This window comes from Homo sapiens, chromosome 2, assembly GCF_000001405.40.
Source record: "Homo sapiens chromosome 2, GRCh38.p14 Primary Assembly".
NCBI lineage: Eukaryota > Metazoa > Chordata > Mammalia > Primates > Hominidae > Homo > Homo sapiens.
The window spans coordinates 104,347,797-104,636,154 of NC_000002.12; the positions used below are offsets into that span (position 1 = coordinate 104,347,797).

Below are 288,358 nucleotides of genomic sequence, written 5' to 3' on the forward strand. Positions count from 1 at the left end.
AGGAAAAATTTATAAGAAAAATTTGGAAATCTATGACTAAGGAAATAGCTCTTAGACTTGAAACCAAGAACATGATTAAAAAGGAAAAATGATAAATTGCACCTCATTAACATTAAAAATTTTTGGACAAAAAAAAGTTACTGTGAGAGAATATGTGCAAACCATGTGTCTGACAAAGGACTAGTATCTAGAATACATAAATAACTCAATACGCAACAGTAAATATAAATCCAATTTAAAAACGGACAAAGGACAGGAACCTCCATTTCACAAAAAAGGACATACATATATCAAACTTAAAAGCTTCTGCACAGCAATCTATACAATTAACATAGTGAGGAGACAACCCATGGATTAGGAGAAAATATTTGCAACCCAGACATCTGACAAGGAGCTAATATCCAAAATACATAAGGAACTCAAACAACTCAATAGTAGGAAAACAATGAACTCAATTAAAAAATGAGTAAATGACTTGAACACACATTCCTGAAAAGAAAACATTGAAGTGACCAATAGATATATGAAAAAGGCAATAATCATCAGGAAAATGCAAATTAAAGCCACAATGAGATATCACCTCATACCTGTTAGAATAGCTATTATCAAAAAGACAGAAGGTAATTAGTGTTGATAAGGATGTGGAGAAAAGAGAACCCTTGTACACTGTTGCTAAGGAGGTAAACTAGTACAGCCATAGGAAAAAGACATAGGAGTTTCCTCTAAAAACTAAAAATAGAATTTCTATTCTATTTTTCAATATATTTTTGGATAAATCTGGATATATATCCAGATTTGGGTATATATCCAAAGGAATTGAAGTCAGTATGTCAAGGAGTTATCTGTACTCTTATCTTCATTGCAGCATTATTCATAATAGCTAAGACATGGCAGCAAACTAAGTGTCCATCAACAGATGAATGGATAAAGAAATGTGATGTGTATATACCGTGGAATACTATTCAGCTTTTACAAAGAAAGAAGTTATCTTATTTATGCCAACATGGATGAACCTGGAGGACACTATGCTAACTGAAATAAACTAGGCACAGACAGACCAATACTGCATGATCTCATGTACATGTAGAATATTCAGAAAGATAGAACTCAGAGAAGTGGAGAGTAGCATAGTGGTTACCATGGGCTGGGCAGTGTGGGGAGACAATAGGGAGATGCTGGTCTTAGTCTTTGTGGAAAAAGTTTTGTTTAGATGGGAGGAATAAATTTTAGAGATCTATTGCACAGCACAGTGACTATAGTTAATGTATTGTATATTTCTAAATTGCTGAAAGAGTGGATTTTAAAAGTTCTCACAACAATAATGATAAATATGTGAAGTGATGTGTATGTTGATTAGCTTGATTAATCATTCCACAATGTATATATGAATACATTGTGGAGTGATTAAATGATAAAACATCACATGGTACCCCATAAATATATACAGTTATTATCTGTAATTAAAAATGACATAAACTTTAAAATAATACAATAATAAACAAAAAAGGATATATAGATGGCACACAAGCACATAGAAATACACTCAACATCCTTAGCCATTAAGGAATTGCACATTAAAACCACACTATACACTATACACCTATCAAAGTGGCTAAAATAAAAACCAGTGACAATACCAAATATTAGCAAGGTTGCTGAGAAACTGGATCACTTACACATTACTTGTGAGAATGTAGAATGGGATAGCCACTCTGGGAACCCACTTAGCAGTTTCTTATAAAACTAAATATTCAACTACCATACAACCCAACAATTACATTCTTGAACATTTATTCCAAAGAAATCAACATTTGTGTTCCACAAAACTGAAACACAAGTGTTCATAGAAGCTCTAGTCACTCAACAAGTGACTGGTTAAACAAACTGCGGTACATCTATACCTTGGAATTCTAATCAATGATAAAATAGAACAAATTCTTGATACAAACAACTATTTTGGATGACTCTCTAGAGATTTACACAGAGTGAGGAAAAAACTAATACAAAAGGTTACATACTGCATGATTCTATTCATACAATATTCTTGAAATCATAAAATCATAGACAAAATGAACTGGGTTAGGAGCGGGGTGGTGTGAGGGTAGTTGGTGTGGTCAGAAAATGACAACACAGGGATCTTTGTGATGCCAGAACTGTTGACTATCTTGACAATCAATGTGAGTATCGTGATTGTGATATTGTAGTGAAATTTTGCAAGATGTTATTCAGGGAAACTGAGTAATTGTCTCCTGGATCTCTCTGTAATATGTTTTATAACTGCATGTAGAGTTACAGTTATTTTAAAATAAATATTTTAGTTTAATTTTTTTTTAAAAAAAAGAATGTTGGATGGGTGATGTCATTACAGTCATCATTGGAAACAATAGCTGCCACCCAGTCCAGCAGGAAGTGCAGGGTTCCCTCTGGCAGGCCAAACACTGCTGTTCATCCTCCAGAGCAATACCCCTTGGAGGAAAACAGTTGACTTGCTAAGGAGCCCATTCTGACACTCCTCATAACAAGGGTGACATGTAATCCTGCTGCTTTCTCCAGTGTCCCCTGTGCTCCTGAATTTTACTACTGCTTATTACTCCAGGTCATCTTGGATTCTTTGAAGCTTTTCTCCTACACCAAAACTAGCAGAGGAGAAAGTGATAGCTTGAGGATGACTGCTTTCTTAGCACCTCTGAGTTCATTTCCTCCTGAAACAGGCGCAGCCTGAGAGTTACGGAGGAAAAGACAGGGCTGGAAGCCTGCTTTTAGCATCCTACATTTTCTTGAACACCTCCAATCTTTTTGCTGGGGCAATCCTAGCTCTCCCATCAAGAGAGCTGGGGACTGGAGAGAGGGTATGGGAGAGAGCACATGTATGCCAGCCAGGATACTTTAAAAAGCCACCGGCCCCAGAATCAGCAGAAAGTCCTGTGAAAGGAAATGCACTGTGTGCCCCTCATCGAACACATTTTGTTTTCTTGTGCTCCAGAACTGTTCCATCCCTGGAAAATTGCAGGCATGAAATAAATGTGAGTTCTTCCACATCAATTCTCCGTCCCCAGATTTCTTAACTTTGAAATAAAGAGAAAGCTATTATTTCACTACAGGTTTCATTTTTTATTTGTTAGAATCCTTAGACTTTATCTCAGATTCTTTTTATCTTTCTCCAGCTGGTGTGCCTGGGAAGAAGATCATAGCTTTTATTTACAGGAGACAGGAAACAGGTGCTGCCATCTAGGAAATTGTAGGAGGCTATAGGACTTCCCCTTAGTCGAAAGAACTCTTTAAGCAAGACTTTATTTTACATGTTTGTAAACATGGTGACTGCTCCTTGAACAGTATACTCAGGGGCCTAAGTTTATTAGGAAGCATGGACCTTCCTGTCAATAACCAACCCTACTGGTTTCTCTGCTCCAGGTTTCAGCCCTATTGTGTCCTATACTAATGGATCTCAACACTAAAATCACCTGAGAGCCTTAAAAATATACAGACAGTTTCCACAGAGGAATTTCTTGTGTAGTTTGGTCTGGGGTGGATCCTAAGTGTCATGGGTTTGAAAGGTCTCCAAGAGTTCCTGTGCAGCTAGGGTTGAGTCAATGGTCTAGAGTGAAAAGTGGTTTTCCTCAAATGCAGCTGTGACCCTATTTCTCACTTTCATAACCCAGGTAATGGCTTCTCAGGACAGACCCATTTCTGGGCAGTTTTTAAAGTGCAGATGTCCTATTCTGGAACCATTAAATCTGAATCAGAGGGCATTGTTGAAAAGCCTTAGAGATAATTATAGGCCCCACCCTGGCTAAGAAGCATTGATATTAGAATCTAAAATCTAAATTGCCTTAGTATACCTTTCAAGACCCTCTTTTCCATAACTGTCCACTGCCAGCCTTTTTCAATAGCTGTTTCATATGCACACCTATTTCCAGCTTTATGAAATGATCTGCATTTCTCTCAGTGGAAGCCCTCACTTCCTACAGCAGCTCCCCCACCTCACTTTCCCTCTACCTCTCTGGCCACTCATTTTCTGTCCGTTTTGCAAACTCCTTTTCCTCTAAGAAAGGAATCACATAATTACCCAAGGCTCTGAATCACAGTGTGTAAGTCAGTATTTATTTTTAATGAATGAAATAAACGTATCATATATTTTTACAATTTCAGACATGTTGCATGCTTTATTTTCTGCTAGGACTACCCTTTTATCCCTTCCCTTTTAAACTTTTAAACTTCCATTTATCATTTAAAGTTCAATTCACCTTTCTACTTCTTCTATATAAAGTAATAGTAAAGTTAGGCACTCTCTTATGGATTGATTTATTCATAGTAGAAGCTTTATTGGAGGGTTTGTTATAAATGATTACTTGTTTACCCATCTGCCTCCACCCAGTAAATAGTGAAATCTTTAAAGATTGGAGGATGAAAGAAGACATTGAATACTGTGAGTGGCAGAGTTAATACTTTTTAGTGAATGGACTTAAGAAATACTACCTTGTGTCTGCTCTGTGCAAGAGTCCATGCTACTTAGATGAATTAGTGACGTTATCTAATTTGTTTTGCTCTTGCAATGGAAATGTGGCCTTGTTATTTCTCATATTTTAAGGAGAAACAATAAAAATATTTACCCTCAAATTTCTTCTCAGAGATGTAAGAGTTGATTAGAAGAATGTTTATGATGTATGTTTAAATCCTTAGAAATCTCCTTTGAGAAAGGCAAAGCTGTAAATTGATATGAGATAGCAATCAATTATTTTTGCTCTTGTCTCCCAGGCTGGAGTGCAGTGGCCTGATCTCGGCTCACTGCAACCTCTGCCTCCTGGGTTCAAGTGATTTTCCTGGATAAGATTATGCTCTTTTTTTTTTTTTTTTTTTTTGAGACGAAGTCTTACTCTTGCCCAGGCTAGAGTTCAGTGGTGAGATCCGGCTCACTGCAAGCTCCACCTCCTGGGTTCAAGCGATTCTCCTGCCTCAGCCCCACGAGTAGCTGGGACTATGGGTGCCCGCCACCACACCCGGCTAATTTTTTTTGTATTTTTAGTAGAGACGGGGTTTCACCGTGTTAGCCAGGATGGTCTCGATCTCCTGACCTTGTGATCTGCCCACCTTGACCTCCCAAAGTGCTGGATTTACAGGCGTGAGCCACCGTGCCCAGCCAAGACTATGTTCTTAACCAAACAAGAGCTGCCTGGAAATTTTAATTCCACTTACTAGAAATAGTTTTGTGCAGGACTATCTATCCATCTCCCCATCTTCTCTGTCCTGCCTCAGTTCTTGGTGTTCTGGGACATTGAGCATAATGCCTGGTAGTCATCAAATACTCAATAGGTTGTAATAACAATTACAGTCGTCATGATTATAATAATATAGTTAATATCTTCTTTTTTTTTTTTTTTTTTTTTTTTTGAGATGGAGTCTCTGTTGCCCAGGCTGGAGTGCAGTGGCTCAATCTTGACTCACTGTAATCTCCACCTCCTGGGTTCAAGCGACTCTCCTGCCTTAGCCTCCCAAGTAGCTGAGATTATAGGCACTGGCTGCCACCATGCCTGGCTAATTTTTGTATTTTTAGTAGAGACACGGTTTCACCATGTTGGCCAGGCTGGTCTCAAACTCCTAACCTCAAGTGATCCGCCTGCCTCAGCCTCCCAAAGTGCTGGGATTACAGGCTGAGCCACCACACCTGGCCACCAGTAAATATCTTTTGAAGACTTTCAAGCACATAGGTTTTTATTTTATTTTTTGTTTTGTTCTGTTTTCTCCAAATTACCTTACAAAAACAAGCTTCCAAAGGAGTCAGGCCCAGGGTTAACAATTCACTTACACAGTAATGTCAGGCTTTTGGATCTGTTTCTCTGTGCAGCTCTTGGCTTTCTCCTCATGATTACAAGGTGGCTGCTGCAGTCCCAAGCATCCCATCTTCAGACAACATCTCCAGAAACAAGAAGGAGAAGAGGTTTTTTTTCTAGATATACCTTATTTCTTTTTCACAAAGAAACACTTTTTCCCAGAAGCCCCAACAGACTCCTCCCAGCTCCCATTAAGGCAGAATGGAATCATGAGCCCATCTCTTAACCAACTCCTGGTAAAGAGTCATGGGGTTGCTAGAACTGACTTAGTCCTATCAAGTCTCATCTTTTGACCCTGGGGAAGAAACTCACCTACCTTGAACACTTTATTACTCAATACCTGGACAAAATCTGATTCTCTTAGGTAGGGATAAGGAGAGGAAGCTCTTAGCAGAGCACTGTCTGTCTCAGGTAGGTATTCTTCTTATTCTCATTGAATAAATGGGAAAACTGAAGCTCAGGGGAGTTGAGTAACAAACTCAAGGTCACACAGAAAGCATGTGGCATAGATGGGACTTGGACCCAGCCTCAATCAAGTGATTTCAGAGTCCAGACTCTCTTCAACTAAGCTGTACAGTTCACGGTTCATATGTGACGCATCATACAAGTCCCAGGGGGCTATCCTCTGGGAAAGGGAGAAAACCAGTATTCTTTATTACTAATCCTCCATAAAAATATTCTAGATCCTCACTGAAGGGCAGAGGGACATGGGGCCTGTGGAACTCCAGGAAGAGAAGGCCTCGGCATTCCGTCCTCCCCTCATCCCTGAGTATTGTGGAAAATGGAGCAGCACCTTCCGGAGAGTGAGGCCGGTAGGCAGGGCCACAGGATGAGGAGAGGACCCTCTCCACCATTCCCCAGGGAACAAGAAATAACCAGGCTCTGGGAGGGAATGGCAGGTCCAGGGCCCAGGAGCTCTTGCCCACAACTGCGATAGCTGTGAGATGAGCTTGGGAATGGAAATAGAGTTCATGGGGCCACAGTGCCTCTTGGGGAGATTACTGCATAAGGAGGAGTCACATATGTTTTGTCTCAGCATCAGTAGAGCCTCTGCAGGCCCACAGCTCAGGGCTGCCAGCCCACTCCCTTCTCAATTTTGGCAAGATGTCCGGTCTGCGGTGGTGGTCTGTACCTGAGCAATCTCTAAGTCTGGAGAGGGAAAGCCTGCAGATCCCACCTGGCCAATTTACCTTATGCTTCTTAGTCTGTCATTCAAAGCCTTTCATCACCTCATCCCTTTTCCAAATCTACTTATAACAATAAACCAGTTCACATGAGTTGCCCCTAAGTGTTTTGCCAAATATCTACCCACACATGTGTTTTTATTAGATTTCCTCTGACTACATAATCTTTGGTGTCTCTCTGATTAAATTAATTCTGTTTATCCATAAAGGTGTTTGATAAATGTTGCTGGTTCAATCACCTAACAATTTGCATGTGTGGGCACATATGGGTACATGCACTCAAACACACACACAGGTTAGATGGTTAGGATACACCACACCAAAATAAATTCTAAATGGAGAAAACATTATATATTTTTATAGGAAACAATAAAACATCTAGAAGGAAAAAAATGTGAATTTTCAATAACATTTTTTGGGAAAAAGTTTAGTGCATAGCAAAAAAAAAAAAAAAACAACCCAGAAACCATGAGAGGAACATAAGGAAACATGAAAAACTAAATATGTGAACACTCAATGTAAAAAAGGAAAGATTTTTTTTAAAACTAAAAAATATTGTGACATATATTCAACAAATTGTTATTCATTTTAACATATAAAGAGCTCTTACATGTAACAGAAAACCATAGCAGCAGTAATGCAGATAGGCTAAGGCTTTGGAATAGCTAATTTATAGAAAATAAGTTTCCAATAAATAGAAAATAGGTCAGTATTTATTGTAACTACAGAAGTGCAAGTTAAAATTACGCAGTGTATTTTTAAACCTCGAAGTGAAAAGTTAAATCTCTAATTGTAATACCTGTGTTGGTGAGGGTTCAGAATAACGTGACTCTTATAGCAATAAAACTATAAATTGGCTCAGCTCTTCCAAGTATACAATTTTGGCATCACAGTGGTGCAAAGGTCATAACAGTTTTTGCATTGTTGAGATTTGCCGTTTGATATTGGAATACATTCTTAAATAAATGTGGTTATGTTATATATCATTTTAATGCACACGTCTCACTTTGTTTTTTGATAATGACTTATTACATGCTGTATATTTTACATTTATCTTAGACTATGGAAATGATGTTAGACAAAAAGCCAATTTGAACAAGTTTCTTATTCAAGTTCAAAATGGGTCATAAAGCAGCAGAGACAACTCGCAACATCAACAACACATTGGGCCCAGGAACTGCTAATGAACATACAGTGCAGTGGTGGTTCAAGAAGTTTTGCCAAGGAGACAAAAGCCTTGAAGATGAGGAGGGGCTAGGCACGGTGGCTCATGCCTGTAATCCCAACACTTTGGGAGGCCGAGGCAGGTGGATCACCTGAGGTCAGGAGTTTGAGACCAGCCTGGGCAACATAGTGAAACCCCGTCTCTACTAAAAACACAAAAAATTAGCTGGGTGTGGTGGTGCCTGTAATATCAGCTACTCAAGAGGCTGAGGAAGGAGAATCACTTGAACCTGGGAGGTGGAGGTTGCAGTGAGCTGAGACTGTGTCACTGCACTCAGGCCTGGGAAACAGAGTGAGACTTCACTTCCAAAAAAAATTTAAAAAAAAAAAAGAAAAAGAAAAAGAAGATGAGGAGTGTAGTGGCCGGCCACCAAAAGTTGACAAGGACCAATTGAGAGCAATCATCAAAGTTGATCCTCTTATAACTACATGAGAAGTTGCTGAAGAACTCCGTATCGACCATTCTACAGTCATTTGGCATTTGAAGCAAACTGGAAAGGTGAAAAAGCTCGCTAAGTGGGTGCCTCATCAGCTGAGCAAAAATAAAAATAATAATCGTCGTTTTGAAGTGTTGTCTTCTCTTATTCTATGCAACAACAATGAACCAGTTCTCAATTGGATTGTGACGTGCACGAAAAGTGGATTTTATGTGACAACCAGCGACCACCAGCTCAGTGGTTGGACTGGGAAGAAGCTCCAAAGCACTTGCCAAAGCCAAAGTTGCACCAAGAAAAAGGTCTTGGTCACTGTTTGTTGGTCTGCCGCTGGTATGATCTGCTACAGCTTTCTGAATCCCGGCGAAACCATTACATCTGAGAAGTATGCAAATCGATAACATGCACTGAAAACTGCAGGGCCTGCAGCTGGCATCGGTCAACAGAAAGGGCCCAGTTCTTCTCCACGACAATGCCCGGCCACACGTGGCACAACCAACGCTTCAAATTTGGAATGAATTGGGCTATGAAATTTTGCCTCATCTGCCATATTCACCTGACCTCTCGCCAAACAACTACCATTTCTTTAAGCATCTTGACAACTTTTTGAAGGGAAAATGCTTCCACAACCAGCAGGATGCAGAAAATACTTTCCAAGCGTTCGTTGAATCCTGAAGCATGAATTTTTACACCACAGGAAAAAAAAAACTTACTTCTTGTTGGCAAAAAATGCATTAATTATAATGGTTCCTATATTGATTAATAAAGATGTGTTTGAGCCTAGTTATAATGATTTAAAATTCACAGTCTGAAACAGCAATTACTTTTGCACCACATTAAAAAGTTTTAAATATAGACCTGTATACTCTTTGATTTAATTATTTCACCTTTAGGAATTTATCCTTAGGAAATCATTAGCAAAGATATGTCTGCAGGAATTTTCATTGCTGCATTGCCGAAGACAGGAAAATCAATAACCTAAATATTTATCAGTAGACACTCAAATTATGATGGTACATAAGGTTAGTTGGAATGAAAATACAACCATTTAAGTGGAAAGTAGTAAAATGAATTAATTTTAGAGGAAAATTTCACAATATATTGTTATTAACAAAATTGTTCAAAAATATATTTTAAAAATATATGTGTGCCTGTATATACACATGGTACACGTAAAGGGTCTTCTGCGTGTTTTTCTATTTTCTCTAAATTCTCTATAATTAAAATATATTACTTTTGTAATGAAATAAATTTATCTTTATCCTATCCCTCTTTCCAGGCCCTCTTCACCTATAATTTTCACAAAATGTTCTCTGATTTTCCCAAAGAGGGCATTTCTTCTATGAAGTTCTATAGCATTCATTGTTTATATAAAACTCATAAAATATTTATGAAATCCCACATGAGTTGTACGTTTTGTTACTGTTGTTATTTTTCTCTGAACAAGGCCTGTCTTCCCTACGAAACTATCAGCTCCTAAAAGTCCAGAACTTGACATTGTGCTTTTGTATTCTCTATAAAATATTTAGTAATTCATGTGTTCAGGAAATGAATCCATTTCAATGAAGTTTTATCCTTATGTAAAGCTTTCTGAAATATTGTATGAAGAGTAATCCTACAAATAAAAGAAGAGTAAGAATGCTAATGTCCTTTTACCTGGGGAGGAAACTGAAACTCAAGGTTTAAAAATACATCTAGTTTATGTCAGAACCAGATTGAACCTAGCTTTGCAAACCTCTAGACCTCATTTTCTCCCACTCTACCAGAAATAGCACACGTGCACCACGGGGATTGTTATTGTAATGGCACTTGTGATTCACACCGCCCAGTATCCATGCTTTTGTATCACTCCCTCTCGTCACCTCTGGGCTTGGCCATGTGACGTGCCTAAGCCAATGGAACATCACAAATTTGATGCTGGCAAAAACTTGACAAGGGCTTATACATTGAGGAGCCTGGCCTTCTTGGGACACTGCCAACATCATTAAAAAAATAAAAAATAAAAAATCCAGGCTATCCAGCTGAAGAGGCCACAGGAGGAGAACCAAGAAGCTCCAGAAGACAGCCACGTTAACTGCCAGGGATTTGCATGGGGCTGACTTGAATCATCCAGCCTCAGGCCAGCCACCAGTTGAAAGCAGTTGATTAAGGAACCCCAGGCCAAGACCAGAACTGCCCAGCTAAACTCAAACAGAAATACAGAAACCTAAGCAAATAAATGGTGTTATTTTAAGCCACTATGTTTTGGAGTCACGTATCGTAACAGGTACACATGTCTATCATGGCCTCCTAACCCTACTTGCAGCCCCAGCTGACAATATCCATCACAAAATATACCTAAGGAATCACAGCACTCTTTCCCATGGAGACCTGGCTTGATTTCAGCATCTTTCTCAACAAAGACTCTGAACAGACCTTTCCAATCGTAAAAGCCAACATATAAATGTAAAACTCTTTGCAATCTCTGAATAAGATAATCCTTTCTCTTATCTAATGGGGCAAATTGAGACAGACAATGTTTTGAGTAAGATTTAAATGTAAGCGTCAGATCGCTCCAAAATTTAATCTGAGTTAGATTCATTTTTAGAATCAAGGGAGCTCTACTGCTAATTCATCCATCCATAATCGCACGATGAGATGGATGGCAAGATGCATCCCGCTGACCTCCATATTATGGCTGAACTGGTAAGTGGTGGCCTCTTCTCTAGGTTTCCAAGGTGAGAAAGGAAGGTGAGGGTTGAATGATAATTACCCTTTGCTGTATATTCCACACACCCCACCCTCCCATTGAGGCAAAGACTTTAACATCAAAATCCTAAAAGCCTCAGTGGAAGTCAGTACGGTGGCCCAACTTTCCTTTAGGAAGATTTGACCATCTGTGACTCACTTTCCTCATCTGTAAATTGAAGACTGTTACATCTGTCCCTTATGGGATATTATAATAGCAAACGAGGTAGTATACAAGAAAACATTTCTTCAGAGGAAAGCAGCTGTAATTATCATGATTTAAGAGAACACAGAAATTGCTGTGTTCCGTTCTGTTTACCAAAATGTGATACATCTTCCTATTGTTGTCAATTGAATTCCTACTAGGTATGTGAATTTTTAGTTTTCTTTACAATGATTTCAATGAAACCATAATTTAGCTGTTTTACTATCAGTCCAGCTGTTTTATCATCAGTAATTTCAGTTTGGGTAAAGTCGTTTTCTGATAAATTGTATATGGTTTGGAAACTCTCTAGTATTTCTTTGAGAAATAATTTCCTTTTATACGTTAAAATTAAAAAAAAAAGTTTGTAGTCAATGATATTTTATAAAAACAAAAGATTTATCAATAAAATTTTTCAATAGTTATCATATCTAGAACTGCAAATGTTTATGTTTTCAGGCTGAATTAAAAGTTTAACTGCACTAGTAGACAAACTTTTCAGCTATCTATGACTTAACGGAAACTTTTTCTTAAACCGAAAATGCAAATGTGAAAGCATTCCTAGTGATTAAAAAGTCTCATAATCAGTTGTGAATCCTAAAAATTTTCATACAGAAAAATATCTTACTGTCATTTCAGAAACTTCCAGTTTCTTCCTCAAACTAAAACAATAAAAAAAGATGTTCATGTCATTTCTCATTTTAATGCTTAGTTTAAGTCATAAACTCAGCAAAATAAAGTGAGTTGAGGCAATATACAAATAAATAAATCCCAAGTCCCCTTTTCTTTTCTTTCTTAGATGATCATTCTCTAGTTAAACTTTCATTATTAACTAAATTTTAATAAACTTTAGTCAAATTTTCATATTCCTTTTAATCGTGTGCAGTGTAGATCCCTGAACATTGAATGCAAACCTGTGCAAATTTTTGAAGTCCAAACTTGAATGCAAATAGTTTCATAGCAACTTCATTTCTTACTATGTCTTACCTTTTTGTCTTACTTGCTCTCTCCTAACCCCATAAGGGCAGTTGGGTAGATAGTAGTATTATCCATGTCTTAGAGATGATGCATGCCGAGCCTGGAGAGATTACTCTGACTGAATAAACATCAACAGGGCCAAACTCAGTTGTCTGGACTTCTAGCCATTGAGTAATGGAAACATGGAGGGAACTTCTTTCCAGAATGGTGTGGTTAGCATGCAGATTTCCAGGCCCCACTGGCACTTCAGTGGGCACCTTTAGCTCAGCCACAAAACAACTTCCTCTTGGGTCAGGGTCAACAGCTGTGCTCTGGGGAGCTGCTGCACTTTTGAAATCTCTTTTCCCTGACTTGTGTCAAAGCTCACAAAACAATTATTTACCTCGGTTTCCCAGCAGTTTCTGCAAGACTTGCAAGACTTGTATTACCTACATGCTCTGTAAGTCTGAATTGCCAAGTTAAACTTTGTGAGGGAACTGATGGATAAGCCTGCTCCTGTCCCCAAGCCACCAGCTGCAACCTGCACTTACAAATCACCTTGAATTGAGTCCAGTCTTCTTTGGGTGGATGCATGTGCTGTTACAACCTCTCTAGTAAGGTGCAAGGGTCATTCTGCAGGACCTGAGCAACTGGAATAACGTGGAGTGATCAAGCCTCTTTAGAGGTTGGGGGAGCACATTTTGTTAAAGAGTATCTGCTCTTGATGGTCTTAGATTGGACCCAATTTGACCTAGTAAAACTCTGTGGAATGAACAGGAGGATGAAGGCTATGAAGGGAATTCACAGAAGTTATTGCCAAAAGATGCCAAGGAGTGGTGGGACAATGGCCAGGCAGGACATCCCCCTATACCTGGGGAATAAGCTCTCTTGTAGAGAAGTAAAGACAGTCTTGCTTACCACAATACAGCTTATCTGAGACCCTCATGATGCCCCTGATCTGACGCCAGATTCATCAGAACCTTCTAAGACACTGAACTTCAGCCAAGAGCTCTCCAAATATAAGCCTACAGAGCTACTCTTATTTAAATTAGTTACCTAGCGTCCTAGAATATTCACTTTAAAATAAAATCCAGCCATGTGTTCACCAGTTAAGGAGAACAGATTCTTGCTGCATTTACAATGTGGAGCAGAGTTTGGTGTCTGGATGGGAAGAGAAAGTGGCCCTGTCAAACGAAGAATGAAGTTGTTTGTTCTTGGAAGGTTGTCAATCAACAACTTTGAGTGCCTGCCTCTTTGCTCACTGCATAGCGCTGAGTGTTATGTTGAAAGCACGTGAGGAGCCAGGAGAAAGGAGCCGTATCATTACCCATTATCAAACCCAAAATACGATGTTTGTTTTCTCATGTGGAAATTATTCTGTGGGTGGGGTGAGAGGAGATAAATATATATATGAGTTAGTCAGCCAAAATGAGTAACTGAAATAATAACTTTTTAATGAAAAATGATTAGAATAAATAAAAATGTTCACCAAAACTAGGTCATTCTCTCAGGTCCTGGCTTTAAAAACTATTATGGCAGAACCCAGCGTTAGAGATCAGGATTCATGGTGCCATCCCTTTGCAGGGCATGGCTTTGTGCATCTGCCTGGATCGTTTGGGTCAGGGCAGTTCATCAAAATTGGGGAGCCTAAAATAAGCCCAGGGATTGAACAATCAGAGACATATTTGCAGAAACTTAGACTCATGGCATCCTAAAGCTTCTCAGCTTGGCCAATAAGACAAAATTTCAGTATAATAAGTGAGTTCACTTATAGCACTTAAGCCATATTTTCTAACCCAAATATTTGTTAGGGAGAAAACAAAAGAAAACTTAGAAATACAGAAATTAAACATGATTGACTCCTATGGACAGCTGAAGTCCAGCGAGGAGTTAGCCGGGTCTTGGAAAGGAGCACTATAAAATCACTTTTTATTTTGGACAAACTAGATCAACTCATAACATCTCATCATATAAGAGCTTCAGGTAAATGTTAAAGGAAACTTCAAAATAAGTGGATATTCATTCCTTTTCACCTGAGCAATGCCAAGAAACTACACCTGAGAATTATCTAGGCCCATGGCCTGGTTCCATGTTCTCTAAAATGTAATTACAGAACCTGGTACAAATTTCCACCTTCTCATCCAGTCACATCAACAACAAAAATATTTTGCAAATAGAGGTGGCTCTCGTAAGCCTCATCAACTGCCTCTGACCATAAATGTACAAAAGCTTCAAGGACCAAAGCGCCAAGTTGCAGCACAAAGTCAATCACTTGAGCCTATTCCCACAGTACAAAACAGGTGCACTCTAAGGCTTCCCCAAATACACATCAAATGCAGCACCAAGAACAATTTTCATAAAGTACACAAAAAGCACCTGGCTCCTGAGAACTCTCAATTCACTGGATTACAAATAGGGAACAATTGTGTGATTAGCAATCCTTGCTTCAAATGCTCAAATCCTCTTTTTCTGATTCTGTTAATCTCTGGTCATTTCTAGATATTGAACCCTAGTCCAACCAAATACAATTTAAAAGTTTTCATATGCCATCTGGTTCAAAGCATTCCTACTCCCTTGGTTCCATGAAAGTATAGATTTGTATATTTCTAGGAGCATGGAGCTGAGAAGAAAGCAGTTCATTTCCTCCCTTGCACTCATCTGAGTGTGTCTTCCTCCAGGATTGGGTAGTGAGGCATCCATGAAAGCTATCCGGAGGTGGCAGTGCCTGACATCTAGGGGAATAAATGCAGAAAGCCAAGATCCAGATGCAGAACGTGTCATTTCGAGGGAACTGCACAGGATTTTACATGGTAGGGACACAGTGCTCCCATGGGCATACGCCTAACATAGGAGGCACAGGACATCTGCCAACTTTGCAGAGGCTAGAAACATAGTTAAGTGGTAAAAACAATATAAAGCTTCCCAAATAAGTATTGAAATGTGCCCTGGTTCTATTTTTTCTTCCAATGCTATAAAATATACATTTTTAATAAAATTGAAATGGAAAGTAAAGGAAAATTAGGAGCACATAGGTGAAATTGAGCTCATGATAACACTACAACATCTCTTCCTAACTGATTTTAGATTCAACCACTTGCACACGCATTTCTGTTCATATCGATGATTGCAAGGTTTTCCACTGTTTGATGTACACAATTTTCCACTCACCTCCAATTGATCAATATTTCAACTTTGATTGTTTGAGATTTATTTTTTCTTATGTTTATTATTTGAAAACTTTTTCAAACAAAAGTGAGTGTTCTTATACTTTTACACAAGGATTTCTAATAGTTGACCAGGAAAGTCAAAGTGTGATGCTGATAGAAGTAGTGTGGAAATACAGAATATTTTGTCATCATAATAATTAATTCACCTGATGTGAAAATATAGAGAATGTAGCATCTGAAAACCTGAGAGTCTGTGCATGATTGAAACTGTAGTAATACACATCAAATTTTATAAAAACTTATGTCAAGGAAAGTTTAATTTCAACATAAAAAATTTAAGGTGAATCCCAAGGTTTAAAAGAATCTCATGTTTCTGGTTTTCAGTGATTGGTTTATAGTATTATATAGATTATGTGTGCTATTACCATATATGTCGATTCTCCAACAAAAATTCAGTTGTGGAAAAGAATTTCTTACATCATAAGCACTTTCCAATTAAAGAATAGCTCTGGAAATTTTCAGAAAACATAAAAAGTAAAATGCATGTGAAACATTGTAATGTTGACGTTACTGCCACTTTTTATGACATAATTATTGCTAACAAGTTATCAAGAGATCTTAGGGAAGATTTATGATTAAGAAGGCATGATAAGTAAATTTTGTTGGAGTACACAAAAATTTGGGGTGTTGTTAGAAATTATGATGAAAGTTAAAAAACAAGAAATATGTCCGACATGGGGGAACAACACACACTGGGGCCTATCAGAGACTGGAGGGTAGAAGGAGGTAGAGGATCAGGAAAAATAATGGACACTAGGCTTAATACCTGGGTGATGAAATAATTGATACAACAAACCCCCATGACACAAATTTACCTATGTAACAAACCTACACATCCTGCACATGTACCCCTGAACCTAAGTTTTTTAAAAAAAGAAATATGTGCAAGCTCTCAATCTCTTATAAAAGTGGGCAAATTCAAAATCAAATTATTTGAACAATAAAGATTTTTAAAATCTCAGTACCTTATGAATGAGATCAATATTCATTCAACTTGTACAATAAACAAAGATTAGATTGTCTGAGGTATGTGCAGAATCATCAGAAACAATTTTAATGAAAAGGAACTCTTCTGTTTCAGCAATGCCGAAAATGTGACTGACAACATCTCAGCATCTTACACAGTACAAAACTTATCTGTTGTAAATCAAAGTTAATATTATTAACACTGTGACCAGGCCTACATTAACACACAGAGTGTGAATGGAAATGTTAATGGGGCTGTAATAAATTATAAAGAGAAAGCACCTAAAGAATCTATACATGCTTTCATCATAACCTTTAGGCTTGATAGAAATGAGGTTTTATGAGGAAGCAAAAAAAAAAAAGACATTAAATGCTTTCAAACTGTTGATTCTTTGTATGGCATTGTTAATGTGTGTATATATATATATGTGCATGTGTGTGTGTATATACACATACCTAATAGATACATACATGGGGGGATTGGCAAATATTTTTAGGGAAAAATAAGTTTTTTCTGTACTTGAAGCACACCACAAGAGGCAGTACATTATTAAGCATCATTAGCTTTTTTAATTTAATTGCACTAAAAGAGATTAAGGTCACACCCCAAGTATTCCAGCTTCTATGGGCAGGTTTTCTTTTTGTTTTCTTTTTTATATTCGAAATGAGAGACAGTATCCCCTCAGTTATCATGTGATAAGAACAATAAATGTGGCAAAACTATTTAGGGTAAGGCAAAGAAATTATGCCAAAAATAATGTCAGAGAGTTTCAAAATTGAGATGTTTTCCTTGAGAAAAAAAAAAGTAGTTTAAAAATAAAAATACATCATGGCAATTGAGACAGTGTGCTTCTTCCCCCACTACACCATCAGAAAAAAGAGCAGAAAATGTAATGGTCTTTGCCAAAAATTGAAGGCTACATCACTAGATTGCAATATTTGGCTTTTGGAGAATGAATTTAACAAAAGGAAGCAAATTTTAGAACTACTTTTTAAAAATAGAATGAACCATTAAATTAAACATTGGCCAAACCAGCCAAGAATTATACAAATTTGATGCAAATTCCATAACTCTGATTTCTCTTGCGTCTGTGAAAAACTCAACTTTATGACTGTTGATTCAACTGACTGTTGCCATTTATGTCTTTCATGGCCATGATCCTTTTGTCTCCAAGCTTCTAGATATTGCATTGGATTGGCCAACTAAGGCAATATATTTTCTATTCTGTACTTCTCAGAAATATACTTAGCATGTAGGAGAAGAGAGACTCCAGAAATGGGCTATGATGGTGGTTGAGAAGAATCTTTTTGCACATGCGTGCATGCTCATGAGTGTGTGCACACACACACAGACAATGCCTGAAGGACTTTGCAGCCACAACATCAGAGGGACAGATGATGCTTTGTTAATTTAATCTAATGTCTACAAATGTTGTACCTCGCTCAGAATGCTATCGCCTTAAATTTCAAACTTTAATTCAAGTTCTCAAAGTGTTCAGAGTTGACCATAAGGTTTGCAATCTTGGGGGCATGTCCTGATGGGTAGTAACAAGACATTTATGAAAATGTCCTTGTCTTATTCCAAAAGAGCGACCATGTGAAATGTGGCACCTGAAACTTGTTACAAAGCTTGTCACTTGCTCAATTAATTTGTCTTTATAGAGATACCAATCAGTGTGCCTGGCCAGCAATATACTCTCCTCCCAAGTCATAGTTGTAATCTGCTTTAGAACATGTTAAAATGGAAAACACGGAGCTGGAAAGGTGAACAAGAATATAGTCTAAAAGCTTGTCTTCATATACAAATAGTTCAGAAGGAGTAGGTGTGTAAGTAAAATTAAACACACACACACACACACACACATCATTCCTTGAAATTCAGTTGATGGCACAAAGAATGTGCACAGTGACTCTAATTCATAGAAACGAAGATCTCAAGCCATGCTGAAGACCAGCTTCTTTTTTTAAACCATCGCAGTATGTGCATGGTACACAGTGTATTTATATGGTGCATCCTACATACCCAATGAGAAGGCAAAAATAAAGAATTAGAATGTCATCATAATTTCAGTTTGGCAGTGATTTTATTTTTCTTGTTCTCCCTGATAATTCCAGTACCCAGACTAGTGCCTGGTATCTAATAAGCTCTTAATGCATATATGTTGAGTGATGGAGTGGCATAGGTAATTTCTGGAATGACTGAAGTAAATATAATCAGCTCACTTTAAAATGAATTTTTTCAGTATAAAGTAACTCTCTGGAAGTTGACATGAAGTTTGATCAGAAATTAAGGCAGAAGGTATGTGAAACAGTAGAAACTGTAGATATGAGTATAAAAAAAGTGGGTGGCAAGGGATAAGGAAGCATGTAGGGGGTTCTGCCCAGAATACTGAGAAACAGGCCAGACCATAATAAAAGGGAACACAGAGAAAGGAGGACCTTAGTGCACAAAAAATACAATTTTAATTTAATTTCAAAGCAACCTGAGTGTTACTGCAACACTGGAAAAAAGAACAAACTTGGTCTTACAAACATCAAAAAAAACAATGGTACCTTTAGTGTAGGGATATTTTGAGAATGGCCTATCCAGCTTACAGCAGCTACACAGCAGATTTCAATAGTCTAAGAGTGAAAACGTTTTAGAAATAGATGTGTTTGGAAAATTTTATACAAAAATAACTCAGCCATAGGATGGATTTGAAATATAAGGGAGAAATGAGTGAAAGATGTTCATTCTTTCATTCATTCCCCAATACTTAGTGAATGCCTGTGATGGGATAGAGCAGAGAAAAAAAAAAAAATAAGAAATCCTTGGCTTCATTCACTGTACATTCTTTAGGGTGGACCAAGCTTGTCTAAACCGCACGTAGTCCAGGATGGTTTTAAATGCAGCCCAATATAAATCTGTAAACTCTCTTAAAACATTATGAGACTTTTTTGGTGATTTTAAAAAAATAACTTATCAGCTAGTTGTTAGTGTTAGCGTATTTTATGTGAGGTTCAAGACAATTCTTCTTCCAAGTAGCCCAGGGAAGCCAAAAGATTGAACACTCCTGGGGTAGACAAAAATATGAAACCCAAAACAAATTAAATTAAAAATGGAAAAGAAAGTCTTGCAGAATCTTAGGAGGTTATGTGCTTGGAAGGACAAATAATGACATGGAGACCGGGCAGAGGGAGCTGGAGGAAGGGGCTGTGGTACTTTCAAGCACAGTGGTCAGGAAAGGCCCCCAGGGAGAAGATGGCATTGAAGTCTGAAAGAGGTTCTAAGTTCTTTCTGTTCTAGAGGATAGAGATACCGTCATACTTACAGAGAAAGGACATGTCATAAAGGCTTAGGGGCAAGCCGGGTTCATAACCTTTGTTTTAGAATTTTTCTTCTTCTCTATAAAATGTATCAATGCTTTTCAATAATTAGGGGTAAGTTCATTTTGTTTGTTTTTTTCCTCAAAGGCTCAAGAGATAGTTATGATTCTCAGTGACTTTCCCATTGGCTTCTTTTTAAAATATTTCAATTCGAATCAAATGTCCAGTGAGCAGCGGCTGTGCCTGGGAGGCGCCACAAAGGGGAGTGAGTTTCCAACCTCAGGAGAAGGACAAATAACAGGGAAAGGCAAAGGTTTAAAGAATTTGAATAGGGTATGAATTCGATAATATAAAACGAAACGTCATGGCAATGCAGAAGAGACAACAGTCAATCAGGAGGAGCTGAAAACCGCTGACAGAGGTGGGCGTCTCTGCCAAGAATTCTGAAAGGCGTAGGTGGCGCTGCTGTTGGAAGGAGGAATAGGAGCCCAGGAGAAGTCCGAGCTTATTTGAGGAACAAAACACAAGGAGAGGCTGCAGAAGTAATTCACATACTAACGAACAAAAAGCAATCAGTTTGTCATTTGGCTAAATTTTTGTTTGTTTGTTTGTTTGTTTTGAGATAGAGTCTCACTCTATCGCCGAGTGCAGTGGCACAGTCTCGGCTCACTGCAACCTCCGCCTCCTGGGTTCAAGCGATTCTCCAGCCTCGGCCTCCCGAGTAGCTGGGACTACAGGCGCCCACCACCACGCCTGGCTCATTTCTGTATTTTCAGTGACTCCTTGATATTTATAATCAGAAAATTTGATGAAGACAAAACAATTCGTAACTCTAAGCTTTCAAGAAACATAAGAAAGAATAAATATCTTCACAACAATATAAGCCAAAGTTTAAGATGTTAGGGTTTCAAAACATTTTCCTGAAGAATCAATGACTGACCATACGTTAATAATATATGTGGTTTAAAATAATGCACTGGAAAGTCGCGTGAGGGCGTCTCTTTCCGTAGCAGTTCAATTAAAGCAGAGACTGAACTGCTTGCCCGAGCACTGCACTTGCACACTCTCATTTGTGACTGTCATCATTTCTCCCTTTTCCTTATGTTTCTTTTCCAAATTGGCACTTTATTTAAGTCAAATCTCCTCAGTTCAGTATCACAACCAGAAATCCACTCAAAAAAAAAAAAAGATGAAATAAATGAGAACGCAGAGGGACTTCACTTACACAGCCAGAGAAGTCTCAAGACTAAGCACTGTTAAAAAAAAAAAAAAAAAGTAAAAGCAGTTGTCAGTGTGAAGCAAAAAGATATCAAGCAAGGTTTTAAAACGTTTGAAATGGTGGAATGGTGGAATGGTGGAATATAAGGCTGATGATTGTGAGGAATGGTTGTCTATAATTTTTAAAATTTTAAATGCTGCTTCTTGAATTGTCAACAATAGAGCGACACTCGGGATTGCAGGGCGAGGAAGTTCTGGATCTAAGGGACCTTAAGGAACAGCAACCCTCTGGGTCCACAGTTGAGGAACCGGAAGGAGGCTTTGCAGTCACATAGACCCAGCAGCAGAGCTGGAGAGAGGAGGTAGGAGACTTTTAAAAAGCGATGGCTCACGCCTGCAGCCCCAGCACTTTGGGAGGCTGAGGCGGGCGGATCACCTGAGGTCAGGAGTTCGAGACCAGCCTGGCCAACATGGCGAAACCCCGTCTCTACTAAAAATACAGAAATGAGCCGGGCGTGGTGGCGGGCGCCTGTAATCCCAGCTACTCGGGAGGCTGAGGCAGAAGAATCCCTTGAATCCGGGAGGTGGAGTTTGCAGTGAGCCGACATCGGGCCACCGCACACTCCAGCCTGGGTGACAGAGCAAGACTCCGTCTAAAAAGAAAAAAGAAAAAAAGAAAGCAAGGTCTCGAAGACATATTACTACACTCACGTTCACAGAGGCATTACAGTAGTCAAAAAGTGGAAGCAACCCACGAGTTCGTAACAAATAATAAATGGAGAAACAAAATGTGGTCTATCCGTACGATGGAATATTATTCAATTTTTAAAGGAAGGAAATTCTGCCACATGCTGTGCATGGATGAATCTTGAGGTCATTATGCTGAGTGAAATAAGCCAGTCACGAAGGAATAAACACTGTATGATTCCCCCTGTATGAGCTAGTCAAAATCGTAGAGACATAAAGTAGAACGGTGGTCACCAGGGGCTGAGGAGAGGGAGGAATGGGAAGCTATTGTTTCGTGGGTACGGAGTTTCCGTTTTGCAAGATGAAAAAGTTCTGGAGATGGATGGTGGTGATGGTTGCACAATAATTCAAATGTACCTAATGCCATCGAACTGTACACTTAAAATGTTTTAAATCAGGCCGAACACACTGGCTTATGCCTGTAATCCCAGCACTTTGGGAGGCTGAGGCGAGCAGATCACCTGAGGTCAGGAGTTCGAGACCAGCCTGGCCAACGTGGCGAAAACCAGTCTCTATTAAAAATACAAAAAAAAAAAAAAAAAAAAAAAAAGCCAGGCGTGGTGGTGGGCACCTGTAATCACAGCTACTCAGGAGGCTGAGGCTGGAGAATCACTTGAACCCAGGAGGCAGAGGTTGCAGTGAGCCAAGATCGCACCATTGCATTCCAGCCTGGGCAACAAGAGCAAAAGTGCATCTCAGGGAAAAAAAAAAAAAAAAAAAAAAAAAAAAGTTAAAATCACAAATCTATGCTATTTGTATTTTACCACAATTTTTAAAATACTAATATAAAAAGTACAACTCCTCTTCCTAGGAGATGATAGTGCTCACCAACTGCCAGTCCTTTCTCATACCACGCTGTGATTGTTACTTTGTGTAAACACAGAGACTGGATAAATCATCTGTTGGACAGCACTGAGAGACAGCTGTCTCAGGTGAAGTGCTCCAGTCCCACTTCTGGAGGCTTGAGAAGCCCTATCATGATGTTTTGACTCATTACCCTGAGCCTTCATCAGCTGATGAAACTAATTTTTTTCATCAGCTGATTAAGATTCAAGGTAATGAGTCAAAACATGCCAGTAGTAATTCCCAACTGCATTGAAGACAAGATGTTAACTTTTCCATGCACATACATGCATGCAGACAGACACAAAATGAACCAACACAGCCTCCTTGCATATAGAAAAGTTCATTTTGTTAACGAAGGGGGTGACAATTACCACATACATCTAAAAGGGGGAAAGAAAAATTGGTTGACCAAACAATTGAACTGATTAATAATTTTAATAAGGGAGAAATGGCATGAAATTAATTCATGAGAGAACACAACTGGAGAAAAGAAAATAAAAATCACACAGGAAATTGCCATGCACAAATCCAAACAGATTCTAGGAAAAACCAAAATTCCAAATGCTTTGTGCTTCCTCTTGAATCAACAAGTGCACTTCAGAATGTTTTTGATGGCAACTGTATCTAAGCTTAAAGTTCCAGGAATTTTCCACAACTGTTCTGCATTCTGCAGGCCTTTTGTCTGACTACAGAATATTGAGTTTTAGCAACAAAAGCGTTTGATTGAATACTCTACCCCTTAATATCAGCTATATATGTATTTTAAATTCTATTAGGCATCCATTGGGAAACTACCTAATATTTCGAATGCATTGCTTAATGTGCTAACTGATCTTATTTTCGTGTGGAGCTCACTGTCAGGGATACCAAAAGCATAGTGACAGTTATTGCTGCTGAAAGGATTCTATGGGGGTGTGAGCAGAATGGTTAATGGACCTGCAGTCAGGGGAGTTAAGTATTTCCTAAATCTGGTAATAGTCCAGCATTCCAAGAGCCGAGGAAGACTGGACATAAAATCTGCATATCAGCCTAGGTTTATCTCCTTCAGTAGTTTGAGTAAATCAACTTATAAGATCTGCTATGAAAAGTGTCCCTCTAAAAATGTAACGAATGCTAAAACATGGCATGAGATAGTCTCAATGGTAAACTGAAAGCAAACAGTTTACATTGGGAACAAACAATAACTGTGATCCTAATGTCTTTGAATTGCAACAACTGAGTATGCAATGCTTTTAAATGCGAGATTCAAAACCACAAAGAGACCTGGTTCACCCATAAACGATTAAGGAAAACTTCTACCTACAGCCCACTGCTGATCAGCAGGCACTATGAAAGCTTTTCTGCTGGAACTCTTTGTGAGAATTTTGTCCGAGGTTTTGGGGAGAGGGGAAAGCTTAGTACTAAAAAGATGTAAACATTCTCTTCTCTTTTTAACTGTTTTATTTTTCTTTCTTCCCCTGACGGCTGTATCTCTACTGTACCAGCTCCTGTCAGTTGCAGAAGAAACCATCACTCTACTTATTAGGAAAGTATTACTTCTGCTATGTTTTAGTTTAAAATATGCTATTTAGAGGTACCATCTCTCAGAGACCAACTCATGCATGTGCTCAGAGAGGGTCTTAATTGATGCATGATTTACTACATGAAGCAAAACTTTGCTTGGATAGGCTGAAAGACTATGGCGAGGAAGAGCCCTTTATACAGTTTTATAGGCCTGTCTTCTCATTGGGAGCATACATTTACTAATTGTATAATTGGTGGCACAGTTCTTCCATCATAAACATTGTTATCAGTTAATTAAACTTGAAATGCAGCTTTGTTCCGCAACATGTTTTGTCAGATTGTTTTCCTTATTTATTTATCATCATAAAATTTTACTTGGTGACTGGCAGCTTCTCAACCCTCCAATAATAATATAAATCAAAACATAAGATTTTAGTCTTCATGCAATTTCCTTTTGGTCTGAAAATATGAAACCAGATGTTTTTGGCATGCTAAAGATGCTTTTCATCTTTTTTTAGATTCTTTCAGTGCAGTCAAAGTAAATGCATTTTAAAACCAACTTATGAAAGTTAAATTCCCTTTGTTCATCTGTATGTAGTCTGGTTTGCATTGATGCAGGGGCACTGAGAGACCTTTCAGATAACATACTGAATGTCTTGGAGAAATTATACATGTGGGGCAAAAAGCTCAAAGGGCAACAGAAATTGTATTAATAGTAGATCAATAGACCATGAACTGTGATTCACCAGAGGATCTTACCAAGCAGCATGTGCACGTTGGACAGCAACCAGTATAATCTTGACTATCTATATATTATCTGGGTGATGTGCCTAATTTGTTCACATAGTTATCACATACTTGTTCCAGTTTGAAAATGTGGGGCCCATGAAAGCACAGCCATTGGAATTTCCTGTGACAGTGAATCTCATTTCAGTAGATATTACCATCTATCTCAGCCTAAGGCTATCACTAAAACATCTAAACATTCCCAGATGGAACCTACTTTGCTGATATTAAAGGGATTTAGTGTTAGTGGAGAGGCTTGAGGTCAGCAAATAGGAGCAGGAATAGAGTGGCACCTGGGCTAATCTCATTTGTACATGGCCTCAGATTGCCATTACATCCCTGGGCTATCTTGTGGTTTGGGTATTAGAACTCTTAGGACAGACTGAAATACTTTGAGATCTTGGTGGGTTGGTGTATGGAATTATTTATAATCAGCTTTGCTATCTCAGCTTTGATGTGGTTGCGCCATCCTCAGGCCCAAGCTTCATTGCATAAATTCCATGGGCCAGTGCACAGGACACTTCTACCTTTTTCCCCATCCCCAACGATCTTAGCACCCTCTTTACTCATGAAGAGTAGGACTCTGCCACCTTGTATCCTGCTTGATTTTCGAGGAAGTTTTCTTAGAATTATCCACATACACAGACCTCATGGACTTCCTTATTACCCATTGCAATTGAGTTTCTATTTTCAGCATTCCACTGAATTTGCTGTGTCTGAAGTCACCAATGGTCCCTTAATAACCAAACACAATGTGTTCTTTCAGCCTTCAACATCGTTAACCTCTGTGACACTGGCTGCTTGCTTCTTCTTCAGTGTATCCTCCCTTAGCTTACTCAGACTAAGTTCTTTTGGTTCTCCTGTTCCTCTGACCTTCTTTCCTAATGCCTCCTGCTCATTCCTCTTCCTCTGCCTGACTCTGAATATTGCACAGTAGCTCCCCCTTATCCACAGCGGATACATTCCAAGACTCCCCGTGGATGCCTGAAACTGCAATACATTGATTTTCCCCAAACAATATATATACATATATATATATATATATATATATATGCTTTATAAATAAAGCTTAATTTATATATTAGGCATGGTAAAAGATTAACAATAACAATAATAAAATAGAACTATTATAAAAATATTCTGTAATAAAGGTTAGGTGAATGTGGTCTCTCTTTCTCTCTCTCTCTCAAATTATCTTATTGCGTGCAATATTTTGAGACTGCAGTGGACTGCAGGTAAATGAAACCTCGGAAATCAAAACTCTAGATAAGCGGGGATTGCTGTCTTCTGTAAGGTTCTGCTGTTGACCCTCTGACATCTTCACTTCTCATAATTTTCTGGGTGTGGCACTGACTCCCATCACTATCCATATGCTGATATCACCTGTAATTCTATTTCCCATTCATCTTGCTCCTCTGCTGAAGATCACACTCTCTACCTGCCTAGTAGAAACCCACACAGAAAAGTCCCAAAGCCACCACACACTCAGCGTTTAAAAAAAAAATTTCCCTGAAATTATTGTCTTTCCTAAATAGTCAAGCCTAATTAATATTACCCAGACATCAAAGCCAGAAATCGACTGAGCATCTATGATTTTTTTCACATAAATTACCCACACATCCATTTGCTCACAAGCTTCACAACTACCTTTGAATTACCTTTTAAAATTGTCCAGTTCATTCTGTTAATACTCAAGGAAAAATACAATATTTAAAATAATTAGGGAATATTTGCCTCTCTGGAATTGGGTAAAAAATTTCATTTGGATAAAGATTCTTGCCAGGCTAGCTTCAAATTCTATAAACCATCACCTTCTCACAAGTCTGACCTTGAAAGACACACAAAACCTGGGAGATGTAAACTGGTAAAAATGGAGGAAGGAAAATGGCAAAGAGAGGCAAGGCAGGAAGACAAGATAAAGGGCATTTCCCCAACTTCTTCTCCTCTTTTCTTATTTTGGAAAATGTTACTGAAATCCATCTGGTTACTCGAGTCAAAATGGTTTTGTTTGGGAGGTTTTTTTTTTCCTTATTTTTTCCTTTTTCTTAGTCCTTAGGCCCAGTTGGATCATGAATGCTGTAGCGTCCACTTCCCTATCATCTTCCTAGACATTCTCATTACTATGACCTACTTCATGTCCTCCAGGGAGCTCACCTAACCTTGCTGTCCCACTTTTCTTCAGTCTCCTTACTGCTCTTGGTGCCTTCCTAAACAGAAGAACTGCTTAAAATCCATTGATGTTGCCTCATTACTGTCAGGACAAAATCCACACTTCTTAGCAAAATAGGCAGGCCCATCATCTGTTTTGGTGCTTACCTCTGCTGTCACCCAACATTTAGGTGTGCTGAACAATCTGTATTCTGAAAGTGCCATTGTGATTCCTACCTTGTCTCTGCTAATGCTCTCTAATGTCCTTCTCTCTTTTTATTCTTCACCACCTGCTGATTAGCTCAGCTCTATGACTCATCACTTCCTTCAAGCTGCCCCACTGCCCAGGTAGAACTAACTTGACCATCCTTTTTTTTTTTTTTTTATTTCTCCTTAGGTAACTGTATTAGTCCATTCTCACAGTGCTTTAAAAAGAAAAAAAACCTGCAACTGGGTAATTTATGAAGAAAATTAACATTTTCTTTATATATATAAATTAATATCAATTGGCTCATGGTTCTGCAGGCTGTGCAGGAAGCATGCTTCTGGCATCTGCACATCTTCTGAGGAGACCTCAAGAAACTTACAACCATGGCAGAAGGCAAAGAGGGAGTCAGCAATTCTCATGGCTAGAGCAGGAGAAAGGGGAGGAGGAGGTGCCACACAGTTTCAAACTGATCTCGTGAGAATTCACTCACCATCAGGAGAACATCTCCAAAGGGATGGTTTTAAACCATTCATGAAGGGTCCACCTCTATGATCCAATCATCTCCCTTCAGGCCCCACCTCCAACATTGGGGATTACAATTGAACATGAGATTTGGGCAGGGGCACAGATCTAAACCAGATCAGAAACTTTTACCATCTTCCTATATCTTTGTCCCTGTAGCACCGTATAACACATCCATATTCAGTCTAGTCAACTAGACTAGAACTCCTGAAGTTCCAGAACCATTCCTGGCTGTGTTTGGTGTTCTCATCTGTAGCACAGTGGCATGGAACTTAGTAGATTAGTATATAGTTCATGATGTCTGTTCTGACTACTCGTGAGCATGGCACTCTGTGAACCACAAGCCTGTGAAGCAGGTTCACAGTGCAGCAGTTACCAATCCCAGGCAATTATCCCACCACATGGAGGATAGCAAAGTTCCTCACTACATCAACCACTAGGAAAAAGAGTCCAAACATTTCCACCCGCTGCATCTTGGGCTGCAATTTATAACAACTGCGTAAGTTCAGTGAGACAGAACGTTTATACAACAAGGTAAGCGAAGCCACTTTATTACTCACAGACAGGCAGGAAGGGACAAGAGCAGCCTGGGATTCATAGTAACCCAGAGCCCCCAAGGCTCAGGAAAGCTGCTTGAAGTGGATGCAATCTCATCTGCTTATGCCCACGTTGCACAGCAGCTGAACAACCCCAAAAGCACTCTACTGTATACCCCAGGGTAATCTGGAATCACTGGGCTACAGTGTGGTAGGACATCCTGTTCTAGGAGGGGTGGGCACAGAGCCTAGGCTTAAATGACAGGTCTTTCTTATCTCAGGATGTTATATTCCCAGTACATTCTACAGTTGTGAGAGCTGCAAGCAAGAAAGAGAGGAAGAGCTGAGTCCTTCAGGCTATTTTCCAGCATTTGCTATTAGAGCTCTGATCCCAGCTCCACCATGCAAAGGCCAGCATAACCTCTTTATGCTTCTACTGTATCTTTTGTCAAATAATGATAACAATACCACACACCTAATGACATTGATGAAAGAGGGACAAAAATGAGAACAATGGTGTGTCTGATGCAAACAGTGAGTGCTTAAATATGTTAGTTGTTATCATCAGCTCATCAGTGAGTGCTTATTAAAAAGGATTTGAAAAAGTACAAGAGGATATCAAGATGTATCAGTCCCCTGAAACTAAGAATCATGCCTTGAGTTTCTTTGGGTTTGTTCGTTTGTGTTTTTTTCCTCCTCCATTTACTCAGCACAATGTCAAATCCAAAATAAGAATTGCATAAATGTAGTTGAATACTAGATCAAAAAGATAATATATCGACGGGTTCAATTTCAGTTGGGGGGTGGATGCGGAATTAGTAAACACAAAGAGAAAGAAAATTATCAAAGGTGGGTAGAGTCAGGGGCTGATCACAGAGAAAGAAGACCAGAGAAGCCCCCGGAACAGTGCTGAAGTAGATGTGGAAGAGGAAGCTCAGCAAAGTGTCCCGAGGTCATTGATCTGTGGGCCTTTGAGTGAAATAAGCCATTCTTCTTGTGAGGTACAACAGAGACAGGACAGTGAAATATTTCATTGACTAAGGAGGTAGTGAGAGAGTTCCCAGTCATTTTCTTTGTCCCTTTTCTTTACTGTTGTTCACTTCACTGAATTATTTTTCTCAAAATTTCATAATCATGTATTAATTACCATAGGATATCTCAAAGTTGATGTTACCTCTTTGTATCAATACATGTACCTAGAGTCCTGCTTCCATAACATCCTTGCTAAGCTCCTCCTCAAAGATTTAATCTCTCTTTCTAGATGAAGTCCTCTCTATTTGTAGTTAAAGGAACTTTGGGAATTGAGCTCTAAATTTGCTTTCAGATTTTAGTAAGTGACCAAGGTAAGAGGACCCCTGTCTCCTGGTCATGTTAAAATTACTCATTCAGCAAACTTTATTGTGTACCAACTAAGGGTAAGAAAACTGAAGGTTATTTGCTGTTAAGTAAACTAAATATAGTTTATTTGAACTGTATTTATGAATTTGAAGCATGTTAGAGGACATCCTTGGGAAATCCCTGAGACCTTCTGATATTGAAACAGGAAAAGTTCCCTTGTCCCCCTTGTAGGGCGTGCAATGGGGGTGTGGTTTGCTTCTTCAGTGCCCCACTACTCAAACCTCTAGGGGAGCACACAGATGGGCAGGCTGTGGGGTTCCAATCCTATGGCAGTGTCTAGGGGTGAATGTTTACAGCTGAAACCCCAGTGGGCATGTGTTACAAGGTGCTCTTTTAGTTTGCTGTCTATAGGCAGCTTGTGTTAACCAGCTCAGTTAGACCCTCTATCTTGTCACAAGGACAGAGGGCTTTCTGTATCCCAGGTTCTTGCCTTGGTGTACCAGAAAAATTGTATCACACGTGGGCTTGGAGAATGAGTACAAAATTCTATTGAGTGAAAGTAGCTCTCAGCAGATGGGGGAGCCAGAAGGGAGATGGTTTTTCCCGTGGAGTTGGGCCCTTAGTGGCCCCCGGCTCTCCTCTAACTGCCCCAGCCAAACTCTGCCTTGTCCCACCAGTCGATGGCCTGAGGGTGTGCTGGCATCTGTCAGTGTGCTCTTCTGCTGGCATGCTCCCTTGACATCCTCTCGCCTTCCAGCCGCTTGTGTTTTCTTCTGGTGATGTGCTCCTCTCAACAACTGGCTGCCTGTGTGTCTGCCGGCTAGGGTCTCAGGTTTTTATAAGTCCAGGATGGGGGCGTGGCAGACCAGGGTGGTCTTGGAAAATGCAACATTTGGGCTGAAAGCAGGAGTGCCTGTCCTCACCTAGTCTGTTGGAGGGGAGCCCTAGCCAGGAACCCGCCTTTCTCTACCCAGCACTTCCCTCCCGCACTCCCGTATCAAGGTAACTATACGATATGTTACTGTCTTCTCATTGAAAACAGACAAATTAGCAGGCTCTAACTGCTCTTTGTTTACTGCAGGAAACACATGCCAAGATCAACTGACTTGATAGGTAATCCATTTGCCCTCAAGTACCCCTCTAGCCCAGGAAGCCCATCCCTGCCCTCTAGAACAGTGGGATAACAATGCAAACTACACTTCCCAGAAGTCTTTACCCACCACTTCCTGTTAGATTCAGCCAATGGAAGCACTTACAGGAAATTAGAGGGTCGGTGGAGGAGGGGTGAAGCTATGGTATTCGTAACTCATCTCTGTGTCCACAGGCTTTTCCAGCATGGGCTTTATCTCTCCTGGAAGTCTGTTCTCACCAAGCAGATCAGCCCTCAAAGGCCCCATCTCCTGGACCCTGGTATATATATCCCTTCTCTTTGCCCCTCCAACCCTTGTTGTGGTAACAGCTTCCTGCAGTTGTCAGTGTCTGGATTGCTTCACTTCCCTTGTTTTCAGATCTTCTAATACCTCTGTGACTTGCTTTTGTATTAGATACCCATGATAAACCATCTGGGCACGAGCTGTCTTCCAGGCAGACTCTGACTGACATAGTCAAATCTGCTTCATACAGCCTTTGTGACCCATACCTGATGTCTCTTATTGGTGTGCACTTTGACCATAAGCTGATTTGCTGCAAGCACTTTAGAAACTGCCTTTTAAACTGGAGGAGAGAGGCTTCAAATTGCCTTTCTTCTTCAGCCTCGCTGATTTGAGGGTCTCTTTGTCCGGGGCCCATTGAGGCATGCCAGACAGAAACTGCTGAGAACAGGCAGGGGGTGTACAGGCTGCATGATTCCTTGGATTCTGATGGTCTTTGATGGAAGGTAGTTTCTCTCTGATGAAATGTTATTTTGAATATTATGAATTTTTGGCAAAATAATGCTGTCATCATCTGCGTAAGTTTGCTTTCTTCAGTAGCATTGCTGAGGGATGTTCAGCATTTTTATCATACAATGCACAGCTTTCAGGAAGAAAACCAAACATCTAAAGAGAAAACACACACGTGTTTGGTGGCAACCTCCAGATATCAAGACCTGGATCACTGAAAGAGATAACTCCATATTGGTTATAGTGAATTATAAGTGATTTTTAAGTAGTCAATTGACTGCCTTGTCTTCCATCATACCTACATCCCATCAATTTTCAATGCTGCTCAAAAAGCAGTCTTTCCAAAAGCCAAATCTGATCACATTTCCCAGTTTTAAAACCTCTATTGTATTTTCATAGCTTTCAGGACAAAGACCAAATATTTCAGCATGGTAGCATACCTCGTACTTCAAATATGTAATTCCTGCCCTTCTCTGTATCCTCCTGCCTGCTATTTCTGCCCATCCCCATTATTCCCTTTGGCTTTCAAAAGTTCCCTAAATCTGCCATATTTTAAAAATATCTATCATTTTGTGTTTGGTGACCTATTTTCTCTCCTTTCTTTCTTTCTCTGACTCACCCCTAGTCTTTTCAGGTTCGGCTGAAATGCCACCTAAAATCTGCCCCTGCCTGCCTTCTGTCCCTAGCCCTATCTGGCAGAACACCAGCCCAAGGGCTTCCGTAGGATCTGCTGCATACCCTACACTTTACACAGTGCGGGAATCATCTGTTTTCCTGACCAGCTTCCCTGGCACACTGGCTGTCTCCTGGGCAGGGCCATCCTCTTGTGCTTCCTCATTTGTGTCAGCATGTAATATAACCAGCTCTTAATACATGCTCCCACCATCAGTGCATAAGAGTTCCAGACGCTCTGCATTCTTATCAACTAAGTATTCTCAGTCTTTTTAAATGTTAGCCATACGAAGGCATATGTGGTATTTCATTGTGGTTTTAATTTGCACCTCCCTAGTAACTAATGATGTTGAATTTATTTTGACATACTTATTAACCACTTATATACCTTCTTTTGTCAAGGGTTTGTTCGGGTCTTTTGCTCACTTTTTATTTTTATTTTTATTATTGATTTGTAAGGGTTTAATGAACACAATTTTTATGACTTGGTAAGTACATATTGGTTTGGCAGAACTAAGAGAACTTTTGTCACAGTGTCTCTGAAATTTTGTTTTTACTTCTGTATAACAAGAAAAATATGGTATTATTTTGGGTTATATGAATCACTGACTTTAAAATAATCCCATATTATATAAAAAGGAGAAATTCCAAATAATATCTGACTACAAAATATTGGGTTTTTATTTAGCACACATTTATAATAAACACATGATGAAATTTGGATTTTTCTTTAGGGAGGATCAAAATGTAACTGAACATCACAAAATAATGTACTTCTTCAGAAAAAAGAATTTACTCTAACTAAAAATATTCCTATCACATTTTGGCTAAGTATACAGTGGGAAAACATGACACTAACCTTTTTCTACTAAAGGAATTTGTATCTAAATTATTTTTTATAGGAAATGGATATGTTTATCACAGAATCTGAACACACCATACAGATAAAAGAATTGGTTCTTAATGTTTTGATCATTGCCAGAACAAGCACATTTCCGGATTTATTTATTTTTTTCCCAAAAGGTTGAGTAAGACATAACAAACACTCCCTGCCACAGGCATGGCTTGGCGGTAGGTCGGATACCTGGGTTATATAAATCTTTACGCTGAGCGTTTATGACATTTCAACTTAGAAGTTCATTCAGTTTGATGATTGAGGCAGCAGGCAATTATGACATTAAAGAGTTCACAGACCTTAACCCAAGACCCAAATGGTTTAATTTTTTTAATGGCTGACTGCCTCTCCCGATGTGCACAGACCAATGCAGAGTTTAAAACCCTCACCCATCTTAATTGCCCCTGCTTTGTTGCAAGCACCACTGACTGCCTTTTAGTTCCAAATGTCTTCGGTTATTAACAATTATCAATAGAAAGTAATAGAAAGTAATCCAGACTTACACTGGCGATACAATTGGCCACATATGCCCTAGTGGAGCATAAAATAAGAAAGATCGTTACTATTACTACCAAAGCGTCATATGGAAGAACATACTTTAAAAGTGAATCACATTATGCCTGTTGAGTCAATTATTTCTACTTGCAAAGACAGGGCTTCTTCCTGAAGAGGACTTTCCTTTCTTAGGTCAAGACACAGTCATAGATTCAAATGTATGTATTCAAATGTGATTGAAGAACACATTTGAAAGATGCTACTCTACCAGAGTTGCCAGATTGGGGGAAAATATAAAGTGGAATTTTATCTAGTAATACCATATTTGCACCTACTAATATTTCCTTTGTTCCTGAACTCACGGCAATTAGTAGGTTGGCATCATATTAAATGTCTGTAATTTTCACAATTTTCTAATATTGAATCGATTTTTCAGTACCACGTAGTAAACGTAATCAATCTTGGCTGTGAACTCTAGATAGCAGCAGTAGGCCTCTAGAAAGATGACTGAAGGCTTAGGGCAGTGCTTTCATTGAAGCAGATGAGGTCAGTGAGTGTAAAATATTTTAAGAAATGTCTTCTACAATCATTAAAAATCCCTGACATGAGAGTTTGAAATGCTTATTGGTTACCTGAGATAGATCAAGTTCACATCGACTCTTTTATTTGGGGCTTGAAATATATTTTACTAGTCACAGTGCTAGAAAAGAACATTAAAGATATTTTAGTTAATTTATTCTTTCCTACCATCTGCAGCATAAAGCTATTTTCAAAAACATATAGAATACTTTTACCATAGATGTAGTTTCCTTAAAGAATCTTGACAGTATTTTGTCAATAAGTTAATTTAAAAAGTGGGGTTGATATTTCTCAAAATCATATCCTGTTTCAACCCTCCTGAGACAAATTGTCTCACCCCCAACCCAGCTTACAGTGTTAATCACTACATTCGCAATCGTATTTTGAATCCTTCTGTTGAAAACAAGGTAGTCTGTGTTACTTGTCAACAGAGGTTGCTTTTCTCCTCTTGGAAAGTCATTTGGTTACCCAACGTATCCTTCTCATTAATTGGAAAGATCAGTTTCAGTCAGAACACTACTGATTCTTGGAGCTAGTCATGATGGTGACCAGAGGTGAGTGGGGATAATTGATAGCTGTATTGGCCCAAATCCCCTTCTATGATACTAGAACATAGGTCCTTGAGCTTGCAGGCTTGATGGTTTCTTTGCTGAAGAGGTAGAACATTCTATATAACTTTATTATTCAAAGCAAAATTTATAATTGTCAGCAATTAATGGATTTTAATTTTCATTTTTAACTTTTTTTTGAGGCAGAGTCTCACTCTGTCACCCAGGCTAGAGTACAGTGGCGTGATCATGGCTCACTGCAGCCTCAACCTCCCTGGCTTAAGCAGTTCTCCCACCTCAGCCTCCCGAGTAGCTGGGACTACAAGCATGTGCCACAATGCCTGGCTAATTTTTTAGTTTTTTTGTTGAGTCATAGTTTCACTGTGTTATCCAGGCTGGTCTCAAACACCTAGTTCAAGTGATCCTCACTCTCCCAAAGTGCTGGGATTACAGGTGTGAGCCACCATACCTGGCCATGAATGGAGTTTAGAAGTTCAGTGATTATTTTATATCAAAAATTTGTACTTCCAGGGAAAAGGTTAAACTTTCTTCAGATTCTAGGAGGTTAGGAAACTCAACCTTGTATGGTATTCACTGGGTGTGCTCTATCCTAGTTCCCACAAATGTAAGATGTTATCATCTTAGGAGAGATTTGCCAAAACGTAAGTGTCTGGTCAGTACCAATGGTCAAGCATGAACCTCCAGATCTTGCAAACATGTGTCCATTTCACTGGATTCCTTATATTTTATCCTCTATCCCATCTCTCATCTATGTTCCCCCAAGAGCTTCTTCTTATCAATCTCTTACCGCCACTTCCCACAGCTATTATTATTTGTTTTCCTCTCTGTCTCTCTGCCAAGATTCTGAGTGCCTCCATGTTTCTCACTGTGTACCCCTTAGCATGCAGAGGAAAGTCCTGACACAAGAGAGTTAGTAAAGTCTGAATGAGTGAGTGAGTGAATGCATGAATGAATGAAGGAATGGAGTGTCCAGAGATGATAAAACCAGCTCATTTTCCCTGAGGACCCAGAATAAAACTAATCTGAATATGTAGATAAATGTGGTGATAGGAAGGAGGTTAAACTAGGAAGCTAGGTATCTCATGGAGGAGTGAGTCAAGGAAACCAGCACAGTTATAGAAACAATTCACTGTCATTTATTTATTATTTATTTATTTAGAAATGGGGTTCTGCCATGTTGCTCAGGCTGGTCTTGAACTCCAGAGCTTAAGTGATCCTCCTGCTTTGGCCTCCCAAAGTGCTGAGATTAGAGCTGTGAGCCACCGTACCTGGCCTAACAATTCACTGTTAACTACCTGGGCTTCTAATTTACTCAAAATCTCTGCCCTGAAAATCACATCTCATTAAAAAGTCCATCCTTCCTTGATGTGGATGAAATCTGGCCCTGCTACTTTCTGCCTCCCCGCTACTACCCCCACCATGTTCTGGGCCATCCCTGTACCCACCAAAAGCTCTGTTTGCTGCCCAGCCCACAGTCATGTTGCTTCCTTCTTTTGGTTCTTCACCTTCCTTAGACATCCTTCTTTCTGCTCTCCACCTACTAAATAATATTGCTGTAATAGCATCTTCTAGTAAAGGCTTAGTATGTTTCAGGCACCATGCTAAGGGCTTCACTGAAGTACTACATTTAATTCTCATAACAACCTGTGTCAAACTATTTTGATCCTCATTTCAAAGTTGAGGCATCTAAAGTTTCAAGAGGTTCAAAGTCACGCGCCTTATTCATCCTTCTCCAACTGAATTCAGGTGGCATTTCCTATGGGAAGCCACTTTGACTCACAGGACCCAGGTAGGCATCTTCCTGGGGCTGCAGGGCACACATGTCACCGTCAGACTGTTATCTGTATGTGCCTTGGAACTTTGTATTTCTTGAGGATAGAATCATGCTTTATGAATCATAATCTTGGGGCCAAGAACAGTGGTACTTGGCAAGGGCTCAATATAATTTGTTTTGTTTTGTGTTTTGTTTTTTATTACTTGTTTAAATAATAACTAACTCTTGGTCCTTGACTCATGGTCTTCCTCTCCACGCTGAGTCCGTCCTTCTGGACAATACGTTCAACACTAACATGCTTCAACTGTGTTCTCACACCACCAATCTCCAAGCCAGGATCAGGCAACCCATGTGCTTTTTCTGCTTGTACTTTCCAGATGACAAACAGTACTAACAAAAGCCTCTTTTTAAGCCTCTTTCCTAGTCTAGATCCACACACCAACGGGCACATGGCAGAAGTGGTTAACAGCACAGCCCCAGAGTCACACTGCCCAAGTTCGTATCCCTGCCCCGCCTTACAGGGCATTGGGAAAATCTGTGTCATTGGGAAAATCATTACCCTCTCAGAGTCTCCAAGCCCACATTGAAACAGAGGGGATCATGAAATGACCTACCACATAAGAATGGCATGAGGATTAACTGAGTCATTAAATGAGGCATCTATACAGCTTATATAGACTCATACACGTGTGTGCCTATGTGTGTGTATGTAGTTGATTTTCATTATTTGTGGTAGTAGCAGTCACGTTTTCATCAATCAATACAAAATTTTGTTTTATACACTTAAAAAATATATATCGTTCATTCATTTTGCATTAAACTCACAGCCAACAGCACCATAACTTATGCTGAATGAGGCTCATTTAATACACATATTTTCTCCACAGGGTGCATCACAGCCATCTCACACAGGAACACTGGAAAGCACCTCAGCACTACCATTGAGGGCCATTTTAAACAGCAAAATCTCCATCAGAAAGCCCTCAGATTGGAAAAATGTGTTACTACATAGATTGTGAAAAGGGCACCTATTCAGGGAGCTGAAACAAGACCATCGTCTTGTTCAGCCTCAGCTGAGGACATACACATTGTGCAACTCCAATTTTTTGCCATTCTGTGTATGTCTACAAATGAATTTAAAAGCACCAAGAGAATTGATTTGGGAGTGTTCATTAAGTCTAGCCTAAAGCTGCCACCTTATATATTTTAAGGTTACCCTAAAGGTTTCTCTGTGTATAGTGAACTCTCACCTAACTGGACGTGTAAACAGACTATCACCTAATCTTGCAATAGCTGGCTGAGTCTCAGCCAATCACAGCAATCATACTTCAACCACTCATAGGCAGTCAGCTGTTCACATCATGTTGAAGTGAGGCAAACGCTGCTAAGCTGTAACCAATCCAGCTGTTTTTGTATCTCGCTTCCATTTTCTGAACATCACTTTCTTATTTCTGTTCATAGATCCTCTCTGACCACACAGTAGCATGGGTCCTCTCTGAACCTTTTCTGCCCATTTCGTGACTCCTTTGCTCAATTAAACTCTGTTAAATTTAATTTGCCTAAAGCTTTTCTTTTAACAGGAGTTACAAATCAATTTTAGCAAGTAGGCAAATTTGCAAAAATCTAATTCTCAATGAGGATTGACCCTATACCCATGCATATATTACCAGGTACTTTCTGAGCAGGAGGATCTCTGCAATTCTGGTTCCAGCCCCTTCTTCCACCTTTGCCCTCGCCACCTCTTTTTTGTTTTGTTTTTGAAACAAGTTCTCACTCTGTTGCCCAGGCTGGAGTAGAGTGGCACAAACACGGCTCACTGTAGCCTTGAACTCCTGGGTCCAAGCAACCCTACCGCCTCAGCCTCTGGAGTAGCTGGGACCACAGGTGTATGCTACCATGCCTGGATAACTTTTTTGTAGAGACAGGGTCTCACTGTGTTGCCTTGAACTCCTGGGCTCAAGTGATCCTAGCACCTTAGCCTCCCAAAGCTCTGCAATTACAGGAGCCACCACATCTGGCCTGCACCCACCACTTCTTGCAGCACCTGGTTCTATCAGCCATCCCTGTCCTCCAACTCCAGTACTTTAAACATGCTCAAACTTTTCCCATGTGAAAAAAAAAGAGAGAAGGAATTACACATGCACTTCCTCACTCTTACATCCTCATTTCTCTCCTCTCCTCTTTATTGAAAGTCCTCAACAGAACGTTCTTCTCTCACTAACTCTGGTTCTTCACCTTTCACCCCTACTTCAAACCATCATGAACCAGCATGTGCAGCAGCCACAATACTGAAACTGCTCTTCCTAGGACCACCAGCCACCTCCTCACTGCCCAGTTCAATACCTGCTTTCTCATGCTGACTTTTCTGGACAGTTTCCCCGCATTTGACATTTCAGGTCACTCCCCACCTTAGAGACTCATGGAATCCATCAGATCCTACTACACACTGCTGCCTCACACTTCTCGGGGTGTATTTTTGCTGTCATCTCCCTGGATTGCACTTCTCTTCCTGCCTCTGAGATGTCATTGCCCGGAGGCCTGTAACTCCTTCTTGCTTAAATGTTCTCCATGATTTCCAGTGTCCGGATGGTGCCCATATGTGCATCTGCAAACTCATCACAAGTTTACTCTCTTCCTTGCCTGGGCTGATTTCTCCTCTGACTTCAACTCCTCACCTGTCCAATACCTAAACAGATGTAAGACTCAGCCTGGTGTTGTATAAGATTTAAAACTTCTTTCAATGCCAAGATACAACACAAAGACACTCAGAGGTGAGAGACAGAACTTGTTACCTACAGCTCCAAATCAGAGCAGGCTGTCGGCAGAGCCACACAGGGGCTTGAAACAGGGCAGGGTAAGAGCAAGCTGGGGCTGTCAGAGATAGCTTATGTATGGCAAGCGAGGTGGGCTTAGCTGGGTTTCCAGGCTGCTTGTGGGTTCACTAACTTGAATACTTTATCAGGTTCCTAGGCATTGAATCTGTCCCTAGTTGTCTGGCACCTAGCCCCAGGGAGATAAACGTGGGTGCACAGGAGCCCCAGAGGGTGAGAGCCCAACAAGAAAGGTGGTCGAGGTATGGACTTAATCAGATGCCAAGAAGGAACTGATCAGCCTCTAGTCAGGGCCTCAAAGCTGGGTCAAGACAGCATTACAAAAAACAACTGTCTTACAACAGGCATCACTGCTCCAGTGTGACTGAGAATTTCCCGGAGATCCAGTGTCCCTTTCCTAGGCACTGAATTACACTTGTCCACTTAGGCTTCTGTCTCCCTTACTTGGTTGATAGCTGCGATGGCAAGAATTGTGTCTTGTTCATCTTTGTACTCCAGAACCCAGCACAAAGAAAGTGCTTAATAGTTTCCAAATGGATTAATAAAAGGTGAAAAATAGAGAATCAAAATCTTAGAATCTAGAATCACCTAGATCTTAGAAAAGAAGCACCTATGTTTAAAAATATGATCTTCTTGGAAAAAAATATCAATATACAGAAAATGCAAGAAACAAGCACGGCTCTAAAGTGAAACTTGGTGTCTAAGTGAACTAGGTATTAAGTTGCTATGGGAAAAAATTAATTCATTTGAGGAAAGATGAGAAGGGTATAACGGAGATTAATTAAAATTTAGTTTATCAGATTTTTCTCAGGAGATTGGCAATTTAGTCAGAGGAAAATCTTATTTAAGTGCATAAGTATATTTCAGCTTATAAGTGGGATGCATGGTAAAATGAAAACAGAATATCAGTGTATGTTAAGTAGTTACCATTTTAGAATTTGAAATCCTCTAGAATTCTAAGACTAGAAAATAAAAGTCTCAGGGTAAAAGTTTGCAGCTATCTCCGTCTGATGAATACTTAAAATACCAGATGCATGGAGTCACTGATGGCTTTCATGTCCCTAAAGCTGACAGACTCTAGTTGGTATTCATCTCATCTGTGAAAACCCATGGGATTGCTCCATCCGGGAAGTTTTCTATTCTCTTGGCTTCTTTACATCAGTCTCTCTTGGATTTCCTCCTGTTCTCTGGCTGATTTTGTTTTGGTTTAGGTATCATTTTCTGGCCCCTCCTCCTCTACCTAGCCTTTAAATTCCAAAGGAATCCATCCTGGTCCTCATTCCTTTCTTGATCTACATCCTCCCTCAGATAGCTTACCTACTCTCCTGGCTTTAATGCAAATTCTCTGTGCCATCAACTCCCAGTTTCATGTCTGTGTTCCCTAAAATGTTTTTGCACAGCAAAGAAAACAATCAACAGAATGAAGAGGCAGCATACAGAACGAGAGAAAATATTTGTAAATCGCTCATCTGAGAAGGGGTTAAAATCCAAAATATATAAGGAATTTAAGCAACTCAATAGTAAGAAAACAAATAACCTAATTGAAAAATAGGCAAAGGATCTGAATACACATTTCTCAGAAGAAGACATTTAAATGGCCAATAAGTATATGGGGAAAAAAAGGTCCCAAATCACTAGAGAAGTGCAAATCAAAACCACAATGAAATATCACCTCACAACTGTTAGAATGGCTGGTATCAAAAGATAAGGAAGTGATAAGAAGTGATGGAGAAGATGAAGAGAAAAGGGAATCCTTGCACTGTGTTGGTGGAAATGTAAATTAGCACAGCCATCGTGGAAAACAACATGGAAGTTCCTCAAAAAATTAAAAATAGAATTACCATATGATCCAGCATTTCCACTACCGAACATATATCCAAAGGAAATGAAATCAGTATGTCTAAGAGATATCTGCACTCTCGTGTTTATTGTAGTGCTATTCACAATAGCCAAGATGTGGAATCAACCTGTGTCCATCAACAAATGACTAGATAAAGAAAATGTTATGTATACACAATGGAATACTATTCAGCCTTAAAAAGAGAAGGAGCCCAGGCGCTGTGGCTCACGCCTGTAATCCCAGCACTTTGGGAGGCCGAGGCGGGCGGATCACGAGGTCAGGAGATCAAGACAATCCTGGCCAACATGGTGAAACCCCATCCCTCCTAAAAATACAAAAAATTAGCTGGGCGTGGTGGTGGGCGCCTGTAGTCCCAGCTAATCGGGAGGCTGAGGCAGGAGAATGGCGTGAACCCAGGAGGCGGAGCTTGCAGTGAGCCGAGATCGCGCCACTGCACTCCAGCCTGGGCGACAGAGCAAGACTCCGTCTTAAAAAAAAAAGAAAAAAGAAAAAAAAAAGAGAAGGAAATCCTGTCATTTGTGACAACATAAATTAATCTGGAGGACATTGCGCTAAGTGAAATAAGCCAGGCACAGAAAGACAAATGCTGCATGATCTCACTTCTATGTGGAATCTAAAAAAGCTGAACCCACAGAAGCAGAGAGTAGAATGATGGTTACCAGAGGCTGGGAATGGGGGCAGTGAGAGTGGGAAATGCTGGTCAAGGGATCCAAAATTTCAGTGAGATAGGAGGAATAAGTTCAAGAGATCTATTGTACAATATGTTGACTGTAGTTAATAACAATGTACATATTGTATTCTAGAAAATTGCCAAGAGGGTAGATTTTAAGTGTTCTTACCAGAAAAAAAAACATAACTGTGTGATGTAATGTATATGTAAATTAGCCTGATTTAGCCATTTCAAATGCATTCATATTTCAAAATATACCATATTAAACTGTACCATAAATGTGTACAGTTTTTACTTGTCAATTTAAAATTAAAATAAAATTAAAACTCTAGGGAAATAAGGGAAAAGTGAAGAGAGCATACATAAATTTACCTATGGGAGAGAGTAGTGTGTGTACAGTTTTTATTTGTCAATTTAAAATTAAAATAAAATTAAAACTCTAGGGAAATAAGGGCAAAGTGAAGACAGCATACGTAAATTTACCTATGGGACAGAGTAGTGTGCTAAGGTCACCTGTCACCTCGGTCCTAGCTGTCCCATTCCCCAGAAATGAGAAAATGAGGTCTGATACTCACCTATAAATTTCTGAAGTTTAGCTTTGGGAACTAGTAAGTCGTAAGGGGTTGATGAATAGTAGCTACATATGAAATCATCAATTGGATAAAATTTTTCCCTGGTAATCCTACTGTCTCTGAGATCCCAGGGTCATTATGAGTGACTAACAATGATCTTGGGTGATGACTGGAAGGGGAAGCAGAGTTTGGATGAAAGAAGGTTGCTTTGTGAAGTGCTATGGGTAACAAGGATGTGATGAAGTAAATGCTTGAAAATATATTTAATGTGCTCTTTTCTAAGCAGGAAGCAAAAGGACTATCAGGTAAATGGCCTTAGTATTTTGGGTCAAAGCAAGAAAAATATGCTCTGGTGTAAATTATAACAATAACAGAAACCAGCATTTGTTGGCATTTCCTCTATCCTGGCACCACCATGTGCACTTTATGAGTGTTGGCCTATTAATCAAACCACTGTGTGATGGAAGCTGTGACCACCAGAGATCCCCTCTTATCATGCTGGTTATGGACAAGAAGCTGAGCAAGAAATTAGAAAGCCAAAAACAAACTTCTAATCCCAACTCCAGAAGGCTGTCGGTGACTTTGAATGTATCAGGCAATTTGTCTCTTAGCTTCACTTCTCTTTGTAATTAGAACTCTACAATGCAGACAGGCATGGTGGCTCACACCTGTAATCCCAGCACTTTGGGAGGCTGAGGCAGGAGATTCGCTTGAGGTCAGAAGTTTGAGATCAGCCTGGGCAACATATTGAGATTCTGTCTCTACAAAAAAATAATAAAATTAGCTGGGCATGGTGGTGCATGCCTGTAGTCCCAGCTACTCCAAGATTGAGGTGGGAGGATCACTTAAATCCAGGAGTTAGAGGCTGCAGCGAACTCTGATTGCACCACTGCATTCCAACCTGAGCAACAGAATGAGACCCTGTCTCTAAAAGAAGGAAAAGAATTACATAATGACAAGTTTTAGGTTTCTTGATGGAAACACAAGAGGAGAGAATAGTGACATTCACCTGGGAACTGAACTTTATTCCCTGCAAAAATATCAAAATACCCTAAAATGCATGAATCCTAGAGAATCAATAGGATGTCATTTAGGGGAAAAGAGGGCTAGTGTTTACTTGTTAGGAAACCTAAACTGAAGCTTGGCCAAAGCTAATTGTGGCTCGTGACTTCTGTGTGTTTTGTTGGGGGCTGTGGGGTAGAGGGAAGGAAAGAAAGGTTGCTCCAGGGAGAACAAACACCACAATAAGTGGCGACCGGGTCTTCTAGAATTTGAGGCTGAATTCTTTGGTTACAGTAGAGATTCTCCTTAAAAAAAAAAAAAAAAAAAAAAAAAAAAAAAAAAAAAAACCTCTTGACATTGGAAATTGAAGCTTTTAAAAGCTGTTATTACCCAGCTTTCACTATAAAGGGAATTCTCAATCAGGAATCTTTGCTTGCAGACCATAAACGTACTTCCTTGCCCTGTCCTAAACCCTACCCAGCAGTGGGAGGTTTCTGTGTGTCTTGCCTTCTGCAGATCAAACAGACAATTCCAAATGACTGGCCATACTACCTTGAAGCATTTCACTAGTCCATCTGTCAATCAGAAAGCATTTATTGAATGTAAACTACATACGCTACATAAACAATCTCCAACACTACCAGGCCCTAGAACATGTAAGATGCATGTATATTCAGTGATGAATTTCTTTCTTTAGCTTGAAACTAAAAAGGAGATCCCGATTTGGATTTTATAGCTCAGACATTTCCCTTCACATCTCTAAAATGTACCCCCAAAATGATATTTTGAGCACTTCACAGAAAGGGTGCCAAATATATCAAGGCAGTGGAGAAAGATTTTTTTTTTTACATAAACTCAACCTAGGGAATATACCACAAATAATCCTGTCATGATCATTAAACAAACTTTGAAAACGAATAACAACAATGTACTCTTACACTAATTAAGACCTAAATGGAGATGATTTGTTGTGGATACTGGACTACATTTTAAAATAATTTCCTCTATTGTACTTACTCCATTTTAATGGAAAGATAAGAATTTTGTTTGCATTCATACATTAATAGACTCAACAAATATTTACTGAGTGGCTGTTATGTGTCCAGCCCTGAGCTGGGCATTGTAGGAACAGTAAAATAATGCTTTTCAACTGCTCTCCTCCCACTTATATGATTTAGAAATAGTCACTTGTTTAATCTTCTCATCTATTTATTTCCCAAGAAAATGGTTCTTTTGCATAGTAACTTTTAATACAATATGTGTCAAGATAAAAAGCAGCATGCAATTATCCAATTTTCATCCACTTAAATTTTAATGACCATACTTACTTGCCCATCCAATTTCGAAACTTTTAGTAGCAGTTTGAGACCGGATATTCTCCCAGATTTAGTTCCACATGGCCAATGTCTGTTGGACCATGAATTATTTTTCAGTATGCAGTTTTTTGGTCAAAACAACCTTCCTTTTAAAGTGCGAATATTCAGAATAATTAATAACGTCCCATTTAAACTGCCAATATTCAGAATAATAATTAATCATGTGGTCTATGATTTTATATTTAGAGAGTGACACCCATATACAGTTCTTGAATGTTTTACTCCATATTATGCCTCAGGAACATGGCAAAATGAAGGGCTGGATGATTTCTATCACACATTTGGCTAAAAAAGCAGGAAAAATTAAGCAATAATCTCGGACCTTGAATATTCAAGCAGCCAGACCTGGAGCCCAGCAGATCCCTGGTAGCCTAACCTGAGAATGCAGAAACACAGCTGAGCAGGTCACAATTTCCTTCTCTCAGGTGTGCTTTGAAAAATATATCCATGTCACTGTTTAAATCACTTTTTACAGGGGAAAGATTGTGATTTAGGCTATTTCCACGCATAATCACTTAGATATGTACTTAGTACAGGTGGTTTCAGTATGGTGCTATGCAAAGAGTGGTATTCGCTCTGACTCCAGGCAGGAGATGTCACCTCCACTGGCTTGCCTGCCAAGCTGTGTCTCCGACTGCCTTGAGGCCAATTAGATCAGCACATATTAATACCCTCAAAATCCAACTTTCTCTGTTTACATACATGGACGTGTTTATTACTTGCCACCAGAATTCAGTGAAGAAACCATAATCATAAATACAGCTCCCTAAAGGCAACATAGATCGACTGAAAAAAATTACTAATAGTCGCTAATAATTAAATTATTATAAGTTTATATTCATCACATAAATGACTTTGAAGGAAAGAAAATATGGCAAGGGCAGAAAATGTAAACCTGGATATGCAAAGCATCAAAACAGATGCCTTGTAAAGACTGTAACTTACCCGCCGTGTGACTTTGACTCCATTGCTGTCAATTTCCTTTGCACATGTTCTTGCTCTTCTGAGAAGGATGCTAGGCACAGTCTGGGTACCTCTTAGCCTCTCACATAGAGAAGATCTGCATCTTTTTCTTTTTTTAAAAAAAATTGTAAATGAGTTAAATTCATCTATTCAATGACAGTCTAAGATTGGGTTAAAAACAGGTTATTTACAAGAGACATGTCTGAAAAGAGAAGAGTTCCCTCTTTACTCATTCTTTCAAGCCTAAGGGGTTACCTGCAGCCCTCACACTGCAGACAACCCCTTGTCTTCTCAATGCTTCATTGGTACGTGACTATACCCCCTTATTCATACCACACATTGTTGGCAGTGGATTATTTATAAAAAATAAAGCCTCAAAATTGTTTTAGGCACCAAGATTTTTATTTACTCACCTTCCTGCTTTCTTTAAGGTTATAAACATTATATAAATATTATAAATCAGATTACTCTATTTTGGACCCAGGGTTGTGATAGGAACCCTCTTGTTACAAAATGATGGCAGATATATGCTGGCTTTGTGTTTTTCTGGCCCCTTTCAACCTCTGGCTGTCCCTTCTCTGTCCTTTTTCAGTTGTCCTTTAGTGGTCTAGTCTAACCCCTGTAAAACAGAGACTAAAAGTACCAACCTCATTGTTATGAGGTTTAAGAGAAGGCCCAGCACCAAGCCAGGCTCTCAGGAAAACTCAAACAGTTCCTCCTTGCCTTTGAATATAGCGCCTTCCATCTGTCATGGGCTGAGGAACCACTGAACCAAGCACACGGGTATAAATCCACAGGCCAGGTGAAGGCCTAAGTGGTAAGGTACATGGGCTTTGTAACTCCACTACCAACTTCCGGGCTTAGGAAGGACTGACTTAGTGAGCAGTTCCAAGACCACTGAGCTCACGGTTCCCTGTGGCTGTCTCCCTTGTACCTCCATCCTGACCAGGGCTTGAGGAAGGGCCTTTCGATTCCCCCTTGCCACACTTGCAACAGTATGAGGGGTGCAGCAGAGGCCAAAAACTGAGGGACTAGCACCAGGGAGTCTATGGCAGACACTGACAAACCAATCGCAAAGTTGGTGCCATTTGCTCTTACAGAGGAGAGGCGGGGCCTGGGAAGGACAGCAGCTGGAAGGTGAAGGGCAGGCATGGCTCTCAGTAGCGGTTGTGATCTGGCTTGAAGGGGTTGTCTTAGGACATACCCAGGTACTGAGCCTGCTTCTTGGTCAACTTGTGAGTTTCATATTCAGCTTGCCCAGGTGGGATTCAGCCACAGCCTCATCCAGCTTCTTGGGCAACAAGTGAATCCCACCAGGGTACTTGTCTGGGTGGGTCCACAGCTCAATCTGCACCGTCGCCTGGTTGGTAAAGGAGTCACTCATCACAAAGCCGAGGTGGCCCATGGAACAGCCCAGGATTACCAGCAGACCCTCAACCAGCAGGATGGTGCCGTGCTGCTCTTCAGCCAGTCCTGGCCAGCTGGGGCTTGATGGTCACCTTCTCCACAGTGTTCGCGTTGAGCCACTTGGCATTGATCTCCACATCAAAGGGTTACACATGATAGCATCATCCTTCATCTGCTCAAAGTGCTGGCCAAGGATGATGTCAACACAGCCTGTGGCAGTGACAAAGATGTTGCCCTCCTGACAGGCCTCATCTACCACAGTCACCTCATAGCCCCCCATGGCAGTCTGTAGCAGGTTGATGGGGCCGATCTTGGTGATGACGAAGGGGTCCCCAAAATCCCACAGGGCCTGGGCACAGCCCTTGCCCATGTCGCCATAGCCTGCCACCATGGCTACCTTGCCGACAATCATCACATCCGTATCCCTCTTGATGCCATCTATGAGGGACTCCCGGCAGCCTTAGAGGCTGTGAAACTTGCTCTTGGTGATGGAGTTGTTGACGGCAGGTACCTTCAGGATCCCCTTGGCCATCATCTTATGTAGGTTGTGGACCCTAGTGGTGGTCTCCTCAGAGATGCCTTGGATGCCCAGTAAGAGCTGTGGGTACTTGGTGTGGATGTGGTTGGTGAGGTCACTACCATCATCCAGAATCATGTTGAGGGGCACGTCTTTGAAGTAGTGAATGTTGGATGCATGACAGTTACCCCTTGCTTGTTTCACCCTTCCAGGCATGCACTGGAATGACAGCCTTGGCAATGGCAGCCATCACCTGGTCCTGGTGGAGAAGATGTTGCAGCTGGAACACTGTACCTCAGCATCCAGGGAGACAACGGGTCTCAGTGAGGATGTCTCTCTCCACGGTCACATACGGCCAGCCAGAGATATGGGTGCCCTTCAGTGGCTTGGAGCCCAAGTACAGCTCCCACACACTCATCAGACCCAGCATCTCATTCTCCGCAATATCCAGGCCCTTGTGTCCCCAGGAGGCCAGGTCGATGTCAGCAACTTTATAGGACAGTTTGTCAGACATGCTGGCAACGCTTCCACAAAGTGTGATGGACACGGAGAAAGGGGGCTGGGCCTCAGAGAGGGGACAGGCATGGGGCAGGTGGCACTGAGCAGGGCAGATCTGCATTTTCTAGTCCTTATCAGCTTCTGACCTGGCTGCTCATGTTTAATGCAACAACATTGTTTTCATCAGGCTAAGCTAGATTTTGCTGCAGTGACAGGTCACTCAAAAATCTGTGTGGCTTTTCACACACACAAAATATGTTTCCCACTCACACCACATATTCAACACAAAGAACACAGGGAGGCTTGGCTCATCCTAAACACATGAAGACCTGGCCTAACGGAGGCTCCATTTGGATATATTCTTCCACAGTCTCTAGAGATGAACATGGGAATCAAGTAAACGACACTCAAGCTCTTAAAGCTTCCCTCCCAATATAAAATAATTACTGGCTAAAGCATGGCCTTACCTAACTCCAAGAAGGTAAGGAAATGCAATTCTACCAAGTGCCTAACAGGAAAATAAAAATATCTGATAAATGGTACTGATGATTTCCTAAAGTACATCCACAAAATAAGGAGCTGACATTTTTTATTTTGAGCTGGAATATACTCCAAGACTCTGAACTGACAAATGATAAAAAATATAATATATACGGCCAGACACTGTCCCCTGTTTGTTAAGCAGTGGCAGAACCACCCCTGCTACCATTCCAGTGACCATCCCCTGCTTCCCAGTTTATATAAGAGGATTACAGAGTAAAGAAGGATGGAAGGGCTCTTGGATCCTCATAGATCTGCAGTGTCAGGAATGAAAAGGGGTCTCCCTCTCTTCTCCATAATCAAATAAATGGGGCTTTATGAGACCCTGTGGTTTGATGAGGAGTGTCTACAAGGAGGGGACACCAGTGCCCCACTTCCCAGCTGAAAGCTTGCTGTCATTCAGAATTGGAAAAAACTACTTTAAAGTTCATATGGAACCAAAAAAGAGCCCGCATCGCCAAGTCAATCCTAAGCCAAAAGAACAAAGCTGGAGGCATCATGCTACCTGACTTCAAACTATACTACAAGGCTGCAGTAACCAAAACAGCATGGTACTGGTACCAAAACAGAGATTTAGATCAATGGAACAGAACAGAGCCCTCAGAAATAACGCCACATATCTACAACTATCTGATCTTTGACAAACCTGAGAAAAACAAGCAATGGGGAAAGGATTCCCTATTTAATAAATTGTGCTGGGAAAACTGGCTAGCCATATGTAGAAAGCTGAAACTGGATCCCTTCCTTACACCTTATACAAAAATTAATTCAAGATGGATTAAAGACTTAAACATTAGACCTAAAATGATAAAAACCCTAGAAGAAAACCTAGGCATTACCATTCAGGACATAGGCATGGGCAAGGACTTCATGTCTAAAATACCAAAAGCAATGGCAACAAAAGCCAAAATTGACAAATGGGATCTAATTAAACTAAAGAGCTTCTGCACAGCAAGAGAAACTACCATCACAGTGAACAGGCAACCTACAAAATGGGAGAAAATTTTCGCAACCTACGCATCTGACAAAGGGCTAATATCCAGAATCTACAATGAACTCAAACAAATTTACAAGAAAAAAAACAAACAACCCCATCAAAAAGTGGGTGAAGGACATGAACAGACACTTCTCAAAAAAAGACATTTATGCAGCCAAAAAACACATGAAAAAATGCTCACCATCACTGGACATCAGAGAAATGCAAATCAAAACCACAATGAGATACCATCTCACACCAGTTAGAATGGCAATCATTAAAAAGTCAGGAAACAACAGGTGCTGGAGAGGATGTGGAGAAATAGGAACACTTTTACACTGTTGGTGGGACTGTAAACTAGTTCAACCATTGTGGAAGTCAGTGTGGCGATTCCTCAGGGATCTAGAACTAAAATACCATTTGACCCAGCCATCCCATTACTGGGTATATATCCAAAGGACTATAAATCATGCTGCTATAAAGACACATGCACATGTATGTTTATTGCGGCACTATTCACAATAGCAAAGACTTGGAACCAACCCAAATGTCCAACAATGATAGACTGGATTAAGAAAATGTGGCACATATACACCATGGACTACTATGCAGCCATAAAAAATGATGAGTTCATGTCCTTTGTAGGGACATGGATGAAATTGGAAATCATCATTCTCAGTAAACTATCGCAAGAACAAAAAACCAAACACCGCATATTCTCACTCATAGGTGGGAATTAAACAATGAGAACACATGGACACAGGAAGGGGAACATCACACTCTGGGGACTGTTGTGGGGTGGGGGGAGGGAGGAGGGATAGCATTAGGTGATATACCTAATGCTAAATGACGAGTTAGTGGGTGCAGCACACCAGCATGTCACATGTATACATATGTAACTAACCTGCACATTGTGCACATGTACCCTAAAACTTAAAGTATAATAATAATAATAATAATAATAAAAAGAATCAGAAAAAAAAATTAAACCTTTCCTTTATAAATTAAAAAAAAAAAGAAAAGAAAATGCAAGTCGGCCAGGCGCGGTGGCTCAGCCTGTAATCCCAGCACTTTGGGAGGCCGAGGCGGGTGGATCACGAGCTCAGGAGATGGAGAACATCCTGGCTAACACGGTGAAATCCGTCTCTACTAAAAATACAAAAAATCAGCCTGGCGTTGTGGTGGGCGCCTGTAATCCCAGCTACTCAGGAGGCTGAGGCGGGAGAATGGCATGAACCCGGGAGGCGGAAGTTGCAGTGAGCTGAGATTGCGCCACTGTACTCCAGCCTAGGCGACAGAGCGAGACTCCGTCTCAAAAAAAAAAAAAGAAAATGCAAGTCATATAGGCCCACCACTAGAGAGCAGCGAATGAGAGTGCCCTCAGGGAAACCTGACAGTATATTCTGGTTGTAAAGGGCATAGAGACTGTCAAGACTAGTGTCTACACCTGGTCTAGCTGTTTCTGAGGTGGGAAGGACTGTGGAAATAGTGTTTGGTAGCAGAGTAGACATGGATATAACTTTCCCTAGTTTCCTCAGTCCTCAGAGGCAGGGGGAAAAAAAACGGAATTTAGTATTGGACATGACTCCATAGAAGGAATATAGGGATAAAAGGAGGGGAGACCCTTCCCCAAGAGAGTGTTGAATGAAAGCACAGAGCACTAAAAGGGCCCAAGGGACTTCCTCCCTTTGAAGGAGTCCTCAGCAGAGGGCCACCCTAAACAAACCCCTATATCTTCTATGCAGAGGCCATTGCATCAGAAGAGACCACCAGCATCAGGTAAAACAAGACCAAGCCAAGAGTGAGACCAGGACAATCTCCCCAGCACCAATGGACAACCATGTGTGAAAGAATATCTCTGATACTCTTATCCCTACCCCTAACCCTGTCTCAAACTCAAAAGACTAGGCCTACCCAGAGAAATGAAAGAAGAGAAGAGGGGCTGGGCATGGTGGCTCACACCTGTAATCCCAGCACTTTGGGAGGCCGAGGTGGCCGGGTCACGAGGTCAGGAGATCAAGACCATCCTGGCTAACAAGGTGAAACCTGTCTTTACTAAAAATACAAAAAATTAGCCAGGTGTGGTGGCAGACACCTGTAGTCCCAGCTACTCGGAAGGCTGAGGCAGGAGAATCACTTGAACCCAGGAGGTGGAGGTTGCAGTGAGCCGAGATCATGCCACTGCACTCCAGCCTGGGCAACAAAGCCAGACTCCATCTCAAAAAAAAAAAAAAAAAAAAAAAGAAAAGAAAAAGAAGAAGAAGAGAAAAGAAGAGGAGAAAAGAAGAGGAAAGGCAAAACGGGACCCATTCCATGGGATTGAAGAGTGGGTAATGAAAGAGCAGTGTTTCTCTCAATTATATTACCTCTTTCTAAGATTTTTAATAAAACATGATAATTATGACAGTATCAAATGTTGCAGCAAAATGCTTGGTCACAGCCACTTAGCATTGACATCTCTACTAATAGAACTTTCTATCTAAGTCTTTTTTTTTTACCTGAGACGGGGTCTTGCTCTTGTTGCCCAGGCTGGAGTGCAGTGGCACGATCTTGGCTCACTGCAACATCCGCCTCCAGGGTTCAAGCAATTCTCCCGCCTCAGCCTCCCGAGTAGTTTGGATTACAGACGCCTGCCACCACACCAGGCTAATTTTTTGTATTTTTAATAGAGAACGGGGTTTCACTATGTTGGCCATGCTGTTCTTGAACTCCTGACCTCGTGAAGCACCCACTTCGGCCTCCCAAAGTGGTGGGATTACAGGCGTGAGCCACTGTGCCTGGCCCCCTTCTATCTAATTCTAAACCACTCCCCTGGCAAGTATTCCAGCACTAGCCACGTCATGAGGAAGCCTGCAAATGTGTTCTGCTATTGTGAATTACACATGGTTTAATTTTGTTTTAATCAAATTAATTCCTCTCACATTACATGAGCTCAAAATTATAGTGACAGTCTTAAACCAATTGTAAATGCAGACTTTGATTAATCTTTAAAAGGGCAAGTTCAACAGCATTTCATAGAGCAAAGAGGTGAAGCAGAAAAATAATTGTAGTGTTCCTGTTTATTTAAAAAAAAAACTACTTCTCCAGATTTCACATTCCTAGTGATAAAGGGAAATTGTAGCACCTATTTATACTGTGTAATATGTATCAAGCATTTCCAGGTTTTCTCCACTTTTCTGTAAAACTTGGAAAAGGTATTGGATCTTGGCTCACAAATACAGACCTTGAATATTTTAATTGGGAATCACACAATCATACATATGCTATATTAGATTATTTTTCTATGAAAATTCAGTAGCTGAGCCAATACGAAAACTCCTCAAATATTTTAACAAATGTCCAGGTGCTGTCATCCCATTTGGTACCCTTTGCAATTTGTCTTTTACATTGAAGGTTTCTTGCCATGTCGGAATCAAAAGCATATCCTGATGTGAATTTTTGGCCAGGTGAAAAGCTTTAAAAACGTTTTAGGGGAATATTGAGCGTCTCTTAATAGAGCGAATTTTGTTCTCATCATTTGTTTTGGCCCCACCTACATAGATTATCCTCGCTAGTTCTGCCTTCTTATATTCAGAAGGGCAAAAACAATATTTAAAAGAATATATTGTACAGAACAAAGTCTCTCTAGAACACAAGGAGGAAAACATTACGTAAAAAGGAAGGGGCAAGATGGAATTATATTTCTTTCTAGACCTATGACCTGAGTTCCCTAGAGCAGCACTTCCAATAGAAATACCAGGTAAGCTGCAAATGAGAGCCGCATATGTAATTTTCAATTTTCTGGTAGCCACATTCAAAATAAATAAAAAGAAACAGGTGAAGTTAACTTTAACAATATATTTTATTTAACCCAATACTTTCAAATTATTGTCATTTTAACGTATGATAACATAACATGTATTAATGTGGTGCTTTAAATTCTAATTTTTGCACGGTCTTCAAAATTCAGTGTGCATTTTACATATACAGCACATTTCAAGTGCTCAATAGCCATGTGACATTAGCAGCCACCTATAGCCAAAACAGCTCTGAAGAAGAAGCTCTGCAAAAGATCTGTTAACGTGCATACAAGTAGCCTCTATACCTATGCTGGTGGAATTCTAATGCTAACGCTAATAATAATGACTGTAATAATGATAGAATTAGAATACTCTTAATTTTCATTATGATTGAAGCTCTGTAACAGGTTGTTACAACGGTGTTTAGGAAGCAAGCATCATCTAGCACTTACAGATGAGGAAACTGAGGTTCAGCACTTGCCTGATGTCACTGAGCTGACAAGAACTCTCTAGCTTGGATGGAATCCAGATCAAGCCCACAGCTGTGTTCTCTCCCACACACCCAATGACACTCATCCCAGAATGTGGTCCTGAACAAGACCAGTGTGGGGCTAGACCTTGCTGCCAGAGTACTTAGATCACTGGCAGGTTTTGAGGAAACCTGGGGTAGGCTTTGTGTTTCACGTATCCCAGGATTTCTCCTAAGGACTGCAAAATAAGTGAGGGTATGACTCTCTCAGGGATTAAGTCAGCTCTGATGGAATTCCTGAAAGTCTGTATCAAGTCATGAATGTCCATTTTCCCAGATGCTCAGGAATCACTGGAGATGCTTACCTCTTGGGGCACGCTTAGAGCACTCAGTAATTTAACTCATCTAAAGTCACACAGATGATAACCGCAAGAGCTAGCTGTACACCTCTGCCTGCCTGATTTTCCACAGCCTCCTTCGTGTGTCCTTTTTGGCCTGTACCTTGGAGAATCATATCTGATGCTTATTTATTCTCACCAAAAAACAACAACAACAACAACAAACAGTGAATAGCCCTTCATCCATACAATGTCTTTGCTCGGTAAGATAGAGAAGAGCTCCCAGCCCTCAAAAAAAAAAATAATAAATTGAGGGCAGTCTCATAGGAGATTTCAACCCCAGGGTTGTAACAGGCCGGGGTTTATGCTCGGGGTTAATAATGCTAATAATAATGATTGTAATAATGATAGAATTAGAATACTCTTAATTTTCACTATGATTAAAGCTCTGTAACAGGTTGCAACAACCTGTTTCAATATGAACAACAAGCTTCAATCATAGTGAAAATTCAATCATACTGAAAATTGAGAGTATTCTAATTCTATCATTATTACAGTCATTATTATTAGCATTATTAACCCCTGAGCATAAACCCTGGCCCACTGAATGCTTGACATGTCCAGACACATCTGTGGGGCTGGTGGGTGAGCCCTCTTTGCACAAAAGCTGGAGCAGGCTATGGGGATGGGACAAGTGTCCTCTGGGTTGTGGCAGGAAGGACAGTTCATCTGAGCAGAGCATGCTGCTTAATACTCAAATTTTTCTGCTGCTCACGCGTCAGTGACTCCTGGCTGAAACCTGGGGTATGAGGCTGCAAGGTAAGAACTCTAAGTGGTCCCCTCACTGCATCTCTACGGGCATTGACAGTGCAGCGACTTTGACAGGACAATCAAGAATCATTGCATGGCCGGCCCAGGCACTGCACCCACCAAAGTACACATCCTGGGAGGGCAGGGGGCACGGTGGGGCCTTCCATGGGCCTCAGCAGCAGGGGACAGCCCTCTATGGCTCCCAGCTGCAGAGATGCTGCCTCTGACACCAGGGGATCTCAGAGGCTTTATCACAGTAAGTCATAGCAGGAAAGAAGGGTAACCAGCAAAGGAGGCAGTCATCCCTCAGACCCCCTTTTAAACACAAGAGAACATTTCAGGGATGCTGAGACAGAGATCATCTACTTTGCCTCGCTTTTATCTGAGTATATTCAGACTAGGGTTGCCAGATTTACCAAATGAAAATACTAGACACCCAGTTAAATCTGAATTTCAGATTAACAATGACTAATTTTGGTGTAAATATGTCCTATGCAACATGCTACTAAACATACTACCAAAATGTTGTTTGTTGTTTATCTGAAATTCAAACTTAATTAGATATCCTGCATTTTATCTGGGGTGCATAATCTGACCCCATGCTAGTTTATACACAAAATATGAGTTTCTAATTCTTTCACTGTGAGACTTGGATGGCAAATAGCATGGCCATTAAAAGGCCCAGATGGAAGTCAAAAAGCCCACATATGAAATTAGCTCTGACACCTATCAAATATGTGGCCTGAACAGTTGGAATTGTTTATCTCAGCTTGATTGTCTTCATTTGTAAAATGGAAACTGTATCTCTTCCTTCAGCTATTATTAGGATTTAATGAACCAATAAGTGGTCAGTAAGTAGAGGATATAATTATTCCAGAAAATGTTCTTGTGTAAATATCAAAAATAATCAACATTTATTATTGTGCATATACTTTGTATCTAATGCCCAATTGCTGTGGGATTATCCTAATTGCCTTTCAATCTCATAGAGTAAGTTTTTAAAAAAATTTTAATAACAGTGGGAACACTTTAAAAATGATTTTAGATCTTAAAAGTTCTGATATTGGATACCTTAGAAATTTTAGGAAACAGAACCAAGTGATTCAGGAATAAAATGGATGGCATTCTATCTTAATAATAAAAATAAAAATGTTACTTAAATTTAAAACAAATTACTGCAGTATTTACAGAAGGGTCATGCATCAAAAATACTAAGCTTTGGAAAATACTTTTTTAGCATTTATAAGGTACAGCAACTGTTCCTGAAATCCTAGATTCATCAATGATGTGTGTTCAGTGTTCAGACAAGCTCAGTCACTGATATAATCATTGATACATTAGACCAGTGTCTGAGAGCACACACACACAGAAATACAAACAACACATACACATACAAATGTACTTTTCTTGAAGCCATAGAGAATCTCAGAATTCTGAGAGGGAGAAGATGTGCCACTATTTGACAGTAACACTTGGCAATAGTTCTGACAGTTTGAGGAGAAGCCAATCTCAGTGGTAAAACCCTTTTATGGGCCCTTGGCTGGGACATTAAAATAGGAGTATAGTGAACGAGAAAAGCAGGGTTGGCGAGAACATGAGGCAGGCTTCACTTTGTTTATTTCTGCCTTCACTGTAAACTGTGCTCATGGCGGAATTTACATTGTGCCAGTTTTGCGTCGCCTCGTAGAGTACAGACCAGGGCAAGTGAAGGGAGATTGGAGAAATGAGAGTTAAGGGGGTTCTCTCTTCTCATTTTAGCTTTTAGCAAAATTTTGAATTTATCAAATGGCTTTAGCTTTGCTAAAGTCATTGAGCTCCTACTATATCCCAAGAGCTAGGTTAGCGCTTATCCTTGCCCGTGTGCAAAATGGGAATAATAACCATATCTATTTCATAGGGATGTCCTAATGATGAAGTACAAGAATGCTTATAAAGTGCTTGTCACCAGCGGCTGGCAGGGAGTAAACATTCAATAACTGTTAAGCCTAAAACTGAATGGTAAATTTAGAGCATTATAATTATTGAGCAGTGAGTCAGTACAGATCCAGGATTCAAACTGGGCAGCCTGGCTCCAGAGCCAGCCCTCTTAATCACTATCTTGCACTGTCGCCATCAATTATCCATTAATTTTCATAGAATATTTGAAAGTGCATCATTGTGGTTATTCTTAATATTGATAAAATGAGGCACAGGGAATGTTAATGGTTTGGCCAAGATTTTAAGAAAAGGGAAGCTTCATCTCACAGCCACCATTCTCCACAGTAGTTTGGTAAATAAACCTTAATCAATGCGCACAGCACACTATTAGAGAAAGTACTGTAGGAAAAAATAATTAAATAATTAGAAGACATGGTCCCCACATGGAGTCGGCTTACTTTCTGGTCAGGAAGATGAAGCCAACACCGATGACTCAAAAAAGAATCAATGAGTAGTAATGCACGCCATGTGAATACATGGATATAAAATGTGCATACAAAGAATTGAAAGGAGAAAATTGAGAGGGAGCAGTCCCAGAAGCTTCCAGGAAAAGGGAAATGTAGAGCCAAGTTTAGAAAGAAAAGAGGGGTATGGCTTGGCAGAGTCTTCTCACTCCAGCCACCTTGCCAATCAACAAATCCTCCTTGTCCAAGGGCCGTCCCCAAAGGGAACCGTGATGGCGGGTGTGTGCGCAGCTCCAGCCTGCAGCCCTCCCCGCGAGGAGAGCAGGAGACAAGTCAGTCTCCGCTCAGAAAATGGCCCTTGACAAATGGCCAAAAGAATTCACCAGTGTGGTAGAAGATGACCCATTCCAAGAGAAGGGAAAAAAACCTTTATATAAAGATGGAGTCGTGTAAAAAATCCCAACCCTCCCCGCCCCCCCTTTTTTTTTTTCCTGTGGCATTGTAAATTATTTCCTTGCCAGTCTTAGAATGCACACTGGCTTTTCATACTTCAATATCTGGATTTACATGTGCTCTACAGTGTACTCCCTTTTTACCCTTCCCCCTTTCTGTGCTCTTATTCCCACCCTCTTCCTCTTCCCACACCACCCCAAAAGACAAACAAAAATAAAACAAACAAACAAACAAATATGTGGAACTTCTTACTTGGAATGATTCAAGAGTCTCTATACTATTAAGACACTGAGTAATGATTGGCTGCCTTCCAGGTGGCTCTGCAGTCTGTTAAATAGCTCAATTAGTGAGCAGCGCTCTCTCACTCGCTCTCTTGCATGCACTCTCTCTCTCTCTCATTGAATTTTGCCAAGTGCATGCTGCATTGTTGGAAGGGGCAGTGCCAAATTAGCCTAGCAACATCCCTTTATAGCCCTAACGTCTGGGACACCTCAGAGCAGCAGAGAAATCACCGTTCCCCAGGCCTTGCCGGGACTACGAGGCAGCAGAGAGCATTGTGGCAGGACGGTTTTTCCTTCTGAAGGGTGGTTAATGAGCAATGTAGGTGAAGACCCCTGAGAGATACCTGGGCATCCTGCCCACCCAAATAGAAGACCGCGTTGAGATGGCAGTCGGAGATGGAGCCCATGACCAGAGAGAGGGACAGAGGAGAGGAGCGCGGGGACAGTGCCGGACACAAAGTAAAAGCGCTGCCAGTTCATTTAGGTCTGAATGATTTTAAGTAAGCCTTGAATCTTTTCTTTAAAAAAACAATAGCAGCAATATAATTCTTAAACAAAATATATAAGCCAAAAATGCCAGTGCAATGTAAATCAGCTGTCTGCCTTTAACACCGTTTATTCCAGAGCTCAGCCATCAATTTCTCATTCTGTCTTCCTATAAAAGAAGGTTTAGGCACACACCCTCCACCTACCAAACACACCTAAAGTGAGCCCTCAAATTGGTGCTATATTTATGTCTATTTGTGGTTCAACCAGACATAAACAGTGTCAGAAAAGAACAAATGAGAAAGCTGCATTCTATACAGAGTACACAAGCCCTACATAATTCACAACCCCTCAGTTGAAACTTGTTGCAGAGCTCTGAAAATTCATACAGAAAGCAGGACATTCATGTTATAAGGTAAACATATTTAGTCTGTTGTCTGTTTCAGTAACACATTTATTGGTACAGGCTATGTGATACTGATGTATTCATTACATCTTGGCATTTACAATATACAGTATTTCGCTGTTTGACTCATTACAGCCTTCATACCAATTAGGTGAAAGAAAATATTGTTTGCAAAAATACTTTTAGGGGGATTACATTTATCCTAGAATATTATGTATCACAATTTTAGAAACATTAAGCCCCAACATTTACATATAATTATTATGGTTATACCCTAGAGAAGATATTTAAATGTCTCTACCCTATCTATTGGGTATATGTTTCCCTTGGAAGGAAAACCCTGTCAAACAATTAGAGTGCCGAAAGAAGTGAAAATATTCTTGGTTGCTAAATTGGAGTAAAAGTTGCCCCAAGATAAAAATTTTTAATGTAAAATTGCACTTTGATTCGGGTGGTTTATTTTTGTTATGACATTATGGGAATTTTATTCTTTGAATTTTAAGCATAAAATCATACAACTCAATTATCAAGATATTTGCACTGAGAAAATCAAATACTGAAATTAGACCGGTAGATTTTTATGTGGACTTGAATCTGCTTCTTTGTAATTTCCGTGGGTACTTGGAAGTGTTTTGCCATGAATGCTAATGTGCTTTGTGTTTTAAGTAGTGATTCTGCACATTTTGAAACACAGGCAAATTTGAGCTGGGGATACAGGCAGAGCACTTTGTTGGATGCTGCTGAAGGAAATCATAAAGGTCCTTCAAAAATGAAATCTCTAAATATGTATTTTTCAGATGGAAAGACATTGTACCTATGAAAGCCTGCCTATCTTTTGTCTGGATATATACCTTAATAAGAAAGATAAAGTTAATTTTAATTTTAATAGTAAGTCCTCACTACCTTCACACATAGCCATATTTTCTAAAGGGCAGACCAAAGGCAATAAGAGATACCTGTATAAGTCACTAGTAAAATACTGCTTTAGGATAATCCCTCATCTGTTCCCCCACCCCTTTTTTTTTCTGAAAAAACAAGGAAGGAAAATGAGAGAGAGAAAGAAAGCATAATCAAAAGCCTACATGACAAAGAGTTGACAGTCAGATTCTGTGGTAAATGATTCCAGAGTCGCTGGCCTGCGGAGACGCTGAGGAAGTCCCCAGCAGACCTGATTAATTCCAGTCTCTCCAGCTGCCAGGGGAGCAGAGGGTAAGCAGTTTCGCAGAGAGGAGCCTATTACCACTACTAGGCTGAAATAGATCTAATCAACTCACAGCCGCTCAAAAGAAAACTTTACAGGTTTAGCTCACTAAGGCAGTGCTTTAAAATGATGACTACAAAGGACCATGGGAGTCTAAAAGCATTTAGTCTTTATTGCAGCTCAAGGAAATTTTCTGCTGTGGTTAGGCCATGCTAATTTACTGAACATGACAAAGCCTCCTAGACTGTGTGACATCATTTGTTTAAAGGCCCCAGTGCTCATACTGGACAATTTCGAATACTACTTTTTTTTTCTTCAAAAACAGTTAATTTGTTGATATTTCATCGGTTTGGGCTAATTACATGCACCATTATAAATGTCTGAACTAACCTACTTTAACATTTAATTTAAACAACAATGCTCTGTAATTTGTCATGGTGCTCACAAAGTGATGAGTATTGCAACTTTGTTTTCTAAGCAATCAACATTTTATCAGTGAATCTTAGGAGGAAACTCCTGGCAGAAAGGAGATCCTGGGAATCTGATACAGTGTTCACTTCCCTTCCCCAGCATCAGAATTTAAGTTATATAGCAATTTGTGTCAGAATAGTCGAAATGGATTGAAAACTATATGAACTAATAAACACTATAGCAAATAAAGTTCTAGATTTTTAAAAGTATTTTGTACCCTAGGTTGGGTTTTATAACCACCTTCTTTTTAATGGAAAATAAACAGAGGGAAAATTATTAAGGCCAGATTGAAACCAAGTAGCCATTTGTCTTTTTTTTTTTTTTCAGTTGTTGGAAATCTTAGTAAAGATTTGCAGAGTAAAATCTGCTTTTGTTTAAATAATCAAGATTTGGAAACTGCACGAGTTACATGATATGTTGTTTAGAATGCTGTGTGTGATAGCAAATATGCACACACATGCTTATGAAATTCATTGATTACTAATGAATTCCCTGATCATACCACCAACAGAAAATTAAAGGGGAGTACTCAAGTCATTGAATTTAAGTTAATTACAGATGATAATCTGCAAACTGCTTCCTTCAGAAATTTTAAGTCCAAGGAAGATACAGTAGAACCCAAAAGATGAAGAGTGAGGAAGCAGAGATAAGATAAATGATGGGTGCACGTTGTGCACATGTACCCTAAAACTTAAAGTATTTTAAAAAAAGATAAATGATGGAAAGTTGGAACTTTTATCGTCACTTCTGAGCCTCTCTGTTTAGACATTATGTCAATGTCTAACCCCCATTATGTCCTGGGGGTTAGAGGTGTGTGATGCGGGGAGAGGGTGCAGCTGAGCAAGGCTACTAGGCATGCCACAATTTCAGAAAAGCAAAATGTCCCAAGAAAAAGTCCCAATATTGCACTGGGATCTGACTTTTAGATGTAGAGAAACACACTTGCCTGATGATCATTTGCATAGAACTGAACACAACACCTAGTAATATCGTTAGTATTGTTATATGAGTTATAGTTGTTATTCATATGCTCAGAGCTCTTGATCATCAGTTTTTTTCCCCCTTAAAACAGATTTTTGAGCTATTTATCCCTAGCTGATTCAGAGGTCATGGAGGTGCCTGGACTTTCCTACATGTCAAGGAGTCCAAGATGCATCATAAATACCCATATTTGAATATGGATTTGGAAATGTCTAAATTTTATCAGAACATTACCTTTGGTTCTGTTATGTCCTTGAACTACATCACTGGAGTTCAAGCAGGATTTGTGTTTCAGATCAGCAAAACATTTCCTTTTCTGAGGCTTTTTCAATTTTGTCTCATTCGAATAATATTAAACTACTTAAAATGTCAACACCAAAAATCCAGCAGTACCTGTAGACTAGATATAAATGCCTATGGAACCACAGATCTGAACAGGTCAGTCCTCCAGGCACCAAGGGCCAGATTTACGTCTATCTCTTGCAGTGACAGTTGGTTCCTACTGGCCTCAAATGTGCAAGCAATTAGACAGCTGTATGTATAATTGGTTTGACATGCTCCGTTTTTTCTTCCAGAGAGAAAAACTTCCTTTAAAAATTTCAAGGATGAATTTTTGATGATATAGATAGCTTTTTGAAATATGATATTTTATCATTTATTTGGATCTAATGGAGATCCAAATAAAAGTGTGATATTTTGAGAAAGTATTAGATGTGTATGGCATCAGATGGTTGGCTTGATCCTTGAATAGAGAACTAGGCTGTTGGAGCCCAGGTCATGAATACCCATATCAAAATCTGCCTGTTTGTTTCAGTCTGTTCTAAAACCTAATGACAACCTAGTACTTAGTATTGTTGGAAAAAAGAATCGTTGATGGGAGGATAGGCAGGGCTAGGTAAGAGAAAAATAAAAAGATTAGTATAAGCCTGTATCTAGAAAACAACTCAAAGCAAATGACCTACCGAAGCCCAACCAGTAGTATCATTTTCACCTACAAACAAGAACTCTTGGAACTTTCTCTTTGTTATTTGGAAAGAAAAACAAAAGTACTAATAATCAAACTCAAGGTTGGATAGCTTTAAGAGTAAGGAAAAAAAGAAATTACTCATGAAGTTAGAACACTGAAGAAATAGAAGTGAGATGGATCACCACAGGAAAATCCTGAATGAAGCAAATGTTTTCTTGAGTACAAGGATGTATAATTTTAGGAAAGATTGAGCTATTTGCCATCTTGCTTATGTATATGTTGTTGGATTTACTTATTATGGATTTTACCACTTTAGTGTCATGGTTAGTGTTAAAGTACGTGGGGTGTGTGTCTAATTGATGTCATGCCTATCCCAGGAAGTCACTAAGGAGCAGCCCTGTCACAACAGCCTCCAAAGGACAGAGAGTGAACCACAGAGGAAATTCGAATGCATGTACAGTGGGTTCCATTACCAGGGAGCCTGAGCTTGGGACAAGAGGAGCTCATCACCACCAGAAAATACTACCAACATGCCCAAGAGTTTGTTTCCCATACTTTTAAAGAAAAAGAAAAATGGATGGTTCTGAAATCACCTGGGTTTGTTTTATTACATTATATCTTCTGGCAAGATCAGTGATGGCAGATGTGATTCAGCAATAGAAGCATGGCTGTACTGGTAGGTTTTTAAAATAAATTCAAGGGCTGTACTTTCTGACTGGCTACCTCCCTGTGGTTTGGCTTTTTAATGGAGTTCAATAGGCTTCATGTTTCTTATTATGATTTCCTTTAAAATCTCTGTATACGATAATGTTTGTGCTACTGGATATTGTTCTAGTTTTATTTAAATGCCACATCTTCAACACAGTATAGTAAAGATGTGCTAATTAAACTCAATCTATTTTACATCAATTAATTCAGACTGTGATCTCTCATCAGATTGCATATGTTAAGTAGGACTTAGGGCTGGTCAACAGATGTAAACTATTCAGAAATGTGGTGAGAAACCAACTCCAATGACAATTCCTGAGCCAGATTTTTTTTTTTACTTGTTCAGATGCTAAAGGATTGTATTTCAGTTCAGCTACATATTGGACATCAGAGAAGGCTACATTTTATGGCTCCCTTGAGTATATGTCAGTTGTAGTTATTTTAATTATTTCTAACATTTAGTTCTCCTGAAATGGCCACCCTTACTTTGATGCTTGCATTGATGAAGGCCATGATCACTGAGCAGCACGGTGCTAAACTGAATGAGAATAGCACAAGGTGACTTTATATACATTACACACATCCCTTCCTTCCAGGAAGCGGTCCGCCTCCCCACCAAAAACACAAGAAAAGCACCACCAAATTTGACTTTTTAATAGACAGTTTCTGCAAAAAAAGCTACACAAAACAGTAAGCATTAAAATTATTAATAGCCCTGTTTCTGTGTTCTTGGGAGACAGTGACAGAGTTTACATGCTAGCGAATCTTGCATACGCAAAGGTCAGGCACTCCATGCCTCAAAAGACAAATCCACGAAAATATGAAGACCACCATATGTAAGACCCAGCATTCCCATCACATCTCTCTAGTGTGAATGTGGGGAAGTTTATTGGTAGAGTGAAGTTTAGAGTTTCACACAGAATTAAGAGGTTTCTTTGAAAAGTCTATATGGTTATGTTCCTAGTGACAGAAAGAGTGATGTCTGAGAGTGAAAAGGCTATGCAAATTACAACTATTCCAAATCAAAGTTGAAGTCCAAAGATCTCTGGCCAATCAAAGGGTTCGTTTCTGCCCCCTGGTGGATGGAGAGGCATTTCCACACGCCCATTATGTTAGTTGTAAAACAGGGACTTCAATGGGTTTTCTGAGAGTAGGTTTCTGAAAAAGACAAACAGTGATGTGGTCAGATTTAACCAATTTTCTTTTAGTGAATGCTTTGTAACAAAGTAAAAACTTAATATGGGCAATTCTGTGCTTCCTCTGTCCTTTAGCATGTGACATGACATTTTTATTGGGGCAAGTGGCTCTGTGTATTATGGTCTTGTGTTACTCTCCACCATGTGTTTCTCTCCATATCAATTTCTTTTCCTTTCTCATCTGCTCATATCCAAAATAGAAGCTAAAAAGAGAAAGGAGACTTCCATCTCCCATTATTTTCTTCCTTGCATTTTTTTTTTCTGGCATCCGTTCTCCTAAGTTTCACTCCTTTTCCTTACCTTTTCCTCCCTGATGTCCATGGTGGTATTTGCTATGCTATGCTTTCAACAGGTGGATGATTTTATAGGACTAGCAACTTACAGTTTTCATTTATTTTCCAGGTCAAATAAAGCAAAAACAATATGAGAACAAATTAATAAATGCATGATAGTATGGCATCCAGAGCGATTTCATGTAGATTTTGCCACCCTTATAGAAGTATTTTTGAGTGTGATAAGCTCTGAAATTTTATAAAATTCTTGCCAAAGGTAAAAATAATATGTAGTGATGACATTCCCTTTTCACAAATGCACATATTGTAGAACCTGTGCCTAGCCACAGGATCTCACAATCTTTTGGGATTGGCAATTCACACAGTGCAAAATCCCATTTGCAACATAGCTTTCCCCAATCCCATGGGATTCATTGTGAGAGCATTTTAATATAATAGTTTTCTTACAGTTGAGAACTCTGGAAAGATAGCCCCTAGTCTAAGACAGAGGAACATTCAGCAGTTGTGATAATGAATTGATAGCATAAAAAAATAGTTTACCTTTTACATTTTTATCCTGCATGTGCATTTCTTACCTACTTTTCTCTACATTTTTGTGATTTCTTCTATTAGAAGGGCACAGGAGCACAGACTTTGGATTGCTACCGCATTCATCTATTTCTTTTAAAGACAAGAACTGGAATCATACTCCTTTAAGAATAATAGGTGTGCCCCTACCCACATCCTAGGAAATCCACTTCACTTCTTCCAACTTGTAATAAAACAACGATTTATGAATATTGTCTCCTTTTTCGGTAGACACCTCTTTTCCCTGCTAAGGGTTGCTTGAAGACAGATCAATGTTCCAATTTAATTAAAGTGAACCCCCAAGGCCCAGCCCCAGCTTTTTTTTTTTTCATTTTTATTTTCAGAAGTATCGAGTTCACAAGAAAGTGATTCTTTCAAAAATGGTACGTACGTTTCCAGGAAGAAATACCAGACGGAGTTCCGTATGCTTGCCTTCCACAGAGAGCTCACACTTCAAAATGTCCAGTGATCTCCGAAAACTGAGCAGACCAAGAGTGTCAGCTTAATTATTGACTAAATATCGATGACAATACTAACATTGACATGTGGACAGGAGGAGTAAGAGATGTGAAAAATACAAAGATGACACAGAAGCCTCGTTGACCCAGAACTAGACCCTTTCCCAACTGTGAACACCAGGCTGGAAAATCATAGATCATTCTTAGAGCAGTCATCACTTTTAAAGACAAAGTTTTGATATAAAGGAGAAAGAATCTCTGCTCTCTATGTTTAGTGGTTATTCAGGGGTTTTGACGTGAACTCTTTCAAGAGAGCCTCCCTTTTGTAATCACCAGGATTTGTGGTTTGCACAAATCTTTTCAAATCTTGTCATCGTCACACATACTTACACATTTAGATCTTTACACAGCTGTAAGTCATAAACAAAAACAACAGAACTTTTTTTTGGGGGGGGGAATAGTTCAAATTAGAGCACACTTCAAATGAAAACAATCAAATGCAAATGAAAAAGTTTAGTTCATGTATAAGAAAAAAGGTGAAGCCAACCAGGTGTGTTTTGCCTGGTTCTTTTTTGTATAAACAGATCGTTTTTTTTTGTATAAACAGATAACTGACTTTTAAACCCGCAGACCACAACATTTTAATTCAGTCATTGTCATTTGGAAAAAAAAAAAAAAGGATGAGGAAAAAGCCACAGACAAATTAGGACCAAAAGTAACCAATTAGGACAAAAAAAAGTAACCAAATTTAGCAATTTAAAAAATTGGCTTTTTTTTGGTAGATGAATTATCCTCATCCGTGATATACATTTAAGAATGAAACTTACATTAGCCCCTTAAAGTGGTCCTGCGACTTTAATTATTCACAAAGTACACAAATTTAATGAGTTTTTAAATATTAAAACTCTTCTCTATTGTCACTACGGTGAGCTCTTAATTTACAGAGCAATTAAGTCAGGACCCTCATTTATCAGGACATGTGCGTTTGTTGAAAATGTAGTCAGTTTTTATTCATTGATGCTATGGAAATACTGAGGTGAAATTAATGTGTGCCTTCAGAGGTCGTGCCGGTGGTGGTGGGGAGGTAGCAAGGAGCAATACGTGAGATAAATAAGTAACTGCTATTCCCCGATTTCTCTAGAGATTGCTGAAATATTAAGTGGCACAATGGTTATCGTTCTCAGCCAAAATGCTTGCAAGAAAATGCCCCCTGAGTTGTTCTCTGGCAAACATCTGTCATGGGTAGTAGCTGAGAAACAGGGAAACTTCAAAGCAGTACTTTCTGATGATTAGCAGAGTGTTGAGTGTAATGTTCTTACATTTTAATGCAAACCAAGTGTTGATGAGCTGAGAGGGTAGAATTAAAAAGTAACCCAAATCTCCTTTGTTCTTCAGGAGGGGACTGACAAGAACGTTTGCAGTCGGTAGTGTTCCTCAGTACTCATCAATTTGTGAGCCACAAGAAATTCTAGCTCTGGAGGCGGATGGTGGGAGTGAAGCGGACCAGCCGGCCATTCCCTGTTGCCTACCTGTGGTGGCTCTGCCCAGTCATCGGTGTCCACTGTTCAGCATGCATTCTTTATGGACAATCTTATTCAAGAAAATAGTTGCAAAAGAGCAAGACAAAATTCAAATGATGTACACTTGAACACTTGCCTACAGAGGTGACAGTTGCCCCAAAAAGTTTGCTGTAAAGTTTGGAGGAGGAAGACACTTCCTGTCTTGAAATATAAATATGAGTATCAAAAATATCTGAGCGATTTCGTCAATATTTCAGGCAGTTGTTGGAATGATTTGTACATGAAGAGCCTGAATTCTTTGCTGAACTGGTAATGGGTAGATACAGTCTAATACATCACTATTTTTGTAAAAACAGATTTGATAGTGCAGCAACCTTCGAGCATTCTTTAATCCTGGAACTCCACCATCCACCCTGAAAACATTGGAAAAGAATACACAACAAAAAACACACAACCTAAAACACACAACCTAACAAAAAAACTTCCTAATGTGTACAAATGAGAACACTATCTTCCTTACTGTAGTTTGATTTCTACCAAATTCTAATTTTAAGCCAGCAGACAAACAGGTTGTCCTATCTATTCCCTTAGGCTAAGGCTAAAGGGAGAAACAGGCATCTCATTTCTAACTCCTGGTACATTTGGACTTCGGGCCTCTAGAGCACCAAAAAGTTTGATGGGACCACGCCAAGGGGGTCCCCTGTAACCAGGAGTTGGTTAATATCCTCCCATCCCTCATTCAGACAGGGAACAGAGGCAAAAAAAAAAAAAAAATAGCAGGGCAACAAACGCTGCCTTCTGCAAATGCTCTGTAATAAATTGTTCTTTCAGTGGTGCAGAAGACGGATTTTTCTTTCCTTTGCCTCTTTCCTCCTTTGCGGGGAAGCACCAATGGGCGGCTTGCTTTCCCACCTGGCCCTGGCTGCCTGTGCCCATAAATTTGCCTATGCAATGCCTGTTTACGGGTCGCTGATGGAACATGGAGACGGTGCATTTTGTAAGCGCCGGGTAGATAATCATGGTAATTGATGTTTGGAGCTGTGAGCTCCTAGGAGCACAGGGTCTCTTTCTCCCAGTGAGGCCCTGCTCTCTGTTATCAGCCCAGCCCATAATTAAATATCACTCTTTTACAATATGTTTCAGGCTCCTTAATGAGTCTAAAGCAGAAATAGTCACCTCTTTCCCCTCGGAGCTTTATTTGCTTGTTATTAAACAATGTTATTGAGCTGCCTTCTTTCCCTGTGTTGCCAAACCTGCATCATTTCCGTTTTATAATTGCACAATTAGAGCGAAGGCTTTGCTTCCATACATCAGCAGGCCCTGCGTGTGCCTGCGTGTGTGTCTCCGTGTGGAGAGGAGGAAAGGGAGAGAGCACGGAAAAATTAGGTGTTCGTATAGACTACTCAAATGCGTCTTATTTTCATTAACTGCCAGATTTTGCAAAATGGGAAGCGATTTATCATGAGCCATTTTCTTCTATCAACCACCTCCACCAACCAACACCATGACTTTCGCGGTGACCTTGTGCTGTGTAGCGGAGGGTCCAATTTGCTCATTGTTCCTGGCTTGCATAATCCTATGCCCCTCCCCCACAGCCTTTTTTTCCCCCAAGCAAAATCCAGTCATTTATATTCCGAGGCTAAACGGTATTCTTTTTGCCCCCAAAGCTGGCAAGCTGTATAACACTAGTAATTCCATCTAACGAATTTCCAGGGAGCTCCTCCTCTTACACACGCACTCTCTCTCTCTCTCTCTCTCTCTCACACACACACACACACTCCTCCACGCACACACTCACATGCACCCCCCTAAGCTGCTCTAAGCAGTGTATTAAGTAGCTGAAGAAAATCCATTCACATTCTGCTGTGTCGCTTTCTTCTCAAGTCATGAACCCATCACAGACTTTTTCTAGCTGTAGGTTGCCACGGTGAAGATTTACAATGCCAGTTATTCATACATCTGCCTTCTCTCTTTCCCCCCCCTTATTCTTAAATCCCTTGGGCGAGGGCAACCTTGATACTGAGACTCGTAAAATTCATGCAGGCTTATCATCCTTGGTGAGGGCTCCAGGCGTGCGCCCGCATCCCCGCCAGCTCCCCGCCATGACGCGTGGGTGGGCCTGGGCTGAGGCTTTTCTTTCTAACTCCGAGGAGGGGTTGGGGGAAACAGTGCCATGGGAAGAAACAGAATAGAAAACTTCCATAAATATGAAACAAAAGCAGTATTTGTTTCACTAAGCATTTATTAATTTTTTTTCAATTACTTTTGGGTCTCTGGAGGCCACTGTTTCTTTGAGGCCGGAATGTGAAATAAAACGTGACCTTAGTTTGGGTAAAACAATATTAGAAAGTCCACTCCTCAATGTTCAAGACCTCATAGAGCAGCAACATATACTTCCTTCTCATGGTATGTCCAAGAATCTATGGGAGGAGGCCTCAATACCTTTTAAAATGTGCAGTTGATGGTTACTGTGTGTTTTTTGCTGTTTTTTTTTCACTTATTTCTTCTCTTAATTATTAGGAAGTTCATTATTCTTAAAGAACATGAAGAGGGAAAAATAAATATTTTCAACAGCAAACATTAATATTTTAATGAAGTCATTGAAATTTTCCCCAGTCTGAAAATGAGATTAATGTTATGGTAACATAATAGAGAACTATGTTTTAATCATAACCAAAAAAAAAAAAAAGACTTTAAACATATTGTAAGAAAATAATTGAGATCTTGGCAAGATATCATCTGGAAGACTTTTCTAAAACTCTATGAAATTGTTTTTAGGTGGATTGAAATACAGTTCTGTTTCAGAATTGTGGAGGGTTTTTTTTAATCTTATTTTTTCATCCATTAATTTCAATATTATAAAATACGGTTTCCTTGGTATTCTTGAATTTCTCACGTTTGCTTGGTGCCACATGTCCAGGGAGTCGCCGTTGCGGGTTCCCTTCAAGGGGCAAGTGCCCACTGCCAAGAGGCCCCAGAGGCCAGGCAGGCCATGCTGCATTAAGCAAACGGTCTGGGCAGCCAGAGGACTGACTTCTTGAGGAAGAAGTCAGGGCAGCCCTGTATGGCTGGTGGCAATGCTAATCCAAGAGCCATACTCTTAATGTAGTTGGAGGCTTTGTCAGGTGCCCCACAGACTGCCTTTCAGATAGTGTTCAACTTTGAGACAGGCTGTGGATGTCTACCCTTCTTCAATGAGTATAAGTAAGTGTCAGGAAAAAGAAAGCCAAGCCCATGCGGGGGCCCTGACTTCTACTCACCTGTGTGTGAACTGGAGCCTGTGACCTCTTACGCCTCAATTTCCTCCTCTAAAACCAGGAGAGTGTGCTGTCGTATCTGTAAGGATCCTTTCATGTCTTACATAATCCAATCACAAATCAATTAAATATAGCCAATAACTAGTTTAATCTAAAATTTCTCTTCTCCCAGCTCAATACACAGAAGTTTCCCCAGGGTGTAGTTGGAGCATGATCCTCAATTCCCTGTGCGCTGGGCTCTGCCTTAGCTCTTCAGATCCCTAGGGAACCATTTAGGAAGTTGCCACAGTGAGCATCAAGGTGTTCTGTTGGCTGAGAACATCAAGAAACCCAAGGTTTTGATCCAACTTCCACAGAAAACTTGGAAAGAATCACATGTAGCATTTGTTGTACTCTCTGAGATTATGTTCCTGGAAGCAGGATAAAATGAGAGCAACACAATAAAAGAAGTTCTGTTGTACTTTATTTTTGCTTTTTATTTTTTTTCCCTTCTGGCCTAACCTCTCTTCCTTTAGGTGGAAATTTCTTCTTCCAAATGACCTCCTGGTCCACTCCTCTCCTCACAGCTCATGGGCACCATCGGCCCCCCATCTCAGGGGCATGAGCAGGTGGATCTGGCTTCCTTCATTAGCCCTGATACACCTTTGAACACTGTCACCTAGAGCGTTTTACTGCCTTGTAGCCCCACCTCTTAAAAAACCCTCCAACCTGGCGTTGGCTCACGCCTGTAATCCCAGCACTTTGGGAGGCCGAGGCGGGCGGATCACGACGTCAGGAGTCCGAGACCAGCCTGGCCAACATGGTGAAATCCCATCTCTACTAAAAATACAAAAATAAGCAGGGCATGGTGGTGCGTGCCTGTCATCCCAGCTACTCAGGAGGCTGAGGCAGGAGAATTGCTTGAATCCGGGAGGCGGAGGTTGCAGTGAGCTGAGATCATGCCACTGTACTCCAGCCTGGGTGACAGAGCATGACTCTGTCTAAAAAAAAAAAAAAAAAACTGACCTACTTCTTTATCCAGGGAATATGATTGATATTTCAGTTAAACTTTCAAAATAACTATGGCTGCTCACCAATAAAGCATTGACTTTTATAGTGTACAATTCCATCCACCTTTCTTTTTACCTGGATCCTAAAGCTGGTATGGAAACCTGTCAGCAAACCATTGTACCCAACTGAGATGCTTTTCCTTATGCGACTACCAAGTAAAGGTAATAATCCCAATCAACTTTTCCAGATTCTGAGGGTCAAGTATGATAATATGTGAATACTTCTAAATATTCTGGAATATACTATGTTGATATATTATTAGTAGTAGTGGTATTAATCTATTGAGGACTATGATGATAAACAGGATGGCTTTCAAATATTTTTGGCCATGACCTACAGGAAGAAATGCATTTTATATATATTCCAGGACACATCTGTGTAATCATAGCCCACACAAAAGTTTCAAACAACAATATACCTTTGCTATCTGTGAAGCATTCTGATATTTTCTATCCTATAGATAGATAAACATTTTCACACCTCCATGGGTCCTAGCCTACAGTTTGAAATGCATGGATGTGAAGTGCCGTGTTAGTCTGGCAGAGACCATCTTGAGCCTATATCTATATGGAGCCTTTGTGTGAATTAGGAAAGGGCCTACAGACCTTCGTCCCGGGCCAGAGCCTACAGCTTGGGAAGTGGAATTGGGCAGGATGTCAACTCCTCCCTGCCCCCTCAGCTGGAAGCTCTTATAGAGTCTTCCACCTACACAGCACTGCATGGAAAACCAGTCAATATTGAAGGCTGGGGGAGGGGAATGAGCTGAGGTATCTAAAGGCATTATGTGAGATTGTGAAATAGATGTTGGTGTAACATGAATTGTGTAAGGTGTTTCCAAATCTGCCTGTAAACAGGTCAGATGCAGCCCATGATGCTAGGATGGTCTGGAAAAAAAAAAGGGAGCAAAGATTAACATGATTTTGGTTAATTTTAAAGCACTGTGAAAAACTAAATGAAAAACAAAAAAGAGAGCAATGGAACAGGATTTATCAAAAACCTGCCTTCGTGTCCATTGCGTAGTTCTGTGAGTTAACAACGATGACTTGAAGAATATCATATTTCTCCCCCTGCTGCAAATTCTACAAACCATTCTTATCCATCCCCAAACACCCACCTTGGTCGTAAGTTGCAATATCTAATAAGCAGGAATGTAAGCTGGGAGAAGATCTGTGGAAGTTTTTCCTCCTAGAAGCATCCTATCTCAATTGTCATTATTCCCGTTATCCACTAAGGTATGATCAGCAAAAGGCAACATTAGAGCACTTCAGAGCTTCCCAGAAGATATCCCTCACTGGGCAATTCATTGGTCAATCCATGGGCCTATAAGGACACAGTACTCTACTAGACTAACAACGTTGAAAATAAGTTTATTCTTCTTCAACTTCATGCCAAAGTTCACCAATTAGAACTGCCAGGAAACAAACAACAAAAAAAAAGATAATTAAAGACAAGCAGGTCCTGTCCACTGTTTCAACCTTCAGAGTTTACATCTTCAGTTTGTAGTCCACCTTTTCCATTTGAATGCAATATTCTCCATGCTCTTGACCTTCTAGGTAACATACTGCATTGAATCATCTTCATTAACGTAATATAGGTTAATATAGCAAAATAGGCCAGGCGCTGTGGCTCATGCCTGTAATCCCAGCACTTTGGGAGGCCGAGGTGGGTGGATCACCTGAGGTCAGGAGCTCAAGACCAGCCTGACCAACATGAAGAAACCCCATCTCTACTAAAAATACAAAATTAACCAGGCGTGGTGGCTCGTGCCTGTAATCCCAGCTACTCGGGAGGCTGAGGCAGGAGAATCGCTTGAACCAGGGAGGTAGAGGTTGTGGTAAGTTGAGATCGCACCATTGCACTCCAGCCTGGGCAACAAGAGTGAAACTCTGTCTCAAAAAAAAAAAAAAAAAAAAAAATATATATATATATATACACACACACACACACACACACACACTATATATATATACACACACTATATATATACTATATACATATATAGTATATATAGACTATATACATATATATAGTCTATATATACTATATACACTATATACATATATAATCTATATATACTATATACACTATATACATACCATATATAGTATATATACTATATACACTATATACATACTATATATAGTATATATACTATATACACTATATACATACTATATATAGTATGTATAGAGTATATATATACTCTATACATACTATATATAGTATGTATATACTATATATACTGTATATATATGGCAAAATAATGAAGAATAGTTTGCTATATATGAAGCAAAATAATGAGGAATATATACGTATATATATAGAAGAATATATATACGTGTATATGTATATATATATATAGCAAAATAATGAAGAAGCAGGTATCTTTCCTGTTTTTTCTAATACCTCCTCCTCTCAAACACACACACACACCACAATGGTGGCCATTTTTAGAATAAAGAGATGATTTTGAACAGGAAGAACAATATTTTATTCCAAAATATTATGTAAATACGTAATGTATTGATATGATCCATTCCTTTCTTTTTCTCCATGTTTTTGTTTTAATCTCTGTTTTAAAAACTTACACTAAATATTGTTCTTTAAAATATAGTAAATACTTTGATATGTCTTATGATTTAAAGAATTGACAAATTAACTGCTGAATCACTTTCTGTATTCTTCATATGAGACATGCCTTTCTGGTGATACGATTTGGTGACATTAACAGCTAAGGGTAATTGTCAGTAGGACAAGAGACTTACTCCTCATTTCAGGCACACAGACAAGGAACTTTGTCCCATTGTTCCTTTCTGACTTGTATGGGAAAACAACAGTCTCAACACCATAAAATTACCCACAGGAAATGAAGGCATAGGCCCTTGGAGAAATCACACCTTATTATCTGCTTTATCTTTTCTCTTTTGTGCTATATTGTTACCTTAAAAGTCATGACTGTCAAAAATATTTTTTCCATTCTGTTCCCCAGTCTTTTAACACTTATCTTAAGACAGCTGGTGGTGTGGGAAGACAGCAAGCATCTCTCTTATGGGGATGAAGCCTGCCTGCAGTGCTTGCTCAATCCTTGGTCGTAGAAGACCTAGACCAACTTCAGCACAGAGCAGTCAGACAGTGTGCTCCACTTGGTCTCATCAGACTTTTACCTGTTTTCCAGACTTTTACCCAGAATAGCATCTTAGGGACCAGAGGTTTTCCACATTGCCACTGGATAGGAGGTAAGGATCGCCATCATCTTTTCTCTTCTCACAAACAACCTCCTCTACCTGACTCTCCCATTTGCCTTTATGTTTCTCTTGCCCAATCCCCAAATCTCTTTATCTTCAAGGGGGTCTTTCTTTCCTGTTTCCTTTATGAAATTTTAGGGAGAGGAAAGAAAGCATATTTGTTTGGTCCCAGGTAGATGGAGATCCGTCAGTAGAGATGTTGATGGCTGGGTTTCCATATTTGAATGTGCCTTAAAGAACTTAGGCCTGACTGCGAAGATGGGGTATCCACCCTGAGTGACATAGCCCAGAGTCTCTGGACAATGACGCCACTTGCAGTGGGTGAGGGAGGAAATAGCTGCAGCAAACATTTCAGTTCATGGGGTTATAGTCATATTGAAGCAAGACTCATTTCTACCAGCACTGTCATATTCTGGGGCAGATTCCAGCCACCTCCCTTGAAAAGGGGATTGCCATAGGTAACAAAAACTCCACCAAATGTATGCAAGCAGGACTTCCCTGAGGAATTGTACATGGTGCTCTGAGAGTGCATGATAGCACATGACTTTCTCCCGTGCTTATCAAGCTGCACTCTTCCCATTTGCGCCTCCACATTCATGGTCTACTCTTCATACCCAGATTTTAGCTCCTTGTTGCTTTGACCCTCTTGTGTGAACTGCTTATTTGTTGATGCCCAGAATTTTCATTGGGCCAAACCTTTTGGATGTCAGTTTCTTAACCAGGATTATGATTTGCAGACATCAGGGACTCTGGATGGCTTTTCTTTGCCAACCTCCCCAAGTCTTCCCTGGAGCACCCTTCTTCCTTATGCGTTTTCTGACTTTAACACTCAGGTCCCTCCTCTGGGATGCTCCAATTCCTCCCTTTTCTCTGTTCTCATAGCCCCATAGGTGCAACTCTACTTTTACTCGTATTACCTTATGTTGTAGTGACTTGCTGAAGTGATGGTCTATCTTACAAACCATGAGCAATCTAAAAATAGGGAAAATTGGAAGTGCCACTTTTAGTTCAGGACATATAGAAAAGGCTATCAATTATATGAATCCAATATATGTTTGCTGAGTAAATGAGTGAAAACTAGATTTCCTCATCTATGGACTTTATGTAACTAGGAGTTTCCCTGAAATATTCACATAGCTCCATATCTAATTGGCCAAACACTCGAAAATAAAAATTGGCTTAAGTGACATCTATCATTTTGGCTAATTTTAGGAAATACTCTTTAAAGTGGATATATGAGTGTGTTATAGATATTGATTCCAAATTGTGTTTCTTGGCTCGCTACTGATTGTTAATGTAACCTTGGTCATTGTATTCATTTAGAATTTAACTCAATAGCTGTCTATTAAATGGCTGTGCTATATATTTCAATGAACAAATGCATGTGAAAATCCCATTTACTTGTTTACTGCCTACAAGATGGCTTTCTAGAAGAATTAATTGATATATTAGTGTAAGATATAAATTAGATAATAAAATTTATATATTTTAAATTTTTGATTATTATAAATATTTGATCTGCATAAGCTTTTTTGTTGTTGGAAATAAAACAAATGAGCTCCTTCTTTTTTTTTCCTTGAGACGAATCTCGCTCCATCGCCCAGGCTGGAGTGCAGTGGTGCCATCTCTGCTCACTGCAACCTCCACCTCCCGGGTTCAAGCAGTTCTCTGCCTCAGCCTCCCAAGTGGCTGGGATTACAGGCGCCTGCCACCATGCCTGGCTAAGTTTTTTGTATTTTTAGTAGAGACGGGGGTTTCACCATCTTGGCCAGGCTGGTCTTGAACTCCTGACCTCGTGACCCACCTGCCTCGGCCTCCCAAAGTGCTGGGATTACAGGCGTGAGCCACCAAACCCGGCCACAAATGGGCTCCTTCTGATGCATGGTGTTAACTGAATTCCTAGGGAAGACTTTGAGGAAACTTGTTTTCGTGGTTGGAGAAATAACATTAAGATAAAATATTCTTCCAATTTTGTAACCCTTTTTGGTTTTTATAATAGAAAACTTCCCCTGTGTCCTCTTTATCCGTGTGACTAGACTAGTGGTGTCCTTGGCCAATGCAGGTGATACTGTAGCCTTGCAACCAGGAGGCATGTGTGATGAATTCCTTGTTTTGGAGGGAATCAGTTTCTCACTGGGTGCTACTCTGCCTAAGGGCAGGTATTACTAGAATCATAGCTGTCAGTCATGGCCATGGTCCAAAACTTTCTAGGTGAGGTGGCTGGAAAAGGCTACCATTGTGAAACTAGCATTGTTCTTTACTAGCATTGCCCCTCATACCAAGAACCTTGAAATGAATATTTCAAAGTACTCTTTGCAGATTCTGTGAGAATCCTAAGTCTTTTGTGTTTACTCTACTTTCCATATTCTTGATTGGGGCAGTACTAATATTTTTCCTGTGGTCTTGCTTGAGATCATCCTTTTGTGCAATAAAAATAATAATATTTTGAATTTAACTCAATAGCTGTCTGTTAAGTGGCTGTGCTATATATTTCAATGAACAAATGCATGTGAAAATCCCATTTACTTGTTTACTGCCTACAAGATGGCTTTCTAGAAGAATTAATTGATAAGTTAGTGTAAGATATCAATTAGATAATAAAATTTATATATTTTAAATTTTTGATTATTATAAATATTTGATCTGCATAAGCTTTTTTGTTGTTGGAAATAAAACAAATGGATTCCTGATGCATGAAGGAGTATTTTCACCAATTACCTTCTTTTAAAAAGTTATGTAGTTTCACACCTCCTTATTACCTTAGATTTTTGTGTGTAATTCACACTTTATGTATATCCTTCCTGGATTAGAATTTTCAGGTGGAGGATGAGGTGCCCTGAAGTGGGGGGACTTACCCAAGGGTGACACCAACTGTGCATGTAAGAGCAGAGCCTGCAGGGTTTTGATTCTTAGCCCAGTATTTTGCCCCAAATCATTTCTAGTTCATTCCCTGTTTTATTTGTTTATTGCTTAATTCTTATAGAACATGGACAGAGGCTAAGCAGTTCACATCAGCTCACTCAAAGAAGAGATAAAATCGAGTTCTTTCCTTCCTTCTACTTTTTCCCCCAGGTTCTTATATTCTAAAATAGCTAGCTTTAGCAACATGCACTGTCTTTTTCCCAAGGCACATTACTCCTTCGCAAGTGTAAGTTTTAAAAATAGTTTTGCTAAGAAAGATGGATCAGATATGCCATTTGTAAATTAAGAAACTGAGGCAGAGAGTGACTAAGCAATTCGTTCAGGGACATCAGTGACTAAGCACAAGCTCACTTGGACTTTGGAACTTAATTTATTCCAGAGAAGGGCCAAGTTCCAGACTATGCAACTTACACATGAAAAGGCAACCCAAACAAGACTACTTTCCTGAATTTTAAATAGAAATCTTAAATTGCTTGCAAGTAAGCACAAAATTCCAAGTTTTACTGTGCAAAATCCTACAGTATAGGCACACAGATGGACAAATAAAGGGGAAAATGATGAATAGAATGAAAATTTAAAACTCACCTTTTTTTAAACAGTATTAAAATTACATTGTAGGATGCTTTGTGCATATTGGGAGCTAATAAATTTTTTTTGTACTTGTGCACACATTTCTGCATTACCAATACGTAATCAAGGTATAATGAAATATGAATATTCCCCTTTTATGTATTTTAAGTTCAATCATAATTTTCTTTAGTTGTCTGGCTCATCCATGATTCTTAGCAAATGTTACCTAAACAACAGAGATCTGAACAAACCAATCGTAATGAGAGTCGACCTTTGTGTCTTACATTAGAGTGCTTCAAATATGTTGCTGTATGGTATATTTGATCAAGATATGTACACTGTACTACATTTTACATTCCACAGTTTTCAGTTGCCAAGCCAAAATATGGGCAACATTCGAACAGGACAGAACACCTGGATGGGACTCCAAGAAGTGGCCCCAGAGAGTTAAATCCCAGTGACTGCTAGTAGGTGAAAGCAGACAAACACCAAGAAGCCGGTGGTAAGAAACAACAAAGGTCCACAAACCACAGGCTCACCAAGGTGAGCAGAGAGGAATACAGGATGAAAGAGGAAGACCCTCCACACAAAACAAGTCTGACTTTAGGCCAAATACTGTTGCCCTGCAGCCTTTTTCTCTACTCCCTGACAGGGAAGGGTCCTGTGATCATGGTGGCGTGTCCTGGCCTAGCAGGTATAATATAAAAAGGCTTTGAAGCTGGACACAGTATCCTAACTACAGCTGCAGGTGAAATCTACCCTGGAGATGACAGATTTTAGTAAAGCACTTATATCCAGTCACTAGAACCAACCACATACTAGTGTTTCTTCCTAGTTTTCTGAAGATAGGGGTCACATTGTTTCTTGGTTTTTATATTGAACTCCACCTGCATGTAAGTATGTTTGTTACGTCTTACAAATCCAAAGGAAAAAAAACTTTGAATGTTGAAGTAAACACTAAGAAAGTGAAAAGTTTCAAGGATTCTTTAAGTTGGAAACATTACCACAAGAAAATACCCCCCAAATAGCTGTTATTATTTACATACAAAGTAACCTTCCGACCTCCATTGCTAACCTCCTTAGGCTTGACTTTACATGATCCCAGATTCTGAGTTAGTTTATAAATTTTATATCATCACTGAGAAAAGAAAAAAATTGTGAAAAATAGAAAATAAGTAGTATGAAAAGACAAATATTCCACAAAACATTGTATAGAAAGAAACATAACTTAAAACCGGGTGACTATTTAAAACGAATATGAATGAAAATTCTAAGTTTGTATGTTTGTGTGTTCTATTTATATACCTACTTTCCCTCAAAGTAAGGGAAGAAATGAAAGATGTTTTTAACAGCAACCTATCTATAAATTCAAAAGTCTCAGGGTTTAACAGAACTTCATACTATTATGTCTTGGGAAGAACTAAATATATTTATAGGTAAACTTCCCAAAACAAATTATTCCAGGCAATATTAGAAATGAAAAGATCTTTTACCACGAATTGTTTTTCCAGAAAGATATGAATGAATTAACACCAGAAGCTTGAAATGATAATTTTATGTTAATCATCTTCTACATTTCAGAACACTTCAATACTTTTGTGCTTTGGGTATGTGCTCTTGTGTGTGTGTGAGTGTGTGTGTGTGCATTCCTCTGGGTGTGTCTGTGTGTGTGTGTGTGTACACATATAGATGTTAATTATGGATCTGCTTTTCATATACAGGCTGGGTTCATCTTAGCAAATTCCAAACGAAGAAATAAATGTCCTTGATATTCCATTTAATAGACAGTGGGTGGCACCATCTTAAGGAGCAGATGATGTAAGGGTGCATTTGGCACTATTTTCTTTATTTAGGCTACAAACTCTATCCAAATTGTGAAGGACTTTCCACATTAGTAATTAATAGGGCCCCATTATGCTAACTATCATCCAACTTAGGACATCTTAGAGGAAAGATAAGAGATGAATAATTTGAAGTAATTTTCTTGTAATCATGCCAATCACTTGAGCAAAGTAGTTATTAAAGGAAACAGTATTATGATGAATTATAGGACATCTAACACTGTATACCTTTTCTTATCAGCTGCTTAGAGCTTCTGATTCTTAAAAAAAAAAGGCAAACAAGTAGAAGTCTATTCCGAATAACACTCTTCTTACTGTAAATAATAGTTTGTTTAGCAAACCATGAATTTTAATGAGGCTCGAAAGACAGACTTTACCTTATTTCTGTTCATCTCCTTGAAAAGAGCTGAAGTTTGTCAGCTTTACCTTCCCTTAGAAGGTAGATGTAACAAGCGTGAGTCACCTTTGATGACAAGGGATTCTTCCAGTTCAGATTTGCTGAAGTGATTAGACATTATTTATCTAATTAAATGTTCAAAACACATCATTATTGAAAGGAATAAATTTAGTACATTTGTTGAGCAGTGTTAACTGAAATGTAACTGCACATCATTTGACTTTTTAACATTTTATTATATCTATTAAGTCTTTCTTGCTTAATTAAATCAACTTATTTTTTACAGTTAATTTAACGTGATTTCATTTTCGTTACAGATTCTTAATCAGATATTATAGAGAAAGCCAACTGTATACACGAATTAAGCTTCGTCTCCTCAGGTGCTCTCTTGCATTTCATTCAAGTCTGGCATCTTCTGGGGATCACCATGGTTTGAAATGGTTGTTATTTTTCACACAGTAGAAAGCTTACTCTTCATCTTTATTATTATTTTTCAAAATGCAACCATTTTTAAGGCTACAGCGTCATCTGATTTGTACTATTTGGATCCTAGATCACAGCCAGTATTTGGAAGAAACTGTGTTTTTAACGCTCGGAGAAAAAGTAAATAAGAATGTGAAAGTAGGAGCATTCGTTGCTTTGCCCGGGAGCTGTACTTTATTAATTATCCCTATAGGAACAATGGTGTCGAAATAATAACGCTACAGTTCCCGAGAAGGAGCAAAGTATTTGAGTAGCAATAACCACAGGGTGGGCTCCATGGAAGAAGTTATTTCATTATGATTATTATATTCAAATGAGTGTGTCTCAGTGATCAAGAGTTAGCAGTATTCTTTTCTTCACAAGAACCCCAAACTATAAAATGGGGTTGGGGGAGGAGCAGGGTTGAAGCCACAAATGTTTGGTGCCAATCAACTGCAATGAATTGTGAGATGCCAGGATGAAGGCAGCGATTTGGTACATTCAAATCTACCCTGAAAAGTGTTAAAATGGAGAGCGTGGCTGGAAACAAATGGGAAAGGAAGATTCAAAGGTTGCAAGTGGTGGTGGTGGAAAATTCTAATTAGACATTTACGTCAGCTTGCAAAGCTCCTTATTTTCCCCAAATGTTGGAGTGTTTCATGTTCTGTCAGATTTCCATTGAAAGTACTAAAAGGGAAGTTTTCTGAAAGTGTCCTCGAACTATCAGGATAGTGTTAAAAAGGTGGTAACAAAGGCATTTGCTCAAGCTTCCCCATCCCACACCACAGAATAAAATGAAACAAAAAAGACATAAAAAAGAAAAAGAAAGTGAATTTATGTGTGCCTGTGCATCCTCTCCAGCTCCTCCAGGGGCCTGTGAGGTTGATAAGAAACGCCTCACTCCTTTCGCTCGAGGTGCCCATTTCTGGCTACTCTGTGACCACTTGCACTGGCTTTGATTCCCTGGGGTAAGTGTTCATGATCGCAAATTTGGCCAAAAGATTTTTTCATTACCCTCCAACATTTCCTTTCACCTCCAACCTCCAGGCAGGGCCCTGGCTTTCCCTTTGGAGCCGGGAATATAAAGACGTGGGGCCATCGGGCTGACCCCGAGGGCCTTCTGTCAATCATGGCCTCGCCATCTCTGCTCCCTTTCACACCAGGCAGCTGGACCCATCGCTGTCAACCAGGTAACAACCCCCAGACAATAGCGGCCTGAAAGCCTGGTCTAGACACTCTTTTAGCCACTTATTTGCTGCTCTTGGCAGCTGTTGAAGCATAAATAAGCAGTTTGTAATCAGAAAGCTGACATCATCGCAGCTCGGCTGAGAGGGGAGATTGTTCCTGAGCACTGAGCGGGGTTTTTTGTGTGTGTGTGACAACAGATTCTGGGGTGGGGATGCAGATTTGTGCCATGCTAAGCTGGTCTTTCTTTGATTTACAGAAGACAATTGGATCAGGTCCCCGGCTCCAAGGCGCACCAGAATTATATTTTTTTTGTTCAATTCCTGATGGGCAGTAAAATTGAATAATAAATTGGGTGGAAATATGTTGTGGGCTGGGCCTGGGTGAGAGGACAGTAGGGTGGGTGGGAAGTTTGGACGTGAGGCATTTTCCAGGCCGGGGGATGTACATCTCATCAGCCCCTTGAAAGTGGTTCTGTCGCGTGGTTTGGGTGGGAGACACCGAGGAGAGGTTTGGTATTGGATGTATAGGTCTGCATGCTTTGAAAAATGAGTAGTTTCACAAAAGGCAGCAGAGAAGCGGGTGTGTTTATTCCTGCTTTCCAAGTGTGCATGTGTGTGTGTGTGTGTGTCAAGATCAAGTTTGCCATTCAAAGTGATTGGCAGTTATCCTCTTGAAAGGCAGTAGACATGAGCCATTTGCCAGAAACATTGACTCCATCACCTCTACAGCTGACTAGAACCTCTCGTAGGTGTTTTCTTCCCCAAGACTGACTTTGTTATTGGAAGGAACAGAGATGGCAGACGTTATTTATTTATCATAATTGATTTCTTATCATTGTTTTGGGGATATTCCCCAAGGAGAGAAAGCTTCTCTGGTTCCTTTTAACAGTGTGGTTCTGATTGCCCTGATGTCTGCCCACGACATCTGACTCAACATCTATTAGTACCTAGCAGCTGTATACACGCCAAGATGCCACAGAGCTTGCTACCTGAAAAGCCCATTCAGGTGGTTTTGCCCATCTCCAATTTCACTTACGAAAAAAAAAAAGTCCAGTTCCACAAAAATATTGACTTCCTATCTCCCTGAGGGTTTCTGGTATTAGTTTGCTCTAAGTAGCTCATGATTTAGAGTACAAAGGCATTTCCAGAGTGCATGTTTAACAAAATGACATAGCAGATAATTGAAATTTATTTGCAATTTTCAAACTACAATAAACACAATTCTCCTTTTCTTTCATTAATAATCGCACGGCTAATGCATAGCAATCCCTCTGCAGCTTTTACAAGCAAACTTGAGCTGCTGTGTTGTAATAGCTGGAAAAGTTAATGTAGCTTGAACAAGGTTTCTAATTGTCCCTGTCTCTGTCATATTTGTCTACTTGAATGGTCCTAAATACCACAGCGATTAATTACTGCAGAGCAGGTATTACAAGATGTTATCATCCTTCCCCAACTGTCTGGGTGAATGGAGAGAAGCGGGAGATTGTTACAGTGTTTCATCTTTGCTCTTCCTGTAAGGCACTTTAACCAGAAGATTTAACGTGTCAAAGTTAACTGCGTTCTCTAGCAGATATTCACATTCTAATTAAAGATTAAGAACGTAGTACATTACACTGTGATTTGTCATACATGGCTTGTTAAATAGGAAACCTACCGGGATTCCCTAACATTTTATAAACATTATTCAGGGCTTTTAATGTGGGCAAAGCGAAAGATTATTCAACTGCATTGCTGTATGGAAAGCAGGTTGCCCTCTGCTCCCCACTCCCCCCACCCCCGCCAACCCCCAGTAAATAATAAAATAAGACAACTTGGGCAGTTTGGAAACTGTTTTGTTGTGGAGATTTTGTTCAAGCCATGGATCACCTCTGGTTCGTGTTTGGTGGTGGAGGGAAGATCTTAATTACTAACCCTACGCATTTCTCTTTTTTTCTTTCTTTCTTTTTTTTTTTTTTTCTGGTTTTGCTTTTGGCTGTCAGCTAAGTAGAGGAAGGTAAGAGTCTTTGTTTGAATTAGAGTGCCAAAAGACGGAATAAAGATGAAACAGTGTTTCAGTATGCAGCCTGAGCTTTCAGCTGATTCTCGTAGCCCTGATCCTACCATATCCAGTACTAGTGGCACAGGACCGCTTCACATTCTATGATTGCCTGAGGAATAAATTAATGAGGTTACTGAGACACTGAACATTTGCATATTCACGGATGCTTATTAGGTAGAAAGTGAAAGCCAGGTGCACTGAATTTGGGGGATAGAGAATTTGTTAAGAAGTCACATCTTTCCGTCCTCCAGAAAAGGGGTGTCCTGTCACTAAAAATAATAGGCAGGCAAAACTCCTGCTTAGTGAATATCTGAACAATTATGATATAATGGAAAGATAAGGCAAAAGAGGGTCTTGCTTGAAAGCAACAGAGAAACCAAGGCACTGCCCTTGTTATAAGGAGACCTGGACGTGGTGGTTCTGGAGCATAAAGGAGGCACATGTTATTTGCTGTCTTTGGATTTTATGCTTTAATTATGCTGGTGGTGTACACAGCTGAACATGATGCCTTTGTACCTAATGCAAAATTACCAATTTAAGAAGACCTTTACATTTGTAAATATTATTATTGACAGGCCACCCATCCAAACTGGAACGGGGAAAAGCTTTTCTAAGAAAATGGTGTCGAAACCTGAATCACAGAATTAGGCTTGACTGTCTCTCTAAGGGACATCAGTACATGGTTCTGCTGTTGGTGATTTCTGCTGGGGCTGTGTGTGGAAGCACATTGTTTGAGCTATTTGTATCTCATTATTGTGAGAAGTTTTTATGCTGCTCTGGGTCATGGCTTGGAGACTGCCTCCTCAGAGCTTAAATGGGCAGATTTCATATTCTTCCCATCCTTGGGAATACTTCATAAAACAGAATTACAAGAGTCCATGTTTTTTTCGGAGCACCGTGCAGTGGGAGAGCCTGTCTTGCCTTTTTTTTTTTTTTTTTTTTTTGCTGTCGTTTTATACAGGTATTTTTTTTTCTTTCTATTTCTTTTTTCTTTTACTTTTTATTTCCTCTTTAAAGAAAATGATTGGCAGCACTCAACCTCAAGGAACTGATCTATCAAAACCAAGCTGGGATAAGTATTTCTTTGAGAAATAATATATATTTACCAACAGGCTCTATTCTGCCCCCTTGTTTCACAGCACCTTGAATATCACTTCCTTTTCCTGCCCAAAGCAGGAGGTAACCCTGTATTAAAAGCATAGTAGGTGTGTGTGTGTACAATACACACATACAGCACACATGTCTCTATTTAGAGATTCCATGATATGTGTTCTATATACACTTTACAGTCCCTTTTCTTAATGTCAAAAATATAATTTCCAGCGTCTAAAGAGTGTTTTCAAAGACTTTTGCCCTATTTTTTAAAATAGTGTCTAAATATGATTAAGTGTCTTCCCAGAGAAAAGTCAAAGAGGCTCCTAGTGTTAATTTCCATATTGCTTAAGACTTAAGCTTTTAATTTATTTTATCAAGGTTGAGGGAGTATAGTAATTGTTGGAACAACGCCCTTCCAAAAGAAATCGCCTGCACTTGTTTTTAAGTTCAATTTGTTTTCTCACACAGATTTTTGATACACTCTTAAATAAACTAGAAATCACAATTATTTTAATGTGGCAGAGTTGTAACCAGGAAATTGCATATATTTTCATAAACTAGGCTGTTATAGATTTATTAATATTTATTAATAACATTATTTTAAGAAATTTTTTTAACGTCTTTCAACCCTGAAAGGGCCTGCTTGAAACATACACGGCAGCAAAATCACTGGAGTCCAGGGTTTTTGTCACACACACACACAGCACAGATTTTTTTGATTATGTAGATTTCTTTTCCTACTGCAGTTTCATATGCAAAGCATGCATCAGCCACATCCATGCTATCTCCTAAAGCAGTCATTCTGAAACCCAATCTGGGGACAGTGCAGACTAAATAAAATTTCATTTTGATTTGGCCTCCCGCTGCGAATGGGACTGCTTTGTCTCAGCCGACAGAACCAGCAAGCCAGAAAGGTATGTCCTGTTTTGCATGGCTGATGGTGTGTCTTGCGGCTCACAATCAGGCCGCCTTGCTCCCGGCTCCTCCACTTCCTGCTTCTCTTTCTCTTTCCCCTTCCATTTGCTCCCGTGCTGCCTGCCTTCTACCTGCAGGGCACAGCCGTGGCAAACCCGCACCGATTGTTTACTTTGGCATATGCTTAATGGCGCGCGTGGCTGTTTGCTTTTTTTTTTTTTTTCACTGTCTTTGTTGGTGGTGGCTTTTCTTTTTTCTGTTTTGGTTTTTGTTTTGCTTAGCTTTCCTCGCCCACATTGGCTTTCCCTGTTTCTCAAGGTGTGGAATACTAAAATACTGACTGAAAGGAAAATTGTATAGGCGCTGCTGTGACGCTCCAGAGATTTTACTGGAAGATTTGTCATGCTGATTTTATTGTAAATTTGAAGATGCATTTAACAGCTTTGAAGGACCTTAGCTTCTGTGGCCCTTTGAGCCGCTTTGGCAGAAAAGCAATCGCCCATTTTAGAGAAGGGGGGGAAATAGAGAATAAAGACTCTCCTCCAATGGGACTGAACTGTTTTGCCATCTTAGTATGTTTTATAAAATGCATTGTGGTGTTTTCCTGAAGAGCTGCTAAATATGGCTCTGCTTTAAACAATGACCTTCATTGGGAGTCATCTCATGAGAGACTGGGTTGTGTCAAATGCTCTTCTTACACTTGTCCCACCTTTAGGAGAATGTACTAGCAATCAGGGACAACCTGCTGTGATGTTCTCAGAAGAAGCTTTAGATAAGATGGCGAAGCACCAGGGGACTGACAGTGGTGGGAGCTCAGTTTTCAAGCCCAAATTTCTCCTTGAAATTGTCATTGCCCTTGACCAATTCATAGGGTGCTATAAAGGAAAGAAGTTTTTTCCCTGGCTCACATATTGGCATATCATTAATCTAAATTAAATTACAGCAAACTGGTAAAAGTGGAGATAGAGTAAACGACAAATAAATTGCTTAAGAGAGGAGCAGAAAGGAAAGTTCACTCTGACTCTGGGGTTCTGCCTAAGTAATTCCACATAGGATATAGATTAAAAGATGAAAAGTACCAATTAGCTTCATAGGGACCTCACCCCACTCATCCAGAACAAAAACAAAATAAGTCACAACATGTAACTTTGTAGAGGGTCAAAAATTAACTTTTGTCAATCCATAATGTTGTAGCCATTCCAGAGTTTTGAGGGGAGTGGTGCTCCAGGGGTACTTCCAGATGCCATTTCTGAAATGTAATGGCTGAGGTCTTTGCCGTTACAATAAATTATCCTTTCACCACAAAATCTCTCAGTTCACTATTTTGCACCTGTTAGCTAAGCGCTTTGGGAGAGAAGAGTCACCAAGACCTTTAGTGATTTGTTGATAGACTCCCTACTTATTACATACAACAGATTGAAGAACAAAATGAAAGTTAGTTAAAGAAGACGTTGAAGAAACAATAGTGTGAAAACAGCACGAAATGTCATTTGGTAAATATGCCACAGCCTCACATAAGGAAGAGGAAAATGGCAGTGTGGGCCATGATTGGCAGGTCTGGATCCATAGACTGTGATTTCCAGGATCACCCAACAGTAAGTCTTTTTGCTGTAGCCTTACCATCAGGGCCACTTTCTTGTTTCATAGCTATTGATGATATTGAAAAGCCCAAATTTGCTTTTTGTGCAATTTGTCAGTGCTTTTATAGGATCCATGTGTTGGAATTTTAGGGACTTCTTTAGGTAACTAAGCGAATGTTTTAAGAAGTAAATTCTGCTATGCTGCTACACCGGCTGTCTTAAATACAATTATTTAGCAAGAATAAAGTACTTTTTAAGAAAATTCAAATGCAAACACTAGTTTTGGAACACAAGGTGCTCAAAGAAGATTTATTTATCAATAAAAAAGGTATAGGCATATATGCTTACAGTATGTGTGTGTATATGTGTATAAATATATACACATAGATCTAATACATCTAACATATTCATATACAGAGACTGAACCAATGATGCTGTTAAACAGTCACAAAGCTTATCTTGAAGATTAAAATCAATAAATATATCAACAAATATAGCTAGCAAAGTTCTAAACTATAGTTTGATTTATCATATCATACATGTAATACCATGTATAGTTTGATTTATCATATCATACATGTAATATACACCAAAGGTTTATGTTAAGTGATATAATATTTTTATTAATTGATGGGTTCCTCTTGAACTCCATCTATAGGAGGCAAATTATTATAGTACAATTTAAGCTATCATGTGATTTGGGAAGATGGACTCCACAATGCCTTAGCATAGGTCTGTATATCTCTGCTTTTGGTGTCTGTTATGCCTAATGCAGGTCGTCTTCCAAGTTTCAGTCCATATGTTCCAAACACATGATAGCTCAATGCATCTGCAAGCACAACACATAATAACCTGATAGAAATACTGAAGATAAAGACTGTCATGGTGACTCCTGGCATGTGAGTTTAGTTTCTATGCCTTTTGTTTGCTAATATTGTGATGACCATAATCTGATCTTACGTATTTCATTAGCTGAACCCCTCTCCAAGTAAGAGAAACAACACTAGCTGGAGTGAAATGTAAATTGTGGCGAGAGACAGAGAATTCAGTTTTCTATCCACCCTTCTACCCTACCCTGTCTTGGAAACAGTGAGGGTGCTCAAGTATTCTCTGTGGAGGGAATGAACGAGCGTGTGAATATTGCTGTTGGAGCACATAGAAGAGCGGGAGGCGCTTGTACCAGCAGGAGCCTGGCTCCACATCACCTAGCTCTTAGTACTCATGAAGGGAGGAAAGAGATTTGAGAGACACCAATTCTCACTTTTAGGCCCATATAAACTCCCCAGGCCTGTGGACCCAGTGAAAATGTATGTGCGTTTTTCAAAGGAAATAACTTACATGACGCAGGCAAACTGGGCTGAATAGACACCCCCCAAATGTTAAGGATTTATGAGTTCTAAGCAGGTCAGATCCAGCCACGGAAGAGTCATGAGTGGCAGAGGAAAGAGAATCATAACATTCTCTGGAAAGGTCAGTATGGAAAAAAAAAAAGAACTCTATGTATTTACATGTATTTGTTTATTTATACTCTGTAACTACTTTCTGATTACAAAGAACACATACCATATGGAAAGACTAAACAGAAGCAGCATTTTAAAAAAGTCAGTTATGTGGAAAATTCATTTTTGACTTCCGTAGGCAAGGTAGTTAAAACAGAAAACAATAAAGAGAATGCTAGTCAGAAGCCAGCTACTGAGTTTGGGTGAGGTATTACCGACAAAACATCTTCGAGTTACTTCTCAAAGCACGATGCTAGACTTGGAGTACAACTGCATATGTTGTTTTAATACAAATAGTTATATTTGATAGAAAGATCTTTTATTGTACCAGTTTTAGTTAGAGAAAAACTCCCTGCTATTAAGATGTATATGGTAATAATAGATGACTTCTGAGATCCAGAGACTACATCAAGAACATCAAACACTCAGATTTTAGGATTAGGAAGCCTTGGGAAATCCCCATAGTTCACCAGATTAGGGCAGGTATTGGGGTGAGATTAGTCACTGAACAATTTCAAATCTAATTTTACTGTGGGAGAGAAGACTTCTACTTGACCTATCAGATCACAAGTTGTATCATCTCATCAGAGAAATTCTGTAAAGTGTGTCTTGTCCACACATGGAAATAATCTTAGACCTCAGTATTTCATCTCATGGACATGTCCAGCAAATCTTAAAGCCTGGAAAAAGCTGATAGCCTAGATAGTCTTCATAAGTGCTTGTCCTCAAAACATGTAAGAATTAACCCAACCTTTCTTACAAAGCCCACATCAAAATGGCCATTGTCCTTGTCACATATTTAGGCAGAGAGAGGCCCTCTGGTTAAGCTTCGTGGGCTACTCTTGGTTAGTTGAGGCATGGGTGCTGCTGTCAGGATAAGACAGCGCCACAGCAGCCACTGGGGATGGACCTCTGGCCAGTGAGCTGGATTGAACTCATGGCGGGGACTCAGAATTCTACAGACAAAGAGACCTGAGCCAAGACCACAGCCACAGGAGGAGTTGCATACTCTTTCCCTATCACTCTATGCAAGCCAAAGTAAAGGACCATGAGCTCACCAGCTCCAGACTGTGGCCAGGAATGCAAGCAGGCTTCTAGAGATCAGATAGGAAGTGGATTCAGCAACGGGAGTGTCAGAAGATAATGCAAGGGCTCCACATGAATCTGAGAAGTCCTACTTACTCTCATAGCCAGTAGGATCCATTAATTGCATTCACCTTTCCTCACACACCAGGACATCATCTTAGGGGAAGAAGCAGGGGGGTGAATACATAAGAGATTGGGCATTTTATCCAAATGGAAGAATGAACACCAACTGAGAAAGACAGCTTAAATTATCAGGCCTGACAGCTCCAAACTTGATGGGAATTTAATTAATTTCTCTTCTCTACCTCATTCACTACTGATTGAGGGCTTGGGAAGGAGCCTAGATAAGCTGCAACCAATATAAAAAAAAAAATTTTATTTTTATTTTATATACAAGAGGTATTGTGATAGAAATTCTGTAACCCAGCTACACTTAAAAGATCCTAGATTTTCACTTAAATGTCTGCCATCAGTGATCCAAGGAAATGTTAGAAACTTCATATGCCAATCTGAGCATCAAACAAGTATTGGTTGCAATAAGTCACATTAATCTTCTTCAGTACCTACCATGCAATATAACTCTAACTCCAGAGGATAAGGTGCCTGCAGTGTATGGATTTCTCACAGCTATGTCTCTATTTCTTGAAGGGATATTTGATGCACAAAAGCTGGTCCCAGTAGTACTGCCAATATCTCAAGTCTAAATCCCTGGCCTAGTTCATGGACCACGCTCAACAGGGGCCCAAACAGAACCAGTTTCTCTCTCTGAGAAATTTAAAATTTGAAACATAGAAGGCCACTTGCAGGGGCTTGTTGAAACTGAGTGCATTCACATCAGCACAGCAGAAGACACATGAATTTTATTTCTTATTCCAGAAGACCTAGAAGCCAGCTGCCTTTCTTCTCCTTCCACAGCCTGGTTGGTCAACTCATGTCGAGTTCCTTGAAATGCCACAGTGTTATCTTAGTCAATATCCTCCCTTCTGCTTAAGTTTGTGAGAGTTCACTTCTGTTGTTTTCAACTTAAGCGTATTCTATGCTACCTATGAACGTGTGAGAAAAATTCTCACAAATCAGTATAACATTTGAGAACTTCCACTGTGTAGTCTAAGGAAGGAAGAATAGAGATGGTGAATGCTCACTTAGTCTTGGACTTGTGCCCACATACTAAAACTGAAGTGTTGTTGAATTTGGTAACGGTTGTAAATGTTCACTATTTCAACCAGACATTTTCTAGAAAGGCACATAAATGCCTTCAGGAATGCCAATAGTTTATAACACAAGGATGTCATCTTACAGAATTAAGTGTTTTAGGGTATTGTCCATAGAGTAACTTTCCAAAAGTTATGCAATGTTTCTTCTATTCTATTGGTATGTTTATTCATGTAAAACATGTATCAGATTGACTGTAAGCAGAAAACTAACTTAGAATTCAAGATAAACTCAAAAGAATCAAGCAGTATCATAACATTGAAGAATAAAGGCAGAACCAAGCCACTACTATAGAGATCTAGACACAATCAGGATCTAATTATTTCCTACATAGAGACCAAGGCGAGAGTTTTGGGATACTCAAGGAAAATGAAGAGAAACCTCAATTTTTAAAACATAAATTATTTTGAAGTTTCGCTACTAAAACATGGTCTTTAGACAGTGCTATTAAATCAAATTTCTCTCCTGGGGAGAGAGGAAAAGAAAAGCCACCCAGCCTGCCTCACACAGATCAGGTGTTGCTCAAGTGATGAGGAGAAGGTTTAAAAATATTTCTTCTGCTTTTCATCCAGAGCAGCCTTCCAACACTTCGAAGGAACCCCAATTGGTAATTGAAAAAGAATAGGTAGTGTGATTAATAAGGCATAAAACAAGGCTTGGTCCTCACTTGAAAGTCCACCTTGTAATGTTTTATGTATTATAGAGTAACACAAATTGTTAGTACTATCATACATACATATATATGTAGATAGGTAAAATAGAAGAATGAATATAGAAATAGACTACTGTAGGGGAGAAGGCTTCATCCCATTGTTTCAATGGTTTGTTCTGTGTCTGTGCAAAGGGCAAAAGAAGGTGAATGTAGCTGTACCATTATCACCCGCCCACATTAAGGATGCATTTAATCCCCTCTAGTCCATTACAGACTGCTGTGCGTTTCACTTCCAGACTATTTATGCTTATTAAAAAAAAAATCCTTGAATCTTTCAATATTAAAGAAGGTTTTAAAGGAAAACAATATGTTTTGGAACTGACATATTTTTCAAAGAAGCAGTAACTATTTATGGGCCAGCTAAATGATGACTGAAAGTGTTTTTTTCTTACCAGCTATCTATTATCTATTAGTATTTGGAGAGCGTAAACACTAATGAAGGTGAGGAACTAGGTGAAACAAGGGGATAGGGTTTAGAGTAATGGGATGAAATTAAGAAAGGGGAAATTTAGGTTGATTACCTATTACCAATTGAACATCTTCTTAATGTTGAGGTCTATTAGACTGTAGGGTAATCTTCCAAGGGAAGTGGTGGGACTCCGATTGCTTAGATGTTTAAAATTAGAGTGGACAGAGCACTATCAAGAACACCCTGTGGTGAAAGATCCACCCCGTTGTGTGGAATGAGTGAGTTCACCTTGGTTGCCTTTACAGGCTCAAGCTTCCGTGCGGCCTGGGGAGAGAGGGGAAGCAAAGCCACTCGGGCCTGTCCCACACAGATCAGGCTTCGCCCAGGTGATGAACGGAAGGGTTTAAAAATATCTCCTCTGCTTTTCATCAGGAGCAGCCTTCCAAACACTTCGATAGGAACCCCAACGAGGCAGTTATGTTGGCAACAAACACGTTCCCAAGATACGCTTTCCACCTGAACAACTGACATCTTTCTGAGTCTTAACAAAAAACAATATTTCATGTCATGTGGCACTCTGACTTTCAGTAAAGTAAAAATTAGAGTGGCTACCAAGTGACTTTGTAATAAGATGCCTATCAGGATATTTGTGGGTGTATATGTTTTCTCATTCCTGAAAGACAAAGGTATAGAGGGAACGGGAGATGAAAAAGAGAGTTTGGAATTGAGAGAAAACAGGTCTGATTAGTAATTGATACAAACCCTGCCATGTTCCGGAGTCCTACAAAGGTTAATATCAGTGGTTGCTTCAAGAGTAGGCATTTCCCTTTGTTCCCCAGGGAGCCCGTCTCAATACCTGCAAGTCAACTTCAGAAAAGGGTCTTGAATTTAATGGGAACATGTCTGAAAATTATGATGTTAGAGCAGATGCAGTTATATCCTCTCATTTTAATGAAATATTATTTTGTGCTCTTTGATAGGCCTTCTGTCAGTAATAACAAAGTGGGAAAGAATATTAGATCCACATGGTATTAGATAGTGTCTTTTCAGAATACTTTATTATTCTGGGTTAAATAAGAATATCTAGCTTCAAAAGAAAGCCAGAAAAATTATGACATGAGCTAAGGCATACCTGTATATAAATTGTTGATCTGAGGGGATGGGAGGAGCCAGAGACGTGAGTGATGAAAATCAGACACGCAGCACCCCATAGCCTCTCATATCTTGAGGTGATACCGGAGAGTCGAAACATCAAGCTGAGGGCAGAGACAGCTTGTGTCCTGGAAGTATCTATTAAGTAAAATGGTCTTCTCTGTGAGGCCGAATGCCAACAGGCCCCTTCTTCCTTCACCTCTGCTCTACCTGCCTAGTAGCCAATGGTTACAGAAGTAATCCTTAGTCTACAGAGAAAGTAATTTGGGGCAAGAAGAGATAAGCATAATGCAGGGCTTCCATTTCTCCTTTGACAAGTGTGTGTGCATGAAGCAGGAGAGTTAAGAGAAGAGATTACAATTGTATCTTACATGTTCCGTGGGCCATTCTGGTTTCCCATTTCCTCCCCACAATGAATTCTTTCTGTTCATATGAGTTTAATGTTTTTTCTTGATTACACATTTCGGCAAGCTAAGTCAGTCAATAAAAATACCTAACTCCTACCAACTAGTTTCACACATGAAACGAATATTTTCCAGAAAAAAAAAAAAATCTTTTTTTTTCCCTTTGGGGGGAAAATTTCCTCAGAAACTTGTGGTTATACACAAGGAAATATATGTTTCAGAGTTCACTTACATGCAAACTATTACCTTTTTTTTTTTTTTTTTTGAGATGGACTCTCATTCTTGTTGCCCAGGCTGGAGTACAGTGGTGTGATCTCAGCTCCGTGCAGCCTCCACCTCCCAGGTTCAAGCAATTCTCCTGCCTCAGCCTCCCAGGTAGCTGGGATTACAGGTGCGTGCCACCACGCCTGGCTAATTTTTGTAATTTTTAGTAGACATGGGGTTTTGCCATCTCGGCCAGGCTGGTCTTGAACTCCTGACCTCAGCATGATCCACCCACCTCAGCCTCCCAGAGTGCTGGAATTACAGGTGTGAGCCACCACGCCTGGCCACATTCAGCCTATTGCTTAAACTTGTTGCTTAAAACAAGCCCCACATTGGTGGTTATTTATCAGGAATGATATTTTGAGATCAACTGTTACCTCTGCTCTGAGATCAAGGTGCCCAGCAGTTGACAACGTGTCCTGACCACAAGGCTGCGGCCAACCTCCAGAAAGCGGCGCTGTGACTGCACTACCCTCTGAGTGTGCCAAGGCTCGCAGCAGTTTCCACATCATAAGCCAAAGAGAGACCAAACTGGAGAGGAAGTGCAAAAACACCACATCCACATCTGTTTTCCATTCTTGGCCAAGCTGACAAAAGAGGTGCCTAGGTGACAAGCTAAATTTTTCAAAATAAGAAAGCAAGTGGTTTGCTTTCATAAAAGTGATTGCTTGTAATCCCAGCACTTTGGGAGGCTGAGGAGGGTGGATCACGAGGTCAGGAGATCGAGACCATCCTGGCTAACATGGTGAAATCCCGTCTCTACTAAAAATACAAAAAATTAGCCAGGCGTGGTGGCGGGCGCCTGTAGTCCCAGCTACTCAGGAGGCTGAGGCAGGAGAATGGCGTGAACCCGGGAGGCGGAGCTTGCAGTGAGCCGAGATAGCGCCACTGCACTCCAGCCTGGGTGACAGAGCTAGACTCTGTCTCAAAAAAAAAAAAAAGTAATTGCTTTTGGTCAAGATTCCAGCCTCCTAAAGAATGCGTGTGTGCTCACATTCTGAGAAATTCCAAGATCATCAGTTAGGGAATCTTAAAGTCAAAATACGGAATCTAAGTAATGTTATTTATCTGAAACAAAACCAACAAGCCTCACTGCAGAAAAAGCAACACTCCTGGAAATATTTCAGTCACTCAAATTTACCTTCACAATGGATATATCCAGTATTAACACTTCCAAATGCTTACTTCTTATGTTCAATCAAGGAGATAATTTTTTTCCTAGATCTGAACTTTGTAATATACTTTTTAAGATGATATTAGTTTATATGTAAACATAATTTCAATTTCAAAGCACACGGATGTTATTTTTACCTTTTAAGAAATGTTCAATTTTTATTAACAAAAAATAAGTTGATTTAATTATAGCTTAGTTTTATTTAACCGACTGGTAAAAGAAAAGTTAAGTTGAAGCTATGCATCAATACAGTTCACATTTCATAATAAACTTGTTCATAAAAATATATTTTGAAAATCATTACCACTTAATGTATTTTCCATCATACTTGCTGAAGTAGGCCTTCAAATGGGAACAGAATATTCATGCCCCATAAAAATTTTGATGTCATCTTTTGGAGTGGAAATTAGAGATACCCCCATACTGATTGTTTTGTTGACAGGTAGAGTGTTTAGAGTTTATTTTTCAGGACATCCTTTATGTTCCAGCGATCTCTTGGAATTCTAACTTCTCCCTGTGACTCATGTATGCTCCACCCCCGCTTAGATACACCACAAACAGCCCTGGCTGCAGTTGGCATGAATTGTGCTTTCTCTCTATTGGATCCTTTTACCAACATCTGTTAAAGCTTTAAAGGACTCACTCACAAACCCATGCGTGGGTCTTAGTATCCACAAAGGTTCTAGTAGCTTTGCTCCTCCTTGAAGTCTTCCTGGAATGGCTTCCATTTGCTTGCGTGGTAATATGCAGTATCTGAATAGCAGCTGGCAAAACAAAGAAGTAAGACAAGGCCGGCATTCACTGTGAGCATCTCCAACTGATAAGAGTTCGTTCCAAGGTGTGTCTCTGTGGCCTTTGAAATGTGCTGGCCTCTAGGCTGATCCCTGAGAAACCCTACATCAAAGGTCAGCAAAGCCTCAGCTTACTCCACATTGCAGTCCTCTCATTCAAATTTAGAGGAGGCCCTCTGTCATAGGCAGGCCGGGTGTGGCTGTCTGTCCTTTACAGATGAGGAAAGGGAAGCATTCAAGCTAAGTGTCATTTCCAAAGTCACAGAACCAGTAAGTAGCATGAATCAGCATTCAAACAAAGTGTTTTGACTCCATGCTATTTCTTAGCTTATCCTCTGATTAACTTAGTCAAAATATGTCCTTCTACTTTTGGTTAACAAGGGAGGATTTGAGTCAGCATCTCAAAAGTGAGGCAAGAAGAAGCTTAATAATACTAAACGTCAGAGACTACGGTTTAGTCAAGTTTTGTATTCCTGCCCCACCATGGCACCACAGTCAATGAAATGGATGAAGGCAGATGCAAGGGAGGAAGCACACAAGAGTGGATAAAATTCACTAGTTAAAAACTGCTTTGCAAATACGTGCAAAAAAGATTATGTAATTTTGCTGACAAGATATACATGTGACCAAAAAAAAATAACATCAGCGCTCCTGAAAGAGCATTAACAGTCCCCCATCTTAAATCGTAGTTGGAGTCAGGATCAGCTGCAAAATTTGTGGGCCCAGCGCAAAATGGGAATGTGGGGCCCCTTGTTCAACAATGATGAAGAGTTTCAAGACAGTCATGCTAAAGCATTAAACCCAGCATGGGGCCCTGCGTGACTGCAGAAGTCCCACACCCATGAAGCCAGTCATGGGCAGCATCACCTTTTCTGCATGTTAGTCAGTTCTGCTTCAAGGACCAGATTTCAAGCTCAAAGTAAAGGAAAACTACCTACCAATTAGGGCTGTTTACAAATAGAGCAGATTGCTTTGTTAAGCAGGTGTTTGCCCTTCAGTGGAAAGTTCAGACAGAACCTGGAAGAACATCTGTCAAGGATGTTGAAGAAGGGATTGATCCCCACGTTAGGACAGAGCCAGATTTGACCTCACAGGTCCCTTCTCATGCTAAGATTCTGTGAGTCAGATAATTTTCATCATTGTCAGATTTTTTTAAAAGAGCCACGTTATGTGATTCATTAATGCCACTGAAGAAGCCTACCAGATTTCCCGATACCTTAAAGAGGTACCATAACATCTCAGTGCCGGAAAGTCTTGTCATTATGGTCATTTGATAGAGTAAACGTGTCTGTACACACCTGAGCATTGACAGTATCTGCACAGTTTGAAAGGTGCTTGATAATGGACCTGACAGACAGCAAAGGAGGCTTGGGTATTTGATTGCTTCAAAATCTGTGTGTCTGTCGATGCTATGCAAAGCTTAAGGTCCACTTGCAGATGAAGTCTCACAACTAAAACTTTTTGGTCACTGTGAGTCTGTGGTGTCACTGTAATTGTGGTGTCATTACACAGAGAAGCTAAGAAACTAGAAGGAAATATTTGAAAGTGCCACAGTTATAATATTGACATAAAAATTAAGGTGAGGGTCCACAGTTAAAAAATAGCAATTGCAGGATCCCCAAAGAAACCAGGCCACACATACAGTGGAGTAAAAGAAACTAGTCAGTTTCTCAACTCACATTGGATCCTAGGACCAAAGCAACAAGAAAAGTATGAAACTACCAAAGTCTTACCGTTTTGCCCACGTAACAGAATCATTAACAATATTAACATCTTATACTTTTATGGAGTCCCCTCAGGCTGTTCAGTTGTTTTAAATCTACTTAACATGAGTGAAATTCACCCTGGCTAGGAGTTAAGTTGATGTACTCCTGTTTGCATCCAAAGCCGTCATCCAATAGCATTTGCCATTGCCATTTTGTTAATAAAATAAGAATGGCATGGGTTTCTAGCATCCTGGATTTTTTGTTGAGCAAAGCAGCACGGTGCATGAAAGGCATGTCAAGAGATGTGACGTAAATGGAAATGGCAGAGTAGCATAATGCAGCACAACAGGTGCACAAAATAGATGTTCAAAATGGTTTCTATTATTTGGCTTTTTTGGAATCAAATCAGAATCAAGAACAATAGTGGCCATTTCAGATAAATTACTTCTGCACATTCTTGCAGATTGAGCAGCTGTAAAGGAGGGGAGGGGGAAGTTTGGGGTGCTTGCTATTTGGAAGGTGGATGCAAATACATTTGTAATGTGTATACAGTATACTCTGTATATTAAATTTTTGCCTTTCATGTGCAATGATAAAAGTAGTTTTCCTTGCACGATTGCATGTTTCATTAATACTACATTTTAATAATTAAAAAGCACAACTCTAGAGGCAATAGCTAACATAAAAGTTTACAGACAATCCATTATTTTTCTCAGACAGTCCTTCTGAAGAGCCCATGGAGATGTGGTTTAATGATTTAAGTTCTAAAATGGGTTGTTTAATAAAATATTGGGTGCTTATGTAGTTTTGTTCCAGCAGGCATTATCTTTTCTTTTGTCAGGTGTGGTGTTATTAATGATAGGAGGTGGGGTGATGGACGGGTGCTCCCCTCTGCTCATCATTATCCACTTCTGCCCACTCTCTGGCTATTTTTGTTGCATTATGGTTACTATTTGTAATTTTTAATGTTGGGAAAGGAGAGGTTTGTTGTCTTTTTAATCCTCTTTGCTAGCATATTCTATTTTATTAGACATAATTCAGAGGAAGAGAGAGAAAGGGAGGTGGACATTGGTTAAGGGGGATATATAATTGGGTGTAGTGGGATTAAACTATTATTAGTGTACACTTCTAATGGATGCCCCATAAAGAACCTATGGCAAAGGCATTAATGAGTTATGAAGGAAGAGTAGGCAAGCTGAACAGTGTTCCCATTATCACAATCCTACCGATACACACACTGTTCAGCAACTCCCTGAAAGAAACACCAGACTCCTGATGTATTTAAGCAGAGTAATTTTCCTTCAGCATTATCTGTTCCTTTTAAATCTGCAACTTCCAATTTGCAAGACCTCTCTCACATGCCAATCTTGATATTCAGCTCTGCTCCAACCTCAAGCCTTGACTATTTTTTAAAAAAAATTCCCTAAAACAGAGAAATATACAAATGTGTATGAAAAATGGCCTCTTCTTTGATTAAAAAAGGAAAGAAAAGGCAAGATATGTGAACACTAATGCCCCCAGGTGATGGGAGTAGGAAGTGAGTTAAAGAGCACTATTTTTAGGTATTAAATATTCAAAAGTAAAAAAAAAAAACACACACACATTTTAAATGTGAAAACTATAATGCGCTTTGATGTCAGAGTTTAAAAAATAATCAGAGCTACATCCTTTTGCTTTGGTTCTTGTTGATGTTGCAGGTGAAAAATCAAAAAGAAAGTGAAAGTGCATAGGTTTTCACAGATAGATAGCATGCTTGAGGGTATTTGATAGCTTACTCTTTGGTTTAAGCATGTATCTGAGGGATTACTCTCCACTTAAATTGGGTAAATATGTATAGTGAATCTCTTCCACCTTATATTTTTTCCACCCGTCTTCTTCCAATAAAGTGGGGTTGCCTCCTCTTAAAGGAACATATTATAGATTGATGACAACAGCAGAGAAGCCCTGACATATCAGCTAGAGTTACCTTTGCGTGATATTTTCAAACCTCACAGATTTTTGATAATACTTTTTATCTAAGATGGAACTACTACTGCACTTTACTAAAATTTATAATGATGCATGCTTGTATAATGCTTTTTCCCCGGTGAAAGCATCACCCCACAGGATGATTTTGTGGCGTCTTTATTTTTAAACTTGTGTAAAGAATTAGTACTTGAGTCTTGTTTCATTATAAAGTTTTGAATCATATTCTTTCCTAAATATATTTTTAAAAACAATTTTAAATTCTGTAGCTGGCTGTGTTTTCTGTGAATTCTCCCTACCTTTCTTCTGTGGAAGCCTATCCAGCAACTTGGAATGTGTTTGTAAAATAGGAAGGAAGCTAGGATAGTGTCCCAGTGGAAACTGAGCTCCCTCCCTAAATGGAATGTTTATGTAAGCAATTTCACACGATAAGGTTTACAGTTAAGGTAGCACACATCCAAGACCCAGGATTTAACCTTCCAAAGATGCAGTTTCATTTTTCTGATGTATCTTTTCGCTTGTATAAAATGGGTTTCAGCTCTCATACATAAACTACTAGGTAGAGAAATGAAAAGTTCTTTGCATGAAAAATAGTATTCTAAGGTATATGAAAACTTGGTGTTGGAAGTAATTTTCACTTTTTTTTTCCATTCGTTTTTATTGCTTTCCAAAGTGAAAACTCCATAGATTCAGAAGCCAAAGGGCCTTTTGAAAAATGCCACTTTCAGATTTCAGCCAACAGCCACAGCTGAATCGACAAGGAAGGGTTCTAACAAGACAGTTGCTTGCTGCCGGCTACAGTTCCCACTTTTGTTTCCTATGGAAACTAACAGGGGGCAAATTGAAAGAGTGATTATTTTAAGCCTCCACTGTCTTTCCTGATCCAGTGTCTACAGTATTTTCATAGAAAATGGGAGTAGGAAAAGCAGAGGAGATGTCAGGCCTTGTCAGTTTCAGCTGTGGTTGTTGGCAGAGAGCTGAAAGTTTTAGCTTTTCAAACAAGCTACAGAAATCTCTGTTCTTTCTACTTTTAAAACAAAAATGTTAGATGAACATCCGCTTCACCTTTACCTATCCCTTCCATGTCTTCCTTTATGCATCCTGATTTTTAGGAAGGAAAAATGACCCAATGGTTCATATGGGCAGTTATGAGGGAAAATTGCAGTGCCAAACTTTGTTCCAATAAATTAACCTATGAATAATGGATTCTGTCTAACTGTAGGACACTGTATCTGTGAATGCAAGTAACTGGTTTATTCCATTGGCAATTTATATCCTAACCCTTGGTTTTCTTGATTGTTTCCCTCCCTATGAGCATTTCTTTATTTAGAAATCTCATCTTTTATGGGGTTAGAAAAAAAAGGCATAAGTTACAACAAATATCAATTGCCCAGAAAACATGAATTAGTACCGATCATAATGCTAAAACTGCCTTAAATTAAGAATCAGTTCTGTCTTTGCATGGATAAAACTTCTCCTCCATTGTGAGTCACTTCTCTAGGCAACTTTAACCAAATCACTAAATTTAAATTTTAGGAATTCAGTATATTTCCTTATTTTTGATCCTCCAATTCTGGCCAGTCCTTTCTTTAATCACATAGTGGTTTAAATGAGTTTATAGTTTAATCACATTCCATTTTAAGATCTATCGCTAAATAGGGAATCGTTTCTTTGACTGTTTCATATAATCCTGCAAAAGGAGTTCTTATGATTGCTACTGATAGTATCTATTATTATTGGGTACTTTGTATGCACCAGGCACTTAGCATGCATTGTCTCTATTAATTCTCCCAACAATGTTTTGAGGTACTTACTATTATCCTTGTTTTGCAGATGAGAAAACTAAGGTAGGTTAAATAACTTTCGAATGTCACACACTAAGACGTAGAGTAGAATGCAAGCGCAGGCCTTTCTGACTCAGAATGCACGTTCTTAACAACTGTGCTATATCCCATTTTTGACCTCTGCTTGCGCACACATGAGGGAGAGAGGGTGGGAAATGACAGAAAACAATCATCCATGTCCTGCTTACACTGTAGGCAGGAAGAACACCCCACACTGTTAACCTGACACGTTGGACGGCGCAGCATATATGCTCATTATGGTGCTGCAAGGTAATTAGGAAGAATGAAAGCTGTTCACAGAAAGAGCTATAAATAGTCAGAGATGTGATTTGTCTTCTTACTTTGTGGCTCCCCAGCGTCTCTAGCAAGCCTGGGCGTCCGCGGCCCCCACCCTGCCCCTCCCGTCTTATCTGCAGAGGAGAGGCCTTGCTGTGGGAACGTCCTCACCGGGCACTGCTCCTTCCAAGGCTGCCTGGGGACCAGAGCCTGGCCCTGATGCTGACAGGACAGGGGCACACAGGAGATATGTGACCTCACAGGCATGGACACCACATCCCTAGCATCCAGGCATCTTGGGAGCAAAGGAGAGGGATCATGTTTACAGCAGGAGAAGGTGCTGGCCCAGATATGTTCTATGCCTTCTAAGACATCCTCTCCACTTCCCTACACACACACACACACACACACACACACACACACACGAACAAACTATGTTTCAATCTTGTCTCAGAGTCAAGAGTAGATCTCTATATTTAGGCTCCATCAGCTCAAAATTGCCTAAATTTTTTTGACAAGGCAAAAAAAAAAAAAGACATTCATCCTACAAATCACAGTTAATGCTATTACAAGTCAAATATCTACGAGCTTTAACAATTGATGTAAAGGTTGTATTTAAAGTTTGAACAAAGACTCCAAATTATTTCCCAGGTTGCAGGAGGTAGGGAGGGAAAGGAAGTCAGGTACCACTAAGACATTTATGACCTGGAGGTGAAGACCAGAGAGCAGACTGGACCCTTGGGATGGGGAGGAGAGGGCTGAAAAACACCTCTACTCTATGGCTAATCGCCTTGTATATGTACTGTCTATACTCCGAGGATTTTTGTCCACACAAGCTCATTTAGAAAGCTGGAAAAAAAATCCCTCAAAAGTATGCTTTCTGCTTTTAATAAAGAAAAGGGGAATTTTTTTTCCACTAAATTACTAACGTAAATTGCCAACTTCTCTTTTTTAAGAAAAATAAAATCTGATCTTTTAGACTCAACTCTTATTGATTCTAATTTGATAACAATATTTTTTGAGACAACTGTGTATATATTTCTTAAGAGGAACATTTTAGACTGCCAGAGCAAAACCCCCAAATGACTTCAAAAAGCCATTTTGCAAATCAAAAATGCATAACATTTTCATAGAGCAAATCTCCAAAACCTTATAATTAAAAAAAATTATAATCTACAAACCTGCACTAATCTTGATAGTGCATACATAGATACATAGGTGTGTGTGTGTATGTACATATATGTGCACACACACACACACATATTGAGAGTATGTTAGGGGCACATGCTCCGACGTCCGAGTCAACACTCTGGGTTTGAATTTGAGACATGCCATTTACTAATTGTATGAACTTGGATAAATTCCTTAGACTCCCTCTGCCTTGGTTTCTTTGTCTCTAAAATAGAAAACAATAGCAGGACTTATGGCCCTGGTACATGGTAACCATTATGAAAGTGTTTGCTAAATGAATAAAATATCATAATGGTCATAATTTCCCTCCAAACAATCTGATGAAGTACTGTGGTCCCCATTTTGTCTGATAAAGTCATTCAGGCTTAGAAGCTCCATTCCATCACAGTTCGGAGACACTGTTAATGTGGTGTTAATTCCAAGTCAGCCTGACCCCAAAGCCTGTGTTCTTTCCACTAAATCACATCGCCACTTTCCCTTAATTTAGACTTGTCAATGTATTTTCTTTCATATACCTACTGATGTTTAAGGCTTACATATATTTTTTTTTACTTGAAGATATTTTTAAGATATCATGGGTGCAAATTCTTTAATGATTATGTAGGCTTTTGTTTAAATTTGTCTTTTGAACTTATATTTTATGTAGTTTTAAAAATGAAGACAAATGAATCAATCATTTCTTGTAGTATCTTTTATTATAATTTAAGATAGTTTATTAAATTCAATGTTAAAAATATTTCTCTTATTTTTTCCTGAAATATTTAGTTTTGATTTTACTTTTAAAATACATCATATGCAATATATTTTTGCCAATAGTGTGAGGTAGGGATCTAATTTTATCTTTTCTGTATCTTTTTCTCCCTGTGGTTCTGGCACCTCTTATTAACAAGTCCCTTGTCCCTTTCCTTATCTGGCATCCCAGCTCAGCTTTCGTTGTGCTGTACTGAGCTCCCGTGTGTATGGGTGTGTGCACTTTGTCCCTGAGCTCCTGGTTCTATTCCAGTGGTCTACTTGTGTAACTATCCATGAGTAGCACTATGCTTCAGTCACTATAGCTTTATCATAAGCCTTGATACCTGTTTTCTTCTTTCCATTATTATACTTTTATGGATGATTTTGTCTGCATGATTTTAAATTCTCTTTTGCATCTTTCTACTTTCTTTGGGGTTTAAATGTTTATTCCTGAGGTAACCCTTCTTCAGTGATGCCTGTGAATGATAAACAATCAGAATCTTGGTCTCGAAATGTCTGAATTTCAAACCTAGTATCAAGTGATTATCGATATTTGAAATTCTATACTGACAATTTAGTTATGTTCTACTAGTCTGCTTAATATACTATCCCACTGTCTTTATTTCTGGCACCTGCTGAGTTTACATTTTAGAACTCATATTTCACATATTTAAAAGAATCTTCATTAAATTATATTTGGCTTTTCATTATCTGTGCCAGGAGGCCATTCATGCTATCTAATTTACCATACTTCCAGAACCAGAAATCAAAGAATCCTTTATCATTGGATCTCAGCCAGGTGCCATGTTGCAGGGGACATAAGGGAGATTATGGTGGGACGCTCCAAGACTAAGGTAGCCTTCTTCAGCCTACCTTTGAGGCATATCTTTGTGCTCAGTGATACATATTAGATGTGTTTTTCTTCCATGTGTGTTGTATTTCTCTTATGAAACACTTCCTGGATATTTGGACATTTTGGTGGATCGTTCATAGCATTCAAAGTCTAGGGGATAGAACCCTTTGGGACCAAAAACCCCACTATCCTTTTCAAGCTTTCCGGGCATTGGTGCTATCCTTGTGTCTCAATTGAGACGGACGATCCCATCTTCAGAAAACAGAATCCTGTTTGAGTCTACTTTGTATTCATATAATCTAGAATAGTTGACTGCACACAGAAAGGATCTTTTGAATGCTTGTTGAATAAAGGAATGATATAGAGGCAGGTGGAAGCAACAGGGATAAACCAACACGAATCAAGCAAGAATCCTAAAATGATGCACTTCTCTGTAGTAATCCCTTGGTCTCCACAAGGGGTTAGTTTCAGGACATCCTCCTAACTCCACTGACATTAAAATCCATGAATGTTCACATCCGTAGTGAGTTCTTCGGAACCCACAGATAGGAAAATTTGGCCCTCCATATCTGTGGGTTCCAACCCTTCGACACTGTGTTTCTCCTCTGGGGTTGGTTGAACCCGCAGATGCGGATCTCGTGGATGCAGAAGCCTCAGATACAAAGGGCCAAATGTATTTACAAAAAGTGATTTCACATGGAGAAACTCGAACTGCTTGATTTTAAACATGATTTTTTTTGAAGAAAGATATTGAAACTACGATATTTGTTTTGCTAAGAATGAAAATGTAGAGTTGTCCATGGACAGAAAAATATATTTCAAGGGTGACTTAAGCAGAAAGGAAAATTTGGTTCAGAAGAATAAAGCAGTATCAGGAGAAAAGAGCTTTGTAAGAGGGAGAGCATTTCCAGACTGTAGAGGATCACAAAACTGATTTCTCCCCAGGAATGCTGATTTTATTCACTTGGCAATTTTAATCTGAGGAGCATTATCAACAGAACAGGTCTGAGGGATGACTTAAATGTTAGGCATGCAATATGAATACACATAATGATTTGAGAAGCATCCATATTGTTGTAAATATATCAAGAGTCCATGATTCTTTATTATTGAATAGATTTCCATTGTATGAATACACTGCATTTTGTTTATCCATAAAACAGGATGGATATTTGGGTTGTTTCCAGATTTGGGCTGTTACAAATAAACCGGGATGAACATTCATGTACAAGTTTTTTGTGGACTTATGTCTCCATTGTCATTTTATATCATAAACACCTAGAAAAGATGGCTGCAACATGTGGCAGGAATTTGTTTACCTTTATTTAAAAAATGCCAAATATTTTAAATACTTGTATAACTTTACATTTGCAACAGCAGAGTATGAGAGTTCTAGTTCCTCCACATCCTCCTCAACAATTACAATGATCAGTTTTTTATATTTTAGCCATTCTAATATGTATGTAGTGGTATCTCATTGTGGTTTTAATTGATATGCCCTAATCATTAATGATGTTGAGCATCTTTCCATGGGCTTATTTGCCATCTATCTGCCTCTGTAGTGAAGTGTCTATTCAAATCTTTTCCCCATTTTTAATTGATTGTTTTGTTTTCTTATTATTGAGTTTTGAAACTTCTTTATATTCCGAATACTTAGTCTTTTTTCATATGTATATTTTAAAAATATTTTCTCCCAATGTATGGCTTGTCCTTCTTTTCTAAAAATAGGATCTTGTAGACAGAGAAAGTTTTTAATTTTGATGAACTCCAATTTCTCAGGTTTTTTTTTCTTTTTTAGATAGTGATTTTACTGTTGTATCTAAGAAATCTTTGTCTAAAACAATCACAGGGTTTTCTCTTGTGTTTTCTTCTGAAAGTTGTATAATTTTATACATTTTACATTTAGGACTATAACAGTTGGAGTTAATTTTTTCCAATGTTGAGATATATGGATAAAGTTTACTTTTGGGGTCTATAGATGTCTATTTTTTCCAGAGTGATTTATTGAAATGTCTATATTGTTTTAATATACATATGTTTTAGAACTTTTTGGTTCATTTAAATGTGCAATCTTTCTTTTGTTTTCTCCTTTGTTTTGATGCTTAGAAAAGCCCCCAACTAGAGTTCAAGTAAATTACATTCTACAAAAACTTTTTAACTTCTTCTTCATCTTTTTTTCTCTATTCCAAGTTTTTATCCAAATAGAATTTATTGTGGTAGACAGTGACAAATATATAAATGTATCTATTTCTATGTCTATTTTTATATACATACATGGTGTTGTTGGTCAATGTATTACTAGAATTAAGAACTCTACAAGACTCCATACACCAAAATGGTGTCAAGTGATTTTAGAAGTCACATGGAAAACTAAAACTGAAAATACAAGAACACACAAGTTTTAGTTAGAGTGGGATGGAATTGAGATATAATCTATTACCACATAAACAGATGATATAAAATTATTATTGAATATCAAATGTAACCTTTCATACTAATACATTTGGAAATATTGAAGAATCTAAGAAAATATAAAATGACAAAATTGGATGAAAAAAGTTGAAAAATTGAATATAAAAATAAACATGGAAGAAATTGGAACTGTTTTCAAGGAATTACCTCATGAAATGCTCTAGGTCCAGATGTCATTAGGGGTGAGTTTTTTCAAAAAAGTTTCAAAGTATATAAACTGAATCAGAGCACAAAAAAAGAAAGTTTCCCAGTTATTTTTGCAAAGCTAGTACAACACAAAAACAAAACACAGTTTAATCTGTGCATATGGGTGTAAAAAGTCCTAAACCATATTAGAAGATCAAATCAATCAAATCTAGCAGTACAGAGAAAAATGAATGTGCCATAAGCCATTGGGCTTTATTCTAAAATGTGATGGGTAGTTCATCATCAAAAATCTAGTAATATAAACCAGTAGAGAAAAACCTCATGATTACCAGTAAAAATCTCCAAAGATCTATGTTTTAAACCTTTAAAATTTGAGATAATTGTAGATTCACACATAGTTGTAAGATATAATATATAATAATAATACAGAAATAATATACCCAGTTTTTCTAACATCTCACATAACTGTAATACAATATCACAAGCAGGACATTTATATTAATAAAATCTGTATACCTTCTTTAGATTGACGGACATTCATTTGTGTTTGTTTAGTTCTATGCAATTTTATCATTAAGTGTGGATTCACAAGACTCCACCACAGTCAAAAAGCAAAACAATTCCACAATAAGGATCACTTATGCTACCTTTCATAACCACAGCCACTTCCCATGGCAACCACTAATCTGTTCTCTATTTCTATGATTTTGTCATTTTATTTTCAAGAATCTTACGTACATAGAATCATAAAATATGTAACCTTTCTGAGACTAGCTTTTTTTACTCAGCATAATTCCTTGAGATCCATTCAAGTTGTTACGTGGATCAATAATTGTTCGTTTTTGTTGTCAAGCGGTATTCCCATGCTATGAATGCACCACAATGTTTTTAGCCATTCACTTGTCAAAGGCCTTACGTATTGTTGCTAGTTTGGAGCTGTTATGAATAAAGCTGCTGAATAAATTTATGTACAAATTTTTTTGTGAACATAAGTTTTCATCGTTCAGTTGCTAAAACTGAGTGCAATTGCTGGGTCCTGTGGTTTGCTTATGTTGAGCTTTTTGATCAACTTCCATACTCATTTTCATTTTACATTCCCACCAGCAATGTATGAGTGTTCCAGTTTCTCTGCATCCTCACTGGCATTTGGTGATATCAGTTAGCCATTCTTCTAGGTGTGTAGCAATGTAGCCTTGTGATTTTCCTTTTCATTTCCCTAAAGGCTAATGATGTTGAACATTGTTTCATGTGCTTTATTTGCCATCTGCGTATCTTCTGCAGTAAAATGTCTGTTCATATCTTTTGCCCATTTTCTAATTGGATTGTTTGTTTGCAAATATTTTCGACCAGTCTGTGGCATGTCTTTTCATCTTCTTAACAAGGTTTATTCAGAGCAAAAGTTTTATTTTTGATGAAGTTCAATTTATCAGTCTCTCTCTTTATGGATTGTGCTTTTAATGTCATGTCTAAGAACTATTTGTCTAGCCCTAATTCCTGAAAGATTTCTCCTGTGCTTTTTAATAAAAGTTTGATATTTTACCACATTTAAACTTGTGATCCATTTTGAGTTAATTTTTGTAGAAGGTGGGAGATTTAGGTGGAGGATCATTTTTTTTTATATGGATGCCCAATTTCTCCAATACAGTTTATTGAAAAGGCTATCCTTTACCTACTGAATTGCTTTTGCACCTTAGTCAAAAATTAGTTGGGTATATTAGTGTAGACTATTTTTGAGTTCTCTATTCTTTTCTCTCTTCCTTGTCTATCCCTCTGCCAGTACTTCACTGTCTTCAATTATTATGTAGTGAGCTTTAATATCTTCTTACTTTATTCTTCTTCAAAATTGTTTTTAGCTATTTTATGAGCTGTGCTTTTCCACTTAAATTAAACTTGTTTATGTCTACAAAAACCATTGCTGAAGTTTGATAGAAATTGCACTAAGCTCATAGATCTATCTATTTGGGGATAATTAACACCTTTATTATGTTGGGTCTTCTGATTCATTAACATTGTGTGTATTTTTATTTAGTTAGGACTTCTTTGATTTTATTCATCAGTAGTTCATAATTTTCAGCATTGAAACCCTGCACATATTATGTTAGATTTATAACTATTTCACTTTCTTTGTTGCAATTAAATTATACCTTCTATTTTTGATGTTGAGTTCTACTCGTGTTATTGGCTTATAGAAATACAATTAATTTTTCTGTGTTGATTTCATATCCTGTAACTTTGCTGAACTCCTCACTTATTAATTATTCGAGATATTTTTGTGATTCCTTGAAATTTTCTATGTACACAGTAATGTCAACTACAAATGGGGCAGATTTTTTTTTGTCCTTTTAGATATTCATGCCTTTTATTTCTTATTGCATTAGTAAAACTTCCAGCTCTATGTCAAATAAGAGTGTAGAAAGCAAACCTCCTTCCTTGATCCTGATCTTAGGGAGAAAAATTTAATTTTTTATTATTAAATATGATGATAACTATAGGTTGTTTGTAGATGCTTTTTATCAAACTGAAGAAGTTCCTCTCTATTCCATTTTTCTGAGAGTTTTAATCATAAAGGTCACTGAAATTTGTCAAACGATTTCTCTGTATTGATATGAGTTTTCTTTTTAGTTTGTGATATGATATATTACATTAATTGATTTTTGCATGTTGAACCAGTGTTTTATACTTGAAAGAAGTCCCAATTGGCCATGCTGTATAATTCTTTTTATACATTTTTAAATTCATTTTGTGATTTTTGTTGAGAATTTTTATGACCAACTTCATGAGAGAAATGGGTCTGTAATTTTTATTTTTTGTCCTCTTTTTGTCTAGTATTAATATCAGGTATTATTATTTGTCTCATAAAATGAGTTAGGAAGTGTTCCCTCTTCTATCTTCTGAAAAAAAATGTGCAGAGTTGGTATTAATTCTTTAAATATTTCTTAAAATTTTTCAGGGGAACCATGTAGGCTTGAAGGTTTTTGCTGTGTGTGAGCTTTTTATCTACAAATTCAATTTCTTTAATAATTTATGACTATTCATAAATTATTTCACCTTAGCTGATTTTGGTAGTTGCTTTGCAGAATTAGTGGCTTTGCAGAATTAGTCCATTTCTTCTAAGTTGTTGAAATTATGAACATAAATTATTACATAGTATTTCCTTACTTTCTTTGTAATGGCTGCAGGATCTGCCACAATATCCCTTGTTTCACTCCTGTTACTAATGATGTTTGTTTCCTCTCTGTTCGTATTTATCTTCTTGAGGTTTATCCCCAAGGAATTCACTTTTTGTTTTATTGATTTTTATCTATCTTTTTCTGTTTTAATTTCATTGACTTCTGCTCTTATCTTTATTATTCCCTCTGTCTCCTTGTTTTCTGTGTATTTTGTCTTCATTGTTCAGTTTTTTTGACGTAGGAACTTAGCTTATTAATTTGAGACCTTTCCTGTCATCTAATGTAAGCATTTAATGTTGTGAGTTTTCCTCTCACCACTGCTTTGCCTATATTCCACATATTTGATATGTTATAATTTTCTTTCATTGAGTTCTATTTTTTAATTTTCTTTCACATTTACTCTTTTATTCATAATTTGTTTAGAAGTGTGTTGCTTAATTTCCAAATGTTTTAAGATTTTGTTGCTGTCTTTCTATTAGTGACTTCTAGTTTGATTGCATAGTTATCAGAGAACATGCTCTGCATGATTTCATTTTTAAAAAATTATTAGATTTGTTTTATGGCCCAGTATATGGTTTATCTACTAAAAATAACCATGGGTTCTGGGTATATATTCTTTTTGTTTTATGTGTTCTACAGTTCTTCTATATCCTAGATGACTTTCTGTCTAGTAGTTTGATCAATTACTGAGAATGAGTCATTGAGTCTGCAACTATGATTGTGGATTTTTCTATTTCCTCTTACAGCTATATCACTGTTCTTCATATAGTTTGAGGCGTTATGTAATTGGTACACACAAATTTAGAATCATTATGCCTTCTTTGCAGTTTGGCCCTTTTATCATTATGTAATTTTCTCCTAGCATAAAGAGTGCTGTAAAGTAATTAAAATTAAACATCACAACAAAACATAAAAAACATCCCTTTAAAGTTACAGCAATACAATAATGCTTGTTATCATTATTAATATTTAATGTGTCCTGAATCTTCTAGCTTGTGCAATAAGACAAGAAAATAAAATAGAACATATCTGGAATAGAGGAGATGGACATATCTCTTTCTTCTTTATCCAGATAATTTAATTTACTTCCTAGAAAACCAAGGAAGGAAATTAAAATTTTGTGAATTGATAAGAATTTTTTAGTTTGTGACTAGCTATAAAATAAATAGACAGAAATAAGTAGTTTTCTATACTCAGATATTTAGAAGAAAATAGAGAGTGCACAGTACAAAAAAAATAAAATTTCTAAAAATCAACTTATAAATGTGTATTTTAAAAATCCTCAAGACTTTACTGACTTAAAATAAGACCCAAAAAAGCAGTGAGACATACCATGATTTTGATTAAAAGATTATTTACAAATAATTTAATACTACCAAAATATAATAATACATTTATTAGGATTTCAATGACATTTTTAACAAGACAAAAATTATTCTACAGTAAGAAATGGGTAAGAATGGCCAGGATTATTTAGAAATAGTAAAATAATGAAAGAGGACTTGATCTACCTAGCACTTAAGTACCTTAAAAAGTTGTAATACCTTGTAGCTTTATGCTGTAAACAGTGTGAAGTTGGGCCTAGAAAAGCCAGGCTGATTAAAGGTATGCGATAAAACTTCAGAATTAATTGTAAAACATAGAAGTAGTTAGTATACAATAAAAAGTTTTTTTTCACATCAGTGGGCAGAGCAGACCATTTAATTGAAGTTTTCAGAACAGTTCCCATAGAATGGTGCATTATATTTTCTTCATAAATTTAATTTGCTTTGAATCTGGGAATATTTGCCATTTCTCTCTTTTTTTTTCCTTAAAGAGACTAGCTAAAGATTGTAAATAAGATTTTTCTTAAAAAAACAAAAGCCCTCAGACTTATTCATTGAATCTGTTTTTATTGTATTAATGCCTTTCTCTTTAACTCCTGGTTTGTTTTACTCTTATTTTTCTAACTTTAATATGAATAATTTGTGTTATATTATTCTTTCTTATTTAATATCAAAAGCAGTTTATACTACAATGTATGTTTAATTAGAACTGTGCCAACATGCCATAGATATTAATATATGTGAGCTTTTTTATTTTTGAGACGGAGTCTTTCTCTGTCTCCCAGTCTGGAGTACAGTGGCACGATCTCTGCTCACTGCAAGCTCCACCTCCCAGGTTCACGCCATTCTCCTGCCTCAGCCTCCTGAGTAGCTGGGACTACAGGCACCCATCACCATGCCCAGCTAATTTTTTGTATTTTTAGTAGAGACGTGGTTTCACCATTTTAGCCAGGATGGTCTCGATCTCCTGACCTCGGGATCCACCTGCCTCGGCCTCCCAAAGTGCTGGGATTACAGGAGTGAGCCACCACGCCCTGGCCAATGTGAGCTTTTATTGTAATTATTTATTAAATATTTCATAACCTCCATTCCCCCTACCCCTTCGGCACACATTATTTGTCTTTACATTTATTAGAAAAGATAAGATTTTACAAGTATTTGTTTATACTTTTGTTATTAACTTCTAGTTTTATTGCATTGCTGTTAGAGAATGTGTGAATTTATTTACTTATTTATTTTAGTATTATTATTTTTTTTTTCTGAGACGGAGTTTCACTCTTATTTCCCAGGCTGGAGTGCAGTGGCGTAATCTCAGCTCATTGCAACCTCTGCCTCCTGGGTTCAAATGATTCTCTTGCCTCAGCCTCCCGAGTAGCTGGAATTACAGGTGCATGCCACCACGCCTGGCTAATGTTTTGCATCTTTAGTAGAGAGGGGGTTTCTCCATGTTGGCCAGGCTGGTCTCGATCTCCTGACCTCGGGTGATCCACCTGCCTCAGCCTCCCAAAGTGCTGGGATTACAGGCATGAGCCACCATGCCCAGCCTGTGTGAATTTATTTCGTGAACTATATTGAGGTTTGCTTTGTAACTAATATAATCATATTTAAATTGTCCATAGACATGTAAAAACGTGTGATATAGTCATATTAGTATAATTATGTATCTATTACATTACAAGAGTTTTATGATTCAGACCTTATACACCCATTAATATTTTGCCTGAGATCTTTTAAGAATCCATAAAATTTGACAAAATCTCTTCCTTCTGTTAATTTTTGACCAATTGTCCCTTTTGTGTTTCTGAAAACATTTGTTTGTATAATTTGATGCTATGCAATTCTATCCATAAATTTTATAAGCATTGCCTTCTTTGGTGATTATATCCTTAATTTTTAAAAGAAAAATTGGTCCTCTGTTTTATCTTCTGTGTGATTTGCTTTCTGTGATATTAATAGAGAACATTAATTCATTTTCATCTATTATCATAAGTGATATGCGTGGTCTCTTTTTGTTATTATGATATTTTTATTTACTTCTCCCTTTTATTTTCTGTTCCTTTTTTTGGTAATGTAAACTATAATTTATATGAGTTACTTTTCCTAATTATTTCGAAGTTACAGATCCTGTTTTAACCATACTACTTGATGCCTTTAAGACATCTTTCTGGCCTCAGGGTCCTGCCCCTGGCTCCATCAAGCACAAGGAACGCTTGTCAGACCCACTGATCTGCTGCTTGTTGTAACCATGCCTTATCGCCCAGCCCAGTGACTTTTAGGTGTTGTTATTTCAAAGCTGGAGAAACATATTTTGAGTGAGTGCTTGTTTGTGACCTGCACTTGCCCCTTCAAATTGAGGCAATTAGGCTTCTTCCAGATTCTCTACTTATATTTTGCGGAAATGTACTTCTCCCCATATGAGGAAAAGTATGAGCTTCCTCTTGGTGACTTCTTCAAATCCAGCCCAGCTGCACAATATCTAACTTGCATTTCTAAAAAATTCTTTAATGCAACCATAATTTCAACACTGATTTTCTCCCCACCCTGCCTCCTGTCTGTATCATCTTTTGCTCATATTAATTGGACTCTGTGGAGGAGGAGTTGATGTTTGTGCTCAAGGTGGCTCTTTATCTAGCTAAGACTGATTCTTGAGGCCATGTGTGGAATATATTGTAGAGGAAAGCAAACTATGAAAGAGTTTTAAAAATGCAAATCACATTTTAAGCTTCTAAAAAAATTTAATTTCTCATACTCAGAAACATTTTTTAAAAATATAGACAGTCATGCAATGCTGAATGATGGAGATATGCTCTGAGAAATGCATTGTTAGGTGATTTTGTAGTTGTGCAATCACAGAGGATACTAACACAAACCTAGATGGTATAGCCTACTACACACCTAGGCTACAAGGTATGACCTATTACTCCTAGGCTACAAACCTGTACAGCATGCTACTATACTGAATACTGTAGGCAATTGTAACACAGAGTAATTATGTATGTATCTAAGCATATCAAAACATTAAAAAGGTACAGTAAACATAGAGTATGATGGAACCATATCATCATATATGTGTTTAGTCATTGGCCAAAACATCCTTATACATTGAGATGCATGAGATGCATGACTGTATCTCAGTGTTTATAAAATGAGTATAAGAACAACTTTAAGAATACAGGTTTAGTATCCTAAATATGGATATGATTTGTTCATCTTCATATTTTAAGCCTAAAATTTAAATTCATGGAGAAATTCTTATTTACCTCATATTCCTCCATGAGAGGATTTTTTTAAGTAAAATGAAGTACCATAAAATGATTAAATCTCTTGGATTTAGGGACACAAGTGCAGTTGTGTTTCATGGGTATACTATGTAGCAGTAAAATCTGGACTTTTACTATACCCATCACCCGAATAGTGTACACTGTACCTAATAGGTGGTATTTCACCCTTCATCCCCCTCCTACCCTCCCACCATTTGGAGCCTCCAGTGTCTATTATTCCACTCTGTATGCCCCTGTGTACTCATTGTTTAGCTCCTACGTATAGGTGAGAATATGGAGGATTCTTGCTCAGTGCAGTGGCACAATCTTGGCTCTCTGCAACCTCTGCCTCCCAGGTTCAAATGATTCTCCCATCTCAGCCTCCCAAGTAGCTGGAATTACAGGCACCTGCCACCACACCTGGCTAATTTTTGTATTTTTAGTAGAGACAGGGTTTCACCATGTTGGCCAGGCTGGTCTCAAACTCTGGACCTCAGGTGATCCACCCACCTCAGCCTCCCAAAGTGCTGGGATTACAGGCATGAGCCACACTGCACCTGGCCAATAGTAATATTTTTAAGTCATCAAAATTAAAATTTAACATATGTAATTTTATATATCCTCTTTCATTTCTCTAGAATCACGTAAATGATCAAATCTCATTACCCTATTCTATTTGCTATCTATGTTTAGGTTATTTTAAGGGGAATAAATATATCTTAGCTTGAGAGCTTCCCTAACTTAGGGTCTTTATATTTTACAAAGGCTATGTATTTTATATCTCAAGAAAGACTGCTTTATTTGTTTGCCAATGTAATAACTGTCATAAAGAGCTTTATCATTCTGACAATTTCCTTCACGTAGGTCAAAACAACGTAGCAGACATTTCTTCTGGGCTGCAAATTTTCTTTGGGAATGATTATGATTGTTTAAGTTATTTTTAAGATAATTCTCACCTCTTCTCACACTGTTTTCTTTTTTTTTTTTTTGAGACAGAGTCTTCCTCTGTCATCCAGGCTGGAGTGCAGTGGCACAATCTCAGCTCACTGCAACCTCTACTTCCCAGGTTCAAGCAGTTGTCCCACCTCAGCCTCCCGAGTAGCTGGGACCACAGGAGTATGCCACCACTCTTGACCAATTTTTTTATTTTTTATTAGAGACAAGGTTTCACCATGTTGGCCAAGCTGGTCTCGAACTCCTGACCTCAAGTGATCCACCCGCCTCAGCCTCCCTAAGAGCTGGGACCACAGGCATGAGCCACCTTGCCTGGCCAGATACACTGTTTTCAACCCCAAAATAACAATAGGTCAAAACAACACTGAAACAAAATAGTTCATGTTACTGCCTTCGTACTTCTAACTGAAGTCTAATTTTAGTGAAATATTTTTGAATTGTAAAGGCTAGAAGTTTGTAACCTTCAGCATAATTGAACGTTTATTTTCCTACGATTAATTCCGTCTAGAATGACATGTGCAAAATAATGCAGTCATAGTAAACTTTGGAAGGAAACTTGGAAATCATTTTGTCAAACTATCTTATTTATAGATGAGAAACTTGGGCCCAGAGAAGTTCTATGATTTGTATAATGAAAGAACCATAATGTTAGCAGCATTTGTGTTTTCCAAGCAAAACAGGACTAGGCAGAAAGTTGAATTGGTTCCCTGAATAATTCAGATCAAAAGAAGCTGAGGTATCTGAATTCAAAAAGCCAGATTGTATGTTTGCCCTCAAGTATCAGGACAAATTTTATTTGGAGTTCCGCATATCCACACCATTTGCATGCCTTCTGATTAAACACTTAGTCAATGGTGACTATTTAAGCATAAGAAATTCAATTCTCATTTTCACTAACATTTATTACCCATTTATTATGTGCAGACACTGAGCTGAGTACTATACATACTTCATGTCATTGAAGTCCCGCAGTTCCATAAGGGAGGCAATATCATTATTTCCATTTTGCAAAAGTAGAAACTCTGAGCTCTTATATGGAGAAAATTCAGTACTCTGCTAAGGTTTACACATCTAATAAGAAAAGTAGATGCTCAAGGGGGAAAAACACTTGCATATCTGACTCCAAACTATACTTCTCAGCCTGTATGCAGACCTCAGTCGGTGAAAAGTTTGTTGGAGACACTGGCCCGGCTCAGCCAAGAGTTTCTTGGGTCCCTTTACCTGTTGTTGGTGTGTCCCCCACCTCTTCCTCTATGGCCCTGCTTCTCTGGCTTGCATCAGGGCAGAAAACTGCCCTTCAGCTCCTGATTCCCCTCTCCAAAGTCTGGCCAGTGTCAGATATGAAGACTGGCTCCCGTACCCCAAGTCAGTCCATCTCTCAGGTTTGACTTATACTCCAGAGCTCCCTGGCAGATCAGACAGACTGAGGATGCTCGTTTGCCTAGCACGACTCCCTGGCCTGGCTTCCCCTTTTCTGTGGTCTGCTTACCTCATCTTTCACCAGTTTCTCCTGGAAGCTCTTCCTTCATGCATCGATTGCACAGAAATCTTCACATCACATCTTCTTCTCAAAAGCCTAACCTGAGATGCTTGTGCTTGTACCCCAGATGATGGGAAGATGTGGACTCTGGTGGAAGGCACATGATCAGATCCCTTTGTTTTCATGTTTGCATCTCATTCCTCTGTTGGATATTAAAGAAGTGTTCCTGAATCATGCAGGAATAGTCTCTGAGGAAATTATACTCTTCTTCCAACTCCACACAAGGAGGCCTATTTGGATAAAATTTTTCCAGAAACGATTACATACTTTTCTCTTTCAGCCCTGCACAATAAAACATTCAGTCCCTTGACTCTCCACATTCTCCAAGCAAATTAAGAGTTATGTCCAACTTCACTGAAGATCTTGCAGAGCCCTTCTGAGGGTGGGTGATCCAGAGCACAGTGACCAGTTGGACAGCAGTGTGTGTCTGTGCATACCTGTCCCACGGGCTGCCAAGAGTTGCGTGAGCCTGACCACATCCTCCCTGCTCACCAGGCTTCCACCACTCCCCAGCCTCTTGAGGGAGAACAAGTTTCCCTGGCTTGATGAATGATACCCTTTGGCCCTGTCTCTGCTTGTGCCACTAGCTTTGTCTCCTACACTAGCTACCTTGTATTTGATCTCCCTCACTATGAAATCATCCATAATTCCCCAAACCCAACCTGACACCACTTTTGATTATGGTCAGACATTTTTTTCCCTGGGAATTCATCCAGAGCTCTCATCCAGAATTCTACAGGAAATCCATTTTCTCCACTTATAGTACTGAGGCAGAAGCAGTGGCATCACATTTGACTCATCCACATGGCTGAATATCATTTTAAATTGGTCTGTCTGTTTGGTGACAATTCATAAACCCCGGGGATGTTGTCCTTTAAAATGAACTTCTTTGGTCAGGGACCTCAGGATCCTCTAGTCTGAAGCAATACTCTTCCTCTCCAAGGAGGAAATGTGCCACCCCAATAAGAGAATTCTATTTACCCGATTATAATGTATACATGTTTGGAACCCACGTGGTTGTACTCAATAGACATAGGTGGACCTCTGGAGTCAGGAGACAACTTACACAAACATTACTGGGTCAAGCCCTTTGCTTACTGGAAGGCATGGACACTTCCAGTTACATTATCATGCACCTTCTTCAACACTTACTTTATCTTTTTGCTTGACAGAGACTCAGAAGTGTGAAGAGATCCCCGAGGCTCTGTTTTTTTCTTTATATAAATTGAATAGAGGCATTGAAAAAAGAAACCTATGAGAACAGAGGTGAAGAGGCAGCTGTGGCTTTTCCTTGAACTCACCTTGGTGGTCATTCTACACCAGGGGACAGACCAGAGATGTCAAAGGACTAATGGTCCGATTCAGAGGCAGAGATCACAATGTCTCTCTGCATGGTTGCATGCCTATGGGTTTCAGTAGAAATTATTTAATCATGTCTCATGTGAAAGCTCAATTTAAATACCAATTCTCCTTATTTCACAAAATGGAATAAAGCTATGAGTAAGAGGATTTACACCCAAGACAACATCGCCATTGACACTCAATCAGGCTTTCATAAATAAAGTCATGAAGAATTCAAGGCAACTACTTTGATTATTTGAGTCAAAAATTTATAAGTGTATTTTCTTTTCCTGGGAGGAATTTAAGAGCCAGTTGAGGAGAGGAGAGAGCCATATGTGGACGGTGACCCAAGAGTGTAGTGGCTGAGTGGAGCCATTGAGCCAGGCAGACTGAGGAGAGAGGAACTCACTGTGGCAGTGTGTCAGACACGGGCTTGCAGAGGTCAAGTTTTCACTGCATGGGCCAAGTCAGAGATGACATGCAGATTCTAAATCAGTGTTATTTGGTCCTGATGTCTTAATAAATAGTTACAACTATGCAATGGTGATACTTTTCATTTTGCCTTAGTAACAATCTGTTGATATATAGGAAATGTCTGAAATTCTGAGTCTAGACAAAAATTTGTGGCTTCTACCACGATTTAAGACATTTAGTCTCTGCTTGTTTAGAAATGTCTACGTGGATGCTGTTCTGATGCTGAGACTAACTGGTCAGATAAGACCCATAGGATGCTTTTGGTTCCTCAAATCTGCAACCTCATGAGGGAGAGAGATCCAAAAACTAGCCCCTGTGTAACCTGTGATTAACAAGGCCCTGTGAGGAGAGCCCAAACAGAGGTCTCTGTTGCAGAGAAGATTAAGAGAAAGCAACCCACCCTGTCCCAGGGAAGCATGGGGTTTGCTAGAGTAGGCCTTTTAACCATGTCTTAAGTAGCAGTGGAGAAGGGGCTAAGGCAGCATGGTAGTGCACACAAAGACCCAGACTCAGGCACCGGGAATCAGGGGCCCTGAAGCCCTGGGTGTGTGGCAATAAAACCTGCTTCTTTAGTCTAGGTGTACATCCACGTGCATGAACAAAATAATTTCATGTCATGGGAGCATGGATTTCTCTTAATTATTTGCCTTAGTAAATTTAAATACGTAACTGTGCATTCTGTTCAATTCAATTATACCACCAAATAATGCAAATTGATTTACTAAAGTATAAATTGTAGGTTTTGTATTCTTTAGCTGGTAGACTTCAAGGCAGTGGTTTAAAATGTTAATACTTAGACTTTTGCCCTTTCAGCTTGGTAAGGAAATATAAAATGTGTACTTTGCAATAATGAAATAAAAGGAGTCTTATTGGTAGACACCACTTCAACCTGTCCCAGTCCAACAGAAGGCCATACATAACTTCCCTCTCAGGCTTTGGAACTCACATGTCCTCAGATGAATACAAACGAGGGACAAAAATCCTTTTGTGTCAAGCCTCCACAAATGTTGAATCAGTTACCAGTCGATTTAAGAACAATTGGAAGCTTTTCCTGTTTTAAGATGGAACTGAAACAATACCTCGTGATGACTAGAAGTTGTCATAATTGTTTTAATTGATGTTATTCTTGTGTTATCTCCGTTTATTGTGTATTTATATGCGTTTGCTTATCGCAGGTCATGCTTGGAAATGGGCTTTCAGCTCCATTTACATACACAGTTAACAAATCAATCACGGCATGTATGTATATTTCTCAGCCCCACTTGTTTATATCAGATGGGCCTGCCATATGTAGTCTCTATACATTTCATGCCCACATGTTTATATCACACAGATAATCCATCTGAGATTGATTTCAACTTCACTTTTAAGTCCGGGGGACTGACAGAGCAAATATGCATCTTGAAATACGGGCTGAAGTTGTTATTTTGCTACAGAAGAACAAAAAGACCTAATGCGTTTTTTTTTTTAACTCTTTGTTATGGATCTATTTAAAGTGATGTTCCTGCAGCTTGTTGTTAGAAATTGCTGGAGAAGAAAGTTGCCATCAGAACACTGCAGTTCTCTAATTTCACACTAGGCTCTCCTCTCACCCCACCCCCACTCCCCCTACCAGCACTAAAAGCAAAAAGATGGTGTAAACAAAGCCACAGAGACAATCACTTGCAGAGCAATGCATTCTAACATTAAGCATTTATATCACGGCTGATGGAGAAATGGCATGTTCAATTTACACTCTATTTATAAATGATAGACGTCTATACACACATTTCCTACCTGTCTTTCATATCCCTATATCCAAAACAGGGCAAATAAACCAACAAATGTGCAAGGAGATATGAGGGAGAGAGTGTGCCATTGTTTCATCTATTCCATTTACAAACTTACAAGCCACAAATACACATCAGGGAAATGTGTTTTTCTCAGAGGTTCCTAATGTTGATGTGTTAATTCAGACATAATCGCAGCCACGTGGCCGCTCTTGCTACAAGGCAACACCTTTGTCGCTTTCACTGGGGTCTGTGCCTGGTAGTGCACAGGATTGGGTGGACAAAAACACACTACGGAGATCTGACATCTTTGCACCATAGATTATTTCATCATCCAAATTGGAAAGTAATCTCCTATATTTGGACTTTTGTGGGAATAAACATGTGAAGAGCAAAGTATCTCCTTTAAGGGATGGGCCCTTAGAAGTTGCCTGGCTCTTCTATTTCCTTTAATAAATATCCAGATCCAAACATTAGGCAGGATAGTGGCATGTAAGCAAATCTTCTGGGGGACAGAGGGGGATTGCAGTGTGCAAATACTATGAAAAAAACCTGAAAAAGCTATTAGGGTCCATTGTGTCATTCCAGCTGCTACACAGACATACTTAGTACATGTGTCAAAAATGCTTACTAAGTTTTTCTCTTAGAGGAAAATAAGCCATAAGTACACAATAGCCTTTGTCTCTTTCAAAGCTGGATAACACAAGAGCTCTGCACATCTGTATCGAAGGTACCCGTGGTTCTGCACCTAAAGCTCTCACTCCTGCTCCATATGGTTTGCTCTAATATCTCTGGGTGCCACTCACCTAACTGACAGGGGCCACACAAAACTCAGTGCTGGGGGCACAGGCGGATGCAGACTGGGCAGACACAGCCTCTGCATCAAGTGCCTTGAGTGTTCCTTGTTCCGTTCCAAAAGCTCACACTTTCAGAACTTTCTGGAGTCACATTATATGTTCAAGTCAACAGACATACTGGACACTAATGACCTAAAAGGCTTCACAGTGGTTGAAATGTTTACACCACAGTTGCGGGAGCCAATGAGAATGACCACTTTGCAAATACTTGGGATGAGAACCAAATGTGCAGAAAGAGGTGAAGTTTTCTTAGGAAAAATAACCAGAGCCCAGAGAAGACTACAAAATCCATATAGAAAATAGAATCATTTAATTGTAGAGATCGAGGAGACCTCAGGGAGAATATGGTTCAAAATAGGACTGGAGGGACAAAGTAATTATTTGTAGAAAATTGCCATGTTCATGGCCAGAGACAATGCAAGGGGCCAGGTCTCCCGACTCCCAGCAAAGAGATCTTCATGCCAGGCTATGCCTTCCTCACCATATACACATGCACGATTCCTCTCCAGAAATCTTTTTCATGAGGTTCCAGAAAGAAAATAAATTATATGAATTAAATTATGTGATAACATATGTGGAGAACAACTGATTTTATGTAAATAAACTCAACAACAAATTTATCAGTGGAAAGACATGTAATGATTCCCTGTGACCTGAGGGCTTTTTCATTTTAAGCTTAGCCTATAATAATATTCTAAGACAGAGTTGAAACTACCAATGTCCTGCAAAAAAAAAAAGGTGTTTGTAAGGATTCCCAAGTGAGCCCCCTCTTTTTTTGTACCTGCTGTGGTTCAACTCACATCATCATAATATTTCTCATGACAAGGATCCCATTCAAATATCAAATTATTCTACTGTAGGCCTATGATTTGTCACCAAAATTATGTATTTCTAATCATTCACTTGCAAGAATCCTTTGAATTTAGAGGATCAATTTTGTGAGTAGAACATAAGTGTAGCATTGCAAATGAGAAAAGCCAACTTCAACATATCTCTGGTGGAGAAGTGAGTGAGTATTGGCTGTGCCTGGCTATATGGTGCGTGTCTGCAACCACATCCCTTTTGGTGTTTATGACAGATAATCTAATAAAGCATAGTGCAAAATAGAATGAGCGGCTTAGTAAAAATTTAAAGCAAATGAGATGGTTTCATTAAATAACTATTTTTAAGTATACATCAGTGGCAGAGTTTTAACAAATAGTCATGGTTTTCTTTTAAACAAACGATGCAGTAACTAAATTAGTACTATAAACTCAAGCGCTGTTGCAAAGACAAGAGATTGAGTCAGACAGAAGGGAATTGGCTACAGCGTGTTGCTCCTTCTTACCCAGACTCATGTAGTAGGTGGGCTTTCCCTGCATGGCAAGAGTGGGTACAGGGAGAGGGTTGGCTGGGAGTTGGTTGGACTCTGCAGTGACAGGAGAAAATTGTTTATTTTACTCATTTATGAAAAATTGGTGGAGCCCACTTGATGCAGGCACTATGCTAATTGCCAAGGTTATAAAAACACGTAAGACAGGGCTTGCCTTGAAACCATCCTGTGGGGAGGAGTAACAAGTGCTTAAGACAAATAACTACAACACAATGAGCTCTTTTGTGTAGAGGTCAGGGGCCACAGAAAGCATTATCAAGATGTTACCTGAACCTTGAAGGTTTAAAAGTAGATCTCAAGGTGGCTGGTTGAGAGGAAAGCATTCCCTTAAAGGTCTAAAAGTAGATCTCAAGGTGGCTGGTTGAGAGGAAAGCATTCCGGGGAGGAGCTAGTCCAGGGAAAGCTCAGAGGCCTAGAAAATGCAAACACATAGGGTGAACTTAATGTTGCTTAAGTATGCGATTATGATTGGTTTGTCCCTTAATCTTCAGGCTTTGGGTATTTTCTAAATGCTATGTGATAAACTTTTATCATTTGTATAATCAAAAATAAAAAGAGCTACTGCTCCAAAAATCAAAGAAAGATTGACAAACGAGCTCATGCATGAATTTGGGTTTTTCTCTGTACCCAATGCTAAGAGTCAACAGGGTTTTTAAAAAGGCAACTTGGATGGTCAGAGTTGCTATTTAGTATGTGAAGCCAGCATCGGCCAAGATGTAAATGGCAGAAATAATTCCCAGAAGGTGTAAGAGATTTGGAATTGACTGGATTTACAAATCAGAAATTCAGAAACATTTTTTGTAATCTTCAATGCCAAAAGTAATTTCCATAAGACTACCTATAACATTCTTTAAAAAAATTCAAATATCTCCTAATTTGAGTCTCAAAATTTCTAGCCAAATACAGTTAGAATGCTGTGTTATTGATCGTTAGCGTGGAATAAAGATTATCTAGTACAATCTGATCGCAATTTATTCTTAAGGACTTATTTCTTTTAAGGATATAAAGACACATCATTCATTAATGTAATTGAAAAACATAAAAAGCCAGCAAATACAACAGTGCACTGTTTAAGGGGTACCTGGTTCATGTTCATATGCAACATGCTTTTCTGCATGGTAAACTTCTGCTCAGTGGTGGTGAGATGACCTTGGCCATCGACAGGGCCTGGGTTATATTTAGACTCTATTTAGACTCTACTTACCAGGAAATGCAATCATGAAATGTGTAGTATCAATATTTGTGAATGAAAGCTTGTCTTTGAACAATCTATTTGGAAATTTAGAATTATTTTGAAACATGCTATTTTCACAAAGACACCCTGGTAAGATCAACATAGCATAGTATTAAAGTACTTTTATTTTTTATGAATGATTCAAATTGACTGGATTTTAATGAACAATTGGCAGTTGAAAGAGTTTGGGATACATATAAATACATGAAAACTGTAGGACCCTTTAAAGTAATTTCACTGTTTTCATAATAGACAAGCTACAGAATATATTAAAAATCAAGATCATGGGAAGTGAAAAGAACATTTTGTAGCACCAGAGATTTCAAGAGAAGTTAAGTTTGTAATGGGAACTAACCAGGGCTGCTGGTTTCTTGAATGGAGTAGGTGAAGTGTTGCAGAAGTAATATGCATCGCTTCCAGTGGAAGGAACTAAATGAGTCATTATGAAGACACTCATTACTGGCTGTTTCACTTAATGGCTCCATGAAAAGATGTATCAAGGGCTACAAACTTTGTGACCAATGAGAGAGTGGAGAAATAATGAGGTAAACTTGCCCAATCTTTAGGCAGATAAAAATTCCAATAAGCCACAGTAGGGGGTGAGTGTTTGGGGTTGTACGTTCCTTGGTTCCAGGTGCCAAGGGTTTTCTAAAGCCTGACTGAAACCAGGAAATGAGAGGGGGGCGAGGGGTTGGGGGAGAGAGAGAAAGAGACAGAGAGAGAGGGAAGTTACTGGTAATACGATTTTATTCCTTATAGAAAGCATGTTTCAATGTTCTTGTCACATACTTGTTTAGACACTATTGAGTGTTATGTTTCTGTAAAACATTTCAAAGGTTGATGGAAGTTGTACATTTCACGAATTATGAAATAGTACACTGTGCACTCTCTAATAACAGATGTAATAAATGTATTTTGACGCTTATTTAAGAACACTGTTTCTTCTCTTGACAGTATAATGTAAAGATGTAGAATGGGAAACCCTCAGACATATATACTTGTTCCCATTCACATAGATCCCCAAATCAATTATTTAAGCAGAGTAAGAGGATTAAATGACACATCAAGCTACATATATAAGAGAGGACTTGATTTTAAAATTCCGAACCCATCCCAATTAATAACGCATTAAATTCAACCTCAGCCATCTCTAGGGAAGAAGCGTCCACACAAGCCCTCCCTCATCTTCTCGAACTTCTGATAGTGTTAAAGCTCATCCTGATATTTAACCTAAATCTGCCCTACTGCAGCATAAGCCTATTACGTCTTGTTTTGTCCCCATTGACTAATAAGAATAATTGGTCCCCATCCTCTTTATAATATCCCTTTATGTGGGAGTAAAATAGTTATTATGCCTCCCTCAGGTCTTCTTTTCTGTAGATTGAATGTGTCCAGTTCTTTTAACCTTTTCTCATGGGTCACATTTTCTAACCCTTTTATCATTTCTGATGCTCCCTTCAGAGCTCCCTCTCATTTGTTCTGTCTGTGAAAGGAGGGATGCCCAAACCAAGCCTCCAAATGGAACCTGTCCAGTTCAAGTCAAACTGAATAACTGCCTAGCGTGGTTTAAACGTGCGCACTTCTTAACATACACTGTGATCGTCCAGCTTTTCTTGGCAGACAGATCTGTTTGCTGGCGTTTTATTACACCCTCCATTCCAACAGTCCACCTGGAGAGGGGAATTAATTGCCTTTTCTCTGATGACTCCTCAGGCTCTTCTCAACAGGGAATATACTTGCTGGAATCTTTTCACTAACTGGGCCCTTGTTTTGATATCATGTTTCTCCAAAAAAAGCTCTCATGCTGAGTACTAAACTTTCGTTTTCCAAATTATATATTAAAGCAAATTCACCTGATGTGCCTTTAAAAAAAAAAGACTTTATTTTAGAGCAGTTTTAGGCTCACAGCACAATGAAGTGAAAGGTACCGAGATATTCCATATTCCCTCTGTCCCCACAGACCCACAGCCTCCCCACTATCAACATCCTACACCAGAGTGATAGACTTGTTACAACTGATGAAACCACATTGATATATCATTACCACCCAAAGTCCAAAGTTTGCATGTGGGTTCACTCTTGATCTTGTACATTCTATAGGTTTGGACAAATGTATACTGGCATGCATCTACCATTATAATATCATACAAAGGATTACAGTTTCACCACCTTAAAAATCCTCTGTGCTCTGCCTCTTTCATCCCTCCCTCCCCTCAACCTCTGGCAACCACTCATCTTTTTATTGTCTTCATAGTTTTGCCTTTTCTGGAATATTACATAGTTGCAATCATACCATATGTAGCCTTTTCAGATGATAAGTTTTCTAACTCTTAAAATGATCCTCTTCTCAACAGTGTTCTCAATCTCTAGAGAGATGGGATGTTTATATGTGGCCTGGGTGCAGATACAGAAAACTGCAGTTTTCTCTGCAATCCTACCATGGACCATTCCAGCTCTGGGTTCCTAGCTGGGAACTCTGCCTCAGTCTCTTCATGTGTGTATTCTAAAGGAGTATCAGTTCATTTTAGTACTTAACAATTCCATTCTATAGTCTCAGAAAAAAAGGACAAATCCTCCAGCATCAACCATGGCTCTTAAGTTTTATGATCTTTTGATAGCCACGCTTCTAAATTTGAAAACAAAATCACCGAACTATATCTTATCTTCTTTTTACATGAAATAAAATGTGAAATTCCTTTTAAAATTACAAGGAATTACGATCCCCTGCCAAAAAAGTCTCAATTCCTCCCAGCTGAGGCCCCAGGATGATGGAGTAGAGACAAGCACCCCTTGTATCCATTCTGAATTCCTGACCCACAGAATCTGCATGCATCGTAAAACAGTTATTTTTAAGAACTGAGCTTTGGAGTAATTTGTGAGAGAGCCAAGGATCACCAGAAAATTTACCCAACAGTTTTGAAGGGTGTCTGTCAGTCTAGGCAAGATGAAGAGATGTTGAAATTAGGGCATTGCAATTTGCTGCCTAGCTGGTACAATTTTCTCTAGTAATAAATACACAGCAGCAGCTCAGAGGGCAAGACAGTGTCTATATAGGTGTATGAATGTTTAACTCGCCTAAATATCTGTGAAACTATTCTTTACAGAGGAAATGAAACAAAAACCCCAAGCAAATTGTAGCACCCTACAATACACTTTTCAACGAAACTTTTTATTCCTTTTAACAATCAACACTTACTTCAGGATAATTTAAGTACACATCTCATTTTCTAAAAGCTTTCTTCCATGAGTTTAAATGTTAGCAGTTTGTTACAGCACTTCTGGACTCTTCAAAGATACCTGGATTCAGAGTCTCATGTTAGTATGAAATACCATTATACATTTTTTTCTAACAGAAATTGCTTCTGTTGACACAATGCAATTAGCGTGCAAACAAAGAACAAAGTTCACATCTTAGTACAGAGAACACTGACTCTCAGTTTTCACATTCTGTCTCTGAAAGCTGCCCTTGTTTTAGTTCTTCCTAAAACCTTGTAAGACAAAATGAAAAGTTGGCAAATTGTGCGCAGAGATGTTATTTATTAATGAGTTAACTTTCTGCATTCTCATCGTCTTTCCTTTCTAGAGGATGCTGCAAGCCCAGGTAGGCACTATCACTCCGTGGAGACTCTGGGAGACAACTCCTGTTTTACTTTCTGTTCATATCAGATGATTCATCAGAAAATTTCCTTTCTTTTAGGGATGAAAATATGACACAAAGCAAGGCAGAGTGTACAAAGACTTTTCCTTCTTCTGTTTGGTTTGTGTGTCGTGAGGTTTTGGTTTCTAGGCAATGGAATCCCTTTTCCCCTTTCTTTTTTTCTTTTCCTTTCAGACGTTTATGTTCAGGGCATCACGGTAACTGAGCTAAATGCCAAGCGAGCTCCCCGCTGTGTGTGGTCATCCACATGCCACCCATCCCCTGGCCACGGAGATTCAAGCTATTTAATTTCGGAAATGACATTTCTTCACAGTTCTTCCAAGATAGCAATTTATGTCAATCATGCCGGAACCCCTTCTGCCAATGACAATGTCAATGGACTTGAATTTCCTATTGACTTTGGGGTGAGAGGGCTATCTCTTTGACTCTTCTGAGTGGTACCTTTCACTATCATATAGAAAAGTTTACTTCCCAAGGAATTTTCCTTGTGATCTCAAACCTAATCTGACCTTCCTTTTATAGTCGCATAGAAAAGGAGAAATTTTTGCACAGTGTTTTATTGCCAGGAAGCCTGGGTCTAGTTGACTGACTTCATAATGGACTCCTTCTATGATTTTATTCCAGAGAAACTCAGTTATCACTGAGGGAGGAGATAAAAAGTGACCAGGGCACCCAGATTTAGGGACATCAGTGCGCTGTTGCCTCCTTAAATATAAAAATAAACCTGCAAATTGTTTTGCATTGTGTAAATTCTAAAAAACGCTACATTCGTACAAATAAAAAGATGCATCTCTTCTTCAATATTATTGTGAAGCTTTGAGAAAATATGTATGCATCTTGGAGATGGGGAAGGATTAGATTTAAATTCATGTCTAACCTCCCGAATGCATAGCTGGGGTTCTTCTGTGTGTCACTCAGACAAATCAAACATCTGTACCTGAAGGACACAGGTAAGGTTAACAATAGGTATATCATTAAGAAAAAACAATTTTGACAATATTTACATTCCTCCACTTCATTTAAATATGTAGGTGATCTGAATATTTTTATTTTACAAATGGTTTGCAAATTCTATTTCGAAGTGTTAAGAAAAGTTATTGTCATCCAGAAGGAGACAGTGATCTGGGATAAAGGTAAATGAGATGGGGATCAGAAGGGAGCTGCTTCTGCCTGTGCCTCAACTTCCCCATTCCCCAGTGAGAGGAGGGACTCCTGGGCAAGCTTCCTGCAACCATCCCTCCCAGGGAGCTGCTCCTGGGAGCAACACGAGGCCTTCTCGCCACCCACTTTCCGGCTCCTACCTCACGAAAGAAACAGGTGCTGACTGGGTGCGATGGCTCACGCCTGTAATCCCAGCACTTTGGGAGGCCGAGGTGGGTGGATCACCTGAGGTCAGGAGTTAGAGACCAGCCTGACCAACATGGTGAAACCCCCTCTCTACTAAAAATACAAAAATTAGCCAGGTGTGGTGGTGGGCACCTGTAGTCCCAGCTACTTGGGAGGCTGAGGCAGGAGAATTCCTTGAACCTGAGAGGCGGAGGTTACAGTGAGCTGAGATCACGCTATTGTACTCCAGCTTAGGCAACAAGAGCGAAACTCCATCTCAAAACAAAACAAAACAAAAAACAGAAAAAGAAAAAGAAAAAAGAAACAGCTGCTGCTTCTCTAAAATAGGACTCACTGCCCTGAGAGAAATTTCCATTTTTCCTCTGCCTGGGCCAGAGATGAGCAAGTCGATTGTCCTGGCCATGGTGCCCTCACTCAGGGCTCTCCAGGGCCGCAGCAAAGGCCCCTGATCTCTTCTGCACACCAGACTGACTTTCTCTCTCAGAAGACTGCATTACCTTTCTTTTCCTTTCCCTCTCCCTCTTCCCATAGCCACTTCTCTGCTTGTAGGTCTCTGGATCTAGCAGATGGGAGTTTCAAAACTGTTAGCATCTAACTTTGATTAGCACTTCTGTGGCTGGCAAAAATTTAATAATAAGTTGGTATTTTAACTCGTATTTGTCCTCCATCCTTGAGGAAATAATAGAGAGAAGGGATGAATGGTAAGATCTTGTTAACGAAGTCCCATTTCTCCCCAACATGAGCAGTGTGGTGTAGGAGGGAACGGTTACTCCTGTGTGCTGTGCACGAGTGAACTGAAAGCACATGTCAACTCATCGGCAACGTTAGGCGGTGTCCATACTCCTCAAATCAACCTTTTTCCTCTAGCTTTTAAAGAATCTTCTGAGGACCAAATCTTCATAAATCCCATTTTTGTAAGGCTGCTCCAGATCAAGTGTCTCCTTCAGGAGCCTGTGCTCTGTGGCTTATTGTGGGCTAATTGAATGTGTCACTGATGCAAAGCTGATTGTCCAACGTTTGATTTTCCAGTTAAAATTTTGGTCTGGGAGGGGTGTAGGATGGCAATAAAAGCCCTACCTTCCCCTCCTGCTTTGGTATCTATTAAGAAATCAGACATAGGGGACAGAATTGCAAATAAAAATATCAGCTGTGTTGCTATTAAGCTGATTAGAGAATATGGTTTTGATATGCACCCCCCTCGCCAGTTTGGTCATTTTAGGGTCAGGGCCCAAAATGGGCAAAGCCAGCTTCTCTAAGCTTGCAAAGAGCCAAGAGCAGGCCTAAATGCACCCAGCAGGGGACAGGTGGATCCAACAGAGACTAGGCCCACCAGGCTGCACTCATTCTCCCCAATTCACTGCTCACAGTGGTCTCTCCTACCCAACCAGGAAGGAGGGAAGAAGGGGTAGGGAAAAGCTGGAAATGTTTTTCCTGGGTTTTCCACGCTCAAAAAGTGAAACAAAAATTTCCTTCTTTCTATGGTAACACTAGGATTGCACAAGTTTCCTGTTTGCAATTGTGTGAATATTTGTGTCCCCCAAATTCCTCTGTTGAAATCCTCATCCCCAAGGTGATGGTATGAGGAGATGAGATCCTTGGGAGGTGACTGGGTCTTGAGGGAGAAACTCTCACGAATGGGATTAGTATCCTTATAAAAGAAACGTCAATAAGCTCCCTCTCCACTTCCACCATGTGAGGATGCGGCCTGAAAGCCCCATCTATGAGCCAGCAAGTGGTCCTCACCAGACACCGAATCTGCCAGCGCCTTGATCTTGGACTTCAGGTTCCAGAACTGTGAGAAATCAATTCCTGTTGTTGATAAGCCACTTGGTTTCTGGCATTTCGTTATAGCAGCCTGGTCAGCGTAAGACACTCTTAGCACATGAAGCCACCTCCAACATCATTAGGAAATGAAATAAAAATTAGACAGCACTTGTAACATGCTTATCACAGCATCTGCCACACAATAAGCTCTCAATTTGTGTTACTTTTATTGTTGGTATTATTATTGGGCCATAAGAAGGTCGATAGGACCCTCAGATTCCAAAGTATTCTTTTCTAAATAAAACAAAATAATCTACTTGGTATTTTGAAAATGATACCAAGTTTATTAGAAATGCCTTCTATTCCTTTAACAATAGCTCGTGAAGACAGGTTGATGAGAGGTGCAGGCGCAGCTTCCTGGACATTGAAACCTTTTCGTTTTCTGCCCTTGTCTTCTCCTCCTTGATTCATTGTTTTCATGGGCCATAAGCACAAAGCATTTTTGTTTCATTTAGCCTTGTAACATCACATATAGACCAACCACAAAGACTCCTCTCCTGGCCAATGTACCTGGAAGTGTCCATTTTAGGGGGTTGAGTGCAAGGTATCCACGCTGCAGCCTGCTCCACTTCACCAGTGCCTGTGCATGCAGAGCTGTCTTGGAGTGATTGTGAGGGAAGCCTGCAGCTTGTCACAGCAACTGAGCAAAGGTGTGATGTGGCCATGTGGACACGAAGGAGTGGCTCTGCCCAGCTGCATTCCAGATGAACATTCCAGGATACCCATGGAATGATGAGTAATTTTATTCCTACCAACATGGTCCCAAATACTGCACTGCTATGTACTTCGTGTGCCAGTAAGCCTTTAGAAATCACAGCTACTTTAGAAGCAAAGTACCATTACCCTTATTGTATAGATGCACAAACTGACTCACCTAGGAGGGAAGTGATTTCTTAGAGGTGCAAGAGTAGTAGGTAACAGAACTGGTTCAAGATCATGCCTTTGTAATACAAACTCAGGCTTCATTTTTTCTTTTGCACCAAGACTGCCCTCTTTGAGAGACAACAATATTTGGTGTGTTTTTTCAGGGGGTGAGGTTCTGGGGTTTCATTTATCATTAAATATGCATTATGCCTCTGCAATAAACTAAGTGCTGGGAATAAGCCATCTCCCCTGATGACTGCAATACAGTGGAGGACACTAAGGGCTGAGAAAGGGTAAAGATGGGGCATGCCATGGGGAAGCACTTACGGGGGATTGGTGCTGAGTGCAGGGCTACTGGTGTTCAGGAAAGCAACCTTGGCTCAGGGAAGAGTGTGCAGCATTCAGCCAGAAGCACGGTCTGCAAAGTGAGGGGTGGCTGGCACCGGAACAGAGGTTACTAACGCAGAGGGACCAGGGAGACAGAGGGCAAAAGATCATCTGAGCCATGTGGAGAACTGGAAGCAGCTCAGGAGAATCAGAGCCAGGGAGAATAGCAGGAATGAGCGCAGCAGTGAGACCCGAGGCTGGGGAGGTAAGCAAGCGTCCAATTTCACTTGCCAAGAAATTGTTGGTGTTAGCCTACAGGCACTGCTTAAGTTTACATAAGCTGCAATCATTGTGACCTAGAAGCTGGGAGCCAAGAGAACAGGTAGGACCTGTGCTGGCAGACACTGTAGTGAGAGATGATGGTGATGATTGTCTCTACTGTCGTCTGAATCTTTTCAGGACAAAGATGTATATCCAGCTGGTATCATTTGTCTTTAAACCAGGTTAAGTTGCCATCCATGCCAAATGAGTATTCATGACAGAGGTCAGGTACAGGTACAGTCAAACTTAAAATCTTGTAAATTACATATAAAATTATTTGAAGCTATTTAACACCTGATAGAACCAAATAAATTCTTTGGATAGCTTCACAACAACATTGCCTATACAGCAAATTGGGGTAATACATGGAAGACGCATTTTTCTTTTTTTGAAAAGGGGACACTTCATCCTTCTGGAATAACTTTTATTTATTTAGGAACTCCTCATTCCAGCTTTCTGAATTTGATCTGGAAGATGGGCATTGTTTGGATATCACAGTTCTTTAGTAAAGGTGGTTTGGCCAAACAAAATCCCAGGCAAATTCTATTTTGAATTCCCCTGGCCTCCACAGAAGCCATCAATTTAAGCTACCTTCTGTCTGGATGTCCCCTGCCAACAATTTGCTGCTTGATCATTGTTTCCAATTGCTAAAGTGACCCTTAACTATGGCTGCTAGAGAATTCCCTGGTTCCCTCAAATCGATGGAGAAATCCTAGAACAGTGGGATTTTTTCGTTGTTGTTTTTTTACCAGCCATGTGCTCCGTGCAAATTCTTTGATAGCTGCATATTCTCGTGCCCTAAATAGGTACTCTGGTACTCAAAATGCTGGTGATATGACTTCAAAAAAGGAGGTGCGGCTGTGAAGACAAGATGCTGTCTAGAAAGGCCTGTGTGGCCTGCCAAAGGCTACCTTTTACAGCACCAGAGAGGAGCAGTTTTTTAGCTTTTGTCCACTGCCCAAATGTTTTGGGAGAAATCTGTACTAGAGTAGCCAGAAAGGAATATAACCTACCTGCATGTACATTAGTTAGGTTATATCATCTGAAAAACTTAAGCATATTATTTTATAGAATTATCACCTCCAGTGAAGCGCAGCAAAGAAACTTCAACTCCTATACCAAGAATGGAAAAGAATTGCTCCGAGAAGGGACTGCTTCTTTTGATCACTTTTGCACTCAGGCTGGAGTGACTCTGCCCTATTCTCTCTCCTCAGTTCCTCAGGCTCCTTAGCAGATGTGGAGGGATGCCTCGGGGGGTCTCAGAAGTCCTGGACTCTGCTTCAGTGAAAAATAGGAGAGAAGCTGCTTTTTGGTTGCTGTTTGAACTTTTCATGAAGAGAGTTCGGATACAGTATTTAAGTGTGTTAAAAATGTTTGGCAGCATTTGCCCATTTATGAATATATTCATTCTTTCTACATCTTTCTACATCTATTGCACATCTTCCCCATAGCAGGAACCATTAAGACTCGGGGGGCCACGAAGTACATAAGTCTTGGCTCTCTGCTCTGGGAGCACTTGCTAGAACAGAGGGAGAGACGTGAAAGCGTAGAATTGAAATACAAGGAGATCATGTTCGTAATCGAGATATAAAGTGACTGCTATGAGAGGACTGCTCAATGAGCCACCAACGCCCTGGGGAATCAGGTCATGCCTCAGTGGAGTGTGATATTTGAGCTTCAGGTATTCTGTGGTTTACATACAGCTCGTCCCCACCAAATCTCATGTTGATATGCGGTCCCCGTGTGCTGGTGGGGAAGGTGGGGCTGGGTGGGAGGTGTTTGGGTCATTGGTCGGGGGGTTCTTTAGTGAATGGCTCGGTATGGGTCTCATGGTAGTTAGTTCTGCTCTCCTTAGACTGGATTACTTCTCGTGAGAATAAACTCATTCCCCTGAGAGTGGGCTATTATAAAGCGAGGACCCCCCTCAGATTTTGTCCTTTCTTTGTTGACCTTCGTCCATGTTATGACCTAGCACAAAAGTCCCCACCAGAAGCTGAGCAGATGCTGGCACCATGTCCCATGAACTTCCCACCTTGTGGAACCATGAGCTACAGAAAGCTCTCTTCTTTATAAATTACTCAGTCTTGGCTGGGCACGGTGACTCACGCCTGTAATCCCAGCACTTTGGGAGGCCGAGGCGGGCAGATCACGAGGTCAGGCAATCGAGACCATCCTGGCTAACACAGTGAAACCCTGTCTCTACTAAAAATACAAAAAAATTAGCCGGGTGTAGTGGCTGGCGCCTGTAGTCCCAGCTACTCAGGAAGCTGAGGCAGGAGAATGTCGTGAACCCGGGAGGCAGAGCTTGCAGTGAGCTGGGATCGTGCCACTGCACTCCAGCCTGGGTGACAGAGGGAGACTTGGTCTCAAATAAATAAATAAATAAATAAATTCCTCAGTCTCAGGTATTCTGTTGTAAGACAGGGACTTATAAGAGGAACTAAGACAGGGTCAAATGTGTTTCACACCCTTAGAATCACTTCAGTTGAATAAAAAAATGTATTGGGAGTGTATGTATTCATTAGTTTACATTATCTGAAAAAATTAGCATATTGTTCATTTCTGTTGGCAAATGCATGGATATGTAACTGCGTTCAATACAAAATACACTGAAGAACTGTAAGCTACAAGTGGAAGCTATCACAGCAAAAGTGAACTTTCTGGTTATTTAACTTTTATATTTAGTACAAAAATATATAGCTTAAATATTTAAAAGCCTTATTTAATTTTTCAAACCAAAGCTGCTTACGTCTTAAGAGCATGAATCATGCTCAAACATGAATTACAAATAAACAGAGATGTCTGTTTATTCAAAATTCAAATCGGGAAGATCAAAAAATAGACATAAAAACAGATTCTACAAAATTTCATTTAGTTACCACTTAATGTCCAGAATGTGCTATTAAAATGAAAATTCTCATGGTTTGTCATAGAATTAGATGATACCAGATTAACATGAAAAAATCATGAAATATTGAAGGGCCCTAGGAAATACTAAGAAGTTAAATTCAGTAGCCTGTTAATGCTAAATATGCTTGATTAAGTAGAAATTCCCTGAAAACTTATTACTCAATATTTTATAAACAGTAACTGAATAAACAAAAACATTTACTTCCCCCCTATCTGTTTCACCTGTATCCTCCCCCATCTCAGGTGAAGGCTGCCCAAACCCTCCAGTCATTCCGGTCAAAATTGCGCATTCAATTTCCTTCCTACTTCCACTCCCCACAGCCAAAGGTAAATCCTACAAGCTTTATCTTCAAAATATGATGGAAGCCTGGGCAACATAGGGAGACCCCTATCTTTACAAAAAAATTGCTAAAAAAATTAGGCAGGTGTAGGAGGGCACCCCTGTCATCCCAGCTACTTGGGAGGCTGAGGTGGAAGCATGTCTGGAGCCCAGGATTTTGAGGCTGCAGTGAGCCATGATCACTCCACTGCTCTCCAGCCTGGGCAACATAGTGAGACCCTGTCTCTTAAATATATGTATGACCAGAGTCTGGCCTGCCCACCACCCATTAGGCTGTCCAATCATACCATTCCTCCATGCAATTCTCCAATGGCTCCCTCCCACAAGTCCTTATGACGGCTTGCAAGACCTTAACAAACCTTGTCATCTTTCCACTCAAGCCTCCTGATACTGCTGTCCTTACTCACACTGTTCTAGGCATACTGGTCCATTTGCTGTTTTCTTTTCTTTGGTTTTGTTTGTTTGTTTTTTGTCTCCTTAGGCCCATTCAGCCCTGGCACGGAGGCAAATTCTGTCTGGTGTGTTCTCTCAGGGACCTGCTAACTCCTTTACCACCTTCAAGTCTTTGTTCAAATGCCACCTTTGCAATAAAGATTACCCCAACCATCCTACTTAAAATTGCAATCTTCCCACTTCCCAAGCTCCCCACTCAATAATCTTTATTCAATATATTTTCCAAAGCAGGAATTACCTTGCAGTACTGTGTAATTTGCACACCTATCATTTTATTGTCTCTCTCCCCCTGTTAGAATGTCATCCTCACAAAGGTTAGGTTTGGGTCTCTTTTCTTCCCTGACTTATCTCTAAAACAACTCTTGGCACATAGGAAGTAGTCATTTAATATTTGTTGAGCCTAAATAACATGGTCGTCTTACTATCGCTACTCCTTTTCCCTCCAATTTCCCCTTGAATCCACTCCAATGATGGCATCACTCTGGGTTCTCCTAGCTTACTGGTCACATCTTCTAGGACTTCTTTGCCAATTCTTTTTCCTCTTTCAGCATAGAAATGGACCATTGGAACGCCGCAAGAACCACTCCTTGATGCCTTCCATTCTATCCTCCTCCCTTCCTAGGTGACCACATCCAGTCCCAAGGCTAAAATCACCAACACTATGCTGTTAGCATCAGATTTACACTTCTAGCTAAGAGCTGAGAACTTTCTTCTCACAGCCAGAATTGTAGTGAGCTCCCCACTTGACATTTTCACTTGGATATTATCAACTAGGCATCTCAATCTTAGTATGCCCCAAGTTGAACCCCTACCTCTCTCTCAAGATATGTTCCTGTGTATTCTCCTTCATCTTAGTTAATGACAACTCGTGCTTCCAGTTGCCCAAGCCAAAAACCTGGAAATATCCCTAATTCCTCACTTTTTTTCATGTCTCAAGTTGTATCATCCAAATATGCCCAGCCTCTGACCATCCCCAGCCATGTCAGTTTGAATCAAGCCTTCATCTTCTCTAGCCTGAATTATTGACTTCTAATTGGTTCCAAATGATTCTCTAGCTTGCTCCAAGGTGGCCCTCCTGAAACATACGTTGGCTCATCTGGTCTCTCTGCTCAAAACCCTCCAATGTCTTCCAGTCTCAATTCACGTTACATCCAAAGTGTCTACCATGATCCATGAGGTCCACGTGATTCGGCTCCCCCCATGTCTTCAGTTTTCCCAGGCTGTCTCTCCTCTCCTCTTTCCAGCGACACTGAGCTCCTGGCTGTTCCACAGGCATCGGGGGCACGTTCCCACCTCAGGGCTTTTGCACTCTGTTCTTTCCACCTAGAATGCTTTTCCCCCAGAGATCCCCAGCTCTCACTCTCTCACTTCCTTCAAGTCTCTGCTAAAATATTACCTTACCCAAGAAGCCCTCTCTGACAGCTCAGAATAAAAGCAACACCCTCAGCACTCTCCACCCGTTCACTGTTCTGTAGTTTTTAACATTCCTATACCACTTGACTTCGTTATATTTATTTATTTGTTTACATCTATCAGTAGACAATGACCTCCTCGAAAGCTAAGGATTTTTCTATTGTATTCACAGAAAAGTGCCTGGTTTAAGCAAAATAGTTTTTAATAAATGAACACTATCTTTCTGAAAACACTTTTACTAAAAGAAAATGTATTCGCTTCCTGGGGTAATAAATACTTCATCAAAATTAGCACATAATTCCTACCTCATATCATACACAGAAATTCACCCAAAATGTATCAAAGGCCTAAATGAAAGAGTTAAAACTATAAAGCTGTTAGACAAAAACACAGGAGTAAATCTTTGTGACCTCTGATTGGGCAGTGGTTTCTAAGATATGGTACCAAAAGCACAAACAATAGATATGGTACGAAGAGCACAAAGAAAAATAGATCAAATTTACCTGATGAAAATTTAAAACTTTTATGTTTCGAAGGACATCTTCAAGAAAGCAAAGAGACAACAGAATAAATGGGAGAAAATATTTGCCAATCACGTATCTGATAAGAGACATATCTAGACTATAGAGATAGTGTGAAGAATTGTTACAATTCTACAACAAAAAGGTTAGTAACCCAATTTAAAAATAAGCTAAGGATCTGAATAAACATTTCTCCAAAGAAGATATATAAGTGGCCAATAAGCACATGAAAAGATGCTCAGCGTCATTAGTCATTAGGGAAATGCAAGTCAAAACCACAATGAGACACCATTTCACAACCACTAGAAATAGCTATAATAAAAAAGACAGATAATAACAAATGCTGGAGGATGTGGAGAAATTGAAGCCTTCGTAAACTGCTGGTAGAGATGTAAAATGATGCGGCAACTTTGGAAAATAGTTTGGCAGTTCCCCAACACGTTAAACAAATAATCCAGCAATTCTACTCCTAGGTATCTATTCAAAAGAAATGAAAACATATGTCCACACAAACACTTGGGCAGGAACGTTCTTAGCCGCTTTATTCTTAATAGCAAAAAAAGTTGAAACAATGCAAACGCTCATCAATGGGTGAATGGATAAATAAAATCCACTTAACGGATTGTTATTCAGCAATAAAAAAGAAGTATTGACACATGCTACAGTGTGTATAAATCTTTAAAACATTATGCTGTGTGAAAGAAACTGGTTTTGAAAGACCAGATATTATATGGTTTCATTTTTATGAAATGTCCATAATAGGTAAATCTATAGAGACAGAAAATGGATTAGTGACTGCCTAGGGCTGTTGAGGCAGGGAGACTGGAGAAGATGGCTAAAGAGTACAGAGTTTTCTTTGGGGGCTAGGAAAATGTTCTGAAATTGTGGTGACGGTTGCATAACTCTGTGAATGTATCTATTTATGAGTTTCCTAGCTTATTGCATTTCTCAGAATGCGAGTCTCATGAGAGTAAGCACTTTATCCTCTTCACTGCTGCTCCCAGAGAGCCTACAATAGTGCCTGGCACATAGTAGGCACTCAATAAACATGTATTAAATACATCCTAGGGGACAGCATTGTTATAAAGACTAGAAACCAACGATGTCCGCAGAGCATATAACAGGCACCTGGAATATGAACCCACAGTAAAAGCAAAATTTGAATACTTCTTGAACAGAATAAATATCTTAGATTGAATCATTTTATTCATTGGCAAAAACAGTTTTTGTAAAGAGATTTCTTTGATAACTGAGAGTTTGCTGTGTTATTAAATGTTTTAATGAAGTGTCCTCTCATAGAAATTGTTGTATCTAAACACACTGGAGCCTCATCTTAATTTTAACTTTGCTAATTAAGTTATACAAAAAGATTTGCAGACAGGATTTCAACGAAGACCAACAGCAGTTCCTGCTTGGTACACAGTATACATTTGATTCTTCTTATACTTTTTAATGATTTTGTAGATAACCAGGCAAATCATGCTGATTGTATAATCCAGTGCTAATAATTATCTTCATGGAATTTATAGTCAATTTTCTAAGGAATCCAGCTATCAGAGAAACATCTGTTTGTCCCTCTTCTGTGATTTGTTTCTTGCTTTTAATTCACTACTGAAACCAAAATGCCATTTAAACTACTTTTTATTCAAAATTCCACATTGCTCATGCAATGGGATATTGGGCTGTCTCACCTAATGTAATTCTACAAAGCTATTTATAGCTGCTGCAGTATCTGAAAGACATAAAAATGGTTATTCCCGGGAGTCTGCCTTGAAAAAACAAACACTAAGATAGCTGGTAAAGTTTGGGAATTGACCACAAGGTCAAAATACAAATATATTTAACACCTAAAGTATCCCACACAATCCTTTATTGAGTTCAGAATTTTTTTAATGAATTTCTCAGTAATCCCCAAACTCGAGTCATTTGAATCACATTTCCTTATTTTACAGCAAGTATTTGCACTGCTCCATTTTGTTCCAGGCAAAAGTAAATTTTTTCCCCTTCCCTCTGTAAAAGGGCTCTTCAAAAAACTATGTAGACATCACACAAAAGAGAATCAACAATAAACTCCATGTAATTACTGTTAACCAAATAGGTCATTAATTGTTGGAAGTAATGTATGTTTTAAAAATCTATATTTACATTTAAAAAATATTTTGCAAGTGTGACCAGGCTTTTTGAAAGGTACTTGTTTTTCTATATTAAATGTACAATAATTGAGAGCGACATAATCAAAAACATCTTCATGGCTTGTAATAAAAAACTGAATATTTCCAATAAAATGGCTGTGTCGAAAGCTAGTTATGTTTTGGTTTTCTGCTCTCTTGCTAGGGTTGTCATGCTAAAGGAAATATATTTACCTGGGCTCTGGGAAGTGGTGGTCTGGCCAGTGGCCCCGGTGGTGGCTGCAGTTGCATGAATGGTGTTTACACTGTAGTGATGGTGTCTGCGTCACCTCCAGCGGACAAGCTCTACCCACACCCAGATTCATCAACAACGGCTGTGGTTCTTCTGGAAGGATCTAGAGAGGAAAACAGGGAAAAGGAGGAAGCTCAAAACAGAAATGAATATTAATCCACATCCAAAGATTTAAAATAATAATGTAAAAACCAGTGTGGGAATCCAAAGTCCTACTCAGACTTTCTCCTATTTAGCTATTTTCCACTTATTCAAGCAACATTCAAATGAGAATCAGAGAAGCTCCAATTTAAGTCACTTCAGCTTTGTAAATACCAGGAACAGATGGAATAGAATACCTAGAACCCTTAGTCTTCCTTCCCAGCTTGGCAAAAGATCACATGCTCCTGTGACCAAAATTATATTCTAAATTTTGACCTATTGTGAGAGACTATCTAGCTCTTTAAAATATTAAGAATTATACCTTGTCTACTGCACATTTGCTACAATGCTCTCAATTGAATCTGATGATACTTCAATTTGAAAGTACTATTAAGTCATGGGCAAGCATCCTTTCTTTAGATTTAATATTCTGCAACCACACTCTGTCTCTTCTGCTTGGAGACCAGAGTCCTCTGAGTCCCAAAAAGGATTTCAGTTCACGTCTTTCTTGCAATGTTTGCAAGATTTCTCTGACCCTTTCCTAAAATGATTTGCACCCATACTCCAGCTTTAAATGAAGGCACTGCTAAACCCGTGCTTCATTTCCTTTTCCATCCTAGTGCCCAACAGCGATTTAATCTCTAATCCCTCTGTCTCAGTGGTTCTACCAGGTGGAGGAGGACTTGAGTTGGCCTATGTTCACCATCCTAAGGTTCACCACACTGAGGTTCTCCACTACCCAATGGCAGCTCCTTACCTCAACAAGGGAAGTTTATTCCCCCAGCCGTGACCCCGGCACCTCTCCACACCATGTATCCTGTCTAGTGAGTGAGTTGCCTTGTCTTCTAATGTGAATACTCCTCTCCTGCACCTTAGAAAAAACTTCTGCATTTTGTTCCTTGTTCATTTTCATTGTACATGCTTTTTATCGCCTTCTCTACTGCCCTACAACTAAGCAAGGAGAGTTAAACTATAACAACAATAAAAAATAAAATTGGAAAGAGAATTACTTCTTCCTTCCACTCATAGAAATTGAACATCAAAATCGCAGGGATTTCAGGAGAAAAAAAAAAGTTAATCTCATAGAATGTATTGATGTCAGGGGTGTGCAGGGAAGTGGAGAGGATAGATGCCCCCATCCTCTGACCTTCAAGGTCGTAGTTATTCCAAATTCTAAAAATATATACTCACCTGAACAGTTTGTGTTTAACCACTAAAATTATGCAATGTTCCTCTTTAACTGTAATCATGAATTTTGCCACAAATTCTTTTTTGTCTGAAGTAAATGTTGTTGTAATAATTAGATCTATTTCTGTTCTTTTATTTCCAATATTTCTATATGATTTTGTTTCATATAAGCAGAAGATAGCTTTAAAAAAAAAATTCACTCTGGCCAGGCACGGTGGCTTACGCCTGTAGTCCCAGCACTTTGGGAGGCCAAGGTGGGCAGATCCCCAGAGGTCAGGAGTTCGAGACCAGCCTGGACAACATGGCGAAACCCCATCTCTACTAAAAATATAAAAAAATAGCCAGGCATGATGGCAGGCATGTGTAATCCCAGCTATTCGGGAGGCTGAGGCAGGAGAATCACTTGAACTCGAGAGGCAGAGGTTGCAGTGAGCCAAGATAAGGCCACTGCACTCCAGCCTAAGCGACAGAGCAAGACTCTGTCTCAAAAAAAAAAAAATTCATCTGCTAGTGTCAATCTTGTAATAAATGGGTTTAATTTATAACATTTATTGCAATTTCTGATATATTTGGAACTAGTTTTACTGCAATTCTTTTCTTTGTACCTTTTTTCTTTACTTCTAATGCTAATTTGTTTGATAAAGCTTTCTATATTTCTCTTTTAAATTAACCTCAGAATATTAACTACAAATGTTTCTGATAAGATCAATGGTTATTTGATGTCTCTATTTCCTTTCTGAAAAAGACAGGGGACTTAGCTCACGTTAACTACACACTGAACAACAATCTGTTTTACATTAAAGGGTGTTCTGACACACAAAGGGTGTTTGTCAATTACATTATCAGTTTTACTATTATTTTTTTCCATCCAACTCCTCTCAATTTTATTTTTCTTCTTGGAGAAGTCATTAGGAATTTTTCTCAATGAGGTGTGTAAGTATTAAACCCTATCTTCACACTTCTGAATTTTAAAAAATATTTCTCTTTTTATTGATTAATAAATTAGCTGGTTATAGAATTCAGGGTTGATAGCACTGAAGAAATTCAGCCTTTGTCTTCTGGTATCATTTATTGCCAGTGAGAAGCCAACTGTCGAACTTAAGTTAAAGTATCTTTCCTTTCTGGTGGTCTCTTTTATGTGATTCTGTTTCACTGTGATATCTCTAAATGAAGATTTATTTTCTCCTTATTTTAAAATTTTTGGTTTTGTTTTTTGGAAGGGCATTTTTAATCTAAGGACACATCTCTTTAATCAATGCTGAAAAAATTTTAGCAGTCATTTTATCTAATATTACTTCACCATTTCTTCTTTTTTCCTTTTCTGGAAGTCCTGATTGACCTACTTTAGAGCCTTTTGACCTATCTTCTATAAGTTCATAAATTTACATTTATATAAATTTAAATAAATTTATATAAATGTAAATATATATATTTTCTTCACAGTAAATTAATTATAGAAATATAGAGAGAATATCTATCTACCTATCTCTCTATATGTATGTATATATATACATGTATGTATGGGTACATAGAAATAGATGATAGATGATAGATAGATAGATAGATAGATAGATAGATAGATAGATAGATGATACAAAGATAGGAGTAATCTGAATGAAATCCTCAGTACTATCTCTCAATTTTATATTTCCTTGTGAACGTGTCCAATATAGAATTTACTTCAATATAGTATTTTTTTTGTGAATTACTACTTTTTTTCCCAAGATTTCCAACTTGTTATTTTACACAAATACATTTTGTTTAACTTCTGTCTTTTGTAATGTATTATTCTTGTTACACATGTTGTTCTTTCATTTTATTATGATTCATAAGCATACTGAAATCTTTTCCAGCATAGTCCTATTATTATGATTTTTATCTATTGTGAATTTATATTTGGATTGTTGGTGTCTTGGCTGTCTTTCTCAGCACTAGGATTCTGGTTTTTTTCTGGTTTGTTTGTTGTTTGCTTGAGACAGGTCTCACTCTGTTACCCTGGCTGGAGTGCAACTGTGCAATCACAGCTCACTGGAATCTTGACCTCCCAGGCTCAAATGATCCTCCCACCTCAGCCTCCGAAGTAGCTGGAACTACAGGTGCCCACCACCATGCCAGACTAAAATTTTATTTTTTGTGGTGATGTGGTCTCACGATGTTGCCCAGGCTGATCTCAAACTCCTGAACTCAAACAATCCTCAGGCCTTGGCTTCCCAAAATGCTGGGATTACAGGCACGAACCACTGTGCCTGGCCTAGAATTCTTTAACACAGTTCGAAATTTTGATTTGTAGCATCATGTGTAAAATATTTGATTTTATTGTGTGCAGTTCACCCCCTTTCTTGCTCTTTCTTAGTGTAGAGCATTTTTTTTTTTTTTGGCGTTCTAAGTGACATCCCTGTAACCTTGACTCCAGGACCAGTGTTACAGTGGTCACAGGAGCTTCTTGCCTTGCAATGATATTTGAAATACACTTTTCAGGGAATAGCTTCTCCTGGTTCTTGATACTAGAATGGTACCAATGTCTTCTTTCTTTTTGGGCACATAGCTTCGCAAGACCATAGTCCCTGAGAGTAGCAGGGACCAGGTTTTTCCCTTTTCTTTCACCAACCTGGGAGGTCCACTCTAGACCTTTTTCAAGCAGTAATCCCAATTTTCCGCCCCTAATTTGCTTGAAGTATCTTTGGGCCCTGTTAACTACAGTAGCAAAATTTTGTTCATTCTTACACACTTTAGACTTGAAGTCCAATAGGAATCCCAATTAGCCTGAGAACTTTGCAATTGTGTTTCTTTGCTGGTCTGCTAGGAGACTTATCCTGTTATTGAGCAATATTCTCTCTGAGTTTTGTTTTTTTTTTTTCTATCACTGATAGACATTTGTTTGTCTGGCTTCAGTGACACAGGAGTTCAGAGTAGCAGCTCTGGAGTCAGGTTGTTTCAGTTCAAATATCAGCTTAATCACACACCACCTACATGAACCTGGGAAAATTACTCAATCTCTGTTTATCTCACCTTCCTCAACTATAAAATGGAAATAATTATTGCTGCAAGATTAAATGAGATGACACATACAAAGCGCTAAAACACCGTAAGTGGTCATTGCATGCTAGTTGTGATATTGAGAACACAATTAGGTAACAGTCTTGACACAGAAGTTTGATAGCATAGAATTTCAGTCATAAAAAAGAAAGAAATTCCGTCACTTGTGGCAACATGGATGAACCTGCAGAATGTTATGTTAAATGAAATAAGTCAGGCACAAAAAAACAAGTACACTATTTCATTCATATGTGGAATCTAAAGAATTTGCTCTCATAGAAGTGGAGAGTAGGATGGTGGTTCCCAGAGGCTGGGAAGGATAAGGTGGAAGAGGGCATGCGGAGACACTGGCCAGTGGTACAAAGTTATAGTTAGAGAGGAGGAATAACTTCGGGTGTTCTATCAGTTCTATTGCACAGTAGGGTAGGGTGATGATAGTTAACAATAATGTATATTTCAAAATAGCTAGAAGAGAGGATTTTGAATGTTCTCACCACAAATAAATAATAAATATATGAGGTGATGGATATGTTAAATACCCTGATTTGAATTTTTATACAGTATATACATGTATTGAAACATCACACTGCACCCCATAAATATTTACAATGATTATGTGTCAATTAAAAACAAAAATAAAAGAAGAATTTGTTAAGGAAAGCACAAAAGAAAGCAAGTACCAGAGGAAAAAGGATTAGTTTTCTGATATTAATTTTTCCATTTTTTCCTAATGCATATATCCCTACATAGTTTTTTCTTCCATACTGCCAATGCTAGCAATTTTTATAGACTGGTAGATCATTTTGTAGATACTTTCTATGTAATCTGATTTTCTTGTTTAGCAATATATTATGAGCTCTTTCCTAATAGACTAAAATAAGACTAAAATAGTTGTTTTCACTATTGTTAATAACACTGTTTGAATATTTGGGGACATACAATCAGGGCATTTGAGGTAATATTCTTCTGAAAGTGACATAACAGGATCTGTTTCAGGACTTATGAAACATACTGACAAAATTGTCTTACAAAACATTTTCCACTTTATATTTCTACATTTTAACTTCAAATTCTCCCATCTCAAAATATCTTGAGATGGGAGTAAATCTTGAGATCAACAAAATGAAAATATAAGCAAAAGGAAAAATAAAACCCTGAGGAGTTAGCACTGTTGAAATCAGTAATGCTATTTCCCATTCCTGCCTATAGTTGCAGAAATACAACAATGCTGGAGTAGTACTTAACAGCAATAAATCTATTTTCACATGAAGAGGAAAAATTGTTTCATAATTAATTAAGATGTGAAATTTCTCCACTTTTCAAATTAAGAACGTAGTGCGGCTTTGTCCAATAGAACTTTGTGTAATGATGGAACTGTTTTACATTTATGCTGTCTAGCATGGTAACCACATGTAGCTAGTGAGCAGTTAAGACATGGCCAATGCTACTGAATTGTTTGTTATATTTAATTTTAAATAATTAAAATTTAATCAGCCACATGTGTCTAATGCCTACCATCCTGAACAGCTCAGCAGACTCAGAGTGTTAATGAAACAAGCAAGAAATTAACATCAACAAGAGGTAGAAGTCATTTTGTATAAGATAATGGATCTTTTAATGTATCTTAATAAGTCAAATAAATAATCAAATGATTTGTGATATAAAACAATACTTAACCATTCTTCAATGTACCATGTCTCCCCAAAAAATACTTTCTTCCCCCAAAATACTACATAGCATTTATACTGCTGCTCTTTCTGAACTATATCTTTAGGAACAAGAAGAAATAATGAAAAAGCAAAATGATAAAGTGGATTTATTAAGAGATTACACATTTCATCCTGTAGGTTATGTAATAATATGACTCCCAAGTCAGGATAAAACTCACTTATAGTATAGTTGATTTATTACGGTAAATATGTATATAAAGTAGACTCACAGTTTACTTAGAGGTTAAGACTTTAGCTCAAGTGAAAAACAAGATAATCTAAAGCACCTTGAAAAAAGGTTCTTTACATCCTCTATAAAATAATGTATGGTACTAACTTTCAATAAATTTACCACAGACCACATTTTCCTGCCAGATTGGAATAAATTATCACTTCTGAGGCTCTAGCTGTCTTCTGTTGAAACAGCATGCTGTGGGAATAGCATATCTGGATGGAAACTCACCAGAATCCCACTCGGAGGAGAGGTGTCCATGCTCTGGAGCCACAGGAACTGTGGACATTTGAAGAGCAACGGTCTTAGGCCCCCTCATTCCACTCAGCCCATGGCAATACCATCAAGTGGCAGGCAGACGGGGGCTTTGTCCCATTTCAGTTCTCTCTCTCTCTCTCAATTTCTCTCAGAATTCATGAAGTTGAATTCCAGCAAGTTGTATGTTCATGCAATACTCCATTATAATGTATTTGGAGAAAAGTAATATCAATAGAAATGGATAAAAACTAAAGTCTTTGGCCCTAATTATGTACATTTCAGTTACCCAGAAAATTCAAACCTTCTTTTTTTTTTTAACCATACTGGTAATTAAGGTTTTAGACTATTCTTGAAATCACAAGAAAAATAGAGTAAGAATGTTAGCTCATCTCTGAGCACAATAACCATCTACAAAAAGACTGATCGATTGGAAGTGTGTCCTAATTAAGGTGTCAACACAATTTGTCCACCATAGTCGGGCTCCAGAGTCCATCTACTGTGACACATCTCCCTTCTCTATCTGTGTCTATTTTGGTGCCTTATCGGAGTTATCTGAATGATGCAGTTACTTCTGCGCTATAGCAGAAATAAATAAAAGCATTGACTAGCATTATACGTCTGCTTAGGGGGAGTCCTGATTTAAAATAAAATAATTCCAAATATGTTAGGCAAGAGGATAGAACACAACCAAATCTATAATTTCATTATGTTTAACTCATTCTAAATAATAGTATATGATATTTATTTTTTTAACTTTCATATAAATACTTTTCTCTCTTTGACCTACTCATCCTTCAATTTTTCATTATGGAACTCAGAGCGATAATACTAATAGGACCAAAATGTACTAAGTACTTAACATAACTTACAAGGTCATGATCTTGACCTTCAGAAAAATATCTATACTCTTCACGTGTAAGTTCTTTTGAATCCTATGTTGAACCCTCTAACAAAAATACTTTTCTACATTGACTAGAACTGGTTGCTTCTATATTATTTGATAAGAAGACTTGTGTTTTTACTTCAGGATGAGGTAATTTTTTCATTTCGAATTATTATTTGATTTTCTTCCCATATCATTCCATTTTGAACCAACAAATAAGCAAATTGCCTTGTTTATTAATATTACCTAAAGACCTGGGTCCACTGCTTGTGTGTTTCTCCATTCCACCCATGCTGTTGACTTATCCCTTGTAAAGCAATTTCATAATTCTCAACTCTTCTTTGTTTCTTCTGATTAGTGTTTGTGCTTTCCCATCTCTCTAGTGTGGGATTGCCATTGTACCACATTTGACACATGTTGCTTTCATTTATCCTGTCATCATCCATAGTCTGAGAACTGATATATTTAGAGAATTGCTTTTTTACTGTTTGCCTGCCTTCTTCCCACAAGTCTTCTGCAATATGATTTTCTCTCCCCTGCAGTCAGAATACAGTGAGTAATCACAAAAGACCCTTCTGGAATCAGTACTGTTCCTCTCACTGATCCTCTGGAGAGTTTCTGGCTCTAAAGGAAATGCCTGATTGCGATCCCAGTTTGTTCCGACCATCATATGGTCCGCGCTTTTGTACACAGACTGAGGCTGCAGATGGGAGGACAAAGCTTCATATTAATGTGGACCCTGTAGCAGTTTTTGAATCATGTTGGACGTTTTGCAAAGTCAAGTATACCTTTACTTCTAAGTCCTTTTTCCTAAGCACCCAAAATGTGTTTTGATGTATTACCATCTTTGTCTCCTACTTTCCTAACCTTCTATTTGAGGGGAGAGTAAGGGGTAATATGTATTTATGAATAACACATACATATTTGTGTATCCCACCTTAACTGAAAAAATTGGGATCGTTTCTCTTCCACATCCCTTTTCTGTTGAAGTCATCTAGTAAGATGATTTTGCCACAGGAGGCCCCCAAAATTGTCAGTTGATCCAATGGATATACTTTTGAATTCTCACTATAAACCAAGCCGTGGAGATAAAACAGCACATGGTTACTACATGAAGTCATTCACAGACATGTCACAGGCTGGGAATGACACAAGGAATGCTGGAGTCAAAAACCACCGTCAATATTTTTCAGTAAGCATTAAAGGATCAAGAGTCAAGCCCATAGACATAAGTTAGAGGGCGTCTACTAACTAATCCTCTCTCTCCCATACCTCTTAGCAATCAAGTTGATAAGGATTCTAGTATCGTTAGAAGAAAATCAGTTAGAAAAGAATCCAAGTCCACAAATAGCATGGCTAGCTAAGCAAGCCCATCTTCCAAGTCCACAAATAGCATGGCTAGCTAGCTAAGTGTCCTTAGACCTTAGTATCTGTACCAAAAAAAAATGCAACCAAACCTTATATTTATATTATCACTGTTGCTCTTTCTGGGAATTACAGCTCAACCAAACAACTTCCTATCTCTGTAGCCTCTGGTAATTTACTTAATCGCTCAGAATTGGTTTTCTCATAGACTTGCTACAAAGATTAAATGAGATAGTCCTTATGATAGGCCCAGAGTAAGAGCTCGATAAGTGAGTATTGTTCTTGCTGATGCTGCTGATAATAGTGATGGTGGTTTGACATCTTCTACATGAGCAAAGTAACCCTGTGGGGAGGACCAGAAGTTGAAAAGTATACACTGACAGTGGGCTTTTTGTGCCTTGTCACCAACAACTCAGAAGAACTTGGTGCTTTGCCTGGCAGCACAGAGGGTCAAACGTGAAACTGTGCCAGGAGCTGGAAGGCTCAGGTGGAGGTAGAAGAGGACCAGAAGGCAGATTTGGGCAAGGGAGTGTAATTTAAAGCCAGGTGAGGACAGCAGACTTCCCTAGAGATGAGAGAGTCTTGGCTGGCTGATGGCATCTCTGCTTATATCCTGGTCCCCTAGAGTTCCTCACCAAAGCATGGATCCCAGGCCCAAACTCAACCTGGGTGGTCAGAGGAGTGCAGGGCCTCTCCCTTCATTCCTTGGGCCCAAGAAGAGGGGAGGAGCTTTTACTGAGGCTGAGAGGACTGGTGGCATCTTCTACCCAGGTGTGAACTTTATAACAAATATGTTGTTTAGATTAGGTGGCTAAATGATTCTGGGTTTCCCTAGCTCCATGTTGAGAATGTGTCAGACCACTCATAACTGGCAGGTATCTGAGTAACAGTCCTCAAGAAGGAGCAGATATTATTGTGCACATTGAGCAAAAAGGGCTGTGAAGGGCAGCTGTGTTAAACCATTCGCCTCTGGTCCTGCAATTAGTCCTCCACAGAGCTGGGTCTGGGCCGAGGTCATCGTAAGCCCTTCTTCTGATCTTTCCTGTGGCGACTACTGTCACTTCTTTAATTAAAGCTTGCAATAATTTTTCCTAGCCTAACGATAAGAAAAACAATCATTCAGAAGCCAATAAAATAGGGGAAGCCAAGTCAAGAGGATGGTAACTATTTAAATATCAGCCATATTTAGATATTTTAAATCAAGTAATATGCTAGCAAAACATTCTCTATGCATGCCTTAATTAAGCAAAGATGCAGGGAGGCTATAAAATCCTACAACTTGCAGTCCACTTTTACTTGAATAAACAAAAAGCTCTTATTAGCCAAGTTTCCTTAGTCAAGAAGCAGAAGCGTCATGTCAATGAAGTTAACTGTTAAGAACAAAGTATTTTAACTTCACGTTGTCATTCAGGAAAGAATTTTGAGTACTCTTTTTAAAAAAATTGGCAGTTGTCATTTAATATATGATGTGATCTAAAAGCATATTATTTTTTAATGTTACCTAGGAGATTTCATCAGCTTCATGACACTCTTAATCTTTGGTATAATTGTCTAAATTGATAGAACATCTTTTATTTAACTGATGGAGGCACTGCCTGCCCTTTTATAAGTCAAGTAAACAGGTCTCTGAGTTCTCACTTCCTTTGTCTCGCTTTAAAAAAAAAAAAAACAAAAAAAAAACCTTCCTAAAACTCTCTGATGATGATAAAAGTGGAATTGTTTTAAAAGATAAGAAGCACCCAAATTATTTTCTCTCTGACCTTTGTAGTTTCCAGGACAAGCAGCTTCTGTGAGCAAAATTGTTCAAGTTTTTTCTTACAATGGATACCTGACATTGTTCCCTAAGAAAAACATACTGTTCCTGATAAGGAAAGTTATTAAGCCCTCATCTTTGCTCAGAAAACAATTTAACAAAAATAAAGTTGGGGAGTATTTTAATATTTCTGAGAAAAAGTTTGAAAGAAAGGACTGAAAAATACAATAGATTACATTATCTGTAGGTGCCCATGTAGTTTTATACACTGTGCCTTATTGAAACAATCTAAGATAGGTTTCAAGGATAATTCTTGGCAGCCTTTTGATACGAGCAGAACATTTACATAGCTAAAGTTTAATGCGTTAAAAGTTTTGTAAAAAGAATTATTAGGAGAGTGAAGCAGAAAAATCACACAGTTAAAATTTTATATATCATATGTTAATCATGCTTAAACCTCTGAAACTGGCTATTTCTTAAATTGAGGAGCTCAGTTTCAGATGCCATCTCATTCTAAACTTAAACATGTTTTTGGTTTAAAAAAAAAAAAGTTACCAGTTACCAGTTGTTCAGAGAGGCAGCATGCATTCAAAGGCTAATTCACTGGTGATGAGCTCCCATTATCATTTTTTTCTGGGGTTTCAAAACAAACAAGCATGATCTATGTATCCTTGCAGGTTGCAAAGTCTGTAACAACAGTATGACACTATTGTCATCAATTCTTAACGAACTATGAACTAAATAGCTATGAAGGCAAAGCGATCATAAAACCTCTTCCCTTTACCAAAGAAGTGGGTATTGCTTTTGCAGTGGTTTCTTGCCCCAGCTGGAGGTACGGTATATAGTCAGGGAAAAGGCATGAAGTATATTAGAGCCACATAAAAAGAAGCATACATTTACAAATAATAAGATTCATTAAGGAAAATAATAGAACAGGCAGTAATAGTCATTAACTCTAGAATTCATAACTCTTCTGATTTCTCATTCACAGTAAGCTTTGTGGTATGCTACAGTTTTTAATAGTCTAGCAGCTTTTTTTATTCTTTTTTTAAAAGATGATTGGCTTTGAATGCTAGAATATGCAAATATACATAAAAGACTGACTTTACTGACCATTTCTTTGTGTTTGGGTATATATTTCTGTATGGCATAATATTTCCACTTGCACTGGTTTCCTGGCATGAAAATGTTTATTGCGCTCATTAGCTAAGAGGGTATCGGCACCGGTCCAATGAACACAGATCTGCCTTCTGATTTCAGCCATTAAATTGCAATGGGATTCACAGGCTTAACATTGTGGGTGTGAGAATAGTAAAATGGAACTCCATCCTTAGCCCAGTTACCATGGATGCAGTTAAAGGTCATAGTGGCAGCTGCTAACTAGTTGCCTTTTGAGCTGTGTTTCCCCTCCTGCTCTGTGTTTTCGAGCACTTTCTATGGGTCTGCCGTGGAATACCTTCACCTACTTTGGTGACACGCTAACCTCTTCTTTAAGGCAACGGGCTCCCTCTTTTCAAGACAATGGTTGCCATGGACCTTCTCTTGTATTTATGTGTCATGGATATGATATAGAATCAGAAGGCAAAAGCCTTAATAAAAATACAAATTGTGGTTGCTTCTGCATCCTGAATTACTTTCTCATTTTCTGCACACCGGTCTACATTCCCAACCAAAAAAAAAAAAAAAAAGTGTATAGTAAATTCTCATCTCCGTTTAAACTGGTAATGGGTTCAGGCACTGATGCATTCACAACGTGAAACATCAACGTCTTCTTCATTCGGCCCAAAGTCCTAGGAGTTAATTCCCTGTACTGCATGAGGTGTCAGGGTAATTACCGCTGATCAGCCCTATTTCTCCGCGCGCTGCCCGCTCCTCGGGCCCCCTGTTTACTGATGCACCACCACAGCATCACGGCGCTTTCATTCAAGCAAGCTTCTTCATCGAAAGGGTTTGGACAATGTCGGATTTTCAAAGAGAAGTGGGGGGGAAAAAATTAAAAGTAGCCAAGCAAAATAAAGTGCATGGTAAGAAACCTGAAAGCAGTACAAAATATTCCCTGATGTCAACACTTCATTTCAATAGATCTTAAAACTCCTATTCATTTCCAATGAAGGTACTGTGAGCCTTGCCATGGGCAACATAACTGCATGATCATATTTTGAAATATTTGGGGACCACATAGCTTTAAAACGCCATTTTGGAAAAACATATTCCTTTTTGTTCTGTTTAGAAATAAGTCCCAACCATGTAGCTATATACGCCAGAATACCAAAAAGAAAAAAAAAAAAACCTTACCAAAAAAATGTTGTACCCCTCTGTTTTAAACATACATTTATATAACTTGTCATTTCATAAAAATAAATTAAGTATTATATGAGCCAAATGTTTCAATTCCACACAAGAGTGGTTTCTGGGACTCTTGGCAGGATGCCACTATATTCATTTTTATTTCAGACACAATGTGAAGTCTTTAATTTTAATATACTTTGTAACTATAATGGTTATAAGGCATATACTGTACTAATTCATCCTCATCCTTTCCTAGTCCTGGGGAGATTTCACTGAGGAACAGGAAGAGTTGTTGATTTCATGTCTCTTTCGGACTTTAAAATGTTGTTGAAGAGTGGCCTGGGGTGCAGGGAAAGCAGAAAGAGAGAGAACTGGTCATTGGGCAGTCTGGGCTCCGTGCCCTAAATGCTGGCTGTAGAGTTGGCTATCATCCTTCCTGGTCCCTGGTCCCTGGTCTCCGAGTTCAAGTGATGGCCAAGTAGAAAGGCAAAGAGTGGAAGACTTTGCTGCCGCCTGGGGCTCTTCCCCAGCTCCTGAGTTCCTGCTCTGGCAGCAATTCAGCTGAAACAAGAAGAGTATTGGCGAGTCAGCGGATGGGAGCCTCTCTGTCACTGCCCCATGTGATAGCAGCGTGGGCACTGGCCAAATTCTTCTCCACAGCTCCTTTATTCTCTGAATCCCCACTGGCCAGGAGTCAGAGAACCAAGCAGGGACAAGAACACTGTAGGAGAATCTGGCCCCATTTAATCCGCAGTACCCTGCCAGAAAAAGAAGGAGAGGCTGATCCCCAGTAAGAGGGAACAGAGTGGCACCCACAAATACGTATGTAAATCAATTAATCCCCAGTGATCGTCCTGAGGTTTCCTGGTGACCTCAGAAGCAGAGTGGTATTTCTTCATTAAAGGGGCTGGGTGGAGGTGGGGAGAGAGAGAAGTAATTTTCATAATCTGTACGACTGTATTATTGGGAACACCAGAATAACATGTTTCAAGCGATCACAGAGACTTCAGCTCTACTCTTCCTCTGCCACACTCCTAATCAGAGAATTTCTTCCTGTGCCTTGTTTACTGTTGATATTTTCTGGCTGATTGGAGAGGAATGACATTTTGACAATTTACTGTAGCAGTAAGCACTGTACAAACAAAAGGTGCTGATGAAAACTGGAACCCATTATTATGTAAATGATGGCTGAGTAACACAGAATCCATCTCCCAGTCACCATCATTGAGACCAGTTTTACTCAATGATAATAATTTTCGTGATTGCAGACTTCAGAGTGATCAGAAATATGCTTTAGCTGTTGCATTTATCTACTGCTGGTACTTGACCCTTAATTAAATTCTGAAACTTTTTTATATAATAAAGTAAAATACAGCTGACACTTCTGTTCAAACAAAGAGGCTCAAACACAGATCCACCAAATAAGATAAAGGTATTTCAGACTTACCTCGCTGTATTTATAGTAAACATGGATTGTACAGTGTATTTTGAAAGGGAGCTTAAAGTTTAAAATGCAGATGTGTGTTTTCAAGTAATTTCAATTCTGTACTTCGGCTCTGCTCTCCTTAAATGATGCTGAATCTCTGCAAGCTCATCTTGGACACGTCATAATAAAAAAAAATCTGCTTAAAAGACATTTAAATGTGCTCTGAAAATAAGTTCTGTGGGTTCTTTAAACTTTCCATCTTAATATCTAGACTATTCAAAGTGAGTCTTCAAAACTATGCCACTTATGAAGATCCACACAGCTTAGTAAGCTATTGCATCGAGTTTTGTAAAGGAATATTTTCGTCATAAATTTGTTCTTGTCTTAAAAAGAGAAAGCCAAGGCAAATTTTAAAGCAGCATTTTGACTTTAATGAAAAATTGATTGGCTAAAACAGATGTCAGACTGAAACTACAAAGAGCCCAGGCATTATGCAGGTATCAGTTGCTTTGTTAAGAATGGCTGACAGTGAGGAGACTTTGGCTAATGTGTTCTTATTCCCTTTAAACCCTGCCAATGCTCCAGAGCATTTATTTACCTTGGAGTTTCCTCCCTCTTTCAGGGCAGGAAGAAAGATCTTCATTTAGAATATATTAATAAATACAAGTCAGCTTAAAGGGGCAACAGTGTGAGCCCGGTTTTTAATATTTCCTTAGATATAACCCTTTCTAACCAGGCAGCTCACAGAGCCAATGAGCTAAGAAGGTAATTACTTAAGTGGATTTCATGAAGAGTAGAAAGATGATTGTGCCACATTAAATAACAATTGTGTCCTTAATGATGTGTTGGGCTATAATGCAAACATCCCTCCACCATCACAGGCAGGCGCTCCAGCGTACCTTTCTAATGACTCCGGTGGCTCCCGTCCCCCTGCCAGGACGTGGGGCTTTCAGAGCCTATGTAAACACTAAGTGAGCTGGTATATTTTTTTAAACTGCAGTGCCTGCAGCTGCGTGGTCATTGATAAATTGGCTATGAATTGCTGAAATACTTCATATGAATATAAACATTGTTGTAGTTTTGCAGCTTTAAGAAAAACAGAAATGTACTTGACTTGAGAGAGAAGTCTGCAGTTCCAGAGTACAGCCTTCCAGAAAGTTCCTTCTTTGTTGTGTGTGAAGGATCTATTTTCACAAAATCCAGCGAGGTGGACTCAAAAACTGTGAGGGGGTGGGAATGCGGTAGAGAAAATTCATTATTTTAAAAACTTAAAGATTGAATAAAATGTAAGTTAGCGTTTAAGTATCTATCTTAAATAGAAGCAGGAAATAATATTACAGCATATTAGATTTTATTGCTTCAGAATGTGTAGTATTCTGAATGTCCATGTCCACTTGACTTTGTGTAGAAACATTAAAGAAAGGCCACCATAATAAATATATCCAACACCTGAGTTAGGATTCACATTAGCTGCCACCTAACCTTAGAGGAAGAATTTTCACAGTGATGTAAACTTGAGAGATGAAAAGGATAATTAGTCCATGACTATAAATTTTCCTGTCTGCCCTTGGATGTTGTTATAATGACTATTTCCCCCATAGCCCACATTGGTATCTCTTTGTGGACATGCATGCTGAATCTCTAGTCATTTACTCTCTGATGTTAACATTAACAAATTTGAATTTGAGAGACATGATACAAATAAAATGCACAGTCCAAATGTTGAGAAAGTACTTTACACTAAATCCTAGCCAGTTCTTTAGTATTGTACCCATTTCAGAGAACAGAGAAATAAGATACCTAAAATTGGAAAACTCTTACGAATCTTGACTGTAACCTATATTGTGGGAATTGAAATGAACAGATCTCTTACCACTTTTTTGTTTGTTTTATTTAGGGAATGAAGACATTTGGAGAAGAAGCGTTTACTGAAAGGAGATTCCTGGGCTGGAGGAAAACCATGATCTACAGTTCATGTTGACAGATATTGTATTTTTGGTCCTAGATCTGACTTTTGAAATGACTTATCACAAATTCAAATTTAGCAATCATGAGTGAAGTACCCACGATGTGCTAAGCATCTACCTCTGCAGATAGAAGAACACTTACTGTTCCTGAGCATGGGAGGGAATAGAAGTTCCTGGGTCCTGGCCTCACCTCATCAGGCACTGCCAAATTTGACACCTCCTTCCTGTTCACGGCAGTCCTTTGCGATAGGGTATTAGATGCCACCAAGTAGCTGCATAACTCACCCATTTGGTCAGAGCCTGGGTCTAAGCCAGGTCTGACAGACTCCAAAGCAAGCCCTGTTTACAGCATGACTGGGATCCAGTGGGTAAGACCAACCTGTCAATGCCCAAGTGCAGATGCAATAATAGTGCTTCAACTGATTGTTGCAAACCCCTCATGAGGGATGCCAAATCCCAGTGCAGATGGTAACACAGGCTATTTTTCACCTCCAACCTCTAATATCCTTTCTTTCTTTCTTTCCTTTTTTTTTTTTTTTTTTTTTTTTTGAGATAGAGTCTCCTCTGTCACCCAGGCTGGAGTGCAACAGCACGATCCCAGCTCACTGCAACCTCCACCTCCTGAGTTCAAGCGTTTCTCTCGCCTCAGCCTCCCGAGTAGCTGGGATTACAGGCACCCGCCATCATGTCCAGCTAATTTTTGTATATTTGTAGAGACGGGGTTTCACCATGTTGGCCAGACTGGTCTTGAACTCCTGACCTCAGGTGATCTGCCCGCCTCAGCCTCCCAAAGTGCTAGGATTACAAGTGTGAGCCACCACGCCCGGCCCCAATATTCTTTCTTACTAGACACTGTGTAAGCTAATTATTCAGCAAGTATTTTGCACTGAACTCTAAATAGGTAAGTATTTTGTGTCCATTTTACAGACAAGAGAAATAAAATAGGTAAAGTATTTCCCCAAAGCTATGATAAATGAATCCCATAGCTAGAAATGGCAGAAAACCCATGGAAACTTCTATGGGGAGTGGATGTCTGCCTTACCTTGGCACAATGCTTGGTTCTCAGATATCATTTCAGTGACATTGCCAAATGGGAGAAACCATGTCTGGTACACGGGACTCAAGCTGCCTCAAAATATCCTGAATGCATTTTTTCAGGGGAGAAAATCCATTTGAATAAGAATAGCTAGTTATAGCTTATTATGTGCCAGACACTATTCAAAGTGTTTAATGTGTATTAACTTCTCAAAACCACTCTATAAGTTAGGTACTATGATTTCCATCTCCATTTTACAGACGAGGGAACTGAGCTGTCAAAACTAAGTGACTTGATTGAGGCCATGCAGCTGGCGAGGGGAGGACCAGGATCTGAACCCAACTGGGTCTCCCAAGCCTGGGCCACTGAACCATTTCACCTCTTGGAAAAACTTAATGGTCAGAGTGGCCCACCCAGTCCATGGACAGCATGGAGGTAATGAACTTTAATCAGAAACTTATTGTGCATTGACTGAGCATTTATTCTTTTAAGACAATATGTTTGGATGTCTTTGGTTGTACAGAATTCAAATTATTAATAATGTTCACAAAAGTTGCCCTGTATTTTTATGCTGAAATACAACAAAATGTCAACTTGGTTCCAGTGACCTTTATACCGTACATATTATGTTTATTGTAGTTCTGTATTGTAGCTAAATTTATTATCTAACTTGTTGATGCCAATAAGCTGATGCATATGAAAGGTACCTGCAAAAAAATTATCATATCAAAACACTTCAGAAGAAGCCATAAAAGTATTATGATAAAATATCAGAGGAAGATATAAAATTGGGGGGAGGTGAAGTTATACTTTGCAGCATTTGCTCACGATATTTGAGAGAGTAAACTTTTCTGTCTTTTAAATGATTTCTGAATTTCTCTAACAGTGCTGCTCTGTTTTCTCGGTCAACCTTGCTGGATAGCCCAGTTTTCCTTTGCAGTCTGCAGAGCATGTGGCAGGACTATAGGCCTGTTTTATCTCTTTCTCACATAGCCCTCTGACCAAGAATCTGCGGAGGTCATCCCTCACCTCCAGAGTTGGTCTTGTCCCTAGCACCCACGTGTGCTCTGTGGCTCAGAATGGTCTACAGGATCTTCCAAATCCAAGCACAGGGTAAAGGTTTGCAGTTTATATTTTTAATTTTTAGTACATGTTTACTGAGCTACCGAAGTGTGCCCAGCACTGTGCACACGCTGATCCCTCCATGGAGCATGGTTGGAAATTCCCAGAGCAGCCCCTTTCTCTGAACACAGTGTGACACAACTCGCTGGCTGTTAGCCCCCGCAAGCCAAACGTGACGAAGGCACCTTCAAGACTCTAACAAGAGCCCTGGGCTCCCATTGCATACATGACATCAAAGGCATTTTCTTTTTCTTTTTCTTTTTTTTTTTTTTTTTTTTTGAGAAAGAGTCTTGCTGTGTCGTCCAGGCTGGAGTGCAGTGGCACAATCTCAGCTTACTGCAACCTCCGCCTCCCAGGTTGAAGCGATTCTCCTGCCTCAGCCTCCCTAGTAGCTGGGACTACAGGCACATGCCACCATGCCTGGCTAATTTTTTGTATTTTTAGTAGAGAGGGGGTTTCACCGTGTTAGCCAGGATGGTCTCGATCTCCTGACCTCTTGATCCGCCCGCCTTGGCCTCCAAAAGTGCTGGGATTACAGGAACGAGCCACCACGACCGGCCTATTTTCTTACACAATAGTTCTACTGGGGCTCCCCAGGCTGCAGACACAGAACCTGAGCTTATGGGGCAGGAGACTGAGTGAGGATACCTATGGGGACCCACATGGAGGAAGGGATGGGAACAAGGCAGGACTGGGAGGGAGAAGCCGGACTCAACAGAGTCCAGCTGACCTTGGGGAGCTCTGAAGATAAAAGCCCTTCAATGTGGTCTCCAGTTGAGGCAAGGGGGTCAGGTCTTTATTCCCCTACACTAACCAAAGGCTAATACAGAATTCCTTAGGAAGAGGCATGACCTTGGGCTAGGCTGCTCTCTCCAGCCAGGGACATTTTTGGAAGAGGCTGGCAGCTGATCTGCTACCGCCATGCCCAGCAGCTGATGGAAGGAGTGTTTTGAGTCCTAACGAGATGTGGAGAGCCCAACGCAATATCCACTAAACTCTCCATGTCTTATCTTAAACCTAGAATCGTGTGCCATCTATATTATTAAAATAGAAAGCAAAGAAATCCAGAGAATTAGCAACTCTCAAAAAAGACAGGATCTCAGAGGTACCCAAGGTTAGTGTCCCCGAACGTAGATACTACTCCTACAATGCCCTAGCAGTGAATCATCTCTTTGTACACCTTGAGAGACAGCAGCTCACCACTGGGAACCTCTAGTTGTGATGTGGTTTTTACTTATATCTTCTAGGTGGAAATTGCACTTTGATAACAGTAACTGTATTGACAAATTACGGTCGGTGTATTGAAACTGGAAAAGAGTTAGTATGGTTGTGCAAAATAATTTGGACCTAGGACTGAAATAATGGAGCAGATATTAATCATTTCCTTTAACTTATTTTACAAGATGTTTTCCACTAAGTAGTCAGAATAATCTTTTTTAATGAAAGTCAGATTAAATTTTTTTAGACTCAAAGCTCTCCACAATTGGAAAGTAGCTCATACTACTCACTATGGCCTACGAGCCCCTCTGGTCTGGAGCCTGACCCCAGGTCAGCCCTCATCTCCCACCCACCACTCAGCCTTCAGCCCCTTTGCCACTGCCACGTGGGCCTTTCTGGTGCTCTCCAGATGCCCCCACCTCGTTCTGCTACAGGACTTTGCACTTGATGGGAAGCCTGGCTTGGTGCTCTCCTTCAAGACCTTTGTAAGCTTCCATTCAAATGCCAAGTTTTCAGAAGGGCTTCCCTGCCACACCCCATCTCAGAAGAGCTCCTGAGTCTCTTGACCCCTTGTGCTGCTTGCTTTCTTTTCACAGTTCTTATTAATTTCTAATAAGATTTATACGTGCATGTTTGCGTGCATGTGTTACAAATATATACACTCTTATATACATATACACATACATATATATACATACAGACATGTATACATATACACATATATACCTATACACATATATGCATATTCACATATGTATTGTATCTAGTTGACCTTTGAACAATGAAAAGGTTAGGGCCACTAACCCTCCTCAGCCAAAAAGCCACCTACAACTTTTGACTCCCCAAAAACTTAGCTACTAATAGCCTGCTGTTGGCCAGAAACCTTGCTAGTAACATATATAGTCAATCAACACATATTTTGTGTGTTATATGCACTATATATTGTATCTTACAATAATAAAAGCTAGAGAAAAAGAAAATGTTGTTAAGAAAATCATAAGGACAAGAAAATAACATTTACCATTCATTAAGTGGAAGAGGATCATCATAAAGGTCTTCATCTTTGTAGTCTTCACGTTGAGTAGGCTGCTTGGGAGGAGGAAGAAGAGGAGTGGGTCTTGCTATCTCACGGGTGGCAGAGATGGAAGAAAATCCATCTATAAGTGGACCCATAAACTTCAAACCTGTGATGCTCAAGGGTCAACTCTGTAATAAAAAATGTGCGTGTATGCGCATGTTCTCACTCATAGGTGGGAACTGAACAATGAGAACACATGGACACAGGGTGGGGAACATCACACACCGGGGCCTGCCCGGGGGTCAGGGAAGCGGGGAGGGATAGCATTAGGAGATATACCTAACGCAAATGGCAAGTTAACGGGTGCAGCACACCAACATGTATACATATGTAACAAGCCTGCACGTTGTGCACATGTACTCTATAACTTAAAGTAAAATAATAATAAAAAATAAATAAATAAATAAATAAATGTGTGTGTGTGTATTGAACACATATCGTGTTCGTCACTACGTCTCTAAGCTTCTAGAACAGTTCCTGACACATAGTAGCATTAAATAAATATTTGTTGTATGAAGACATTAATAAATGGCATCAATGAACAAATAGAAGCTTGCTTAAAATGTATAGATAATGTAGTTTGTAAGTACTGAATTTTTTTTTTTTTTTCTTTGTGAGACAGAGTTTCGCTCTGAGTGCAGGCTAGAGTGCAGTGGCATGATCTCGGCTCACTGCAAGCTCTGCCTCCCAGGTTCATGCCATTCTCCTGCCTCAGCCTCCCGAATATCTGGGACTACAGGTGTCCACCACTATGCCTGACTAATTTTTTGTATTTTTAGTAGAGACAGGGTTTCACCGTGTTAGCCAGAATGGTCTCGATTTCCTGACCTCGTGATCCACCCACCTCGGACTCCCAAAGTGCTGAGATTACAGGCGTGAGCCAAAGTGCTGGGATTACTTGGCCTGGCCAAGTTACTGAAATTTTTAAGAAGGGGATGAGAATAAATATCAGCTAAAATAAAATAATCTAATGAATGGAAATAAACATGTTTTTGTACTGAGCTATAGTCAAGGAGAAGAGCATTTATATCACAGTTCCTTTCTAGGCACCTTGACGGCAGGGATCATGTTTCATTCCAGTTGTATTCTCCAAACCCCCACTATGGTACCTTAAATTATTAGGTACCCACTAGATGTTTGTTGAATTTAATTGATTTAGCCCGTTTAACCTCATCATCAAGACAGAAGACCACAGTCCCCTGATGCTGTTATAAATGCAGAAGGCTAGTGTGTTCCAAGTGTCAGTATGTCTTTTTCTAGATCATCTTTAATACTATTAGACTAGTGTACCAATTTTCCTCAATATGTATAAGTAGACTTATGAAAAAAACATTCAATATTGCATTGCTATTTAAGAGGATTTGCTAAGTTTCATATGAATGAAAGGCCCATTGAGTGGAACTGAGAAGGACTAGCCCATCAACAACATTTTATGGGGTGGACTCTTCTCAGCCCCATCGTGGACAGAGGTGTTGCTTTCATGCTTCAAAGGACGGCTCAGGACACACTTAGCTGTTGGAAGGAGGCGTGTAGGGAGTCTGGCTGGGTTCCTTCATTTTAGTTTGGTGAACCAGCCACTCGACCTCCTTAGGAGAAACTGGTACCATGTGTCTTGAAACAAATAAATGACTGACTCTGACATTCCCCTTTTAGGATAAACTGCTTCCCTAGAAATCCTCTCCAGCATTCTTGCCACCACGACTTTGGGACACATTGACCATGAGGAGGAGCTGGTCAATGATGGACAGGAGTCCAGATTAGCAGAGATGTGGTAATAAGGACACCGATGCCTAAATACTTGAAATATCCAATAGGAAGCATTCCACCTTTGTGCAAATGCGAACCACATCTCACCAAGTTCAGGCCAAGGCTGCCACCGGTGACGTTTTGGAAAAGAAAAAAAAAAGCGGGGGGAGAGGAGAGAAACAGAGAAGCAAGGAATGCAGAAGAGAGCAGAGGCCACAAAAACAGCAGCAACGTGTCCTGTGTATTCTGTTTCCTTGTAAAACTATGAAGCATGTTAAGGAGATACTTCATTTTTTGAGGATTCATACTCTTGTTTATATTATAATAAAAACAACCCATGTTCTTTCTAAAAATTTAGGCAATGCCTTCGTGCACATAAAAGTAAAACAAAATCACCTGTAATCCTACCACACGCAGATCAGCACTTGCTAATCTTTTCACAGGGATCCTAAGAATATCCTATTCTCTATAGAATATAGTTGATTTATGTTACCTAATAACTAACTGTTAACCATTTTAAAATTCTTCAGTTTTACATTATGCTAGAAAAAAGGAGCCGTCACTCTACGTGACATTTCTGTATATTGGTTTATTCATTCAATAAACATTTTTTAAGTACCTACTATGTTCCAAGAAGTATGCTATTTTCCTGTGCTACACAATGAAAGACATCATTCTTGTTCTCATGCAGTTCAGTGAGAATGGAAAGTAATTACAGTTCAGTGAATTATAATTCAGTGAGTAGGAGCATCTTGCTTAGCTAGAAACAAAGATTTTCAAAAGACATAGTAAATGAATTTGGTATTAATGAGTAAAAGTCAGTTAATAGGAACAAAGTTGGGAGAAAGGAACAGGGTTGGGCAAAGACACGGAGGTGAGAGTCAACATGGTGCATTTACGAACAGACAGGAGGTCCAGAGAGTTGGAGCTCAGGATGTGGGAAACAAAATAGTGGAGGTTGGCAGAGGGTGGGCCCTGCAAAAACACACAGACTTTGTCAGCCATGGGATTCAGAGTGCTGACAAGGCCTTATGGGCATTTGTTAAGAGGACTCTAGGTGCCGTGTAAAGGATGGGTTGGGAAGCCCAAGTGGTCAGAAGACCCTGGAGGACCCAGAATGGCAGGAAGCACGTCAGGAGCTCCACAGAGGTGAGAGTGAGGAACAGGAGGAGGCGAGAGCTGGGTAGGAAAGGGAAGGGTCAGCATCAGCTGTGGAGGTATGGGGTAGTGCGGACACAGGGCTCATCTTTCTGGGGAAAATGGCTGACAAGACTGGGGATGCCCAAGCACCAGCTCAGTGGAGAATCAGACAACAAACTAAGGACAAGAAGTCAGAACTTAGTCACCAGAACTGTGCTCTAGAACAGGAATCAACAACAATGTGGGATTTGGTGGTTATATATGTGTTTGAGGCAAAACCAAGACAAACTAGACACCAGGCATATAGTAGCAAGCCTTCTCCCCCACTCCTGACTTCTTTCTCAGAATGTCCACCTTCAGAAAACCACTTCACAGGTGCAGATCCCCCCAAGTTTTTCTGTGTTTCACTACTCACACTTCACCTAAGTCCATCCAAGGCGTTTGCTCTTTTCCTGCCCCTTTCTCTCTCTTCCCCTCCTCCCTGCTCTTGCTCACTCTCTCTCTCTCTCACACACACACATACATACTTAGAATGACTTTCTCCTTTCCTTCATGCTGCCAATTCCTGCCTAGATTTTGTAGCGAACAATCTTTTTCCTATTCTCTATCTTCGTTTCACATATATGCCACAGAGGAGTCTCACCTCTCTCTCCTGGAATGAGACCTGCTGTGATGCGTCCGTATCATGGAGTGCTATGGTAAGGAGGACATGAGTTTGGAAGGGTCCCTGGAAATATTGCCAAAGCTACACATAGACACACATGTGCACATGTACACACAAGTCTTAGTCTATGCTGCATCTTTTAAAATTAAACCTATGTTTCTTCAAGCATCAGCATTTTAGATCAAACATTTTAAATGATCTCTTAGTCAATTTTATCACCTTATTATTTTTCTACTTGGTTTAACTCATCAGCATGGCAACCATGCTGACGTTTGGCTTATTTTCTTAGTGTACCTAGCATTTCAGCAATGCAGTTGCTGTGCATTAAACAGACTTTTATAGGTTAAATCTAGAACATAATGACAACTTGTAATAAATTCCTTTGGAAAAATGTAATCTGAGATCCCAAGCAACGAACTTCGAATGAACATATAGAAGTTACTTACTCATAATTGGGAGTTTCCTGAGTAGAGAACAGATATAGATATATGTAAATATATCTAGATAGAACTCTAAATGTGATAGAACTCTAAATATCATTGTGTTGTAGTTAAGATAATGTTCCACAGCAGGAAAAAGGAGCACATTCATCAATTATCCACGAGTTTAACATCAGTTACAAAAATCTAATCATTAGTTGAAGAAAACCTTATGTCTTAATCAGAAAAATGTCTGTAGGAACATTGTTTACTGAATTTAGATTCTTGGAATAAATGGCAAAAATAGAAGTCAAACCAGCTTGTGAATTTCAAACCTAATTTCATTTGCTGATGGCCACTTTCAACAGTGGAGTATCTGTAAGCTAAACGAAAGCTAACAAACAAAACTCAGAAGAAAGCACAATTAATTAATTTGCAAATTTGTTCTTTCCTGCCACAGATCAATTTTGAGGCATAAATATCACAAGCAGGAATTTAGAAAAACATGTCTCAAAATATATTCTGTAAAAGATTAGTGCCCTACAAGATGTTAACGGTTGTTGTATTAAAAAGAAAAAAAAAATATGCAGCCAAGCAGATTTGGGCATGCTGAGTTAATCACAGTTAAACAGGCTTCCTTTCTCTAGAACTTCTCACAGATTTTACTACATTACATGAGTTGTGAATTTCTAAGGAGTGACATTATTTCTCAGACTTATTTGTGCCGCAACAACTAGTAGTAGTGCTTTATAACTCACATGGCAGGAAGCTTAGGCTCAGAATGGGAAGGCCTTTCAAAATAGGTGAAAATCATGGTTGTTTTAAACTGCACTATGGGCCAGAAATCAGTATCAGTATGCCCAGGTGTCCAGAAGGGATTCTCCAGAGCTTTGTTATAAATGCAAGGTCTGAGAAACAAGGAATACAGCCAGCAGTCACAATACCCATGTCTTTCAAACAAATTTAAGGGGAAAAAATTAAGAAAAGCTCCCCAGAGCTGCCATTTTTCAAAACACTATGTTCAAGAAGTGGGAGCGGGGAGTGTGGGGAACAGCAGGGAGGGATCTCTAGGGGACTGAACAGCAAATGTTAATATTCTTGTGTTCATGGGCACCTTGGAGGGATGGGTCAATCTAGCCCCGATTGTGGAAATCTCCTTAGACATTCAGCGTAAACTGCCACGGGGATTGGTCTTTCCCTCTGAAAGCTACACCCTTATTGCTTTATAATGACAGTACTTTATATTTTGAATAAATATTTAATTCATTTATGCTAACCCCAAAAGCTGAAAGTACTGTCAGAGTATGCAAGGGGACTCTAAATTTATGTTCTAATTACCTGACCGTTTCATCAAAAAGTAGACACGGTGTCTGTGGTTTCGGACTTTGAAATAAACCCTATATAAAGAAAAAAAAAATGCCAGGCACATAGAGCTCATTCATGCCCATGTTTATGGTTTCTCTACCTGCAAAAAGGAAAGATTCTGTGAAGGTGTAGTGTGGAGAAATCGACACAATTTTCTTGTTCATCAAATTAAGTCAGTGCATATTTTATTCCGCAAAACATGAAATTAGGGTGTGGCTCCTTAAATTTAGGAGGTTTTTTTTTTTTTTTTTTTTGCCATGCATAACTTTTCTGAATTGATAAGTGAAGATATCACATGGGAAAGAAAGTTTACAGAGGAAATTCAGTAGGAATTTTTTTTTACGTTTGTAAACTCAAGTATTATGAATTAAACTTTAAAAGACACTACTTTTTGGAAAAGAAATGTAAAACTACTGCTAATGATGGTATCATTAGTGCACAATCAGAATAGTTTTTCAGTGCTTTACTGTAATGATTCAGTGAAATCAATGAGATTATTCATATTCCGTCAAAACCTTGACTTCTTAATACCAAAGCCGGAAAATAGAAGTTAACCATAGCTTGGGTTCTCCTGAAGCCCTTACATTGGTCAATGTGTGGGACACATGGCTCAGCCTAAACTGGTCACATGCCCAGCCTAGAGCACAACAACCCCAGGGACAGATGTGACAGGAAAGTGGAAGGTCATTAACGGTTTCATCCCCATTATTATAGGCCCAAAGCCCACCCTTATGATGCACTCTGCTCTAAGAGGGCTAGAAAACCAGTATCTTTCATAGTAATGACTTCCAGTTTACAGCCTTCATTTGTTATATTTCCTCAATAGCTGTTGTGTTGAGATTAACTGCATAAATGGTCTGCAGCTGTCTGTTATGAATTAAGGGAGTTTAATCAAAGTATTTCTAATGTACAGCATAATGATAATACATGGGGGAAGTACTATTTAAGAGATAATGATGGCTTCAGAAGATCACTGTTGTAATGTTTAGTGCATATGCCTTCAGCATTGAATTTGTTGTTGTTCTGAATATGCTTAATGGATCACTGAAAAGCTGCCTAATGCGGGATTGTTTGATGGGGCTGACAGAGCTGGAATTAGCCCATTGCTGTTTACTGCATACAGCCATTAAGATTAATTGCTGCCAGATAATTTTGACTGTTTTTATCTTCTGGAAAAAGTGTCACTAATGGGTTTATAAATTGGTTCACTATTACTAATAGTAAGGCCAGTGTAACACAATAGAATGTCAGCTAATTCTAAAGATAAAGGTAAAAAAGTATAAAGTACTATATGGCTTGCTAGTTTTAAGGGATACTGTTATCTAATAACAGACAGACTGATATATGATGCTCATTAATGCTATTTCCTGAGCTTTGGGTTGAACCTAATAGATGCTAATAAAGTCTTATTTGATGTCCCATTAAAAAGCTCAATCTGTTTTCTGCATTAATGCCCAGTGTTGTTTATCACATCTTTGATGACTAAAACCCAAGTTCCAATCTGTTTCATAACCAAGCTTTTTCTGAGTGTCTTTATCCCTATTTTGGTTTTTCTACACATGAAATGTGTACAACCAAATCAGAAGAATTAATAACGCACATAAATTTATAATCATGATATATGGTGTATGTTACCTGTGAAGTTTACAATTCAAGCATTTTTATATAATGTCTAGACAAGCTTCTAGAAATACTGTATTGCTTTTCTAACCATTGTTTAGGGATTATTTGCAATTGAATACAATTTTGAACATATAGGTAATTTAAATTAGTGGTGATAAAAACACTTCACATACTTAAATCTTAACAGATTATAGGATTTAAAACTTCTAAGCATATTTCCCTAAAGGAAGTTAAATTGATAAAATTATTTTTAAGTGATGCAATTCTGGTAGATTATCCATGGAGCCTTAGACATCATTGGGATGTAACCAACCCAACTTCTTGCATTGGTTTGTAGATGTTTAACATATCAATCTGAGTTTTGCCAGTTTACCATAATTTATCATAAAATTCCTTGTGCTTTGAGTTTCAAATGTATTCCTTACTTCTGAGAGTGCTAAAAATAAACAGAAAAAATATGTACCAGATAGATAGACAGTGAATATTTAACCACGTAGAAGAAAGCAATAATTCATGAGTAGTGAAGGTGTTCTTTCCTCAAGAATGGATACTATAAATTATGAAGTGTTTCTTTTGTGAAATCAAAAAGCATATTTATATCTTTTACTTGAAGATGTTTTACATTGCACTTAAAAGTTTTACATTTAAGAATATCTGAACTCTTGAAATATAAAATAATATCTGACAGGTTATTTTCCCCCCTTTTCTTTAGTGGTATGGTGGAAGAGGAGGGAAGAAAACCTGTGTATTGTAAGTCATATTCTTCTATGGTGTGAAGGTTAACGTAAGTTTTAAGAAAGTTTTTTTTTTTAATTTTATTATATGATCTTGCTCTAAAGGGATGTAAATTCAGATGCTGAATTGCACACATCCTTTCTCTTTCATATTTTCAATATTGAACGTAATTTCAATATTTAACATAAAACAATGAGTACATTGTCTCCACCTCATTGTTTTTGGGTGGTGTTTGTGAGGAGCCTGCGTTCTTTGGAAGGAAGACCTTTCAGATGACCTGACCAGTCCTCCTCTTCAGAACCCGGATGCTGGCGAAGCAGGTGAGTGACAGCCTGCTTCCCTCCGTGTGCCACGCAACCCTTGCTTAGAGCGCAGTGTTGACATATTGAAATGCCTGGGGTTTCTCAGCAGCATTTTAGCACACAAAGAGCTCCTTTGTCAACTTTTAGCAGTGTCTGGTCATACATCCTGGCTATATATAAAGACATTTTCCACTCAAGAAAAACCTGGTTTCATTATTTAACTCAGTTTGTCACCTCTGGATGGTTCCCCCAACCCACCCAAAATAGAAGATATTTTTGAGCTCCTTTACCAACATGGGTACCAGGGACTATGGCTGCAGAAAGTAGAATGATAGACATGGGAGACCTGGAAGAGAGGGAGTGCAAGGGGGTGGACGATGAGGAATGACTTATTGAGTACAATATATATTATTTGGGTGATGAATACACTAAAAGCTCAGACTTCATCACCATACAATGATATCCCAGTAACAAAATTGCTTTTGCACCCCTTAAATTTATGCAAAAAAAAACCCACACCAAAACATTGCAATGCATCTTTCTGGTTACAGATTTTTAAAAAGGCATGTACATATCTCCTTCCCTGACCTCCCGTCTCTTTTAGAGCCAAGAATGCCTGGCTTTGGGCCATCTTGTTTTTTAGAGAGATATAGGGTCTCATACCCTCCCAGGCTGGTCTCAAACCACTGGCTCCCAGAGATCCTCCCACCTTGGCCTCTCAAATTGCTTGAATTAGGGCGTGAGCCACTGAGCCAGGCCTTGGGCCTTTCAAATGGAATAATAGTAACAAAAAAACTAACGTAAGCCTGAATGTTTCCTTAGTTATTACATGGTTTACATTTGTAGGTTTGACAAAATGAAAAACAACCCTCATAGTACTCTGTTGAAAGAAAGAAAGAGAGAGAGAGAAGGAAGGAAGGAAGGAAGGAAGGAAGGAAGGAAGGAAGGAAAGAAGGGAGGGAGGGAAAGGGAGAAAGGAAACAGAGGGAGGGAGGGAGGGAAGGAAGGAAGGAAGGAGAGAAAGAGAGAAAGAAAGAAAGAGAAAGAGAGAATGAAGGAAGGAAAGAAAGAAAGAAAGAAAGAAAGAAAGAAAGAAAGAAAGAAAGAAAGAAAGGAAGGGAGGGAGGGAGGGAGGGAGGGAGGGAAGGAAGGAGGGAGGGAGGGAAAGAAAGAAAGAAATGAAGAAAGGAAGGAAAGAAGGAAGGAAAGAAAGAAAAAGAAAGAAAGAAAGAAAAAGAAAGAAAGAAAGAAAGAAAGAAAGAAAGAAAGAAAGAAAGAAAGAAAGAAAGAAAGAAAGAAAGAAAAGAAAGAGAAAAGAGGAAACTGAACATTTCAAGATGGCTTCTCTTCTGGTGCAATGTGGATGGCATCCCATCAGGGTAAATGGAGAAGCAGAGTGAGGAGATGACAGGAGTGAGAAAGTGAATGGACTCTGAAAGTGCGTCCCTGGTGGGATCTGGGGGAGAACAGGGGACTCTCCTGAATCTAACGATGGGAAAAATACTGCTTCAATTTAGCCTCAGCAAGTCCCAAAGCTTAAAACTCCCTACGTTTGTTCAACACGACGGCAGAGAGGAAAGTTGCACCAGCAGGTACTTAAGGACTCTTCCCAATGTGGAGGTGGAACCAGGATCCTGCGACTGCAGGCACAGGATCACTGGTGCTGGGAAGTAGCTGTATCTGCAGCATCCCCTTGACATCTGCCTCATTTCAATAATTTCCAGCCATTGAACCTCTGTCTGAATGAGCATTAGGAAACAGGCATGTTTGGATACTAATTTGAGCCTCTCTCTCTCTCCAATCTCTCTCCAGTTTGAATTTTATGCTTGTGAAAGGGCTCCGTTGATGATTTTGATGTCTGCAGCTTTCCACCCGTATGACCAGACACATTCTCACCAGCTCCATATATCAAGATAAGGAGGGGAAACCTGGTAGCTTTTCCTTCTGTTAACTGCTGGCATCAGCTGAGTGATGCAGACATTTCTCTATTAAGAACTGAGCTGAGACTGAAGCTTCATTTTGTATGAGACTGTGCAGAGGTCGTCTAAAGTCTCTCCCAGGTGTGGTTATTAAGATCCTGGATTTGAAACTGTGACCTACTGGTTTGCCAGATGCCAAGAACAAATGCTCTGAAATTGATTTGCCAAAAGACATGATGAGCTGCTCTAACTTGCCTGGGAAGAGTGGAATATTTAACCTGTGGGTGAGACTCCCTCTTGCTACCTATCAGCTTTGCCACTGCTCTGATAGAGAAACATCTTGGGAGCAGAGTTGGTAAGAGTGAATCAGACGTATCTGCCGGAATAGGACTCGTGGCACCTGCTTGTTCGATCCCTCATTTCCACCCCCTCTATCCTTTGCCTATTGTCAGTCATTGTGGTTGGTCCATTCAGAAGAATCGTGAATATTCATAGCCACCCTAATTTACCAATATATATTCAATAATGTCAGAGATCTGTACATGTGATTCCTGAGCTTATTACAGTAACAAGTTTCTCCAATGCTACTGGGCATATTCTTCATGTCTTTCTTTCCAGACTACTGACTCAATTTAAGATTACATCCCTTGCCCCTTTGTGTGTATTGCATTTGCCCTGTAAAACTCATTCCCTTCATATTGTAGGACATCTAAAGACATGGGGGGCATTCCAAGACTAGGCATAAGATGTGTTTGATGCCATTCTTTTAACATGATTCACTCTTTCTTTGATCTGTGAAACTCCCTAGCATTCTGTCATGGCTATTGGGGTCCTGAGAGAGAAAACTGGAGCCTGCTTAAGTATTAATTGGTGTGGGATGATTTTTCTCCGCATCACACTCAGGCTGCTCCCTCTGCAGTATGGTGTGCATCACTTCTCACAGCATCACTGAGGAAAGAAATATTAAATTAAGTAGGTTTTAAAATTGCCCATTGAACTCACATCATTAAATAATGCTATAAGAAATTCTTAAGCGGAGACAAGTAGGAGAATTAAAATGCTATAAATTATGCCCGGGAGGGGCGGCGGGGTGTTAAACACTTGTTTTGCCCTTTGTTCTGGCCACAAAGCACCCACAGCCGGGGATGGTTCTGCCCACTGCTTAACAATAAGTACCTGAGAGGAAGCATGACCCCTGAGTGCCCCCAAAAGGGGGATTATTGTAACAGCATTTAGCTCATCTCCAGAAACTGGTGAAAAACACCTCTGCATCATTCAGGTTATACTTGTCCCCAGGGAGCCATTAAAGTTTCCTTCTTTTTCTCTTACTCCTGCCTGGTATTTTCCATTCCCCAATTCCACCTGTCCAGCAGCAAGGAAGTGGGCAAGGAACAGTGCTCATCTTGCATATAAGGTATTCACCTGTATCATTCACCCTCAAATGTCAGGAAAGTTGTAGCTACACCTGGTCATTTATATTTTTCTCTATCGTTATTCTTGATCATGCCATCCTGTCTCTTTGGCTAATGTTTGTTAGCCAAAATTCTCATTTTCTCTATTTCTAACCGGTCTGTAAATGTTATAAAAACAAGGACAATTCTATTTTCAAAGCACTGTACTTAAGTACATAAAACAGTGCCTGGCCCATAAATAGTGCTCTGGTTACCCAAGGCTGTGTGACAAATACCATAATGTAGTAGTTTAAACAACAGCAATCATCTTATTGTCTTGAACAATTCCTATCAGTTAGGAACTAGAGAAGGGCTAATTTTTGACCCATAGTCTCAGTGGTTCTGCCTCAAGGTCTCTCATGCAACTGCTAGAGATATAACAGGGATTTTCTGAACATCTCTGTTGCATAGTCTCCAGGTCTTTCAGTGTGGTCCCTCTTCATCTGACTAGTTGAGCTTCCTTACAGCATGGCCGCCTGATGGCGGGAGGACTATCTATATGAAAACTGAAGGCTTTGAGACCAGGCATTTTAGCAGCAAAGTAGGTGCTATGAAGACTTTAGTGACCTGGCCTTGGGAGTCACACGCCATAATTTTCACTGCAATCTCTTAGTTACAAGTGAGTCACAAGCCTACCTAGATTCCAAGACAGGGGAATTTGACTTTGGTTCCTGATGTTAGTGTGGCAAGATTCTAGAAGCACATGGCGTACTGGAGATATTGTTATGACCATCTTTGGAAAACGGGCTCGAGAGTGCCCAGCCTTGTTTGTTTAAAAAGTAAATAAATGCCTTCTGAATGATTTCTCCATCTCTCCTACTGCAGATTTCTTCTGACTTCAGTTTTCAAATAGCTGTATTTTCATCCCATTACTGGAAACTGCATTCTGTCCGCTTTTTGAATGGCCCTTTGTATTCTACCAATTCAGCTCTTTTATAGACTATCTTCATAAAATATCGGTTCTTGAAATTTCTTCAAGCCATGTGCTTTCTCTCTCGGACTTATTTATATTCCTCTGTTGAGCTTAAATTTCTGTACTTTGTCTTAAGGATGAGTCTTGAAAATTCAATACACCCTCCTCACCTCAGTGATCATGTTACATCCTATCTCCACCATAAGGAAAATCAACTTCTTTAAGATTTTAGAAATTTTCTCTTTGTTGATAATTTTCAGGTTTCTGTGTTCAAGTCTGACCTCTCCTAAGGCAACCAATTTGGTATCTCTGTTTATGTCTTCATAAGCTAACCAGACTCAATTAATTCAAATGTAGCATAACTGCACTAAATTATTTTCTTTATAAACTTTTCTTCTTTATCCACTTCTCAAAGAATGCTGTTTTGAGTAAGAATTGTACAATTCCTTATACAGCCATGTTCAGAGGAGCATTATTCACAACTGCCAGAGGCGGAAGCAACCCAAGTGTCCATCAATGGATGAATGGATAAACAAAATATAGTGTATACATACAATGAAATACCATTCTGCCATAAAAAGGAGGGAAATTTTGACACATGCTATAACATGAAAGAACCTTAAGGATATTACACTAGTGAAATAAGCCAGTCACAAAAGCATAAGTATTGTATGATTCCATTTACATGAAGTACCTAGAATAGCCAAATTCATGGAGATAAAAGTAGAACGATGATTGGCAGGGGCTGGTGGAGGGAGGAATGTGGGATTATTATTTAATGGGAATAAAGTTTCAGTTTTGCAACATGAGGAAGTTCTGAAGATGGGTGGTGGTGATAGTTGTATAGCAAGATGAATGTACTTAACACTACTGAACTATACACTTAAAAATGGCTAAGATGGCAAATTTTATGTCATATGTAATCTACCACAATTTTTTAAACTTCTTTTTAAAAAATTGCTCAATTTTTTTTTATTTTTTCTAGCCAATATCTGTAAACCAAAATCAGTTCTATTGAAGCAGTCAGTCTACGGGTAAGAAACTTATTAGTTTAATAATTGGAATTGCTCAGATTTAAGGTAAAGAATAACAGAAGGTTTCAATTTTCTAAGTAGAAAATGTCTTTATTGGATAGACTGTAATCATCCCCCTTACACACACAGAAACACGTACACATATACACCCTTCACAGAGTAAGACATATTTTGTTAAGGAGGGTAATTGATTCATGTATATGATTGGCTATGATTTTTGTAAGTATTTTGCATATTAATATCCCATTAAATCCTCACATTAACCGTATAAGGAAAGTACTACTATGGTCTAATTTTATTTATTTTATTTTATTTTTTTGAGACAGGGTCTCACTCTGTCACCCAGGCCAGAAAGCAGTGGCACAATCACATCTCACAGCAACCTCAAACTCCTGGCCCCAAGCAACTTTCTCACCTCAGCCTTCCTAAGTGCTAAGATTATAGGCATGAGTCACTGCACCCAGCCTTATGATCCCATTTTAATATGAGAAAGTGTGACTCAGAGTAACAAAATTATTTAACACAGAGAAATTGAGGTGAGAGGTAGGCTTTGAACCCAGGTATCCAACCGCAGACCTTTCCCTTCTTGACATTCTACTTAAATGTCACCTGCTAACTATGAGATGTTATATGTGTAAATGTGGAATTTGCTCTGAGGTTGGACACAGGACACTCGGGCTCCAGTCCAGGCTCTGTCCCAAATGGCTAAATCACTTTCTGCTTGGCATTTAATGCTCAACTGAGACTCAGTTCCTCCATCCATAAAATGGTAAATCTATTTACCTTAAAACCCATTTTGAAAATCAAAATCAAAATTAAATAATATAAGTACTACATATGAAATAAGTACTATATATTTATTTACAGATATAAATATAAGTACTATATATGTTCACTATGAAGTGAGCAAATATGAGGCATTGTTATCATGATGAGGTCAACAGTAGGTGGCAAACAGATGAAATGGCTCTAATCCAGAGAGCATAATAGGGAGAAGAAGATGCCAGAAGTAAGAGATAGGGAAGAGGTTGTATTGTGGCTGGTGGTCTGTTTAGTGAGAGTTACAAGATGGGGTGTGTGGATATAAGTAATTCTTACGGACAATGCATATCAGAGAAATTCCTGCAAGCTCTTCCTTCACAAATCTTGAAGCAACAATGTAAAGAATATAAAATTGTGATCCTGCTTAGGAGAAGAAACAAATTTAGGTCACCACACACACACACACACACACACACACACACACACATATATTCACATAATTTTATATGCATCTGCATTTGCAAGCTCACTATGTCTTTTTAATAGCAAGGAGGGAGAGGAGGGAAGGAAAATGACGAAGAGTTTGTTCCTAAAGTGAAGAAGTAGATCAATCCATGAATGTTTTCAAAAAATATTTCTATAAAATAGATGAGTTCTGCTTCCACAATGGGTGATTTTTAGCAACCTGCCCCTGAAACAGTCAGCTGGTGGGTCTTCATGATTCTCCCAGAAGCCGAAGCTGAGACAAGGATGTGAATGCAGATTATTTACTAAGAGGTAATCTAGGAAGAACTGGCAGGACTAGAGGTAAATGAAGCAAGCTAACACAGGGGACATTTGTGAGCAGGAGAATAATGAGTAAAAGTCCGCTGGAGACCTCAATGAATCTATATATAATACACCTCAGTTATTCCTTTTATCCACCTGGTCTTTTCTGCTGCCATTAATATCTGGAGGTTCTCACTACCTTCACTTGGTTCTCTGCTATTCCAGTGTTTACATAGCCAATTCCCTTTATTAAATACCCTCTACTTTAAATACCTAGAATGGGACCAACTTGAGCAGTACCAGTACATTCTCCACAGAGATGCTGACCCTGATTATCAACCTGCAGAACCAATGACAGCATCAGTCTCCCTCCAGACATTGTATACTGTGAGAAAATTATTTACTTAATCTGCTTTATTCACTTAATCTGCTATGATCGGGGATTTATTTTACCCATAAAGAACTACGTAATCAGTTTTTTCCATGCATTAATTTATTTACCTATTTTTAGCATTTTGCATGATAGACTGGCCTCATCCAGTTCACTGAGCAAGTATTTGCTTTCTAATGAGTCCTATAAAGTCCACCCGTCTAGACTGTAAGGGAGACAGACATCTCAAGAGTTTATTTCTGCTTTTACTTTTCTTTGAAACAAACTGAGCTGTTCTGTTCCATGTAACTCCACACTGTCTTCGACCAGGTGCATGTTCCTCTTATGTTGAATCGCTGCAGCTCAAGAGCCAACTTAAGCCACACAAGCACATTTAAGGATTGTACCACATTCACTAACATTCCATTGGCCAATGCAAATTATGTGGCCCTGCTCAACACAAATGGGGCTGAAAAGTATTTTGTTCACAAAGGGAGAGGAAAGAGTGTGCTAAAAAGTAATTCTCAAATTTTAACATGCATCAGAGTTCCCCGGAAGACTTGCTAAACAGACTGTGGGGCCCCATTCCCAAAGCTTCTCATTCAATAGGTTTGGAGTGGTACCCCACAATTTACGTTTCTAACAAATACCCTGGTGATGCTGATGCTGCTGGTCCAGGGACTAAACTTTGAGCATCACTGGTCTAACCTATGACTTTAGTCTTGATACCTATCACAGTAGGTATCTAGAGAGGCCATGCAGTGTCTAAGAGAAAGTCGGGGACAAAAGAGTGTAAAATGCAAAATAAATGAAAAACAAAAATGATTAGTCTTGTGAATAGTCCTTTTGAAAAAATGCAAAAGGATCTTGGTTTAATTAGGCGAAAGTAGAGTAGAAAACTCAGTAACCATCTTAAAGTGTGCATTAGAATATAAGCGGCTGGTTTTTGGAGGACAGGAATAGAGTTAAAGTGCATCAAAGATATTTAAATTAGCCATGAGCAAGAACAGCCCATTTGCAAGGCTGTTGACATGGCAGGTACACCAAAGAGACTTAGAAAATCAGAATTAGATCATTTAAGGCATAAACAGTTACCATCGTGTTATTATTTGACTTTTGTCCTACATTGGTGCAAAATTGGAATCATCTCTGAGGGTCACTTTGGCCCCACAATCTGGTAAAGCCGGGTATGAGGATGGGAGAAAACTCAGTAAAGAAGGAGACAGAGGGAGAGACCCTGAGGAATGAATGCCTTCTTTATTGGCAAATGTATTAAAAGATGTCACCAACAGACTTTTCATAAAAGCAAACATTTCCTAATCGTGCTGTCACCCTTAAAGCACGATGAATCTTACCCCATCGAGGAGTCAACTTTTATGGGGAGACTAGAAAAAGCATCAGACTGAATGTCACAAGACCTGGAATGAGCCTAGGTTCGGCCATATTTGTGTTGGTTGGCCATTTATCTTAACCTTTTGCAGTTTCAGGTTTCTTGTCTATAAAATGGGTATAAGAATACCATCACTAATAAAAGAGAAAGAGCTTTGCAAACCATAAAGTGCTATTCGAATGCTGGCTTTCGGATGGCAGAGAAGCGGTGACCATGGGCAGACCCGTCCATCTCAGCTTGCCCTGCGGAGCATTGTGGGAGTGCTTTCTGAGTCGGAATTTCAAGCGTCACTGCAAGGACAGTTTGTGTTTTGGATATCAGACAGTAAAAGTTCAGTTCAGTTAATTGCATTCTCAGTTCAGGACGTATTATCAAAATCGGTAGGTACGAGGCCTTCCTCTTGTCTAATCTCATGCTTTTTTCTTCAACTCCATTCCCAACCCCAGCTTCCCCCTCCCCACTCTCACTCAGTTTGGTATACGTCTTTGCTATGCACACGTGTTTGAAATAGAGCATGTATTTATTTATGTGTGGCAGAGATACTGTACTTTATATCTCACTCTGGGTTTTACTCAACACTGTGTTCTGGTTTTTCCTGTCTATCCATTTAACATTATGTACCTCCAGTGACTACTATACTGGTAATTCTTTTTTAATTAGATTCTTGACATACGGTAATAAACTTTTTATTTTGCCAATTAAGGACATAAAACAAACAAACGTCTATTATCTACTCTTCCCATCATTTCATCAAAAAGGGTATTTTGGCACCAAAAATTGGATAAGGATAGAATCTCAAACTAAAGCATAGTTTCTTTATGGTGAATACTTCAGGACCATCTAGATTTGTGGGAAACCTCATCCATTTCTCTCATTTGTGGAACAGTGAAGCTTTATCATGGGCTGGAAATAGAAAAACATCAGAGGAAAATATTTCTGTACCGTGCCATATAGTCATAGTTTAGACTTTGTGGGTCCAGAGTTGGCTTCAGGGCCATGAGAACTATGCAGTTGCACAAAGCCCCACACTTTAGAAGGGCCGTTTGCTTGGTTTAATGTTCTACTGTTACTGTTTTAAAATTCTTAATAATTTGTGAACTGGAGGCCCTGCATTTTCATTTTGTTCAGGGCCTCAGTTCTCTGTAGGTCAGATATCCTCCGTTACAACCACTCCTCTCTGCCACGGGAACACAGACACAGCCGTAGACAGCATGCAAACGAATGAGAGTGGCTACATTCCATCAAAACTTTACTTCCAAATATAGGCCGCGGGCTGGATCTGGCCTGTGAGCCACAGTTTGCTGGCCCCTGGCTTAGAGCACAGGCTGTGGAGTAAGCAGGCTAGATTCAAATACCAATGCCAGGACTGCGGCTGCATGACACCTGGCCATTTACTTAACCTTCTCCAATTGCTACTTGCCCCCATTTCTAACTGTGGGGTAATATTGCAAGCCTACCTCTGGGGCTGCTGTCAGAATTAGCCCGATGATGTATGTAAACTGCCTACTACCCTCCAGTACAAACTTTCTAGAACTATTCTCATTTCTACTCTTACTGTCCTCTAGCATCACCTCTCTGCCAATCCTGATGCTGGGTTATTTACGTATTCCAACCTGTCTGTCTTTCTGGGAATCTTCCAAATTCCATATCAGAGGAAGCCGAAGTGTGTGGATCGTTTCCCTTTTCCTCCTTTTCCAAGTAGACGTTTTTGGCTAAAATTAGCAACAGTTTTCAATAAACCAGATGTGATCTCTCACCCAGGGTTCTGGAGTTTGGCGCAGAGTACACACTTTCATCAGCTGTCCCCAGTGCCGGGCTGGTCAGAGGTACAATTGCTCCCTCTCTAAGTAATACAGTTGCTTCTGCAACACATGCACACTTTCAACCTCAGGCATTCAGGTGTTCTTACACACTTGCCATGGTATCAACCTTCTCTCTGTCCATCATTAAAAATAATATAAGCGGCTGCTCAAGGAAATCAGAGAGGACACAAACAAATGGAAAAACACTCCATGCTCATGGATAGAAAGAATCAATATCATGAAGATGGCCATACTGCCCAAAGTAATTTAGATTCAGTGCTATTCCCATTAAATTACCATTGACATTCTTCACGGAACTAGAAAAAAATACTTTAAAATCCATATGGAACCAAAAAAGAGCCCATATAGCCAAGACAATCCTAAGCAAAAAGAACAAAGCTAGAAGCATCATGCTACTCAACTTCAAACTATACTACAAGGCTACAGTAACCAAAACAGCATAGTACTGGAACCAAAACAGACACATAGACCAATGGAACAGAGCAGAGAACTCAGAAATAAGACCGCATATCTACAACCATCTTATCTTTGACAAACCTGACAAAAACAAACAATGGAGAAAGGATTCCCTGTTTAATAAATGGTGCTGGGAGAACTGGCTAGTCACATGCAGAAAATTGAAACTAGACCCCTTCCTTGCACTTTATACAAAAATAACTCAAGATGGTTTGAAGGCTTAAATGTAAAATCAAAAACTATAAAATCCCTAGAAGAAAATCTAGGCAATACCATTCAGGACATAGGCAAGGGCAAAGATTTCATGAGGAAGACGCCAAAAGCAATTGCAACAAAAGCTAAAATTGACAAATTGGATCTAATTAAACTAAAGAGCCTCAAAACAGCAAAAGAACTATCATCAGAGTGAGCAGACAACTCACAGAATGAGGGAAAATTTTTGCAATCTATCCATCTAACAAAGGTCTAATACCCAGAATCTACAAGGAACTTAAACAAATTTACAAGAAAAAAAACCCAACAACCTTATTAAAAAGTGGGCAAAGGACATGAACAGACACTTCTCAAAAGAAGAAATGTATGTGGCCAACAAACATATTGAAGAAGCTCAACATTATGGATCATTAGAGAAATGCAAATTGAACCACAATGAGATACCATCTCACACCAGTCAGAATAGATGATTATTAAAAAGTCAAGAAACAACAGATTCTGGCAAGGCTGCAGAGAAATAGAAACACCTGTACACTGTTGGTGGGAATGTAAATTAGTTCAACCATTGTGGAAGACAGTGTGGAGATTCCTCAAAGACCTAGAACCAGAAACACCATTTGACCCAGCAATCCCATTACTGGATATATACCCAAAGGAATATAAATCATTCTTTTATAACAATACATGGACACATATGTTCATTGCAGCACTATTCACAATAGCAAATACATGGGAACAATCTAAATGCCCATCAATGATAGACTGGATAAGGAAAACGTGGTACATATACACCATGGAATACTATGCAGCCATAAAAAGAAATGAGATCATGTCCTTTGCAGGAACATGTATGGAGCTGGAAGCCATTATCCTCAGCAGACTAATGCAGGAATAGAAAACCAAATACTGCATGTTCTCACTTATGAGTGGGAGCTGAACAATGTGAACACATGGACATAGGGAGGACACCAACACACAGTGGGGCCTGTGTTGGGAGGGTGGTTGGGGGAGGTTGGAGAGCATCAGGAAAAATAGCTAATGCATGCTGATCTTAACACCTAGATGATGGATTGAAAGGTGCAGCAAACCACCATCACACATGTTTACCTATGGAACAAACCTGCATATCCTGCCCATGTATCTTGGTACCTAAAATAAAATAAATTTTTAAAAATAATATAAGTGACTTCTTACCTGGAGTAGGCTCTACAGTAAGTATGTTTTTGGAGTTTTTTTCTCCCTTATCTTCTTTACCGAGTTAAGGCCACAGATCTTAGGCTTTGAGTCACATATACCTAAAATCTAAACAAAATTGAAAATACTCCCCAAAGGGGAAAAACTGCACTTGTGCACACACACACACACATATGCACACTTTTTTTACCTAAAATTTCAGGGGCTTAAAGATTCTCTGAGGGATCAGTCACAACCACTAAAGATCTATCTATGAAAACAGATGAATTCCTAACCGGGGGAATTTCAACGCTTTACTTGTTGAGGTATCAGAATCACAAGTTGTATCTATGCTAGCAAGAGTACCTGACAAGGAAGAAGTACATTCGTAAAAGTGTGAATTAACTAAGGTGAATTCCTAGGCATCTTGAAATCCTTTTAGGACCTAGTTATGATGAATGAATGGCTTGTGGAAAAGCAGCACGTCAGCCATCCATTAGGATAGCTTTGCGTTCCCTTGGTGAGCAGATCTATACGGATGGTTCTTCCGGTTACTTTCAGGGTAGTGAGTTTTGCTTCAGAAAATGTGATTGATGTGGCTGTGCCTCCATGCACACATCATTAGTCTGTGGCGGGTAAGCTCAGATGGTCAGAGCACTGTGCTAATGAGGCGAAGGTTAGGGGTTCAGTGCCCACGTGGGCTACTTAGCTTTTGTCTCATTCATGCCCCCAGACTACTCCCAACGCAGGCCACCTGTCTTGAAGATGTGTATCTATAGTCAGAGGGAGGAGCCATGTGCAAGCGTTTGGCTGGATCACTACAAATCTATCATGACTCTGGGAAATCAACCGCTGTATGAGATCCCGGCGATTGATGAGGGAACTCACTTTCATTTAAAAGGGACAGCAAGCATAATTCTCAATGCACACATAGTCTCAATGGAGTGGATTTTGTGAGTAACTTGTTAAACTGTCACTTAATTTTACATCTCTAGAAAATAGGTAACAGAGTGAGATGATTTTTGACAAAATAGTGGTGAGGTGCCCTTCACTTAGGCAAGAGAAATGTGAATATTTACTTACATATAGAGGGGTGCGCACTAGCACTCATGCTGCAGAAAATTCATTTCACAAAAACAACTACAGATGCTTTTGAATTATTTAATCGGTAAATCTTCGATTGTGTTATCAAAATAATAGTTGAATTCAACAAAACTTTTCATCTTCATATTTCTTTTAAAGAGCAAAGCACATGTTTGCATCCAAAACTTCCTCATTTACCCTTACTTTGGGTAAAAGCACTACGATCTGACACCAGCCAGGGGTCAGGAAATAACCCTTAGGTCCTCCCTGACCCTCAGGCTCTCCATCTCCCAGACCTACAGGAAGCCAAGAGGTTTTGTTTCAACTCCTTCAGGGCTCTAATATCTGTCCTTCCCTCATTCTTACTATGACGATTTCAGCTCAAACCCTGGTTACTTCCTTACTGGACCACTGGAGAACACAGCTAACTAATCTTTCATCCTCCCTTATCACTGAGGATAATTTCTGAGGGTGAGGTTTACAATCCGACTACCTGTATTCAAACCCAAAATCTACCATTTACTAGCTATGTGACTTTTAGCCTGTGCCTTTGTTTTTGTTCACCTGTAAATTGGGGACAAAAATAATAACAGGCTTATGGGATTCTTGTGATGTAAATTGGTTAATTTTATAAAAGGTGCTTAGAAAATTGCCTGGAATATAATATGCACTTAATAAATGTTATTTGCTATTATTATTATTGCTAATTAATTAATCATTATCATCATTTCTATATCTACAGCATGGACTGACTCAAGGTATACTGCTCTAAATCCTACTGTAAGGCTTCCTCATCAAGTTACCTACCTTCTAATTGAGTCTCCTCATCGGCTGAAATGTTTACTCACATGGAGTTAATGACAGTGTCTGCATTAGAGGATTTAGTCAAGATCAAATTAGATATTGCAATGGAGTGCTGAGGACAACAGCTGGCATGCTTAAAATGCTTGCTAAATGTGTACAAGTGCACAAGTTCTGTTTTATTAATAAAAACCAACACCTATGTCACTCTCTTGTTTCCAATTATGTAATGTAAGACTATTCTTCTAGGGATCTTTTCTATAGTTCAGTACCAGAGATGGTTCTCTGACAGTGTGGAGCACCAGAAACCATGAGAAGGAGGCACAGCAATCTCTCCTGAGCATGGAGCCTGCTCTTGGTGTTGTTTTGCTGCAGCTGCTGTTTGCCATTGATGATCGTTCTCTTCTTTCAGGAGAGTAAGAAGGCGAGGATGCAGTCTGAGTGGTTTCCATTAGGACTTTGAAAAAAAATCATGTAATAGTTCCTCATTGAATATAGCCATTGTTCCCAACATGTTAGATGCTAAGAAACCCTTTGTCACATAACAAATTTCAAGCAGCTGTAAATGCTCTAAATACCTATGTGAGACTTCAGCAATATGGTAGACCCAGCTAATGTAGAGAAGTCCACCTCTTGATATGAATGTATAAATATGTTGAAAACAGGTAACGATGCACAAACGAATTCAAAAGACTGAAGGAACCCTCCCAGTACTAGAATCTCAAAGCTCATGCAAAGCTAGAGCAGATGCCACCACTGCTCACAGGAGTATCTTCCTTGATACAGACCCTAGGGCTTACGGTGTGACTGTAACAACCACACTGGAACAGGTGAGAAAACCTCTCACCTGAACTAGGTGGAGAGCTGGAATAGCTTTTTTTGTTTTTTTTTTGTTTGTTTGTTTTTTTAGGGAGAGTTTCACTCTTGTTGCCCAGACTGGTCCGTCCTTCCTTCCTTCCTTCTTTCCTTCCTTCCTTCCTTCCTTCCTTTCTTTTTGATGGAGTTTTGCTCTTGTCACCAGGCTGGAGTGATCCCGGGTCACTGCAACTTCGGCCACCCAGGTTCAAGTGATTCTCCTGCCTCAGCCTCCCAAGTAGCTGTGATTACAGGCATGCACCACCACACCTGGCTAACTCTTTGTATTTAGTAGAGATGGGGTTTCACCATGTTGGTCAGGCTGGTCTCAAACTCCTGACCTCAGGTGGTCCACCCACCTCACCCTCCCAAAGTGCTGGGATTACAGGTGTGTGCCACTACACCCAGCCCTGGAATAGCTATTTTTATAAAGCCAAGACTGTCTAGGTCACACAAAGAGAAATTAGCTCCACTCGCCAACCTGGGGAAACAGCAGTGTAACTTTCTCCCTGCTGATAGCTATAAAGGAGAAAAAGGTCTCCTGCAAGAAATCAAAACACCAACTTTGTGCCATGAGTGCATGGGAAGATCAAATTTATATTATCATCCAGGTGTATGGGAGCCTTAAATGGGATTTTATCTGTAATATGAAATCTCAATAAATCTAAAAAAAAAAAAGTAAAGTTGCTTTGTAGAGACAACTATGCAACTGGGGTGGTGGCATATGACTCCTCCCACACTAAATAACCCACCAGATACAAATCATAACTAAAGAACAAGAAATATGCAAAAAAGCTGGGCACTTATAATAACAAATAAAATCGTGGTCATTAATATGTTTAAAAACAGTGGATAGGTTAAACAGCAGATTAGATAAAGCTGACAAAAGACTCAATAAACTGGAAAACAATTCTGAGAAAAGTCCCTCAAAATGCAGTACAAATAAATAAAAAATGTAAAGTGTCAAAAGAGTTAAGCAACAGAAATAATGTCCTATATTCATCTAATAAGAAATCCACCAAGAAGAATATTTGAAGAAAAAATAATTGATAATTTTGCAGAGCTGAAAAAAATCAGATTAGAGAAGCACCCTGATTCCCAAACAAGTAAAAATAAATTTATACCTAAACCCATCAAAATAAAATTAGAAAACATAAAAACAAAGAAAATATCTTAAAGATAATTAGAAAAAAATTAAGATTGCTCACAAAGGAAGCGCATGGTGCTGACTGCAGGCAACTCTTCATCTATCAGAAAGGCCAGAAAAAAGTAGAACTTTTTAACCTACAGGCACTTAAACTGTTATTTACAAGTAAAAGAAAAATAAAGATGAGTTTAGAGAGTATAGCATTGATAGACTGTTAGTCAAGAAATACTAAAAAAAGATGTTGAACAGAAACTGAATAGGCTGGACACAGTGGTTCATGCCTTTAATCCCAGCACTTTGTGAGGTCAAGGTGGGTGGATCACCTGAGGTCACAAGTTCTAGACCAGCCTGGCCAACATGGTGAAACCCTGTCTCTACTAAAAATACAAAAAATTAGCTGGGCGTGGTGGCACACACCTGTAATCCCAGCTACTTAGGAAGCTGAGGCAGGAGAATCGCTTAGGCCTGGGAGGCAGAGGTTGCAGTCACCCGGGATTACGCCACTGCACTCCAGCCTGGGTAACAACAGCAAAATTCCATTGAAAGAAAGAAAAAGAAAGAAAGAAGTAAAGAGAAAGAAAGAAAGAAAGAAAGAGAAAGAAAGAAACTAAATACAGAAGAATGAAAAGTGAATTGCAAGAGACTGATGATTTTGACAACTTATAAATATAAATGAATCTAAACTGACTTATTAAGAAAAATTAAAAGTATACCTAAACTTGGAAAGCTTAAAAACAAGGACTCAAAATCCCATTCAACAATAGCATAGAAAAAAAAAGAGGGGATGATAAGAGCTAAAGGATTTAGTTCCTCTTGGAAAGAGTAGAAATGCTGATAAGCTTAGACTCTTCACATCAAAAGTGCTCGTTCAAGTGTAAGGGTATTGGCCAGGTGTGGTGGCTCACACCTGTAACCCCAGCACTTTGGGATACCGAGGCAGGCAGATCACCTGAGGTCAGGAGTTCAAGACCAGCCTGGCAAACATGGCGAAACCCCATCTCCACTAAAAGTACAAAAAAAATTAGCTGGGCGTGGGCGCCTGTAATCCCAGCTACTCAGGAGGCTGAGGCAGGAGAATCACTTGAACCCAGGAGGCAGAGGCTGCAGTGAGCCGAGATCGAGCTCTCCAGCCTAGGCAACAGAGTGAGACTCCATGTCAATAATAATAATAATAATAATAATAATAATAATAATAATAATATAATAAGGGCATTGCAGAACCAGGATTTTGGGGACCTGAGTCCTATATAATCTGGGGAACTTACATTATTTTCTCTTAAGAATTAAAAACTAATTTAAATTTTTCAAATTTTACAGAAACATCTGAGCCACATTGCTATGGCTTCGAGGAGGACCGTGCATGTTAGGGGCCAGAAGGCTATACTTCCTTAGCTAAATCTAGCTGTAGTGCAAGTTTTAGAAACATCAAAATAAAATGCTTAAATCACATTCCAATCCAAGAAGGAGGTGAGAGGATAAAAATAAAGAAATGCCATCAAACTAATAAAATCAAAAAAAAGAAAAGAAAAAATAAGCAACGTCACTGAAAATTGAAAACATAAAATAACATAGTATAAAATTTCCAAATAAACCAGTAATTACAATAAAAAATTAATGAGCTAAATGTTCAACTTAATAAGTTAGAAAAATTAGAAAAGAAGTCCAAAGAAATAGAAGGAAAAAAATAAAAAGATAACCGATATTAATGAACTAGAAAATACAGAAATAATAATGAGGATGAAGAGAACTGAGATTAGTCACCATTCTTTCTAAGTAAATTCCTGACATTTAAGGAGAATTGGATAATTTTCACAAACAAGACCTCTTACCTCCTGGGTTGCCAAAACATTAAGAACAGTTTGTTAAGTTTGAAATTCTTCTAATTTTTTCTTCCCTCTTATATCTTATATCTTACAACTCTTTTGTCCCACATGCAAATTTGCAAATTTGAGTCAACCAACCATAAAAATCATTTCTACTTGTTTCCATTGAGTGATACTTTCAGGCCTCACATCAGTCCAAAATCCTGAGGTCTGGGTTACCTTTTATCTTTTTGATGAGCCCTGGATAGAAGCAGATGCTTTTTAGACTGGGCAATAAGAAACTGGAAGTCACAGCTGTGTAGGGGGCATCATATTTTTATTGCCTGCTCCCCAGGGCTGTGTTTCACAGGTACCCAGAATAGAGGTATGACACTTAAATAATGAATTTTTGATTAGAAAGAACAGGAACAAGCTTCTCAGGCTGACTAGTTCACACTTCTTTTATTTCTTCTTCATTTTCTTTTATTTTCTCTTTATCACCCGTCTTGTCTTTAATCAGATGGATATACACATGAATCACAGGATACAGTTTGGCACTAAATGGCCTCTGAAAGGATCATAGCTACGCCTTCAAACTCATTCATATCTAAAGTGCCCCCAAAAGGTTGCCAGCATGCTCCACCCTGAATTCTGAAACAGAGGTACTCCTTGGAAAAGGTAAGTCTCTTTCACTGCCTAATCATTCCAGTCTGAGGAGAGACAGCCCGCAGTGGACCACAAGCCGAGAGCTGTATGCAGCACATTAAGAAAATCCTCCAAAATGCAAACCAAAAAAAAAATTTTTCATCATCAGAAAAAAAAAGTGAAAGAAAGAATTAGATGGGGAAAAAAATGGATCTTCCTCTCTCAGCCTCAGAATGTCAGTTGAAGCTCGGAAGGACTCTTTTATTACACAGATAATTCAAAGCAAGAAATCTGCTGTCAGTATAGGGACAGCCTCTGGGCTGAACAGGGCAACAAGTTCAGGTCACCTCCACGGCCTTGCTGCTCCACAGGTGAATGTGGCCTGAAATAAAGGTATAAATTATCAGCATGGCGCATGGGACTTAGCCTTCCAATGCCCCTCCATTAACCTTCCACCCTCCTCCTGCCTGCAATCACCATGTGGAAAAAAGGTCCCCGTGTGGTCTGGCAGAAGGTAACGCAAATGTTTCACTGACTTTTGAATTAAGAAAGGTAAAAAAAAAAAAAAATCCTAACTGTGGCATATAAAAGACACAGCAATTTAGGATTTGGTTGTTTCCTATGGAAGGTGTGTGATTTTTTCACTCCCCCTCTATTTTTTGCTTTAAAAAAAAATAATTGTTAAGTTTTTCAACATTGTGGCCTTAGGAGGTAATTTGCTAAATAGGACAAAATTAGCTGATTTTTGGACCATTTAAAAGAACATTTCTTTTGAAAGCATATAAAATGTATTAAAGCAATCTTCAGAGTCTTTACCCCTGCTTGAGATTTTAATTTACTCCGAACTAATAAATTATCCCCCCCTCTCAGAAGCTATTGAAAAATTTCAGTTCAATCCTTTTTAAATTTTAATGTGTTCAATTGAATCCCGGGCAATTTAGACATACACACTCACAGCTTGGGGTGGTCAGCTCACCAAGGCAAGACTGAAAAGGGGTCAGATTAACGTGAACCCCTCTGCCCCCTGGGATTACCAAGGTGATATTAATGAATGCGATTTCCCCCCACACATACAGGTCTGATGGTTGGATAATTACTTCTCCAAAACAGCATTTAACAAATGCCCCTATTTGAAGGCCAAGACCATTTTCTCTGCAGCTGGAGGAAGCTGCAGCGCAGGCAGGAGGAGGTGGAAGCCAGGAGGGGTGGAAGTGGGGAGGGAAGAAGAAGGGAGCAGGAAGCCGGGTGGCTCTAATCAGAGAAGGCAACGGCAGTGCCGGGATCTGGGTCACTTTGATCGTAGGGTTTGCTGAAGCACAAAGGTTCACTTCATCTCAGGCAGAGCTCTGCGTTACCTCTGCACACTTATCAGAAATATTTTTTCAGGCTATCAATTATTATATTTGAACATTGCATCCCGGCTCTGGGGAGCCCTTAGCAAGCTGTAGCAAAAATCAATCCAGTTTTACAACTTTTACCTTGGCAGAGCTCCAGCCCTTTATCTACGTTACCCATAATTTAAAGATGCCATATCTCTTTCCATGGCACAGATATATTCCCAAGTATGACATGTCCTTGATAAACAACAATAATTTTTTAAAGTTTGCACTGGTTAGTCTGGGTACGGTTAACTTTCATGGAAGTTGCAGGCATCACCATGGTCGTTCCTTCTTGTCAATAATAATCATTATGGCAGTGGTTAGCAATACTAATTGCTTTGTCTTCCTTTGCTTCTCCTTTCCATACTGTCTGTTATATATGACTTTAGCCCTGAGCGCTGATGTAATTGATCATATTGGAGAACCCATTGCATTTTTTTTTAACTCACCAATTGGAAACAGAATCTGAGTCTTACTTGGAAAAAATTTGAAGGCTTCCATATGGCTGTGAACACATGACCTTGAACTTGCCTCTTTCCTTGATGCACTGGGGAGGTGGCACTGAGGACCGAGAGAATGTACTCTCTTGTTAGCTGGGGGCACTTATGTGTGGACTAAGGGGATTGGCCATGTGGCTGGCACCTTGAAAGAGGTTATGTATCAAATCCAGAGTGGCAAGATTGAAGAGGACATGGTGCTTCTCAGGGAAAAGTTTAAAACCTTTCCTAAGGTGAGAAATTAGAGCTGAGGCTGCTGTTCTCACATGTGGCCAAGTTTGTGTAGGTGGCAAAAAACGATCATCTAATCTGGCCTTCAGAGGATCCGTGTAGAAAAAAGAAGAAAAGAAGAAGCCTTACCTTACAGCCACATTTTGAAAAGGTTTTTCTAATGTGAGTGTATTTTAGATGTCATCAGTATCTCAATCTCTTTGGTAAATCTTCATGTATAGATAAACCAGTGATCAGATGGGTTGGTTTTCAGATTACTTATTTTGTACTTGTGCTAGTTCCAAATGTGTTTTATGTGCTTTTTGTGCATCTCATTTCTGCAAGTTCCCTTAGAGCATTTAGCCAGAGGCGGATACAATCCTCTGTCTTTGAGTAGTTCTCCACCAAATGTTTTGATAACTGTAGCTGCTGTGAAATCAAAGTAGAACAGACATCAAATGAAAAATGACTGTTCAGAACCTGCAATTTTAAAAACCAGCAAATTAAGAACTTAATGCTTCTCCCATCAGTCCATCCATCTATCCATCCATCATTCATTCGGCCATTCTGGTTCTCAGATGAGAAAAGAAAGCTCATATATGAAATTTCCACTTATAGATTCACAGGAAGTTTCAAAATAGTACAGAGAGGTCTCATATACCCTTCAGCCAGTTTCCTCCAATGGTTACATCTTATGTAATTATACCACAACAGGAAATTCACCATGGCACGACATAAATGTATGATTCGATGTCATTTTTTCACAGTACTTGTGATATTCATGTAACCACGATCAAGATATAGAACTATTCCATCACCACCAACCTGTTTCCTCTTTGCAGTCATATCAGGCCCTGTCACTCATTAACAACCAGTAATGTTTGTTTTGTTTTGTTTTCAATTTCGAATATCATTATTTTGCCTATACAAAGTTGGATTGTATTTTTTTTCAGTCTCCAACCTCTGTCTTTTGGTTTGTGTATTTACAGCATTTACATCTAATGTATTTGTTGATAGAGTAAAGCTTAAGTCTGCTGTTTTCTGTTCTGTTTTCTGTTTGTTCCCTGTTTGCTTTTTCCCTGCCTTCCTGTGGATCACTTGAACATTTTTAGAATTCCATTTTGGTTTATCTGTAGTGTTTTTGGATATACAGCTTTGTAATTTTTTAGTAGTTGCTTTAGATATTACCACATTTATAACTCATCAAAGTCTAATGGCGTCAACTATTTCTTCTCTTCTGGGACTTTAGTGACACAAATGTTAGTTTTTTACTATGGTTGCACATTTTCCTGAGGCTCCTGGCCACTCCTCTCCCTGCCCCCCTCCCCCCAACCAACCCCAGACAGTCTATTTTATCTCTATTTTTCAGCTTGGGTAATATCTAGTTATCTCTCTATCTTTCAGGTCATTAGACTCATCTGTCTTCTTCATTTGCTGTTGAGTTCATTCACTGAGTTTTTAAATTTCAGTTATTATATTTTTCAGTTCCAAAATATCCATTTTCTTCTTTATATTTCTATTTTTTCTGCTGAGACTTTCTTATTTTTATTTGTTCCAAGCATGTTTGTAATTCCTCACTGAAGCAGTTGTATATGGCTGTTTTTAAACTTTTGTCAAATAATTCTACAATTTGTGTCATCTCCACATTAGTGAACGCTCATTTTCTTTTCTCTTTCAATTTATAATCTTTCTAATACTTTTATATGTGACCTTAGATTAAAACCTGGAAGCATTAGGTATCATGTTATATGACTTCCCCTCTTATTTAAATTTCGTGTTTTAGCAGGCCTCCTTAACACGGCTCTGGCTGAGCACAGGGGAGCACTGCCTTGTTACTACCAGGTGGACATGAAAGTCTAGGCTCTCCACTTGGCCTCCTTTGACATCTGAGAGGAGGGGACTTCTTTTTACTATTGGGAAGGGTATTAATGCTGAGAGATCTACCCACTAGCCCATCTTGACCCTATCCTGGCTGGGAGGGACAAAGGTGCCTGTTTACTACTCCCCACGTATCCTCCACTGACACCAAAGCAGGTGGAAGGATCACCTTGCTGCTCATCAAGCAGTGAGAGTCTTGATGCTCAGCCACGTCTTCCCTGACACTACCCCAGGGAGGGGGAAGAGGCGTCCTCTTGCTGGGTGGGAGTGCTGGAAGTCAAGGCTCCCTGAGTAGTCTCCACTGACAGCACACGGGGTGGGAGTGGGTCATTATCCCTTGGGGTGGGTGGGATTCATTACCACCAGTGGGATGAAATTTCAAGCTCCCTTGGCCTTGTGTGATGCAACCAGAGCTGAGTGAGGAGCGGACATCTTACCATAGCCTTGTGAAGGTGGAAGTCTAGACTCCCCTCACCCAGACTCTGCTGGCAGGAGGGCTGGGGCACCAGTTTCCCTGAGGGGCTTTTTGGAACAGAACATTTATTGTGTAAAAGTTTTCTGTTTGACTAGGCTGGGCTTCCCTTTTCTTGGTCCTTTAGCTTTTCTTGGGGCTTTTTTTGTCTATCCCCACTCTTGTTTCCAGGTTTCTGGATTCTCCAGTATCCAGGCTGGGTTATCTTAGGCAAAAAGAAAACTCAGAAAACTCACTGACATGTCATTTCTTGGTTTCCATAGTCCTGAGCCGGTCTGACCTCTGTCCACTTTGCAGAGATCTTGTGTTTGTTTCTTCCATAGCGTCCACGGCTTTTAGTGGCTCTCAGCGGGAGGACAAGGGGAAAGGACATCTACTCCATCTTCCTGGAAGTGAAAGTCTTTTTTTAATGTCTTCTTAAGTTAATATATTGTATTAAAAAAGACTTACCCATGGCTGTTCTATGGCTAGATGTATTAATAGACAAATGCGTTATTTTTTTCAGGTATTGAACTTTACCACATAAGCAGCATTTGTGTTCATTAAAATTTGGAAGCAAATATCAACAACAAAGTTCTGATGATAACTGCCTCATTTTAATATTTATGTAGAACCTGCTGCATCATAAATATTGAGTTATGCTATTATCCCTGTCTATCCTGGCTTTTAATAAATGTAAAATCTGGCAAATATTACCATATCTCTTCCTTATTTACCTTTGAATTTAAGAATAGAAAATGTATTTCCTCATTAAAACTTGAAAAATGTCTATTTAGTGAGTAGAATCTCTACAGATTCTATTTACCTATCTCTCTCCCACTGCCAAAATATTCTCCCTGACCTGTTCTATCTTCATCATTATTGTAAATGCAGATAAAAATAAAATTATTCGCGTACCTCGTAGCTATGAAAAAGCAATGAAATAAAGAGTTGTTTTTATCTGCTTTTAATTATATGAAAAAGAGAAGCTAAAAGAAAGAATTCTTTTTAAGTGGGGGTAAGTCTGAGGGACAGATGACAAGGGAAGAAAAAGAACAAGAAGAAGAAAAAGGAGAGGTCATCAGAGAAGTCATGGAAGATTTGCTGTGAGGCCATGTTAAAATATTTCTTCATGATGAGACCTAGAATTTCATATATTAAGACACTTCCAAATCTAACGTTTCAAATGATGAATTCCTTTTTTGCCAATAATTCTTAGTTAAATTCAGACTCAATTTAGGTGTCTCTATTTGAGAACCCAGTATATTAATTGGAACCATGTCATGATTGGGCACCTGGCACACTGATGCATGTATTTGATTGGAGAATGAAATCCACTAGAGGGGATGCCACCCATGATGGGACCCTAAAGTAAACACTTTCTGAAGGGCATCACTCTATGGAGATTCCAAGAGAAAATACACCCTTACTTAGACACACACAGAGTGTTCCCAACATATATGTTCAAATGTAGTTATTCTAATCAGAAGTTTAGGTATTTCAAACTTCTCTCAAATAAGTGGGTCAAAGAATGGCAATAGTAATATCTGAGAACTGTAGAAGTGGCAAATACATTTCAATTCACAGGTGAGCAGCTACCGTTCAATACAGGCTACTGGGTGTGCTACTTTAAGGATTCTGAGGCAAGAACAGAAAAAATATGCTATTACCTAGATGTTTAAACCCCTGCCCCCAAATTCATATGTTGAAATCCTAACCCCCAAAGTGAGGTATTAGGAGGTGGGGCCGTTATGGGGTGATTAACTCTTGGGGAGTGGAACCCTAATGAATGGGATTATTACCCTTATACAAGAGGCCCCAAAGATCTCCCTCACCCCTGCTGCCACGTGAGGACACAGCAAGAAGGCACCATCTATGAACCAGGAAAATGATCCTCACCAGACACCATATGGGCCAGCACCTTGATCTTGGACTTCCAGGTTCCAGAACTGTGAGAAATATTTTTTTGTGGCGGGGGTGGGGGACTGAGATGGAGTCTTGCTCTGTCACCCAGGCTGGAGTGCAGTGGCGTGATCTCAGCTCACCACAACCTCCACCTCCCAGGCTCAAGCGATTCTCCTGCCTCAGCCTCCCGAGTAGCTGGGACTACAGGCGCCTGCCACCACGCCCGGCTAATTTTTTGTATTTTTTAGTAGAGACAGGGTTTCAACATGTTAGCTAGGATGGTCTCGATCTCCTGACCTCGTGATCCACCCGCCTTGGCCTCCCAAAGTGCTGGGATTACAGGCGTGAGCCACCGCGCCCGGCCTTTTTTTTGTTTGTTTTTTAACATGTCATTTTTTTTCATCCTTGCACCAACCGTATGGGTACAAAGTGCTCTAGCGATTTACACATGAGAGAGGCGGAGGTTCTGATGAAGAAGAGGGGAATGATGAACACGCACAAAACTGTAAATGGGCATTTTCCACCTGTGGGGCTCGAGGCAGGGATGGGAAGCACCTGGGTTGGGGTCAGTAGCCCGGGTTCTGGTGGGCTGTCTAGTAGATGAGCTGGGTGAGGTTGGCAAGTCAAGGGATGGCCCTTGGCTTCTGCTCCTTGTGGATTCGTCTACCAGGTGGACAGACTGCAGGCCCTTTTCCTCGGCTACCGTGATGTGTTAGAACAAACTGCATCCAACTGACCTAGGTACGGCCTGCAACACATGGAACACGGCATGGCCACCACCGCCTGCTGTCCCCATACCTCCTGAAGACGCGTAAGTCTGCAGCCTCTGGACAGGCTGAGTCCTTCCGGATCCCACATTTGGGTAGAGAGACTCCAACTGACAGCTCTTCTCCCTAATACATACACCAAATCCATTTGCACTCAGACCTTGAAGTACTCACTTCATTCTGAATGGAGCATCTGAAATAATTTAACCCCTAAAACCTTCCCGAAGACTCTTTTTAACTTCCTGTGCTAATACACCAAGTATTCAGCTCTTTCAAAGAGGCATGTAAACAGGCCCAACTCTTCCGATAGACCTCCAAGAAACTGGGTTAGATAAAACTGAGGGTTGAAAAAAAGTAGACATTTCACCTCAAGTTAAGAAAAGGGCCCGGAGCTACACCCGTGCGATGTTGAGTACAGGCTGAGGTATCTGTGGAGATTGAAGACATTCCTGGGGTGATATTGATGCTGTGTTCAATCAGGTGAATTGAGTCTGTGGCATTCAAAAATGGGCGTAGAGTTTTTCACACCGATATTGTAGAACATTTATATAAGGTGATGCCACTAACAGACAAAAAAGGAATCAATTCTCAGAACATGCCTGCAGTTTTCTTCCCCCTTTTCTTCTTCCCCTTTGAGAAATGAGATGAACTTTGTTCACTTATGAGAAAAAGCTGGCTGGGTGCGGTGGCTCATGCCTGTAATCCCAGCACTTCGGGAGGCCAAGGTGGGCAGATCACCTAAGTCAGGAGTTTAAGACCAGCCAGGCCGATATGGTGAAACCCTGTCTTTACTAAAAATACAAAAATTAGCCAGGCATGGTGGTGGACACCTATAATCCCAGCTACTCGGGAGGCTGAGGCAGGAGAATTGCTGGAGCCCGGGAGACAGAGCTTGCAGTGAGCTGAGATCATTCCACTACACTCCAGCCTGGGTGACAGAGCGAGACTGTCTCAAAAAAAAAAACAACAAAACGTAAAAGTTGTCAGCCCAAGTCCACGTGCCATCTCGGAAGGGCTGTGGGCCCAATCCTATGCCACCTTCTCATCCCTGGTGCCCACTACACAGACCACAGTCCCTCCTCTGCAAGGATTTGGGTGGAGCAGGCTGGGCTCCAGGCAGAGGTGTGGCTGCGGGAAGCAGAGGCCTGGAGCCTGTCCACTGCACCTGGAAAGTTCTCACTGGGCGGCACTTCATGTTTGTGCTTTGACTAGTCCAGAGCAGAGAGCTGCAAATGAGGGCACTTAGCACTTCAAAGTCCTAAAGGCTTAGTTCTTAAATTTGGGACTCTGGGGAAAGTGGTGGGAGAAAAATAAACAACGGTGCACAGGAGCTGGGATTTTCGGACAGCCAGGTATGTGGCCCAAGGCAGAGAAGGGAAGGCAGGGGCTGAGGTAGCCCACAGGAGCCCTCACCAGGCAGAACGGGAGATGGTCCCATTGGCTGTCACCCTAAGAAGGTGAATACTTCAAGAAAAAGAGAAAGATAAGTGCTGGTCACTTTTGTTATGGAGCTGGTGGTGAGTGCTGCGCTGATGGAAAGAGGCCCTGGAGCCTAAGGGGTGCCCATGTGGCCAAGGTGACTCTTTGGACTATTCCAGACCATTGACAAGGCTCTCAGGCTCTCAGCAGCCACAGGCACCCTGCACTCCCACCCCATCTCCCTTTCTCTCTGTGATTCTTAGACAGCTCTCTTCTCCCTCCATTTAGCTTTGTTCTCCCAAGACAAGTGCATAGCATGGGGGTTCTGTGAATCCTCACATAGGCAAGTTGAGTCCCTCAAACAGAAGGAGCACAGTGACCTGATTTCAGGGACTAAATGGCCTTTGGGGAAGAAAAACATTTAAACACTAAACCATACTGGATTTGTGCTACAATCAAAAGGTAAAGAATCTTTCTTAAAATCCATTGGAAACCCTTAGCACACATAGACTGAACTACACAGCACCAGGTACATGCAGAAAAGTAAGGATGAAAATCCAGATGTTTGTCGCTGGTGTCTAACACCTGTGTTTGGCCATCGAAGTAGTAGGTCAAATTTTTATCTGAGTATTTGATCTCATGAAAATAAAGCATAAAGCAAACTATAAGAAAATTACATATCCAAATTCTAAAATTTTTTCTCATTGATTATTTTGTAGAAACTTAGGCAGAGTAAGAATGTATTGCAGAGGTTCTAAAAATTTTAGGAGTTTAGATTTTTCTTAATAATAAAATTCTGTGTGGGGGAATTCCAAATTTTCCTTACTCAAGAAGACATATATTAAGTTTCTATACAAAAGTTATAATAATGAGCTTAAATTCGAAAAGTATATCTCTTGTGTCCCACACAAAATTTCCAGCCAGGAGAACAGTGCAATTGATATCACCCCTTATCATGCTTTGAAATCATCAGTGAGATGTTAGCAGTAAAAAATGACTTTTTTTGGCATTGTAAAATACATATTGAGAGTCAAATGAATGCAAAGTAGAAATCATTTATCATTGTCAAATAATATTTTGTTTAACCTCTTTGCCACCCTACACCTTCAAAATTAACCTATGTTTATTAAACAAATACATTATTGGCATCAAAAAAACTTTAAAGGGATTTATATTATGACAAATATAATTCAAGCCTTTCTGGGACCCAGGAATGTGGGGGCATTTGTTAATGAGAGTGACGTCATCCTTAATTAAATTTCCAAGCTTTTCATATCACAATATCACTATCAAATATATAAGAAACTCAAAGTTTTTCTATGCTTTTAAATTTGTGGTCTATGAGAGAAAATTATTTAAGGGTGTACATTCAATTAAATGTAAGGAAAAGCAAAGTTTTGATCTGATTATATTGTTTATTAAAAAAATACATTTAATCAACAAGAATGCATTTAAACAGATAAAAAATCCAAGTTGTCTTCTTTTGAATCTCCAGAGTTGTAATTGTATATACCATTCTTACCTGGGGGCATAGTAAGTGCCATACATTTTCTTTAAGATCAAGGTATATTCTTGTCTGGTTTTACTCGATATTTGACCAGAGGAAGTCAATTCGTTTTTATGGAGAATGGCCCATGATAAACGTCTCCTAATAACCCTAGACCTTTCTTTTCTTAGAAAGGGTTTTCCTGCCGGTTCTCCACAACTAGACTACCCCATCAGCAATCCTGAAGGACGGGAGACTGCTGAGCGGATGGAGGTTAAGAACAGAAGAAACTGGGACAGCCGGTGCCTTGTGCCAATCCCTATGCACCTGCTAAATAGGCTGACATGTTTGGACGAAGCAGCCCAATTTGCATTTGTCACCACAGTGAGACATTAGCAGTGTGAATATCAAGAGGGACAGATGTGCCCCAGCAGGACTGCCACCTCAGACAGCCCGCTGTGCTCCCAACACAGGAGGCTGCCAGCCCAGGGGACGCCCCCTTGCCTCCGAGGAGCCCATGGCACTGCCAGACACAGCAGAAAAATAAGACATATGTCCTTCCTCAAGGTCCTGGGGTCCTGGCTAATGGATGGGGGACAAATTAGCCAGTATCCTATTGTGTGCTAAATCCATGGTCCTTGGGGATTGCTTGCTGTCTTTTAAATATCATGCCCCTCATCTTTTCTAATTCCCCATCCCTACCCTTCCTGTGTTCTTGAGAGAGGCACCAGACTCGACTCTTCTCAGTTTCTGAGTTTCCTCCAAATCTTAAAAAAAAAAAAAAAAGCAGCCCAATTAAGTATGGTATTGAGTAGCTGGTATTATTCCCTGGTAGATTCTTAGGTACGAGATCTGATTTTCTCTGTAAATATATTTTCATTATAAGGCAAGAATTTTACACTAAACTGAATTAGGATTCCTAATCTATAATATTTTTTATGTAGCCTCATGATTTAAGGCAGGGATCAGCAAACTTCCTCCAAAGGGCCAATGGTAAATTGTTAGGCTTTATGTGTCTCCTTCACAACGATTCAACTCTGCTGCTGTATTGAGATGGCATCAATGAATGGGCATGCTGTGTGCCAACAAAACTTTATTTACAGAGACAGGCAGTGGGCCAGATTTCTCCCACCAGCCGTAGTTTCTTGAACCCTGGTTTAGGACAAGAAGATTACCCAGAAGCTAAATGCATAGTTTTCAGAATTTTGTCCTCGTTTGAAGAAACAGATGACACAGCACGTCATATAGCAGAAAACCAGGGGTTTGCACCTCTGGATCTGACCTCTGCTCCTTTCCTCATAGATGAATGACTTTGGCAAAGGCACTCACCCTCTCCACAATTATAAAATGAGGTTGTGGCCTTCTCCCAGGTGCTGGCTTGCTGTCAGGTTAAATGAAATGGTGTTTTACAAGCTTGGTGTAGTGTAGAAAACAGGAAATACACAGTAAACTTTAGTCCCTCCAAACTGAGAGATTTTACACTGTCCCCCACTCTGATCCTGAAACCCTTCCCCTGCACCCTCCAAGTCTCCTCCTCCTTTCTTGACTACTCCATCAGTCTCTTCCAAGTTTTCTAATTTCTTTTCCTCTGGACAAGGTCTGCGAGTGTTCTCAAAATTTCTAGCCGCAGCCTTCCTCCTTCTCCTTAGGTGAGGACACCATTGGGAAGGAAAACTTTTACCTTCTCAGGTTAAGTACTCAGGGCCTGTGAATTAAACTGACCAAACACAAGTTAGCAAGAAAAAAGATTTTTATTCATGTATATACGGACATGAGAGTTCACAGAAAAGTGTGAGAGAGTTAACAGTAGTGCCTACTCTTGGGCCAGGTGGCACTGAGGGCCTCGATCTCAGCAGCCCATTGTTCCCTCCCTAGGCATTGTACTGACAGTGCTCAGGAAGGGAAGGATGAAATGTGTGACTGCACGTGCAGGACAGGGTGTAAAAACTAGAAAGATGGGGTGGAAAAGCATGAATTTTGGTGACCCTTTGCTGCCCAGACCAGACTACTTGTCATGAGATCTGTTTACTCAAAAGGGATAAATCAGGCCAGGCATGGTGGCTCACGCCTGTAATCCCAGCACTTTGGGAGGCTGAGGCAGGCAGATTGCTTGAGCTCAGAAGTTCAAGACCAGCCTGGGCAACATGGAGAAACCCCATCTCCACAAAAAATACAAAACCAGCTGGACATGGTGGCATGAGCATGTAGTCTCAACTACCTGGGAGGCAGAGGCAGAAGAGTCACCTGAGCCCAAGAGGTGGAGGTGGCAGTGAGCTGAGATAGCACCATTGCACTCCAGTTGGGAAATAGGTGAGACCCCATGTCAAAAAAAAGAAGAAGAAGGAGAAGGAGGAGGAGGAGGAGGAAGAGGCGAAGAAGAAGAAGAAGAGGAAGAAGAGGAGGAGGAGGAGGAAATCAAGAGTACAGTTTGTAGTAGGGATAGCCACGAAAAAAAGCATTTAAAGGTCTCACTTCTCAGCACTGTTGCATTAAGGATTAAGTTTCCAACATAAGAACTTTGGGGGACATATTCAAACCATAATATTTCACCCATGGACCCCAATATTCATGTTTTTCTCACATGCAAAGAACATTCATGTCATCCCCATAGTCTCAAAAGACTTAACTCTCTCCAGTATCAACTCAAAGGTCTACAGTCTCATCTAAATCAAATGTGGATGAGACTCAAGGCACAATTCACCCTGAGGCAAATTCCTGTCCACCTGTGAGCCTGTGAAATTAACAAGTCATTTGCTGGCAAAATATAGTGGTAGGCAAGGCATACGATACATTCCCATTCCAAAAGAGGGAAATCAGCAAGAAGAAAGGGGTAGCTGGTCCCAAGTAAGTCTAAAATCCAACAGGGTAAACAACATTAAGTCTCAAAGCTGGAGAATAATCTCCATTGATTCCCTGTCTCAAATCCTGGGCACACTGGACTTTCCTGGGTTCAGTCCACCCTGAAGTTCTCATGGGTTGGACCCTCATGTCTGCGGCTTTGCAAGGCTGATGCCACAAGCTGGTAGCTCTGCAGTTCTGCTTTTCCCTCCATTATAAATTCCATCTTTATGTCTCTTTTCTCCCACATCTTACTGCATGTGGTTAAAAGCAGCCATGCAGTTCCTTCAATATTTTGCCTGGAAATTTCTTCTGCCACACATCCTAGTCCATTGCTCTTAAAATCCCCCTTCCAAAAATCCCAGGACACAGACACAATTCCACCAAATTCTTTCCTACATTATAGCAAGAATGGCCTTTACTCCGGTTTCCAATACCTTGTTCCTCAGTTCCATCAGAGACCTCTTCAGAATGGCCCTTACCATCCGTATATCTACCAACATTCTCATCGTGACCACTTAAGAAATCTCCAAGAAGTTCTAGACTTTCCCTACATATCTTATCTCTGAGCCATCACCAGAATTGCCTTTAATGCTCCATTCACTGCAGTCTTGGCTTTTTCACACCTGCTTCTCCATATTCTTCCAGTCTCTACCCCATTACCCAGTTAAAAAGCCACTTCCACATTTTCAGGTATTAATTATAGCAACAGCCCTACTTCTTGGTACCAGTTTTCTTAGTCCATTTTGTGTTGCTATAACAGAATGTCTGAGACTGAAGAATGTATAAAGAACAGGGATTTATTTATTGCAGTTCTGGAGGCTGGGGGGCCCAAGGTCAAGTGGCTCCTGTCTAATAAGGGCCTTCTTCTGCATCATCCCATGGTGGCAGGTGGAAGGGCAAGAGTGCATGTATGCAAGAGAGGAAGGGACTTAGACTCATCCTTTTATCAGGGACCCACTCCTATGATAACAAACCCACTACCAAGATAATGGATTAATCCATTTGTGAGGGCAGAACTCTCACCTACTTAATTGCCTCTTAAAGGTCCCACCTCTCAACACTGTTGCATTGGGGATTAAGTTTCCAACACATGAACTTTAGGGGACACATTCAAACCGTAGCAGTAGCCATTTGCAAACCAGAAAGTAGTCCCTCATGAGACACCAGATCTGCCCATACCTTGTTCTTGGACTTCCAGCCTCCGGAACTATGAGAAATAAATGTTCACTGTTTAAGCCATCCAGTCTAGGGTACTCTTGTTACAGCAGCCCAAGCTACGGCAGAAATTGGTTTCATTCTCTGAACTGATAATTGTGAAGCCAGAGGGTCTTCACTCCCCCTCATAGCTTCATCCCACTTACAGAAAATGCAGAAAGGGTACCACAGAAAGCAAGGTGTCCCCAAAGCTGCTAGGGCCTCTGTGGTTCATGAACCTACACTTCAGGGAGCCTGAGCCCTGCTGCCTTTTTACCATTTAGGGAGGGCGTGGCTGAGACTGGACATGAGCAAACCCAGGAATGCTCTCAGAGAAGCCCCGGCCTCTTGCCTCACAGAGGCTTAGCACAAGGAATCAGTCAGTGTGTGCTGTATAGTGTTATCCACACAGGTGAGAACATCTGGAAAATCCCAGAAATCTCATGTTTTACTCACATTCCCAGCAACAAGTAGAGAAAAGGTCCACAGGGAGTCTCAGTCCTAGGACTGGTAACCCTGGTCAGACACTATAGAGGAGAAAGATCTTTCTCAGAGAAATTCAAAAAGAAAGTGCTTCTCTAGACAGGTTTTACTGAAAAAAAAATATTTGATGGAAAAAAGGTAGTTATCTCCATGGGAATTTCTCAAAAGAATAAAGCATTTCACACTTGTCTGTGGTTTGAACCTTTTGCTCCAGCCCTGAGATCTGCACTGTGATTGTGGGCACATTCTTGGATTTTTTTTTTTTTTTTGAGACTGAGTTGTCCAGGCTGGAGTGCAGTGGCACAATCTCTGTCTCTCACCCCCTGGGTTCAAGAAATTCTCCTGCCTCAGCCTCCCAAGTAGCTGGGATTACAGGTGCGCACCACCACGTCCTGCTAATTTACTAATTTTAGTAGAAACGGGCTTTCACCATGGTGGCCAGGCTGATCTCAAACTCCTGACCTCAGGTGATCGGCCCACCTCGGCCTCCCAAAGTGTGGGATTACAGGCATGAGCCACCACACCAGGCCAGATTGTTGGATTTGGTTAACCTCTTTGATGTGTAAAAAAGTTGAAACCTTTCCTGTAAAAACTAAAAGAGGAGAGGCAAAGGGTAACCAGGGAGGTCTGTGTGAGCCCTTCCATTGAGACACATTTTGCCTACAAGTCTGGATGGTTACAAATGAAAGAACTACATATTTGGAAGCAGAGAAAAAATATTTTTAAAGGGAATTAAGTGAACATGAGATAATCAGGTTTTATTGAATGAACCCTTCTAATCACCTAGAACCTGGTAGACTCAAGCAAAAGCAATCCTGCAGAGACTGGTAAGCAACAATACTACAATAACTGAATGACTTACTGACCAACTCTTGTGGAATCTTTTTGGCATATGGATGATATAAAACCTTGTCTTGCCGGGTACGGTGGCTCATGCCTGTAATCCCAGAACTCTGGGAGGCTGAGGCAGGCAGATCACCTGAGGTCAGGAGTTCAAGACCAGCCTGGCCAACGTGGCAAAATCCCTTGTCTACTAAAAAATACAAAAGCTAACCGGGCATAGTGGCACACTCCTGTAACCCCAGCTACACAGGAGGCTGAGGCTGGAGAATTGCTTGAACCCGGGAGGCGGAGGTTGCAGTGAGCAAAGATCACGCCACTGCCCTCCAGCCTGGGCGATAGAGTAAGACTCCGTCTCCTTGTCTTTAAAGGGAATTTGATTTAATTAGTAAATCCAGACTAACACAAGGAGGAAAAGGCATAAATAAAACTCTTTAGTCTGCAAATAGAGGGAAACACATTAACATCATTGAGTGTCTATATAGGGAAGTCCCTGAAGACATATAAGAAGAAAATTGAGAAATATCAACCCAGACTCCTCTGAAGGTGGAGAAGTGGACCAGATGCTTCTCAAAATCTCTCCCAGGTGTGCAGAGCTAATGACTCTAGGGCTCAGGCACCTGAGAAATTCGGAGGGCTCAGGACAGGTGAACTGTGCTTTCAAACCTTAATATGTGAAAAGTCAGGTCTAGTAAAAAGATTAACTAGTGAATATTCACTCAACAGTAAGATTTCACCTAAAAAAAAGTATGAATACAGAATCACTTTTAAAACCCTCAAGTGCATTTAAAATATGATCCAATTTCCAGAAATTGGAGAACATATTCTTTCAGTAAAGGAATCTATTCATGTGTATAAATTACAGATACTGTTTCTGCATAGATGCTATTTTTAACAAGCATACAAAAAATCCTACATAGGACAATAATTTTCCTTCTTGTGCTGCTTTGGTGTGTTTATATGAGTGAATGAGCAACTGAATAAACTTGGCTTTCATAAGTATAGATTTAAATATTAGGGATTCATATTGGACCCTATATTCAGTTATTACTACTGTCATGGAAGATGTATTCCTACTCCAGGAGGGAAAGAAAGCTCTAAAATAAAGTGCCTGGAAAATAAAGTGTCTGCTTCTCGCTGTGATTTTTTCCTCCAAATAGCCAGGAACGGAAGCTGAAGGATTTGAGTAGTCTTTCCTCTACTTCCTTTCTTTTTTCCTGAAACCATTGGATGAAAAAGTCTAAGCTGAAATCATTGTAAATTGCGTTGTTCACAAAGCAGCTATCACTCTTTTTTACTGGCATGGGAAGCCAACCTACCGAAGCTTCCAACAGTGATCTGGAGAATAATTCAAACAGGGGAACTTCCAGTGGAGATGTACCTACCTATGGTTTTGTCCACAAATGAAGAGAAATGGTGAGGTGGGTGATCACCCAACAATCTGAATTCCAGAAAACAGTCCAGGTTCTTCACATGCAGACCATCAGCTTTGCTAATCAACAAAATTGCATGACCTAAAAAAATCAAGTTAATCACGGCTTTATCTCCTCTCTGTCTGCCTGTAAAAACCCAAACTTCATATTCAAGGATTCCTGAATACATTACCCTAACCCAAAAAAGTCAAGTTGGTATTAAGCAGAACCCACATTTACAGACTGCTTGCAGCTCCCCAATGAAATGAGTGCTGAGTCTCACAGCGGTAGCTTTCAGAATGCCAAAAATTTTGCATAATAAGAATTCATTTTTGGTGCTCACACTGAGGGGTAAATCTGCAAAGAAGGAACTCAACTATTTTGAAAGCTCAAACATTGTTCAGAAATTTATAGCTTTTCAAACTTGGGAATTGAGGCTGAAATGCTTAGGAGAAAATGGGAGGGGAAGGACAAAGGCCTTGGGTAGAAGGTTGGGCTCATAGAGAGGTAGAATTCCTGGCATCCCATGGTCTCCGCATGCTCTTATGGGTGTCCACCATAAGGCACATGCATATACACTCCACATCTGATGCTGCCTGTTGTGCACATACATGTGCATTTTTGTGTACTCTGCACATGAGTGTTATTATATGTGCATGCATATACTACATATGTAAACTTTGCTGTTGTTTCAATGTTTTCCACTTAAGACAATATGACATGCTTCGGTAACCCTGACTCCTTTTGGGATGTGAAGAACTGCGACTGCAGTTAAAGTAATAGAGAGCGATAATGTGGCATGCCAGGAAAACAGCAGCATTGGCCCTGAGGTAACCCCTTTCAAAAATGCCCAAGCAATGGAAAACGTGGCATCTCATTTCCTGGGAATATGGCATTAGTACTCATCAGCAAAATGTAACACTTTATTTGAAGATATCAGTAGATTTTGAGGCAATGTTTCTCTCTTGCAATCGCTTGCTTATAGGTGCTGAGAGCCAGGGATCTCCAAGGAAAACGTTCTTGGCCTGAGAAACACATAAATTAAGGATAAAAAATTAATTCTGCCACTTTCCAATGCTATCTTACATTCATAAAGCATTGATATCAGACCTGACATGCTTTGGGTTTTAGTTCCATTTATTGTTGCTAATTTTCTAATTTCTAGGAGAAAAAAAGCATTTTAAACAGATCCAGGGCATCCCATGAAACTTCATGGTAAAGCTTTGTTGAGTTAAATATAAATGAATTGAGGGCTCATGGTCATATCTCCCTATAAATCATTGCACATAGTCAAAAAAGAGAATAGTTTAAGACTTTATGGGCAAAGCAGGTGAAAAAAATTATTGAAGACATCTAATATTTACATTTTTACTCATTAGCAATTAGTTTTTGGGATATAATAATGCTTAAATGATATCCTTTTGCTAACTGAACACTGATTTATGAAAAGACCTTTTAAGCATGTATAAGATTTTTTTCATGGTATTTTTTGGAATATTGTTTTGTTTATCTGTATGGTGGTTGCTTTGTTTTTGTTTGTTGGCTTAGAAAGGAACTGAGAGCCCACGTATAATTTCCAGATTGTATCTATTAATATGAAAGTGACCTGTGTAGTATTAATTACATTTTTTATCTTAATATGTTTAGTGATTTTTTTAATAGATCAAAGACGCAAAAATTTTGGCAAACTAGTACCCTCATTAAAACTGAGATAAATAGGGTTATATACATCATCAAAAGAAAGCCTCATTTCAGAGTCAAAGTGGACTATGGGGCAAGCGAAGGCCTTTCCTTTCCTGGATCCAAGGTGTGCACATGTGAAACCACAAGAACTCTGGGAATGCCCAAAACCTAAGGCTCTTCACAGTCTACATCTTTTTCTTTTTTTTGAATTTTGTATAAGGACAAACACTTCAAAATGGGAGGCACAAAACCAAACAAGGATTTTCACTGGGATTTTAGATCGAACAGACATGGACTCCTCTCTGTCTCAAAACACAAGTGGTCAAATTTTAAAATAAGTATTCATGAGTCTGTTTGCATATGTGAACTTGCCTGCCCTGTTTTGTGGGATGCATGACATCCTCTCTGGGTGCAAAGAGCAACAGACACGATAGGAACCCTTCTGTTCCCTGGGCCCTGACTCTGAACGTTGAGTCCCATCCCTTCAGGAATGCCCAACTGCGATTATTTCTGGAAACTTTTCTTTTGCCTATTTGCCTCCCTGGCAAATCAAGGCTACCAGCTGCTAAATTTCAAATAAATAAATAAATTGCCTGATTGTGGACTAGGAGGAAGCTGAGAATATCCATTGTAATCACAGAGTCCCTGAAGTGTAGTTTGATCGGCACGGTTTTAGATACTTTAAGATAAACAGCGCTTTCATCATCAACTGGCAGGTAAGTTACCACAACTTACACAGAATGCCAATGAATGAGCCTGAGTAATGGACAGAGTTGACCATGGTCAAGCTCTGTTTGAATAACTGTTTGTTGCAAGACTTTAATTTGAGCTATGTTCTTATCATCTAATGGCATTTACTTAGAGATGCCAAATTTTGTAACCTACCACCATATACCTTCAAAACCTATTTCAAGGCTGATTTAGCCTTAAATTTTACTCCTAACTGCATGCTTTTAGCTTTTAATTAGCAGAATGACTCTTCTTCAGCTTTGGTATTTATTCACAGATATTATATCGGTACCTAAATCATGGTCACTAAAGCATGATTCCGTATGCAATCAATCATTACCAGACAAAATCTGCATATCGCCCGACTCTGGTCACTGTCTCAAATTCACTAGAGATTTCCATAATTAAATAGAAAATATCAAATATCTAAATCCAGGAGTAGTAAAACATTCTTCATAGAAGAAAATTCTAAATATAGTTTCTACCCCATTTCATTTGTGAACTCCACGTCTGTTACATATTTCAGTACATTTATTATTGCTAGACAGTGCCACCTAAAAAAACGGATGACCCACAGTGGCTTACACAGTGCATTTAATCACCTGAATACCTCAATGAAAAACACAAACTGAGATTGGTTTTTCATAGTCATTTAATATTTAAGTATTGTTGATTCTCAAGCAAGCTCACGATTCTAATAATCTCCTCCAAATATTTCCAGCTACCTCCTGCATTTCTCATTTAAATTTCGAAGTTTCCCTCCTTTATCTCTGCGACCTCATTAGCTACCATCGTTTCAATGTTTTACACTTGTATTACTCCTTTTGCCCAAATGTTTTATATGCATCATCCCATTAATCCTCACAAATGCCCCTTTTAACAAAATCCAACATTAGCAATGTATGATGAAGAATTATAATAAATAATCAACATTAAATACTTTCTTGTCAAAATAAGTGGAAAACGATTTTTTGCAGTTCAGGACTCCTGATTTTTATTGTTTATTCATGTACTCACTAATTTGCAAAATTCTATAATCCACAATGGGTTCCCCTGTCATTAGTGCTAATTAGTGGAATTCTACTGTACTAATAAATCAACATTATCCAAACACGGTGCTTGGAGATGTGGTTATAATACATTCTTGCATACGAATTTTTTAAAATTAGGGCCGGGTGTGGTGGCTCACACCTGTATTCCCAGCACTTTGGAAGGCCGAGGCGGGTGGATCACGAGGTCAGGAGTTCAAGACCAGTCTGGCCAATATGGTGAAAACTTGCCTCTACTAAAAAAATACAAAAATTAGCTGGGCATGGTGGCATGCACCTGTAGTCCCAGGCTGAGGCAGGAGAATCGCTGGAACCGGGGAGGTGGAGGCTGCAGTGAACTGAGATCGCACCACTGCACTCCAGCCTGGGACAGAGTAAGACTCCGTCTCAAAAAAAAAAAAAAAAAAGAAAAAAAATAGATGGTCACCACTGCAGTCCCGATTTTTACTGATAGGATTTTTATATAGATCCTTCTACAGCTGGGTTTTTTTAGAGAGAGCATGCGTGTCTTTAATGATTGCATATTCATTCCAAGTCAGACACATTCTGTATAAGGAATAATGGGACTTACGGCAGAAAGGGACAGCTGGTATCACATTGTTCACTGCATTAAGTTAGGAGCTGAGTGATAAAGGAACTTCCTCAAAGTCACATTGTTAGTGTGAGAGCCCTGCTGGAACTCAGGTGTTCTCACACTCACTCAGGTCTCCTTCCAACACATCAAATTGGCCACCTGTGTCAAAAGTGTGAACACGCAACTTAAGTAAAGCTTATTTTTCATGTGCCTGCACATGCCCATGATCCCCCTCCAGGTCCATTCATTTCTGTCTTCCATCCCATAATCTTTAATAGTCCCCATCCTACTAACCTCGAACCTTCTGCCCCTTTTTTGTTGCTCAGGTGTGAACTGTGTGCTTCCTTTTCATATAACATTGCGTGTATTTTTTTTTCTGGTAAGAACATTAAGTTCATTACATTAGATCTCATGTTTGGTGTGTACCTCACCTCTCCCAGGCATTTATCTGACCTAGGATCCATTTATTGAACAGTATACCTTTCTTTTAACCTCACATCATCATTTAATTACAATAGACAAAAATGGTTTTCTTCGTCAGTCAGCATGATGGAAGGTTATATGGTCACTGACCCACATCTGTACAGCTGTTTCTGTGCTCTTTGCAATGCCTAGCTCCCTATCTGGCCAGTAATGGCCCATAACCAATCAGTGCAAATGCTTTTTGACTGTGTAGTTATTCTACAATAAATACAATGTAACAGTAGCCGTGGAAGACCTGGTATTTCTCTCCATCTTTACAAGAGGATGAGTGTCACAGGAATGTTCCTAGATCACAGTAGTAGCAGATCATCCAATGACACAGAGCCAGTCAAGAGGTCAGTGGCTCTTCCTCACCAGAGAATTTAAAAACAGGGGACAGTTTTCCCTTTGAAATGGGAGGGGAAATTTTCTAGGTGATCTTCCAAGGTGCTTTTAAGTTCTATGACTCTTTGATTTCCTCAGCAGTTCCTTTGAATTGTAATTTCTCCCAAATTTTTGTGATCTCGAAACTGAATGTACATTTATATTCATGAATGAATATTCAACGTATCTATGCACAGTGCATTGAAAAAAAAGAGTATAATTTTAGTATCCCTATACTATACAAAGGGTACTCAGAATCTTACTAATAAAGGCATTGGCATCCTTCACTACTCTGTAATCTAAGATGGAAGAACTGTCTGGTTTCTGTTAAGGCTGTATAAATTTAAAAAGACGGCAAGATTGCATTTGGGCAAGTACCCTGAAGTTTGGCTGCTTATTCAAATCTTGTGCAAATTTCCATAAGCTGCTAAATTGGTCTGGGTCGAGGAATTAGCCTGCGAATATTATGGACCTTGGCAGGCTGTTTTCATCTGCTGTTTTTCTTACGAGATTATAAGAAAAATATTAAGGTGGCTCAATGAAATGAGAAAGTGCTGGGAAACACACCCATGACCAGGTAGAAGAAAAGATTGATTCAAAATTGGTCATGTTTGATTTTGAATTAAGCATATTGTAGTGGATATGCTAAATATAAAACTTCATCTTGGGGAGGTATGATATGTTTCTCAAACTATTTAATACTGAAGAGGTGGGGATGATTTTGCAGAAGGAAATTCTTGATTAGAGAAAGGTTCTGATAGGCTTTAAGATTTCATCTGAAACTTCTAAAATCTACTGAAGAGTCCTAATGTGTGTCTGTGTGAGTGCCGGGTTGTGGGGTCTTGGAGGATTGGGTCTGGATTGTTGTGTCTATTCATCATGGGTTTTGACATATCAGTATTCTTCCTAATGTTGACTACCTAAGCTGAAAATAGCTAGAAAACTATACAAAAGAGAAGGATTCCATTGGTGTACTTACAGTATATTTTTAAAGAAGTTATTGTATTAAATGAATTTGACCATAGACTTACTCTTACTTATAGAAATAATGGTCAAGCCTTATTTTGGCAATGGGAAACATAACAAATATAATATCTCAAATATTTATCAACCACTGCACTTCATCTGGCCTTCTTCTTGTTTCATAAAGTGACAATTCTATCATTAGATATCAATTATAACTTGTGCCATTATAAACAAAGTCATATAGAAAAATTCATTTTCTGAAAATGAATACCTAGGTAAAGCAAACTGTCATGGAGAATAATCACACCAAATTTTCCCAGGTGACTTGTGTAAATTCCAAAAATTAGTATTGATTTCACCTGCTCCTTGAACAACGAAAAGCACAGACAGCTGGTTGCAGAGATTCGGGATGTAATTACAATTAGTAATTACTACATTGTTTCTAAACAGGAAGTTCAAGGGGAAGATCTTGGGATGCTCACAGTATTTAGCTACAAGATTTTTTTTCATTGCTTTAAGTCATGAAAAAACTCATTGATGGATTGCCCCGTGAAAACCAAAACTGCATCTCATTGCAAAAGAAGACATAACTTCAGTTCCAAATCTCCTGCAGAAGGAAGCAAAAAGGAAGCATTGCAAATAGAAAACTGTGTGTAGGAGTGTGCACAGGAGGCTGAATTTCTAAAAGATAAACATTTTGAATTTTCTAGGAGGTTTATCAATTGCAACTATAATATGTAATGTATGGCTCACTAGATGCAATTCAACCCTGACTGCTTTCCATGTGGAAATATTGCAAATAAATCCTTTACTAGCTATCCCCTATCATTGTGCTGCTATAAATATTGTTTGTCCAGCCATGGATGTTACGATGGAAAATACTGTGTTTCAGCAAGTTGACCTAGGGCAGTGGTCCTCAACAAGGGTCAGTTTTGCCCCCTGCGTGACACTTGTCAATGTCTGGAAACATTTTTGATTTTAATGACTGGTGGGGAAGTAGAGGGGACACCAGCATCCAGCAGCCAGAGACCAGGTGTGCTGCTGAACATCCTACAAGGCACTGGACAGTCCCCACAACCAAGAATCGCTGGCCCAACATGTCAAGGATGCCAAATTTGAGGAACCCTGAGTTAGAGTGAACTGGGACAGTTGCCAGTGTCTGCTAATACATTTCTCAGGTGTCAATAGTCCAAATAAAAGTCTATCACCTGGACGCTGAAAGATAGCATTCTGAATGCATGACCAATGAGAGAGTCTCAGGGGCCCCTTACAGTGGGGTGCAGCTGGATGGAAATTGGCCTGAAGCAGAAATCCCTTTTGTCTCTCCCTATTTATCATCATCATCATTACTTTTTTACTTTGGTTAGCAGATGTTTCTTTAGTGCTCTGACATCCTTTTTAATTTGCACATTTATTAATTTGGCTGGCTGAGAGCAGAGTTCTCTACCTGCTGAATCGTCCCTGTACCTTGGAGCTGGTGGCATCCACATAAAGCCTTGCCCCGGCCCACCATCCATCACTAGGAAGCAGTTTTAACCTATAGCATCTTTAAATGGGATCACTTGATGACCAGTGCAATTTTGGCTTTTCTGCTATCTCACATTCCAAGTGAAAGGAACTGATTGCTCTTGAGTCCATTTACTCGTCCACTCTAGGGGGAATTGTTTGGATTCTAACATGTACCCTCCCGACATCCCATTTATAGCTGTAACAAAGAAGTAAGCAATTAATCAGACATCCCTTCTAACAATACTGACCTGCCAGCATTCAAATGCTTTAATTAAAATCGCCTCACAATATATGCCGGGGGTAACAGGCAAGCACTGTCTCCACCAAGCAGTATGCCGCTCTCCTCATCAGCCCTGAAGCAAACATGGCATTACGGATGTCCCTCGCACGGGACCTTCAGTGAGAAAGGAAGGAAGTCTCCTGGGACGGCTTCTGCATGCTGCTGCTCACCTTCAAAAGTAGATTCTGTTCCTATCATGTTTTCAGAGGCTTTAGTATAAAAGGATGCACCCAGTGCAGAAATTTCCTCCACCCTTTCATTCTCATCTTTTTTCTCTTTCTTTCTTTTCTGAAACCTGCACAGTGATGAGCCAGATTGCCCCCAGCAGTGTTAGGCTGAAATCACCTTTGCTGCTTTAAAAATAAAATGTCAGTGCTACTTTGAGATTTAAAAATTTTAAATATCAGTAAGCACGGAAAAAGCTGGATTTTTTTTCCCGTTTCGGTGTTAACTCACCCTTGTGACAGGTTTTAGCCTCTTGATATTCATGCCTGCTCCCCAGTAGTTCTGTTCTGGCTTTCTTATATACAGTAATATCAGGATTTTACAATCAATGAGGATGCATTGATTCATAGAGTTAGATTCGTTTGGAGAATTTGGAAAGATGTTCAACCATTCACTTTTATTACACTTAAATAATTTTTAAAGGTTGATGTATAATTTCATTGAAAGGTGTCAGCATTGTTTGAAACACACACCAATCCCACTATTCTCCCCTTGATTAATAGTACTTCCGTATTTATCCATTGCCTCCATTGCCCATTTTTTAACTGTTAATATGGGCATGGAGATTACTTCTCAACATCAACATAAGCCAAGTAACTTAAAAGGATTCTAATTCTGCAGGTCCCTCGCTCACCGTCTTCCACCTTGAGTTTAAGTATTATTTCCTCTTTTGCTTCTATCCAAAATTCCCTTAACACATCCTTATACAAAGTCTGTTTAAAGAGTTAGTCTTATTTCCAAATGTTCCACTGGAGCAGCTGCCTGGCAGTGGTAATATCGGACTTTCAGTTGATTTTCAACACCTCACGTGCCTTTTTCTATAAATCTAAATCCTTAATGTCTTTTTTCTCATTTCTCCCCCAAGCCACCCTCAAAACTTGTGGTCTTTGTGAATCCAATAAAAAGTGCTTTCATAGTTTATCTTTCTTTCCACATGTGGCCCCTCCATATTTGGGGCATCTATGGAGAGTTCACTGTGTCCCTGGCGCCCTGAAGAAAGGAGTGCTGTCTGTACTCACCTTCCCCAGACACCCCTTCTAAGTCGTTTCTAGCCTCCAGGAAGGGAAGCCTCCCCTCACTTTGTTTATCCACCCCTCCCTCAGGGCTCTGCATATGGTGAGCTTCCTCCTCCACTCAACAGCCCATCACACCCTTTCTTTTTCATATCCTGTCCCCTTTCAAGTTTGTGTTCTTTTTCCTTTGAAGGACACTGATACTTCCCACAATGGTTTTCAAGTTGGAAAGACGAAACTTAAAACTTTCCTTCATTTCCCCCCATCACCCTCTCTACTTCCCTTCTGTGTATATTAAAATAATCTCTCTCTTTCTGTCTGCCTACCTCTCTCCCTCTTTCTCTCTTACACACACGCAAGTAATTCCTGCCAGGAGCTCAGGTTCAGAGAGAAGGACAACTGTCTTTTCATCACTTTACCCTGATTATCATAATAAGACCATGGGCAAGCTCAACAGAGAGTACATACATCCCGTAGGCCGCAGCCAAATATAATTTAATTATTTCTAACAGGAATTAAGAATCTCATCAAGACTGTTGGACACAGAGAAATCATGTCCTTCTCCAAAGTTTGATTTTTCTCTTCACTCTCTCCATTATTTCCTCCTAATTCTCTTTAGCCCAATCTGCTCTTAAAATGTTTTCTAGAAGGTATTTGCGATAGTCAGGCTTCTCCAGAGAAAGAGAACAAATAGGACTTGTATATATAAAGAGATTTATTTTAAAGAATTAGCTTGCATGATTATGGAAGTGTAGGACTTTCTCCTTAGTTCAGCTGAAAACGGAGCCCTTTCACACAACCGTGAAAAATATTAGGGTCGCAGACACTTTGAAGGATGAGAAAAATGGAATTTATTGGGCAAAAAGGAAAAAAAGGGAAACAAGGACTCTGTACAAAGCCAGAGTACTGCTAGTGCACTTCCCACCTCGCAGATTGAATCCCAGGTACTACCTGGGGGAGAGGAGGGGTCAGGCTCCTCCTCCCTGCAAACGGTGTGAACTGCCCCAGGCTCCACCCCAGTGCATGTTCCTCCCAGTTCCCAGGCTGGTCAGAGGTTCCCCAGGGACCCCTTTATACTTGGCTGTCTCAGAAGCTTGATAAATCTAAAGACTGCAGGGTAGGTTGGCAGGCTGGAGACCCAGGGAAGAGCTATGATCCAAGTCTGCTGGAAGAATTCCCGCTTACTCTGGTGAGGTCATTGTTTGTTCTTCGTCAGACCTGTGGCTGATTGGATGAGGGCCACCCACATTACGGATGGCAACCTTCTTTATTGTGGCTCAAATATGTTGACACATAAAATGAACCATCATGGTAGGGATTCTCAAATTGTGTCTGATGGAACACTGATCCTTTGGCTGAAACACTAGATTGAACTGATGTCTCTCTCAGATAGTTGCTTCCATTATTAAAGGAAAAAGAATAGATGTTAATATTTATTCTATAACCTCTAGTTGCTCAATATTCACTATCTCACTTTATTCTTATAACCTTATGAAATAGGTATCATTATCAGAATTCTTTATATGACACATCACTTGTAGGAAGTGATATATTAATTTAGAAATATGACTCTTTCAACCTCACATTTTGTGAAAAAAAAAATGATTCAAGCTCTTCATCAGAGTATTTGCCATCATTAGACAGACCACTTTTCAAATAATCTAAATCCATCTGGCTATGCACATCACCTCCATTTAAATCCACAGGCACACTAGCAGATATTGTGGGTTTGGTTCCAGGACATCACAATAAAGTAAATATCGCAATAAAATGAGTCACCCAAATTTTTTTGCTTTCCCACTGCATATAAAATTTATGTTTACACTATACTGTAGTCTATGTCTCAAAAAACAATGTACTACAGGGGAAAGGACCGTCTCTTCAATCTCTTGCCATACACAAAAATCAAATCAAAATGAATTAAAGACTTAAATCTAAGACCTCAAACTATGAAATTACTACAAGAAAACATTGGGGAAACTCTCCAGGATGTTGGTCTGGGGAGAGATTTCTTGAGCAATACCCCACAAGCACAGGCAACCAAAGCAAAAATGGACAAATGAGACAGTATCAAGCTAAAAAGCTTCTGCACAGCAAAGGAAATAATCAACAACAAAATGAAGAGACAACCCACAGAATGGGAGAAAATATTTGCAAACTACCTATCTGACAAGGGATTAATAACCAAAATATATAAGGGGCTCAAACCACATTATAGGAAAAAAAAGTAATAATCTGATTTAGAAATGGGCAAAAGATTTGAATGGACATGTAATGGCAAACAGGTATATGACAAGGCACTCAACATCATTGATCATCTGACAAACGCAAATCAAAACTACAATGAGATATCATCTCACCCCAGGTAAAATGGCTTATATCCAGTAAGACAGGCAATAACAAATGCTGGTGAGGATGTGAAGAACAGGGAACCCTCCTACACTGTTGGTAGGAATGTAATTAGTACAACTTCTATGGAAAACAGTTTGGAAGTTCCTCAAAAATCTAAAAGTAGAGCTACCATATGACCCAGTAATCCCACTGCTGGGTATATACCCCAAAGAAAGGAAATCAGTGTATCGAAGAGACATCTGCACTCCCATGTTTGTTGCAGCACTGTTCACGGTAGCCAAGACTTGGAAGCAACCTAAGTGTTCCTCAACAGACAAATGATTAAAGAAAATGTGGTACCAGCCGGGCGCAGTAGCTCACCTCTGTAATCCCAGCACTTTGGGAGGCCGAGACGGGCAGATCACAGGGTCGGGAGATCGAGACCATCCTGGCTAACAAGGTGAAACCCCATCTCTACTAAAAATACAAAAAAAAATTAGCCAGACGTGGTGGTGGGCGCCTGTAGTCCCAGCTACTCGGGAGGCTGAGGCAGGAGAATGGCATGAACCCTGGAGGTGGAGCTTGCAGTGAGCCAAGATCACACCACTGCCCTCCAGCCTGGGCGACAGAGGGAGACTCCGTCTCAAAAAAAAAAAAAAAAAAAAAAAAAACAGAAAAGAGAAAAGAAAATGTGGTACCTACACACAATGGAGTACTATGCAGCCATAAGAAACAATAAGATCCTGTCATTCGCAACAACATGGATGGAATTGGAGGTCATTATGTTAAGCGAAACAAGCCAGGAGCAGAGAAACAAACTTCAGATATTTTCACTTATTTGTGGGAGCTACAAAATTAAAACAATTAGGCTGGATGCCGTGGCTCACGCCTGTAATCCCAACACTTTGGGAGGCCAAGGAGAGGGGATCACCTGAGGTCAGGAGTTCGAAACCAGCCTGGCCAACATGGAGAAACCCCATCTCTACTAAAAATACAAAAATTAGTTGGGCGTGGTGGTGGGCGCCTGTAATCCCAGTTACTCAAGAGGCTGAGGCAAGAGAGTCGCTTGAACCTAGGAGGCGGAGGTTGCAGTGAGCCGAGATCGTACCACTGCACTCCAGCCTGGGCAACAGAGCAAGACTCTGTCGCAAAAAAAAAAAAAAAAAAAAAAAAAGAAAAAGAAAAAGAAAAGAAAAGCAAGCAAGAAAGAAAGAAAGAAAGAAAAAAATTAAAACAATTAAATGCATGGACACAGAGAGTAGAAGGATGGTTACCAGAAGCTGGGAAGGGTAGTAGCTGGGAGGTAGGGATAGTTAGTGGGTACAAAGAAATAGAAACAATGAATAAGACTTAGTATTTGATAGCACAACAGGGTGACTACAGTCAAAAATAATTTAATTGTACATTTTTAAATAACTAAAAGTATAATTGGATTGTTTATAACACAAAGGATAAATGCTTGAGGGGATGGATACCCCATTTACCCTGATAAGATTATTACTCTTTGCATGCCTGTATCAAAGTATCTCATGGACCCCGTAAATATATACACCTACTATGTATCCACAGAACTTTTTAAATAAAAAATAATGTTAAAAGAGAAGTGAAAATAAATAGAAAACAGCAACAAAAATGTACATACTTTAATTTAAAAAATACGTCATTGCTAAAAAAAATCGGAAAATTGGTGCCAATAGACTTGGTTGACACAAGGTTGCCACAAACCTCAGATTTGTCAAAAACACAGCATCTGCACAGCACAGTAAAGTGACGTGCGCTAAAACATGGTGTGCCTGCGACTTGCTTGAGATGCAGCCTTTTTAATCCATGACCCTAAGCCACAAAATATTAGGACCATCGTTTATTTTATCCGTCCCATAGAAGTACATTTACTTTAGAGTTTATGAAATATGATTGGAAAGTTCTTAAGCCTGCCTATGGGGTAACAGAAAGTCTTGGTTTTCATCAGCTTACCTCTATAAGCATACAAAGCCAGAAGTGATTGAAGTGGTTTCAGACTATAACACTTTCCTAAGTGGTACTTTGTTGAAAAAAGAAAGTGACTGAGAGGGCACCCAGTAGAAAACAAATAAAACAGCATGAGTTGAGAAACTGTGACAGAGACCACATGACTAGCAAAACCTAAAATATTTACCATCTGGCCCTTTGACAGAGAAGTCTGCGGGCCCCATGCTATGATAAAATGGGCACCCTGGAGTGGCCACCTTGATGGGCAGACTCTGTCCACATCCCATGCCAGTGCTCCTTTGGGGATCCTTGTGAAGACACCCTACGTTCATTTAGCAGTGATTTTTTAAAAAACATCCTATTGACTTTTGTGGAGTAATACTCACTTCTCCTTATCGTACCTAGGATGACTACTGAGAAAACTATCTTTAAATTGCTTTGGTATTTTCAGAAAAGGGAAAAAAAAAGATTACACTCACCAGGATAAGAACAGGTTTGACCTACAGGAGATTCTTTAAGTAAAAACATCTTAAGTTCTGTAGAGTGGGAGTCAATATGAAACCTTAATTTGGACTCAGAAAGCCCTGGCAGGGGGAGCCACTGACCAGGTGCAACCCCTGAGAGTGGGTGCTGCTGCTTCTGAGAACAATCCTGATCTGTAGAGCAGGGCTAAGAACACCTACCTTCCCAGGACTTTTGTGAGGATTAAAATGCCTGGCACAAACCAACACGGTGGGTCAAATGGGTAAGCCCAGAACTTTGGGAGGCTGAGGCAAGAGGATCACTTGAGGTCAGGAGTTTGAGACCCACCTGGGCAACACAGTGAGATCCTACCTCTAAAAGCAAGTAAATAAAATAAAATAAAAAACACAAAAATTAAAATGTCTGGGCCGGAGTAAAAATGAAACAAACCACATCAAAACTGAGGGGCTAAGAACAATGTGTAATTTCTGACAATTGCATGGGTTTCTGGATAGTTCAGCTGGCCTCATGTGAGCGCATATGGGCCTCTTCAGTCAACTTCAGTGGGCTGGGGGCCCCATCCACGGACTGCTCAGTCTCTCTCCTGGTTATTTAACCCTGGGTTTTGCCTTGGCTGCCACAAGGCGACCTCCAGGCATGCATCTGCCAAGCTGCCATTTGTGCCCCACTTCACAGTGTCCTAGAAACCCGAGCAAGCCCCACGGTCAAGCCCTGAGGCAACGTGGAGGCAACATAGCCTCTGACTCTTGGTGGGAAGAGGGGCGAAGGGTTCTCGGCCATACCCAAGGCCCTGCTTTTGCTCAGGATGATGCCTCATAAAAGACAGAATTTTGTCTTTTCTCCACCTACATCATCCTTGGTTCTTTTCTTTCATACCACAACCACCTTCCAAATGCCAGGAATGTTTTCATATGCTAGCATGATTCCCTTGCTGGGTGTTAGACACTGCGCTGTACCCTATTAATAGGCGTGACTACCATGCTATTGCTATTCTCATCTTTCAGACTTAAGAAAGCTATGGAACTTGCCCATGATTAAGGCTGCAAAGGAGTGGAGCAGGATTACAAGCTGAGCAGTCTGTGGCTCCCACGCCTGTCCCAGCCAACACTGCAGTCTCTGCAACCAGTTTTATATCTCACAAGGGTCAGACTGAGCTTGGTAAATGACCCTCTGCCTAAGAGCCCATCTGCCATGCAACAGCGCTGAGTGTGGGCCCTGGAACTCAGAACAACTGTGGCTGTGCAGACCTGCCAGGAGTCAGGTATGAAGCCAGTCTCCTCTCATGACTGACTGTTGGGCCCAGAACTGGACAATCCAACAGCCTGGAAGTTCTTCTCTTCAAGCAAGTTGAGTCAGCCCAGGTGCTCAGAGGGGGAGCTAATGGATGTGAGCTAACCATGAAATTGTGCCAATCTATTAGGTTGGTGCAAAAGTAATTGTGGCTTTTGCCATTACTTTTGATTGCAAAAACCGCAATTACTTTTGCACCAACCTAATAGTGTGGCATAATTTCATGGTTAGCTTATGTCCATTAGTTCCCCTTCCCCCCAGAAACCTGACCCAAAAGCCAGAACGAAGTTAAAGTGGTGAAGGCAAATGTTATCCAGGATCATTGCAACAGGGGAAAAGAGACCCCACTATAGAAATGGGCTCCATTCTGAATACAGCAGGGAGAAGGGATTTATATAGCCAAGGAGCAGGAGTCAGAAGATGGAAAAACACTAATAGAAAATGGCACCAAGTCTGGGGAGAATACTGACTGAACAGACCTGACAGGATTCCTGCTGAAGGCAGGCCAAGGTGATCAGACAGCAAAACTGCGCAGTGAAAAATTTTAATCAGGTGTCAAAGGTGGGGGATTCTTGTTAAAATGACTTATCAAGATTCTTGCTGAAACTGGATTTTACATGGAAGAGCACCGATGGGTATTTACAGTCTGCCTAAAGTTTGGGTACGCAAAGAATCTTTGTTACTAGTTCTCTTTCAGAGAATCAGAAGTCCAAGTAAGCTTAATTAACTAGTTATAACTAGCCCTTCCTTGTTCTGGACTCTCTCAGTTTCAGCCATGAAAGTCCTCCTGGGGAACCACTCAGTCCTGGGCAAACTGGAATAGTTGGTCACCTGGTTACTAGACTGATCTGCTCTCTGCCTACGAGTCTCAGAAAACATTTGGTCCCTGAACAACTAATGGAATGAGAAAAGACTTCCTTGACCGATTTTGTTCACCACTCTGACGTCTGAGTCCAGTATGGAGCTTGGCACCAAGTGAGAGATCATAAAACACCTGTTGAGGACAGGGCCCGGTGGCTCATGCCTGTAATCCCAGCACTTTGGGAGGCCGAGGTGTGTGGATCACGAGGTCAGGAGTTCAAGACCAGCCTGACCAACATGGTGAAACCCCGTCTCTACTAAAAATACAAAAATTAGCTGGGCATGGTGGCGTGCACCTCTATTCCCAGCTACTCAGGAGGCTGAGACAGGGCAATTGCTTGAACCAAGGAGGCAGAGGTTGCAGTGTGCCGAGATCGCACCACTGCACTCCAGCCTGGGCAACGGAGGGAGACTCCGTGTCAAAAAAAAAAAAATTGTTGAATAAATAAGCATGCATAAATGAATCTAGTTCAGAAGAGGTGGCCCTGATTCCTACCTCCCAAGTGGGTGGGCAAAGCTACGGAAGCCCAGAAATACCAGAAATATGGCCCAGGGTTCGCCCCTAGTGTACACTGAGGAGATATATGCCCTTCTGGTTGTTTCTAAAACAAGAAGGACCCGACAAAGTGACTGATATAAAAGACTCCTGAATGTCTAATTCAAATAACTCAAGTTTTACTTACATAAACAGTGTCTCCTAAAATCTTGTATAATCCTCTTGAAGTTATGGTTAGTAAAATTCTTACTCAACATTTTCATGAAGGAAGAAAAAAATCATGTTTTATGTGACCCAATTGCTTTAACTTAGACTTTGTGAATTATTACACATCAGGGAAGGAACTAAACAAGCAGCTATTTTAGTCTCAACTAAAGCTCTGAGTAAATCAAAAGAGATTCATAAAGGCGAAGGGCAGTGCTTTGGACTACATGTTTATGTTTCCCCAAAACTCACATGTGAAACTCTAACCCTTAAGAGGGTGGTATTAGGAGGGAGATACTTTGGGGAGTGATTAGGCCATGAGGCAGGCACAATGAAGTGGAGCAAACTTGCATTTGAATTCTGACTTGGACTCCTTCTAGCGGTGTGACATTGGGCATAGCATTTGAGACTAAGCCTTTTGTTTCCTCGCATACAAAATAGACATAGCACTGCCTGTCTTTTGGAATTGTGGTAAATATTCAACATGATACCATATCCTAGTGAGCCTAAGGATAGTTGTGGAATAATTATCCGTAAGCCCACATTCACTCTCAAAGTTTTCCTGGTTTGCATGAAATACTATACACTCACCCAATACTGAAAGTACTTAGCTTCAGGCCTCACACACAGCGATGAAGTACCACAGCTTAATATACTAACCTTTTCCTAAACTTTGCATTAATTTTTTAAATGTATACATTTTGAAATTATTCTAGCATAGTGCCAAAAAAATGATATCACAAAAAAGTTCAAGAATATGCCATGTTGTCATGCCACTTGGGCACCAGAGCCTGTAAAATAAAATGTCATTTTGGAAAAGGAAAGCACCCATAATGCCGTCTTCATTTGTGTGGTAATGATGGAATACTAACACCTACACTGGGCTTTCTATGTGCCAGGAGCTGTTCAAAGTGCTTTACACTTATTAACACTTCCTAGTTCTCACGCAACTCTCTATGGGAGGCACTTGAATCGTCATCATTTTATGGAAAGGGAAACTGAGGCATGTAGGTCATCCATGTCAGCAGCAGAGCTAATACTGGAACATCATCAGTCTGACTCCGAAGTCTGTGCTTTTGACTCTGCTGAATATGTTAACAAGGAAACTCTTACCCCATTTGTTATAACATTTCTTATCTGTCAAGGGCTGGGAAACCAGGTAAAATAAGGCACCCTTCAACAAACGAAAAGTGCTTCTATGGAGCTCAGACTTTGCAACACCGTTTTGACCCCTGGGGGTCTCTTTTTGTTGTTTCTTTCCAAGTACTCAACTGTGTTCTGAGAGAGTGAGGTTCTGGATAGGTAGTGTGATTGGCTGGAAGAAAGGATTAACTTTCCCTTTTAAAAAATCAACATATTTTACCCAAGGGAGGATTGAGAATATCCTACCTCTCCATAAGGCTGATCATTTCTCTAATAACTACCTGGGTTTTTTTTTTTTTCCAATCACACCTAGAGAAGACATGAGCTCCACTCTAAGATAATAGGAATGGCTCAGATTCTACTCATTAATATAATGATTCCATAACACAATGACAGATAAAAGAACTCTTTTTTTATTCTACTCAAGGCTGGTTTTACATAAAAATAGACCATAACTCAGAGTCTGTAATGTCTATGAAAAGGTTATACTCGTTACCATCCAAATAGGCTGAGCTAATAAAAATTATATTTGTTACAATCCAAATAGATTAACCGGCCTTAAGGGCTTAGCTATGTATTACACTTTTCAATTTTCTTATAATTAAATTAACATAAAATAGTCTTCACAAATAAATGGCTGTTTCAGAAATAGTTAAGCTCTGTTTAACAAAAATAGCCATTCTATTTACATGTGCAGCCACTCAGGTAGACCTGGGAATTGGAAGAGGCTCTTCTCTGTGGAGTGGACTCATGATCAAAAGATTAATAGACAGATCCCCTCTCACATGTCCTGCTGATGCCTCAGGCACCCCCAGAAGACGGCCCAAGGACAAATCCAGGCTCCTCTTGCATTGTCCTCTGGACTGAGGGCCTCCTGGACCAACCGCCTACTCTTCCCTGGGTGCTCCCAGCCATGCGCCACAGGGTGGAGCCTCAACTGGCTCACCTGTTAAATGGGAGACCTATGGCAGGTCTCCTCAGTCCTAGTGCTCCGATTCCTGCCAGCCTCGAAGCTCATGAATAAAGGTTCTGCTGAAATTTTCTCAGCTCATCCCCCCTTTCCTTCTCCCGAAGCCTGGTCTCTGGGTATTTGCCTTCCAGCTGGAAATCCTGTTGAAATATTGCTTCTGTTTGTAAAACTCAAGATTCAAAATGTTGATGTTTTTGTTGAGGTGCCATTTTGTAATTCTGTCCCAGAAGCACGCTGAACATTAAATAAACGACGACTTAAGTCTCTCAGCTGAAGTCTTGAACAAAAGAGTTGATGCCCTTAGTTTAATTCCTTAAATGTCATCATGCTCAAAAAACTAATTAATTTTGCCGATCAGCCTTTTGTTTTTTTCTATAGATGTCTTAAGGAATGGAAAGAAGTGGAACAAGTTATGTATCTGTTGCCATTTGAAACAATCAGAAGCTTGAGTTTCCTCAGTTCTTAAAGTCAAGAGGGAGAAAACTCACAAGGAAGAGATGGGAGCTTATGCTGCCTGTGAGCTCAGATGTCAGGCATGGGGCTGGGTGCTGTGTTGAACAACTTTAATTGCTTCATCTCATTTAATCTACTTATCATCCTGAGAATTAGGGAAACTTACTCAATTTCGAAAGGGGGAAGTAAAGGTCACAGAGCCAGTGTGAGTCAGAACAAGTTGTACAAACGCAGAAGCAAGGAGACAGATTGGTAGAGGTGAAAAGCCCAGTGCATGGAGAAGCCCGGTCAGAGTATTACTGAAACCAGAAGCAGAGTGTCCGTCCATGATCTCATCATATACAGGGGTTATGCAGATAGCCTGAGCTTCACAATATGGTCAGTTCCCATCAATCTTGAGTGTTCTTCTTTGAGCTCAGTGACTCGACTTTATCAACAGTAAAATGTAGTCTAATTGAGCTATGTGATAATATAATGTAAACCCTCACATGAGCAGCCCTTTGTTTATCATTGTGATTATTTCCTTGGAAGTAAATAGAACTTAGAAGATATCTTGATTGACAGATGGCAGCTCCATCAATCTCTGCGAGCCCTTAGCAGCTGCCCACCTTTTGGGCAATCTAGTCTTTCCTCCTTGGCATCTCCACAAAAGGATGAGCAAGAAAAATAGAGATGAGGCTCAAAGGAGCCCATTTTGCTGCATGTCACCAGCTTTTGTCGAAGCTATGATAAGGGAGGAGGTCAAAAGTAATGGTGCAATAAAATGCCTAAATTATCTGGGGATCACTCATTTATGGCGCCCCTATTCCTCATCATCATGGATGAACAAGACCTGGATGCACATTTAACAAGATTAAAATGCTTTCATTCAAAGTGTTCCTGTGAAGCAAGTAGGTGAGAAACATTGCAATTTGCATTTGGTAGCTTTTCCCCTCTCTTGGTGTAGACAGTAGTAAAGTTATTCATCTTTACCTCCCAAGTGCGTAGCACAGAGTAGATGCTCAACAAATGTTGTTTTGAAAGCACAGGTTTGGGATGTTGTGCACAGGTTCTCAATGTTGGCTGCACATTGCTGTCCCCCAGGGAGCTTTCCTTGGAGATCCCCAGGAGACCATAACATGCACCAAAGTTGGAGAACGATGAGAATTATCTGTGTTGCTGGAGGGCAGCTGTGACAGAGTGTCATGGCACAACAGCAGGGTCACAGGCCTGTTACCCTTTCCCAGTCAGATAAGAATCAGGAAACAGCACCCAACTGACAAGGCAGCTAGCTAGTGGGTGAGTTAAAAAACAAAACACCTGGGACACTGAGACAAGAAAAGGGAGTGAGATGAAAATTCTTTCAGAGGCTGAAGGCCAAGTTTTGTGCTATTTCTGATGGACCTCAACACCCTCAGCATAAAACAGGTGCCTCTTAAATGACAAGATTGGCCTCACCCTGGAGCATTGGAATGGATAAGTAGAAAGTGCATGGGCTTTAAACACCAAGCTGTACTCCAATTCCATCCCCACTCTGCAAGCCTCATGGCCTCAATGGGCTCATCTTTGAGATGGGATCTCTCAGAGTTGTGGTGAGGTGGACTGAGGGGTCAGTCTGCATGAGGAATGGACACACAGTGGGCACCTGATACATGCAATTTTACATTTACATACAAGCAAGTACATGTGTGTGCACATACACACACATGCGTGCACACACACACGTGCACGCGTGCACACACGCACACACACACGTGTCCTTCCCAAGCTTGTGCTGGCAAAAAAAACCTCAAGAGACCATTTTGGCAGAAGTCATCCTTGCCAAAACTGCTTCCTTTTTCTACACATAAACCAGTGTAAAAATGTCTCTTGCAGGGTCTCGGGGGAAATAGTTGGGAAGGAGCTGCTGCTGTGATGCCTGACAAAATCAGCCTCCTCACTGCCATCCTCACACTTCTTGGCTCCTGCTGGTCCCAGCACATACCCCCAGGGCACTGGGACAGCAAAGCCCCTGGGAGTCCACTCTGAGCAGCTCCAGCCACGCCTGGTAGGAGCCCTGCCTTCCCACCACCCACTTTCCCTCTCTGCTTTTCTTCCACTCGCTTGCCTGTGTGGTCCTTTCAGCCCATGCGGGGCTGACAGACAGGTCCCTGGCCTAAAGCATATCAGTTCATCCCACTGATCAAAAGCTAAATGACTCGTGCCTCCCTGGGCACTTTCTTTTTTGACTTTTTTTCCTTTGGAGCCTGTGTTTAACTGATTCAGTAATTCTCCATTTCACCAGAGAGCAAGTTGTCTGGGGAATTCAGCATCAGTCTCCTCATTCCCAGAGCTGAAATCGATGTGTCCACCCTGTCCTATTATAAATGCACGACGTTCCTCGTGAGAATTACTGTGTGCCATAGACCCGCTCTTCACATGAAATTAGGCCACGCTTAAAACAAACAGCGTCGCAGACAGCGTGGGAGGAAAACAGTGGCCTACATATTAAGAAACTCTCGGAGCCTTCAATTTGAGATCTAAGCAGGATGAAATCCCTCCCCACACACCTGTGACATTTATCCTACGAATACTTGGTAAAAATCGATTGTCAGAGTTAAAAAGGGCCCTTGGGATGACCTAGCCCAGGGATTATTAAGTAGGGACGGACATCAAAATCACCTGAGGAGGTTTTTCAACCTGAGCAAGAGATTCTGATTCACTAATTCGAGTTGGATTTTAACGGAATTAAAATGTTGCCAGTGGATGCTGTATTTTGCATTCACTATTTGGGTGGGTGGCGGAAGGAGGTTATTTTTATCATTGTCATTTTCTGCAAAGGGAAAAAGCACAAATTGTTCATGAATGATGGTTGCTCCTTTCACTTTTATTTTGTCATATGAATTCCCTGCACCCTCACAATCTTCGATTAAGTAAAGGAGCCAGAAAGTGGAAGAATGGTGGGCGATCATATAGGAACAAAGGAAAGCCAACGAAGTTGAAATATTTGATCTTTTTCCCCAGGTCTTTGATAGAGGCCCTGTAACATTTCCTCTCCTGCCGCTTCAATGGCTCATTCATGTCATTTCTTTGCTTCATTTGCCTTTCTCATCTTATAGATTTTTCCCCTTTACGGACTGCTTTTGGTCCCATTTCCCTCTCACCTTCCCATTCCCCTACTCAAATCCACCTGGATAAAAATGAAAATAACTACTGTATGTCAGACACTTGGTATTTCATGATGCAGGTCAAGGACCCACCCTTCAGGAAACTCAAAAAGGTGGCTTTGTCCTGAGGTCCTATCCAGGCCACTCCCTGTACAAAGTATAGTTTGGTGATTCTCAAACTTCTGCAAACCTAAAAAAAAAGTCACCTTGGATAGCTTGTAGAAATGCAGACCCCCAGGCTTCACTGGACAGAATTTGATTCAGTGAGTATAAGGTGGGTGCCCAAAGGTTCAAAGAACACAGAACACAAAGGGATTATAATGCAGGTAGCCCAAGGAATAGATATCAAAGAAGGCTGGTGTGGTCCCAGAGCCCTCAGGTTCCTGTTTGCAACCTTAGTACCAAAAGCTCAACCACCAGCTCTGAACTCTCGATGTCTGCTTTGGTCCAGTGAGGATTCCCGTCACACCCACCTCACGGGGCCAGGATACCGACTAGATGAGAACATCGTATAAAGCACCCACACAAGGCCTGGCCTGCACAGGCAGTCGCTTTATTATCATCTCAGCTGTTCTACACGCATTTTCAAAAATCAAGCAATTGCTTCTGATGAGTGTGATTTCAAGAGAAAATAAAACTCTAAGAAATTAAACTTTTGCCTTAACCTCAATGTTCTTCCATGAAGCGCCAGACCTGAAACTCGGGAACTTTAATGAGGGAAACGGTTTCCTTTGACCACTTCCTACTTCCAACATCACTTTTCTCTGTCAACTCTTCCATGTGGGCAAGATTCGTCTTTGTTAAAGACAATAATACATTTGCATTTGGCCTTTAGTTCTAATCTTCTTCATCATGTAAGGAATAAAGTCCAAGAAATGACCTCAGTTCATGTGACTAAGCTCCATTCCCCACCCCCCACCACCTGTCTTCTTCCCAGATGCATTTCCCCTTGTGCTCAATACCCAGCTCAAATGTCTTGTGCAGATATTATCTGTAGCTCTTTTCCCCACAGTTTTATATAACTTTGGGTTCCTTTGTGTTTTTCCCACATTTTCTAGTCTTTTTTTTTTTTTTTTTTTTTTTGTCAATGTACATATCCATCTCATCCCCTGGACCTAGGATACTCTCTCTATACTCTCTGGACAGGAAACACATCCTCAGGAGCCCTCAACCCCCAGCTTCTGACCCACAGCATGATGGGCATTAGACCCTCAGTGATGTGTAAACAGGACCTGAACTTCTGACTCCTTAGGATCAGAAGTGAGAAATGAAAAAAGTACTGGGGAATTACCTAACATTTGGATGAGGGCACCTGATATATAAAGCAAAAACAAAACAACTCTTCTTTCATGGTTTTAGCCACATCTCCTCCCACTTCAGTCAATGCTTCAGTTGCAATGCTTAATTACAAATGCATGCTTGACTCCCCCCATAGTTACAGTACAGACTGAGAAGAATCTAGCTCTTCAATGACTCAGGAAATGAAAGGTAGAAACAACCTCCCCAGATGTAGCTAGGCCTAATGTGTCCCTGTTTTTTTTTGTGTGTGTGTGTGTGTTTTTTTTTTGAGATGGAGTCTTACTCTGTCGCCCCGGCTGGAGTACAATGGCACAATCTCGGCTCACTGCAACCTCTGCCTCCCGGGTTCAAGTGGTTTTCCTGCCTCAGCCTCCTAAGTAGCTAGGACTACAGGCACCCACCACCACACCCAGCTAGTTTTTGGATTTTTAGTAGAGACAGGGTTTTACCGTATTGGCCAGGCTGGTCTCGAACTCCTGACCTCAGGTGATCCACCAGCCTCGGCCTCCCAAAGTACTGGCATTACAGGCGTAAGCAACCTTGCCTGGCCTATGTCCCTGCTATACACAATTTCAGGGCCCAGGATATTGCTTAGCACACCATGGGTACCCAATAGATATTTATAAAATGAATAACCATGCATATTTGTCATTTTATTAGTATCCTTCCAAGCCACAGTCATTGGTTACATGGTGTTGTTTGGGAATTTTTGCAATATGGGGGGCAATTGATTTATGCGAAATTTTATATATTGATTCCAAATATAAATAACTTGCATTTGTGGTTTATTTAACTCTTGAACATTATATTTGTTTCCTGGGGCTGCCATAAAGAATTGCCACAAGCTGAGTGGTCTAAAACAACAGAAATGTATTCTGCATGGTTCTGGAAGCTGGAAGGCTGAAATTAAAATGCAGGTGGGACCATGCTCTCTCTGAGGTCTCTAGGAAAGAATACTTCCTGGATGCTTCTAGCTTCTGGTAGTTGCCAGCAATCCCCAGTGGCTGGCTTGTAGATGCAGCACTTCAATCTATGTCTCCATCTTCACGTGGCCTTCTCTCCTGTGTGTCTGTGTCCAAATTTCCTTCTTCTTAGAACACCAGTCATATTGGAATAGGGCACACCATGGGCCCTACAGGAAGTAGGGCCCCGCCCTTATGATCCCATTTAACTTGAATTACCTCCTAAAATCCTTGTCTCCAAATACACCTCTTCTTAGCTTGATTATATCTACAAGACCCTATTTCCCAATAAGGTCATATTCACAGGTTCCCAGTGAACATGAACTTTGAGGGACACTGTAACACTATTCAACCCAGTACAGACATCTTCTTGACCTGAGAACTGTGAATGTGTAGTACACTGAAATTTTCCTCAGCCAGTTCTTTTATGGGGGAAAAGCAGTTTTATATTTCCCAAAAGCCTTGACCTTAACAGTTAATTGGAGGAAGGTGTTAGGGTGGGAGATGAATGTGATGACCATTCAAGAGTGTGTCCATCTGCACTGGGAGGAGGGTCTCATCACAGAGAGAAGACCCTTGAGTCATGGAGCTAAGACAGTCAGGGAAAGGGACAGGATAGAAAGGGTTAGGTCTCTACACCCTGGTGACCCCCTTTAAAATTTCAGAGTTGGAAGGTGTCTTCGTTAGCTTGAGTTGCCATAACAAAATACCATGGGCCACGTGGCTTAAATAATGAAAACTTATTTTCTCAACAGTTCTGAGGGCTGGAAGGACAAGATGAGGGTTCCAGAATGGTCATTTCTGGTGAGGCTCCTCTCCTTTTCCACAGATGGCCCACTTTGTGCTGTGTCCTCACATGGCCTTTGCTCTGTGAGTGCCCATCCCTGGTACCTCTCTTCTTATAGGTACACTAGTCCTATAGGATTAGGGCCCTGCCCTTCTGATCCCATTTAACCTGAATTACCTCCTAAAAGCCCTGTCTCCAAATACAGTCACAATGGGGGTTAGGACTTCAACATATGAGTTTTGGGAGGATGCAATTCAGTCATAGCAGACAGAACCTTGGAAGTCATTGCAGATGAGGACCGTTCTGCCAGGTGCAGAGATTTGATAAAGGTCTCTCTGGTTGGAAAGGGTCTCATGTTCCTGATGCTCCTCCACTCTGCTAGAGCCTCAGGTTGAGTCTTTTGACTTTCCCTTTTGCTTTACTTTTCCCAAAACACAGAAAAATAAATAAATATCTCTTAAATAAGCAAACATAGATGGCAACCCCTTCATTTTGACTTATGTCTAAAGACAATATATAGGAGTTTGAGCTATAGTCTCCTTTGAGGCAGAAACCAAACAATATGCATAACCCATGTTGGATTCCCCATGAACCCAGCACTGGTCTTACACAGAGTAGGCATGCATAAGTACAGATACTAGTAATATTAATAACAAAATTGTATTTAGTACTTATACTAAGTGCTTTACATATATTAAGTCATTTAATCCTCACTATAATTTCATAGATAGGTTCTAGTATAAGTGGCATTTTGCAGATAAAAAAATCAAGGAGGCTGGGCATGGTGGCTCACGCCTGTAATCCCAGCATTTTAGGAGGCTGAGATGGGCAGATCACGAGGTCAGGAGATGGAGACCATCCTGGCTAACACGGTGAAACCCTGTATCTGCTAAAAATACAAAAAAAAAAAAAATTAGCCAGGCGTGGTGGCGGATGCCTGTAGTCCCAGCTACTCGGGAAGCTGAGGCAGGAGAATGGTATGAACCCGGGAGGTGGAGCTTGCAGTGAGCCGAGATCACGCCACTGCACTCCAGCCTGGGCGACACAGCAAGACTCCGTCTCAAAAAAAAATAAAAAATAAAAAATAAATCAAAGCACAGGGAAGTTTATTAATTTATTTGTTTCATTAATGTATACATGAGAGAATGGATCAAGACATTTAAAGACTGCTCTAAGCTCTATGCTTCAACACTGCATAGCCATATCATTTATTTTATTTACAATATTTGGATATAGATTTTTTATGTATTTAGGAGTTGTTATTGTTTGATTATTGTTGTTAAAGGTAAGAGAATACCAGGCAAATCACACTAATAATAAAGTCACTAACTATAAGTATTCAACTCTTTATATCAGTGTATTTATATCATTACCCAATATACATACTTTTACTAAAACAAGTTTCCCAAAAATAATACTTAGCCTTACTATATACAGTAATGTACTCTGCTATTTTCTCTTGTATTCTATTTTGGTCTATTTAGTTTATCTATTGAAGTTTTTAATGCAGATCATGACCAACCAAGTAGAGATTTCAAGAGCCACAATCCAGTCACAGTCAGCTGTTTGAAAAACAACACTACTATGTATATACAGCATCTATGTATTACATATATAGCATCTATATTATATATTTATATACATATTACATTTTTCTCAACAACATACACATGCATATATACACCTAATAATTAGAATTTTCTTTTTCCCTCAGCTGCTGAAATTCAGGAGTATAAAGATGTTATAATATGTGTACATTTTAAAGCTTTCAGAATGTTTAAAAAAATGTTTTGTTGTTACCCTAAAGTAAAAGGGACTAACATATTTCAGAGGTTTAGGCTTTGGGAAGTCATTTAATTTTTCCCCAGTCTTCTCTCACAGTATGTTTCCTTTTGTTGTATGTGACTTTCCTAATAGGAACATATTTTATAGTTAAACAATTCAGGTCAGGCATCAGATTGTGTCTCCATTTAAGTTCTAAATTGCATCAGACGCCAAAATGCCTCCTAAGATTCTGGTGGTGAATCGAGTTTCTGTGAATGTTCAGAACTGCAGGAAACCCTGTTTTCTTAACATGAAATCTATTACATAAGGAACTTCTGCAGAGGGTAAGATCCAAAGCTGAAAAAGTGATGCGGTTTGATACATTGTCAGAAGCAATAGTGCGACATGGAAGATTTGATCTTCCAATGCTGTGGAGAAAAGAATAAATAAAGGAATAAATTAAGATGTGTCTTGGAATGGTGTGCTCAGGAAGGAGATATATTAACAGGCAGGTATAGAACAGTAATAGCCTAGGAAGAGCTAATATATTAAAAAGGATGATAAAGAGATAGGTTTGAAGCATTCCCTATTTATATATTATTTTTAAATATGCCAAAGAAAAGGAACCAGTGCACACCTAGTTGAACTGAAATGTTGTTTCCTGAAAATACTCAGATCTTATTTAGAGGAGTATATGTTTTATGAAGACCAGAGGCATACAAGTAAGCATATCACCACAGAATTTAAAAGTTGTGAGAGCTCCTTTTTAAAGAGTCCCATTGATATCAGTTTCCTTTCCCTCAAAAAAATGTTAGTTCCATTGCTCTTCTTTCTTCCTAAAGCAAGTTACAGTCGTCTTTGGATGAGCCATGCCGAGAGAGGGTTCTACCAGCACTGGCTCATCCAACACTTTATTTGTATGCAGCACTGAGTCCACTTTATCAGAGCAGTGCTCCTAAAGCTGGCAAATTTGTGTGCTCCTTTCCCTGAGGATCTTCCTGGAAGCCTGGGGTAAGTCAGGGAGGGGCCGACAAAAGTCGCTAATACTGCAAATAGATCACCTGTTTGTGGTTCATCAAGACTTTAGTCCATTGATTCTCAAACTTGAACAGGCATCAGAAACACCTGGAGGGACTGTGAAACCTCAGACTGTTGAGCCCATCTCCAGGGTTCTGATTCAGTGGGTCTGGGGTGGGGCCAGAGACTTTGCATATTCAACAATTACCAGGTGCTGCCTGCTGTGTTCTGGAACACACTTTGAGAATCAATGCTCTGGTCCCATTCTGTGGAGTTAGGACCTTAAAGTTAATATCAAATTAAGGTGTAGAGCCTCCCTGATTTCTTTAGAGACACCAGCTACAAACTGGTGATCAAATTGACTGAAGGCCAAAGATCACAAATGAAAATGATCAGCAAATAAGTACAAAAGGCAACTATTATAATCGCAAAAATGCCGTGAGTTTCTCAAGGTTGTATCTTTCAAGAAAGGAAGGGAAAAGAAAGTTGTATGAGACGTAATGACCATACAAGTAAATGGTGCGGACCGCATTCTCCCTTTTTTAATAAATAGCTGACGTATCCTCATGTCACCAAAGAGCAAGAGAGGTGGCACATGGATCACACAAGCAACCTGTAATTTATCTGCAGCTAAAAATAAAGATTTCAGAGTACAAACGCTGTGAAACACAGGAGATGTTAAAATAGAAAGAGAGAGAGAGATAAGGAGAGAAAAAACGAGAGAAAGAAAGAAAAGTTGAGCAGGGTAATTGAGAGAAACAGTCCTCTGGCGAAGACAGCCCTGTCTCTCTGAAATAGTTTATCAACTGATTCGGGGGCAGGAGGCTGACTGCAGCAAGCCTAAACGTGATTCCATTTCCCACAATGCCACAGGGTGGTTCACACAGAACAAAGCTCCGCTTCTTTACCTAAGAGTGCCAGGTAAGCCGTCGGAAACAGCCACCGTCAGTGGGAGGAAAGCAGATTGCTTTAAGAGAAAAAGGCTTTATTAAAATTCAAAGAAAAAAATAAGCTGAGATGATTTAGAAAGCATTTATTGAACAAACACTGCTAAAGACATTTCAGCAAACTGTGTGTTTAAAAAGTAATAAATAGCTATTGTGCTTACTTCATAAACTTGTCAGACTGTCTTCATTATATTTTCCTGAACAAACTGAATTTCTGTACTGCTCATCCCCAGCCAGTTAATAAATACATCACCCTAAAAAGTGCTGTGGTATTAAATTTACAGCAGATAAAATATGGATGAAGTTGCTGTGCCTCAGGTACGTCAAGTGTGATTTAATATCTCACACTCCTCTTATGAGGAGTAAAAGATTATTCGGCTGCTTCAACTGCCGGAGAGCGAGGTGACCTTTGCCCCCAAGTAACAGCCACTCAGCAAATAGCACCAAATGAAGACGGAGAATAACATATAGATTTGCCGTAAGAAAAAATTGATCTAAATCCATATATCAAATCTGCTGATCAGAGCTCTAGAGAAATGCTTCACAATCCTTAGCAAGCACTTGCAGGAAGTTTGGGCAGAAAGAAGACCTTCCTGAAGGTATATAGGATATTTTGTTTTTTCAATTTTTTACTTTGTTACTATTATCCTTATTGGTCTTTCATATCATTGGAATAAAATCTCCTTAGAATAAAGTGCTCTTTGACTTAATGTCTTAGTGGTGAGTATTTTCTTCTCTCTGGAGAAAGTATAACCTCTTTGAGCATTTCAGAGATCCGGAGAATCTTATAAATGAAGGCGTTGTTCCCCAGCGAAATTTCTCAACAATCTGATTTAATTTATATCTTTTTTAAAAGTTCCATCTAAAATGATAAAAAAAAAAATCTCCAAGGAAAACGTTTGTTAGCACAGAAAATAAATTCTTATGATTAACATTCTACCATCCAAAAAGGCTGGTGACTGAGAGAGTTCTCTACACTTCAAAGGTAGGAGAGGAATGAGTTTTAAAACAAGGGTAAAAAAAAAGCAAATTGCTGCTGAGCTATTTTTATTTCAAATATATAAAAGTAGAGTTGGTAAGTGCCATGTATAAATCTTCAAAGTGCGGATTGCCAAGGGTCTTCCTCCAAAGACTGCTGTGAAAAAATAAACTTCGGCAATTAAAGCGGCTTTTTCCTTTCGCCATGAAGTGAGGGAAGTGGCCGGGTGTCCCAGGGGCTCCTGGTATCCTCTGTGTTCCCAGGCAGTGGTGAGCCTTTGCTAATTTCAAAAATCTCTTCAGCTCTGGGCCTTCGCAAATAAAAGCTTCTGTCACCTCCCCTAAAATGTGACTGCTCCACGGTTTGAGGTTTTGTGTTTGTTTATTTGTTTTTCACTGGGCACTTTTGTTCTCAGTTGGTAATTGGTTTTACTGAGCCAGAGGGGGCTGGGGACAAGGCTGTTTATTTCAACTTCCTTCAATGGTGAATAGTGAGGCACTGGCACTAGCAGATAGGTTCACACAAACGCTATGATTCTTAACATATATGAATTTGGAGGGAAATAGTCCAAAATCAGGTGAGAGAGGGGATTGAGTAGGGTGGTTTGGTGGTGGGGGTGGGGGGGGGGCGGCGGGGAGGGGGAGGTGTGTGTTTGTGTTTGTGTGCAAGAGCCTATTTATAATAGAAGATTTCCTACCACAAATGAACATTCTCTTGAAAGCAGATGTGCTGGACAGGCCTGCACCCCCTTCCTAGACTGGCCCAGATGTCACTGAGTTCAACGGCTGTTCATCTCTGCACCTTTCCAAATAAGCGCTTTCCCCATTCCAGCTATACAATGGATTGGTCAAGGCAGGGTGACATTTCTTGAGTGACAGATGTGTCTACTGCTGTGGCAGCACCAGCCCGCCCACTTGCTGGCAATCTCTGGTTCCAGGAGGAGCAGTACTATTTCCTTTGTTTGCCTCTGTGGGGAGAGGTGAACAGGGCTGGCTGAGGGTAGGGGTTTGAGAGAAACCGCTGGGAAGAGAGGAAAAGAGAGACCACCTCCTTATGCCAGGGATTATTTTCTTTTTAAAATACATATGTGCACATTGTGAACATAGAAGAATTTACGCCAACTGGCAAGGATCTAGAAGTTGTGCAGGGCTGGGAAAGTTTTAAAGGCGTGCAACTTCAAATCCCATGACAGAAAGCCTCCTCACGTCAGTCTTTCCCAAATTGACCAGACAGGGAAGGAAAATTGCATTGGGACCACCGAGGAAAGGAAAATGATGTCCTGATTTCTAAATATCATAATAGATTCCAAAGGCTAATTTCTCTTTTCAAGCTGCTATTTTATTTTTATTTTTTGTTTCCCTCCTGTCCCCAGCTTATATTAATAAATCATCTTGTCAACTGTTTCTCAATGTGGAATGTGTTCCTCAAAAATCTGCTGAGAAATCAGATCCCCAGGGATTTACGTGCACCTTGCGCTGTGATGATCAGCAAGAGCCCCGCCTGAGTAGGTCCTGAAGGGAGTCTCTTCAATTAAGAGTCTTCCTTTTTCTTTTCATATAAGTTGAATAGATCTACATGTGAGCAATATTGACTGAGGTTCTGCACTGTATTTGCAAAACTAGCTTTGCGGGGAATAAACTTGACTAACTGGAAATGATCCCATGGTAATTAATTAGCATTTCAAAACCACAGTGGCCATTTATTTTCTAATTTTTTAAAAAGCTAACAATATCATTAATTATTCCTTTTATGAGTCTTGATAATGGCTGTTTACTGGCAATACATTAATATTACACTATCAGGGACATAACACTCCCGCATATCATAGCACTGTTGCTTTCAACAGGCCACAACATCGATCTCTGCAGTTCTATCCTGAGAAACCCGATTACAGGTGTCACACAAAATCTTGCAACTCCTGGTGCTTCAAGTCAGAGGCATCACTTTTGATTTTTGCCTACCTCTCCTCTGCTAAGGCCCTTCCCTGGAATGTGCCCTCTTGGCATCAACCTGTAACCGATAAGTCACGATCTCAGCACTTAACGTTTCTAATCCAAAAACCTACTCCAGTCCTACTGTCAAATGAAGTTGCAACTAATCGTTTATTGTTTAAAGTTTTGCTTTGTTTTTAATTCAACTTAAAACCCAGGTCACATGCTGGTGTATTTTTCAGTAGATTTTATTTTTTAGAACAGAACTTTAGAGCCTTCCTGGTACATTTTTAATATTGTCTTTTGATTTGTTTTATTTGTCATTCAATCAATGTCACTGAATATATTTAGAAATTATAGGCCGGGCGTGGTGGCTCACGCCTGTAATCCCAGCACTTTGGGAGGCCGAGGCAGGTGGATCACGAGGTCAGGAGATTGAGACCATCCTGGCTAACACAGTGAAACCCCGTCTCTACTAAAAATACAAAAAATTAGCTGGGAGTGGTGGCGGGAGCCTGTAGTCCCAGCTACTTGGGAGGCTGAGGCAGGAGAATGGCGTGAACCTGGGATGGGGAGCTTGCAGTGAGCTGAGATCGTGCCACTGCACTCCAGCCTGGGTGACAGAGCGAGACTCTGTCTCAAAAAAAAAAAAAAAAAAAGAAAAGAAAAGAAATTATAAACCATGGCTTTTGAGCTTTATGGATGAGAATTTGCAGTCCTGAAACAATGATGAAGGAAAAATATCATTTAGAATTGTAATGATGCTATGACTAAAAAAAAATATATATGAAAAGCTAAAGAATAGAACAGACATAGAAATAAAGATCCTTAGAATTTACAAAGAAACTACATTATTCAATGTTGTCCTTAGGGAAAAAAAAGCCTTATAGGTAAAATTAGTGGATGAAAAGGAAAAAATAGTTTTTGAGTATTTACTATATGTCTACACACATCTAGTGGCCCCTCTAAAATGTTGTACCAAATAATACCCTTCAGATCCATTTAGGAGAGAACACCCACTTTCACAAATATGAAAAATGCTGATTATTCTCATTATTTTAAATTTGTGATAAATTATATCATGCTTTAAGTTGTAATTAACTGATTTCTGATGTTTGAAGTTTTTTGCATGTATTTTTCTCTAGTGACCTTCTTCATGACTTTATTTGTCTGTTAGGATATTCATTTTTTTTCTTATTGATGTAGAAAAGCTGCTTTATATTTAAGAATGAATGTTAACTTTTGTCATTTAATTACAAGAATGTTCTCCAAGTTTGTTATTTGCCTTCTATTTTTGAATTAATTTTGCTTTGTTAGTTGTTATTGTAATATAGAAACTAGGGGTGGGAGTTGCTTAATTTTTGTATATTATAGTATGGTAGAATGTATTAGACTTTCCTTTACACTTTCTGTCTCTAGTGTAATTCAATGTAGGCTCTCCCATCCACTTCAACATTATATATTCACCTTGTATTAGTCAGGGTTCTCTAGAGGGACAGAACTAATGGAATACATATATAATCCCAGCACTTTGGGAGGCCGAGATGGGTGGATCACGAGGTAATGAGATCGAGAACATCCTGGCTAACACCAGAGTGAAACCCCGTCTCTACTAAAAATAACAAAGAAATTAGCCGGGCATGGTAGTGGGCACCTGTAGTCCCAGCTACTCGGGAGGCTGAGGCAGGAGAATGGCATGAACCCAGGAGGCGGAGCTTGCAGTGAGCCAAGATTGCACCACTGCATTCCAGCCTGGGCGACAGAGCAAGACTCCATCTCAAAAAGTAATAATAATAAACATATATTTTATATATATATATGTGTGTGTGTGTATATATATGTGTGTGTGTGTGTGTGTGTGTGTGTATATATATATATATATATATATATATATATATATATATATATGGGAGTTTATTAAGTATCAACTCACACGATTATAAGGTCCCACAATAGGCTGTCTGCAGGCTGCAGGCTGAGGAGCAAGGAGAACCAGTCTGAGTTTCAAAACTGAAGAACGTGGAGTCTGATGTTCAAGGGCAGGAAGCATCCAGCACGGGAGAAAGATGTAGCCTGGGAGGCTAGGCTAGTCTCTCTTTTCACGCTTTTCTGCCTGCTTTTATTCTAGCTGCACTGGCAGTTGATTAGGTGGTGCCCACCCAGATTACGGGTGGGTCTGCCTTTCCCAGCCCACTGACTCAAATGTTAATCTCCTTTGGCAACACTCTCACAGACACATCCAGGATCAATACTTTGTATCCTTCAATCCAATCAAGTTGACACCCAGTATTAACCATCACAAGCCCACCCCTTGTCAACTTGAACCCATATACATCTCCTGAGATCATACATAATCTTCAAATAAAGACAATAATAAGGTCATAACATAACATAATACAGCTATGCTTTGTACAACCAGAAACGTACCAATCCCCAACCCAAATATTACTACATAAAGTTAACAATACTTAAATGCTGATGTGAACTCAATAAATTTTGTATCATATGATAAAGAAGAAAGTAAATAAAATAGTTTCTTAGTCCAAGTGTATATATGCACAAACGTTTTTAACAAAAGAAGGAAGAAATACTCCTGACAATTACAGTCCTCATTTCTGCACCTGGTCATGTGGTCGTAGCTGTTATTGATGACTACCTTCTTCTACCCATTCTGTATTCCCTTTGACTTCAGCAAGCACCTCAGCATGTCATGTTTTTTTCCTGGTGGAGTGACCCAAACCTTCATTCCTGAGGGGTCTGGGTCATTCATAGTCCTGCTGGATTGAGCTGTTGTAGTTCCCCATTGACCTTAATCACAGGGCATGGTAATACTAAGAGACGCCCTAATGGATCTCCTGTATTCCATGCATACTCTTCCTTACGTCTGTTGTGGAGTAGTAGACTGGTTTCATCTTGATAGTTGGGTTGATCACCCCAACCATTACTGTAACTCCCTTCTTAGCCTGTTGACTTAAAGGTAGGAGGAACCCAAAACATCCAGGTGGCAATCTTATCTTCCAGTTTAATGGAATCGTTGTTGTGTCTCCTGGTAGCAATATTCCTCCCTCTGGAACTAAGACATCTAGGCCAGCAGATCGTAATGTTGTGGGAACAGAAAGCAAAATTTTGCTAGTGGATCACTAGGGGTGATGGTGAGTGGTGCCACTTCCACGTCCACCCCTTGATTCCTGGACCTGTGAATCCTGGCTATGGGAGAAACAGTACCATATATTGGACACTGATTCAGAGCATACATGGCATTCTGGAGAACTTTGCCCCAGCCCTGCAAAGTATTGTCACCTAGTTGACATTGAAATTGTGACTTCAAAAGGATATTCCACTGTTCTATCAATCCAGCTGCTTCAGGATGATGGAGAACATGGTAAGACCACTGAATTCCATGAGCATGAGCCCACTGCTGCACTTCTTTAGCCATAAAGTGAATGCCTTGGTCAGAGACAATGCTGTGTGGAATACCATGACCATGGATAAGGCATTCCATGAGTCCACAGATGGTAGTCTTGGCAGAAGCATTGCATGCAGGATACGCAAACCCGTACCTGGAGTAAGTATCTATTCCAGTGAGGACAAGTGTCTGCCCTTTCCATGATGGAGGAGGTCCAATATAATCAACCTGCCACCAGGTAGCTGGCTGATCACCCCGAGAAATGGTGCCATACCGAGGGATCAGTGTTGGTCTGGCAAACTGAACACTCAGCAGTGGTTGTAACCAGGTCAGCCTTAATGAGCGCAAGTCCATGTTGCTGAGCCCATACGTAACTTCCATCCCTGCTACCATGGTCACTTTGTTCATGGGCCCACTGGGGGATGACAGGGGTGGCTGGGAAAAGAGGCTGAGTGGTGTCCACAGAATGGGTCATCCTATCCACTTGATTATTAAAATCCTCCCCTGCTGAAGTCACCCATTGGTGAGCACTCACATGGGATACAAATATCTTCACAGTTTTTGACCTCTCAGAGAGGCCCATCCACATACCTCTTCCCCAGATTTCTTTGTCACCAACTTTCCAGTCATGCTTCTTCCAAGTCCCTGACCACCCAGCCAAACCACTGGCTACAGCCCATGAATCAATACATAATCGCTCATCTGGCACCATTTCTCCTTTCATGCAAAGTGCACAACCAGGTGCACTGCGAGAAGTTCTGCCCACTGGAAAGATTTCCCTTCCCCACTGCCCTTCAGGGATGTCCTAGAAAGGGGCAGTAGTGTTGCAGCTGTCCACTTTCGGGTGTTGCCTGCATATCGTACAGAACCATCTCTGAACCAGGCCCTAGCCTTCTCTTCCTCTGTCAACTGATCATACAGAACTACCGTTGAGGACATCAGTGCAGGCTGGGGGAGAGAAGGCAGGGTGGCAGGAGTGGAGACCATGGGCATCTGAGCCATTTCCTCATGTAGCTTACTTGTGCCTTCAGGACCTGCTGGAGCCTGATCACATGCATACCACCTCCATTTGGTGATGGAATGCTGCTGTGCATGACCCACTTTATGGCTAGATGGATCAGAAAGCACCCAGTTCATGATAAACAGTTCAGGTCGCATGATGACTTGATGATCCATAGTCAAATGTTCAGTTTTCACTAAAGCCCAGTAACAGGCCAAGAGCTGTCTCTCAAAAGGAGAGTAGTTATCTGCAGAAGATGGCAGGGCCTTTCTCCAAAATCCTAGAGGCCCATGCTGTGACTCACCTATGGGAGCCTGCCAAAGGCTCCAAACAGCATCCCTATCTGCCACTGACACCTCAAGCACCATTGGATCTGCTGGGTCATATGGCCCACGTGGCAGAGCAGCTTGCACAGCAGTCTGGACCTGTTGCAGAGCCTTCTCCTGATCTGGACCCCACTCAAAACTGGCAGTCTTTCAGGTCACTTGATAAATGGGCTGGAGCAACACACACCCAGATGAGGAATGTGCTGCCTCCAAAATCCAAATAGGCCCACCAGGCGTTGTGCCTCTTTCTTGGTCGTAGGAGGGGCCAAATGCAGCAACTGATTCTTCGCCTTAGAAGTAATATCTCAACAGGCCCCACACCACTGGATGCCTAGAAATTTTCCTGAGGTAGAAGGTCCCTGAATTTTAGTTGGATTTATTTCCTATCCTCTGGCATGCAAATGTCTCACCAATAAGTCCAGTGTGTCTGCTACTTCTTGCTCACTGGATCCAATCAGCATAATGTCATCAATGTAATAAACCAGTGTGATATTTTGTGGAAGCGAAAAGCTATCAAGTCCTCTCCGAATAAGATTATGACACAAAGCCAGAGAGGTGATATACCCCTGAGGTAGGACAGTAAAGGTATATTGCTGGCCTTACCAGCCGATGGCAAATCCCTTCTGGTGGGCCTTATGGACAGGAATGGAGAAAAAGGCATTTGCCAAGTCAATGGCTGCATAGCAGGTACCAGGAGATGCGTTAATTTGCTGAAGCAATGAAACCACATCTGGTACAGCAGCTGCAATTGGAGTCACCACTTGGTTAACCTTACAATAATCCACTGTCATTCTCCAAGATCCATCTATCTTCTACACAGGCCAAATGGGAGATTTGAATGGGGATATGGTGGGAATCACCACCCCTGCATCTTTCAAGACCTTGATGGTGGCACTAATCGCTGTAATCCCTCCAGGGATGCAATACTGTTTTTGATTTACTATTTTTCTAGGTAGAGGCAGCTCTAATGGCTTCCTTTTGGCCTTTCTCACCATAATAGCCCTCTACCTACCAGTCAGGGAGCCGATGTGGGGGTTCTGCCAGCTGCTAAGTATGTCTATGCCAATTATGCATTCTGGCATTGAGGAAATGACCACAGGATGAGTCCAGGGACACACTGGACCCACTGTAAGTCAGATCTGAGCTTAAACTCCATTAATTACCTCACCTCCATAAGCTCCTACTTTAACTGGAGGACCACAATGATGTTTTGGGTTCCCCGGAATCAATGACAACTCAGAGTTAGTATCCAGTAGTCCAAGAAATGTCTGATCATTTCCCTTTCCCCAGTGCACAGATACCCTGGTAAAAGGCCAGAGGTCTCCTTGGGGAAGGATGGGAGAAAAATTAAATGCATGAATTGTGGGTAATGTAGTGGGGTTCTTCCTCAAGGGGACCTGGCCTCCCCTTCATTCAAGGGATTCTAGCTCAAGTCTGGAAATTGATTGAGGGGCTGTGATTCTGTGTCATTATAATTTGAATTAGTCTTTTGTCCATTCAACCTAGAAGTTTTCTGCTTGTATAAATTAAGTAGGATTGCAGTAGACTTCTTATTGATTTTAATTCTAAGAACACCGTGATTAATTAGCCAATGCCAGAGTTCTACATGAGTCAGACTATTATGATTATTCTGATTGCTGCTTTGCCTCTGCTATCCATTATGGTAGCTATGCCCATCTTGCCTTTAATGGTTGAGTGCCACCACTTGGCCCCTGCCACCTCAAGATCCAATTATTCCCATTGTATTTAAATTGTATAGTTGAGTGACTGTGGTTCCTACTGTTAGATCTAACATACAGAGAAGAGCAATTACAGGGCTCTTCAAAGATGCAGGTTCTGCCCTTGCAAATCTATTTTGCAAGGCATTGGGATGAGTAGATCTAAAGTTACTAAACCACTCCACCATCCCAATTTCCCTAAGGCTTTGGATCCCTTCCTCTACATTAAACCAAGGGAGATCAGGCATTTCCAGCTCCCTCACGGTGGGCCATAATTTAATCCATATTTCAGCTAACCAAGCAAATTAACTATTAGAGCCTTTTTTAACTCCCCACACTGCAACATTAAATGCAGAGTCCCTACTTAGTGGGCCCAAATCAATAAATTCAGCCTGATCCAACTATATGTTCCTTCCACCATTATCCCAGATCTGTAACATCTATTCCCATGACTGTTCTCCAGATTTCTGTTCATATAAATTAGAAAACTCAAGCAGTTCTTTTCAAGTGTAGCACACCTCCTCATGGATCATACTCTCAATCTCACCTCTAGGGGCCCACCAGGACTTTAGCCTAGTTATAGGTCTAGAAGCAAACACGGGTGTTGTGGGTGGCTCCTGAGGAGAATCAACATTATCTTGCCTGACAACTGTCTCAGGGAGGCCATCATTGTTGCCTCAGGCAGCACAGGGTTTATCTCCTCAGACAAAGTTGTAAAGGCTGATGGCAGCATGGTTCGGGGAGGGGACGTTGCCAGTACTGGAGTTGGGGAAGCTGCTCCTTCTGGCAAAAAGAGTTCATCAGAGTTTACAAACTCAGTGTCCCTAGCTTCATCAGGGTCCTCCCACACATCTGCATTGCAAGTTGCGGGGTCTCATTCTTTTCCAATCAATGCCCTCACTTTAACAGTAGACACCTGGCAAGGCTGTGCATGAACCTTTTGTTGCAGGTTAGCCACTCACATGATAAGAGCTTCTGTCTGTTTTTCCACAATTTCAGTTCTTTCTCTATAGGAGATAAAACTCTCACTCAGGGCAATCTTAGCAGATTTGAGGCTTAGTATCTGCTTCTGAAGCCGGAAGATAGAATTCCTGAGTTCATCATTTTCTGTCATCACTTTGTCCACTGAACTTAGGAACAACCAACCAGCTTCATTATGTTCCTTGGTTCTCCACATATGGTCAAAGGTATTATGTATAGAGTCACTAAACTCCTTGCCTCTCATGAGTGATGAATCAGGAGTGTCAAATGCATTTATTTTGCATAAGTCTCTGAACAGTTCATGCCAAGGACTCTCAGTGTTCTCCATACTGTTAGAAGTAAGAGTCCTTAGCATTTAGGGGTCTAATTATATTAAGTAGTCAACTCCAGAAACCCCAAAACCAACAAAAGAACTCCATCTTTAATATTCTGTTCCTCTAGAACCACTCCTGGTACCAAAATCTGTATTAGTCAGGGTTCTCTAGAGAGATAGAATTAATGGAATATGTATACATACACACATACATACATAAAGGAGAGTTTATTAAGTACCAACTCTCATGATCACAAGGTCCCACAGTAGGCCATCTGCAGGCTGAGAAGCAAGGAGAGCCAGTCCAATTCCAAAACTGAAGAACTTGGAGTCCAATGTTCAAGAGCAAGAAGCATCCTGCACGGGAGAAAGATGTAGGCTGGGAGGCTAGGCCAGTCTCTCTTTTCACATTTTTCTGCCTGCTTTTATTCTAGCTGCATTGGCAGATGATTAGATGGTGCCCACCCAGGTTAAGGGTCAGTCTGCCTTTCCCAGCCCACTGACTCAAATGTTAATCTCCTTTGGCAACACCCTCACAGACACATCCAGGATCAATACTTTGTATCTTTCAATCCAATCGAGTTGACACTCAGTGTTACCCATCACACACCTATATTTTCTTCTCATATTTGGTTCCAATAATCCGAATATTTTTGTACAATTGTCATGCAGTTTTCATCCCTGTGGTATATTTTGATATCTGTTAAAACAAATTTTTCCTCATTTATATTTTCAAGATTTCCTCTGCATTCTGGAGTATTTAGTCTTACAATTGGATGACTTAGAATAATGTTAGATTCCAAATTCTGATTGACAGTTTTACTAAAATTTTATGAAATTTGTTTTTTTACTTGAAAAAAGTTAATGTTTTTGCCATTACTGAGTCTTCCCATCCAGGACACTGCAATCTTTTTATTCATGCTGGTCTTTTTATTATATTATTCATTAGAGTTTTCATATCTTATTTTCAGTCTGGTACTTTACTTTCCAAACATACTCCTGACTATAGGGTTTTATACCATTTTTTAAGAATTATTGTAATGATATTAACAGGGCATAGTGGTGTACACCTATAGTCCCAGCTACTTGGGAGGCAGAGGAGGGAGGATTGCTTGAGCCCAAAATTTCGAAACTGCAGTGAGCTGTGATCACACCACTGCCTTCCAGCCTGGGTAACAAAGCAAGACCTCATCTCTAAAGAAATTAATTTTTTTAAAGAATTACTGTAATTATGGGAGAAAGTTATCACTTTTTGTATTTATTTTCTTACCAGCTGAAGTTTCTTACTATTATTCCACATAGTTATTCAGTTGCCTCCTTTTTATTTCACAGGTCCATAGTCACATCATCTACAAATAATAATTTTATCTCTCTTTTCTTAATATTTACATACCATATTTTGCATTTTTATCTAATTGTATTGGCTGGCTTTTTCTGAAAAAATAAATTTACAATGAATTAAATAAATTAAAAAATTAAATAACAAGGTGTGTGTGCTTGCTTTCTCCTGCATTTAAAGAAATACTTTCACTACTTCACTATAAAATAGGATGCTATTATTTGGTTTGAGATATTCTATATCCCTTTTGCTATAAGTTATAATCAAGAATGGAGGTTAAATTTTACATAATGATTCATTAACTTCAATGAGATACTGTTTCTTTTTTTCTATAGATAAAATAAATGATACTAATAGATTTGAAGACATCTTTACATTTCTGAGATAAACTTTAATTTTGCAGGGTGGATTAAAATGATTAAATACTACTGAATTCATTGTAGTAATGCTTTACTTAGGAATTTTGTGTTTATGTTCAAAAGTGATATCAATCAATGGTTTCCTCTTCTCTGTTCAATTCTTGGCAAGATTTGTTATCAGAATTTCTCTACCTCGATAAAAATATTGCAAAACGTGCTTTATTTTTATCCTATACATCGGTTTATATAATTTGGAAAATAATTGTTCCTTGAAGTTGTAAACGATCCCGCTGGGCCTAGAACCAGCTTTTTCCAAATGAATACTATTGACATCATGACTGGATTTCCCATGTTTCCCAGACCTCTCTATATAATTTTTCTTCTGGGAATTTTATCCTGACTTACTATGATTCCATTATTGTATCTTTCTTCTTTTAGGCTTTATAATATTTGCATTCCACCAATCAAATCAGCAATTGTTGCTAACAGATTTGTTTAAATGTTAATGTGGTATGTATATTTGTCCCCTTCAAATCTCATGTTGAAATGTAATCCCCAATGTTGAGAGTGGGGCCTAGTGGGAGGTATTTGGGCCATGGGGGCAGCTTCCTCAAGAGTGACTTGATGACTTCCTCACAGTTATGAGGTCATGGGAGAGCTGGTTGTTTAAGATAAAACAGCCTGGCGCCTCCCCCTTCCCTCTCTTGCTCCCTCTCCCACCATGTGATGTGCCAGCCCCACTTCACCTTCTGCCATGATTGTAAGCTTCCCGAGGTCTCACCAGAAGCCAGCAGGTTCTGGCACCATGCTTGTACAACCCGCAAAACCATGAGTCAAATAAACCTCTTTTCTTTATAAATTCCTCAGTCTCAGGTATTCCTTTATACTAATACAAATGAACTAACACAAATGGTACTATGCTCACTACTGATTCTTTTACATTTAGGTTTCCAAGCTCATGAGTTTCAAAATGCATCGTTCACTTAGTACCTCAATTGACTTTATTATATCTGTAAATATTTTTTTCAGAAATGAAACATTATTGCTTAACTTCCTTCTAGGCTCCTTCTACCTCTGATATCTTTCTGTGGTTTTCAGACATAAACATCATCTGCTTGGTATAGAATTTAACGGACATATCACTTTTTTCCCAAACTCTATAGATAATGCCTTATTGTTTTCTGGCATGTAATTTGTGTAAAACACAATGGCTAGCTTGAGTTTGTAAATGTTTTTTCAAACCTGTATTTTAATCATATTTTATGTTTTTGCCTGCCTGAGAGATTTGTATACACTTAAAATTCAACTGTTTGAGCAAGATATTTCCAAGTATTGGTGTTTACTCCCTACCCAGAGAGTCTTTTTAATCAGGGTGACTAAAGAACAAAGAAGAGAAATCACAGCCTTTAGGAAACTCCAATGCCTTTTCTGTCATTACAGTTCTGTTCTTATCATTAGATTCTTTTTAGGGATCTGTGTATTGTCTCATCTGGGGGAAAATATATACTTTGGAAAAAAAATGTTTTACCTTCATTTTCCAATTATAATTTTGAATAGCGTTTCTCTTCCAATTCTCCTATTTATTCTGCCACATTTCTTGTTCTGCCTTTTTATACATAAGTTGGTTCTTTATTGCCTTGCCTCCATGTGCATTATTTTATTTTATTATTTATTTTGTTTTGAGATGGAGTCTTCCTCTGTCACCCAGGCTGGAGTGCAGTGGCATGATCTTAGCTCACCGTAACCTCCACCTCTCAGGTTCAAGCAATTCTCCTGCCTCAGCCTCCCGAGTAGCTGGGATTACAGGTGCATGCCACCATGGCTGGCTAATTTTTGTATTTTTAGTAGAGATGGGGTTTCGCCATGTTGGCCAGCCTGGTCTCAAAGTCCTGACCTCAGGTGATCCACCCACCTCGGCCTCCTGAAGTGCTGGGATTACAGGCATGAGCCACCGCACCAGGCCATCCATGTGCATTATACTTATTATTTTCACCTGGTTGTTCTTTACCTCTGAATTTTCAGAAACTTTCTCAAATTCATCTTCCAGAAGACTGATCAATTTTCTGCAATGTCAATGTTCTTTTTAACTCTTCTACATTCTGCTAGGGTAGAAAATTTTTCTTATTTTTTCTTAAATATTTTCTTTATCTCAACGGTATTGATTTTTATTTCAATTTTTAAAATTACCTCATCTTTCATTTCCTACTTCATAGAACTATCAATTTAAATTTGCTGTTGCTATCCAAATTATACCTGTTTCTTGGAATAACTTTTTTCCCTCAAAAATCTTCTCTTTAGCTATCTCTTGCATATTCTATGATCTTTTTCTTTAAGGTTGCAGAACTTTTAAAAAAATCTAATTACTCATCTGCAATATCTTTTTTCTCATACCACTTCTGACACCAAATGTGTGGTTTTTTTCAGACACCAAATACTTGTCATTTTCTACACCAGTTCTCCAATTCTCTGACACCAACTTGATGTTCAACAATTTAATTCAATTCAATTCTGACAGTAACCATTAGAGTTAGCGCAAACCTCACAGGTAAAGGACTCAGTCCCGCAAGATTGCCCTAACTTCAGATGATAGCCGGATGTCCCAGGAGCTACCCATCCTTCTGACTGACTGCCTGTAGATTTCTCAGGTCTGGTAATCCACTAGAACAACTAACAGAACTCAGGAAAGCACTTTATTATTATTAGTGCATCATTCTAAAGGCTACAAGTCAGGAAGAAACTAATGGAAGAGATGCATGGGTCATTGGGGGAGCGGAGAAACAGAGTTTCCACACCCTTGCTGGGTGCACCACCCTCTCAGCACCTCTATGTGTTCATCAACCTAAAAGATCTCCAAACCCCATTATTATTGGGGTTTTTATGGAGGTTTCATTTTGTAGGCATGATTGAAACTATCATTGGCCACTAGTGATTAAACTCAATCTCCAGCCCCACTCCCCTCTTCAAAGGTAGGAGACTGAAGTTGAAAGCTCCAATCCTCTCATCATGGCTTGGTCTTTCTGGTGACCAACCCCCATTCTGAAATTATAGAGGTCCCCAGCCATGAGTCATCTCATTAGCATACAAAAGACACTCAGCACTCAGGGGATTCCAAGGGTTTCAGAAGCTCTGTGCCAGGAACCACGGGCAAAGATCAAATATATACGACATATATAAACCATAGATAGCTATATTTCTTATTAATAAATACACATATAAAAGGTATGTAATATACAAATATATGTAAATATATAATATGGATAAATAGTATATAAATAATAAATACATGTATTTATTTATTTTACACTACATTATCTTTAAAAAAGAAATATTTATTCTTATCCTCCTAGTTTCTAAAAATCTGTATGATTAGATTATCCTGGGGTCTCCCTTCTTGTTCAGCAACAGTCTCCAACCTTTTTGGCACCAGGGACCAGTTTCATGGAAGACAATTTTTCCACAGACTGGGTAGGGAGGATGGTTTCAGGACGATTCAAACACATTACATTTATTGCGCATTTTATTTCCGTTATTATTACATTGTAATATATAGGGAAATAATTATACAACTCACCATAATGTAGAATCAGTGGGAGCCCTGAGCTTGTTTTCCTGCAACTAGGCAGTCCTATCTGGGGGTAATGGGAGACAGTGACAGATCATCAGGCATTAGATTCTCATAAAGAGCATGCAACCTAGGACCTTCACATGCGCAGTTCACAGTAGGTTTTGCGCTCCTATGAGAATGCTGATCTGACAGGAGGCAGAGCTCAGGCAGTGGTGCGAGTGATGGGAGCAGCTGTAAATACAGATAAAGCTTCGCTTAGTCAGCTGCCCACTGCTCCCCTCCTGCTCCACGTCCCGGTTCCTAACAGACCACAGACCAGTACTGGTCCATGGCCTAGGGGTTAGGGATTCCTGTTGTGCAGGACTACTCTCTTAAAATTTATATTTAAGGGCTAAAAGGGAGAATTTCTGTTTTCAATTAGCACATTCCCCAGCTGGCAGCTGGAGAAAAGTAGCTGTGAAAGCTGGCCACCAGAAAGAGCCTGCCAGCATCAGAGTTAACTGGTCCCCATGAGCTGCCATCACTAACAGGTTGCAATCTTCAGTTTGGAAACACCAACTTAGAAAGTAGAAGTCAGAGAATCTGGTAACTGCTTGAATATGAAAAATATAAAGAAAGAAAAAATTAAAATTAGGATTTCTAGCTTGGCATCTGGATGATGAAGGATGTCTTTAACCAAAATAGGAACAGATAAATAACTGGGAGTACACACATTTTGATTTGTTGGTGTAGCAAAGTCTTATTTTGTGCACACTGCATTTGGAGTTACAGTGAGAGTTGAAAATGTTGGGTTTAGAGACCAGGAGAGAGGGAGAGGCTGGAGAAAGAGAACTTTTCATGCTTAATGCATTAGAAATGGAAGCTGTGGGATCAGTTGAGGTCAACCCACGAGAACACTTAAGGTGAGATGAGAGGAGCACCAAAGACAGGATCAAGATAACGCAAAGCTGTTAAGAAGACTGGAAAAGATGTGCAGAAAGTTAAAAGGAAAAGTAGAAATAGGCATGAATACTATTAATAACACTGGCTGATATTTAAAGAAATGGAGCAATTATGTGCCAGGCACTATGTGACACGTTTTAAATTTATTATCTCATTTAAACCTCTCAACTTAAGAAGCAGGTATTATTATGTCCATTTTGAAAATGAAGAAATAGAGGTTCAGAAAAGCTATGAGTCATTTCCACAGTTACACAACAACCTAGCAAAGAAGCCAGGATTCAAATGCTTTTAGCCTTAACTTGGAACTGTGACATCGCTGTGCTTGAAACGGAAAGACTTTATATGGTTTCTGTACAGCAGAGGCCCATCCCAGTGTGTGAACTGCTCAGAGTGCAGCATAAGCCCTATTGGAATGGACTAGTGTGGAGAAGGATGAAAAGCAGAGCCTGAGGCAAGTATCCCAGAGCAAGCAGTTTATTTGAGAGGTGTGAGAAACATGGGAAATGAGACAGAGAAGGGAAGGCAGCCAATACATTGTGCAATAACAGGCAAGCTATCACTGTGAACAAATAAAACTTAACCCAGCATGAAAACTCTGGAAAATGAAATGCTTCAGAGTTACTCCAATAGGGTGAGGGAGCTGGGGTATTTATACAGCCCTTCCAGTCAGTTATTGTTTGAGGGCTGTTTCCATGGATTTTAATTCACTGGACTCCTAAGTAGAGAAGCTGACCATAACATGGGGAAAGCACCCTGGTGGAATGCTGATGTTGGTAATTATAATAGAAGTCATCAGTGACACACCATGGCCATAATGCATGCCAGAGGGATGAGAGTGGGCACCTGGAAATGTCTGCTAGTGAAAGTACAGATCTGCTGACTGTTGTAACCAAGATAAGAAAAGAGGGCCAGGTACAATGGCTCACACTTGTAATCCCTATCCTTTGAGAGGCCGAGGCAGGAGGATCACTTGAGGGCAGAAGTTTGAGACCAGCCTGGGCAATGTAGCAAGACTCTATCTCTACAAAAATAAATAAAAGCAGAGAATTAGCAGGGGTGGTGGTGTGTGCTTGTAGTACTGGCTACCCAGGAGGCTGAGGTGGGAGGATCACTTGAGTCCAGGAGTTCAAGAATACAGTGAACTGTGATCCAACCTAAATGACAGAGCAAGACTCATTCTCTAAAAAGAAAATTAAAAAACAAACAAACAACAACAACAACAACAAAAACAGAAAGAAAGAAAGGAAGAAAAGACACCTTGCAGTCTTTTGACACTAAATCTCACTTGACAAAAGCAACCAAAGTCTCAAAATTAAGTATACCTGATAAAAGATTTTTAAATGATATGGGGCTTCTGCTTGGAAAGATGGAATAAACGCATTTTCTCTAATTTTTCTGCTAAGTACATCTAAAAGCCCTTGATGTAAAACCAACCTCAGAAGAGTCTGAAAAGTGCAGAAAGAATGCAGAATGGCAAGTGAACTTGGGACCGGAGGAAAGACATGATGATGAGTCCTCTGGATTTTCTTTGTGCCTCATATACCCCAGAGTTGGAGCTGAAGAAACAGGGAAAATGGAAAAGTCAATAGATACAAACAAAATCCCCCAAAAATTCCTGCTCTTTCTAGCCAAAATGACCAGAAAAGGTGAACACTATCAAGACTAAATTTTAGACAATAACCACTCTATTCCAGCCAAACACCACAAAAGAAACTACATCCCCAGGACTATCCACACCAGCAAATGTTGAATGGGGAGCCTAGACTTTCACCCTGAACAGGCTGTAATGAATGCCCTAAATCTTCTGCCAGGGTGATATCAGAGAAGGCCATTAAGGAACTGGGCCTTTAAACTCTGCCAGCAAGTAACAGGGCACCTCTTCCTTCAGAGTCAGTGGTGACTACTTAGGGAGCCTGAACTTCTACACCTACCTGATAGTAATGAGGCACTTTTCACTTGTCTCACTGGGGTGATATTAGAGGAGGCCTGATGGAGAGTCAGGACTTGTATTACTACCCAGCGTCACTCCCCACAGAAGTATCAGTGGAGAGACCACATGGGGAGCCAGAAATTTCAACCATAACCAGAAGTGACAAGGACGTCACCCTTGGGGATCAATAGAGGTCACATGGAGAACCTGGATTTCTGCTTCCATCTGTAAGTAACAAGGCTGCATATTCCTTTCTCCCCACTTTTTCTTGCCAGAGTAATGCTCAACAACATCAAGTAAAACAGAAAATTTAAATAAGATCCAGAATCTCATAACCTGACATGAACTAAGAACCAGGATCTCAAATGAATGAAAAAAAGACCATCAATAGGCACCAAAACCAAGAATGGTAAAGATGTTAGAGTTATCTGACAATGATTTTAAAGCAGCTATATAACAGTGCTTTGAAGAGCAAATATGAGCATAATTGAAGCAAATTATTAAAAATAGAAACTCTCAGTAAGAAAGTAGAAGACAAGAAGAACCAAATTGGATTTTTTTTTCTTTTGTTTTTGGAGATAAGATATCTCACTCTGTTGCCCAGGCTGGAGTGCAGTGGTTCAATCAAAGCTCATTGTAGCCTTGAATTCCTGGGTTCAAGTGATCCTCACACCTCAGCCATTCAAGTAGCTAGGACTACAAGCATGTGGCGCCACATCTGGCTAGTTTTTTTCTGTTTTTTGTTTGTTTGCTTATTTATTTGTTTTTTGCAAAGATGGGGTCTCACTATGTTACCCAGACTGGTCTCAAACTTCTGATCTCAAGCAATCCTCCCACCTTGACCTCCCTAAGAACTGGAACTGCAGGTGTGAGCCACTGAACCCAGTCCAAATGGAAATTATAAAACTGAAAAATGCAACAGCTGAAATAAAAGCCCAGTGAATGAGCTCAACAGCAGAATAGAAGGGACAGAGGAAAGAACCAGTGAATTAGAAAATAGAACAATAAAAAATGTCTGATCTGGAAGATAGAGAGAAAATAGACTGAAAAAAATAACAGAAATTTAAGAACCTGTGGGAGTATAACAACGGTTCTAACATTTGTGTCATTAGAGTTCTAGAAGAGTATAGGGCTGAAAAGCTCATGAAGAAATAATGGCAGAAAATCCAAAATTTGCCAAGAGCTGTTTACCTACAGATTCAAGAAGCTGAGCGAAACCCAAACAGAAGAAACCCAAAGAAATCTACACTAGGGTAAATCATAATTAAATTTCTGAAAACTAAAGACATAGAAAAAGTACTGAAATCAGTCAGAGAAAAATGACACCTTAACAGTAGGAGACAAAGAGAATGAAAGCACATTTCTCAATAGAAACCACAGAGGCTGAAAGAAATGACGTGATATTTTTCGGGTACTAAAAGAAAAGAACTGTTAACCCAGAATTCTCTGTTCAGCAAAAATATCCTTCAGAAATGAAGAAGAAACCAAAATATCTTGGATGAAGGAAAACTAAGATAATTTGTCATCAGCCAAACTCACATAAAAGGAGAGCCAAAGGAAAATTCCTACACAGAAAAGGAAAGATAAAAGAAGGAAATTTGGAATATTGAGAAGGAACAAAATTATAGTAAGGCAAAACATGAGTAAACACAACAGGCTTTCCTTCTTCTTGTGAGTTTTCTAAATAATTTTTAAAAGTAGAAATAAAAATTATGATACTATCTGATTTTGTTCCATATCTGTCTGAGGGAAATATTTAAGTATATTATATAATAAATAGGGAGAGAAAATAAACAAAAGTGAGTTAAGATTTCTATAGTTTATATAAACTGATAAAATGATGACAAGAGTAATGTGAGATAAGTTATATATATAATGTAAGACCTAGAACAACCACTAACACAGGTATATGAAGAGATAGGGGCATACCTGGTTTTACTGTGCTTCATTTTATTGAGCTTTGCAGATATTGCATTTTCTACAAATTAAAGGTTTGTGACAATTAAAGGTTTGTCAAGCAAATCTATTGGTTCTATCTTTTCCAACAACATGTACTCATTCATGTCTCTGTGTTACATTTTGGTAATTCTCATAATATTTCAAACTTTATTATATTATTATATCTGTGTGGAGTTCTGCTGTCAGTAATCTTTGATGTTATTCTTGTAATTGTTTTATATTACCACAAATGCATCCATATGAAATGGCAAACTTAATCCACAAATGTTGCGTGTTCTGACTGCTCCCCTGGTTGACCATTACCCTGTCTCTCCTCTCTCTCTCTCTCTCTCTCTCTCATTTCACTGTTCCTTGAGAAACAATAACTTTAACATTAGGCCAATACATAACTCTACAATGACCTTTATGGGTTCAAGTAAAAGAAAGGGTTACACATTCCTCACTTTAAATCAAAAGCTAAACATGATTATGTTTAGTGAGAAAGGCATGTCAAAAGCTGAGATAAGTCAAAAGCTAGGCCTCTTGCACCAAAGAGTTTCTTAGGTTGTGAATGCAAAGGAAAACTTCTTGAAGGAAATTAAATGTACTACTCTAGTGAACACATGGATTATAAGAAAGTGAAACAGAAATATCTCTATTGCTGGTATAGGAAAAATTTTATTGGTCTTGACAGAAGATCAAATAAGTTACCACATTCCATTAAGCCAAGCCTAATCGAGAGCAAGATCCTAACTTTTTTCAATTCTATGAAGGCTGAGAGAGGTGAGGAAGCTGCAAAAGAAAAATTTGAAGCTTGCAGAAGTTGCTTCATGAGGTTTAAGGCAAGAAGCTGTCTCTATAACATAAAAGTGCAAGGTGAAACAGCAAGTGGTGATGTAGAAGCTGCAGCAACTTATCCAGAAGATTTAGCTAAGATCATTGATGAAGGTGGCTACATATTTTTAATGCAGACAAAGCAGTCTTATTTTGGAAAAAGAGGCCATCTAAAACTGCCATAGCTAGAGAAGATAAGTCAGTGCCTAGCTTCAAAGCTTCAAAAAAATAGGCTTGACTCTCTTGTTAGAGGATAATGTAGCTGATGTTGCTCTAAGATGAGCCAAGGCTCATTTACCATTCCAAAAATCCTAAGGCCCTTAATAATTATGCTAAATCTACTCTGCCTGTACTCTATAAATGGAACTACAATGCTTGGATGATAGCACATTTATTTATAGCATGGTTCACTGAATATTTGAAGACCACTCTTGAGACCTACTGCTCAGGGTAACAGATTCCTTGCAAAATATCACTGTGCACTGACAATGCACCTGGTCACCTAAGAACTCTGATGGAGATGTACAAAAAGATTAATGTTGTTATTATGTCTGTTAATAGAATGTCATGCACTCTATAGACTGTATGTCAAACAGCAATCTTGACTTTCAAGTGTTATTATTTAAGAAATACATTTCATAAGCTATGGCTGCCATAGATAGTGATTCCTCTGGTGGATCTGGGTGGATGTAGTGGAAATAGCAATAGAACTAGAATTACACTGGGCACAGTGGCTCACTCCTGTAATCCCAGCAGTTTGAGAGGCCGAGGTGGGCAGATCATTTGAGGTCAGGAGTTTGAGACCATCCTGACCAACATGGTGAAACCTCGTCTCTACTAAAATTGAAAAATTAGCTTGGCATGGTGGCAGGGGCCTGTAATCCCAGCTACATGGGAGGCTGAGGCAGGAGAATCACTTGAACCCAGGAGGTGGAGGTTGCAGTGAGCAGAAATCTCACCAATGCACTCCAGCTTGGGCAACAGAGTGCGACTCCCTCTCAAAAAAACAAAACAAAACAAAACAAAACAAAAAAACTGGAATTAGAAATGGAGCCTGAAGATGACTGAATTGCTGCAATCTCATGACAAAACTTGGACAGATAAGAAGTTCTTCATATGCATGAGCAAAGAAACTGGTTTTTTTAAAAGATGAAATCTACTCCTGGTGAAGACGCCATGAACATTGTTGAAATTCCAACAAAGGATTTAGGCTATTGCATCAATTTATTTGATCAAGCAGCAGGAAGTTTTGGAGAATTGGCTCCAATTTTGAAAGAAGTTTTGTCATGGATAAAATGCTATCAAACAGCATCACAAGCTACAGATAAATCTTTCTTGAACAATAACGAACAATGTGGCAAACTTCAAACTTCGTTGTTGCCTTATTTTAAGAAACTACTGGCCAGGCGCGTGGATCACACCTGTAATCCCAGCATTTTGGGATGCCGAGGCGGGTGGATCACCTGAGGTCAGGAGCTTGAGACCAGCCTGACCAACATGGTGAAACCCCATCTCTACTAAAAATACAAAAAAATTAGCCAGATGCAGTGGTGGGCACTTGTAAACCCAGCTACTTAGGAGCCTGAGGCATGAGGCTGAGACAGGAGAATTGCTTGAACCTGAAAGGCGGAAGTTGCAGTGAACCAAGATCACACCAGCCTGGGTGACAGAATGAGACTTCACCTCAAAAAAAAAAAAAAAAAAGAAATGAAAAAGGAATTACTACAGCCATTTCAAACTTCAGCATCCACCAACTGATCAGTCAGCAGCCATCAACATGAATGCAAAACCCTCCACCAACAAAAAGATTATGACCAATGAAGATTCAAATAATTATCAGCATTTTTAACAATTAAAGTATTTTTAAATGGTTATGTACCTTTTTTTAGACATACTGCTGTTGCACACTTAATAGACTAAGGTATGCTTAGACACAACTTTTCTGTGCTCTGGGAAACCAAACATTTCTTCTGACTCATTTCATTGCAATACTCACTTTTTTTTGTGGTTTGGAATTGAATCTCTAGTATCTCTGAGGTATGCTGTACACTCAAAAACACTATAAATAAATCAAAATGGAAATCTGAAAGTATTCAAGTAATTCACAGGAAAGCAGGAAAAGGTAAATAGAAAAATGAAAAATAGAACAAAAGAAAACGAAAAATGAAATTGCAGACTTAAGTCCTAACATATCAGAAATTACTGTATGTGGGCCAGGTGCAGCACTTTGGGAGACCGTGGCAGGCAGATCACTTAAGGTCAGGAGTTGGAGACCAGCCTGGCCACAGGACAAAAACTCATCTCCAACTATGTGCTATCTACAATAAACTTATTTCAAACATAACAAAATAGGCAGACTGGAAGTTAAAACATGTGAAAAGAGTCATGCAAACACTATTGAAGGAAAGCAGAAATGAATATATGAATATCAGATACTGTGAACTTCAGAGCAAGGAAAATTACAAGGACCAGAAAATAATACTAAATAATGATAAAAGGTCAGTCCAAAAAGAAGACATAGCAATCCTAAATGTGTATGCCCCAAACAAAAGAGCTGCAAAATATGTAAAGCAAAACCTGGTAAAACTATAGGGAAAAACATACAAATCCATTGTAACAGATGGAGACTTTTTGACACTTCATTCTCAGTAATTGATGTAAAAGTATACAGAAAATCACAAGAACATAGAACTCAAACAAGAACAAAAACAAAAACACATACACACATCAACCACCAGGGTGTAATTATCATTTATAGAACACTACAGTGAATAAGAGCAGGCAGGCAGTATATTCTTTTCAAGTGCCTGTGGAATGGAAAATATAACAAGATACAACATTTCTTTGGTGACAAAACAAACCTCAATAAATGTAAAAGGATTGAAATCATGCAGAGTGTATTCTTTGACAATAATGATCTCAAACTAAAATCAGTAACAGAAAGATAGCAGGAAAAATCTCCAGACATGTGGAAAGTAAACACTATATTTCTAAATAATCCATGGGTCAAAGTGAAAGTCTCAAGGAAAATTTTTAAAATACAAGAAACTGCTTCCGTTCCAAGATGGCTGAATAAGAACAGCTCCAATCTGCAGCTTCCAGTGTGACCAATGCAGAAGATGGGTGATTTCTGTATTTCCAACTGAGGTACCTGGTTCATCTCATTAGGACTGGTTGGACAGTGGGTGCAGCCCATGGAGGGTGAGCTGAAGCAGGGTCAGGCATTGCCTTACCCAGGAAGTGCAAGGGGTGGGGAGATTTCCCTTTCCTAGCCAAGGGAAGCTGTGACAGACTGTACCTGGAAAATTGGGACACTCCCACCCAAATACTGTGCTTTTCCAATAATAGTCTTAGCAAACGGCACACCAGGAGATTATATCCCGTGCATGGCTTGGCAGGTCCCACATCCAGAGCCTTGCTCACTGCTAGCGCAGCAGTCTGAGATCGAACTGCAAGGCGGCAGCCTGGCTGGGGGAGGGGTGTCCACCATTGCTGAGACTTGAGTAGGTAAACAAAGTGGCCAGGGAAGCTCGAACTGGGTGGAGACCACTGCAGCTCAGCAAGGCCTGTTGCCTCTGTACATTCCACCTCTGGGGGTAGGGCATAGCTGAACAAACGGCAGCAGAAACTTCTGCAGACTTAAACGTCCCTGTCTGACAGCTCTGAAGAGAGCAGCGGTTCTCCCAGCACAGTGTTTGAACTCTGAGAACGAACAGACTGCCTCCTCAAGTGGGTCCCTGACTCCGTGTAGCCTAACTGGGAGACACCTCCCAGTAGGGGCCGACTGACACCTCATACAGGCAGATGCCCCTCTGGGACTAACTTCCAGAGGAAGGATCAGGCAGCAATATTTGCTGTTCTGCAGCCTCCACTGGTGATACCCAAGCAAACAGGGTCTGGACTGGACCTTCAGCAAACTCCAACAGATCTGCAGCTGAGGGACCTGACTGTTAGGAGGAAAACTAACAAACAGAAAGGAATAGCATCAACATCAAAGAAAGGACATCCACACCAATACCCCATCTGTAGGTCACCAACATCAAAGACCAAAGGTAGATAAAACCACAAAGATGGGGAGAAACCAGAGAAGAAAAGCTGAAAATTCTAAAAACCAGGGTGCTTCTTCTCCTCCAAAGGATCCCAGCTCCTCGTCAGCAGAGGAACAAAGCTGGATGGAGAATGACTTTGATGAGCTGACAGAAGTAGGCTTCAGAAGGTTGGTAATAACAAACTTCTCCCAGCTAAAGGAGGATGTTCAAACCCATCTCAAGGAAGATAAAAACCTTGAAAAAAGATTAGATGAATGGCTAACTAGAATGAACAGTGTAGAGAAGACCTAAATGACCTGATGGAGCTGAAAACCATGGCACGAGAACTACGTGATGCATGTGCAAGCTTCAATAGCCGATTCGATCAAGTCGAAGAAAGGGTATCAGTGATTGAAGATCAAATTAAGGAAATAAAGTGAGAAGAGTTTAGAGGAAAAAGAAAAAAAAGAAATGAACAAAACCTCCAAGAAATATGGGACTATGTGAAAAGACCAAATCTAGTTTGATTGGTGAACCTGAAAGTGACAGGGAAAATAGAACCAAGTTGGAAAACACTCTTCAGGGTATTATCCAAGAGAACTTCCCCAACCTAGCAAGACAGCCCAACATTCAAATTCAGGAAATACAGAGAACACCACAAAGATACTCCTCAAGAAGAGCAACCCCAAGACACATAATCATCAGATTCACCAAGGATGAAATGAAGGAGAAAATGTTAAGAGCAGCCAGAGAGAAAGGTCGGGTTACCCACAAAGGGAAGCCCATCAGACTAACAGTGGATCTCAAGGCGGAAACCCTATGCCAGAAGAGAGTGGAGGCTAATATTCAACATTCTTAAAGAAAAGAATTTTCAACCCAGAATTTCATATCCAGCCAAACTAAGCTTCATAAGTGAAGGTGAAATAAAATCCTTTACAGACAAGCAAATGCTGAGAGATTTTTGTCACCACCAGGCCTACCTTACAAGAGCTCCTAAACATGGAAAGGAACAACCAGTACCAGCCACTGCAAAAACATGCCAAATTGTAAAGACCATCGAGGCTAGGAAGAAACTGCATCAACTAATGGGCAAAATAACCAGCTAACATCATAATGATAGGATCAAATTCACACATAACAATATTAACCTTAAATGTAAATGGGCTAAATGCCCAAATAAAAGACACAGACTGGCAAATTAGATAAACAGTCAAGACCCATCAGTGTGCTGTATTCAGGAGACCCATCTGACATGCAGAGACACACATAGGCTCAAAATAAAGGGATGAAGGAAGATCTACCAAGCAAATGGAAAGCAAAAAAACGGAGGGGTTGCAATCCTAGTCTCTGATAAAACAGACTTTAAACCAACAAAGATCAAAAGAGTCAAAGAAGGCCATTACATAATGGTAAAGGGATCAATTCAACAAGAAGGGCTAACTATCCTAAATATATATGCACCCAATACTGGAGCAACCAGATTCATAAAGCAAGCCCTTAGAGACCTACAAAGAGACTTAGACTCCCACACAATAATAATGGGAGACTTTAACACCCTCCTGTCAATATTAGACAGATCAACAAGACAGAAGGTTAACAAGGCTATCCAGGACTTGAAAAATACAAGAAACTGAAATAAAAAATATATAGCAAGATTTATAGAATAAAGGTAAAGTACTTTTCAAAAGGAAATTTATAGAAGAAATAAAACTGTCTCTATATGCAGAAACATGGTTGCCTATGTAGACTACCCCAAGGAATCCACCCTCAAAAAACTTCTAGAACTAATAAGTGAACTAAGCTTGGTCACAGAATACAAGATAAATACACAAAAATCAATTGTATTTTCATCCACTAGGAAAGATATAGTGTCTCAAATCAACAATTCAACTCCTCACTTCAAGAACCTTGGAAAAAGAGAGCAAAATAAATCCAAAGCAAGCAGTAGGAAGAAAAAATAAAGATTAAAGCAGAAATCAATGAGACTGAAAACAGAAAAACAATAAAATGAATCAATGAAACAAAGAGCTGGTTAATTGAAAAGATCAATACAATCAATCTTCTAACAAGACTGACAAAAACAAAGAGAGAAGGTACAAATTACTAGCATTAAGAATAAAATGTGATATCACTACAGAGACTGCCATGTAAAAAGGATAATGTGGGAACAGTAAGAAAAACTGTACATACGTAAATTTGACAACTTAGATGAAATAGAACAGTTCTTCAAAAATTACATATTATCACAACTTGCCTATATAAAATACATAATTTTAAAAACTTTACAATTTTCAAGAAAATTAAATTTGTATGTTAAATTCTGTAAAAAGTAATCTCTAGGCCCAGATGGTTTCACTGGGGATTTTGTTTCAAATATTTAAGGAATTAACACTGGGCACAGTGGCTCACGCCTATAATCCCGACAATTTGGGTGGCCAAGATAGGAGGATCACTTGAACCCAGGAGTTCGAGACCAGCCTGGGCAACATAGTGAGACTCCCATCTCTATAAAAAAAAAAAAAAAAGTTTTTAAAATGCCAGGCATGGTGGTGCCCACCTGGGAGGTTGAGATGGGAGGATCACTTGAGCCCGGGAGATTGAGGCTGCAGGGAGACATTGCATTCCAGCCTGGGCAATAAAGTAAGGCCCTATCTCAAAAAAAAAAAAAAAAAAAAAAGATGACTATTGATTTTGCACAATTTCTTCCAGAAAATAGAATTTGAGAAAATGCTTCCTAATTCACTTTATGAAACTAATATTACTCTGATAACAAATCCAGATAAAGACAGTACCAAAAAAAGACAAAACAAAAAATTATAGACCACTATTCCTTATGAATGTAGATGCAGAAGTTCTTAATAAAATATTAACAAATAATTAACAAACAAAATATTAACTAATCTTAACAAATATTAACAAAACAATATTTGTTAATATTGTAAAAGGCAATTAAGTGGGTTTATTCCAGGGATGCAAGACTGGTTTAGTATTTGAATATTAATCAGTGTAGTCTACCATATATTAACAGGGTAAAGAAGAAAAAACACATGATCACACCAATTAATGTAGAAAAAAATATTCAACAAAATTGAATATCCACCTGTGATAAAATCTCTCAGAAAAAAATAGAAATAGATGAGGATTTCCTAAGCCAAGTAAAAAGCATCTACAAAATATATATGGTTAACATTATACGTAAAGGTGAAAGACTGAATTATTTTGGCAAAGACTGGAAACACAGCAAGGATGTGTCTAACCATTGCTATTGAACATAATGTTGAAAGATCTCAACAGTACAGTATGGCATGAAAAGGAAATAATAGGCATATTGATCAGAAAAGAAGAAATAAAACTGTCTCTATATGTAGAAACATGGTTGCCTATGTAGACTACCCCAAGGAATCCACCCTCAGAAAACTTCTAGAACTAATAAGTGAACTAAGCTTGGTCACAGAATACAAGATAAATACACAAAAATCAATTATATTTTAATCCACTAGTAATAAATACTAAAAATAGAAGTTAAAAATGTAAGACCATTAGTGATTACTTAAAATGAAGTACTTAGGTATAAACCTAACGAAACATGTATAGATCTTGCATGCTGAAAACTGCAAATGCTGATGATGGAAAACAAAGATCTGCATAAAATGGAGAGATATACTTAGTTCACGGATTGGAAGACTGAACCAGGTGAAGGTATCAATTCTTTCCAAATTGATACACAGCCATAATAGTTGGATAGGGCTGCCAAAACAAAACACCACAGGCTGGATAGCTTAAACCATAGAAATTTAATTTCTCAGAGTTTTGAAGGCTAAAAATTCAAGATCAAGGAGCCAGCAGGATTGAATTCCTCTGACACCTCTCACCTTGGTTTGCAGATGGCCACCCTCTTCCTGCCTTTTCCCGTGGTCATTCATTTATTTGTGTTCATCCTTGACGTCTCTTCCTCTTATGAATGGATCAGTCCGATTAGGGTCCCACCCTAACAGCATCATTTTAACTTAATTGCCCCTTTAAAGATCTTATCTCAAAGTATGATTACATTATCTTAAAGTATGATTACATTCTGAGGTACTAGGGGATCATAGACTTAAATGTCACATGTAAAAATATAAAACTTTTAGAAAAAAGATAAGAGGAAATCTTTAGGATCCAGGACTAGGCAAAATGTTCTTGGACTTGACACCAAAAGCACAAGCTAAGAAAGAAAAATTGGAAAAATTGGATTTCATCAAAATTTATAACTTTTGCTCTGTGACAGATTTTTTAAGAAGATAAAAAGATAAACTACAGAGTGGGAGAAACTGTTTGCAAACTGCATACATAACAAAAAATAAACATCTAGAAATTTTTTTAAAAAAAACCGTCAAAACTCAACAATTTAAAAAGAAACAATTAGGTCATGAACAAAAGACGTGAAAAGACATTTTACCAAAGAAGATACAGTCATGTGTTGCATAAAGATGTTTGGGGCAATGTTGGATCACATATATGATGGTGCTCCCACAAGAGTGTAATATTAATATACTCCTAATTTTTGCCATTAAAAGTAATGGCAAAACCCGCAATTACTTTTGCACCAATCTATACCATATTTTTGCTGTACATTTCCTATGTTTAGATTCACAAATGCCATTGTGCTACAATTGTTTACAGTATTCAGTAGAGTAACATGATATATGGGTTTGTAGCCTAGGAACAATTAGACTGTACCAGACTTATAGCCTAGGTATGTAGTAGGCTATACCATCTAGGTTCCTGTAAGTACATTATAATAATCCCATAACGACAAAATCACCTAATGATGCATTTCTCAGAATGTATCCATGTTGTTAAGTAACTCATGACTGTATACAGATGGCAAATAAGCACATGAAGGCATCTTCAGCATCATTAATTATTAAGGAAATGCCAATTAAAACCACAATGAGATACCACTATACAGCTATCAGAATGGCTAAAACAAAAAGTAGTGACAACACCAAATGCTGATGAGGATGCCGAGAAACTGGATCATAAATACATTGCTTAGTTTGCCTTAGTTTCGTGGATGCCAGTATAAGACATGAGATTCCTGGGTCAGCAACAAAGGGCAATGTGTTACTCACAACTGTAGAAGTAGCCAGATTATCAGCATTTGGACAGATTCTCTAAGCCTCAATTTCTACAACATAACACCTGTATGCATCATGAACTGTGCTACAAGAGAGGACCTCTGAGCTTAGGGAATGTAAACCTTTTTTTAACAGGCACTAAGCCTGCCTGTCCTTTGCTCCACAGTAAGACATGATCTTCATTATACTACACACATCCATGAAACTACGGCAAACTAACTTGCCGGCTTGCAAGTAGGGTAAAATCTCCTTCTTTTCTCTCTCTGTCTTCCAAAGCTGCTTTGCTATCCAATGTCCTTGAAAAGATGGTGCAGAACAAAAGCAGCCAGTGCCTCTGCTCACAAGATGCTTAGAAGCATGAGAGACCTGTGGAGAACTGATCCTAACACTGGTATTCTGAATACAGAAACTTAAAGTTTCCTTGTGCTCTGAAACATTGTTCAAATTATTTACCTTTTATGGGTGGAAAGGTGTTTTTGTTGTTGTTGTTGTTGTTATTGTTGTTATTGTTTTTTAAGAAAGAAAAATAAAGAAAGAAAAAGGAAGGAAGGAAAAAGAGAGCCCAGGAAAATGATCACTTCAGTTTTGGTGTTTGTTTATTTGTTTAGCTTTTGAGATTACATAAGATAGAAATGTAATGATGTTTTCAAAGGAAAATAGGGAAAGCTTTATACATCCCTATTCTAGTTATCTATGGCTGCCTATCACACTACCCAAAACTTAATGATTTCAAACAATAATGTATTATGCTCTCTCACAGAGCTTGGCTTGGCTGGGTGGATGTTGCTCGAGGTCTCTCAGTGGCAAAGCCTGAGTTTTCTGGAAGCTTCTTCACCACCATTTCTGACACCTGGCCTGAGATGACTGGAACAGCTGAGGCCTGTCAGCCATCTCTATCTGTGGCCACTCAAGTGGCTGGGCTTCCTCCCAGCATGGTAATCTCAGGTGGTCAAACTTCTGAATGGTAGCTGGCTCACTAAACAATGAGAGTTCCATAGGACCAAGGCCCAACCTGCCAAGTATCCTTAGAATTTAGCCTAGAAAAGTCACGTGGCATTACTTCCATCTCCTTTGGTTAGTGACAGAGGGCAGCCTAATTCTTGGTAAGAGGAAGCTGCATAGGGTTGGGAAGGGATAGGTCTTAATCCTGAAAGACACAGTCCTGAACACCATAATCCCAAATTTTGAAATCTTGACAGAACGAAATCCTGAAAATCAAAATTATGAAAGATCAAAATCCCAAAAATATAATTCTGGAAGAAATAATTTTTAAAATTCTTTAAAAGATGTTTATTTACATTTTAAAAGAGGATTTATTTGAGAAACATAAAAACACAACAGAACACTTTATAAGCCACTTAATACAATAAAATAGACAGTAATAACATACTAATAACAGTTAAAAGACTGATCCAAAATGAAGTGGGTCACCACTGCATATGTAAGTTGCCCAAAGGTCTGAGTTTTTGAGAAATTTTAATTTTCACAAAAGCAAATGTACAAAAAGGACATCTCTTCATTTATTGGGGAATTTTCAACATTTTTACATGCACACATAAAACACTTACAAAGTCAACATTGTGATAATGCAGAGTCAAGTTTGCAAAAAAATGCATAAAACGAACTAGAACTCTCTAAAAGTCTTTATATAATTTGTACCTCTAGTATTGGAAATGATGAAAAGACAAAATATATGGGACAGTGAATTGTAAACAATAATGCTGATAATTTAAAATAGTGGGGAAAAAAAGAACAAGAAAAAGAAAATTTAACATATGAAAGAGTATGTTATGGGGATAGATTATGGGCAATTGCATGGAGATAGTCCACAAGAGCTGGCTGACTCTCACTATCATTAACTGTATTTTGAAGTGTTGTAACTTGATGAAAAGCTGTTTTTTTTTTGTTTGTTTGTTATTGTTTTTTTTTTTTTTTTTTTGAGACTGAGCCTTGTTCTTGCTCTGTCACCCAGGCTGGAGTGAAAGATTCTCGGCTCACTGCAACCTCTGCTTCCTGGGTTCAAGCGATTCTCCTGCCTCAGCTTCCCAAGTAGCTGGGACTACAGGTACATGCCACCATCCCCAGCTAATTTTTTTGTATTTTTAGTAGAGATGGGGTTTGCCATGTTGGTCAGGCTGGTCTCAAACTCCTGACCTCAGGTGATCCACCCACCTCGGCCTCCTAAAGTGCTGGGATTAAGGAGTGAGCCACCATGCCTGGCCAGCTGCTATTTTTTTTCTTTTAGGATGTGGCTCTCCTTGGAGAATTTGTTCACATTCATTTTCTATGTGGCTCTGCTCTTGCTGAAATTCTTTTATGATTCAATATACACCGACATGAGCATTCCCTATTAAATTTTCCTATCTTCTGTGCCATGCTTCTAAGTTGTTTTGGGCATGCAGAGATCCATTTTGCATGCACGCCTGTGTAGGCCACAAATTTGGCAGAAACAATCCTCGTGATTGAAAAGCACCACCGTTGCTTAAGTGTCTTCTTATCCTACCATGCCCATAATTATTTTTGAACTAGTCAATAACTTCTCTGGCTTCTTCAAGCAAATGCAGCTTTAATTTATTAAAAAGTCTGGAATTTCATCAGGTGGAAGGAATGCCAATGTAGACAAATGATGAATTTTTAAAGTGAAGTTTTCATCGTTGCCATATCTTGTGGCTAAGCCACTCATCTGAATTTTCCACCAAATGCATAGGACTGAATGTAAAAAAACAAACTTCATTGGTGGCAACTTGAAATTCACTTTTAGAAGCCTTGATCATGCCTAATTCCAAATCTGTCATTGTAGTTTGGGATTCAACTGGACATTAGGGATTTTAGACTGTAGACAGTGATTTTGATCTTTAGGGATTTCAGCATTTGGGATTTTGGCATCCAGGATTGTATCTTTCAGGATTCTCATTGGTACCACTGCACAGGAGTGTGGGTAACAGAAGATATTGTCCACTGGAGCCTTCACTTTCGAATCTGCCACTTTAATAACAGAGAATTTAGCACTGTGTATATATACACATTTACATTTGTATACTTCATGTTAAACATGTAGAAGAGAAAAATTGGTGATCTGGAATCATAAGCTCCAAGTTTGAATCTTTAATTTTTACACTTACTGATTGTGTAATCACAAACAAGTCATTTGTCTTCAAGCAAAAATAATATTACCCACTCACACAAGTAGACAGTGAAGGATGCTTAAGATGACATGAAAGTACTTTGAAAACCCAGCAGAAATACACATGCTAATTCCGTAGCTTTATACAGACCAAATTCTCCCACCTTGCCTATTTTTGAAATTTTGACTTTTCTTTTACAAAACGGAACATGCTTCTCTACTTAAATCACCCAAATGTAGTATGGAGAGTGCAAGTAAATGTGAATCTTGGTTACATTTCACAGGGTTTCAATTCTTTTTCAGGCTCATTTTATCTGCATCCAAGCGGGATACACAGTGCCCACTGGACAGGTGATATGGCGCCTCTGTGTATCACAGGGTGACCAAAGTGGGTGGTAGAACACAGGGGAAGGTGGCTTGCTCCCAAGTTGTGCTATTGAATTACAGTCTGTCCAAGGAGAGTGATCTCTTGTTTTGGCAGCAAGTACTAATCCTGGAAACTATAAAAAGCCGAAGCATTCAAAAATAGGCTGTCACATAGAAAACCATAAATTACTGCAGCCAAGTAGTCCATCACTCTCATTCATGCTGCTACCTTAAGCTAAGAAGAGTGGTCTGCCTGAGGGGGAAAAACACAAAACCAAACCTTATTTCTGTTATCTTTTGATTCCCTTTCTTGCCCATTTCAGGAGAAGCTAGAAGACAGCTTTATTTAATTATGTAATACCTTTTTTTAGTTTTATATGTTTAAAGGCTTCATGGAGCTGCTCGGCATAGAAAAAGGAATCTATTCCAGGAGCAAAAGTGAGATCATCATTCTTAGATGCCATACAGCTGAAAATGTCACAATAGTAAGGGATTCGTATGTAAAGCAAAATATAGAGAGACAAATACATTCTCACCTTGATTTCCATTATAATTTCTGATTTGAATACTCTTGGGAAATTGATCTGAAATGCAATACAAATCACCTTGTAGAATCTTGCTGTCTATGCCAAGGCATGCTTTGCCTTTATGGGCATGTGCTTTGTGTAAAAGAATGTCCCCTCAGGCCACTTCTCCTAGAAGAGCTGGTCAAAGAAACACGACTGTGAGATTTTGACACACTCACTAAATGTAACATATATTACCATGTACCCCTCGGTGAATATCCATTTGTTTGGAAGGTCTTAAATACTCTATCAGTCTTATGTGTACAAGTACACACCATTGCTCCAGATATTCAACCACATGGAGGCTGCTTTAGACTGAAGGTAGGCTAGACCACCTTGTTTTTATCACACAGTTATTAAAAGACCAGCACAGAATGGAAGTGTCTCATCATCTGGTTACCAGGATATTTCCTTTAAGTGTTTTCTATACCAGGACCCATTCATATAGCAGTTAATTACAATGGACTTTCTAAGGTGAAGAAAGAAAAGAGACAGGGAAGTAACCTGAAAGATCATTTCTATAATTTTTCAAAGTTTATCTGCAACAAGCAGAAAAGTCAAGATAACTACCAAATTGAACTACAATATAGATAGATGATAGATAGATAGATAGATAGATAGTTAAAGATAGATAGATACATAGATAGAGATAATAGGTAGAAATAGATAAGTGGAAGAACTTTCATTGTTTTTAACTGCACAAAATGGAAGTTGTCCTAACTCGATATGCATAGATCAAGGCGGACTTATACCAATGAGAAAGGAACTTCTCAGTTGACAGAGTTTAATTCTAGTGACCCTGGCATTCATCCATACATTCACTTATTTGTCACACATTTATTGTATCAGAAACTGAAGAGGAATTCAGGGATGTAAGACTTAGTCCCTGTCTTCAAGTAGCTCGCGATCGAGAATGGGAGAAAGATATGCAAGAGTATAATTATCATGCAATGTGGTGAGCATGATGATGGCCACAGTGAGACAGTGGGTCCTGGGAGTGAGACTCACATGGAACATGAGAGTGAGAATCAGAGAAGGTGGATTGCTAGGGAGATGAAGGTGAGTTTTTTAAAAAACCTCTCACAGCCTAAAAGCACAGCATGGCAAAGTCACAGAGTTCTGAAACAGCCTGAGGTTGTTCTGCAGATAGTTCAGGGAAGACATAGACCGGGGGTGGGGAGTGAGGAAGCATGGTAGAAGAAGGGTGACCAGATAGGAAACTCAGGCTGGGCACGGTGGCTCATGCCTGTAATCCCAGCACTTTGGGAGGCTGAGGCAGGTGGATCACCTGAGGTCAGGAGTTTGAGATTAGCCTGGCCAACATGGTGAAATCCTGTCTCTACTAAAAATACAAAATATTAGCCGGGCGTGGTGGTAGGCTAGTAGTTCCAGGTACTCGGGAGGCTAAGGAAGGAGATTGCTTGGACCCGGGAGGTGGAGGTTGCAGTGAGCCAAGGTCATGCCACTGCACTCCAGCCTGGGCAACAGAGCGAGATTCTGTCTCAAAAAAAAAAAGAGACTGGATGATGAGCCACGCCCAGCACACCAGTTGCCTCCTGGGCTCTGCCAGGGACTTGAGGCTTGAGCCTAACGATAATAGGAAGCCACTCATTGAGCAAACCCATCAAATTCCCCAAACAGAGCTTTCACCAGTATTTGGACAAATAAGCTCTGTTCTTAAAAAGCAATACTTTTTGAAGACCAAAAATTCCATCATGATCCTGGCCATAAAGCTCGCAGGCTCACAGGTCTGACTGTCAGAGGGCGGGGTAAAAGAATGTGAGAGTCAACACAGTGAGCACCGTTCCTGGCTTGTGGAAAATGACAGGGGTCTTCAAACTGCATGTGCTCTCAACTTTGAAGAGACATCAACGTTGTTGGTGAGGAAAAAGGCAAAATCATTGTCTTTTGTGGAGTGACTTCTTTTAAACATGGGAAAACAGAACACTTAATGTGTTGTAACAGTGTTTAAAGATGATAAACTCATTATGTATTAATATTTTACAAAAGTTCCTCCGGCCAGTACAGGGAAGCAGTTTGTGTGTTGCGTTTGACATTAATTCCATCAGAAAACTGCACAAAAAGCATGGAAGTCACTAATATGACGTGAAAATCCTAGTCTTCAATTATATTAGAGGCGTTAGTCCATTATATTAATCTCTTACACAGTTCCTTTCTACCAATCAGATTAGCAAATTTGGTTTAAACTAATGTACTATAAATATCTTATTTTTATTAAGTATGAGAAAATTGTGGTTTTGCTTATATTGAATGGTTGATATCATTTATCCCCCTATGTCAGATTAATGATAAAGGAGATATTTGGTGGACTGTGTTCCCTGTCTCTTAGTAATGAAGTCAAGAATGTTATTACTCTGGGACAACTTTGGATTAATACAAAGGGATGGCCCAGGCATGCTGGCACTTACCTGTAATCCTAACACTTTGGGAGGCTGAGGCAAGAGAATCACTTGAGGCCAGGATTTCAAGACCAGCCTGGGCAATACAGCAAGACCCCATCTCCACAAAAAATAGTCAATCACAGTAGCACGTGCTTGTAGTCCCAGCTACAAGCAGACCCAGGTATTTGGGAGGCTGAGGTGGGACGATTGCTTGAGCCCAGGAGATCGAGGCTGCAGTGAGCTATGATCATTCCACTGCACTCCAGATTGGGTGATAAGAGTGAGACCTGGTCTCAAAAAAAAAACAAAAACAAACAAACTAAACAAACAAAGAAATAACAGGACACTTAACATGAAAACTACAAGTTTAAACTTAGAGAAAGGAGTTTATGACTTTCCATTTTGTTTACTGTCCAGCTTCAAGCCAAGCAAGATATCAGTGCCTCTCCACATCTGAAGAATGTTACATGGTGATTCAGCCCATGGCGATCCCTAAGACATGTTACTTCCATTGAATTAAGACACAAAAAGTTGCCTGATGGCTCTTCTCACCATGCTAACTGGAACGCCTGAGAAGAAAATCAAATCACCGCAGCCGGCACTCCCTGCTTCCCCATCCTACTTCCCTGAGAAAACTGAAGCTGTCAGAAGAGAACTTCCACAGATTCCTACCACCATAGATGCTCTCCAGATGGTTAAATCCAACTGTACTTGGTGTAACTGCCTGGAGCACAGTGGATCACTCACTCCTCCTTGATACACGTGCTTCCCTGCCCTCTCTTAGGTTTCCACCTCCCTCTGACTCTTTCTTAGTCCACACGACTTCTTCATCTCTTTCCCCAGATGTCTCCATGTGTGACTTCTCCAGGCACAGTCCTTTCCCTTTTTCTGCTGCTACTCTCACTTCTGGGGTGACCTGGGCAGCACTTGCCCAACTGCTGTTCTCCCTATTACGTGTGACATCAACTCTGTCCTCCCAACTGCTCAAGTCTTAGCTATCCTTGACTCTTCCCTTTCTCTCACACCCACATCCAACCCATCAGGGATTCTGCCACACTGCCTTTAAAATGTATTCATGACCCAGTTTCTCACAGCTTCCACGTCTGCCCCCATGGCAGAGCTGCCACACGCTTGCCCACGTCACCACATCGGGCTTCCTGCTGGACATCCGGTGTCTGTCCCTGCCACTGCCATCTAAAAGCCCCTCAACGGCCACAGGAAGCCTTTAAAAGCAGAAGTCAATCATCTGTTCAAAACCCTTTCCTGGGTCCTATTTCTATTCAGAGTAAAAACCAAAGTGCTTGCAATGGCCACCAAACCTTGCTAATACCTGTCCCAGGCCCCTGCAAGGGTCGCTCTGATCTTGTCTACTACACTGTCCATCACTCACCCTGCACTACCCCTCCCGGCTTCCCTGTTCTCCCCCAGCTGCAACCCCTAGTCCGAGGGCTTTTGCTCTGGCAGTTCTTTCTGGCAGTAAAAAGAGGCCCTTTTCCCCAGGTATCCACGTGGTTAATTTCCGCACTGGCAAGTCATTGCTCCTATGTCACTTTCCCAGTGAGGCCAATTGCAACCACTTAACACCTCAACCTGTCTCCCTTACCCCCACACCCCTGCTTTATTTGATTTTTGATCCTTCTTATCCTATTTTTCTTTTTACTGTAACACTCTTATCATCCTAATATACTACATAACTCACTTATTTGATATGCTTACTGTTAATTTTCTGTCTCCCACTGCTACAATATAAGCCCCACATTGGTGGGGGGGTGGGGGGGCTTTAGTTTGTTCATTGACAAACCCTAAGCACATGGAACAATGTCTGATATATAATGGAAGTGAATAAATGTTTGATAATAAATGCTTACACTAAGCATTTCACCATCCATAACAATTATTTGTAAATATGAAACTTTTATTTTGTATTTCCCTGACAATTAAAGTAATACAAATCCATTTAGAAATTTTTGAAAATGCATCACACATTAATGTCAAGAAGATATAAATAAAAATCATCAATAAGTTCACCAATCAGTTAAAAAAGTTAACTTTTTAGTCCATTTTTCTATAAATGTTTAGATCATATTGTAAACACTATTATATATATTACTCTTTTGTTAAATACTATATCAGAATCATTTCCATTACATGAAGAATGTATCAAAACATCTTTTCCAAATAGCTGTGTAATATCCCATCATGCACGTTACCATGTTTCATTTAACTATGGTCATTTAGATTGTTTTCATGTATTTCATATTATTTGCAGTTGCATTGAACATTGTTGTGGAGAGTCCTTATCCACATATATGATTTTTCCTTGTGACTAATTCATTGAGAAGGGAGACAATTGGCATGAATAGTTTTAAGGATATTTATATATGCAGCTAATTTGCCTTTCAGAAAGGGGATGCCAATTTGTACTTCCACCAGCAGCATATCTGTACCAATGAGAGGTTATAATAGAATTAAACATCATAAAATTCGTTACTTTTTTCCTTAAAAAATTATAAATAGAATTTCCTTATATTCCAATAATCCCACTTCTAGGTATATATCCAAAAGACTTGAAAGCAGTATCTCTAAGAGATATATGCATAACCATGTTCACAGCAGCATTATTCACAATAGCCAAGAGGTGAAAGTAACCGTATGTCCACTGATGGATAAGAAGATAAACAAAATGTGATATATACCTGCAATGGAATATTATTCAGCCTTAAAAAGGAAGAACAATCTCTCACATGCAACAACATAGATGAACATCGATGACATTATGCTAAGTGAAATAGGCCAATCCACAATAAGACAAATACTGTATTATTCCACTTACATGAGGCACCTAAAGTACTGAAATTCATAGGAGCAGACATTAGAATAGTGATTACCAGAGACTGGGAAAGAGAAGAAGGGGGGAGCTGTTTAATGGGTATAGTGTTTCAGTTTTGCGAGATGAAAATGTTCTGGAGATCTGTTTCACAAAAAATGTAAAGATACTTAACACTACTGATCAATTACTGATTAAGATGATCAACTTTATGTGTTTTTACTATACTTACAGATAAATTTTTAAAAAATATTCTATAGGGTGGGCACGGTGGCTCACACTTGTAATCCCAGTACTTTGAGAGGCTGAAGTGGGAGGATTGCTTGAGGCCAGGAGTTCAAGACTAGCACAGGCAACCAAGTGACCTCATCTCTACATAAAAATTTAAAAATTAGCCATGGAAACAGTGCATGCTCGTAGTCCCACTTACTCCAGAGGCTGAGGCAGGAGGATTGCTGGATGCCAGGAGTTTGAGATTTCGGTGAGTATGATCCCACCACTGCACTCCAGCCTGGGTGAGAGTGAGACCCTGTCTCTTAAAAAATAAATTATTTAATGTTTACTAATTTTGCTAACTTTAGATAATTAAAACTATAATCTCATGATTGCCTGATTGCCAGTAAAACTGAACATTACTTGCTATTAGCTATTTATATTTTTCTTTTGAGTGTTATCTTTCCATTTTCTTTGCCAATCATCTACTGAAGTTTTCTTTTTTCATTTCAATGAGCTCTTCATATATTAGAGGTACTAAACTTTCACCTTTTATATTTGTTACAAAGATTTTCCAGTGTTTTCTTTTCTTAAGATATATTTTTGCCATGCAATTATTCAGTCTTTAGGTAGCTAAATTTATTAATATTTTCCTTAGTGATCCTTTTTGTTTTTAAGCCCTTCTCCATTCAAAGATCAAGTAGATGTTCATAATGATATTTGTGTAAGTTCCACTCTTTAATTCCTCCAGAATTTGTCTGTTGATATAATGTGAGTTGAGACTTCAATGTGATTTTTCCCAAAAAGAGTACCTAATTGTCATAGTATCTTTTTTTTTAAATAAATTATACTGTAAGTTCTGGGATACATGCATGAACGTGCAGGTTTGTTACATAGGTATACATGTGCCATGGTGGTTTGTGGCACCCATCAACCTGTCATCTGCGTTAGGTGTTTCTCCTAATACTATCCCTCCCCTAGCTCACCCCACTGACAGGCCCCAGTGTGTGATATTCCCCTCCCTGTGTCCATGTGTTCTCATTGTTCAACTCCCACTTATGAGTGAGAATGCAGTGTTTGGTTTTCTGTTCCTGTGTTAGTTTGCTGCGAATGATGATTTCCAGCTTCAACCATGTCCCTGCAAACGACATGAACTCATCCTTTTTAATGGCTGCGTAATATTCCATGGTGTATATATGCCACATTTTCTTTATACTGTCTATCATTGATGGGTATTTGGATTAGTTCCAAGTCTTTGCTATTGTGAAAAGTGCTGCTGTAAATACATGTATGCATGTGTCTTCATAGTAGAATGATTTATAATCTTTTGGGTATATACCCTGTAATGGGATTGCTGGGTCAAGTGGTATTTCTGGTTCTGGATCCTTGAGGAATTGCCACACTGTCTTCCACAATGGTTGAACTAATTTACACTCCCACTAACAGTGTAAAAGTGTTCCGATTTCTCCACATCCTCTCCAGCATCTGTTGTTTCCTGACTTTTTAATGTTCACCATTCTAACTGGCGTGACATGGTATCTCACTGTGGTTTTGATTTGCATTTCTCTAATGACCAGTGATGATGAGCCACATAAATGTCTCCTTTTGAGAGGTGTCTGTTCATATCCTTCACCCAATTTTGATGGGGTTGTTTGTTTTTTTCTTGTAAATTTGTTTAAGTTCTTTGTAGATTCTGGATATTAGCCCTTTGTCAGATGGATAGATTAAAAAAGTCTCCCATTCTGTAGGTTGCCTGTTCACTCTGATGATAGTTTCTTTTGCTGTGCAGAAGCTCTTTAGTTTAATTAGATCCCATTTGTCTGTTTTGGGTTTTGTTGCAATTGCTTTTGGTGTTTTAGTCATGAAGTCTTTGCCCATGCCTATGTCTTGAATGGTATTACCTAAGTTTTCTTCTAGGGTTTTTATGGTTTTAGGTCTTAGGTTTAAGTCTTTAATCCATCTTGAGTTAATTTTTGTATAAGGTGTAAGGAAGGGGTCTAGTTTCATTTTTCTGCATATGGCTAGCCAATTTTCCCAAAACCATTTATTAAATAGGGAATCCTTTCTCCATTGCTTGTTTTTGTCAGGTTTGTCAAAGATCGGATGGTTGTAGATGTGTGGTATTATTTCTGGGGCCCCTGTTCTGTTCCATTGGTCTATATATCTGCTTTGGTACAAGTACCATGCTGTTTTGGTTACTGCAGTCCTGTAGCATAGTTTGAAGTCAGGTAGCTTGATGCCTCCAGCTTTGTTCTTCTTGCCCAGGATTGTCTTGGCTATACAGGCTCTTTTTTGGTTCCATATGAAATTTAAAGTAGTTCTTTCTAATTCTATGAAGAAAATCAATGGTAGCTTGATGGGGATAGCACTGAATCTATAAATTACTTTGGGCAGAATGGCCATTTTCATGATATTGATTATTCCTATCCATGAGCATGGAATGTTTTTCCATTTGTTTGTGTTCTCTCTTATTTCCTTGAGCAGTGGTTTGTAGTTCTTCTTGAAGAGGTCCTTCACATCCCTTGTAAGTTGTATTCCTAGCTATTTTACTCTCTTTGTAGCATTCATGAATGGGAGTTCACTCATGATTTGGCTGTTTGTCTATTATTGGTGTATAGGAATGCTTGTGATTTTTGCACATTGATTTTTGTATCCTGAGACTTTGCTGAAGTTGCTTATGAGCTTAAGCAGATGATGAGGTTTTCTAAATATCCAATAATGTCATCTGCAAACAGAGACAATTTAACTTCCTCTCTTCCTATTTAAATACCTTTATTTCTTTCTCTTGCCTGATTGCCCTGGTCAGAACTTCCAATACTATGTTGAATAGGAGTGGTGAGAGAGGGCATGCTTGTCTTTTGCCGATTTTCAAAGGGAATGCTTCCAGATTTTGCCAGTTCAGTGTGACATTGGCCATGGGTTTGTCATAAATAGCTCTTATTATTTTGAGATGCATTCCATCAATACCCAGTTTATTGAGAGTTTTTAGCATAAAGAAGTGTTGAATTTTATCAAAGGCCTTTTCTGCATCTATTGAGATAATCACGTGGTTTTTGTCATTGGTTCTGTTATGTGATGGATTACGTTTATTGATTTGTGTATGTTGAACCAGGCTTGCATCCCAGGGATGAAGAAGCTGACTTGATCGTGGTGGATAAACTTTTTGATGTGCTGCTGGATTTGGTTTGCCAGTATTTTATTAAGGATTTTCGCATCGATGTTCATCAGGGATATTGGCCTGAAATTATCTTTTTTTGTTGTGTCTCTGCCAGGTTTTGGTATCAGGGTGATACTGGCCTCATAAAATGAGTTAGGGAGGAGTCCCTTTTTTTCTATTGTTTGGAATAGTTTCAGAAGGAATGGTACCAACTCCTCTTTGTACCTCTGGTAGAATTCAGCTGTGAATCTGTCTGGTCCTGGGCTTTTTTTGTTTGGTAGGCTAGTAATTACTGCCTCAATTTCAGAACTTGTTATTGGTCTATTCAGAAATTCGACTTCTTCGTGGTTTAGTCTTGGGAAGGTGTCTGTGTCCAGGAATTTATCCATTTCTTCTCGATTCTCTAGTTTATTTGCGTAGAAGCGTTTATAGTATTCTCTGATGGTAGTTTGTATTTCTGTGGGATCAGTGGTGATATCCCCTTTATCATTTTTTATTGTATCTATTGGATTCTTCTCTGTTTTCTTTATTTGTCTGGCTAGCAGTCTATTTTGTTAATCTTTTCAAAAAACCACCTCCTGGATTCATTGATTTTTTGAAGGGTTTTTTGTCTCTGTCTCCTTCAATTCTGCTCTGATCTTAGTTATTTCTTGTCTTCTGCTAGCTTTTGAATTTGTTTGCTCTTGCTTCTCTAGTTCTCTTAATTGTGATGTTAGGGTGTTGATTTTAGATGTTTCCCACTTTCTCCTGTGGACATTTAGTGCCATAAATTTCCCTCTAAACACTACTTTAGCTGTGTTCCAGAGATTCTGGTACGTTGTGTCTTTGTTCTCATTGGTTTCAAAGAATTTATTTCTTTCTGCCTTCATTTTGTTATTTACCCAGTAGTCATTCAGGAGCAGGTTGTTCAGTTTCCACATAGTTGTGCAATTTTGAATGAATTTCTTAATCCTGAATTCTAAGGTGATTGCACTGTGGTCTGAGAGACTGTTTGTTATGATTTCTATTCTTTTGCGTTTGCTGAGGAGTGCTTTACTTGCAATTATGTGGTCAATTTTATAATAAGTGCAATGTGGTGCTGAGAAGAATGTATATTCTGTGGATTTGGGGTAGAGAGTTCTGTAGATGTCTATTAGGTCCAGTTGGTCCAGAGCTGAGTTCAAGTCCTGAATATCCTTGTTAATTTTCTGTCTCATTGATCTGTCTAATATTGATAGTGGGGTGTTAAAGTCTCCCACTATTATTGTTTGGGAGCCTAAGTCTCTCTGTAGGTCTCTAAGAACTTGCTTTATAAATCTGGGTGCTCCTGTATTGGGTGCATATATATTTAGGATAGTTAGCTCTTCTTGTTGCATTGATCCCTTTACCATTATGTAATGCCCTTGTTTGTCTGTTTTGATCTTTGTTGGTTTAAAGTCTGTTTAGGGTTGCAACCCCTGCCTTTTTTTTTTTTTTTTTTTTTGCTTTCCTTTTGCTTGGTACATATTCTGCCATTCCTTTATGTGTGTCTTTGCACATGAGATGAGTCTCCTGAATACAGCACACCGATAGGTCTTGACTCTATCCAATTTGCCAGTCTGCATCTTTTAATTGGGGCATTTAGCCCATTTACATTTAAGGTTAATATTGTTAAGTGTGAATTTGATCCTGTCATTATGATGCTAGCTGGTTATTTTGCCTGTTAGTTGATGCAGTTTCTTCATAGTGTTGACGGTCTTTACAATTTGGTATGTTTTTGCAGTGGCTGGTACCGGTTGTTCCTTCCCATGTTTAGTGCTTCCTTCAGGAGCTCTTGTAAGGCAGGCCTGGTGGTGACAAAATCTCTCAGCATTTGCTTGTCTGTAAAGGATTTTATTTCTCCTTTACTTACGAAGCTTAGTTTGGCTGGATATGAAATTCTGGGTTGAAAATTCTTTTCTTTAAGAATGTTGAATATTGGCCCCCACTGTCTTCTGGCATAGGGTTTCTGCAGAGAGATCCACTGTTAGTCTGATTGGCTTCCCTTTGTGGTAACCTGACCTTTCTCTCTGGCTGCCCATTTTTTCCTTCATTTCAACCTTGGTGAATCTGACAATTATGTGTCTTGGGGTTGCTCTTCGCAAGGAGTATCTTTGTGGTGTTCTCTGTATTTCCTGAATTTGAATGTTGGGCTGTCTTGCTAGGTTGGGGAAATTCTCCTGGATAATATCCTGAAGAGTGTTTTCCAACTTGGTTCCATTTTCCCCATCGCTTTCAGGTACACCAATCAAACATAGGTTTGGTCTTTTCACATAGTCCCATATTTCTTGGATGCTTTGTTCATTCCTTTTCGTTCTTTTTTCTCTAATCTTGTCTTCACACTTTATTTCATTGAGTTGATCTTCAATCTCTGATATCCTTTCTTCCACTTGATCAATTCGGCTATCGATGCTTGTGTATGCTTCACGAAGTTCTCGTGCTGTGTTTTTTAGCTCCATCAGGTCATTCATGTTCTTCTCTAAACTGATTATTCTAGTTAGCAATTTGTCTAACATTTTTTCAAGGTTCTTAGCTTCCTTGCATTGGGTTAGAACATGCTCCTTTAGCTCAGAAGAACTTGTTATTGCCCACCTTCTGAAGCCTACTTCTGTCAATTCGTCAAACTCATTCTCCGTCCAGTTTTGTTCTCTTGCTGGTGAGGAGTTGTGATCCTTTGAAGGAGAAAAGGCGTTCTGGTTTTTGGAATTTTCAGCCTTTTTGTGCTGGTTTTTCCTCATCTTCATGGATTTATCTACCTTTGGTCTTTGATGTTGGTGACCTTCAGATGGAGTTTCTGTGTGGATGTCCTTTTTGTTGATGTTGATGCTATTCCCTTCTGTTTGTTAGTTTTCCTTTCAATAGTCAGGCCCCTGTGCTGCAGATCTGCTGGAGTTTGATGGAGGTCCACTCCAGACCCTGTTTGCCTGAGTATCACCAGCGGAAGCTGCAGAACAACAAAGACCACTGCCTGTTCCTTCCTCTGGAAGCTTCATCCCAGAGAGACACCCACCAGATGCAAGCCAGAGCTCTCCTGTATGAGGTATCTGTCAACCACTGCTGGGAGGTGTCTCCCAGTCAGGAGGCACAGGGGTCAGGGACCCACTTGAAGAGGCAGTCTGTCCCTTAGCAGAGCTCGAGTGCTGTGCTGGGAGATCTGCTGTTCTCTTCAGAGCCAGCAGGCAGGAATGTGTAAGTCCACTGAAGCTGCACCCATAGCCACCCTTTCCCCCAGGTGCTCTGTCCCAGGGAGATGGAAGTTGTATCTATAAACCCCGGACTGGGGCTGCTGGCTTTCTTTCAGAGATGCTCTGCCCAGAGAGGAGAAATCTAGAGAGGCAGTCTGGCTACAGTGGCTTTGCCAAGCTGCAGTGGGCTCTGCCCAGTTCCAACTTCCTGGTGGCTTTGTTTACACTGTGAGGGGAAAACTGCCTACTCAAGTCTCAGTAATGGCAGACTCCCCTCCCCCCACCAAGCTAGAGTGTCTCAAGTCAATTTCAGACTTCAGTGCTGGCAGCGAGAATTTCAAGCCAGTGGATCTTAGCTTGCTAGGCTCCGTGGGGGTAGGATCTGCTGAGCTAGATCACTTGGCTCCCTGCCTTCAGCCCCTTTTCCAGGGGCATGAAAGGTTCTCTCTTGCTGGCATTCCATGTGCCACTGGGGTATGAAAAAAACTCCTGCCGCTAGCTTGGTTTGGGCAGTGTCTGCCCAAACAGCCCCTCAGTTTTATGCTTGAAACCCAGGGCCCTGGTGGTGTAGGCTCCCGAGGGAATCTCCTGCTCCTGCTCTGTGGGTTGTGAAGACCTTGGGAAAAGCATAGTATCTGGACTAGAGCGCACCATTTCTCATGGCACAGCCCCTTATGGCTTCCCTTGGGTAGAGGAGGGAGTTCCCTGACTCCTTGCACTTCCCAGGTGAAGCAACACCCCAACTGCTTTGGCTCGCCCTCTGTGGGCTGCGCCCACTGCCTAACCAGTCCCGATGTGATTATGTGATTAGCCATGTACCTTAGTTGGAAAAGCAGAAATCACCCACCTTCTGCCTTGATCTCGCTGGGAGCTGCATACTGGAGCTGTTCCTATTCGGCCATCTTCCTAGTATCTTTATTAACCTTCCTTTTCTCTTGACTCAGAAGACCATCTTTGTCACATATCAAATCTTTATATGTAAATGTCACCTTAATGGCTGCATGATTTGCCATCCTATTGTTGTTATATCAGATGTTACCTTAGCATTTTTACCTGATTTCTACCACAGCATTTGTTGTTCTATATTATAACCATTTGCTTTTTCTTTGTCTCCTATTAGATTCTGAGCTTTCTGATTTTCTTTTTGTTCCGGATCCATTATGGTGGTTTTTCCGCAGCAGCTGTTAAACAGATTTTAATGACTAGGTGACAATTCTAGACCCCACTGACAGTCAAAGAGCTAAGTAGACTGGATGAGGTGGGAGAATCAAAGCCTTCCAGCTTTTCTCTCCTTGGGGGCTATAGAATGGGTTTCAGAAGCAAAACTATAGCATCTCAGGTTGGGAAGAAATTTAAGAAAAGTAGGAGCCTTTCCACAGAGCAAATATTAGGAGGAGGCGTAATATTCAGATTTTAGGAAAGCTGTCTGTGTCCAAAATAAAATTTTTAGTGTCTAAGTTTCAAGTATCTAAACTTCTACAGCTACATATACATTCCTTTGGCTTTAGACTTTAACCTGGGCAAAAGCCATCTGCTTATTTAACCAGCTCTATCCCTTCTAGACTGCAAGTCCCTATAAGACTGGCAGAAACTCTGACTGCCTTGTGTATTGTTGTATTCTGATAGTGATTCACATGTGATTAGCACCTGGCAGACAACAAATAAAAATTTTCCTAGCGACACAACAGATGAATAGAGATCAAAGCAATAAGCCCAAGCAAACATTTGACTTAATATGAATAAGTCTGTAGTACACTTTTTTCAGAAATAGTTCTCATAAAATCAAAATAAACATAACAAATTAATGATCTGAGAATGGAGGAGAGGAACTCAGTCAGCTGGAGAAAAATAGCACAGAAGAGCAGGAATGAGGGCTGGCTGTCACCTTAGGTCAAGAGCACTATATCCAAGTGACCCCAGATAAGAAAAATTATGATAACTATTTGAGTCAGATATTGTTTCTCATATTCATAATCCCCAGATAATAATATTTTACAATGCCACTCCCAAGAGAATTTTCCCAAGTTTTTTAAGTACCTACTATTCCAGTTATCTATCATTGTATAACTAATCACCACAAAATTTGGTGGTATGAGCCATCAATTAGCTGTTATCTCTCAGCTCTGACCAGCTCAATTAGGTGATTCTCACTTGGGTCCCATACAGTTGTAGGTAGATGTGACTGGGGGAGGGCATCAGTCCATTTTCACACTGCTCTAAAGAAATACCCAAGTCTGGTAAATTTATAAAGGAAAGAGGTTTAATGTACTCACTCACTCACAGTTCTGCATGGCTGGGGAAGCCTCAGGAAACTTACAATATGGTGAAAGGGAAAGCAGGCATGTCTTACATGGTGGCAGGTGAGAGAGAACATGTGAAGGAGGAACTGTCAAACACTTATAAAACCATCATATCTCGTGAGAACTCACCCACTATCACGAGAACAGCATGGGGGAAACCTTCACCATGATCCAATCACCTCCCACCAGATCCCTCCCTTGACACACGGGGATTATGTGGATTACGATTTGAGATGAGATTCGAGATGAGATTTGTGTGGGGACACACAGAGCCAGACCATATCAGGGAGGATCATCTGAAGGCTTCTTTCTCACAGTGTGGCATCTCTCCACACAATTTCTCTCCATGGCTAGCTTGGGCTTCTTCACAGCATGTTGCTGTTGGGAGAACCAGGCTTTTGAAAACTCAAGCTCCAAAAATGACTGTTCTCAGAGACCCAAGCAGAAGCAGGCAGGTTTCTTATGACTTAGCCTCAGAAGTTCCAAAGTGTCACCTCTACCACATTCTATTTGGTCCATAAGGCCAGGGCAGATTCAACGGGAAGGAATTACACTCTGCCTCTCAAGGGAAGGAATGTCAAAGAATTTTGAGCCATATTTAGTTCCTCATTTCTCCCCTAAGAAAAAATGCCTTGTAGAGGCTGAACTTATACCTCTGTGAAATCTTTCTTGTAATCATAAGCTATTTTTCTTATTTTGTCTTCTTAAAGATAGACAGGAGATAACTAGAAAGCTTTCATTTGGTAGCAATAATTTCTATAATTTAAGACATTTATATCCTATCTGGGACTGGAGTTTTCCTTCCATAGTATGGGCATCGAGAAATTATATGGCACATTCCTACTTATATGGAGCTCTTTACTCAAACTTTAGTCTTGTACAAAGAGTCTAAAAATGTTTCACAATAAACAGTTATTTTTCATGGCTGAAACCCAACCACTCAAATTACTGACAAAACACTCCTTTCCTTCAATTGCTAACTACTACTGAATTATTATTGTCCAGATAGGAACAGTTCTGAATTTGCACATAAAAGATGAAGTTATTACAACATTTTGAGGAAAATCTTTGAAGCTAATTATCTAAAGATTAGAGAAAGGATATATTTTAATTAATTTCAAACCCTGGATTGAGTACTAAGCAGAAACATGAAAGAAAGATTTCCAATAGGAAGTGATAGTTACGGAGGAGCCCCCCCTCCCCTTGAGGATTACCATTTATTTTTCAACATCGATTTGAAATAAATGCTGGTATGATCTCCAAGGGCAGACTGTTGCAGTTATAAACCTAAGGAGAAGCAAACAGTAGAGTAAGCAAAATATATGCCGTGCTCCTGTATTAAACCACCTTCCTCACGCTATGCTTTGGTTTCAAGGGGGATATTAGCTTCTTCACATTCACTGTCACCATAGATGTGATGGATGGTGAACTTTAGAGGGACAGGCCTCAGTCCTTTGCTGATCTGTTATTTGCTTTCTCTCCACCCAGCGTCCAAAACACTACTTGGCACATTAATGTTTGATAAGTGAATGGCCACAAATATTTTTATTTTCCTTATATTATGGAATAAACTTAAAATGTAAAACTATTCAATTTAGATTTTGGAGAAGGAGGCATACTTTTTGTCAGACTAATCTAAAAATTACCTACAAGTTAAATAATGTATAATTTTCTGGATTTTTTTTTTTTTTTGAGATAGAGTCTCGCTCTGTCATCCAGGCTGCAGTGCAATGGCACCATATTGGCTTACTGCAACCTCTGCCTTTTGTGTTCAAGCAATTCTCCCACCTCAGCCTCCCAAGTAGCTGGGACTACAGGCGCTCACCACCATGTCTAGCTAATTTTTGAGCTTTTAATAGAGACGGGTTTTGACATGTTGCCCAGGCTAATCTTGAACTCCTGGCCTTAAGTGATCCACCCACCTTTGCCTCCCAAAATTTGGGCAGGGCAGTAAGCCACTGCACCTGGTTGATTTTCTGAACTTTTTATATATCTTAATTTCTCGATTCTTTTAAATGTTTTTCTTTAAAAAAAAAAACACACACACATACACATTTACCAAGTACCTACAGTATGCCAAATACCAAGAGGGAGATGGTCTCTGGTCTCAAAGAACTTCCAGAAATCCTCAGGCTTTTGGAAACCAAAATTGCTTTTCCCCTCTAGTCTGTGTAAATGTAACTCTCTTCTCAACTTCTATTTTTTTCCTTTTCCTTTCAAGGTTAGTTTTTATAATATACACTATTCCATCTTTAGAACTGATGTATAGCCTATGCCCTTGCAGACATGATGCTTAAATTTTAAAAGCAATGGGAAATGGTTCTTTCCTTCAGCAGCCTTGGCCTTCCACAAACTCAACTGTAACCTCTGCAGAGCACTGCTTCTGTGTTCCACAGGCCAGAGAGCCTGCCTAGACTGAAACAGTGTGCTTTGCACAAGGTGCAGAAATCTTCCAGACGGTCTCATAGCAATATAGTACATGATGATAAGAAGTCCACACCATCAGCCCATCGAGTCCAGTATCAATATGGATAAGCAAAAAAAATTCACAGTAATAGAGCCATGCCCAGAATGATCTACAAGAAATTTTCGAATCCAAATTAATCCCCACTTTAATTTCAGGTCACTTTATTGACACAAATTAAATTCAGGTCCTCGTTCTTTCTCTCTTAGGCTATTAAATGACTCTTAACTGGACTCCCCTCTTTTATTAAGGCCCTCATTTATTTACTCATTCATTCAACATTTATTTTTTAAGAGCAATGTTGCCATCATTTATTTATTCACACTGCTTTTTTTTAAATCTGTTGACCCTGTATTTCCTAGGCATGAGTATCTAAAATTTTGATGAGGGTAATTTGGATTCAAGAACATTTTGACTCTGCCTAAAAACCTACTAACCCATACGTGTTTATTATCAGATAATGTACACAACAGAAAGCCTCTGCTCAGCCATGACTCTTGCTTCCACCTGACCCAGGGTCCCAGCATCTTGACCTGCTGCACTGGGGAAGCAGAAGACACCATCAGAGAGGTTGGTAGGGACGAAATCATGAACATCTGTGGATATCCTGCCAGTGCCATTCTGCAAACTGTAGGATCCACTGAAAGGTTTGAGCAGGAGGATCATGAGATCGGACAGAAGCTTGGGTTGATGGAAGGAATGTTAAATAGTATGACTATTATAGTCCCCCAGTATGCTGGGAGAAACAGAGATGAAAAGAAGGCTGAGAGCAGGGATGAAAGCCCTCAATGGACAAGGGGAGGAGGACGTAAAAGCTAAGGAATGGACAGGGCTGAGCTGATAGCATGATTTTCAAAGGACAGCGTTTTACAGGAGTCCTGGTGGCAACAGGGAGTTAAGAAATGCAACTGCATCCTCCCAGTGCACTGCCTTCTCTACCCCACAGCTCCCAGAAAGCTAACAAGTTCATCTCAGCATGTCTCTCCACTTTGTAAAATTCCTCATGACTCCCATCTCCTCTGGGTGAACACCGTTTACGAGCTTTGCTTCCCTCCACAACCCAGAACTGTTGGCTCCTATCAGGGTGACAGAGCCCCAGCACTCTGCCTGTGCACATGCTGGTCCTTCTGCCTGGGGCCTTCTTAGTAATCCTAACAGATTCCCCCTCAGCCCATCCTGACCCTACGGCCTCACTGATTGTCTGCCAGGTGTGCTCAGGGAGCCCCTCTACTTAACTCTCTTGTGGTACTTTCTCTATTGTGTAGTGATTAGTGATACAGGGGTCTCTTCTCCTACTAGACTGATCACTTTGAGAACAATAAATTTTTTATCGTTCTCTGTATCTCCAGACCATAGCCTTGTGTCTGAAATGTAGCAAGAACTCAGTAAACATTGACCAAAGTGGCATTTGCCTACCGAGCTACTGAGTTGATGCCTGTCACAGGAAGGCTTTAATTTTATTTGATTCATAATCTCAGAGAGTCACCTCTAACTCACACACGGTTTCCGAGAATGACTGTAAAGATCTAGTTCTCAAATGGACATATATAAATAACAGGTAGGAGCCCTCACCCTAATGCTTGCATGGAGGAAATAAAATGACACTTTTCCAGAAGCAAAAGGAAGAAACTTCTCCTACTTCACCCCCTTTAAGTGCCCTTGGCCACACCCAACAGTTCCCCGGCAAAGAACTTTGCTTTACTTGCAGCTTCTATGTTGAACCGGCCACGCCTCTGAGGGAGTGTTTGGTCACCTTCCATGATGTCTCTAGTAGTCCAGCCCTTGCTGTTGATGGCCCCTGGACCCTGCTGAGATGGCATATGCCTCTGTGGAAGAACAAGTGGAACACCCATGCATAAATACGGAAAGAGGAAAACACCACCATCCTGCCCCACCTACCATCCCCAGCCTGCTTTTGTTATCTACATATTCTGTGTCAGATGAAGCCGTGTCCAATTCATTTGGGTTTTTTTTTGTTTGTTTGTTGGTTGGGTGGTTTTTTTTTTTTTTTTTTTTTTTTTTTGAGATGGAGTCCTTCTCTGTTGCCCAGGCTGGAGTGCAGTGGTGCGACCTCGGCTCACTGCAACCTCTGCCTCCTGGGTTCAAGTGATTTTCCTGCC

The 288,358-nt window shown here is 39.7% G+C and overlaps 7 long non-coding RNA genes, 1 other non-coding gene and 1 pseudogene across 10 annotated transcripts, besides 5 other annotated features; 4 read left to right on the forward strand and 5 right to left on the reverse strand.

Moving 5' to 3' along the window:
* Window positions 1-31,053: 31,053 nt before the first annotated feature.
* On the reverse strand, window positions 31,054-60,536 carry LOC100287010 (uncharacterized). The gene is made up of 3 exons (NR_037885.3): window positions 60,470-60,536; window positions 46,029-46,155; window positions 31,054-31,943 (listed from the first exon to the last, which is right to left on the reverse strand). It is a non-coding gene; the product is annotated as an uncharacterized LOC100287010 (long non-coding RNA).
* On the reverse strand, window positions 47,196-48,578 carry AHCYP3 (adenosylhomocysteinase pseudogene 3; annotated as a pseudogene).
* Window positions 58,675-63,916, forward strand: LOC124908058 (uncharacterized). Of its 2 annotated transcripts, none has more exons than XR_007088676.1 (2): window positions 58,675-58,979; window positions 63,385-63,727. It is a non-coding gene; the product is annotated as an uncharacterized LOC124908058 (long non-coding RNA). The 2 variants fall into 2 exon arrangements; XR_007088675.1 differs by having other exon boundaries at window positions 58,706-58,995; window positions 63,385-63,916.
* A 439-nt stretch (window positions 63,917-64,355) lies between these two features.
* Window positions 64,356-66,235, reverse strand: LINC01831 (long intergenic non-protein coding RNA 1831). Its single transcript, NR_135589.1, has 2 exons — window positions 66,163-66,235; window positions 64,356-64,873 (listed from the first exon to the last, which is right to left on the reverse strand). It is a non-coding gene; the product is annotated as a long intergenic non-protein coding RNA 1831 (long non-coding RNA).
* Window positions 67,094-67,932: an enhancer, noted in NCBI's record as "OCT4-NANOG hESC enhancer chr2:105031348-105032186 (GRCh37/hg19 assembly coordinates)". NCBI's record gives its function as "activates a minimal SCP1, AML or CMV promoter by ChIP-STARR-seq in naive H9 embryonic stem cells {active_cell/tissue: H9 hESC(naive)}" and the evidence as "EXISTENCE:reporter gene assay evidence [ECO:0000049][PMID:30033119]".
* Window positions 68,239-70,191: an enhancer, noted in NCBI's record as "VISTA enhancer hs1131". NCBI's record gives its function as "enhancer in: midbrain (mesencephalon)[3/8] | forebrain[5/8]" and the evidence as "EXISTENCE:transgenic organism evidence [ECO:0001131][PMID:17130149]".
* Window positions 80,028-83,258: an enhancer, noted in NCBI's record as "VISTA enhancer hs1534". NCBI's record gives its function as "enhancer in: hindbrain (rhombencephalon)[7/7] | midbrain (mesencephalon)[7/7] | forebrain[7/7]" and the evidence as "EXISTENCE:transgenic organism evidence [ECO:0001131][PMID:17130149]".
* On the forward strand, window positions 86,551-164,961 carry LINC01102 (long intergenic non-protein coding RNA 1102). Its single transcript, NR_015399.1, has 4 exons — window positions 86,551-86,727; window positions 158,070-158,507; window positions 159,436-159,610; window positions 164,247-164,961. It is a non-coding gene; the product is annotated as a long intergenic non-protein coding RNA 1102 (long non-coding RNA).
* On the reverse strand, window positions 140,660-162,713 carry LINC01103 (long intergenic non-protein coding RNA 1103). The gene is made up of 6 exons (NR_110113.1): window positions 162,537-162,713; window positions 157,072-157,392; window positions 153,020-153,144; window positions 150,277-150,407; window positions 141,835-141,995; window positions 140,660-141,203 (listed from the first exon to the last, which is right to left on the reverse strand). It is a non-coding gene; the product is annotated as a long intergenic non-protein coding RNA 1103 (long non-coding RNA).
* Window positions 168,561-169,576: an enhancer, noted in NCBI's record as "VISTA enhancer hs702". NCBI's record gives its function as "enhancer in: forebrain[8/13]" and the evidence as "EXISTENCE:transgenic organism evidence [ECO:0001131][PMID:17130149]".
* Window positions 184,977-185,189, forward strand: LOC124906193 (small nucleolar RNA U3). Its single transcript, XR_007088771.1, has one exon. It is a non-coding gene; the product is annotated as a small nucleolar RNA U3 (small nucleolar RNA).
* Window positions 226,380-226,880: an enhancer, noted in NCBI's record as "H3K4me1 hESC enhancer chr2:105190634-105191134 (GRCh37/hg19 assembly coordinates)". NCBI's record gives its function as "activates a minimal SCP1, AML or CMV promoter by ChIP-STARR-seq in naive H9 embryonic stem cells {active_cell/tissue: H9 hESC(naive)}" and the evidence as "EXISTENCE:reporter gene assay evidence [ECO:0000049][PMID:30033119]".
* LOC105373524 (uncharacterized) lies at window positions 232,693-234,180 on the reverse strand. The gene is made up of 2 exons (NR_188369.1): window positions 234,026-234,180; window positions 232,693-233,392 (listed from the first exon to the last, which is right to left on the reverse strand). It is a non-coding gene; the product is annotated as an uncharacterized LOC105373524 (long non-coding RNA).
* A 1,118-nt stretch (window positions 234,181-235,298) lies between these two features.
* Window positions 235,299-273,968, forward strand: LOC105373525 (uncharacterized). Of its 2 annotated transcripts, NR_188368.1 has the most exons (3): window positions 235,299-235,527; window positions 237,280-237,411; window positions 272,513-273,968. It is a non-coding gene; the product is annotated as an uncharacterized LOC105373525 (long non-coding RNA). The 2 variants fall into 2 exon arrangements; NR_188367.1 differs by lacking the exon at window positions 272,513-273,968 and having other exon boundaries at window positions 237,280-237,561.
* Window positions 273,969-288,358: the final 14,390 nt, after the last annotated feature.